A 232095-nucleotide genomic window follows, 5' to 3' on the forward strand; every position below is an offset into this window, starting at 1 on the left:
ATTATATTCTGTGGCTTTGAGTGACACAGTGGTTTGGCGTCTGGAGTGAATGTGAGCGCTGCTGAACGGGTGAGAAACGATGTTTGTTTCCCCTTGTTGCCGTGGCAAAGAGGTCTGTGTGCGTGTGTGTGTGTGTGTGGGTGTGCGTGTATGAAAGAGAGAGAGAGAGAGAGTGAGCCTTTATTCAGATAGGACACATGTGCCATGCTTGACTTGGATTTGAGTAAATGAACAAACACGAGGCAGAACAAACAGCTACAGTTAAAAAGAAACAAACAAACTGGATTTTGTGTGCGACATGAAAATATCAATTGCAAACAAAGAGACTAAGAAACGAGCAGTGCAGTAGATTATGAGCCATGGCCTCGGGGCTCACACGGCCCTGCAGTGGCTGTCATTGTTACCTCACAGCAAGCGAGTCAACAGTTTCGGATCCTGGTTTGAATGAGGACCTTTTTCTGTGTGGAGTTTGCATGTTCTCCCGGTTTCCTCCCTCAGTCCAAAAGCATGCAGAGGTTAATTGGACTCTCTAAAGTGAATGTGAGAGTGAATGGTTGTTTTGTCTCTGTGTGTTTGCCCTATGATGGACTGGTGATCTGTCCAGAGTCAACCCTGCCTTTCACACCATCACTACTGTTGCTTTTCCACTACCCAGTTCCAGCATGGCTCGACTTTGCAGGTTTCTTTTTCATTCTCGATAGTACCTGGAACCTGCTAGTTTTTTTTTTCTTAGCACATGCTCTGGTGTGGTTTCAAGCGGGCTGAGCCCATACTATAATGTAACGACGTCGACAGACTGCTGGCCTCTGATTGGGCAGAGAGTGTCTTCACTGGAAGAGTCATAAACGCAACGTCTAACACAACAGTCAAACCAAAAAGCAGTTAAAGGAGACATTTTATGCAAAATCAACTTTTTAATCATTTAAATCCTTATATTTAGGACTCTGGAGATTCTATCAGTAGGCAAAGTGTGGAAAAAGATGACTGACCTTAACCCTGTCATTGCTACATCAGACTGATAAATTCCTGGAATTTATTTTGTATCGCTGAGCTCCGCTTTGTCCCTAAAAAACTTAGGGCAATAGTATCCGGAATAGCGGAAGTCCGCGAAGTGTTCTATTCTTGGCTGCTCAGTGCAGCACAGAGTTCTACACAAACCTCCAGCCTCAGGAGGATTTACGTGTCCATGATACATTTTATATATGACGGCAATGTGCTGGCTAGAGTCGGCAAATGATCACTTTTCCAAATGCTAATGCTAAAGGCTGTTAGCTGCCAGAGCCTCAGTGACGCAGACATAGTTCCCTGTCTCTCATTTGCATTTAAAGAGACAGGCACTCAAAACCGGGTATAATAGGGTATAATATGTCTACTTTAAAAAGACAAAAAAATCTGAAGACAGGCGTTAAACTCTTGTGAGCCACATCACAACCCCTTCATCGGTCAGTCTGTGCTCTGCTCATGCGGGAAGTGCTGGACGATTCTATGAACAAATCTTTTTATTGAACTGAGTCTAATGATTCAGTTACACCAAAAACAACTGCTTTACAAGTCACTAGTTTGTCGCGTGTGTCGCATATAAAACGACATCACGAAAGTGTCATGCAGCTTTGTTATGATGAGGTACTATAGTAATGGAAAATCTTACCAAAGAGTGTAGAGTTGAGCCGTGCTGAAACTGGGTAGTGGAAAAGCTCCATATGTCAGCTGGTTTTGGCTCCAGCTCCCCCCGATCCTCATGAGGAGGATAAAGTGGTAAAAAAAATGTGCCTGTTGCTTAAGTCTCTTAAGGTCAAAATCCACATTTTGTGACAAAAAAACCCCACAAAGCTCACACACAAACACACACTCAGTAGTGAGGCAATAAAAAAAAAAGTAGAGACTGGTAATGTTTGAGAGACCAGTAATATGTGCTTGACTGCATTTCAGGTTGATCGGAACAGATGGTGTTAGTGTTGTAGTCACATCTGTCTCAGTTGAGAATTCAGTGCAGCATGTGGTTAAGACAGAACTGAAAAAAAATGTTGCTACACTGGATTTACACCCACAGACAGAGGTATGAATGATTTGATTTGTTTGTTTTGGGACACAAAATCATTAATTTATCATATTAATAGAGATTATTAAATTGTTTTTTTTCTATTGTTGGTTATAAAACAATGAAGTTTAAAAAAAAAAAAAAAAAAAAATGTTATCTCATGTGTCTGAGCTTTCTAAGCTGGCTATGACATCATAGTTAAGCTTCACTTTTAAAAATAATTCATCTTTTTATGAAAGTCTCTAATAGAGTTCAACGCAATTATCATCAAATGCTAATGTCACCTTGGACGGACTGAAAAGCGATAATATAAAGAGAGTGCTTCTCGTGCGTCGTCTATTTCACAGGCTTTATTGGTGATTTTGATGTCCTGGGTGTGAGTCATTCTCAGACAATGAGTCTTTTTTTTTTTTTTTGCTGCTGTACACAGACAGGAAGGCAGGCAGGTGAGCCAATCTGTGCTCTGCTCTGATGAACCGCCTGTGGATGCGAAGTGATCGAGGGAAGGAGGGAAAAAGAGACTAATATATGAGAAAGAATTGGTAATAAGGAAAAGGAAACGATGTCTGTCGTCCCACTGGTGAAATGTGGGAGGAGGAAGGACACTGAACAACCTGAAAGATCTTGCCTGGGTGATAAGTGTGTGTGTGTGTGTGTGTGTGTGTGTGTGTGTGTGTGTGTGTGTGTGTATTGATTCACATGTGCACAAACAGATGTGTGCTCTTTTGACTGTGTGTGTGTGTGTGTGTGTGTGTGTGTGTGTGTGTGTGTGTGTGTGTGTGTGTGTGTGTGCTCGTGGGTGTGTGCATGCATGTATGCACCCCAGCCCATCTGTACATCTTTATGGAGGAAGTAATTGAGTGGTAGAGGACAGGGCTCAGCACCACAGGGAGCCAGCTGGAGTTATTGAGGGATGAGCAGTCTGTCTCTGGGAGCCACAGCCTCTGTCTCCCTCTCCCTCCCTTCCTCCCTCCCTCCCTCTCTCTATCTCTCTCAAAACAAGGCAACAGGAGTAGGGGGTAGAGAGACTGACGAGGAATATTTGGATATTTGGAGGAACACAGCGAGAAGGAATTAGTGAAAGAGAGAGAGAGAGAGAGAGAGAGAGAGAGAGAGACCTCTCAGGGAGATGCATCCCTTCCAGTTGCACAAAGCAGGAGGAGAGGAGGTGGTGGTGGTGGGTGGTGAAGAGACTGAGGGAGAGAAATGAGAAAGCAGCCTCTTCATCGACTCCTTTAGCACAATACATTTTCATTAGGTTAAGAGACTTTTGACAGTCCATCCTGTATGTACTCTATGTGCATCTTTCCTGGGAATTCGCTTTCGGATTTTGCAGATAATTTATGAGTGTAGTTCACAGAAAAGTTACTCCAAAAATAATTTTTCTAACAATGGAAAAGGGAAGGATTTTAGACCAGATGTGTTTGTTTTTTGTTTTTTGTTTTTATCTTAGATTGCCAACCTAACTGAGGTGCAAAAAGATTCAGGAAGAACTGTATCAGACTGCCCATGTAGTTCAAGGCTGGACAGATCTTGATCGTATGCACGTAGGAGATTGTGCGTCAGCCTGCTTTAGCTTACAAACAAAATGTATAAAACAAGCTCTTGAAGGGTTGTTGTCAGTAACGGCCCTGCTATATGCAGCCTTCATAAGCAAGGTCCTTGTCTAAAGTACATATAAGAGCAAACAACTTTATTTCAAAGCAGTTATACTCGTATACAAACATACTTTTGGCTAGTAAATTACATTTCTGCTAAATAACCATTTAAAAGATACACACTGAAACTGAAAAGTCCCACTCCATTGATAAGACTAGTGAGACTATAGTTTAAACCTGGTTATTCATTCACATTTTCAACCAGTGACTGCAATTTCCCTCCTTTTTAAATACTGCACCAGTGAAGAATGCTGGATAATAAAAAAGGGTGTTGAAATAGTGTGAAGTGATACGAAAAAAAAGATCCTAAAGAAGCTCCTATCCATATGGAAATATATGCAAAAATGCAAGACTGAGCGGTAACAAAAGAAGGATGATGGAGGGAAGGTGAGGCGATAGCGGTCAGGACATGGCTGTGAAATTAAATGTTTTTTCTTTTGTAGAACTTGTCCAAAAACAAAGGCTAACTGGGTTAACCCTTAGAACAGTGTTTCTGAATCCTGGTCCTTGGGGAGCCACTGCCCTGCATGTTTTAGATGTTTCCCTGCTCCAACACACCTGATTCAAATGGTCAGCTCATCATCAAGCTCTGCAGAACCCTGATAACGAGCCATTAATTTGAGCCAGGTGTGTTTGAGCAGGGAAACATATAAAACCTGGAGGGAAGAGGTCCCTGAGGACCAGGATTGGGAAACACTGCCTTAGAACACTGCCTTTTTTTTTTGCATTACTACGTAGCGTATACAGAGTTTATAAGAATGTGCAATATAGAATGTCTCATATTGTTTTTTCCAGCACAACCTAGGCAATCACCAACTATATATGGACCTGAGCATAAAGTACTCAAAATGTTTAAAATCGGATTGAATTAGTGAAATTTGGAAATATGTCATATATATGTCAGTTCACCGTGCTCGTTTTTATGAACAAAAAGCAAAGAAAAACATTCTATTTTGTCACTTTTGCAAAATTATTGCTGCTTTATATCACTACCAAAATCGTGATATAAAATGAATCATAGGGCGAAAAAAACACATTTATTAAAGCCTGAATATGTGACCTATAAACACGCACCCCTAGGATGTCAACATAAGGAGTTGTATAATTCCCACAGCAAATTACCACGATGCATGATCACTAAGTGTTAATGTTTGAAATGCACATGTAGCAGTTACATGGACAAATCAACAACAACATAGGACATATAGACAGCACTTAATTGGCCGTTCGTCTTCCAACAACTGAGTCAGATTCTGCTAATGCTGACTGACCAATGACTGCGGCCAAACATGTCACGGTGTCACGACACAGCAACGACATATTGATTTGGAGGAAAATCTGGTTAAAATCACTGATTCATAAAATTAAAAATGCAACGACGAATCAATGACTATTGATCTGAGTTTTGAGTAACGCTGTCACCCACATAAGGCCATATCGAGGTGCTGTTTAATTATGCTCCGTTCACAGTAATTCCCTTAGGTCTTAATTCATGAATAATCCGGCATTAGAATGGGTGGTTAGGCAAGCTGTAGGCAATTCCACATACAGTATTACCAACCCACATGCAATCATTGGGTTTTATAATATTAGGGGTGAACAGAGTATACAGTATATCCGCTGTGATGGACTGTGGAGAGCGATATGTGACGATTTAAAAACACCTACGCACCCACTGGCAGAGTGTACTGCACTTCAGGCTCCGGGGAGAAGCAGAGTCACCTCCATTTATTAATGATATGATACTTCAGCTCAATATCATTTAGAGCCCGTGAAAATGGATACAAGGTAGAACAGCTAGGACGAGCAAGGCAAATACTTCTATAAATCCTGCTTTCACTTCTTGGAAATGTTGTTTGTATCAAAGAGATTTCTAAGACTACAGGCATGTCTGTAAATCATACAGAGGGGAGCAGAGCTGTATAATTGCTTTGCAATGCCTGTGATGCCCCACCGGATTATCCATGTCATAGCTTATTGCTTTTTTATTGTTAAGTGCCTCATAAAAATGGCATCGATACATGACCATTGATTTGTGCACAGCCGGGTAAGCTCCGCAGATGAGATGATGAACATTCATGTTGTACACACACACAGCGAAGAGGGGGGGAAAAAAGAGTGTGGAGAGGCAGTCACATTGACAAGAGGATGCCAAGCATCAGATCTGCCTCAGACCCCCACACCAGCCCACAGAGACAAGGATGAATAAATGGATACAGATGGGCAAGGTGGTGAAAGAGACGGGAGAAAAGAACACGGTGCTCACTTTAAAGCGTACCGTCTTGCCACAAAGTGAACAGATCTGTGCGAGACTCTGTGTTTGCTCTGTCTGTATTAGCTCAGCCATGGTTTCCTCACCCTGGTCACACAGTTGCACCACCAGGCTTATCACACCGAGCAGAACACATCTCTGATTAATAAGCTATGGCGCTACGGCCAAAAAAAAGAACCCCACTCCAACCAAATCTGGCGAGATACAGGCTGTGATATTCCTTCAAAACTGAGCAGCACAACCACACAGAGCATTGATCTTAGGCCTCATGAATTGAAGATGAATTTAGTCTGCGTGAACTTTTGGGAAAACCAGATCAGATGAGATGAGCTTGGCAAACCCAGTGTTAAACATTTGGAGCCAAAACCGGCTCACCCACAACATTTCCTTTATCATCAAAACCTACTGGGGATCCAGTGAGAACCTCCGCTATTATTCAACTGCCAGCCAAGCATGAATACTAATTGCTTTACCTGAACATGGGCCAATCTCCGAACCATAAAGGACTAGATGTTGTTCATTACCATCACAGTACTGTCTTCATTACAGAGATATGTTTCTGCAGTGTGCTTATGTGCACACATATATGTGTGTTTGTTTGAGATAGAGGGAGAGAGGGAGTGCATGCACTATACAGTACATCATGTCTCACATTTCTCTGTGTCACATCATCAGTTCACGAGAACAATCAATCTAGGGAACCCATTGTGCCTCACAAAAAGCCAATGAGCTGCATCAATAACTGAGAGTGCACCCCCCCAACCATAAATATTCTCCCTAATGAAACAATCTGTAGCCCAACACTGGCCTGGAAGTACAGGAGAAAAAAAAATAAAAGAGCTTGTATGACAACAGGAGAGTCCACACTTTGTCTCGCTCTGTCTTTCAAAAGGAGCACAATGACGACAAGCAGCGCACGGTGGAGAAAGTAAAGCGAAGAGCTGAAAGAAAGGAATGTATACGAACAGTGATCGATGTGCCGCTTTTTGTCTTTCTGCATGTAAGCTGAAGCTGTCAACAAAAGGCTGACTGTAACCCATTCATTTTAACTCCCATCCCCCCCATGAAATGCAACAGCAGAAAGCAATGACAGAAAATAATGGACCCAATCACTCCTTCAAAACATCACACATGGAGGAATCACAGTAATGTCCTCCCTCAAGCAGCCTTCATTTCCATTAGAACAACATATCACTCCCCAGTCCCTATTAACCCCGGGACCCAGGGCATCCTGAGCATGCACTAGCTGGAAGACTTTGCTCTCAAAACAGTGTGTTCATCACTTGGCCTCCTACTATTGCCATTAGCTCTGTGCTGAGACCATTATTTAAACACTGAAAGCAGAGCAAGTAATTTGGATCCATGCAGTGCCAGCCCTAACGTCTATTCTATAGCCACAGCTGCAGTGTGTAGTCTGGTATCTGTCAAGGGGCCAGTAAGTGACGCTCCATTGAGCCTCCACAAACAATGCAAGACAGAAATGAACCACTGAGGCAAGAGAAAAGAGGGAATGTTTTTCCTCTATAAGAAAGAGGCGGAATGACAGAGCACAGTGGAGAGGGAGGAGTATGCCGAGGGAGTCCGTAGAAAAGTAGAACTGGAGAAATGTGTGAAAGATTGTTATGCTTTGTGATTCATTAAGTCATGTGTCAGACGTAGCCACCGGGAGGCAAACGTGTCATCAGTCCTGTGAGAAAATAGAAAGACATGCCATATATACTGCATTATCCTTCCTATAGCAACACAAAAGATGTGTGTTGCCCTTAATCCATAGCCTGTGAATCACATGGATCCCCCCTACCTGTGCCATCTCTGATGCCTTTGTCCACAGGCGTACACACACACACACACACACACACACACACATATACATACACACACATGTCCATGCACAGCATAGTGCATCTCTTCCCCACAGAGCACATTATCCACCTCAACAACAACTGCAATATTTACAGCCAGGTCCAACCACCCCCCCACACCCCGTGCGGCCAGGTTTCTTGTCACAAAGCCGACCCTCTCAGCACATACACTGACACACACAGCTCTGGGTGATTGCAACGATCGCTGCCAGTCTGAGTGAGAGGACGGCTATTCTAGACTTCAACAGGAAGCACTACACTGGTGTGAATCCCACATGTGAGGCACTTCAGTCCTCAAGTAACAATAACAGAGGTCTGGCCTTTGACGTCAGCACAGTCGTAAAGGCAGAGACGAGGCTAGAGATTAACAGAAGATCTCTGAGGGGGGCAGAACCTCTTCCTGTTGCTATGGAGGCTCCAAGACTCTCATCTTTTGACGGATGTCAGTGTCTTCAGAAAAGAGAAATATTTAGAAACAGGGATGGAGAAAGACAGAAATAGCGTGGGCTGATAATAGACTGTTCACTGTCAGGTCAGAGGAATCTTTACAGGTTAATGTTACCGGAGTGAATTGTTCCTTCTGTCATTCAAGGTGTATCTGATAATGAATGGTCTATACCATTAAAGCCACACCAGCTCTTATAGGTATAGGGTGTAATATTTAGATGTTATTGGCAGAAATTTATTTATTTGATTCTTATTCACAAGGTCCCAATTCAATTCAAATGTTGATTAGATTCTATATCTATTCATTGAGAAATATTTAAGTTTGCATACCAATTATGCTTGAAAGAGATTTTCACCAGACAAAGGGCCAATTCTAATTCCTATCTTAACCCTCAATCTTAACCCTCAAGCTCAACCCTTAATCTTAACTGGCCCTCAAAACCAAGTGTTGGTTATTTTGTCACTTAGAAATGGGACACCCCAGAAACCAGTCTGTCAACTCCAAAAAAAATGATTTATTTATTATTTTATTTCAGTCAAGTTATTGGGTTGTCAGTTAGTTATAAGATGATACTCATACAAATATTCAGCTGACAGTTACCACACACCACGACTTATTGAAAAGTAAACCATAGCAAACGATGTGCGCACCGACCGGCTATTGACAAAAGATCGTACATTAAAAATAAATGTTACGCAACAATGACGTCAGAAATCCATAATATGGGCCTAAACTAAGATAATACAATGGTTTTATCAACTTTTTACAACTTTTATATCTCTATTAACAGAGAAAATACTTAATTTGTAGCGCACTCGCTTCGCTGCTTTTGACGCCATCTTTGTTCTGTCAAAACACGCAATGCATTCTGGGTAGCCTTTGCTCCCAAGGGTGGTCTTGGAAAATCTCAATATTGAGGGCGATACAGCCCTTAAACTTGACCCTCAACTTAATTTTTCTGAGAATATGGACAGCACTTGCACTAGAGGGAGCGCATATTTTTGAGATTGAGGGTTAAGCAAGGAATTGGGATTCACCCTAATACTAGAAATATATTAAAATATCATTGTTTACATCATAATTTCACACCAAATTGGTTACATTGCTGCACTTCTTATGTAATGTGACCACACACTTTAACTCAAAACTGACAGCTTAGAAGTGCAACAGACAGTTTAAAGTAATTACCAAGTTGTCCAACACTGTGAGCACAGTTTAGCCTGCATCCATGCCAGAAGATGAAAATGGATGTATTTCTGGTTCTACACCATAGATAGCAATGTACCAAACAATTCTGCAGACTCAGCTGGTAGCTTAGCTGTCTAACAGTTCACAGTCATGCAAGGCAGTCAGAGCCAAGTTGAGTGTGACAGGAAATACAGGAAATAGAATATATTAAAAGATCAATCTGAGGATTTCATGAATCGCTCTCGGACCTATTCAAATCAGAAAATCAGTAGTTCCCTCCCTGACATGCATGGGAAAGGTACGGGTGAGTGCATGAGTCCTCTGTTTGTTACAATCTGCAGTCTCGCCACTAGATATCAGTAATTCTATTCCTTATACACCCTGAACCATTTAAGATTCTATAGCAAGAACTGAAAAGCCAGCAACATCACATTTACATTAGACTTCCACATGTGGCATCACATTTTTCACTATAGTATAAGGCATAGCTGGATCCCCCGTGGCATTTACTGACTATTACACATAAGGTTTATAAGAAAAACATTGACGTATGATGCATCTACTGAGCCCCAGTGAAGGAAAACGAGCACTTGCCAGGTCAGCCAGTAACAACATGATTCGATCTGTACATACAGAGTAGAAGGGCAATGGACCTGCCGAGTCTGCAGATTTGTCAACTGTCCGCCATCATGGTGATCCATATAGTGTTAAGCAGCTTTATGGAAGCAGTCTTTTGACACTTTAGCAGAAGCTGCCTGTCAGCCATTGTGTGCAGAGACAAATCCTCACCATTAGGCAACAGCTCCTCCTCTTTAGCACACTTAGGGCACTGTCTGTATGCACACAGTATGCACAAATGAGGTCACATGTAAAGGGTGGCGGTATTATGTTAGACAGGCTTTGTTCAAAGCAAAACATAGGGTTAAAAATTACAATGGTTCAATATTTTCATCCGATCATTATCATAAACAGTATCAGAAAAAGAGAATATTCAGTTAAAAAGATTCCCTGATTATCAGCACGCTGCTCTATTGCTATAAAAGGAAAAGCAGAACATTTGCAACTCTGTCTGATACAAGCACTGATCTGAATTACTGATTTATATTCAACACTTTCAGCACAAATGCAGACACTACAGCCAATGTTACTTTGTTTTCTGCCCCGAAGCGCTGCGAGCCTATCCACTCTCACTGATGTTTTTATTATTTAACTTTGTTATATGATCACAACCAGAAACAAGTGGATTGAACCATTCATTTGCAGCCATGAAACAAAGTCATGTAACCATAGGGCATCAAAATGTCAGTGTCACTTAGGGCTGAAATCATTACTCAATTAATGGTCAACTATTTTGATAATCAATTATTCAGTTTCAGTTTTTTCTAAAGGATTAAAACCAGTTTCTGTGATTTTTCAGCTTCTTAAACATGAATATTTCCTGGGTTCCTTGCTCTATATAACAAAGAAATCATTAAAACTGAATCATTTTGTGTTTGTGGACAAAACAAGACATTTGAGAGCATCGTCATTTCCAGGTTTGACAAACACTGATCAATATGTTTCAGCATTTTCTGAAACGATTACTCGTTTAATCGAGAAAATAATCAACAGATTATTCATTAGTTGCAGCCCTAATGTCACTGTATCTGCATCATTTTGTCCTGATATGGCCTGTGCATTATCACAAATTACTCCAAGCTGCTATAAACCATTAACACAGCAAGAAGTAAACTATTAAGACCAAACTGAAGTTGGAAGTTGCAATTTAGAAATTGCTTCAATGTTATTAGTAAGATAATCATTAATCCATAGAGTGTTAACCAACACTGCTGATGTTTGACACTTTTAGTTTTAACTGAATGAGAGAAAGAGAACCGTTTTCTATCAAACCTCCGTCCACATCGATGAAACACTTAACAACTGACCGGTGGACGACACAACTGTGCAACTACACTCACGTCTGTAATCAGTCAATTCAGATTTTCGGGTGAAAATCTTTGCACAAGCCCACTGCTGATTTGAATAACCAAGTCATCCGTGATTTATTGACTTAATTCCCCACAGGCAGCTTGTACAGCCAGCTCTAATGAAACACATTGGTTTGGATGTGATCTAAAGAATCCAGATAACTGCGCCATGTGGAAAGAACATATGGATCACTGAACTCTCGCTCTCCAACATTCCTGAACAATCTGGACAGGACATTGAGCATTTTATCACCTCCAAGGACTAAGCAGTTTGACTGCGGAGGCTTCCAGCTGCTTGTTCCCAGCAGGATAAGCATCCTATCTGGAAAAACAGGAATAGACCTCTTGTTAGTCGCTACTGTGAAGTCATGAAACCTAATCTTAATCATAAATGGAAACACTTTGTCACATAGGCAACACACTGGAAAGTGGAAAATGCATCTCAACGTCACTTTTAATAATGCCTCAATAGTATTTAATTGAAGTTACTCCCTGACAGAAAAATAGCAACGTTATCTTTGTCTTTCTTAGCCGTGATGAGTCACTCTGTCCATGAATGCTTCGGATTAGCAAAACAGTTCAAAGTTCAGTTGTTGAAAGCTCATCAGAGAATATGTCATTGGTTCCACTCGCAGCCTTGGAACCTTGAATGGACCTGACGTTAGTCACTGGAGCGTTTAACTTATTAGTTACAACTGAAATATAGGAGAGGAAAGGAGAGGATTACAGGGGTAGTCACTAGGCCATTGGGCATTGTATTTCAGACAACATTCATCATGCTATCAGCTTCCTTATTATAAGGACTTGCTGTGGGAAGACACATGTGGCATGCTGGCCAAACCCTATATTGCCTTGAGCTGTATAAGCTATACCTCCCTTTTCTATTTCCAGTGCAACAAATGCCTGTTCCTCTCAGTAAAACAGGATTTGAGGTGTATATATAAGGTTATCTGAGGCCCGGTGGCTCATTAGTGTCTGGCAAATAGTACAAACAGGGCCCTTTTCTTTGCTCATAGCTCACATGTAAACAGCTGCTGTTAAAATCATGTACACATGATAGTTTTCACTCTCAAATAAGATCTCTAGTACACACACAGTTGGCTAAATATGGTTGGGACTGTGTTGGGTACAAGAGGAGGGGTCAGTCTGTCTGTCAGTCCATCAATCAGTCAGTCAGTGCTCTGTGTTCACCACAGAAGAGTTCACCAGAGGTTCAACCCTGCCCAGCAGAGGAGTGTGAAACTCAGTCTGTCTGCCACACACTGGATTGTTAAACCCAAGAGCCCCCAGGGGAGGAAATGTTTTCTTCTTGTGCACAAAAAAAGAAGTTGTGTTTGTGCGTTAAACCATATTAGCCGAGCATTTAATCCATTTTCAGATAATAATCATTAACGCTCTTTGGTGGCTTTGGCATGAAGGCCGTGAGAGCATTCATCTCAAGAGGAAAAACATTTTTTCGATTAAAAAAAACAAGGGAAGCTTTTTGATTTCCTGGGCCATGCACAGCTTTTCCTTTTCAGTAGGTTTAACAGGCAAGAAATGGTGGCACACAGACCTCCAGCACTTGAGAAACCACTGACAGGTTGTGTTTCAAGGACACAACCGTAAGTTTGTTTTGTTGAAGTTGAAAGTGTGGGTGTAATTCTCTATTTGTCTTAAGACTTCGGCCTCCGTGAACCCTGTCCTTTTTAAACTCGGTGGCACAGCTGCTTTTATACAACGTGGTCTAAGAAGCATAAAAACTCATACATTTTATGGCGTGTGAAGCTTTATTCATGTAAACAGCAGGTTACTCATACTTTCTCTGCAGCTGCAGCTCTGCAAAAGACATGAAGTTACAGTTTCTGGTCAGGATATGGTTTTCTGTGTGTGTTAGTGTGTGTGTGTGTGTGTGTGTGTGTGTGTGTGTGTGTGTGTGTGCGTGCGTGCGTGCGTGCGTGCGTGCGTGCGTGCGTGTGTGTGTGTGCCAACATGTAGACATGCAACATTAAAATTGCAAAACGCAAATATTGCAACATAACTTTCAATAAATCAAAATCACCTCACACAGTTATTGCTAGGTTGAAAATAAAATGCTGCATGGTGGTGGTTAATGTTCATCCCACACTGAAAAAGCCCCAAAACAACATATATTGTTTAAATTAATGAGGTTTATTCAAACTAAGGTAAGCAAGTTTTATAAAGACAATTGGCTTACTTAAGTTTGAATGAATGAAAGTTTCACAGAAATGTGTGTGTCAGTACACATATGTATATGAAACCTATGCTGCCTAGAGTTATGTTGTCTTGGACGTAGCTAGCTTGTAGCTTGTGGCAGCTAACCCTATTATAGGCATTAAAGGTCCCATATTATATCCTATTTTTCCAAGTTAAAATAGTTCCCTGGTGTCCTAATAAACATGCCTTGTTCAGAACGCTCTGTTTAGTAGTATCTCTTAAAAAAAGAAAGAAAAAAAAGTAAAATGAAACTTATGGGACAGAAAATGACATCAGCCACAGAGGCTACTGGGAGCTAACAGCAGTTAGCCTTTGGAAACGTGATCATTTGCAGGTTCTAGCAGGCACATTGCTGTCATATATAACATGTATCGACTGGACAGATAAATCCTCTGAGGCTGGAAATTTGTGTAGGACTGTGCTGCACTGTGGAGCCAAGAATAGAATGTATCGCAGACTCTTGTTTTACTGACAAAGCGCAGCTCCACGAGACAACAATTCCAGGAATTTAGCGTCTTGTGACGTCTCAATGAGTGCGGAGGTCAACATTGTATGTTTTATCTCCTGTACTTAGACTGAGGAGGACCACAAAGACACGAGTGAGTCATCTTTTTTCACACTTTGGCGACTGGTAGGGCCACCAGAGTCCAAAATATAAGTGTTGATGATTGAAATGATTAAAAAGTTGATTTTGCATAATATGGGACCTTTAAAACGACTTGTTAGGGGGCATGTTGACTTCCGGTAGACTTTCTCGCATGTACGGGCTAGGTTTGTCTATAAGGTAAGAGTGAATAGCTGGCCACTTGCTAATATCATCTACCCAATCTATTATGGAAGCTGGGTCAGACAGAATATTGCCGTTGGCTAGTAATAATTTATTTAGGTATTGTTTGCTGTCCTTAATCGACAATGAAAGAGCATATTCAGAATTATTCAGTGGAGGACTGTGGACATGCATGCTCTTAGCTTACCTGTTGTGATGTTTTCTGATCCCAAACTGTGTGCGCAACCTTGCTAGGCTTGGAATGTTTGTACACAGTGAAAGGGTCTATTAGATTTTGATTTGGATTAGTATAGTTTTTGAAACAGTTGTTCACCTTGCTAGATTGGAGAGTTTATTGGCAATGGTGTAAACTGAACAGCCTCGGCAGACGGCTGCACTCTCTGAATGTTTTTTCTACTATTAGCATTAAACACTTCTCAAAGTAAAAGGAAGAGCCACCTCTGCTTCTTTGTCTTTTTTCACCTGTCTGATCAATCACTGAAACCCTGAAGGAAAATTCTGCTTAATGTGTTTCAAAACCAAACTTAAGACTTGAAAGCTTTGTGTGAATTCCCTGCTCTCGAGAACAGCGGCTTTACGTTCCTTTTCAGGTTCTTGTGAAAGCAAGAGCATTGTATACCATAAAGATAAACAAAGGAAACAAAGTGTGTGCAGCAAATATGGATTGTTCTTGTGGAAAAGAAACAGGGACAGATGGCATTTTCTGTATGTGATTTCTGCACTTTTTAATGGCCTGTGTTTAACAAGACAGGCAGATGGGACAGTGAGGTGAAGGGACAGACCAAGAGCTTGTTACCTGTTCATTGGGCCCTTTTACTGTCTCACTGCTGACAGAAAACCCTTCACTAAGTGACAGTTATTTAGCTTCAAATAATATATTTCAGAACCAAGTGTGCTATTTTGGACACATTCAAACATTCCTGATTCATTTTTGTTTCCATATCTTATTGCAAGTGAGAGCAGAGGCAAAAATTGACTTTTAGATGATGATTTTTCTCCTGGACACTACATAATGCACAATGACCTTCCCTGCTTAATATAATCTTTCACACTCCACATTCCCAGTTTATAACACAGGCTCAATTACAACTTGTTGCTGGCTCTAACTTGTCAATGAGACCCTAATGACATTATCAGTGTTGTTTTCTCAGATTCTGAGAAAGCTTCATCCAGAGCTGCTGAGCAATTCTCAATCCACAGAGTTGTTCTCCCTTATGATGGGTAAACAGCCGGTGTAAAAGTAATTCAATCAGAAGAGACTAAGGCATGGCAATTGATTTATCGTAGATTAAACAAATGAGCTGAATAGAATAATGTGTTGACAGACCATAAATAGTCTTTGTCGCCTCGACACAAGGAAGGAGATATCTGAGCTGAGGACATCTGCACCTGAGCAGTGATTAGGAAAATACCCCGGGGTCGAGATAATGGTGGTGATGACGGTTGGTGACTTGATGAGACTGAAGTATGAAGAATGATGGATGAGATGAGCCTATGAAGACTTAGAGGCAATGGGGAGGTCGAGGTTGCACATGACAGCAGAGCAAGACAACCACAGGATAAAGAGACATCAAGTTAGACATGTTGCAGCTAATTGTAGCACTGACAGCCAGTGAAATGACAGCTGGGAAGTGACTGTGCAATGCTTGTGAGGACATGAAAGCAGGAAGTAAGGAAATGAGACTATGGGTGGGTGTCCATCAGCATGTTTTATTGCACATTTTTGATTAGTGCATAAAAACACCTGCATAGAAACATCAAATTTGAAAGAGTCTTGAAAATATCGCCATAACGTTTTTTACGGTTGCGGCTCTGGATATATCGATAAAAGGTAGATGCGAATGAGTGCAATGAAATAAAAGAAGACGTTTGGAAATCACTTGGCTGAAATGTCCCTCCTACTTCTGCATTTCACTGTGCTGGAAAAATTGAGGTAACAGCAGATGCAGTGGGTGAGAGGGGATTTGTGTGGACTCAACAGGAAACCACAATATTCCTTACAATGATGTTGAAGCAGCAATGAAACACCACCATATATCAATAACTCTTGTGTCATCAAGTTACGCCATGTTATCCCTGTGTGGTGACACAGATTTTAGTGCCACCCACTGCTTCATTCATCTGTTCATCATTTTCCTTTTCAGAAATCAGTTATTATTTGTTCAACACTTTAATGGAAACCTACACTCTTCCTGGCTGAACTTAGGGGGCATTCCAGAGACCATCCAAACCAGTTGGACGTGAAACTTATCCTACCACCAACTAGAAAAAGTGCACTGGAATGCCTGTCGAAGTGGGACCTCCTACTAGAGAAGTCAGGGCTGATCAACCTACCCCTTCTTCACCAAAATGAAGTCGGAAAATAATGGCGGCGCCCATGGAGTCACATGAATAGACTATAAACTTTACTTTTCTGCGTGTAGAGTTGTTTTAGACACCGCAGTTTTATCACAACTTCTTTTTCAGGTTATGGCATGAAATGATGTCGTTGTTATCTGTTAGCATGAAGATAAGTAGGGCTATGGTAAAAGTATACTCATGACATTACATATCGATATGTATCGCTTTTACATATACGGCTTGCTTGTGTATGTGAGTAGACTGAATTGCTGACATTCAAAATGCCTCTTCAAATATTCTACAGGATTCTGTAGGGCATAATAACGAGATGACCATTTGAATCAAGTGTGTTGGAGCAGGGAAACATCTAAAACATGGAGGGCAGTGGGTCCCCGAGGACCAGGATTGGGAAACACTGCTCTGGAGTTTCGCTGTACCAGCCAATTTCTGACACTTCTTATCAATAAAAATCAGTCTTCTTGCTACTTAAAGGTCACATAGAGTGGTCCTGTTGCACATATATGTGAGTTATGGAGGTCTACTTACATATATTAAGTTGTTTTTATGGTCAAAATCCTCCTAGTTGATGTAAACGAGCCGATTGAAATCTGTCCTTTTCGAAGCGCTTGTCAGTCGAGCTATTTTTAGCCATAAATCTCGCCCGAGAAGACAGAGTGTGTTGTGATTGGCCAGCCAGCGTAGAGCCTTCCCACCTGTGTTGTGATTGGCCAGTTATCTGGAAGTGACGTAATCTATCACGTCAGCTCTCAGAAGCGCAGCTCCCTCTCTGGAGCGGTGGATGCACTGCTACTCATTATCAAAACATTGTTTTAACAGTGTTTAAAAATAGCTTCGTCACGACTCCCCGCCTCAGTCCCTTTATGACTTTAAACCGGAGTCAGACCCAGAGTCAGAAGACACTGTTGCTCGTGAAACACCTCCACAACGGACGTTATTCTTCTTCTGCGGTTCAATGTACACAACCGGATGTGCCCGGACTACCGCCCGGAGCAGGACGATCGGTTGTTCAGGAGAACCGCTGCTTACGTAACGTTAACGGGATTTTCAGTGATCTCGTTGAGCCCCGAGATTACAATAAAACACAACTTTCTCAGCAATGGCTGAACTGTTTGTTTCGAACCGTCAGGCTTCATAAACAAGGTAATGACGCAGATACACACCAAAAAAAACAGCGATAATAGGAACTTCCGGTCTAGTTCCGCTTTAATTGTCTCGATCTTGTGTATGCTTTGGCTTATGTCTGTTTGGCTTTACCATTACCGCCATTGTGTAGGACTTCAGTTCACATTTCAGCTTTCAACATTCTCCGTCTGCAGTCTTTAACTGCTAGTATGTACATGCAGTTTGTTTTTTGTTTTGTTGGTGGTGACACAAAGCTCCCTTATACAGGATAGATCAAAATATATTGGCCCTACTTTAAACTACCTCATTTATTTAATGACCAGAATATGATGAACATTGTCCAGTCTGCCTTGATCAGTTATATTATTTGCCAGCTGAGTCGGATCATCACTGTCACAAATAAAAACAGTGTGGACATATTGTGTTTAGTCGCCACCAGTAGAAAGAGCACAAAATATGAATATTCGTGTTTGACTCAGAGCGGAAAAAGTCACCGACTTTAGACACGGAACAAATTTAGAAATGAATTGCAGCTTTGCTGATGGAAGAATCAACCCTTAGTCATGCACACTTCATCAAGTCAAGATGGAAGGTCATATGGCAGAAAAAAGACAGAGCTGCTTATTCTGGATGTGTCAACATTTTCACAGATGACTCGACAACGATTATGTGATGACTCAGTTATTATATTTGAAGATTATTAGTCATAGCAGATCTAGCAAGCAACCTGCTACTATTTGGAATTGGACCGTGCTAAGAGGCTGATTTGTCTCATGCAGATTAGCTGGTTGGTTTCCAAGGCAACCTTTCAATTATTTGTTCCAGCAGCTTTGTCCGAGGCCTGGTAGAGCTCTCGCTCCTTACCCATGATGTGACCCAGGAGGCTGTGTCTGACCCTTTGTCTGTAAAAATGATGTCAGAGATAAACCTCAGGAACATCCAAAGACGATCACAAGAACAAGCAGCACTGTGGGGGGAAAAAACAGTACACAAGGACACAGGATGTTGCAACACATTAGAAGCATTTTGGGGGAGAACAAAAAACATTCTGCTGAATGCTCAAAAAGACATTAGAAAAAAGAGAAAGAGAAGCTTTTTAAAAAGAGGCATGGCAAATTGCTCGGTTGTTGAAAACGGGACGGCAAATGCATTGGTGCGTGTGAAGCATATGGGCTCATCCTCTACAGCTACGAGCTGTAATTGATGCAGCTTGTTTGCTGTTTAAAGAAAAAACCGTAGCTCAATCAAAAATGTAGACAAATTAAAATTCTCTCACTAAGGTGCCGCTTGAACCTTTAGATCTCACAGGCAGGAACGTCACACCAGAGCATATACACCACATAAAACACAGCTTTAGATGCACATGTTTTCATAGACTGCTTTACATTTCCTCTTTTTGTAGATGCAGCTTTTTCCTTTCACCGATTCAACAAAATGAATTTGTCAATGAGAGCTACTAAAGTACTAAAGCTGAAACATGTCCAGTGAACTATAGTCTCCTCGCACAACTGTTAACATCTGATATGGGCTGAGAAGATGCAGTTATCAACAAAAGATTCCAAACTTGGTGGTTTTAGGCTTTAATTTGTGAAATATGACAAAACATAAAAAAAAAAAAAAAAATTAAATCATGTGGCACAACAGATGGGTTTGCATCAGTGCATCACTCAGCACTGATTCGGGTATGTTTTTTTCCAAAGCAGGACTGGGTCAAAGTGGCTTTCCCATGGAAATGTCCATTTAAAGGTTTTGGTGATGTCATCCATGTCAGTGAACCAAGAAATGACCCCGATTCTGATACGTGTGAAATACTAATTAGACCTGTGGGAATAAACAGTGGAGGATGACATAGAAGACACACACACAGAGACACAGGTTTGCACAGCTATTCTTCTTAGGACACTGTTTTGACTTCCATTCATTTGGTCAGCCTTAACAAAGCCTTTCCCAAAACCATAAACGTTTATCCCTAACCCTAATTTTAACCTTACCACAATTCATTTCTCAGCCCTAAACTTAACCAGTTAACTCAGAAAGGAGAACACACACACACACACACACACACACACACATTTTTTGGGCCTTATGCAGAGGTGAGAGAGGCAGAGGAACAAGAAAACAGACTTCTTGAATTTCCCTTAAAAGCAATGTCTATAGCGCATACCGCCTAAATAAACACATGAGAAAATTAAAGTAAATCCATGTTATACCTGAGGTAAAAAAGATAAGTTAAAAGAATATAATGAAAGAGGAGCGACCTACACATTGTGAAGTGCAAACACAGGCAAGCGGTGAATAATCACAGAGGCTGAAATCTGTTAAATACTGTATGCACTTTTTAATTTCTTTCTCATTATGCATTTATTGTGCACATCGTTTACTTTCACATTGTGTTTGAACTTCGGTTTAACTAACACCATGTGGTTGAGTGTGTGCGTGCGTCTGCAAGGCTGCGCTTCATCCTGTGTCAACACAAACCAGTGCGTAAATACTCAGTAGAACTCTGTCGGTGAGTAAATACACAGTGTAAGTCTCACTGTAATTACAGGGTTTTTTATTCTATCTGCTGAATGTGTTCTTTTAAACTTAATGACAGTTTATATTCTGTACTTGCCAGATAATATTGTATCATATAACAGAGGCTGAGAGCGAAATGTTATCGGGAGGCTGTTGTTTCACCAAATATATAAATAAATAATATAACAAGGTATCGTGTAATAACAGATTTTACACAGTTTGGTGCCAAAATGTTGTAAACAAAAAGATCAGCCATTTTTTAAAAGTGAAAACCACATCCACTTGTCACACTGTCCTTCTTTCTGTCAATTTGTGTCACGATTTTCTTTTACAGGAGTTATTTTGTTGTTGTTGTTTCTTACTTCCGGGTTTTATTCCTCCCAGTAACAGATTAAGAAAAGTGACAGAAAAATGATTGACAGATTTTTTTACTGCAGGGAAATGCATAAAAGGTGCATTTTAACATTTAAATGATTGCCTTTTGCAGAGCTTTATCCTGGTTCCACTTTGGCCTTGTGTGCTTGTTTTTTCGAATAGTGATCGTGGTTTCAACCTCAAAATCTGTTTTTGAAATCAACTTTAAAGCTTGTTCACTACTTTTAATAAAAGTGGAAACAGAAATGACCATACATCTTAAAAATTAGATGAGGATAAGTGGATTGAAGAGGGTATAAGGATTTGTCTCCCTGCTCCGTTTTAAACTGAAAAACCACTTAACAAGGACTACAGCATTTATTCTGCCATAAACAATAATTTGACATTTCTGAGCAAATGTGCAGGAAACAGCGAAGTGATTTAAATCTCATCTCTCTTTTAGAATTTTCAAGCTTGCTGTTTGTCCCAAGGGAGTCTCAAGGAAGTGTGTAAGTGCACTTATACCACACACACACACACACACACACACACACACACACACACACACACAGACACACACACACACACGCTCTCCTAATGAGAAACTTTTCCATCCATGTTGTTAAACCAGTAGTTAAAAGGAAAACACCGACTCCTTTGCTTTATTTTGTAATCCCCTCTCAACCTGTTTACATCAAAAGAAATACAAAACACTGCACATGTGAGTGTTTAAAAAGAAAGGTTTGATGTAAATAATAATAAAAATGTTTTCCCCCACTGTATTCAGAGTATTGAGCACTGCAGCTAAAACTTCACACTATTAATATCAGCACTGGCATAGCTGACAGTCACAACAGCTAGCTATGCTAATGCTAATCAAAAATGAAAACATTCACGTTGCACATTGTTTGTATTATGTTAGCCCTATGCTAATGCTAATCGTAGCCCCGCTAGCTTACCTTTGGAAACATGTTTGCTAAGTTAGCCGCAAAGTAGTAGCATGCTTGTATTATGTTAGCCCTACGCTAATGTTTATCGTAGCCTCGCTAGCATACCTCCGGAAACAGGTCCGCCAAGTTAGCTGCAAAGCTGGCGAGGGCAACAATATTCAAAAAACCAGAAGTCTGTGAAATCCGCGAAAAGGTTATATTCTTGGCTCCACAGTGCAGCACAGAGTCCTACACAAAGTTCCAGCCTCAGAGGATGTATCTGTCCAGTGGATACACTAACCGTACAGTAGCCTCTGTGGCTGTAATTTCCTGTTCCTTAAGCTTCGTTTTTACTTTATTTTTTAAAGGTGGACCTAAAGAGATACTACTAAACAGAGCGTTCTGAACAGGGCTGTTTTGTCAGGGTGATTGAACTGCTGTGGTGCTTCATCCTTATGGTATTTTGACCAAAGCATGTCACAGACATGTTCATTATGACACCAGGGAACTAGGTTAACTTAGAGAAATAGGGTATAATATGATCCCTTTAACGGTGAAACTCGTCACGTTGTGTCCTACTCTGTATGGTGTTGTGAAACCACACAAGACGACGGTTTCTTCTCTGCTGACGTTTCCATAACAGAGAGTGCAACAATGCTCTGGTTGTTGTTGAAAAGAAATGGCCGATACTGCTGTTTAAAATACGTCAAATTGCGCCAATCGCGTCTGTCGTGCAGCGAGATAATTTTGTACTTTTCGTGGCGCGATCGTGGTTCTCGCATACGCGAGTCAAGGATCATGAGATACTGAAACAAATGTTGTAAGAGAATAGCTGGAACATGGACTGAGTGCATAAAGCTCTGCAGTAAGCCACAGAAGTTACACACTGGAGCTTTAAAACTATTTTGACTTGAACAAACACAGACGTTGCATCCTTGTGCTCGTGGACACTGGTACAATAACGCAGCTGCTGAAGCAAATATTTGGAAAAACACTGAATAATCAGAATGCAGTGAATAAAGTACATTTATCTTTCTTCTTAATTATCCTGTTACTACTCTCTTATGGGGAAACTATAAAGATTTCCAAGACTGCACACTATGTTTAATTCTCAATATTGAATATGCCCCCGCATGCAGGGTTATTATGCCTTACATTGGCTGTACTCCCAATGTTGCATAGCTCAGTATATACAGTATAAAGTCCCTTCAGGAACACTCTGGTGGTTGTTGTTGAGGAGGTGTACATGAATAAACAATGCATTGCTGATCGGAGAATTGCACTATATTGAGTTTTAATGGTGAACAAATGTAAGTCAGCAAACCCTGTGGATCTCTGAGAACTGCTCCCCCCCCCCCCCCCGCAGTTACATCACCACATCGCAGACGTGCAGTCGTCAGCTCTGTGTGTGTGTGTGTGTGTGTGTCTGCAGCTGCACAGGCTGCTGCCTGTGTGACATTAGTAAGTAAGTGCTAAACAAATGTATGGAAACCTGTTTCTGCAGCCGCGGGGAAAAAAAGAATAGAGTCATCGTTACTATCTCATAATTATGACTCATCTAATAATTATGACTTACTATCTCATAATTATGACTTATCTCATAATTATGAATTATTATGACTTATTATCTAATAATTATAGCTTATTATCTCATAATTATGACAAATTATCTAATAATTATGACTTACTATCTCATAATTATGACTCACTGTCTCATACTTATGACTGACTATGACTTATAAGTACTATCTAATAATTCTGATCTATTATGACTTACTATCTCATAATTATGAATTATTATGACTTATTATCTAACAATTATGACTTACTATCTAATAACTATAACTTATGAGTACTATCTCATAATTATGACCTATTATGACTTATTATCTAATAATTATGACTTACTATCTAATAATTCTGATCTATTATGACTTACTATCTCATAATTATGAATTATTATGACTTATTATCTAACAATTATGACTTACTATCTAATAATTATGACTTAATGTGTAATAATTCTGACTTACTATCACATAATTCTGACTTACTACCTCGTTATGATATGAACGTTTATATAATTATGAGAAAGTTCACAAATATGGCTTCCTATCTCATAATTCTGACTTACTGTCTAATAATTATGAGAAACGTTCTCATAATTATCAGAAAGTTCACAAATATGACTTAAATAATAATAATCATGACTTACTATTACAATTTATCGCATAATTATTCCCAGCAATGTCACAATTATGAGTATAAGTGTCGTAATTACATACAACATTATGTACTTACTTTCTCACGGTAATAACTTCTCAAAATCTCATAAATTTGACTTAATATATCATAATTATGACTAAATATCTAAAAAATATTACATAGTTATGACTTACTTTCTCATAATGACTTACTGTCACATAATATCATAATTAAGACTTACTAATGTATATTTTTAATATACTTTTAATGCAAATCTGAATGGTTGACAGATTATCACGTATTTATTTTATTTTATTTTTTCAGTAGAGGCAGCTCTAATTACAACAAGTGTTATTGTTATTTATTTATTATAGATACCTTGGTATTTGTATAAGTCTATAGGTTGAAAGTGCTCTGTATGAACACACGTCACGTGTTTGATTTGGAGGTCGATGCACACATTTGCTGTGAGTGCAGTTTTTGCGTTCGCTGCTAAATGACAGATTACTCACATTTGTGTGAGTCTATGTAATCCGATTCCGCTCCACTTCATTCTGTGCAAATCTCATGTCGTCACACTCTCGCTCCAGCCTACAGTACAGCGCGAGCGCTCCTGCTCCACACAGACGTGAGCAAACGCACGCAGAGCCATTCAACGCACATGCACTTTGCACGGCTGTGAATAATCAGCCGCTGTTTAACAGCAGTGTGGCGCTACAGCCTCAGGTCACATCACATCATACATACATACATACACCAGGAAGCAGTCATTCATCTGTCTGGCCACTTATTGTTGATCTGTTTATTACCTGCTGACAACAAACACAGTCTAACCTTTGCAGTTTGTTTGCAAGATGGATGTTTTTGTTATTGTCGCTGTGGTTGTTGTCGTTTATAATAAAACACGTTATATTAATAAATCAGCATATGTTTAACATCATATTGCTTATTTTGTTGGCTACCTTTGAACTTCCTCTCAACATATCACAACATCACAGCAATAATTTGCATGTGTGTACCTTTAAAATGTATACACAAACCTTCATGATGTTTAATATGTTTTTCTTTAATTTTATTTTATATAACATGATACATTTAGAGTAAAATAGGACAACATTTACATTCACTGACAAAGCAATTAAAAACACATCTTTTTTTCCTTGCTCTCCTGCTTTTTTCTGGGAAATTGTCATTTTACTTTTCTCTAATTCCAGTTGCTTTGAGTGTGCTGGTGTCGACCTCAGTTTACAGTTCAGGGAAATATCACTGTTTCACATACTCTGGTGTTTTATCCCACATTAGGGTCTAACTTAGTCCCAAACCACCATCAGTTGGAGATGCAAGTTAAATTGTTCTTGCTTTTTAGTATGATTTTAATTGTTGCTGATAACATTTGCCTGTGTGGAGATGGGGTTAGGGTGTGTTAGGGTGTGTGTGTGTGTGTGTGTGTGTGTGTGTGTGTGTGTGTGTGTGTGTGTGTGTGTGTGTGTGTGTGTGTGTGTGTGTAGGTTTTCTCTTTCCTCCCACAGTCCAAAAACATGTTAACTGGACACTAATGTGTTCTCTGCCTTTTGCCCTGTGTCAGCTGCGATTGGCTCCAGTGTGGAGGACAAAGCAGTGGACAGTTATTGAATGAATAATAGAAAATACATCATCTATTACGTGGCTCAGTGCAGCACAATCTCAAATATTCTTATACCTGTTTGTTGAATTCAGAGCATATTCAGTGGGAACAAGGGTGTTTCTGCATAAAGTTTGCATGTGTGTGTGTGGGGCGGTTTTCTCTGGTTTTCTCCCACATAAACATGCAGATTTAGGGATTTGGCAAATTGGACACTCTTGACAGTAGATGTGAGAGTGAGAGTGGATGGTTGTTTGTCTGTGTGGCCCTGTGATGTCAGCTGTGATTGGCACCATGCAACAACAAATAAAGTGCTGATACTAATATATTTTATTTATTATTTTAGAAGAGCCTTTCAGAACACCCAATGACACTTTACAGGGAAAAAAAAGCTGGCGTGTAACTGGAGGGTTGCTGGTTCAAGTCCCCATTTGGTAGGAAGGTTTCATAGTTGGGGATGGGTTAAATGCAGAGAAATAATTACCCCTAGGGTATTAATAAAGTATATATGTATATATATGTATAAGCGGTATAATGGATGGATGGTATATAAACCGATATATATATATGTATATATATACGTATACACATAAATATATATATATATGTGTATATAAATATATATATATATATATATATGTGTATACATGTATGTATATATGTATACGTATATGTATATATGTATACATATACGTATATGTATGTATAAAACAGTAAAGATAAAGAAAGACAAGTTAAAAAAAGATAGAATAGGACAATAGAGAGTATGCTGATAAATAGTATCAGTAGAAGATAGATGGATATTTCACGGATTATGGCTCTTTCTTTCTTTCTTTCTTTCTTTCTTTCTTTCTTTCTTCTTTCTTTCTTTCTTTCTTTCTTTCTTTCTTTCTTATCTCCCACCACAGACAGACGCTCGTCTCTGCAGCAGCAGCATCATCAGCAGGCTGTATGTCACAGTGATGATGATGATGATGATGATGATGCGCCTCCTCGCCGCCTTCCCATCGACTCCATCGTCGCTCGACTCCCTCACTTGACACCAAACTCGCTGCGCTCCGCTCTGACCACTGCAACTTTTGCAGAGACTCTTCACTCCACAGTCATGTCGCACAATAGCTGAAGTAAACCTGTCATCGTGGCTCATCCAGGGAGCCTCCGCAGACACAAACCGCTGCCGGTGCCGGGATTTCCTTCAAGCGCACGGCCTCTCCTCTGTCGCCTGCCTCGCTGTCGGACCTTAAACCTTTTTTTTTTCTTTTTTTTTGACAACGACTGGATATGAATTATGAGCGGTTTTAGCCACTAATGAACTGGGCCAGTAATGCAGGAGACAACGGCGACTCTCGCATCACAAGATGGCAGATTTTTATTGAGTTTTGAACAGAAACACCGCTTTATTTGTTGCCATGTATAACAGGAATCCTTGCACCGATGGCCCCTGTATACGAAGGTAAGATGTTTGTCGGAAATGTGCTGTTGTGTTTCCAGCCTCTACTGTATATCAACAGTGATACCATTGAACTGCAGCTCCGGGGAAAACACAGATGCAGCCTTTTCTCCTCTTTCTGTCACAATCTCACAGCACGTACATTAACACCACACTTCACATACATTATACGGCTTATATTATTATCCCCCCGTAGATTGTGGAGCCGTGTGTCCGTTAAAATCGCGCTGATGAGGCTGCGTGCATGGGAACCCTCCCGGGTATAAGGTCACACACACATACACACACACACACACACTAACGCTTCATCGTCATCTGCATGTGTTTATATACGAGTGTGAATATAAAGACACACACACACACAGCTGTAAAGGAACTGTTTCGTCCTCCTGCCTGAGGGAGGAATGAAAGAAGGTCGGTGACGGGATTCGTGGATCGAGTCTCGTCTCATTTCACTCTCTCATTCTCCTGTTATTTCACAGCAGTATATATATATATATATATACATATAGAAAAACACACTGCACTTTGACATGTTTTCTCTGCATGTGTGCATTGATTACTTCCTTTATGTCTTGTTTTCTTTCTCCCGGAAACGAAAGGACAACGCGTAAAAATGTTCTCCAGCATTATTCGCTATCGCTGCAGCAGCAGCATTGTGCCTGTGACTAATCCAATTGAGAGCAGGCTGTTGTACACACTATATACGTATGTATATATATATATATATATATATACCTGTACATGTACAATAGCTGTGCTGTTTACACATTCATTCTTGTGAGGCTGAGAGAATCATGTGGCTTTTTTTTTTTTTGCTTCACATTGTCGCTGCAATATTTAGAACAATGCATTATGCATCATGATCTGTGCATGATCAATGTCTGCGCATGGTCCGATTGCAACTACACGCTGTTATATGCTGCCGATAATAGGCTGAATGGTGTGTGATGTACAATCGGGGTTACCTACACTCGTGCGCTGCATGCATTGGTTGTAGTGTGGTTCCATTCAGATGTAGGCTGCGCACTCTGTTATCATGTCATGTCCTTCTGACACACTTAATAGCATACATAATAAGTGTAAAGTGAACATGTATAGTAGTGGGGACCTGACGCCTGTGCAGCCTGCAACTTAAACAAAGTAAACACTCATCCTTGATGCTTCCAATATTTATTTTTTGAGCAGCCTCATGTTTAATATCTTCCTTTTCTGCTCCCTAGTCCCTCTGCTGGTACTAAAAGGGAACCCATTCTTATTTTTAGACTCCAAATAACCAAGGAAAGAGTTACTGAAAAGCAAGACTTAATAAGTGACCCTAATAAGGTTTTTTTTTTTTTTTTTTTTTTTATAACATACTATAGACTATACAGTATCCAGTACAATGCGGTGACAACAAACTCATCCCTGAGTGTTCATGTGTCTCCGTAAGGAATATTGGAGTGATTTTCATTAGGGGTTGTGGAGGCTTTGAGGCATAGCTCAAGACTCCCATGTTTCAACATGAAAAGGAAAGATAAAATGAGACTCCAATGCAAAAGGTAATTAGTGTAAATTACATTCTCTGGCTTTTCCCTTCATCACAGAGAAAGAGGAGAAGGAGGAGAAGGGAAGAGAAAAGAGGCGGCAGGGGAAATTAATTACCTTGCCTGTCCTCCTCACCATTGGTGAGGGCTGTTATGTGGAGCAGTCGTGGAAATGACCATTTCTAATGGAAAATAGGTTTGTGGAGGGACGGGGACGGGGACGGGGGGGCCCTTCATGAAGAATGACACCGGTTATTATGGTGATTGCTCATGCTTGGCCCCAAGGTAACTAAGAACTTAGTCGTCTGTGATTATCTACTTGATTTGAGTTTGTCGGGGGAGACTTTGGTTGAGAACTTGATTTCACATCCAGAATTATTTATTTACAATTTTTCGGAGCACTACGACTTCCACGTCGCTTTGAGTGTGTTTTCTTGCGGGGTTTGCTCTTTTTTCCCCCCCATTCTTTATTGATATTTGCCTTTGGTCCTTCTTGGCCCAGACAGAAGGACATGAGGAAAGGGCTGCTGGCAGGCAGGGCAGCAGACTGATCACCCCGGGAGCCTGGGCTCATAACCCAAACTGACACCTTGATGGATTTCTGATGAACGGAGCGGGTCCAGCAGCCCCACAGCTGCCTGTGGCAAAGCTAATATTCAGAGAGAGAGACTTGTATGCCTGGCCTTTTGCTCTGCTAGATATGGGTGCTATGGTGTGCTCATGCATGCATGTGCATGTGTCTGTGTGCGAATGTGTGAGTTAGTGCGCCATCACCCACTGGCTGAGGGGAGGACAACAAGACAGCTGCAGAAATGGGCAGGAAGGCAACTTCATTTGCAGGCGTCCCCTCACGGGTCAAGCGGAATTATTCCAGAGAGGATTCATTCATTCCTGCCTGGAAAAAATGGACAGAGTATGAGTCAGAAGCTACTGCTACTGATGATGATGATGGCGGTGGTGACGGGCGCGGCAGCATCACAGGAAGATTAATGTTTTATCCATCCACGCAGCCGTTATGAGTTAATGCGACTTTGAATTATCATGTGGTCTAACTTGTGCTTTCCCCAGGTATGTGTGTGTGGGGGGGGGTGCACACCATGTCCTTGTTGAGGGGAAGTAACTCCTCTGAGGGCTGAAGGAAAGACAGATTTGACAGAGAGACAAAGAGGGACTTTTTCAGAAACTAGCCTCAAATCTCCATGTCACCCGCCTTCCTCCCCTCACGCTTGTTTGGAGCTGCTTGATTGATATCTTCCTTACAGGCCACGACCCAGGCTTTGAGTCCAAGGTTGCAGCTTTTTAAACTTTGATTAGAATTGCAGGAAGAAACCCGGTGGCCTTTTGGGGGCCATGACAGGTCCACACCCCATGGCAGAGTCATAGGAACTGAGGAGGGTCACTCTTCCTGGCTGGTGGGACAAACACTATAGAGAGAGCTAAACAGTTGGAGAGAGGAGGTTAGAGGAGGTTAAATAGCTGCACAGGAAAGAAAAATCCTTTCGGGTACCAATGTGAATGTTTATGTCTTGTTTTTCACTCTCATTCCATGTTTGTTGACTTGACGCATCACCTTACGACTCGTGAGGAAGACAGTTTGCTCAGAAAAGGTAATGAAAATGGATAAGCTGTCTTTACAAGTATCGCCTTTGCATTATTCAGAGCTTCCTATCTGAAGAGAAAGTGAAATCCCGTGTTGGTGAATTCTTTGTGCTATTGATTTGTTGAAGCATTTAGTAGAAAAAGCAGGGGCTTTGGAGGGAGATAGAATGTGAGTTTTATGTGAGATGAGGTGTGTGTATGTGTAGCTCTCTGAGGGATGACAGGAATATGTGAGCTCTCTGATGTGCTGAAATAGTTCACAGGTGTGATCTGAGGGTTTTTGGAAACAGATGGGGAGGAGAGGGAGGGAAGCGTCAGCCTGAACTGAAATGACAGGTTAGCAGAGGCCAGCCTGACACAGGAGGCCCAGCCTTGAATGCAAGAGGAATTCTTCTGGCTATTTCAGCAGGCTCAACTTTTCATATACTATTTTCTCTGGAGTAAACTTGCCTTCAATAGCCCAGCACATCATTCTTCTCTTTGCTTTTTTTCGTGGAAGAAATCCAGTTGAAATGTAAGAGGGCCTTGCAGATCACATTCTCTTCAGTTTCAGTGCGTCTGCCATATGTTTAAAACCACCTCACTCGGAAACAACTCTGAAAAGCCAGGCTTTGAAGAGGCAGACCACATCAGTTGCTGACATTAGTTGTTTTTAATTGAAAGGGAAGAGGGAGGCTGGCTGGGACGGAGCCTCAGCTCAGTCGGCTGCTTACATAAGGCATTTCCGTGTTGGTTGTCATGCTTGTGTGGAGGCCCTTTCTTTTTTCCGCTCCACTGTTGTTTCACACTGGGTTTGGTGTCAGCTTGTGTGGAACAGCTGCCTCTTGCTCTGACCAGCAGTGTAATGACTCCTGGCTCCGTGAAGCCAGGTTCACACTACACGACTTTCAGAGATGTAGGATCGTTGTGCATCCTACTGCACTGTGTGCTGCCTTCGCTACATCAGGGACTCTGTGTCCAAGTCAAGGGCCAAGGCGACGTGAAATCATATAGAATTCTGCATAAATCAAACTTGTAGATTAAACAGAGAAACAAATCCAAGATCAAATTTGAATGAAAAATGTGCAGATATAATTTGAAGATAGTTTTTTATAAAGTGAAATGAATTGATTTGCCCACAGAGTAGCATCAGGAGAGCTAAATCTAAATCTGCACTCACAAAAGACTTTAGTGTAGTAGAGTGGTAAATATTGTTGAAATTGATGAATAGTAATGCAATTTCCTCTGCTGTATTCCAGTACATACAGGCCTGCAGTCACGTGTATCCAATAATTTGCTGTACTCAATCATTTTTTACTCGTTTAAAGCTAAAAGAGATGGAGCTAAAATATAAATGAAAGCCTGAGCCCCCTTATAACCCTTTCTGGTTCCAGCTCTGTGTTTTCAAAGTCCAAATTTAATTTGTTTATTACTTTTACGGCCAAGCCAAGTTTAAGTGTGTCACTGGAGGAGCAGGAAAGACTTATCTTATTATCTTGTGGGCCGAATACAATTGTACGGCGGGACCGGATGTGGCCCACGGGCCTAGAGTTTGACACACGTATAGAAGATGTCTGATATGTCTCTTTCTTGAATGGTGACACGGACTGACTGGTGAAGGCAGGGTTCATTTAGATGGGTTTGTCGTCTACAGGTCAAACACTGACCTTTCATTGTCGCAGTGCTACCGGTGATCTCGTCATTGTCATGATGTGGTGTTCAACTGAGTTTCTATTCTTTTTTTGTATTCAGGGACAGGCTATTTTTTGTCCAATATTCAGCCCTCCCCACAGCACAGACACATATCGAACCACTGCCGCATACAAAAGTCCATAGATTATCTTTCATCTGTGTGATAGTTTATTAAAAACGTATGCGAACGAGAATGCGAAAATAAAACATGATACTTGATAAGCACACTTTCTCAGATCCAGCAGCGTGTGCTTTCTTCAAACCAACGGTTTTATGAGGGACAAAAAGAGCGACAGTTTTCCGGCCAAACCTATGCAACAGACTTTAAATTACGTTCCCGTGAAGACACGAAACGTGTGACATTTTTTGATTGCTGAAATTAACGCTCCGAACACATTCAGTTCCATAGCAGCGAATACTTTTCGCAATGGATTGTTGCCTTTTAGAAACTATTTTCTGGCTCTCACTGGGTTGGCACATTATCACCTCATATTCAAAAGTGAGTACAAAAAAAACTAGATAAATGTCCCTCTTACATTTAAATAACCCATCTCGCTAAAAGTAATGTAGTAAAGGCTGATCATAGCATCTGTTCAAGTACAATGCTGTGAGTTGCGACAATGCTTGGGTACTTTGTGACATATCCATTACTTTGATCTGCTCTGCTTCAAACAAAGGTTCACATTTTACTTTTCAGCGCAGCACAGGGCGAATATGGCCTTTTGTTAACTTGGGCCTGTTCAACTATATTATTAGACAGGAACTCCTCAAGCATTAAGGGCACTTTCTATGCTGAGGGCGTCAAATTGTAGTTTTTCTTTAAATATTTGAATAATATTGCACAGTGCAGCACACGCACAATATGCATTTTCCCCCCACATGTCATAAATTGCATGCTCACTTTGCAATCTCAAGCCAATGACTCCCCACAGATTCCCACTCCTCCCCCCCCCCCCCCCCCCACATCTATCTCTTATCTGTCCTTTCATCCTGCTCTGTTTGCTGATAAGCTGAGAGGCCATTGGCCAGCACCCATGGTGTCCATGTGACACTTCAGCAACAGCCTGATGGCCAGATTGGAAGCCCCCATGTATGTGTGTCTGTGAGCGTGTGTGTGTGTGTGTGTCTGTTTGTGTAATTGGAGGATGAAAAGAGGTCTGGCTACCGTAGCTTTTTTAGTTCTCGCTAATCATGACCCCCATTCAAACGCACTCTGCCTCCCCCATCACTTCCCGCTTAACTCAGATGCCCCCCCCCCCCCCAACATGTCTTATTAACCCCCCAAAACCAAACCACCAGCGTGTTTTTCGGCACACATTGTCCCAGGTCTTAATCCCATTGTTGATGATTATGTCACTGCCATACCCGTCCTCTGCTGTATTTATCACTGGTCTATTTTAACCTTTTTTGCCCTTTTAACATCATGCGTCATGCAGCACTTGCTTACGTACAGCGATCGGAAAAAAGTTTAACAGACCTCTGAACATGATACAGAAACAATCACCGATGCCAGCTTCATTTGATGCACATAAACGTATAGGCAACATAACAGCTGTAAATCATTCAGCAAACTGTTCTATAAACCCTACAGAAAATCTCCTGTGACCCATCTGTGGATCCTAACTCAGTCTCTATAGGGAATGATGGATGTAAAGTACAGCTGGTCGTGAAGTGCGGTTGACTGAAAAGTTTCCATAAAACTTTCCCAGTTTTCCTTCTCTTCTTAGTAAGACTGGTGTGTTAACAGACAGATATTAAAATGAGATTAGGGCACTGAGGTTTTAGGGTACATACACCACAGACCTAATTGTACCGTTTGTGGCCAGCCGACGTGGGTTGCGTACGGCTGCCAGCCTCGTCACCTCTCCTGGCTCCGGCTGCTCTCATTCGTGGACGGGAAGCGGAGCGATGGGCGGCTGCTGGCGGCCTCTTCACAGATGGCTGCAGGTACAGCTCCATGCTTGGCTGATAACCAAAAACTTCAAAGCTCAGACAAGCCACTCCAGAGCCGAGAGGCAAAAGGCACAGAGTAGAAAAAGAAGGCAGGACAAGGACAAGGCCTGGGTTAGTCAAAAGAGTCAACAGGCATGGAAATGTGCAGCCTTTAGTCCTTTTATCCTTTCCTCTACACGTTTCTTTGCTTCAAATGTTCTATGCATTTTCTTAATCTCCTGTTTTTCTTCACCTGCTGTGATTCTCTATGTTCCGTTAGCTTGAAAGCAGTTGTGCCGACACATAACTCTCACGTAAATTTTTTTTTTATATATATATAAATTGCCACAAAACTGCATCCCTGTTCTACACATACAGGGAGCAGGAGGTGGGAGTGACGAAGCGCGACGATAGAAATAGATAGGAGGTGATAAGCAACTTGCAGAGGTTAAATGAATTAGAATGTATTACCATTGTCTCTCTATCTGTTTAATATTCATATATGCAGAGAAAAGTATTTATTGATTTAATGAAAAACATCACAAAATGCTGAATGTTTCAGGGCTTAATGAATCTCTCTCTCGCAGCGGCAGCGCTGACGACGATCAGCAGCGTTCATTATTTTAATGACAATGTGAGCCTTTTATCAAAAATAAATAACGTGGATCTTCAGAAAGGTTTGAAGGAGTGAAAGTGACGTTGAACCGTTTTATTTGGAGAGTTCTTATTTTAGCTGATAGAGGTGTGCACTGTTTGCTTCAGTGTGAAGAACTTTTGTTCTAAATGTGAGAGACAGTATATCGCTGGAAGTGTTCCTCAAATGCTTCTTAATGTAAGTATGTAGGTTTAATGTTATGTATTCATGCATTCAACTCATGAAATAGAGTGCATGAATTATATATATATCTATATTTTTTTTTTCCCTTGGTCCGAATGCATTGCAGCATGATACAAACAGACTGTACACCTTTTAGATCCACTCCTGACTTCAAAGCCTGAGGCGCATCATGGCCAGCCAGCATCTCTCTGTGGCTGCCTTTTGAAATGACCCCTCCATTCAGCCTGTGAGCCGGAGAGGGAGAATGGCAAAGGAACAGGGAATGACAGAGACTGCTAAAGTAAAGCAGAAATAGGAGGGAGGGAGGGAGGGAGGGAGTGGTGCTGGGGGGCAAAGATGAATACCTTCTCCTGGAGGCCCATGGGCCTCAGGGGCACTGGCAGAGGTCAGGGGGTGCTTGTGTTTGGGTGGGGGATCTGTGGCAGTTACTTTTGGGAGGGGGTTACTGGGTTAAGAGGGATTTCAGAGGTGGTGGTGGTGTTGGGGGGGTTGGAGCCATCACCTCTCGCCTTCTCCAACTTGTCTTCTGCTTATATCTGGCATCAGTGGTGCTCAGTGAGGCACCCGTGTCTCCTCCTCTCCCCCTGATAGAGCCCAGCAACTGCTATCACACACAAACACGCTGCCACCCCTCTATCACATTTAAGGTCTAAAGTTGACCTTTAGTTACGAGGATCTGTTCTCCCCTCACAACTCGAGAGCAATCCACGTCTGGCCCCTTTTTCTTTTTTTTTCTTTTTCCACTAATTAGGTTTGTGTGAGACGGGAACATTGTTTGAGTTCTGCACTCTTGAAGATATTTGTGTGTAAACACGGGAATAATTGACATTCATCTCAGTAACATTTCAGTCGCCTGGACACAAAAAATATGCAAAAAGACCTGAATATCTTTAGCATTAGGAAGAAAGAATTTACATTTAGAAGTAGATTAATCCGTCAGATCCTGAACTCTGCAGATATTGTGACTGTAAAACCAACAGCTCTCAGTTTAAATTGCAGACAGGGTCACTCAGTATGTGGGTGCTAAATTGACGGTCAGAATTTCCTGCCTCATTTCAGTTGCTATTTGTGACTCCGAGGACACTGTAAATATAAACGACTAAAGCCGTGATTTTCACACTGATTCAGACGCTGAGGGCTGAGCTGGCTCACCATATTTATTATCTCAAATCTTTGGCCAGAACATGTTTATGACACACACCGTCACTTGAAATAATACACTTTGACTTCTTAAATTTGTATCCGAGCGCTTGTAAGATCATCTTTTAAAAAGCTGCCTCCACGAGAGAGAAGCTATAAAAGAGAGGGTTAAAAAGACAATAAATAGAGATTAAGAGACTAAAATGATTTATCTAACATGGATAAGGATGAGTCACCTGCAGTATGAAGGCAGGAGTGCAGGTTGAGGCTTTTTTAGTGAAGTGAAAAAAAGGCATCTGTAGTTTAAATTAGTCTGATCTATGGCTCTAAAAGGGCCAGAGCAGCAGCTTCACACACCCCACTGAAATATCACACACTCTTGTCGCCTGGGGAGGCATGTGCACCATCTCCAGCTTGTATTTGATAGCGGGTAGAGCACAGGGAGGTGGAGATGTCAGCGGGTGATGGCACCAGAATGGCCAGCCACATTTTTTTATAAGGGATCTTGAAGAGCCCTTATGTGAGATGGATAGAATTTGTCCGTTGCTTTCCGTCATCAGCAAGGCATTTAGAAACTTCCTGTGCCGCATTAAGTGGGTTTCCATCAGCCTCTTTTTATGCACATTTTCAATTTGTGCACAAGAAACCTGAATGGAAACAGAAAATGATAAAATATATAAGATAAAGAGATATTCCTCAAAAGTTTCAGAGAGGTGTAAAGTGTAGAGGTCACGTATGTCACCAAATTGTGTCGTCTTATCCTTTGAGCATTTTCCTTTTTCAAATTTGTATAAAATGTTGTTGAATATATGAAGCCAGGAGTGGTGTAAAAGAGTAGTTGTCATTCATGTTTAACATCTTAACCCTGACACAAAGAAAACTATATGATATTCGAACATTTCCTTGTCACTCATAATGTCTACTTCAAAGCTTTGTTTTAGGAGCAGGAAGTGCTGGCCCGCTCTGAGCATTATAATCCATTAATTGCATAGTCAGGGTGGACTGGTTCGACTATTGTCGGGGTTCATCGCTGCGTTTAAAGGGGCGGAGCTTTGGATCAATCCTTCTGGGTGTGTGCGTGTGTGTGTGTGTGTGTGTTTTGGGCCGTTGGCCTTGTGCGTGTTGTTACATAGCTGAGATGTTAATGCACTGACAAATAGCTGAGGAAGTTCTGCAAAGCAGCAAAGATATGCACACAAAACACGCATGCGGAGTCTCAGCAATGTAAAAGAAGTATGTCTGTGGTTGCACGCCGATCGCACACACTGCAGGGTGCTGAAGGCTGTGTGTGTGTGTGTGTGTGTGTGTGTGTGTGTGTGTGTGTGCGTGCTGTCTTGTGCAGCCTTTGTCAAGGTGAGCGTGTGTGAGTTGATACAGGCAGTATTCCAGTTGTCTTTGCTAATAATGCACGAACAGACTTTGACCTTTTTGAGTTTGAGAACACACCCAAAAACAATACTTTTTAGTTCATCCCATGAATGTCAGGATTAGCCACTAATGTCTCCTCAAAACGTCATTGAAGACAGTGACATGTGACATCTTTCTCCTCCAACTATTTCTGTCTTTGCTTTCAGTAATCACTCTAATCAATAGTTCTTTAAATGAAACTAGTGTTTATATTCCCAAAATAAATGTGTAGTAATCCATTGACACATACGTAGGGATCACACAAAGTAAAAAATCATGGATTATTTATTTTTAAGATTCACTGTTCCATGTTTTCTGTGGCAGTTTTTAATTTTTGTACACAGTTAAGTTCTCTGAAAGGTTTCTTTACAACCCGCATTTTCAATTAGGACTCAGAAGAAGGTGGAATAATGACTAAAAGAGCTGAGGAGAACCTGGTTTCTCTCAGCTTTTGTGTCCACAGGAGTGTGTTCCCTGTTTGTGTGTGTATCACTTAGTAGTGTTTACCCTTTAAAAACTTTGCATTTGTGTGAACATTTCAAGGCCTCCTGAGCCTATAATATAGCCTATATTATTGAACATGATCAGCACACAGCACTCTGAAGTCTCATGGACCAGTTTCCCACTGAACAACGTCTTCCTCGTCCATCTGTTCTCTCCTGTTATTTTCTTAAATCGTGCCACTGTTTCTCGCCTACAGTCCTCATATGTTTATCTGTTGCGTTCCATTGTTTCCGGCTGTCATTGTTGATCTATTATGACATAAGAGGAAATGTGAAGTGTGGTGGGGTCGTTTTTTTTAAAACTGCTTTTTAATGATAAGGATTCTCTGGTCTGGAGCAGCTGCTTATCAGGTGTGTGGCCTCTGCGTTAGTGACTCTAGTCATTAGTCAGAGAGAAGCAGCTTGATGGACACAGTGGATGTCAGTGGAAGTGCAGCTTCTCCCCCCTTGTCTCTCCTTTTTTTCTCCACTGGGGAGGAAGTTGGGTGCTGTGCTTTGTGCACTTGCTACACTCGTGATTTGATTAATAAGACATCCAGCTCAAGCAGAGACACTCTGCCTCCTCCTCCTCCTCCTCCTCCTCCTCCTCCTCCTCTGCCTCATCTCCTGCTCCTCTCCTCACCCAGTGTCTTGGTTCAGTGCTTGGTCAGGCTGACCTGGCACTATAAACAAGGAACATGTTTTTCCCCTCACACCAGCCAGTTTTATGACCACAGTTACAACGTGAATAGCAGAACCTCCTTATCTACTGACGGTTTCCCCTCAGGAGCCAGGTTTTTACCCATATCATCATCTTGATAAGTCACTTTTATATTCCGAGTAATGTTTGACATCACTGGGTGCAGCGACACACGCCTCTTTGCATTGTTGCTCCTTTCTATTCACGTGTGAGTGTCTGTCCTCACGTAAGTGAGAGTGTTTAAAAGAAATTAAACACTGAGCAAACATGTTATCTCACAGCTAACACAACATGCTATATCTCGACTGTTTGTTTCCAGGAAGGGGAGAGTTTGAGTTTGAGGGAGTGTCACCAGTAAAGCAGGCATGCTGCTGATTTATGAGCTCAGAAGTTCCGCGTAGTGTGTCTGTCAAACAACATTCATGTTTGCCTTTTTGGCTATTAATAATAATCCATGGACGTTTTTCCCTTTTTTGTGTGTTTGTAAGCGAGTGGATAGAAATGCCGAGGCTATTCCAACTGTTCAAAGCACTGTGGTCAGGAGGATGAGCATAAGGACTGATGGAGCAGCAGCCTGCATGACGGTATCACCTCGTGTGCTTGTCTGATGCATTATTCTATAAATAAACAGGGATGAGAGAGCTAAAAAAGCAGACAGGATGGTCAATAGTGACCGTGGGTGAGAGAGAGACCATTGAGTGTTGAGCTCCTCCACTGAGGGTAGAACTCACTCAGGAGGCAGCAACACGAGACTCGTCTGCCGAGTGTTCCAATTCAGTGGTGTATTTAGTTTAAAGCCAATGTGTTCCACTGTAGCTCTGTTGTTGTCATTTACCACACTAGAAAATTGATTGGCGAATACGAAAGAAAAAGAGTTGATTTAATGCCAATTATTCAATCCATGAACAACATAATCCATATATGTATATATACTTATAACAGTGTCTTGGAGGATTTATAACAAATATTCTGTTGGCTTTAAAATTATTAATGGATATAGAAATAATGAAAATAAGAGCAGACTTTTTCACACACTGCCTTGATAAAAAAAAAATCATATTCCTTTTATCTGTAAGCTCCATTTGTCAGTTGTTTTTTTAAATAATAATAATAATTTCACAGTGGTTTCTTGGAAAGCTCAGAAAAGCCAAAGCTCACCATTCCTGGGTCGAACCGCATGTTCTTGATGTGTGATCTGTGGGCGTTATCTCAACGCTACGGGGGCTAATTTTCAGGCAAATTTCTGATGGAAGAAGAATAAACCAACCCTATGAATATTATGAGGGACTGCTTTGATCTTTGATCTCAAAGAGGCACTAATAATGTAAAATAGGACACATTTATGTCCCAGGTGTTCGGAAAAGGATGAAAGCAGTTCAAATGGCCAGCGCACAGCGGCAAAGGGTGAGATAATGCTTTGTCTAGACAGCCAGAAGTTTTTTCATCAGCCTTCTCATTTTGTGGTGCTCCACACACACACACACACACACACACACACACACACACACACACACACACACACACACACACCCACACACACACACACACACAAAGACACACAGTCCAGTCCTACAAACGTCCAGCAGGGAGACAGGGTCATCATATTGGTGTCTGTAGCCATTAGGCCTGAGGAAGTAATCCACATATATCCAGTCTTGGGGACATCGACCAGACAGTCCTGCTGACTCTGTGTGGTCTAGGTGACAGCTGTGGTCTATGTACTGATCCAGTCCTTTTTTGGTGCACGCTGAGCATGGTCGATATAGATTTGTTACGTATTTAAATGTAGGAGATGGATTGTATGCGTTCAATATTTATATCACAATTGCAAATTGTCTGACATTATGAAGGGGGACTTCGCGTAGAGGCGTGGATTGGTTGAATGACAAGTAGGTTTTATATGGAAACGCTATTTGTGATTACAAAAGACTGCTTGGCAGGTTTGGTGGTGCCTCAAGGCATCTTCATCAATACTCTCTGTTATGTTGTCAGCCGAGTATAAATGACGGGTTTAATAAAAGGGAGCAAACAGAAGCAGGTCACAGGCGAGAATGCGAGGACCACTCACGTCCCTGCTCTCTGCTCTGTTCTCCATCACTCCTTTTCAGTCTGTCTCTCCCACTCACATGACATACAGAACGGCCCTGATCCTACCCAAAAAGAAGATTAACAAACCCCTGACAGAGAAGTAATCTCTCTGAAAACATTGACTATTACCGTTTCAACATGCTGCCTCTGAACAGTGGAAAATACCTCTCTGGTATGCTTAATTGCAGTGTGTGGGACACACAGCGCTCCTTTAGGTATGCTAAATGGGAAGCCATAGACTGAAGGCATTCCAACATTGTAAATGCACAACAATGGACCTTTACAGATTCACACTCTGTGTAGAGTTCAGAAATTCAAATAAACTTCAAGGGGACATTTTTCTTTTTGTGCTGCGTTGTTTCTAAGAACAGTATAGAGGGTTTGTTGTTGTTGGTGTGCGACATCATAAACATGTTTGTACTTCAAGTTTGGGCGAAGAGTGATTCATGAGGACTGGAACCGCTTTCTCGATGAAGTATAATTGGTCACATTGTTGCCTGTGTATGTTGTCATGAGATAACATTCCAGCCATTTGACCTCTTACTTTTGGTTTCGTGTAATCACTTATCTGTGTTCTGCATGGCGCTCTAAACTGTGAGGGTGTTTGTGCGTGTGCAGCATATAGTTTTGCAGCTGAACCAGTCGTGCAGAAAAGTCAAAGCTGAACATCTGTATTTCCATCTAAAGCTTTTTGCCAGTTGCACTTCAGAGCTTGTCACAGTTTTTTTTGGGTTGGGGAGCATGTGTGTGTCCTCTGGTTCATTGTACCATGCAGCCAATGTTAAAGTGAACTCTTTGACCTCAGGGTTAGTACTGACAGAGAGTCAATGAGTGACTTTGATTGGGGGTTGATGAGGAATTCATGTGATGCTAATGCAAAGAGCAGCTAGCCTCAATCTGCCCTCATAAAACCAGAGCTATTTGCAGTCATGCTGCCAGATACGGAACGTGATGGTGGAATTTTCCACAAGAGGACAGGCCGGCCCCTGTGTCCATCCATCCATCTTTGTGTCCATCAGTCTGTGCCTGTGATTATCCTGTCAGGCTCTCAATCACACACTGTTGAGGCTGCCCTGTGACGCAACCCATCATTCAAATTATTTTTAGTGTAAAGTCCAGGCGCAGGAATTGGTAATCCAAGGAGTGACATCTGGCCTTCAGGGCTTATGTGATTAGCAGACAGCCTTGTCCCTAATAGCCTAGCGGACGTTTCTCATTAACTCACATGCCGATTGGACCAGGCATGAAGTGACTAGGTGTGTGCATTCAAAGGAAAACAAACAAAACCGTCCATTTTTAATCATTTTATAGCACATATATAGTATGTGCAGATATCATATATGGCGCTTTAATAAGAACGACAAGAACACGGATGAGCTGTGTTCCATCAGCTACTGTACAGCACCCACCAATCTTACAGCGAGCCCTCTAATGCGCACTGCATCTCCAATCCAGCAGCATTAGGGCTAAGACCAGATGAACTCAAACATGACTAGTAAGTCCACGCCATGGAAAAGAACTAAAAATTCTATAAAAAAAATAAATAAATAAGTAAAGCTGAATATACTGGAGAGCTGCCAGCTTCCTACTGAATAAATCATCGTCACCACTTAAAGGGCTAATAATGACAAAGTGACCAGGCATGTCCCCTCCTCTCCTGCTTTCTGTCCACAGAAAGGAGCACTACTCCCATCTTGGGAGGGAAATTGTCCTGTAATTGTCTTTTTTTTTTACAAAAGCGAACAAAACTTCCCGGATTCCAAGATGTCTATTAACCACACAAACAGACGTTCTCCAGCAGCTAACAAAGTGTAAAGGCTGTTTGTGTGCAGGGGTTTTGTTAGTGTTAACATGCATGCTGCGACCGTAACATTCTTTGAATCACGCATCAGTCGGTCAGCAGCAAGGTCCAACTGTGTGTGTGTGGGCGTCAGCACAGCCAGGTGGAAGCTCTTACGTTGTTAGCAGTAAACTCATTTTGGGTTTATTGGAAACTATTTAAACATAGTATTACTACACGTCTCATATAATCTGCCCTGTGCTGTAATGATCGTTTCGCTGTCACAAACAAGCCCGTTTGCAAAAGAGAGAGATAAAAGAAAGAGACTATTTTTGGGCAGTTGTTTGCTTGGAGAAGCTTTTGCTTATTCTGAAGCAGCTTGTTCCCAGGAGTTCAGAGTACAGCCTCGCTGCAGCTATGCTTTTGTGTTGTTGTCTTTGGGATCCGTGGTTGAGAAGGAGTTCAGTGCACCCCTCTCCAATTTTGTCTTCTACCAACTTCCCTGAAATGAGTAATTGTGTACCAATAAATGCAACGGGTGGGTTGTGTAGCAGGGAAGGACATTGCAATCATCCCTTTAGACCTTTTTCTGGCCCTGTTTTTATGTAGGATTTTGTGTTGCACCTCAGTCTCCTTGGAGTGTCCCCATGAAAGGGCAATGTTTTAGTATTCACTTAGCCTATTTAGACCAAATCCACACGGAAACACAATTCCCTATGCAATCGTTTTTTTTCTTTGTTCTTAATAAGGTTTCCGTAAACATGGCATCTTTTCAAGAATTGTCTTTATCCACACTATATGCTGTAACGCTACAACAGAAACGCACCAAAATTGGTGAGGGAGACCTAAGTATACGTTATAGGGGTGGGACAAAATATTTAGTGATATATCTTCGTCCTTCCTCGCCAATACGATAATCGATATGGCGGTGCAAATATTTATATTTTAATAAACAAATTAAGGCGCTCTTACATAAACAGTTGCTGCTATTTTCACTCGCTGGGCGTCACTTCTTCACGTCTCCTTGTGGTGGTTGGGTGAAAGTTACCTGACTGAAGAAGAGGGAGTTTACAGCGGGATAATGGCAATGCATAGACTTTATGCACTTTGTTCTCTATGTTGTGAATAAGTAGACAAATCCTGCACTTTTAACTTTTCACTGACCTTTTCTTTTCCTCAGACACTTAGATCACTATATGATTGTCTTCTATACTGATTATCACAGAATCATTGTATCGTCATACTGATATCCTGGACCATTTATCGCGTAGTGTGTCGTATCATGAGGTACCCTGTGATTCCCCGACTTAATACATTACAATGTGTACAGCAGAGACACACTGAATCATGCCAGAGTGCCTAAGGAAAGAACATAAAAGTTATCATAAAGCGAATAGGGCAAACAATCTCCAAACACAAGAAGACAGCAACGACAAAGATAGCGACAAAGAATACAGGAGCAAGAGAGAGGTGGGGCTATGACATCTTTGTTTTCCCAGTTGGGTTTGGGTGGCACTATGAGATTCTTTTTCACTCTGAGGCCTGTTTGCCAAAAATAGCGTTAGGATTCCAAAAATGTCGGTTCTGTGTGGATAAAATGCTGATGTGATACAAAATTTTTGTGGATTCTCCTAATCTCATTCTTGCCCTCACTTTGCTGCAGATTGGAACAGCTGGGACATGGTATTTCCTCTGCATAAACCAGTGGCTTGCATAAACACTGCTCAATCAAATCTGTTTATCTGTATGACATTCTGGCTTTTATTAATGTTAGGTAACAATGTTTTTTTTTTGTAAATCCTTTTCCCAGCAGTTTGAGTAGTGTCTTACAAAATTCTTTATGGTACTGACATTTATAATGTTATTAAATTACATGTATTTACAATGGTGTTAAAGAGTTCAAGAGGTCAATGTGCTGACACGTCAGAATATACACTTGGTGTTTTTAATGACCTGCTTTGACCCAAGCTGTCTTTATTTAAAGCTTGTAGCTACCACTCGTGTTTCAGACACTCTCAAATTCCTAACCTCTCACTTTCATTCCCCTCCTGTCTGTGCTCCTCCCCTCTGTTCCCCTCTTGTCACAGGTATGGCCTCGCAAGTGCAAGTGTTCTCCCCTCACACTCTCCAGTCAAGTGCCTTCTTTAGCGTGAAGAAACTGAAGGTGGAGCAGAGCTGTAACTGGGATATGACAGGGTACGGCACACATAGCAAAGTCTACAGCCACAACAGCAGCAAGAACGTGTCCGCCACCACTGGCCACCTAGGCATCAACAGCTCCCTGCAGGTTGCCAGCTCCACCCTGCCCTACGAGCAGACGCTCATCTTCCCAGCCAGTGCGAGCCACATTGTGGTCACCTCAGCCAGCAGCACTTCGGGGCCCGTGGGGTCTCTGCTGGGCAGCGGGGGTGGAGGAAGCAACAGCAACAGCAGTGGTGGTGGAGGTGGTGGCGGAAGTGGTGTGGGTGGCGGGCTCAGTTTTCACAACCTGACGCGCCGCAGTACGGTCAGCCTGCTCGATACCTACCAGCGATGCGGGCTTAAGCGCAAGAGTGAGGAGCTTGATAACAACAGCAGTGTGCACATCATTGAGGAGCACGGTCCACTGATGATCCAGAACGGAGCAGCCAGTGGAGCCACGGTGGCTACAGTCGCCACTGCCACGTCCACGGCAACATCCAAGAACAGTGGCTCCAACAATGAGGGGGACTACCAGCTGGTGCAACACGAGGTGCTCTGCTCCATGACCAACACCTATGAAGTCCTGGAATTTTTGGGACGGGGAACCTTTGGACAGGTGGTTAAGTGCTGGAAGAGGGGCACCAATGAGATTGTGGCAATAAAGATCTTGAAAAACCACCCGTCTTACGCGCGACAGGGTCAGATCGAAGTCAGCATCCTGGCACGTCTCAGCACGGAGAGTGCAGACGACTACAACTTTGTGAGGGCCTACGAGTGCTTCCAGCACAAGAACCACACGTGCCTGGTGTTTGAGATGCTGGAGCAGAACCTGTACGACTTCCTCAAGCAGAACAAGTTCAGCCCTCTGCCACTCAAATACATCAGGCCCGTGTTACAGCAGGTGGCCACAGCACTGATGAAACTGAAGAGCCTGGGGCTGATCCACGCTGACCTGAAGCCAGAGAACATCATGCTCGTGGACCCGTCTCGACAGCCCTACAGGGTCAAAGTCATTGACTTTGGCTCAGCTAGCCATGTGTCCAAAGCGGTGTGCTCCACTTATCTACAGTCCAGATACTACAGGTAAGATAAATACGTTTTGAATAATGTTTATGTAACGATGCTAAGAGGAAATGACACATCGAAAAAAAACAGTCCCATTGTTTGTTAGCATTTGTTCCGTTTGGATGATCATAGTCCTCTCGACATGTTGTTTGATTTATTGCTGCTTTATTAGGAATGTTTTTATAGTCAAGCTTATTATTTGGCCAAAGAGCCACATTTGCTGCCAACCTTATGAGCTGCTGTTGAAGTCATCTCTCTTCACTCACACAATTCTGCCTTTCCTGTTAGTGTGTTTATCCCCCCCCCCCCACCCTTTCCAGTGAGGGAGAGGACAGTAAAACTCAAGTGCTTGCTGAATAGTCTGCTGCTTATTGCATTTAATGTGATGAAACAAGCATGTTTTACTGAAACTTTAATCATTGTAGAGGCCTGTTTAGTTATTTTCACAGGCTGCTGCTCCTCTGGTAGAGGCACAGACAGACCACAGCAAATATTTCAAGCAATGACATCCTTTGAGTCACACTGAGAGGCGCAGGGGAGGAAAGTTTTTTTTCCTCGCATTCAACAGAAGGTTTTTTGAAAAGATCTCTTTGGAGAAGGGCACCAATCAAGAGGGGTGGTAACTTTCCTCACAGGCATCTATTCACCCTTCTGCTCCCCAGGCCCCCAGATCCTCAGCCCCCCATCACCATGGCTGGCTCCCATTTCCCCCAGGATAGAGATGAGGGGTCAGCCCGAGTTCTCCTGTAATATGTGCCTGTAATCCACACCAGCGGGTCCTGCATTAGAACCAGATGACTCTCTGGGAAGACCTTTCTTTCTTCCTCCAGAACTTCTCAAACATGGCACAAGTGTGTTGATGTTTGAGACGAGGCAGTGCTGGGAGAACTGTGTGAGGAATCAAACAGTGTCCGTGTCCGTACAGAGAGGCGCTTTGTTTAGGCCTGAGGGAGGAACAGGTGTGTGTGTGTGTGTGTGTGTTGTGTGACAGCAGTGGTACCACACATGTAAACACCCCCCCACCCCCCCACCACCACCACCACCAACACACACGCACATATGCCAGGTGGTGAATCTGCAACTGAAGATTCTGTCAAGAGACGTTTGTGATCCCCATTTAGTGTATTCCGTTGAGAGAAGCATTTGCTTTTGTTACCTTTGCAGTTAATCATTGGCTTTTTAAAATATTCTGCACCGCAGACCTTTGTTTTTTGTGGAAGGCGTACAGTTGAGAGAACATTGAGCCGACAGCAATGGGCTTCAAACTGTTTCCACTGCATTGGAGTGTTATATCACATCTTGCACATTCATTCTTCCATTTGAGCTTTATCCTTTTGAACTGCATGTTATACACTCCTCCCTAACTGGTTCCAACACCCTTTGAAAGATTGCTTCACAGGAATTTAATAGTACATGTCAACAGAGCAGTGCTATTATATCAGATTAAGTAGCTCATCTTGATGTACACACCCCTGGTAGCCTGATGTCGTTGCTCCTGAGCGGTAGGTCAACAAGCAGGCTATAAAATGCTCCTGTTTGTTTTCTTGGGGAGTGACAAGTAGAGAGCTCATCCCTTCATTTCCTCTCAGTGGTGGAGGAGGCGGAAAGAAAGGCTGACATTGACCAGAAAATCCCAGAACCAGCCACCAAAACTTAAACCAGGGACTTAATGACCTTGGCTTGTGTGTCACAGAGTGTTCTCGTCGCGTATGTACAGTGTGACACTGTGTGCTTTACCAAGATCAATGAGGGAAGAAGTCTTCCTATTCAATCCAGAGAAGGAACTCATGAGACATGAGCACTACGGGTGCCTTAACATCACATGCCGTTTGGGCAGCAAACAAACTTAAGCTGTGGGTACAGTTCATGGCGAGTTTAAAAGCTTAGAAGAGAACATCAAACCATCTTTGATGATTTCAGACGGAAAGAAAGGACAGTTCCTGCTGCAGCACACAGTACCTTTACTGGGTAGAGATTAGTGATGTGCTAGCTCTGACTGACTGAGTCAGTGTCACTCCATATCCCCCACAATAGCTCTTCTTTGATTCTTTTTCAATTAAATATTTATGTCTTGCACACTCACCTTTTTCTCAACAACTGCTGTTTTGGATTGATGTGCTGAACAAGAGACTGTTAAGGAGGAACGTATTTGACCATTTTATGTCTTTCTACTTTTCCAAGCTTTTTCCTGTAAATAAAAATGAAGAAAGAGTAATCAAGGCCGACATTATATACCTACAAAACCCATTATTACTAGCGTTTGCTTACAACCTCAAAGTGGGAGTTTTATAGATAGATTGTTGGACATCAAAGGTATACGTTGTTGACGTCGTAAGAGCCTTGCAAATGAGTTATGGATTTTTACACAAGGTTAACTCATGCAAATAAAACACCAGTATTCAAGGTAAACAAGTGGTGCGCTATGTGCAAGAACAGCTCTCAGGGTGCTTGGAGTCTCAACTTTGTTCGCTTCAGTGCTGAGCGAATACAGGCTCGTGTAGCTGAGCTCATCCATCTTTGTCAAATAGGCCTGGCTGTAGCACTTGGCTGCGGCTTGACTACAGCCAGTCCTCCCACAATTATTTAAATGTATTATTACCTTAATCTCTCTTCCGTCCACTACGGTATCTCTGTCTTTTTTTATTAATTACTCTGTGGTGTTGACGCTCTGATTACATCAACCTGTGGCCTATCCATGGTCCTAATTGTTTTATCCTTCTTTCCTCCTGTTCTCTCCTCTTCCATATAGCTAATTATGTAACAAGTAAGCTGGCTAGTCAAGCTTACCCTGTGCCAGATAAAAGGATTATTGTCTTGTCCCAGCTTGGAATATTTGTCCTTTTTATCCCATCGGGTAAAATCCATGAGATGGGTGGAATGCAGTAAGACATTGTTTAAATGTATGCTATGTTTCCTGAGGCAGAGCAGCTGGAAGGAACTGGGCCTGTGGTGGCTGCTGGTAGCGAAAGGGAGGTGTAGTTTACAGACAGAGACGGATGTTAGGAGGACATGCTCTTAAACTATATAAGTGTCTGCTGGAATATTCAAAGACCTTCACATTTAAGAATGGGGTTACTTTATGTGTCTCCACAAGGACTCCTCTGTCACTTTATGTAGTGCAGGTTTTATCACGCTGCACAGAGACTATCCATCCATCCATTGTTACTGCTTTATCCTGCACATTAAGGTCCTTGGGCTGCTGGTGCTAATCCCATCTGACACAGGGCAAAATGTGGGGTACATCTTGGACAGGTCGCTGCCAGTCCATCGCAGGGCCAACATATAGAGACGACTAATTGAGCCTGAGCCTGAGTAGCTGAATCAATATTATTCTAAGAGAGCTTTCACACCAACAGCAGTTGGTGCGCACCAAACGATCCATTCGAACCAAAAACTCTAGTTCGTTTCGTTTTCGTTGGTGTGAAAGCATCAATCGCACCCTGGTCAGCACCAAATAAAGCAGACCGAGACCGCCAAAAAGAGCTGGTCTCGGTCCGCTTGACTCCGCACCAAATGTCAGACTCTGGTGCGGTCCCTCTGGTGAGAATGCAAACTCGGGTCCAAACCATATTCTACAGTAAATGCCATGGACATAGCCTACCTTGTAGGTCTTTGGAGCAATCTTCGTCTCATAGTTAGCACGACCACATTCATGAAAATAGCGCGTCTCCTCTGCCTGAAATGACGCGCTATACGTCTAAGCGCCCTAAGTTTGTCTAACCATTTTATAACATTTCCTGCCCCAAGTCTTTATATATCACTGGATGAGATTAACTCCATTTCATTTTCATGCTATGCTTTTGATATGGACATGAAACACAATGTTTAAGCCTTTCATCAGGAGTCTTATCCTTAGTTTAAAGAAATTGTTGGCTTCTGATCAAGATGGAGGCAGATATCTCAGCCATAAATATTTAAAAAACACAACGTCAACTGTTAGTATTTGCCCCAACATGCTCATGGTGTCCCCATCACAGAACGTCTATTGACATGCTCTTAATGGGACAGTACACCCCACTAGAAGAGTTTGTCAGATCTAACCATAACCCTTAAAGGTGCCATATGTAAGAATGTGGCCAAAAACGGTTACTACATTCAGATTCAAAATACTGAGGTCTTTTAGGTTTGGTTTTCTGACATAACTGGCAACCCGTGGTTGCTCAGCAGCTGAGACTCTACTGACTGCAAAGATTGGTAGACGGCGGTAGGTGGCGCCATATGCCAAAACACGATTTCAAAACATAAACATGATTTGCAGTCTGCAAAATATTTTTTTTTTATGCAAATATTTTGTCTGTACTGTTGTTGTTGGTGAGTTCAGTTTGTTATATGAACATTATTCCTGAGTCTCTGTGACATATTAGGAGGATTTTGCTTTAGATTTATTACATAATGCACCTTTAAAGCTATTTTTATTCATATTTTTCAATCTTTCCTATTAGTGTAAAACATATAAATTCACTCCAGGCGAGTCTGTGTGAAAGTGCTTGCTGTTATCTCCAACGAGTTAATCAAAAATGCCCTGCCTGTCTCTTTTGACTCCACCTGTAAATGCAGCTGCCCAGACCAGCCATAAACACTTTTATGTTCCGACATTTCCGTAGCTCCTATTTTTAAAGCACCCTCCCTGTCTATACATATAGGAGGCGACTTTTTTTGCCCCTTGGATGTAGCTGTTGCTCACTCAACTGCCACAAGACACAGGAGCAGAGTTTCCTCTTGTAATTAAACATCATGATATTAAAAACTCAGAGGCCTGAAGCTGTGCTATACACACATGTCAGCTCCTGCCAGAGTCTACCTGTAACTCAACATGCACACATCACAACCTTCATCAGCAACACAGAGTTGAGTACCTCAGAGACCTAATACACCCCTCTGTAGTGGAATACTGAGGAATCAGCCTGTGAGGCATGATGGGTGTAAGGAAAATGACTCGATGGTATCTGAGAAGTAGGAATGAGCGTGTTGATGTCACCAGTAATCTGAAGTGGCCAGTGCCTGTCTGCTATTAGCTATATCACTGTGAAGCTGAAAGCCTGTGGCACAAGAGATATTAATGCATCCATTTGGAAACTTCATAAAAGGCTCATATTGTGGAACTCATGCTGGCAGTGAAGATGTGTGCAGCTAATGCTACAGTTGGATCCCTGTCACCCCTGGGCCCGTTTGTCGTAGCCTTAATAACTGATGAAACATGTATCGGTCCTCATCAAGGATGGTGCAGTCGGTGTTTGAGGTGTGCATGGGTGTAAGATGAGCCTCTGCCCCCACCTGTCTATCTGTCTCCCCTATCTGTTGTTAGCATCACACCAACCAGACAGACAGGGCAGGCGTTCCAGCACATTTACCGTGCCTCCGTGCGAAACATCAAGGGGTGTTTTAATGAATGAGGTTGCTATTAGTTACTGTTCTGTGAAGCGTGGGTTAAAGTGTATGTGCCAGAGATGGCAGAGAAAAAGGTGGGTAAACACCAGGATCGGGTTGCTACACGAAAAAAAAAAAAAAAAAAAAGATGAACTAGAAAAAGACAAGAAGGACAGATTTGCTCGTCGGCCGCGGTGCCGTTAACAGTGCAGGTGTTGTTTTTTATGGGAAGATCCTGGAGAAAGTATTATGAATGGGAAGTACGTAGAAGAGGGTAGAGCACAGAGTGTGAATAAGGTTGATGTTTTGCATTCCTTGTCCGTTCCTGGAACAGCACTCTCTTTCCCTCAAGCAGTGTCAGATTATTACTAATGCAGATGAGCTCTCATTAGGTCCAGGCTGAATGGGTGGCTTTGGCATGTTGTTCCTTTCTCTTTTTTTTTTTTTTTTTGCTGACTTCCTTGTGTTGCTTGTTATTTTTCATTAAGCCTTACTTTTTTCCCTTCTCGTGAACAGACAGGGCCTGTTCTGTTGTTGTCGGCTTTTAGTCACCGGCTGTTATCGGGACCTGACGTGTTAAAGAAAGGTCCTTAAAATCCTAATTATTGCTCCTTGTATTCTTTACTTTGCCTTTTATGACAGTCAGACCATCTAAGTATGCATGACAGAATCCTAATAACTCATTTCTCATTTATAGTTTGCCTCTAGGCAGCTCTTCCATGTGTCTCCACAGAGGAGGCAAGCAGGAGACATGTAGCAGCTAAGCTAATTAACTACCGGTAGTTTATATGCATATGGACATATAGAGTAGTTGGCTGCACAGCCGTTACGGAGAATGATGTTGTTTAACTCTTCAGGAAAACTTTTGTCATTCGTCTGACAGATAATATCAGTTAAATTTGACAGGTGGTCCAGGCATGTGTGCATCTTTTCATCCTACTTGGCTTTGTTCTCCCTCATTGTTCAATTTCCATACATTTCCTAGGATATTAAGCCTTGATAAAATGCAGTCATGCTCAGTAAGGCTGCAGCCTTTCTGTTGTACACTATATTGATAGTGCTTATTTTAAAACATAGGGTTTTTCCTCACCCAGGCTTTTGGGGGGTGATGAGCAAATTCTGGCAGCAACAAGTAGGAACTTGTTAAACTATACAGGTGTTTGTCGAGTTACTGCACAACACCGCAGGCCAACTAGAAGAAAAAAAAAAAAAAAGAAGTCATTAAAATGGACCAGACTTGACTGAAGGGTTACGACCACAGAACAATGGAATTTGCTTCATATCTCCAAGTCTGAAAATCATTAACTGTACAGGTGAAATTTCTCACAGCAGTAGTCACATATTAATTTTCCTGCATGCCACGGATTTGTCTTTGGTTCCTGAATCCAAGCACCGGTGGGACAGCAGGGTGATGGCTGCCATCAGTAGCTGACTGGCAGAGGTGCCCCCAGGTCTAAATAAATTATAAGGCCTCCTGCGGATCGCCCCCCCCCCCCCCCCCTCATGCCTCTCCACCATTCCAACATGCCCTCCATCCTGCCGTGGGGAGCACCAGAAAAGCGGGGGGAATAGCCCCCACTGGTGCATGCTCTTTCCTGCCCTCTTTCTTTTCTTTTCTTTCCCACCCTCACCTTCTCTTCACCCCCCCCCCCCTTTCACCTCTTCCATCCACTTACATGAATATTTAAAAGCTAACACCAGGATGGGAAAATATGCAGCAAGGACAGGGGAGACTTGCGAGAAAGAGAGAGCAAGAGAGACACGTTCATTTTTAGGACTGAGAGAGAGAGAGACACATAAAAGTTAAAAACAGAACCCAACTACTGCACAATTAATCGCAAATAAATCAAAATCCCTTTTCAACAAAGTGCAAAATCCGAATTGAGAGACACAGCAGTTATTTGATGAAGAGTCAAGGGCAAAACAGCATTGTGATGAAATTCAAAAATATTTCTCTTCACATGAAAACATGCTTTGTTTTTTTTTGTTTTTTTTTCAAAAATTAATGAATTTGTTATTTTGTCTGCAATATGAATTTTTGACCATAATCAGAAGGAGAGAGACGGGCGACATGAGGGACTGTCTGCCTCGACTGAGACCTGTGTATCCAGACTAACTGCCCCTGCTGACAGAGAATGTGTGGTGTGCAGAGGCCCATGCAGGCTTCCGTAAGGTTTTCAGCAGAACAAAACAGATACATTTGTTTTCTCAACTGCAGGAATTTGCTAATGTGCATATACAAGGGTAAATAGTTTGGCTAATTTGCAGCAGGGGAAGTGGGCAGAGCTCTCTGTCGCTCAGTCAGCCAGCTGGGGCCCCTGTATGTAGAGGAAAAAAAGGAGCATTGATCCCTCGCTCTCTTTCTCTTCATTTAGTATCACTCCAGGCTCAACACAATAACTCGATTTTCTTCTAACTACCATTCTGATAAATGTATTCACTCGCTTTTATATCCCACGTCTCCCTCCCGCCTTAAATGTGTTGATCACGTCTGACAGAAGATGTTCGACAGCTCAGTTAAGCGTAGCTCATGTTCACGGTGACAGTTGTTGCTCTATAAAAAAAGTAGCTATATTTTTCATTACAGATGGCAGAATTAAATAAATGAGGCTATGTTCTTACCACATAGGCTATTTTCAGCAGCGCTCGTAATGTCGCGAAGCAACGTTTCTTTTTCCAGATTCCACTTGGTATCGCCACACTTTACTGCTTTTTGCTTTTCTAATTAAAGTGGAAGGAAACTTTTTTCTTTTTTTCTTACATTTTGACGATACATCACAGAGGCAGGGTTTATAGGAAGTGTTTGTTTTACCACATCAGCAATTTATGGGTCAACAAAAGGGTAAGGGAGGTTTATCAGCACGAGGGATCTGATGAAACCATCTGCTGGTGCTGAGGAGGAGTCTGGGCTTAAGTCTTGCATAGCAATCTTGTTTAGATGTCGTCGGAGAAAAGCCCACGAGCACCATCAATCTCCTAACGACCTTGTGTCTCAGTCAACTTATCACGTATGGACAATTCAGAGACTTTTAAGGCCAGTTGAGCTTTATTTATATACATATATATATATAGGTATATGTGTGTGTGTGAAGAACACTCAAGATTCTGTTGAAGCAGTGTGCCAGTCATAAGACGAGGTCTGAAGCTGAGCGTGATAAATAATTTAAAATGACTAATGGCACCTTGTGACAGAGAATATATCGCTGTAGTGTATCGGATTGCAGTGGTTTTGGCTCGAGGCGTAATTTGTTTGGAAAAATAATTACTCCTATATTGCATTCTGGTTAAATATTAAAAGAGTTAGCATTAAGAACAGGGCAGCATACGCATACTGCGTTTCAGGCTGCAGTAGTGATGTCTACTGCAGACGGAAAAGTGCCACAAAGGAGGGAAACAGATGCAGCTTTATTGGTCAATTCGAGTGGCATCGCTAAATTTTGTCAAGGAAAACCCCCGATGCAAACTCGTGAACTTTCTCTGTGCACTTGCCCACTAAACTTCAAAGACTAATCCCAGTGTTTTATGAGTGAGGAGCGTCAGATTGTCTGTGGGGTTCGGCTGGATATTGAATGAACAAGCTGGGAGACACCAAAGAGAGTAAAGACACTGTATATCAGAAGGGGGGAAAACAACAAAAAATGTTCCAGTGAGATTATAGATAACAAAAAAAATAAGAAAATGCAGAACTACTCCAGTAAAAAAAAAAAAAAAAAAAGTACAAGTGGAAAATTAATCATGATTAATGTGAGCAGTAGCTGCTCAACCGTATGAGGTAATTCGCTATGGGTGCTGTGTGTGTGCGCTTTGTGTGTTTTGCGTGCCTGACTTAACACAGAGGTTATGCTCTGTCACACGACTACACAACCTGTTCAGTGTTCACAGCCACCGAACAGATCATCGTGTCTCAGTGTGTGTTATCAGCATGAACTGGACATCACTCTCTCATCACCTTTTTAAACAAAGCAGGGACGTCAGGGAGGCACCATGTTCAATTACAGCCAGAATCTAAGCTACATGTATTTATATCAATATATATATATATAAAACAGATGGCTTCTCTTTAAACAAAGACAGCCTTTTTGTCCTTGCAAACGGGAATTACATGTACTCTCTTTTTATGATGGCATTTCCACACACACACTCACACACACACTCTGCCATCATCAACATACCATCCTTGAAACACGCTGTAATTATTCACCAATACTGTGCTTTTATTTCTCACATTAATTAAGAGTGGCTGAAGCGTGTGTGTGTTGAAGTGGATATAGGAAAAATTCGAGGTATGCATTACATTGAACACGCTGAGAAGAAATCAAGGCTCCGTGCTCTCACAAGAGACGTTCGCACAAAGCTCTGCTTTGACTTTACAAATTAACTACAGAGTGATAAACCTATTGAAGAGCAAAATACATTTATTTACTCTCAGCGATTTAACCAAAATGTCCTTGCGTCTTTGCCGAGTGTAAACACGTCTCTCCTACGTTCGCTCTTTGTCCTTTGTCAAAACAAATGAGGAACATTAACACGCGTCATTTCACATGAGTTCTGAAACGAGTCTCCGTTGCGTCCGTCTCCGTGGCAACGGGGGGGGGGTTGTTCTTGTTCCCTAAATTGTCCGTTTGCTTGTGAAGGTGCAACACCTGAACTGGGGCTGTTTTGATCTGCCTTCCCCGGCCGACAGCTGTGTACTTTAGGGACAGGGAGGGAGGAAGAGCCCTTGAGCCACACTCTCATCTCACTGCTATTGTTTGCCCAGGTGGGCCAGGAGGACTCTGCTCATACCCCCCCCCTCTCTCCCTTTCACTCTACCCCGCTCACCCTCTCTCTCCACCTTGTTCCCTCTCTCATGCTTCCTCTTTCTCTCTTCTCTCTGTCTTTGTTCCACAGAGACCTTTGGTCCAACTGAAGCTCTCTGTTACACAAAGAAACCCAAATTGGCTTTCATCTGCAGCCTCCCACCAGCTGTGTACATTGTGTGACTGGGCTCTGTCTGTGCAGAGAAAGTATAGATTTTACCTGTGACAATGTTATTATTATTGGGCTTGAGTCATAGCTCTTCTCTCCTCTTACAACTGTTCAAGTTCAATGTCTTTTAAAAAAGTGTTTGCCGTACCCTTGCTGGTCTCATCTCTCTGGTTTTGAGGCAGGAGGATGTTGAGAAGCTCCCAGAACCTCCTGGGTCCAAATGTGTGCTGCGTTCTTGGCATTCAAGACTTTGTGTCAGCTCAGAGTTTGGAGGTGTGTTCACTCACTATTGCATGTGTGTGTGAGGCAGAGAAAAGAGAGAGGGTCCATTTAGTGAACCCAGAGTTTTTGGCCTTGTATACAGTAACAGTGAGGGCACAGAGAAGAACAGCTGAGAAAACAGCAGGGAACATTCATTAGTGATCTCTGCCCCATGTCTCCTCCCCCCCCCCCCCTGTTCCTCTCTACATCTTTCCATCCTTCGTCATCCCCTCTTTACCTCCCTCCCTCCCTCACATGTCCTCTTGCTGCCACCCCCCCCCCCCTCTCCCTTTCTCCATTTCCTTTATCCTGACCTCTGTCCCTCACGCAAATCTGCCTGGCATTTCAATCATCACATCCATAGGGATGATGGGATCACAAAGCCTCACGGCTCACAGCTGGACACGAGGGCTGCAACTTTCAATATCTATTATGCACAAGCAACGTATGGCAAACCTCGGGGCTGTTAGATGCATTGAAGGACAGGAAAAAATAAAGAATGAGAAATAACTCGCTAATGTCAGATGGTATAGTGTGAGTTTTGCTCTTCCCTTTAGCACGATAAACTAAATGGGGAAGAGGAAAGCGGGTCAGATGCTTCCTGTATGTGTGTAAGTGCGTGCGTGCCAACAGGTGTCCTCCAGTAAAGTATCTGTAGCCACAAGCATCCGTGCACCCATGCTGATGATGAAGTCGACTCAGCTGCTGTCGAATCAGTCAAATTTAAGCGTTACCCTGCGGGAGGAGGAGAGAATTTACTCCTGGAACACGTGTGCTCACGTCTCTGTGCTGCACTGCGGCTCATTTCAGTCGTATAGCTACATTACCTGTTCTATACAAAACATGCTAGCATTAGTTTAAATATATGTTTATCAGTTTACTTTGGCTTTTCTTCAGTGGAGCAGGAGGAGAAGAATGGATTGAATCATAAATGAGTCGGGGAGTGTGTCAGCGCGATGGAGAGGCTCAGTGTGATAGCACCAGAGATACCTGTCACATTTCTGTCTCCTCATTGTTTTCAGCCTACAAAAGCCTCTCTTTTCTCTCTCACACACACACACACACACACTCTCTCCTAAGTCTTGATTTATGAAAAGAAGCCATTTTGTGGCGCTAATGGCATAAATCCTGCTGCTGAGGCATCTGAGGACAAGTCATAACAGACCATTTTAGATATACTGCAGACAGCTGAAGTGGGCCTGACCCTGGACCAGAGCAAATCATCGGTCATGACTGTTGAGCCTGTGCACAACAGATGATGACCCCTTTAGTTTGGTCTCGCCGCATGAGCCCAGTTTTTCAACCGCTTGTTTTCCAGCGAGGTAGGCTGGCGTTTAGCGAGAGCAGAGTATGAAAAACATCTGAGGATTAATCAGACACAAAAGACTGGAACGCAACTATGTTCCGCGAAACAATCATCAAGTAATGACGACGGCACACCTCCTGCCTCCTTCCCGTTAAACAGGGTGTGAGGAGTTCTGTTTGCATTTCAAGATTCCTGCGGAGCAGAGTTAAAAAAAAAAAAAAAGCAGACAGAGCTGTGAGCAAAACGAACACTCTTGGGGTGGCCCTGCACTAATTGGGACTGGGGTGCGTTTAGTGATTATAGTTAAGTGGTCCAGAATGGTCCCCTGCTCTCTGTTACATTGACATACTCCCTCCCCTGGTGGATGTGGTCAATAGCAGGCCTGTTGAAATGCCTTTCCACTGAGGGAAGGAAAAAAAAAGGGTCCAATAATGCCTGTCTCCCTGCTTTAACTCCTGCAGCACATGGGGGGGTGGGGTTGAAGGAGGAAGGGCTGATGTTAAATCAGTTTATAACAAGGTGGACAATGAACGAGGGACAGCAGGAAGCAGACGGCTGCTATTTCCATTTTTATTTAATATGAAATAAATGTTGAAATGAAAATACCAATTGGATCTGCTGCTGTGACTAAAATGATTTGCCTCAAGTGAGAACAATGCCTGAACAAAGAAAAAAAAAGAAAAAGATTCAACTCATCTGTGTTATGGAAGGCTCTGTGACTTCAGATTTTCTTTCGTTGTGCGAGTGTGTGCATGCGTGCGAGTGCGCCAGCAGAAACATGCCAGCGTGGTGAAATGGAAATTAATGCAATGCAAAGTGGGGAATGTAAATGTGGTCGCAGAAGAGGGAAATTAAATTTGTGCTAAAGATCCTGCAAGGCAGCATGCCATGCGTAGACGGGGCAGGGTCAGCGCTTTGTGTTTCCTGGTGTCCCTGTTGCCTGCTCTGCAACAGGAGGCCCTGCAGTGGGAGAGGAGGCTGGGGGGGATAGAACAGCCCCTGGATCACACAGGCTTTGATCCTCCCTCTGGGTTTCTGAGGATATATGGGAGAGTATTTAAGTGTACTGATGAGTAGATGGTGATCTCACACCCCCCCCTTTAGTCCCCGGCAATATCTTTAGCCTGGGTGTCAGTGGAATATGTTTCTTGGAAGCGATGTTCGAGCTTTTACATTCATTCACTTGCAGAAGTTCACACTCACTCTGAGTAAGACGTCAAAGGGCCACTTCGCCCATAAAATATATATATAGTTTTTGAGATAAATGTGTTATTCGATCACCAGACAGTGGATCTGAGATGTGTGTCTCATTCCCACGACAACAGAGGAAGTTGGGATGGAAAGAAATAAATAAATATGACACAAATTCGACATCAAAGTCCCCTCCTTTAAAAAGAATAAAAGCCTTGCACTGCTCTTCCTCTGTGTTTCTGTCGATTATAACACATTTTATAGAGTAAGATCTGGGAAATATCTGGTCAAATTTAATCCATCTATATTAGAAGGATATAATGAAATAAATACAGCAGCATCTAAATACAGCAGTGGGGGGGATAAATGCGTGAAACAGCCCTTTTAAGGGTCTCGTTATGTGTTTTTTTTTTCCTCAGAGGGGGTTTGAGTCTTACAGCAACCCTAGTGTTTTACCTTAACACCAATACGGTGATGTAATTCCTTCTCTCGCTGAACACTATAGTGTCAGAGACACTTGGCTGCGTCCTTTCAGCCGTTCCTTGTGTCATAACCTCTCTCATGCCTGGACCGATCCGACTCCAGGTCCCTGTAATGAACTGATGTCATCACTCTGGATTGCTTTGCAAAGAACTGTAACACTGCAACCCTGATTTCCCTTTAAAGTAACAAATCCTCAAGGACCCGCGCTCTATTAAAGCTGTTATTTACAAAGCTTACAGTCGTATGAGGGGGGGGGATATTAAAAATCTGAAAATAACAAGCCCCATTACATAAACATGGAGGAGTAACTTGGTTAGGAAAAAAAAAGAGTTGCTTTTATTACAGGAGCTTGCAAAATCACAACATGCCAATTAGAGTTTTATGAGTTTTTGCTGCTGACTTAGATTTTCTATGTGCTTCTGCTGCTCGAGTTCTCATTTGGAAAGACAAACAAAATCAGTCGGACGGATGGATGTTTGGGCTCTGTATCAGAAGTAATCTGCATCCATACTAAGACGCGTGAAAATGTACAGTATATGGGATGGGACGTTCAGGTACACCGGTCATGCACATGCTGGTGTGTAAACAGAGGGAACTTCTTTCCGCTACAAAGCACGATTTATGAGAAACAACGACTGCAAAAAGTCAGAGCAGGAATTTCTTTGATGAGATCGAGGATAAGGTGGAACTAAAAGTTAAAGTTGGCGTAAGCTGAGCTTTTCATTTGCAGCCGATTTGTTGAATTGTGGAACTAATTGGGAAGGAAATTTGTGTAATCGTTGGTCATCGTTTCCCAACATCCCCATTTCTGCCCGTCCAGACGACAACACCAGCAGTGTTTTCAAGCGTCTCTGTTGGTTAATGTGTACAGCAGGTGTATCCTGAGCAGAAATGATGTGATTTTAAATGTAAATGGAGTAGTATGGACATAGCCATGGTGGGAACATCAACCTGAATACACACTCTCTAGCAGGGACTCTTGTCAGTATGTGGAGAAAAAGTGATAATCTCAGAGACCGAAGCTGCTGTTTAATTCTATAGAATTTTTTGTTTTGTTTTGAGTTAGGATTCAGACATTTAATTATGGTTAAGGTTAGTGTTTGTGAAACTGTGCTGTGGAGGCTAGTGAAACAAGTTTGTTTGTCTGTGGGTTTAAGCATTGTGTGACTGCTGCAACTGACAGTGTGTGCTTTTTGGAAACAAACAAGCACAAATATCAGCCAGCGCCATATACTTAAAAAAAAAAAACACCTCTATTATAGCTGGGTGGGACTCTGCTTGTTTGTGGACATGACTGGTTGTATGCACATCTGTGTGTAGCAACACAAACAAACGTCCAGCTGAACGGGATGATTAGATTTCCAGTGCATGGTTAGTGGCTCGTATGGCTTTATTTATCCGTACATTTGGAATAAAAGCAGACTCTCTGGCGAGCAGAGCTGACCTGTAAACAGTCAGGCAGACATATATACGCACATGATAAATTCAGATCGACCCGCGCGGACGACAGCGGCCTGGTCTCCCAGGAAAAACGGTGCTATTTCACTTTTCTGCAGACCATGGGAAACGCTGCGTTTGTGCCGTAGATCAAGTGCAAAATAAAACAGTTTGAATGTTACATTGATAATAAATAACAGCAATAATTCTAGTAATGCACTTTTCATCTGTAAGAAAATCAAGCAAGGACACATACAGACAAGAATCCAACATAAAAACATACATTTTTGGAGGCAGTGGTAAGATAGTGAGTTAGTGAGACATTTGTACAGCACCAAAGGTGAAAGTGTCCTTCTGGTGTGTTTTAATGCTACATTTTTTGATTGTTATGAGGACATGGTCCTCAGGAGGATGTTTGTCTTTCCGCTCATTGTGTTAAAGCACTCATATTATACTCTATTTCTCAAGTTAAACTAGTTCCCTGGTGTCCTAATGAACATGTCTGTGACACATGTCAAGAAATGGCAGGAAATGACATCAGCCACACAGAGGCTACTGGGAGCTAACAGCAGTTAGCACTTGGAAAAGTGATCATTTGCAGGCTCTACCAGGCACATTGCTGCATATATAACATGTATCTACTGGACAGATAAATCCTCTGAGGCTGGAAGTGTGTGTAGAACTCTGTGCTGCACTGTGGAGAAAATAACTTTTGTCGGACTTTGCAGACTTTTGGTTTTCGGATACCCTTGCCCTCGCCAGCACTCTCACATGTTTTAGTGCATTGTGACGTCCCAATGAGTGCGGAAGTCAATATTGCTTGTTTTATCTCCTGTACTTAAACTGAGAAGGACCAAAAAAACATGAGTGACTCATCTTTTTTCACACTTTACCGACTGATAGTGCCTCAGAGTCCCAAATATAAGGATTTAAAAAAAAGTTGATTTTGCATAATATGGGAAAATTTAAATAAGTAAATAAATAAAGATGGAAGAAGCATCAGGAAGAGCCCCTCTTCCAGCACAGACATAAGTACAATAGTAGTACAGCAATAGAAGTATTATGGTTATACATGTACAATAATCATAGCAGTATTAAGCATGGTATTATGGTTGTTTATGTGGGTAGAAGTCAAACTGGCAGTGTGGCAAATTTCCAGACTGACGTCGACTAGACAGATAGACCCACAGACTGACAGCAAGGACAGGGTTTTGCAGCCACAGGGTGATGCAGAGCCTTTGACTGAGCATTTAGGTTAGACAGAGTGGGCGAACATGTTAGACTTTGCCACTGCCCGCAGACATAGATCGAACAGTGAACCAGCCATCCAGGACACATCACATTGCTCAAGGCTCAGTGTCAGCGCTCCTTCAGACTGGGACAGGAGGAGCACTCCCCCCCCTCCCCCCCTCCCTCCAGGGATGGAGATCCAAGGACGTTGACTCGATTCAGCCTTGTTTGTTTCACGCACAACATGCTCCGCTGCACTGAAACCACGTTGATGAAGCGCTCGCAGACTTAACCCCTGGGTGGATGAGCTGGTGCTCATCTGCACGGCGGCACAGACACGCCATTTGCTCCGTGTTCTCGTTTCGCCGCTGTGTGGAGCCGTTTCGGACTAACCTGTGACGTGAAATGAGGCTTGGTCTGTGTTTCCCTTGTCCCATGCACAACGCCTGATGATAATGAGGGAGAAAAGGGCCAGAGGAGAGGGGCGGGGTCAATATGCTAATAGTGGGTGTACATTTAGATGCCTCACTACCAGCATGGAAGGGTTTGGAGAGATGGGCTATCATTCTCTACCTCCTTTCCCCTCATTATCCCCGATGTCTCTCTCCATCTCTGTCCTCCCCCGTCCACTGCTCTCTGCTCTTCATGCCCTTCACTATTTTCTCTCCTACACCCCCTCAAACCACTCACGCTTCTCCATCTCTCTCCTGTTACTCCTCCTTTACCCTCTTCCCTCCCACTTTCCAAAAGCCTCTCTCCCTGAATATGAGATACATTTGTTTTCCTCCACCAGGCTTTTGAGAGTGGGATGCGTGGCGTGCAAAGTGCTGATGTGTTGGTTTCTGGGTAATTATAACATCCCTCGGTCTCCAAGAAAACTCTAAACTAATGTTTAATTTTCCTCTCTGCTCAAAGGAAGCCCTTCTTTGTTATTGCTGTGGCAATTAGCTGGAGCTAAGGCCCAGGCATTTCCTGTGATTGTTGTGATTTGCATAGAGAGCGAATCAGGGAGACTATCAAGACCCTATACCCCTCTTCTCGAACTGCCATTACTGCCACCCACTCCTCCCTTCTACCTCTTTCCCTTCACTCCCTCCCTCTATTCCCATTGCTTCACTGAATTTCTATCAGTGGCCTAGCAACCAAACCTCCAGTGTCTGTTACCTCTGCATGTTGTGACTGATTGACAGCGCAGGAACTGGCTAACTGGAGGGCATATCACAATGAGTTTATTTTGTTTTTCCCCGAAACACGCGTCGCCGGGTCGTATGTTTATTCGTTACACGATCCCTAATGGTATCATCCTCTAGCTTCAGCCAGTGGCTTCTAATGAACTGTTTTGTAACCGAGCTGGTGCTTTTCCACCGAGGACGGTTCTAATGGATGTTGTTAATTGAAGGTATAAACATTTTGTCCGTAGACGGAGGTGTCGCACCAGTTTCGGCACATGCTGGCCACACAGCTGCGTTCATGAATGTGCAGGCAGTAGCACAGAGGCCTGTGTGTAGTTAATGAGATTATCAGTCACAAAGTAAACAGCTAGATGATGGTGAACGCACTGTTTTTTTTTGGACCTAAGGGGGAAACATTACTAGAATTGCAGCATCATGGCAGCTTCTGTGTTTTTCTGCTTGGGCCAGATAAGAAATAGATCCCACCTGACTGTTTAATCTCAGGCTGGATACAGCTGCTGTGTTCTTATGAAACTATTGTTACCATATGTGCAAATAATTCACAACAGGCATGGATTTCTCTATCTGGAGTCACTTCATATTTGTTATCAGTGAGTCTGTGTGTGTTTGTATGTGTTCAGCCTAACCCTAATGAACTCTATACACCGGCTAATTTCCATAAAAGCCTCCCTGCTGCATTAAGTTTCATTAGAATACCTGAATGAATTTGCCATGCCTTCTCAACCTGTCTCTGTGTCTATGCCTACTATAATAGTACCACAGTGTGATATGATATCCACACAAGCACAGCCTCCACTGCTTCTCTCCTGTGCTCTCATCAGATTATTGGCACTGGTGTTTCCCCATTTGTGGGTTTAGTGCAAAGAGCTGTGGCTTCATGGAGCCTGTTTAGCGAGAGAGTGGTAGAAAGACGGAGCAGAGAGAGAGAGAAAAAATAAATGAGAGATAGAGGGACAGGCAAAGAGCTAATGGTGAGATAGAGTGTGAGCTGCAGGGCCTGTTAAACCTGAGGAGTGGCTAATCCATGAGACGGCACTCTGTGCTCATCCGTCCTGGACCGGTGTGGCGTCGCTTGGTGAGTGACACATCCAGGGGCCTAGCAGTCAGACATAGGCCTCCTGATCTATATTTCAATGCTGGGAGTAGAGAAGAATTCAGTAATGAGCTCCCATCTTCCTTGTGGTAGTAGAAGACTCTCTTTGTGGAACTAATTGAAAGTGGCATGTGGAGCAACGGGGAGCTCTTTGGGGGCTGCACCGCGTTTCAAGGGATGTGAAGAGATAAGTCTGTGGCTTTTGTCACAGGTCTGATATAAACAGGCCTCTTAGAGGAGAGCGATGCACTTTACGGCCACGCTTGTGCAGGGGGGGTGTTTTGGGTGTTTTGTGCGAATGATGTTGTGTTTTTGTCTACAACAACCTGTGCCCGTTGCTGAAATTACACCCCCACACACTCTCCGCGTCTCCTCTTCCATCCCTCCCCTTAATAAATCTAGTTTTCTGTGTCAGCTCATCAGAGATGCGGTGTGTGTGTGTGTGTGTGTGTGTGTGTGTGTGTGTGTGTTTGTGTGTGTGTGTGTGTGTACAGAGACACGTGTGTGTGTTATTGTGCTGGCTGAGCACTGTGGAGGAGCAGCTCTGATTGGAGATGGGCTTTCTCTATTACAGATATGGAAATGGCCCGAGGTAAATGCAGATGGACTGATATACAGTGTGGCATTTACTGAAATGATGGAGCAGAGCCCGAACTTAACTGTTTACAGACACACGTTAGCGTGCATGAACAATAAAGATGTCATGGAAAAACCCATTTAGAGACATGCAGTTAGAGTAAACCCAGTTGGTATTTGACTAAACAGGTGCATGGAATCTGTTTTTTTGGGCCGCATAGACAAACAAACATGTTTTTTCAAACTGCAGCCTTGCCCTGCACAACGCTGACGTTGGATCTTTTGTGTGAAACTGTACTCCGATACTGTTTTTTCTTTTTTTTTCATCAGTCAGTCAACTCATTCTCACCACTGATTGTTACTTTGATGATATGTGCAGCAGCCAGTCTCTCACAGTCATGTCATTCTCGAGACTGCTAGCGAAAGATGGGGAGCAGCCACATCTGTGAACTCAGGTTTCTGTCAGGTTTCACAACTTGTCACATTCATTTATTTATTACACTGACTGACTTGGTTTTATATATATATATATATCTACTGCTGTTGTTGATCACTGGCAACAAGATAGCCTCATAGTCAGATGAATTTATCAGAGTATGAAGTCTGTTTGTTGACTTGTAATTTCCATCTGTCAGCATGACATATGTCAAAAAAAAATAAAATAAAAAAACACTGCCACAGAAGCAGATAATAAAGATGAAAGAGAATGAGCCGATGGAAACGAGCAGGACAATATCTCTGTGTGAAACACAGATGCGGTGATGAAAGAAGAATATGTTCTTTATTGGAGTGTGTGTGTGTGTGTGTGTGTGTGTGTGTGTGTGTGTGTGTGTGTGTGTGTGTGTGTGTGTGTGTGTGTGTGTGTGTGTGTGTGTGTGTGAGAGATGGTAAACAGAGGGAGCGAGGGAGGTGGGGACGCTGATGGGTGATAGTCAAGGCAGGGAACAGCCCAGCTCCGTGCCCAGCTGTGGAGCTGCCCCTGGGGTTTAGGGGGAGGCTGTGGAATGTGGCTGATGTGAGTCTGCGTTTGGGCTGGAGAAGATAGTGAAGGCCTGGGGCGCGCAGCTGTGAACTGTGATGTTTGGGAGGAGGATGATGTGTGCATGTCCATTCCTACTTTGTTCAAAGAAAGAAAGAAAGAAGGGAGGTACTGTAGTGTGTGGATGCATGTCTGCTCTTACCTCTGTCTGCCTCGTGAGAATGTGCACTGATATCGGCCTTATGTTGGCTACAGGACTTTGGACTCTTTTCCTGAGTGAGGCACGTTGTTTTCACCTCAAGTGGAGAAGTCTGGAACGTGAGACGGGGCCAGATTATGGCAAGACACCTCCCTTAAGGATATGTCACTTTGCCAGTCAGCTTTGATCAGAAGAAGCATGACTGCTTACTTTTGTTCTGGAGATTTCCTGTCCTATTGCGGGCAACGGTTTGAATGCAGTGCAGCACAGGAGTCATGTGTAAGAAGAACCCTCCTCCCCTTGTTCCCCCGTCTGTTTCCCGCCACTGGAATTCCCACTCCTCGTATTTCCCAGCCGCCAACCAATCACGGTGCACTGTGTGGTGGGGAGCAGTGATCTGATTGGCCTCATCGGGGTCGTCTGCGAGGTCAGCGCTGCGTTCGCTTCACACAGTGTCCTTTTGGACTCCCTCCAGCAGTGTTCTCAGAGCGCTCGCACAGACGGTAGGAGAAGAAAAGAGGGGAGGAAGAAGGAGAGAGGGACTCCTCTGTACACAGACTTCTTTCCCGAGAATGCATAAAAGAGTCATGTTTAGCACTGGTTTAAAATTCACATTGACTCCAACAGGCGTCTTCAGTGCTGCTGTACTGTAAAAAAACTGTCTGGGTGCCTTTGTTTTGGTGTGTGTTTGTGTGTGTGTGAGAGAGAGAGGATGGTCTTTCCTCTGGGCGAGGTAGACTTAACACCTGGTTAAGGAAGTCAACTATCAGTTATGTGTGTCTATCACGGGACGTGCATATCTAAGTGGAATGTTTTTATCACACACACACACACACACAACATTATGACAGCATATGCGTCACCTCATGTCTGGTTTATCTTGTCATGGAATAAAAAAACACACTCCTTCACATCCATGAAGGAGCTGAACAAGCTTGTCTTTCATTAGATTCCCACAAGCAACAGTCTTTGATCTCAGGTGGGATCAGTTTTGACTTTTTTTTTAACATTTTATCATTTGGCTTATGAACATGGCCTTTCACGCCGTCTTAATGCGTGCGTGTGTTCGTGGAAATGTTGTTTAACAACGACATTTAAAACTAAGGACAAATTCAAAGTGATCTGTGTTCATTATGTCTCTTTCACCTGCAGCATTTGCCTTCATGTGTTTGTGTCATGCACAATAAATGACTCCTGTTATTTCATCTGTGTGTTTCAAACTAATTAAACGCAAATGAAAGTTCACGACCCGGTCGGAACAAAATATGTTGCGTGTTCTCCTTGTAGTGTGTCAGTCGCACAATTCCCCGTAGGTGTGAATGTGAATGGTTGTTGATGAACTGGTGACCTGTCCAGGGTCAAACCCACCAGCAGCCACTCATTTGGAGGTTAAAGACAATGGATGGATTGAGAAATTAAGATTATTTGAGACAACTAAAGCATTTTGAAGATCCTGGGCTTTTGGTAATTGTCCAAACGAGACCAAACAAATGTGATAATTCAAATTAATAAAAGATAATAAGAAGATAAGATAATAAGATATAAGATAATGAAAATCATTTTTACATAATTACCTCTAAAATGTCCTCACACATTAAGCCTTGCGATATGAAAGCCAGAGTAGGTCCAAATATCACATTTTTATATAATCGTCATTGTCTGCCGTCTCCTTGAATAAAACCAGTGAAAATAATAAATTCATTTTGTTCATAATAATTAAATCTTCAGTTGTGGATACATGGAAAAGATAATTCCATATTGATTATTGCCGTGGAGTAACCGTTTGTTATCAATGTTTGACATTTGAAATGACGTGCATGGCTTCCTTGTTTGTTGTGGTCGAGCCATAAAAATGGACACAGGAAAAAGGATCTTGCTGTGACAGAGAGAAGGAAACACAGAACAGGGCTATTGTCATTGAGAGGTGATTAACTGTGACTATACTGTTATTATACAAATGACTGCAGGGGAATTAGCCGTCATTGTGACCGGTTGTTTTTGAAGACATTTCTGATGATTACTGCCTGGTGGTGGTGACGCAAAATGGACATGAATAGGCAAAGAATGACATGTTTCTGATTCATGTGTTTGCGCAGCTGAAGATCTACTGCAGAACCATATTATTTGCTATTGGAATATGGAATATAGAGATGGATTGTACGTTTGACCCATTTGATCTTTTTCCCCCCTTCCTCTATCTCCAGCTTTATAATAGCAAATGATACACATAATTGCTTATTGAATAAACACGATAAACATCTTTCACTTTTCTAAATCCATATATTACACATGGCCACAACAATACAGAGAACAATTCATCTTTAATTAACAGTAGTCATTTCTTGACCTGAGTGGTGTAATTATTTAGAAGTTATGCCTGATCTTGATACAGCTCTAATATAATATAAGTTCGGAAAAACACATCACACAACCACACGTGATCCGTCTCCCTCATTTGTCTCATGAAAGAGACTGGCTTTTGTTCAGGCTATAAGGGAGTAGTAGGGTATTTGTCCAAAATTCCTCTGTTAAGCCTTGATAATCCTGTTGTTGTTTCTCTACGTGATGACATTTTTAATTCTTGTCAGGGAAGAATGCAGTGTAACCAACGTTGTTAGGAGTGTGTGAAGGCACACAGTAGACAGACAGTGACACGAGTGTGAGGAGAGGGGAGAAGACTCATGATGAGCAGAGGGTTCGCCTTTCCAAAGGACACTCGATGTGTGTGAGTGTGTGTGTGTGTGTGTGTGTGTGTGTGTGTGTGTGTGTGTGTGTGTGTGTGTGTGTGTGTGTGTGTGTGTGTGTGTGTGTGTGTGTGTGTGTGTGTGTGTGTGTGTGTGTGTGAGTTACATTATGGGTACTTATGGGAACAAAAGGCCTCACAAGTGGCCATCAAATTTCATCAAATCATCAAATTTGAAGGGGTGGATATGCAGTGGGATTACGGCTACGGTACTGATTATGAAATAGGTATGGTTAAGGTCAGAGTAATGTAATGTCCTCTGAATTCGCAGAGACACAGCTACATGGGGCAGACGTACAGACATGCTCGTGCTCATTACAGACGGTAATCCATCACACCTGAAAACATGGCATGGTTAAAACTGCAGACTGGCAGCTGCAGCAGCACAGGCAGGCAAACTGCACCTTTCTTGCTCATACATATGCATCGATGGGAAATGAGAGGGTGAAAGAAGGGAGTTCTTTTTTCCCATAACTTGGGAAGAGATGCATGAAGATCAACTGATTAGATATTCCATTGTATGTATGAAAACTCTGGGCAAAAGTGCACATCTGCTTTGTGGTGAAAAATTCTCCGCCTCTCAAAAGCAGGTGTAACCCATGGTATGAATTTGATTACTTTATACAAATGTTGTGGAGAGGATGGCAGCGGTCATCACAGACCAAGGAGATGAGCTGAGAGGGATTTTCAAAACAAGGATTTCAAAGGGAGGTCCACTCAGTTAGAGAGCAGCTTGGGTTGCAGTTTCCCCTCTAATGTAGTCCAAACAGTTAAAAAAAAGAGCTGAGTTTGCGTTAGCCTGTCCCTGAGAAACAGCATGTTACCATGGTTACTGCTTGTGTTGTTTACAGACACAGAGCAGGGTAAATTATGGTGTAAAATAAAAACATGCATGATGCTTCACATGGACACAAGATGGTCCACCTTGAACGTGACCTGAAAATAGTTTAGTGACATGCGCTGATTACTCAATAAGCAGTATCTGTATATAACAATCTGGTATCACTTTAGATTAGGGAACACATATTCCCCATCAACTAGGTGCATACTAGCATGCATAAGTAGCATGCTAGCCCTTTATTAGTACATATTAAGCACGTATTAACACCTTATGTAGGAAAAATCTTAATTCATGTCGTAATAGAGGTAGAATAAGGTGTTAATACGTGCTTAATGATTAAGATGATAAAGGACTAGTATGCAACTCATATGTTAGTAAGCACCTAGTTGATGGTGAATATGTGTTCCCTAATCTAAAGTGCATAAAAATGGACAAAGTCTTCCAGTTTGCAAAACAAACTCCCGTTTTGAAGCCTCACATTTCACAATTTGACAGGAAATTCACACTTGTTAGAAAGATAGAAATCAGGCACCTACTGGACAATACCAGCTGCCAATCACACTCACATTAGCCATGCTTATTTCCCTCCAAATGGAGGCATAATTTCAAAAAATTGACATCATGTTCTATTAAAGAAGAGTTGCCCCTGGTGGCTAACTGCTACTTCCATGTCCTGGGCTCAACTTTTCAAACAAGGAAGGCTATGTGCAATTTTTATATACAGCACATGGACCTGGCACAGTTGCTGTTTACGCGATACGCTTGCAAACATCTGTAAATCTTCCCCCATGTGTGTTCATGACTGTGTGTGTGTGCGTGCATGTGTGTGTGTGTGTGTGTGTGTTTAGGGATCTGGGTATTTTCTTGCATGCTCGAGCAATAGCTGTCATGCATATATGATTTAATTGTGACAAAGGGGTGTGTGTACAGAGCGGGGGTGGTCATTCAAATTTTTTGTTTTTTTGTTTTTTTTTTAAATTGTATTTTTTTTGTACATAAGATCTGACCACATCTGGGTGACAGTCTGGATCAGCCTGTCTGTCTATCCTCTCCTCTCTCTAATTAAGCATGAGTCTGCTGCACTCCAGGGGCTCACTGACACACACACACACATCACACACACATCACACAGCAGCAGAGGAGCACTTTACACACAGACAGACAGACAAACACTGAGGCGAGCCGAGAATCCAGTAGGCAGAGAGCTGGGGGAAACACATCCAGGAGGTCTCTCTCTCTCTCTCTCTCTCTCTCTCTCTCTCTCTCTCTCTCTCTCTCTCTCTCTCTCTCTCTCTCTCTCTCTCTCTCTCTCTCTCTCTCTCTCTCTCTCTCTCCCTGTGTTAAATTTTAGAGAGTGAGATGTGGATCTGCTCCATACGACCTGTGTGAGGGTTAGTTACAGATCTCCGTGGCCCTGTATCTTGTCGCGAGGCAGCACAGCCTTGGGCACCGAGAATTCATGTCACACGCAGCAGAATTTGATTAGGCAGGAGATGGTATTACTGCCCGACTGGGTGGGAGGAAGGAAGAGGGTTAGGGTAATCAAACAAGGGATGGTGAAAGAGAGGAGGGAGGGGAGTGAAGGTAGAGAAATGTAGTACATGTACTGTATGTGAGTGCATGCTGGGTGGGGGTAAATTGGAGTGGGGGGAATTTTTTTCAGTCTGCCTTGCAAATGCCTCCCCCATGTGCTCTTTCGCCCACATATAAGGACCTAGTCAACCACAGCAGCGTTTATGATTGAAACTATCTATGTGCCTGTGTGTTTTGTGTGTACGTTTGTGTGTGTTGAACGGCAGGTGGTGACGTATGTCATTACGATGGCGGTACGGCGCCCCCCGTGGCTCCTCGCTAAAGTACATTCTCAGTTGCTGCATTTCAAATAAATATTTGCCGTCCGTTATTTCACCAAACGTCCGACACGTACGGCTCCGCAATCCAATCACGCGAACACTCCATCGTGTCCCCATCTTTTATGAATTTCGTCCTTTTTTTTAATCTCATTTGTGTATTTTGAGTGTCACATCGGCTCATCCCTCAGCAGCGTCCTGCAGTTTCTTGCTCTGGACTTCATTGGATTAAAGCAATTGCTTGAGAATAAACAACAAGAAATAAGAAACAACTGGAGAAAATACAGTAAATGAAAATGGCAGATAGATAAACAGGCAGGCATTTAAACAATTAGTAACAGTAACAATTTTGGCGATCCTGCTTTACGTTTTCCCCCGATGTCCGACTTTCCTTTTGATTGTATCTCTGAGACTGAGAGGTTTAAGTATAGTTCACCGAATCCATCATACACACTCAAATTTGCCGAGGCGATCAAAGCCTGGATTTTTTTTATCATCCTTCTGTCTGCCACGAGCAGACACATTCTCATATGCCTGACTGACCGCCTTCACCCATCTGCACAGTGCATCTCGCCGCCCGTTATGCTGCCTCGCTGTCTGTTTTGGTAAATGTCTCAGCCACAGTGACAGGCTTGCCAGCTAGTTAAGCTGGTTGACTGAGTGACTGCATGTTAGAATGTGTTATTGTCTGTCTGCATTTCTGCTGTCAGTTTGGCCTCACCCTCACTCCTGGCTATACCTCTGTCTGTGTGTGTGTGTGTGACCCACATATTTCCTCTGGGCTTATTGAGAGTGAAGTGACTAACGAGATTCACTTTATAGTCATTGCACCGAGTACACATAGACAGGAAAATTAAATATTCTTCCCCACGAGCTTGTGTGAACAGTACAAACAAAACAAAACAGCAGCATATTCACACATTTATGAAGTACATTCTTTGATTGGTCAGCAGGGGCTCACACATCGTCTGTGTTCTTTTGTAGGATGAGATGTGAATTTTTACATTTGCGACTGGGATTGTGATGACATTAGAATGTTCAAACTTGATACTGATATGTAGGAAAATACTCAATGATACCATGTTCAGTACCACATCAAACTATATTATCAATGACGCAATTTTTAAGTAGTGCCAACAAAAAAAAAATACAGTATAATTTATTTGCAACTGTTGATCTGGCACCAACTTTTCTTGCTGATCAAAGAGAGTAGATTTGTCTTGTTGCTGCTCAAATTCAGTATAACACTGTCTGCTTATGTCACTGATGAAAAATCAGTCTTATCCGATGCAAATATTTTGTATTTTTTTGGGATTTTTCATTTGAAAATGATCGTTGAAAGATTCTACTTTAGTACGATTATTATAGTTATAATACAATAGTTATATAGTATTATTATATACTCCTAGTCCAAAAGAGCAGGGTTGTGAGTGTGGCCAGTGTCTGGTAAACTGACCTAATACTGTCTGACTGTCAGTCCACGACCCTATTAGGGCTGCAGAGACTCCAGGCTCTCTCTCTCTCTCTCTCTCTCTCTCTCTCTTGGCATCCCCTACATCTTCTCTCCAGACTGTCTGTGCAGAGAGTGTCACTGGATTGCAGATACCCATCAATTACCGATCACAAATCCTTCTCAGCATTTCTCCCCGTTTGAGAGGAGAGGCAGAAGGCACAGTGTAGGTGTGTGTGTGTGTGTGTGTGTGTGTGTGTGTGTGTGTGTGTGTGTGTGTAGGTGGGTGGTTGCTGATACATGTCTTTCCATTTTCCATTGTTGTTCCCATTCCACCATCTCCCCCGTTTCCCTCCCTCACAACCTGTCTGTTTTTTTCTTTTTTTTTCTCCCTCGTCCACCATCACCTCAGCCCTCGTTGAAGGAGGTCTGTCCCTTTGACCCCTGAGCCAAGAGATGGGGGTTGTGGCTGTAGAGAGATTGGAGCTGGAAGCCAGTGATACTGCACTGGGCGCAGGTGGAAATGAGATGTGTTACTGATAGGATCAGTTGCACGCTGCAGAATAATATTAACCCCAGGAAAGAGATAATTACCAACCGGGAACGATGAAGCGATGTGTACATGTCTAAATGAACGACTGAGCTGCTCCTTAGCCGCGCTCATTGTTTGGTTTGTGTAGACGATGCTAATGAAAGCTTTTGTAAGCAGAGGGAGAAGAACAAGAGAGGGCGCGAGGAAAACGGATGCTAATCTGCTTCTCCAAAGGTGGAGAAAGTCATCATGGCAGCCAATTTATTGCCAGGGCAGTAAAATAATATGTAACCTCACAGTTAATCTGATACTACGTTATCTATACCACGGCTGTGAACATAGTCTGTATGTAACTACATAAGGTGATGCCATGTGAGAATGTGGCACATAATGTGAGCTAATATTGACCGTGCCATGCTGCGGCAGCAATAAGACTCCCATGTGCCACAGTGACAGCGATGGCTCATTGCCCACTGGATATTCCATTATATAAAATAGCTCAGAGAGGAGCTGGGAATTAAATGTGAGATGGTGAGACTGGTGAGCAGGGGCCAGTCTTGAATGTACAAATGCTGCCTATGTTAGCTCTCAGTTACAGTTTCGTCCATTGCTGAGCTGAACTGTACTTGAGCTCATGTTGAATCAGCGAGAGCATGCAAACAGCTGTCACTAATATTTTACTTAAGTCAGCCATTAAGCATTCGAGTCGGTGAGTTGGTTAATGTTTCGAGTCTTTTCACACGAGAAACCTGCCTTAAATGAAACATTCTCCCCTTTTTTCTTTCATAAACTTTCATTCATTTGCTTCTTTTCCAACCTTAGATCCTCGGGGAGTGTTTTTTTTATACATAAATGGGGACAGTCTCATCAGCGCTTTCACTGGAAAGGGAAAAAGAGAACGAGAGGCCTGTTTTCAGGACCTTGAACACTTGGAATGTCGCTCCTGCTTAGTGAGCGAGACAACTTTTCTCAAGGACGCTGCAAAAAAAACAAAAAAAAAACTTTGCCTTGTCCAGACATCACTGCTCCCCCTTTCCACCCCTCAACCAACTGGAACACCCACGCTCTAAATTTAAACAATCACATGATCACCGCATCCTTTGCTTTGCACGGTGCAACTCCATAATATCAGGTGGAGCAGTTGATGAGGTGCAGTGTAGTGGGGGATGTCACTCCACTCATTGATTTCACAGTCACTGACCACCGTGCTATATATCTGGGAAAGTGTTCCTCTATGGTGCATCCTCAAAGAGGCTGTGGAGGAGCCTTTGAGGAGAATGAATATGTAGATGAATACCCCAGGGGTGGCAGAGAGTCATTCACTGTGCCAACTCATGCCTTTTACATTAGGCGAGGGCAAAGCGTGGGATGGAGAGTGGGGGGGGAATTGGGAGGAGAAGGAGTTGGGAGGATAAGGGGAAAAAGAGAAGGAGATAGAGAGGAGAAAAGTTAATGGCAGGCTCTTTTCTTGTGAAGTGCTTTTTCCTGTTTGCACTGGACAGCTATCTCGCTCCCTAGCCAGAGCTATGTCGTAACAGTGCTTTGAAAATAGCCTAGTATAAGATCTTATTTACCTCCGCAATGCTGCACTTTACTGTGTGTGTGTGTCTCTGTGTGTGTGTGTGTGTGCACACTGAGGGGTTCCAGGGATCCATCAGTCTCCCGTCTGGAGCCAAGCTAAGGGAAGGTCAGCCTGATAGATACATCCTGACATGCACACACACCCACTCTGTCAATTGTGTATGTGTGTGTGTGTGTCTGCTGCATGTGTGTTTATACATGTGTGTGGGAGATGGCAGGGCCAGCCAAGCACAGGCACAGTTGGAACAGAGCAGGGGACGGATGGGTGAGCAGAGAGGGGAGCAGTAGCTTGGCCTCAGTGCCCTAGTTTTAGCAGTTTTCAAAGGAGATTTTGCTGGCAGTGGGGTTGTAAGTTGGGGGGGCGGAGGGTGGAGGTTGAAGCAGGGTGAGGTGTAGGGCTTGGCCGGGCTTGGTAGATGGGGGGGTGCATGAAAGGGGTCTGAGGTGTAAGGGTTAGGCTGGGGTGGCAGAAGAAAGGCTCCATTCATGAGTCGTGCCATCTCTGGCTCCCAAGGGGAGAGCGGGACTCATCAATGACCAGACCAGCTGGGAGGATGTCAGTATGCAGACTCTCTCGCTCTCTCCCTCCCTCTCTCTCCATTTCACCCTCCTTTCTTTTGTCATGGGCCAGTGCTGTCAGAGCCTCCAGGCCCGAACACTGAGGGCCTCTCATGCAGTCGGGTTTCTACTGAAACCCAAAAAAAGCCTTTGGCTAGCCAGCATTGACATCTATGGTGTGCAACAAGAAGCTCACCTCCTACTCCTTTAAGAGGCAGTGTCTGCGGTTGCCATGCCAGCTGGAGAGGAGCTAGGTGCGGTGCAGCTCAAAAGGTGATAAATTGGCAGTGTCTCCAAAATGTTGCATGCTCAGGCGGAGCATCCGAGTACCTTGATTCTGGAGCTCACCAGTTTACAAGAGTGTAGTTTTTCACTCTTTGAGCAACTGAGAGAAAATAAAAACAGCCTTTTCTGTTCTCAGTTTTTTTTTATATATATTAATGCACTTTGGTCAAGCTTTTGTGCTCCTGTAATTTTTTCTGCTCTTGTTTTACTCACAGTTGAATTGAATAATTTATGTTTTATCTGCATTAATTGTCAGTCTCTTGTGCTTTGCTACTTTAGGAAGGAAAGGGGGACAGGAAAGGAGCTAGTGTTTTGAGCTGCACATATGTGTGTGCTGTTTATCACTGCCAATGAAAGGCCTGCATCAGCAGCAGCTGTGGGGCGCTTTGCATGCGATGGAAGCAGTGTGCTGGTAGGGGCACATTTGCATTTGTGGTTTGGTATCATGAGCGTCGATGTTACTCCCTCTTTCTTTCTTCCTTCCTCCCTTCCTTTGCTGTGTCTGTGTCTCTCTCTCTCTTTCACTCTCGGTCTTTCGCTGCACCAGAGGAGCTTTCAGTGAGAGGCAGACATGAGAACACCCGAAAGTGGAGTAGTGGAGCATAACCCAGGAAGGTTCAGGCTGAAATAGATCGGAGCATAACGTTAACACGAGCAAATCTCTCCATCACACACAAGGGCAAAGTCCATGATGCATGCAAAGAAACACTGTACTAAAGATAAACACCCAGTGTTCTAATTTTGCTTTAATGAAAGTGGGTTCAACTGAAGTTGGCTGTTGTAAAATCATCACCATCTTTACATGACACTAGTCTGCATCAACTTCACTTGAGCAGCCGGCCACTGATGGTGGAATTTGTGTGCAAAGAAAAGGGTGAAGGATCCTGTGATGTGTACGTGTGTCCACTGAAAGGGTTTCCTGTAGCTTTCATTTCCACAATGCATTTGGATGGCTGAGAAATGTCCTCGCATGCCGATTCAAAACAAAAACCAGCCTCATGTTGTGAGAACTGCCTCCTCTGTTTGCGGCTCACAATAACTCATACATACATTTTCTTGAAGTCGCATAAGGTTTTTTTTTGTAGATCTCATTGTCATGCAAATTAGGTGGTATATATTTCTGTTTTTGTGTAGGAATGTGTGAATCCTAGACAGCTCGCAGAACTGCAGGGAGGCTATAATATATTGATTTCTTTATAGGGTAAAAAAATAAATATTGCATAAGTAAAACAAACACTATGGTTGTGATGACATTGTCACAGTGCTCCTTTTAGCTGGACTGCATGATCGGTAAGTAAATTCATGGATCAATTTTGACTGAGTGCATACGGTGAAATGACCATGAGGCCACTTCTTATGTCTCTGGACGTGACATTCTGGGTGTGCTTTCACTCTTCTCTGTGTGATTGTATACCTGTGTGTTGTTATTGTTCCCTCTGCCTAACACACTATTAGAGGATCATGCTGACCCTGGTCCTGTTGTCCTTTTCTTTTCCATACCTTCAGTAGACCTCACTGTTCCCTCTGCTATCGCCTCCTAACAGGCTCCTTTATGCTTCTTTGGCAGCAGTGTGATAGACGCCTCGGCTCATTGTGCGTGTAGGTGTCTTTGTATTGGCGATGCCCTAAGATACTGTTGCTAGAGTGTTGTCTTGGTGTCTGTTCTGCTTCTGCCCCTGAGACCCCAATAACCACATTCTGTGACAGGAGCTCTCTCCACTGAGCAAAGTGCTGCTCGCTCTCTCTCTCTCTCTCTCTCTCTCTCTCTCTCTCTCTCTCTCTCTCTCTCTCTCTCTCTCTCTCATTCCCCCCCCCCCCTCTCTCTCTCTCTCTCTCCCTGTCTTCCTCTCATTACAGTCTTTATTTTCCTAATCCTCTGTCCTGTTTGGTATCTTCTGCCTCCGTATGACAACCACAGCTCAGTGATCAATGGATCTCCTGTGCCCTCTTTTGACTTCACCACAAGTCTGCAAGCAAGTGAATAAGTTGGAGTGGGCAGCAGTTTTCGAGATTTGCTCTTAAATATGAATGATGCATGTCCTTTCATCCTCCACAAAGACTGCCAGCTATCTTCAGTCTACTCACTCTTCACCTCTCAGCAGACCATGGCTACGTCCACATTACACAAAAAAATCAGTCTCAAAAATGGACAAGTTTGAAAACTCTTCTGGCTCAGCTTGTATCCATGTATATTCCTCTAGTCCTCTTGCTTCCTCTCTTTCCATCAGGCCTAAAGCCAGGCCGCCTTTGTTTCTATCCCTGTGACCAAAACCATGTCAGAACCCTCTAGGCTTAGGCTGGCGGGGTGTTAGACCAGTTACCATGGCCACAGTAATCAGGATTGTGAACTTGGTTATGAACAAGAAACTTTCCAAGATCAGCCTTAAGCCCCTTTGATCAGAGTGACCTGCTGTTAATGTTAAATTAATTGATAGAGGATTTCAGTTTCATTAATTCCATCAAGACTCAAAGACAAAGTCCTACCTGTTTCACTCAGCAGACATTTTTTGAAGCTTCTGTAAGTGATTAAATGTCAACAGGAATATATTGGGGAGAAAAAAAAAATTCTTCTCTAAAGTGATGACAGCCTGAGAACCTCCTACAAGTGGTTTAGATTGTTCCTGAGCAGTCAGTGTGTTCGTGTTTATTTTAAATCCATCAGAGACTTGAGTTCACAAGAAGTGTGTTAGTCTTTCTGACAGAACATACAGTGTGTGCTGAATGAAATGTGGGAATTGTTTGGAACTGCACTGATGTTCAAATAACTGAAACAACACTTCAAATCATTAGTATTTTATCACGTATACTCACTGAAGTCGTGTGCAACACAGCATTTTGTGTCTATGACTGGTGAAAGTCAAAGTCTGGGAATTAGGCACCGGCGTTATTAACTCAAATGCTCACTAAAAGCCCGGATGAAGCTCATTACATGCTCAAGAGAATATTTATGTTGGTTTTATTTTTCATGGCATAATTGCTTCCACATTGCTTTAAAAGTGAAACAGAGTAAGCACATCTACCTTATACCGTCCCTGTGGTTGAGTACCACGACTGTGGCACAGTGATTGGTGCTCCCTTGTTATCAATAGCCTCTTGTATACAGGAAAAAAAAACTGCTGATTTGCTATTAAAAAAATACCCCCAGATGTGCCAGTTAGTTGCTGTTTACGCCGACCAACAAAGCTGTTGTAAGTCTGCTCCAGTGTGTGATTTCTTTAAATAGTGTAGTGGCGTTTCATACTGTGAACATTTAACAAGAGCAGAACAGCTTCTTTGTCCATTCAACACGGAGACTCTCACTTTCACACAGACATTAATCTGTGACTCCCTTCGTTTCCCTGCTACTGCCCGAACAAACATGTGCTGGTTTTGCTTTTGTATGTGCTGTGGAACTGTAGTTATTTACTGAGAGTTATAAAGTAATAAAGAATGCGATAGTACTAGTATCAGTCAGACTCCGGGTTGGTCAAAATCACTGGAATAGATTTATAAATCCGTCTTATAATGTCATGTAACCAGAGTGTGAGTTAGGGCTGTACATCTTCCACACCGCTGTAATCACATCAGCTGTTAATACTTATTTTAAGAAAAAAGTGTAAATTACTTGTGTGGAAAAACTCAGAATAAAAAGCAGTGGCGGCGGCAGCAGCGTTTAATTGAGTCATGTCGTAGCCTGTTTATTTCTTCCTTTATGGGAGCAGAATATTCATGACACAGTTGGAGATTTATGTTTCCAAAATGGTTGGTTACGGCACCAGCACAGCTGTGCTGCAAACAGCTCCCGTGTTAAAAAATAGGTTAAAACAAGAGAATGTATTGAGCTATAATAACGCTATCCGTATATAATCAAGGTTGTGATTTCAGTATTGCATCAAACTAAAACTACGGTTTGATTTTGTAATGAAAACGAGAAGGCTACGTTTACGATACGTGTCAATGACTGTTTGATGTCTCCGTCCACAGAGCTCCAGAGATCATCCTGGGCCTGCCGTTCTGTGAGGCCATCGACATGTGGTCCCTGGGCTGTGTGATAGCTGAGCTCTTCCTTGGATGGCCCCTCTACCCTGGAGCCTCAGAGTTTGATCAGGTAACAACATTAGTTCCTTCAATCTGCCTCCTGGCTTCAGAGCAACTCACGGTCTATAAGGATGGGGGTTTTATAGCTGCAAATCAATGTTCATCATGTGCACTGATGTTTAAATGTGCTATATGCATTCGTCTTTTCTTGCCATGAGCGTGTGCTGGTGTTTGGGAGGGTGGGACGCTTATCTAATCCCCCTGACAACTCCTTATGATTTTTGTACAGCCCTCGCTGTTTATCTGAGCAGATGCCACAGAGCCACTTGTCCAATTAGCGCAGCCTCGGTGCTCCAGAGCAAGACATTGCCGTGTTCCCTTCTCCCTATCAGTCAGACGAGGCTCAGTGGGAAAACCTTAAGCAAGTTGTGCCCCATCACTGAGCAAGCCTTCCTGATTTGTCTTTTTTTTTTTCACAGGCTTTAAAACTTAGCAAAGTGTCTAATTTGCAAGTCTCAAATCAATCTTAGACTCTGGAGCTCTTGGGGTCATGTTTGGGCGCTGTGCATATTTCAGCCAGATAAGTTTGGATTAGTTGGATTTTCAAACTGCCAGAAGAACATCTGTCCTGAAGTTTTAGCCTTTCTTTATGACAGGATAGATTCACATTGCTCTATAATTAACACGCAACGCGATGATTTAATCATGCATGTGGCGTAATTGCATTTTCTCGTCGTTTGTCTTGCAGATCCGGTACATCTCACAGACCCAGGGTCTGCCTGCGGAGTATCTGTTGAGTGCAGGGACAAAGACCACCAGGTTCTTCAACAGAGACCCGGACTCCACCTATCCTCTCTGGAGACTTAAGGTGCAGCTGCAGTGCTACAGATGCATCCACATAATATACACACACACTCACAAACACTCCCAGCTGGAAGCAACAAGAACATCCTTCTTGGACAAGGTCATATTTCATGAGGAAAAACCTTGATATTCCACAAACTCTGGTTACACTATTTGAGCTTCTGATTTATGGCTGCTATAAACAAAGTCAGAGGATAATCAGAGCACAAATGCATCTGTGCAAAAAGGATTTGGCAAATGGAAACCCGGCCTGGTGAATCCAGCTCTCTAACCCTCTTCCACTGTCCCTTTTATGTAGGTCACCCGACGAGGAGGTCCACGCCTGCCTATTTAAACCTGATTTGCTTGAACTTTGTTTGTCTCGCCACAAATTTGCACCAGGAGTTCTCAACTGTATCACATTACAAAGACTGATTTACCTCAGTACGTGGTTTTGTACCACGTCAGCTCTGCCTTGTGCCTGCTTGACAGAGTGCGTATCTTATGACTCACATTGACAACAACTGATAGTGAGGGTGATTGGCCTTTTAATGAAGACATATAGGAACAAAGAGTGCATAGTGAACATTCCAGTCCAAGTCAGCTGCCCACACACTTTTAGAAGTAAACCTTTTTACTTCATGTGCTTCCTCAAATGTACGGATTTCACATTTTGTACGTGAAACACGACGATAGATGATGATGTTTACGTACTCACGAGGCCATTTAAGAACATATTGTGAGTGATTACAGCGGCATTGTTAGACATACAGAGATAGATTGTTGGTCCGAGTGGAGAAACGCATTTATTTATATTTACAGCCTATTTGGTCTTTAATTCAGGCTGTTAATAACGCAGAGCTGCTGCAGGAACTGCTCACGGATTTGGAGCAGTGAGCTTGTTTCAGCTGGTGAGTGAACCACGGCAGGTTCCTGGTTCAATGTACAGTCACGGTCAGTTAATCTTTACATTTAATGTTGCCTGTGATTCAATAACGGTTTAACTTCCCTACCATCTGCTAACTGTCGCTGTGCGTACAAATACTGTACGTTCACATGTGCTTTATTCTGCATTATTATAACAGTAATTCAATTCATTTTATAACTGTAACCGTAGTTTTTAATTTATTACATTTTATTACAATTATGTATTGAACAAATAGATAGAAGACTTCCATATCTGCTTAGTGGGGGTTTAGAGGGATGATTCTGCTGAATTAAAATTGAAAAATACTGTCTGATAATGACTTATGATGTGGCAATAAAACCAGTCTCAGTAAAAAAAAAAAAAATCATAATATCAAATTACAAGTGTCACACAATAGTGAGCACCAAACATATATACACTCACTCAGCCTTAATTATTAGGCCGCACTCACCGCAGCAGTTCATCATGGACTCCAGATCTGACCACCTTTTCTTCCTCTCTGAAGAGTGATTGCTCAGCATCAGATTGACTTCTACCATGTGTTTCCATGTACTAGCAGCTGTATTGCTTTGCTGACTGTAATTAAAAAACATTTGTGTTAAGTCAGGAGGTTTCTGTTGTCAGCACAGATGAGTCTCTTGTATGTTTTCAATTAATTCATTCACATTGTTTCACTTTTTTTTTTTTACATTAAAATCCATTCGTGGCCATGGGAAGTGGTGTGGTGCGTGCATACGTGCTGCGCGGTGTGTACATCTGGGTTTCTCATGTGATATAGTGTGAGTCTCCACATGCAGTCTCCCCAGTCTTGCCTGGCTGTTAGATCAGTGTTTGTGCTCTACCCCAGGGTTGCTCAGAGGGCAAGCCGAGTCCTGCTGCACATCAACAACAAGAGGCTATAATGAGCCAAATGTAAATAGTGTGTTTCCAGAGGGGAAGTGTGATGGGATTCGAGATGAACATCTGCTTCTTGTCTCCCACAGACTCCAGAGGACCATGAGGGTGAAACGGGGATCAAGTCCAAGGAGGCTCGCAAGTACATCTTTAACTGCTTGGATGATATGGCGCAGGTACGGGGGGTTTTAGTATCACAAAGTATGACTCTTCCCCTTCCTGCAAATAACACATTAGATGTTTTTGTTTTCTCTTGTTTCTCTTCAATCACATCGCTTATTTGAAGCCTCCGCCCTGCGAGACTGTTCTAATCCCTGTCCAGTTTGATCCATCACACTCAGAGAATTATCTATCAAATATTTGAAGCTGTTTTAAAATATTCATCCTTGTGAGGCTTGAGCTCCAGATGCGATGCAGCTCTGCTGCTGCTGCGCTGAATTCTGCAGAGTGAAATGAACGCAGCTGTTCACTGTGAGCCCTCAGTCCTGCCTCTGCTCTTCATTTTAACTCAACCACTGTCTAATAAGTTACAGACAGACATTTGAGCTGAACATGTGGTGAGCCTGGTTAACTCGTTTGATAAGTATAATTTGCTTTTTTTTACTTAAGCTGGAGTGAGTGTTGTGGCGACGTCTTCGCTTTGTACATCTGTTGTTCATGTACACACAAATAGAGGGCGAGGGTCTGCCTTTTTCTTTTTGCACACACACACACACACACACACACACACATCCTAGGTCACCACCAGTTTTTTTCCCCTCATGCATACTGTGTGTGCATGACTCAGCTGGTTTGCTCTTCTCTCCCTCTAAGCCCTGCATGTCACCTCAGGAAGTGACTTATATAGCAGGATAATATATAGAGAAGCACTGTCCCTGAACTCTAATGTTAATGTCACTTTCTTTTTTTTTTTCCTGTGACTCAGAGTGAATTCATCTCTCCACGATGGGAAAGTTCACATGTAGCCATGACATTTTGATAGGACGTGTCTGACAGTGAGATAATAGTGAGTTGTTGTTTTGTTCACCCTCACTTGGCCAAATACTGGTTCTGCTGGCAGATATTGCAGTGGTGATGGAAAATTACAATGTTTTTCCCAGGTCCCGTCAGATATCTGACAGAACTCTGTTGTCATCACGCTCCGCGGTCCTGCCTCTGAGCCAAGAGATAAGCATTAAGCAGGATAATTATTTCTTTTGGAATATGGTCATCTTAGCACAAAACCAGCAGCAGCAGCAGCTTCTGGAAAGTGTCCAAATTGATACGCAACACATGGAACTAACTAGGTGATGGAGACAATTATGGTTGTCCAGTAGTGCCCAGGGCCGCTGTCATGCCTGTCTGGAATAACATGCTGTTGGCTGGTAGAAGATAATATCACTCCCTGATGGTTAACACACACACACACACACATACACATAAAACAGGGAGAGAGTTTAATGAAACCAACCTACACTGCTGTGATATCCCCTGGGTCATCTCTCTGTCTCTTACGCTTCAAGCTCTGTGTCCCATCCTCCTGCTGCCAGACTCCGATTACTCCAAAAACACAGAGGAAACACAGCAGAGCGGCACAAGCTTAATGTGGGAGAAAACTGCCTAGTTTGCCCTCATCTCACTATCCTGACCATATAAACAAGTCAGCCTTGTGGACATCTGTCTCCGCTTGTATAATGGATGATATAGCTGAAGGCCCTGCAAGACAGAGGGGGCTGGGTGCCAGAGAGAGATAATGAACCTCCTTTCAGTCGTGGGAAATGTTGGGAGGCTTTGGTCACAAGTATGTCTCATATGAGTAAATCAGAGACCAACTTAGAGCAAATTCAAGACCCGACTTGGATGGAAGGAAGTCCGGAACTGCTCGAAAATCACTTTTATCTCTGCTGATAGGAGTGAAACTGCGTTAGGAGGAGCAGCATGGTCTTCGCCTCATCTTTCTCTTATCACATGCACTCACAGTGAAACAGTCGTCCTTTCTTCTACTTCGTTTTCCTTCCCCTGGGAAATAAAGTTTGCGGGTGAATCTGCACACGTTGCAATGCTTTGCAGGAGCCGTGCATGCATCACGCACGCTTATAGCGACACATCTCCTGAGGTGTAGCCCCGATCTGTAACCCACTGCTGGACATGTCCACTGTCCACCGGCCTTAACACCGTAGCAGCGTGTCAGTGCTTCTAAAATAGCACAGATGTGGCTCCGTAAACAGTCAGTGACACGTGAGACATGCAAGGTTGATGTTAGTTGAAGCCCCAGTGATTTCTATGGACTAGTTTTAATCAAGGTTAGCAAAACAAACACTTTTTTATTATTATTATTATTAGATTTATAGGCGCATGAAACTCTTTTTAAAAAAGTACTGTACGCGAATTTCTGTATTTCATTTCCTGCATTACCACAACACCTCCTTCCTGACGTTTTTAAGTCATATTGCAAAAGTCTTGCACATTCTTCGCACAAATTGAAAAAACAAAATATTACTGTTTAGTTATTTAGCAAACCGCTTAATTATCACCTGTTTTGGTAGCGATATGCATGTTTTGCTAATAAAACTGATGCTTTCAGTAATGAAAACGAGAAACATGAATATTTCCTCTCTATTAAATCCAGATACTTAAATGAAACGTTCTCCTTCTATTCAGACTTCTTATTGTCCAGCGTGATTACTGTGATGCGCCTCAGTCAACTTTCTGTGCATGGGGCCACCAAACTGTGTGCATTTCCCAAAGTCATCTCCTCCACTAGCAGAGGACAATGTGATTATTTCTCACCTCATTCTGCAGATTATTTCTTTATCACGACCAGCGGAGATGGCAAGCACAGAGGAATGGTTACAGAGTCTGAATAACCTGCACAGAGAAAGAGAATTTAATCAGATTTGTGGTGTTGACTGGCAGCACATCTGATAGCACCTGGAGCAGGCCTACAGATAAGCGCTGCGTCCTTATGAAAAACAGACCTGCTGCCTCTGCATGGCAGCCACAATAAACAAGGCTGTCTGTTTGTTGCCACTGTCCCTGTCTCTGTCCTTGCACTAACCGGTGATCTGCTTGTTTGTTTAAATTTACCTTGTCCTGTTTCCCTCACTTCCTTCATTTTTTTTTCCACGGCACCTGACAAACATATAAATGTAAACCCAGACTTTAAATTGATTCCTGCAAATTCTGTACACTTGCATTAAAAGGTACAGGGTGTAACATTTATCAACATTTATTGGTGAAGTTGCATGTCACAGTGTCTAGTGTGTGTTGGAGAGCCTTCGTATTTTTCAGTTATCGAAACTCAAAACATGTTAAAGGTCCCATATTATACTGAATCAACTTTTTAATCATTTAAATCCTTATATTTGGGACTCTGGAGGCCCTATCAGTCGCCAAAGAGTGAAAAAAGATGACTCACTGATGTTTTTGTGGTCCTCCTCAGTCTAAGTACAGGAGATAAAACAAGTGATGTTGACTTCATCACTCACTGAGACGTCACAATGCGCTAAATTTCTGGAATTGTTGTCTCACGGAGCTCTGCTTTGTCTGTAAAACACGCGAGAGTGCTGGCGAGGTCAACAGTATCCGAAAAATGGAAGTCCGTGAAAAGTTCTATTGTTGGCTCCACAGTGCAGCACAGAGTTCTACACAAACTTCCAACCTCAGAGGATTTATCTGTCCAGTGGATACATGTTATATATGACAGCAATGTGTCTGCTAGAGCCTGCAAATGATCACTTTTCCAAATGCTAACTGCTGTTAGCTCACAGTAGCCTCTGTGGCTGATGTCATTTCCTGTCCCTTAAGTTTTTTGTTTTTTTTAAAGAGACACTACTAAACAGAGTGTTCTGAACAGGGCTGTTTTGTCAGGGTGATTGAACTGCTGTGGTGCTTCATCCTTATGGTATTTTGACCAAAGCATGTCACAGACATGTTCATTATGACACCAGGGAACTAGGTTAACTTGGAGAAATAGGGTTTAATATGAGTCCTTTAAGTACATTGTGGCCTACTGTAAAAACACCGTGGTCCAAATCAGCTGACCCAGCTCCTGATATAAATATAAAAGGCTTCTTCTGGGGTAATGAAAAACAACATTTCATACCACGATTGCACATTTATAAAAGAAATGAAGTATGAATATTTTATCTTCAATATTTGCCAAATGAGAATAATTCCACCAATTTAAAACACTGTATTTGCTGCATCTCCTACTAAACCTTAGATTAAAAAAAAAGAGAGAGCACCCTCAGAACATATTTAGGTTAAGTTGTCTCATGTTAGCTTGGGTTTGGTCGTGTGAAAGAGTTCTTTTAAGACGAGCGAACGCAACATTTATTGGGTTCATGTTTTCTGTTTGTTTTAACATCTTGGGAAAAGATACAAATCTTAGTGAAGGCGCCAGGAGGTTTTTCAAGCGTGCTATGAATACCAGTGCAAATGTTTGTAATGTCACTAAGGTGCAAGGTTATCACTGCACTCTGTGACACACACACACACACACACACTGACACCCTAACTGATGAAGCCTTGTGAGTATTAATAGGTCTCTATGGGAGTGAACTGCGGGAAAGATTTTTTTCCCTGTCGTCTGTACAAACATGGGATACCTTGAATTGTCAATCAGCCATTTCAAATCCTCTGTTTGTGTGTTTGTTTCATGCAACACAGGTGAACATGACATCAGATCTGGAGGGGAGTGAAATGCTGGCAGAGAAAGCGGACAGGCGAGAGTTTATCGACTTGTTAACGAAGATGCTGACCATCGACGCAGACAAGAGGATCACCCCCATCGAAACCCTCAACCACCCCTTTGTCACCATGTCTCATCTCCTCGATTTCCCACACAGCACACAGTAAGCGCTCGGCACACGCCTCCGTTGTTTATGTTTCCGCGGTCGTCATTTACAGTCGCCGGTCATGAGACTCTCCCTCACTTTCTCCGTGCAGTGTGAAGTCATGCTTCCAAAACATGGAGATCTGCAAGCGCCGCGTCAACATGTACGACACCGTCAACCAGAGCAAGACGCCCTTTATCACCCACGTGGCCCCCAGCACCTCCACCAACCTCACCATGACCTTCAACAACCAGCTGAACACTGTGCACAGCCAGGTACAACTAAAAAAGGCAAAATACTCATCATGAACTCCATATATGTTAATGGTTTGTGGTAATTCTAGCATAATGATACAGACCGTGATGTTAATGCACACACAGATAATAACTTCAAAACAATACCATTCTGGATGTCAGAATGGATAATTATAGCTGAGTACAACCAAAACAATAATAATGCTATATTTGCTGACAGACAGTCCAGCATTGTCTTAATCAAAAGCATCCAAATGTCAGTGGTTCAACGTCTGAGCAGCCTTTGAGCAGCCGTTTGTCCTTTTGTTTTATGTTTTCCATCCGTTCCTCCCCGTCTGTCTGCACGTTTCCATGCTTGCAGGCCTGTCTCCCTGCCTTGGTGCATGTAGTTTATATCTGTCTGCCTGCGTTTCTGTCTGTGCCTCAGGTCCTGTGGGATTGTCACAAAGTGCTGATTACACACATGACAAGCCCGACTTCCTGCTTGCCTTGCATTCTGCAGCTTTCAGTCCTTAAGAATCCCTTTACCAGGCTTCCTCTCTTTTCCCTTCCTCTGCCTCTTGTCCTCTCCTGTCTTGTTTTTTTCTCTCTCTCTCTCTTTCCTCCCGTGTCTATGGGTTGAGCCTGTGGTGCCTTTTCCTCCCTCATTCACGAACAGCCTCTGTGAATCGAAAGTGCTGACTTTTGGTTATTGCTGGAATCACTGAGCATCAGGTTGCTAAGATTACACTGAGCTCCAACTCTCTGCTATTCTGTCCTTCCTATTTTCGCTTTTATTTTTATCGTCAACTATATCGAGCCGGCTCACACCGTAAGCGTGTGACAAAACTCCCGTCTTGCTGTGATTTAAATGAATTAGCATTCTGTCGGCTGCACCTGACTCTCAGGGCATATAGACAGGCTTTAGATAGTGATTTATTCTGCGTGATCCACTTGCGTGCATGGCTGGGATGCATCTTTGGCTTGTATTTTGCTGCTCCTGTGCTTGTTTATGACGAATGCCACAGTGCCATATTGATTATGCTTCCTCCCCCATGGAGTTCATTGAACACGCTAAAGAGAGCAAATGAAAAATGAAAGCGATGTCTTCGTATTTCCCTCCAACCCGTGTACACTTAATGAAAGGGCTAAAATTAGACGGCGTCTCACGAAGCGAGATGAGCAAACTGTTTCTCTTAAATGCATTTGTTTTTTTTAGAACAGACTTAGTATTCCACATGTCTGCTTAATGGCTAAGTCCGAGTTACCTAAGCTTACATGATTATAGAATGACTGCTGGCTGTGAAATATTACTGCTGTCACATGTATTGATTCAGAGCAAAGGTGTAGTGAGACTCTGACATCACATTTTGCTGCAGCTCATTATATGTTTTTTTTTTATTATTCTGAAACACTTACATGATATTATCATATGATCTCCCCGTATCTCTACCATTGCTTTTAATTATGATAATAAGGGGTGAACGAACGTGCATGTTGCTGTAGTGTAACGATTTTTGAATCGTGCTCTTGGAGATGTGAAAAGAATCAATGCGTTTTCTGTCATGTGGTGCATTATTCAGCTCTTAAGGCTTTGGGGTCAGAGAAAAAAATTGTAAATTATATAAAATGATCAGAGTCTCGGTGTTAATTTGCGCTTGTGGTATTTTGCTCATTGACGATTAGTTATTCTATGGATTATCACATTGATTGCCTCGCTCCTCTCACAGCCCTTCTCTCCATTTAATTAATCAAATCAACAATGCGCATATTTTAAGAAAGATTTAAATCAGTCGTCCAATTTCCTCATTCTTCCTTCAGCTTTCATCAATGATGGATGCCTCACTATCCATCCTGCGGTTGTTGTTTGCATCTCGAGATGCTCTTTCTGTTTTTACCCTGCCTGCTATTCAACCCCCTCCCTCTTGGAGCCTCTTCCACTTTCCCGTCACTCCCATTAGTCCCTCCACTCTCATGATTTTTATTTTGGTCCCATCATTCCTTTAGGCCACCAACCTGGCTCCCTCCTCCACCAACAATGCCACCCTTTCCTTTGCAAGTCCTGATGTCTCCATACTAAACTACCAATCTGCACTCTACCAGCCCTCAGCTGCCTCCATGGCAGCTGTGGCCCAGAGGAGCATGCCCCTGCAGCCGGGAGCTCCTCAGCTCTGCGCTGCCCGGCCCGACCCCTTTCAGCAGGCGCTCATTGTCTGTCCACCTGGCTTCCAAGGTAAGTAGTTCCTATAAATCAGTATGCATTTGCACAAAGAACTTAAGGTCATGGCTGTGAACAACAGAACGGCCACAGTACGAGGGGATTTTAGTCAAAGCTCACAACCAGCCTAAACAGTACTCTAGTCAGTTAGTATAGCTGCAATAGGAGTTCATGTTTGGTTGATCCATTACAACTTCATTGTTAGCAAGTTGAGAACCATTCCACATTTCTTTGAATACCAATTAACCCAATCAGTATTTTGTTCTGTAAGCTGACAAAGCATAAATCTGGTCTCCTCGTCAGTCCAAAAAAAATGCTCTGCTCTGGTTTCTTTTTTTTCTTGCTGTTGTCTTCTTCTATTATTTCCTGGACAAAGCACATGGGTGGGAGTTGTGAAATGTGCGCAGAGTGCCGAGGCCACTTTGGTTCCATTTATACATGCAAGAGTAATCCGACCCCCTATGGCATCATCTGGGTGTGTTATTCTGACTTTGAGAAATTTGATTTAGTACACTTTCTGTCAGACTAAGGTTTTAGTTTGACTTGAGCAGTAATTAGATTTTTTCTAACGTCATGTAAAAGGACAGAGTTTAAACTCTCTCTCTCTCTGTGCCCTGACATTCCTTTTTGCAGAATTCACCTATCTTTGTCAATCATACACAGTTATTCAATGATCACTTGATTAGACAGTCAGGCATTTGAAAGGAAATTAAACATCTTTGTCTCTTGCGAGCTCATGCCCCCTGCTGTATCCTTTCTGTTTGCATCGGGAGGACAGAAGGTCTCTGACATATTATTTCATTTATTCATTCTTTCTGTAGAACTGGTGATTTTATTGTATTATTCCAAACTATTTTCTGCTATTATTATGACCACTGTTTTAGTTTCTCCTTAGCAGCGTTGCTATATTTAAATAGAACATAGCAGAATGATTTTGACATCTGTTGAATGCAGATGAATCAGCTCTCACCCATGACCTGTTTCCTGAACTCTCACTCTGAGTTTGTAGATACAGCACAATGGTGTTTTTTTTTTCTAGAATGGACATGTGTGGAGGTTCCTGCTGAACTTATTGACTTCCTATCTGCATGTGCTTCTTTTGTGCACAGGGCTGCAGGCGTCCCCTTCCAAGCATACCAGTTACTCTGTGCGTATGGAGAATGCTGTTCCCATAGTGACACAGGCCCCTGGTCCCCAGCCTCTGCATGTCCAGCCTGGTCTGCTCACACAGGTAAGAAAATGTAGAGTATCTGTGAGGAAACTACTTTGGGATGGTCTTTCTTAGAACCCTGCCTGTGCAACTTGGAACTGCTTACATTCAAGCAAAAGCCCTCTGCATCCTTTATTTATAAGCTTTCACTAAGAATAGTATCTATTGATGGAGGTTGGAAATTACTCAGTGTTCTTGACCCTGGCTCCTGTTGGCAGCTGTTTTTTTCTCTGAGCGTCTCCTCTGTGCCTTGCTCTCTGCCTCCCTCTCCTCCTCACTCTCTCTCCCCTGCCCTGCTCTACTGGAGGCTGAGGCTGCTTCGGTCTGATGCTTACAAAGGCAGGAGCCTTTCACACAGAGAAGGGCCTTCACTGGAGCCTGCACGGCGTAGCCAGAGCCTCCTGATATACAGTTGTTGGAAGTAACAGAGAGTGACTGTGCATCGCTCTCTCTGTGCGCACACATGCTGCAGACATTGACACACACGTCTCTTTCCCTATGGAAATTTCCATGAAGGCTTAAAATATCCCTGAGAATCCACGGAGTTTTGAAGTGGTCCCTTATCTCCAGTTAATCATGCAGTAGGCAGGCAGGAAACAAGCTCTGTGTGTGCGCGGGTTCATGCCGCGGCTGTATTTCTATGGCAAGTTAATCTGTCAGATACCAAATGGTGATTAGGGCTGGTTCCAAATCAGTCGCGCCAAAGTGCAGGCCTAAGAGAATTTGCGGAAGGTCAAGGGAAGCTTGGATGAGGCTGTACATGACCAGATAACACACCACGTCACCACATTCACTGATATGGTGGACCTGTCAAAGTGTAAATGATAAAACATCTGTGTTAGCATCAAAATGCTATAACAAATTGAGAGACACTGCAGTTTTGATTTGATTAAAATGTACAAAACAGCGTGATGGTGAAATTCTGCAGTGCCTCAGAAATGCAGAAACGAGAAAATATGTTTATTAATAGATTTCCAAAATGTCAAATCATCATTATTTGGATGTGTTTGTTCGTTTTATTTGACAGTCAAGATTTGTCAGAATAAAAACACAATCTGATTTTTAGTCCACATTATGCAGCTCTAATCTGCAGTAGTGTGCTCAGACCTTTCAGGGGGCAGAGGCTCAAGTCAAACACATCACTTATATTTATTCATTTTAAAAATGTTACAGTGGCAGCTCTTTCTTAGATATTAATTATTTCAATAACTTTAAACTTATACAGATATTTAATAGGCCTGCCTTAACACGTTTCCACAAAATTACCGGATGAGAAAATTACTGTTATCTCGTAGGAATTACTAATCAAATGCAAATTACTGCACACTTTTATTTGATTTGAGGCTGTGGGCCACGACATGAAAACATGAAATGTAATATTAGAAAAAGAAATGAATAACAATATCTTTCAAAAGGGGGCGTTTAACCCGGTCAGAGGTCAAAAGGGCAGGTGCTTTTCTGCACATCCATGCTAATCTGTGTCTTATTACAGAAACTATAAACTATAAATGACATGAAGTAAAACATCAAGTGCAGATCATATACTGCTGCCAGTCTGTCGTGTGCAGACTGTAACCCCTGTCTGCACACATGTTAAACAAAGACGGGCAGTAGTTAACCTGAGCAGATGGTTTTATAGACCAGCGAGCAGCGCACCTTATAGCCGAGTGTGTGTGTTTATTCTTTTACCGTGGGAGGTCTAACAGGCTTGACTCAGGCATTGTTTGCCTCTTTGCTACACTCTCCCCCACCTGTGCCACTGCCCACCCACTGCTCAATGTCACCCTCCCTGCACCTTTCACACCACCTCCGTACATGTGCAAGTGCACCCCGAGCTACTTGGGTGTGCAAGAGAGGGAGCAGAGTGAAGGAGGCACCACGCGGGGAGGCAGGGGAAACCAGCAAGACCTTTATCTGGCGCAGGAATGCAGAAAATGTGGAAACAATTGGGGAGTGAGAGCCCAGGCTTTCAAAGCCCTGAGGTGACAAAGGGTTTTCACCCAAGGAGTGTAGGTCAAAGTGGGAGGCAGTGAGCTGTTGATAGTGATGGTGGGGCTCGGGAGAAGAACGAAAACTGGTTACAACACAACACAGACACCCAGTAAGAGAGGTATGTAGAGTGCCAGGAATGGAGATAGATTGAGCCGAAGGAGGAGCAGGAGACGGATGAATGTATTAGGGACTCCTAATGGCATGTTGATAAAAGGCCGTGGATGTGTTCTTAGATGTGAAGAACATCTCCAGCCACAGAATGTTCCATTAGAGATGTCAGTCATCAGAGTCTAGACAGGGCCTGCAGCTGCCCCCCCCCCCCCCTGCAGCATGTCAGCGACAGCCTGGTAAAAATAAAGTAAAAGGTTAAGATAATGATGAAACTGAAGTAAAACTTAAGAGATGTTATGTACAAGTTAGCTTTTCTTTGTTTTGTTGTGTGGTACCTTTTACTCTCCTGCTCCCTCTTTATCTAACTCTGCTTAAACACGTGTGCTGCAGCACATGCTGATGCTGTTGTAAATAGATGTGCAAATGGTATTAAAGGAACAATTCATTAGCCCTGACATTAAAGTGCCAATCAATAGCACTGCATTAAACTATTAGGATTACACACAGTAATGCACAGACTTGCCTAGGTATGCGTGCACACACACACACACACACACACACACACACACACACACACACACACACACAGACCTTAGGGCACATTACGTTTGATTTTCCTCCTGCTCTGCATCAGACATACAAAGAAGCTTATCTGAAAGCAGCTTCAATGGGCCAATGAAATAATTAGAACACAGGTTGATTTGATATAAGTTCAACAAATAATGAAATGAACTAGCACACAGAGACACACACAGGCTCAGTCTCTCATACACAGACAGAAAGGAGATGCTCTACATCTTCATTAAGTCCTTGGTCTTATCTCTTTTGTCAATGGGTGTGTCCTTGACGCTGGTGGGAGTTCATTTTGCATGCCCATGTTGTGCACTTTTGATAAAATAAAGTCATTTATCACAACACCCACACACTAATCAGCTATTTTCAATCTTTTTTTTTTTTTTTACTCTCAAACATTTAGGTTATCATTAAAAACAAACATTAGATGCGGGAAACCTTGCAGTTCATTCAAAACTTTATCAAAGATTCCATATAGTATACAAACATTACATAGTAATTGATTGTTTTTCCTCACTCTGTGTCGTTGTCCCTCAGCAGGCCTGGCCCAGTGGCACCCAGCAGATTCTGTTGCCTCCAGCCTGGCAGCAGCTCACCCACACCTCAGTCCAACATGCCACTGTCATCCCCGACTCCATGAGCAGCACACAGCCTCTCGCCAATTGGAGGTGAGCAACTGTGCTTTCACACTCTTTTTTTTTTTTTTTCTTTTTTACTTCCTGCAGACAGTTTTATTCTTCGCTGTTAACACATTGCTTAACGTCTGGGTATTTTGGCCTCGAGTTCTTAAAAGCATTCTTGTTTGTGGACTGTGGGAGGAAGCCGGAGAACCCGAAGAAACTGGGCATTCTTGTTGCAAAGGCAGGAGTGCTGACAACTACACCAACCGAGTGGCCCCTCAAAAAAGTATCAACATTCAATCGTACTTTATTTTGATGACTTTACAATATGACACCAACCATATTCCACTTTCTTTCAAATTATTTGAATTCCATAGCTGTATCCTTCAATTTGACTATATCAGGGGCATTTTTAAATTGTTTTAATGCCATGATCCGATATGATATTCACCTACGAGTACAGTATTCATAGCTTAACGTCTGGGTATTTTGGCCTCAAGTTCTTAAAAGCATTCTTCACACAACATTTCATTGGATAAATAATTCCTAGAGGTTGAGGAATTATGTGAGAATGTGTCATTTTAAATCTTCAAAAAAATCTGTGCAACTGATAATATAGTAAGAGGAGTAAGTGTGTAGCCTGTAGTCTTTCACTTAAATAGATTTCAAGGGTTTATGGCTGTATAGGTCAAAATGTGCTCTAGGTAGATGGTATGGTATAGGACTGATTGACCGAGGACCCATTGACAGCTTGTCCCTCATGTTCATGTGAACGATGCTGCTGGTATAAGTGCAGATTTACCACAGGGATGTACAGTATGTATATGTACTGTATGGAGTGACACGTCGCGTGTTGCCTGTCATGGCAAAGGCTTAATATATGGATGGGATGAGCGAGGGCAATCTGTAGGGAGACAAGGAGGCTGCAGGTATGTAATGTCTATGTGTCGAGGGCTGCTTGGGTCATGTATTCTCAGATTCATTCAAAGCTGTCCATCTGTGACCAGACACCAGCCTCCCCTCCCCTACTTTCCCTCCTCTACTTTCCCTCCCCTCCCCTACTTTCCCTCCCTTCCCCGGCCAGTGGCAGCTCTCTTGTCCTCTGAGAGATGATGGGAAAGTGTCGCACTTCCTCTGCAGAGCTATCGCTCCACAGCTGCTGGTGTCAGCTCCTCTGCCCTCCCTCTTTGCTCTCTCTCTCTCCTCATTTTGGTCTTAGAAAAGTTAGCTGCTGCCACCGACTGGTTTCCGTGGGAAATACTAACCTGTCGTCCCCACACCAATATTGGATTTACTGCGTTTCAGCGATCCGTATCATCATTTCATACTTGAAATTCTCATCGACTGGTTTCAGATTTTTCTAATTAACTAAACTGTGCTTTGTTACAGGAATCCCCACCCTCATGGCAGCCATTATAATCCCATCATGCAGCAGCCAGCCTTGTTGGCTGGCCACGTCACGATCCCATCCAATCAGACACTTAACGTGGGCGTGGCACATGTAATGAGGCAGCACTCAACCAATAACAACTCCTCTTCCAAAAAGAACAAACAGCACCAGATGTCTGCCAGGTAACACTTTACAGTCGTGTGGCTCTAGGCTTCTAATAAGACTATGATATTGCATAGTTTTTCATGTTGACATCTTTCAGCGTGTGTCCTCATCAGGCTCCTCCGTCTCTGTTCTTTTTTATCAGGAACATGTCAGCCTACGAGGTATCATCCTCACAGGCAGTGCTGTCCCCACAGCGCTCCAAGAGGGTGAAGGAGAACACGCCCCCACGTTGTGCTGTGCTACAGAACAGCTCGGCCTCCAACTGTCCGCCCCCGCAGCCGTGCGGAGGCGGCGGATGGGGGGCTAACGAAGCACAGCAGGCGTCCAGCACCACTCATGACCATCAGCACCAGCACCACGTCCCCAGACAGACCATCATCATCCCCGACACGCCCAGCCCCGCAGTCAGCATCATCACCATCAGCAGTGACACAGATGAGGACGATGACCATAAACAAAACAACAGGTCAGTTCTGGGGGTTTTGACAGGCGTGAATGTGGTTCTGTGTATACGCACTAAGAAATCTGTATATGGGCTCATCAGTGCTTTAAAGACTGTGAGACAATAAAACTATGCTGACTTTGAATTTGTCAAGCATGATGTCATGTCAAGTAATGACATACTACTGGTGCTGAATTGGGAGTAGACACTCTTACTGCTACTAACGCTCTCTGTGTTAACTGCAAAATGTAACTGAATTTATAACTTGCAAAAACAAGTCATGATACATGGGCAAAGAATTTAAGGCTCACTTTCGATTTTCGATTTTCTTACTGACTGAAATTGACATAGTATTTCTCTGTAAATTTCTTCTCATTCCCTTTTTCGGTTTCCTCCAGCTCATCTTCAAAGCAGAGGAAGAATGTCATCAGTTGTGTGACCGTTCACGATTCACCGGACTCAGACTGCTCCATCAACAACAGCCCCTACACTGTGGCGTCCAGACACACCAACAACAACAACAACAACTACGACACAAAGACCACCATATTGGACAACTACAACAATGGGAACCCCCGCACCATCATCATCCCCCCTCTCAAAACCCAGAACAGTGAGGTCCCGATAGACTGTGAGCGCCTGATGCCAGGTAAAGGTGTTCTAGCTTAAAACTCAGCTTCAATAACTATATGGTATAAGGTGTTGTTGTCAGTGAAGCGGCTGATTCCCTAATCAACCAAATGCGTCTCCTCTGCTCTGCAGATGTAATGAACCATCAAAACTCTGCTTACAAGTTTAAATCCTCCAATGGAGTGGTATCTGGCAATAATCACATACCAGGTGTTGTCACTGGAGGCGGGTCCTACCGACAGCATCGCTCAGGGCCACACCCCCTCCAGCAGCATCCTCTCAATCTCAGCCAGGTAAGGAGAAACGTTAATACTCAAGACATTTTACTTTTTTCAGTATCATTTCTTACTTACTGCTTTCCAGTTAGTATTCATGGATCCTCAATGTACACCATCCATCCATCCATCTTCTACCGCTTTATCCTCCACATGAGGGTCACGGGGGGGGCTGTGCCAATCTCAGCTGACATAGGGCAACAGGCGGGGTAAACCCTGGACCGCATACATAGAAAAACAACCATTCACACTCACACTCACGGTCATTTGAGAGTGTCTGCTTTACCTAATCCACATATTGCATGTTTTTGGACTGAGGGAGGAAGCCACGCACACACAGGGAGAACATACAAATCTATCTATGCAGAAAGCTTCTTGCTGCAAAGGCAAGAAGAGTTAACCACTACAACACCATGTAGCCCCTCAATGCACACACAATGTGAAATAGTACACTGAAATATTAGCAAATAAAAAGTAAGAAGGAAAAAAAAGAAAGAAAAGTATCAACTTTTAGTTTTTACGCTGTATTTTAGATGACTTTGCAATTTGCCATCGACCATATTCCACTTTCTTTCAAATTAATCTTCCATTTACCTTATTTTGTGACCGATCTTCTCCATGTAACCTTCAGTTTGACTCTATCTGGGGCATTTTTAAAGTGTTGTAATGCTGTGATCCGATCCGATATTCACCCAAAGGTAAGGTATTCACCTCTAAATCTCTTAACCATTGCCTCTTCCAGGCCCAGCAGCACATGGTAGCAGAGCGAAACGCGAGTCATCGACGTCAGCAGGCTTACATCACTCCCACCATCGCCACTCAGGCCCCGTATTCCTTCCATCACAACAGCCCCTCTCACGTGGCCAACGTTCACCCACACTTGGCTGGCCCACACCTGCCAAGCCAACCCCACCTCTACGCCTACACAGCTCCTGCTGCTCTGGGTTCGACCAGCACAGTGGCCCACCTTGTGGCGTCACAGGGCACGGCACGCCATGCGGTCCAGCATGGAAGCTATCCACCAAGCATCGTCCACCAGGTCCCAGTCAGCATGGGCCACAGGGTGTTACCCTCACCCACCCTGCACCACAGTCAGTACCAGGCCCAGTTTGCCCATCAGGCCTACATCAGCGCCTCGCCCGCCTCCACTGTCTACACTGGATACCCGCTGAGCCCCACCAAGGTCAACCAGTACCCTTACCTCTAGAGAAGACACTGACTCACACTGGAGAGCCTGACCCAGCACTGCTGCTTTTCCTTGAACCTGCCCACCCCGAACCCTGTCGACATCCCAAACACCCTGTCCTCAACCTCAGACATAAACAGAGACAGAGGAACATGCAATCCTCATGAAACTTCACGTATAACTTGAAGATATAATGACAAAAGAGAAAAAAAGATTCACAGTCTCTCTCTGGAAGGGAAAGATGGAGGAATTTTCGAGGGGAACCGTTCAAGATGATTTCTTTCACTATTGTTTTCTTATTCCTCAAAAGGCCAGTTTTTTTTTTGCTTTTATTTGTCTATTCTTTGCTTTATTTTATGTGAAAAGCATTGTCTCAGTAGTTTAACAGGGAGGTTTGGAAGAGGCCTTTTGGGACAGTGGATATTTCCTGTTTTCTTTTCTTTTATTGCCCCCCCCCCCCCCCCCTCTTAAATTTGGGATGTGACTGTTGAACAGGGGTTACTGACTGGAAGTTTGGAATCCCAAGAGATTTGGAAGAAGGTGAAATACGGAAACCTGCTGCTCTTCAAAAAAAAAAAATCGATGGCCTTGAACTGTCTTAGTATTTCCAAATCATTCATGGTGTGGGGAAAAAGAAAGGCAACTTCCCCCACTCCACCTTCTCCAGTCGAGGAGGCGTCTGGAAATATAACCAACAGAAGACAACAAACTTTTTAGCGCATTTATAGAAATTTTTCATTTTTATTTCACGTTTATGATGATATTTCCGTTTTAGCTAGGTGTCTTAGCTGGGCCCCGTTCTTAGAATGTAGCAGTCAGCACCTGTTTGTTTTAAGGTTTTTCTGTTTGTTTTTTTCCTGATACCAATAGATTTATTTGTTCCCCTTTTTTCAATGTGATTGCACAAAGTGGTTATAATAACATAGGCATGTACAACGTGATTGTCTGTGTGTGCTACTGTCAGCCATGCGTGTGTAGTCCTCTCCTCGAAAAACCTTCTTCAGTCTTTAGATTTCGACCATTGTTCCCTTGTAGTGCCTTACAGATTTTACAACACAGTTTACTTGGCTTGGATCCTGAAAGCCACAAGAGTCTATAGCTATTTGTAGAGAGACATGTTTTCCTGGTGTGACATTCTCGTCTGGACAGTTGTAGCTTTCTTCCAGGTGTAGGCTCAGCCCTTGCTGTTGTTCCTAAAGACGGCTGACCGCAGATTAATAGGGATTAATGTCAAGAGTTGGTACCATATTGTGCTATTTTACGATGTGTGCATGAAATAACTTGTTTTGGGGGTACTTACCAAAGTCATAGATAAATTCTTGTTATATTCACTCGAGATTTTTATGTAAATATAAAAATGTACAGTCGAGCTGTAGCTGTAAACCTCACACAGTTGGAACCCAAAAACGTGGCTTTAGTTTGGATTATATTTGTTCTTTGTAATCACACAAGGGGAATGCATGCAAGTGTGGTTACAGGGCAGAGATGTTTGCTCAGTTTTCACACACAGGCAGTGAGTTACAGACACAAGGTGTCGTGACACAGCAGAGGTCGGTTTTTTTTTGTTTTGTTTTTTTTAAAAAGGTTAAGAGCTAGTCAGAAAAGAAGGGCCTGACAGAAAGTGATTGTTGCCATGACAGTGATTCTGCGAGGTCAGAGATAGTCTGGCCACAGCAGAGAGAGTATCGGTGGTTTCTTTGAAAGAGATACTGTGTAGGCACGAGGGAGGGGGGCTGGTTGAAGGCATAGGTCAGTTTAGGTAGGGACCGCGGAGGAGAAGGGGGCGAAACTCTCTATCTTAAATGGGACTACAATGGTAGCAAGTTGGCACTGAGCAGGTTGATAGTAACACTGAGCCTGGGTGGTTGGTAAGAGCCGCAGAGGTTGTGCCTGAATGCAATCTTAGAATTCCAACATGGATCCTTTTTTTTTTTTTTTTTTTAACTGTTTTTCCTCAGCAAAAAGAATTGGAAGTTATTTGTTGCGTTTCAGGTTTCAGGTAGCATCGCAGAGCTGCAAGAACAGAACAGAAGGGAAAAGCCACAGTATACACCTGGAAGGGAACCTTGTGGACTATTCTTTGCCACTGTCCATTTGTCTTTGTACCAGATACACCGCAGACATCGTCACGTTGGGCCAGACGGAAACCCAAACACTTAGAGAACCAATAGGGCTGTCGCTGTGTGTGTTTGACGCTTTATTTAACAGACTCCCATCATTTATTCTTGTAGCCAGTGACTCAAACAATCTCCTCTGTTCATTAGTCCTCCTGAACGTGGGCACATCAAACGTTGTAGTGAAGGCCTTCCCCTCTCCATCATCGTACTTGCATTTGAAGTGATTTTGTTTTCTTTTTGTGTTTGTTTTTTTTTAACTTAAAACTATGTTGAACTTTTTTTTTGACATGGCTGTAGTACATGTTGTGTTTATTTTTAGAGATTGTTGCAATAATTCTTGTGGATGTTTTATCTGTATGTGTGTGTGTGTGTGTGTGTGTGTGTGTGTGTGTGTGTGTGCGTTTTTATTAAATGTCAGGCTCATTTCTATTTTATAACCTGGGGATTGATGTACAGTAATATTTAGTATTCCGTGGAGGTGGGTGCACCTGTGTAAAGTGTTGCAACACTACTGGCGATCGTAAGTGTTGAGTTGATGATAACCCAATGGGGCTCCTATAGATGCGTATTTTGGTTTGAGAGTAGCAAACATCACAGTGGTCTTTTTTTTTTGGGACCCCCCCCCAAAAAAATAAGTCTCCACTCTCTGTCAGCTCCAGCATGCACAGCCCTTTATTAGGGCTCTGAAAGATGTGATTACATAGTAGATTGCTGGTGATATCTTCTCTGATCCGTTGTTGTCTTTTTTTTTTTGTCTTATTTTATTTGTGCTACTTCATTTCCTCTCACTCAACGGAGCCTCAACGCAGGCGCATAATGGGAGACGATGTTCTGTGTGAATCCTTTGGCTCCTCCATTATGAGACAGACTACTGAAACATTCCACTGTTTTGAGGGAATTTGGTGTCATTGGCGCTGTCTTGTCTCCCACTCCTTTGTCAGCATAGGGACAGTGATGTTATGCTTTTGACTTCTTTGCCGCCCCCCCCCCCCCCCCCCCCCCCCCCACCAAAGAATGAAACTAATTGACTATGTACAGCACAGCATACAGTAGTAGAGTACAATAAATCTGCAATAATAACTCCTGGTCATATTGTTTTTACCCCCAAAGCAAGTGCATTTTGTGTACAACCAAGTACACAGGGAGGATTTACCGAGCATACAGTTCAGTTAGGAATTTGTTTAGAATATACATTCAACTATAAGTGCTGCAGTCTGTTTTGGATCACTCTGTTTTACTGTCATCACTCCACAAACTTTGCCCCCGTCTTAGGCTGATGATCGACAATTATCTAACCTCTCCGAATTGTTTTATAAGCCAGTTTTTCTTTTCTTTATTTATGTTGTTCATGTCGTAGCTTTATCTGTGTTGTAAGAAAAACTAATTTGTTAAAAGAAAAGGAAATGTTTTTGTGTGCCATGAATGACATGTTAAAATGAATTGAAAAAAAAAAAAAAAAAAACAAAACTATACCTTTAAACCCATGGTCACCTGCACAAAATGAATGTAACGTGACCTGCGACATTGGAAATGGCTTTAGATCTCTCTCTCTCTCTCAGCTGGTGACCATTCATTTGATTTCTACACTGTTTGTGGCCATGCATGATGCAATAATTGTACATCGTATCTCCAGCAAAATCCCATATGAGACGAACAATGTGTAATTACCACTGTCTTCATGATCAGGGATTATAGATTAATCACTATTTTCTCAATTGCAACATCCGACGAGTAGAAAGCCCTGTATGCGCAACATCGTGGAAAATGACTTGATCTGTATGATATAATTGTCTGTCACACTGTTTCACATAACCAATGTTTTGTGTTTTATGAAAAAAAGGGGGGGAATAAGAAATGTGAGCATTAATGTAGATCGAGTGACCTTTAAATTACCAAAATGTTCTATAAAGATGTTTTGTGTTGTCGAGGTGAGCGCAGCCTTCACAGTGAGCGACGTCTAAACAACAACAACAATAACACTTAAGCTTTAACGTGGCATTTGAATCAGTGACAATTGAATAAGGCAGCGTCACGCTCTCTGTGAAGCCTGTTGAATACACCCAAGCTTCACTCATGTTCCTCCTGGAGCTTTGGAAACATGAGGAAACCTTCCTGAGAGCTTCATTCACACAGTGCTATAAATCTTCTTCAGACTCAAATGTGACAAAAATCAATACACTCTATAGAGTAAAAAAAATGATTTGGCAAAGTTACAGCTGCTTCCCAAAGTGCAAAAAGGTTAGGACTAAGTGCAGATCTTATGTGGATTCATCATATGCTGATGTACTTTGTTTCAGCAGAAAATTCATAATATAGCCACACATGCATTCTCAAAGCCAATTATTATTATTTTTTATGAGACTGTTTTCCTTTTTTTTAACCTTTCTCGAGGAGATCGCCTCCTTTTGCTGGCTATTCTTTGGAGGAATTCAGGGTGAGGTGGTCAAGGTTTGATGCCATCGCTGAAAAAGCGTGTCAAGTGATTGCAACATACACGTTTGGTGTACAATGTTTTTTTTTCCTAATTTACATGATGGGGAAAACGGTTGCATTTCCACCTAATTTTATGGAGAATCTTAGCCAAAGTCTGTTATTTTTGGAGTGTTAAATTGAATAAATAAAGGAATCTGGAGGTGGCAGACCAAAGCTGTTTTAATACAGATTTACAACCTGCAAAATATCCATTTCAAAGCCTCTTTGTAATTCTCAAAATCTGTTCAAGCAAAGTAGTGTAGCTGGAGTGCAACAGCAACAACATTTTTCAAGTAAAATGTTTTGTTTTTCTTAAGACCTAAGAGTGCATCAAACCCTGACCCCCTTTTGTGTCCATTGCTGTTTGGTTTCTCAATGGTGTAAAATCTCATTCTTTGTCGATAAAGCTAATGTGCGCTGCAGTATTTCCTAATATAATAATCTTTTAATTGTCTTTTCTTATTTACTTTTCTTTATTGGGGTGTGATGTCTCATTATTTCAATCTGTTGATGTAGCGGTCGATGTAAACCCCGTTCCTTAGCCTAATATTCTTAAGTATGTTATGAGAATGGATATTTTACTGGCTTTATAGAATGTCTAAATAAATATAGTAACGACAATAAGAAGGATTAATTAAACCTCCTAACAAGTTGAGTACTTGCTACTAAGCGCTTGTGTTACCATTATGATGTTGTGTGCTTCTCTTAATCATTTTCGTTGTAGAAAAATGGAGTGGATTTATATTAGGCTTCAAAAAAAAAAAAAACTAATGATAGCGTTGTAAATTTTACTGGAGAATTTTAACAGGCAAACAGCTTCATCAAAATAAAAGAATATAGCTATTTTAATTGTCCTCTTTACTAACTGTAGGGTGAGAAGGGGCTCGCGTTGTGGTGAACTATGTTATAGCTTGTTATTCACTGTTACTTTTGATCATTTTTTCGGTCTCCGAGGTGAATCGAGTTATTAATGAGAATTTGTATGCTCACATATGCATATTGTATATGTGTAGAAATGTAATCACACTTTGTCTTGGATTTACATTAAACTGTTAAGTCACGGCACCAGTGTCCTTTTCTTTCCTTGTCCTTTGTGTGTGTTTGTGCGAGTGTTATGTGTCCATCGTGATATCCAGGTAATAACATGTGATATCCAGGTAATAACATGTAAATGAAGATGATGAGAGGATGCATCGGTGTAATAACTTCACATGAAAATGATTTGTGAATCAAATGTCAAAATAATTGGAATTCCATCCTCCCGTATGTCTCGCATATGTTTTTCGTTGTAATATACTTTTTAATTACTATAGAATTACCATAATAACATTTCCCTATTTCAATTTTTTTTTTTACTGTACTGTAATTTAAATTCTTACCCTGTGGCTTCAGTGTATGGATTACCATTTGTCCACTTTGGATCTTCATATTCACACTGAAAAAGGTAAAACACTATTGAGGAATGAAATCTGTTATTATTTAAGTGAAAGGAGATATACATTCAAACCCAATTATTTATAAAAGTGCAGATACCTGCATTAAAAAGTACAGATATAACATGGATCCGAATGAATAGTATTTTACAACATATATTCTTAATGTATATCCAAAATTGTATTATGCATGAACGTGTTTAGGCAGAGACAAAACTATAAAGATGTTAAATCCATGTCCAGCTATATTTCATACTGCCACTAGGTGGGGGTGTGCACCAAAATGTCGCTATACCTGAAGCAGCAATGACGTGATGGGATTATATGTAGACCATTTATCTCTCCCTCTCTATTTTCAACCACAAAACCTTGCATTCTCCTATGTTTCCAACATATATCATACATGTAACATGTAATTCAGCGAATGTGTCTCCTGAAATGAATCGTGCAGTATAATGTAAACAAAGTGACTGTAGCTAGTAGCAAACAGTGGGACGTAACAGGCTCATTGTGACGTGAAACTAGCAGGTTATGTTCTGAAAATGATTGATACACACACTGAGAAACTGTCAGTGTGTAACTTTATTATTTACTACATTATTTCATCATTGCTGCTCAGTCACTAAACAGGTTGTCGGTGTCCTTCAGTGAAAACACCTTGGTGAAAGCATCACTGTACGAAGCAACGTTGCCGTGGAAGCCGCAGACGCCAGTCGAGGAGGAACAACCGACGGAAAAGAGCCGCAGCCAATGGGCGTGAGCTTAGACAGACCAGCAACCAATCAGATCGTTTAGAAGGCGGGACTAACCCAATCCTTAGGACGAGAGGGGGGAACTATTACCAAAAGAGTGTCAAATGAAGAGCAGCTAGCAGCTAGCGTTCATCACGTCCACAGTGAAAAAACTTCGTAGACATTCGGCTGCTGCTCACACGAGTGTTAATGACGAAGCACCAGGAAGATCTTTATTTCACACATGGACATTTTCTCGTCGAACTGACACAGTTTGAGCTCCGTTTTTTGGGGGTAAGTCAGAATGCGCAGCTACAATATGAACTGGTTGACAGGAATGTCTGGGAGGAAAAAGGGGTAAAATGGTGTTATCTGTGTACTCACATCAATCACTGCTGCTGTAGCATGAAGCTAACTGTCTGTTCTGGGTCCATGTTGCTGTGGTTCTTGTCGGAGAGATGGCCGCTAAAAGGTGAAAGTAACGGGACGGGATGTAGGACAGAGGGACGAAAAGCTCGTCTGTGCTGGATCTACGTTCACACACTTCCGTTTTATCATTTACCACCATGTGTCTTAACCTGTGAGGAGTAATTAAGGTTGTTTTGTTAATCCAATGGGATGGTAATCCCTCATTTATGCTAGTTTTGAGTGACGTCATTTTTGCATTTCCTCGCAATTGCGTGGCTAACCATGTGCATGAAGTTTGTTTGACAATACATGCACTGTAAATGTGTGATAAATCATTATTTTTATTATTATTAGTTCTTTTTTAAATTTCCTTTGAGGTGCATCTCTTGCAGGCAGGGTGACAATATATGCATATACACATGTAATATGTCATTTATGGAATGACAAAGCAATATGTAAATCCAGCAGAAGCTGAAATGGAAAATATAAATACTGTGTGTTTTGAAAATGAAACGACGCCATAATCGATATAATCAATCTGAAGTAGACTCAATCATTTGCCAAGGCTGCTCAGTTTTCCATGTCCATGTCCCTCGATTAACAGTTCTTTTTTTATATAAAACTGAACCAAGGTCTCTGTCAGGATCACCACCAAAATGTTTACTTTTTTGAGTGAGTTTTATATCCTGTATTGTTCACAGTCAGACAGACAAAACAAACATAACAACATAACTGAAAACACTAACCACAGAAAGCACTCAAAGGCCATTTTCTGTTTCTGAATCATCATCAAGATATAACTTTTCTCCCTGGGCCTACATGCACAGAACATGTAATCAAATTGTGTACTTCAAAGTAAACAACACATTTTGGCAGATCCACAGCACCATGTGTTTAATGTATACTTCTCTTTTGTTTTCCTTTAGCCATTAATTAACTGCAAGCACCTGGAAGGACGGGCCTTGAAATAGAGGAGACCAAAACAAGAAAGCGTCAGTACACCAAGCCTTGGCTGACTCTTCTTCAGCATGAATCTGCTCTTTCTGACGGGATGAAATGCCTTGACCTCGCCTCTGCCGCACCATGGCAGGTTTAGTCTCTTTTGTGGGATTGGGGCTGATGGTCATGGCTCCTATGAACATCCATGGCCACCATGCAGTGCTCCTGGGGATGACAGTGTTGGTATCACTGATCGCAGCTGACTCACCTGTTGCAGGTAAGATGACACCTTTTACTGACTCACACAAAGTGATCCACCAGTTTGTGCTATGTGTTACATAACAGCTAAGATCATTATCTTGTACTGTGAATTGTTAAGGAAGATATTTGACTTGTAATGGACACCGTACATTTGAAAATGATCCTATGGAAATAGTTGAAGGAGGAAATACCCAGTTCTGTTGTCTTTTTTTATACTCTTTATACTCTTTTCCCTCCCTGTGTATTAAATTGAGTTTCCCTGTGAGTAAATTTTTTTTTAGTTTTTTGCATTAAAGCACACTTTCAATAACACCGGACCTGATTACATGCAGACACGTCTATGAGATGTTTAGTTACTCTGTGGCAGTTGGGGTTATTGTGTCCTTGCTCATGGTCAACTTAACCTGTGACCTTTAAATCATAAGCTTGCTGTCCTAACCATAAGACTGTGTGCAACTCTCCCATTTAAAACTAGTCCCTCCTTTTTTATCAGAAGACATACATTGGTAGATGACTTGTTCCCACACCAGTGGCCCTTCTCTTTACTCAAGTTTTGTAGAGTTTGTAGAGTGTCTTCTCACACAAAATGTCAGGTAGTTCGCCTCAGCATAAATTAACTTATTTTCTTGAGTTTCATTGTAAAAGTCAAGGTTGCTACCTGTCCATGGATAGCTATGAAAGTCCCACTGTGGACAGACACACACACACACACACGTATTTTGTGTCAGGTTTCTCACCTGAAGAGGCAAAGTATCTCTTTCCCTACACAGACTGTGGATGTAAACCAATTTCAACTAATTAGAGAAAGTGAAATAAACTGTTTGTTTCATGGCACCCACATGATACTCATACAAAAACACCTCCATTTACAGCTTTTTTTTAATTGTCATCACCACTAATGTGGGTTACAATTTATACTTTAGTACCAATGTATTTGTCTGGGCCTCATCCACAGTTGTGGCATTAAAGCTCTATTTCTAGAGATCACAAATACATTTCTCTGGCTGCTTTTACTCGGGGATTATAGTTCACATTTTGTTGTTCTTTCTTTGCAACAATGACAGTTGTACAGCAAAGTCTGAGAAGCATTTGCTTTTTTCTATTTTTCATTTTAAACATCCACCAGATTCCAGGGTCCCTGACTTCCTGGTCTCTTGCTCATGTGGATGGTGACTAAGAAGTGGGCTGGTCTTACAGACTGTGTGCTGTACAGAGGGTTTTTTTGCCGACAGCGTTGATCTGGGTTGTTTTGTGTCTTTTTTGGAGGATATCTTTTATCAAAGCAGTGTGGCTGGTTTTGACTGGATTTCTCGATTATGTCTTCACTGTTGTGATGAAACCAAGCTTAAGGAGTATCTCACAGATGGTTCTTTTTTGGCAGACTGCAAACCACTGTTTTACATGTGTTTCAGCTGTGGTTTGAACAGACTTCAAACAACTGTGTGTTTTCTGTTAAATACTCTAAACTAGGGTGAACACTATTGCTACATAATAGGAAAATCAAGGGATGGGCCTTGAGTATTTTTTTTCCAATTTAAAAATAACAAGTCTGAACATTGCCAACTCCAAAATACAAGTCCTTGCTTGCTAAAATACAGATTGGAACAATTAGGTATGTTAAACCTATGCACATCATCATTATTATTATTATTCAGACCTCGTAAGTGCACTCATTTGATGTTCATGAGCACGAGAAGTTATTTTCACCTCATACTTTTAACAAACACTAACTGTAAATATCATCTGTGATCTATCACTGTGATGTAAAACAAAGGGATGTATCCCATTTCAGACCATTGAATCAGTATTTTATGTAAAGAGCTAAGTTAAGAGCATGGATTGATGGTGGATATCATTGCTCTGTCTGTTGTACAATACTGCAGTTATACAAACAGTGTTATAACCCCAACCCTCACCCTATACTGTCAGACCCACTCAGTCACTGAGGTGAATTTAACATAAACACTCTAGTAGTAAACCTCTTGTTCTAAAGTGGGAATCTGTAAGAATAGCCTTGGATGCTCATTGTCTTTAGCTTTTGACAACCATACAGTCATAGTATGTGTGATATGGCAACTGTGCTTCCACAGTTGTACTGTGTTACAACAGTGAATCCATCAGTTTTACAGCTTTCCTCGTCTCGGAAAACCACACTTTGTAGATTCTAGGTCAGATGCTCCCCCAGACTGAGAGTCATACATTAATTTTCCCATTCTTGCTCTTTCTTGTCCTCTGCTGAAATACTGTGGAATGATTATACACATATACCCTGTAGATCTAAAATAACCATTGCATATTTTACTGGATAATTGTGAACTTTATATGTCATACCTTAAAGTTCCCGTGCTGTTTGCCTAGACATTCCCTATCTCTGCACTGCAGTTATTGGCATGTTCAATACACCATGCTGCAGGCCAGCAACATCCTGGCCAATTACCAGTGCAGTCGACTGCCATGTGAAATGTGATCTTTGTGGGATGACAATATGGCCTTTCATTATGCATTAGCACTGGGAGCCAGTTGCAGATCAATGGGTAAAACCAATCAAAAGCCAAACCCTAGGTAGGCTACTTTTGCACTCTCCATGCCTCTGGCTTTAATAAGCAGATGTATTGGAGAGCATCCTGTGGTTGACCTGTATATCTGACCGGTCGGTCCCAGCATTATTTTGCTATATGGCAATAGTGGGGGAAGCTCATCTGCTGGTCAAGGGTGGGTCAGTGATATCAATAATAATGTTATTCTTCTACCTCATAGTCAACATCCATAATATTTTTACATTAATACATCAAACAAAGTTATTATATTGTCAGCCATTCGGAGGTTGATTGTAGTTTAGATTTATATAATTTTTTTCCCCCACTTACCCACTGTCACCTATCTCACTCTGGTAAGCTGTGAAGTGAGGGTCTGGTGGCCGGTAAATGCACATCTGTTTGTGATTTTGTGCACTTTTCTCTGTTTTACCAAGGAAGTTTTCCATTACACTTTCAGCATCTTACAAGTGTCCAAACTTAGCATGAATGTTGTTTAGAACCTCAGTCTTACTTAATTGCACCTCACACCATTTTTAAGTTGTTTCTCATGTTGTCTTGTTCTTATCTAAACATTTACTTTCTTGATGTCATAAAATTAATATAATATATCATTTGTTATCTGCATTTTCCACACTGTTAAGCTACCATAATAATATTATTGGATTAAATTATGCTAACACTAGTTGAAATTATTCATTTGTTACAGTACAGAAACAGTCTCTCGAGCTTCATATTCCTTATCTTTAGCTCTTATAATATTCGTATTTAAGGCTAGAGCTTTAGAGGTGACAGAGCCCAATGGCTCTTTGCACATACAATATGTAGGTGGTGAAGAAACTTGATTTTTATAAGGTTTATGAGCAAGGGCTAATCAATCAAGTGCATCAAGGGTGCCCATAGATTAAGACCTACAAAATGACCCCTGGAACAATATCCTAAACCCAACAGCAAGTCAGCCATTTTGAATTTATTGTATAATTGCATGGATTTTCTTTCCATTTGTAATATGTCTCCTGCTACAGCGATAAATGGATTGATTCCAGCATCAAATTTTCTTCATCAGTCCTTTGTGAGGAGTTACAAATGTTACCTCACCTTACTAATATATTTACCCTTTGTACTCTCTTAGTAATGTTTAAGACAAATTGGGAATATTTTCTTGCCCTAAAAGCTTTAATTAACCCTGAACTAAGTGGACAGTCAGTAGATTTTCCATGCCCAGTGGAAGTTGTAGTTCGACTATGTCATTCAATTGATCTACAGTCTGAGTCCCAGTATACAAGCACAAGATGAACGATTTATTGCCTGAAGTGTGTCTGCCTCTGCTCCACAAGGAGTCAAGTGCCATTCTGAGTGTTCCTACCATTTCTTAACTTACTAAACTAGTTTCTTTCTAAAAATTTAATTATTTAAGCTGACTTTTGCCATATTTATATTGCTGTTGTTCTTATTATTTTGAGTACTGTGTATACTCTTCTGTTTCTGGGTATAAGATGTGGGGCAATGCTCAGAGGACCCAAGCCAGCTTCAGTCCAACTGAAGGTGAACCTGTATTTGCTCGACTCGTCTCACTTTAAGAAATTTGAGTAGCATGTATTTTAAAAGTTGGGGTAAGGTTGGACAAACACAGTAATAATTAATGTCATGTAAATGTTTAGAGTTTTTGTTCTCCAAGGACTAAATGCCCTAAAGTGGCCTGTTTTGGGAGGACTGAAGCAGACAAGAGGAGGTTGCTGAGTGACACAGTCCTTTGGGAATCTCTGGTTACAGATTTTTGCTTTCCTTTCTTTCTCCCAAATTCAGCATTGCAGAAAAAAGGAGTGTATTTGGATTTGTGTGTATGTGTGCCATGCAGGGTTTCTTTTTGTTTTTTTTCTTTTTTAATAGACTGACATCAGGGCATTACCCCATCATAATCCCTCTTTGAAACGGATCACACCATGACACCCTTGTGAGTTTCTATTGTGATGTTATTATTAAATGTTTGGGGAAGTCAATCCTCCTTATAATGAACTAAACCTTTAACTCAGATTCCCTCATACTCCATCTATTACCTCTCTTCCGCTTTCTCAATTGAGGTCTTGTACTCCCCCCCCCCCCCCCCCTTATCCTGCTCACCCTTTTTACTCCCTTCCCTGATAGAGAGTATTCCTCGAGGATAACAAAACAAGTATCACACGAGTATGTGTTAAAGCGCAGACATGACCTCGGTTTTGTCTCCGTTCCCACACTTATTTTATCCAAATAAGATGAATTTGTTTACCCTAGATGTTAATAACCTTACCAACTACTTTATTTTCTTTAGTGATGTATTCACAGATAATGATATTTATAGCCTGAATGTTATTGTTTCATAGTTGTTCTTTAATATTTTAATTCAGTGTCCGATGCAGGTTGAATTCAACAAAAAGGCTGGGGGCGTTTTATAATAAATGCACCCTTTATGAAGTTAAATTAAAAAGAAAACTTTTCAAAGACGGAGCACTTGATCTAATTGAACCCAACTGATAAAAACAATGGAATCGTTCCCATCTTAAAAGCTTCCTTGATAAACCAAATGTCAACACAGCCATATCTTGATTGTTGGACTGCACTCAGCATGCGCAGCCCCTGCCAACTGAAAAGAGCCAGTCACGCAAGGGGCTCAGCTGAAAGCAGAACCATGTGTGGGGTTGTAGTTAGCTTGCATTAATGCCAAAAGACTCTTTCTTCTCTTCTCTCATTTCTTTCTCTTTTTTTTTTTTCAAATTATACAACCATTAAAGTTACTTTTTTTAACAGTACAGACTGGTGAACAGGAAATGATATCATCAGAGGGCCCTGTAATTGCTATCTCAGGTTTCTCAACATTGGAATAAATACATATAATATGTCTCTTTCCACATTATTGTCTGTGGTGCAAACAGTTTCCTGGGCAGTAAATGACATTTGCCTGCTGAGGTAATCTTAATCTGGTTGGTCCGATCTGCCCAGTTCATTGTCATATCTTTGTGTTGCTTGTTTTTCTGCTCATGTGATTGGTTTGTACTGGGACCAAAAGGTTGCCTTTGTCATGGAAACACTACAAAAAATGAGCCTACCTATGCTTTCACCAGGCTAATCATATCTGGGCTTCTCTAAGTCAAATAATGCCACCAACTTTTTTGTCCAAATATTTGATTCATAACAGTTTTTCATTGTTCCATTTTGCTGTGAACAGTGTATGAGTGCAGAGTAAAGGAGACAAGGAGAAGGTATTTTCTGTGATTCAATTCCGGACGTCAGCAAAGTACTGTCTGCAGACGGGCTTTATCAGGTTAACTCTGTTTCAGCCTTGGGATCAGTTGTCATGAAAGGACAGTAAAATCACATTTCACTGTATGTGTTTATTGTTGCAGTCACCACGTGTGCTTTCTTTTCAGTTTGAACTCTTTTTTTAATAGTTTACTCCATAGGTTTTACTATCCTTCCTTCCTTTAAAAGATGCATTTTTAAGACAATTATAAACAAACATTTATTTTTACAGGAGACAATGACTTTACTTCAAAACCATGCCACTAAACTGTTAACAATATATAAAAAAAGTAAACGTAAGCAAGTAAAAGTCCTTCTGATAGTAACACTGACATATAAATTTACATATATTTACATTTTCATATCCAGACATACATTTTTAAATCGCATACATTCATGGATTAGTAAGGAATGATGATCCAGTCACTGATCTCATACGATTCTGCCAATATCCATCCTGGGTAAATGGGTTAATGCCATTTCAATGACCAAATTTGTGTCTGTCTCCAGAGAGAGGCAGAGTATCTCTACCCAGTTCCATCTCTTTTTATTCCATTATAAGGATGTTCTAAAGAGAACCTTACATCTGGTACCAGCAGCAATCATCCCTCTCTTGTCAGAATCCTTTTTACATGATTGCTGGCTGTGATCCAAGCTTGCAACTGGATAGAGAGACACAAATACAGAAAATAAACCAAACAAGCCACAAGACGTGCATTATATCTCCATTGTCTTCCATTTATATATAGGTAGGGTGTTTTCTTTACTAAATGAGTTATGTTATAGATTACATGTTATAGGTTTACAGTAAAAGATAAATAGTAACATGGCTACTTTGAAAAAGTCCTCCCATATAATACTTCCCCTGCTACTATATCTAATGACTCAATGCAGCTGTATGCAGCAACAGTTTGTTTACAAGCACATATAATGTGGGGCCCAGAGAGTTGTCAAAATTGGTCAGATGCAAATAAGTCCAGTGCTATGTACAAGGCAGCTATTCATTAACCCAAGTGTTTGCTGAAAGACACATCATGACCTGATGAATGGAAATAGAATCTCATTAGCTGGGAGTTCTTCATATATTGAATTAATGAGATTCTTAATGCATTAATGCTTCAGTTTTGCCTGAAGATTGAGACTTTGCCATATTTTACATTTCATATTTAACATAGAACTGACACATGGGGTCTCGTCTTACACCAAACTTATCAGCTAATTTCCTCTGTAGAAAAGTGCTCGCTCTTCTGTTTGATGTATCTGCTTCATAATTAACCAATATGCAAATGTGTAATTAGTGATTGCACTCTTGGTTCATTGCAGGTTTTACCCAAAATGCACCCATTACTAAAAATGTAAAACCTCTTTGGACTATTCATCTGTTGTAGCAACCTTTTTTTTCTTACTTTTTTATTGGATTACATCATAAATGCATGTATGCATAGAGTATTATAACATGTGACGATGCAGAAGTAAACATGCAGTTTCTGTTTGGTCACTTTCATAAAGATGCAGCAATGGCAAGATGCTGGTAGGGTACTTCTCCACCCAAGGTATTTTCCGTAAAGCCATCATAATAAGCACATCTCTATGAAAATCATACACAATACTGAGTGAATTATTTTCTCTCCTATGTTTTGGATACAGAATAACTCAATCATATTGTACCACAGACAGTTAAATTAGGTGGTGATTAATACAATTTTACTGGAAGACTAATCTATATTAGCTGAGTGCTTGTCATTTACGCTGCTGTGACCTGATATTTGAAGGTGTGCATGGTCTTCGTGCTGAGTTTCAAAGTCAGGCCCAACAATGAGTGGTCAGCCGAGTGTGTCACGCTCGTGTTTCGGGGGAACAGGTGGCAGCGCTGCTACGTCTTCAAGGCCTTTGTCAGTTTTAGACTGACTGTAATGTCAGCCCCAGTGTTGGCTGCTCTCGCTCACTCTTTTCCTAGCTACTGTCTGTTGCATGCTGACTTTCATTACCATATATTAACCTTCAACCATGCTTCCTTAATTGTTAAGAATCACCAGCCTGTTATTTCTGTAAGCACAGTTCAGTCTGTGTTTTTGTTCTTCTCTGCTGCCAAAATGCTCATCTTTCACCTCACTGTCATATTAAGTACAGTTATCATATTTATCATCAATCACCTGCCAACGATTGTATTTGTCTTAATTAGCTGGATGTTTTGTCAACCATTCATGCAAGTGTGTTTGTCCTAAATTGGGTCACGAGTGAATTAGTTCATCACTGTAGGGCTGTTATGACATCAAGTGGCATTTTGAGGTCATATACAGTGTCACACTGGGTCCTTAAATATCACCATGTTCCTATGTCAAAGATATTCATACAGAATAGTTTACAGAATTTGTATATATTGTTCAATTGTTTTTAGTACATCACTTAAAATGTGCATTTACAGGCAGCCAAACGCAAAGTCAAATTATGAACTGCACACACATTTTCACCGACTATTCACCATTTTCCGTGTTTCAGTTTTCCGCCCATTAATGGTTATGCATGTTGTCTGGTGTGGGTTTGTGTGCATCTGTCCTGCTGTACACTGCATCCCTCAGTGTTCAAACACAGCAGACAAAGATCTGAGTTGCTGTTTGGAGATTGTGCAGCAAACTGTAACCTTCAGAGAAAAAAGACTTTTGGCTTTTGCTTTCCAAGTCTTTTCCCATAGGCTCTGTTATAATAGCATATTGAGTCAATGAAGGTATCGTGTAGGTTGTAATTAAGTTGGCTGTTTTTTGTTCTTTTTCCTGGGCCATGCCAGAAGCCGTCTGAATGAAGCCATGCAATAGATTTAAGATGAAGTTTCAGCAGTATGCTTTTTTTTTTTACATTGATCTGTTCTGTGGTGGCTGTATCAAGAATAGCATTGTCCTTTAGTTGCATCTGTAAATGTTTTCAAGTGTATATTATTCTGCAGCTCTTGTTCTCTACAAAGAGCATCAACATTTCCAGCTGCTGCATAATGTAAAAGTTATTGGTGGTGGCATGCTTCTGGAAATGGCAATATTGAGACCAATTGCTTTGTTTTAGACCTACTTTGAAGGCAAATTTCTGGTTACGCATTCTATATTGAGCTTAGAATTACTGCATCTTCATCTGCCTTTGTTTTTTTTTCATTCATCTGCAGTTGCTTCCTCTACTCCAGTACTTTGGAGATAGCCATGTGTTAAAGTTTCATTTCAGCTGATCCATGCCACTTCATTTTTGGAACACTATTCTTATGAAAAATCGAAACACATTTCAAATTATATAAAGGAGTGAACGTTATATAGCTAAACAAAATGATTAAAAGGTCAATTAAAATGAATAGTTGGAGGAATTATGATGTACCCTTCCCAACAGTTCACGTAGCCTTTCGAAAACATGTTAGACTTTCAACTTGTAGTGTAATCAAAGCACAGATTTCTGTTGTGTGTAATAGGTCACAATAGTAATGTTTCCTCTGTGTTCAGGTCAATCAGGTCAATAAAAAAAAAAATGTTTTAAAGGAAAAAAAGAGAGCCAAAAAAGAGAGCCAAAACTGATTCATTTTTGGAACATATGGTCAGTGCAGACTTGTCAGCATCTTCTGTTAACCTGCTACCCTAACCCTGCTACAAACTGAAAATGGAAATTTCTCATGATTCCCCAGTGTTGACTTGGTCATGGTCTTTTTCCTATGGCAGCTGGAGAATGTTTCTGAATTCCTTTCTTTTTTTATTTGAGATTATTATTTCCATTTTGTTACTACTTCAATGCTATCAATGCTGCCAAGCCCCTTTTCTCCCCTGATCTCTGATCAAGCTAATTTATTCATTCTTGTGTCAATAGTTTCTGTCAATATCATATTGATTTTTTTTTCTAAATATAACTCATGGTTACATATAACATCTTAAACCCACCACAGTTTTGTCAGATAGTCTCATACATCATCTGTGACCCCCGCACAACAGGAGATCAATACCATGTTTTGCATCCTATGAATGACCTTGTGAGTCTTACGTCCTTGTAAATAAATGTTCACTAAGGTTGCCTTGGCTGTTTCAGAAATGTATTGTATGCATTGCTTTTTTCTCCAGTTATTTTCAGATATTCATTTATTCTGGACTGAACTGAAGTGTTGTCTGTTTTTTTGTTTCTTTGTCAGATAAATTGCTGTTTGACTCAACACACCACCCCATGGGAGATGTTACAAGTTCAACAGGATCATCACCATCTGGCTTACCAACTTCACATTACACTGCCTTTGAGAACCGAGATCCTGGTGCCCTGCCACCTTTAAGTGAACATAACTATGAAGCTACAACTGCTGTCATGGGCTCTAACCCAACATTTGAGGCACTGGCTAATCTATCCACAAACTGGAAGCTTGCCAGGGCAAATTCTGCCCATCAGGCTTCCTCTGCACCAACTCTTACAAAAAGCCAACTCAAGTCTTACTCACATATATCCTTAACACACTCAACCCTCTCTACTGTGAGGACAGCAATGCCTCAGCTCCATCTTAATTCTGAACTGAAAGCTCTAAAATCAACCCCAACATCTTTCAGCATGCAGCAGAATGTTGGGTCAAAGCAAACACAGACAGTTATTAACTCACAACCCAGTCAGCCTATTGAACTCCCTAATCTGGCTTTTACTGACTCACCATCAGATGAATCTTACAGTAAAGTATTGGATATGAACCATTTTAGCCCCAGCAGGGCCCCACTGCAGGAGAATAAACAGACTCATGACATGAACATCCCACACAGCTCAGAATTTCTGGCCCCTGGCTACAATGTGCCCGTCTTCTCCCCCCACCCGACATTACATTTATCTGAACCCACTGAGGTCACTCCAGAGGACTTTTACCCCACCAACACAATGGAAGTAGACTGGGGTTCTGGGGACTACTTGGAGACGATATCATTCTTAGATTCAGATGGAGACAACTACCCTTTGGTCACAAAGGTGCTCTCTGATTCCGATGATGGAGAGGACTATACAGAAACCTATGACACATCTTTCCCTTCCAGATTAGGCATATCTCCATCCTCCTTGCGTCCTCATCACATCATGTCTTCTCTCAGCCTCGCGACAGCTTACTCCTCCGTTGTTCCTCTACAATCCATCCACCCGTCCTCTTTTTCCTCAACAATTCACTACACACTGGAACCTACACCCACAGCTCACAGTGATATACCTGATGCATCGGATATAGATTGGCCTGATACTGTGACAATCCAACCAACGGACGTGCTTTTACCAGACATGAACAGCTTGGAGTATTATACCATTCAGTTGACCAAGGAGAACAATAGTTCTGACACTGGTGCTGAACACAGAGGGAACATTACTATTGTGTCTATTCCAACTACAGACATCATGCCCACCAGCAGCTCCACAGATGATGCCAACCTGACTGAGGGAGAATCTTCCAGTGATCTTTCAGGGTTTGAGCCTTATGATGAATTCACCACAGTGGAGACTCCTCAACTGACCAATGCCTCTGAGCCTTTACTGGACCCTTCAATAGTCCCAAGCTACTTATTTGACCCCTCTTCCTCCATGTGGGGTGGTAAGGTATCCACCACAGACTGGTCTGCATCTACTCTTACTGTTGGCCTGGACAGTCCTGCACTAACAGAAGCTCTGCTGCCACATGTCACCCCTTCTTTGCCAGACTATGTAATGTCATCCTCCTCTTTGACAGATGTCCACTGGTTTGTTACAGAGCCATTTGAACAAAGTACCATACATACCACTCATGTCTTAACTGCAACCATGGACTTCTCTCCTGTTTTCACTGAACCTTTTACTAATACGACTGCTGAAACAACAGACGTAACTCCACAAGACACTACTTTCACAACCGAACAAACTGAAAATATCACATCAAATGTCACTTTTGGACCCCCAGTCATTTTGGGTGATCAGGGAGTGACTGAAGAAGGAGTTGACATCTCAGCCACAATGACCTTGATCCCAACCAGCAGTGAAGCTAATACAGTCTCTGCCCTTCCCTCAACTCCTCCCACCACTACTTCTCATCAAGCTACAACTATCACTGCCACCAATGAAGCCTCAACTAAAATCAGCGTCATCTCTTCCACTGGTAAAATGACCACAACAACAACAGCAGCACCACCGTCAAGACAGTTTCTCTGCAATGTTGACAGTTCTGCTTATTTGATAAAAATTGGTAAGTGTGGCACTTCATTTTTTCAACTGCTTTGCATGTACTCCCATAAAATCATGAGTTTGACATGTAGAAATATGAAACATTTCTTACAATGAAGCAAAACTGTAACTGTAAAAGCTCATTCTCTCTTTTGAAGGTTTTCCCTCTGGGGCCACTGTTGGACATGCGAAATCTCAAATCAGAGATATACTGAAAACAGAATTCAACAAGTCAGTGGAGCTGCAGGTAAATGTAAATTCCTAAACAATATCATGCAGGTTCTTATTGTGTTTAATAAAGAATACACATATATAAGTATATACAATATTAATAGGAACTTCCACAGGTGTTGATTCTGGGCATTTATCTCTCCCCATTGTAACAGTATTAGCACATTAGTGCCTTACTTTGTCTCTGCTAAAGTTAACTACGCCCAGTCACCATCTTCTCATGCTCCACACACTCAACTGCACCGATTCCAGTATTGCTCAAAACTCAATCACAGCACTCATGGGATTTGTAAAGCAGATTGTGTCTCTCATGTCACATTAAAGACCCTCATTCACACCATCACCATTCACATCATCTCTCTTTATTGATGAGTCATAAAACGGAAATAATAAACAGGATTTGGGACTTTTATGAAAATCTGTTGAGTGAAAGCAATGATACTTCTGTAGATTCGACTTATTCTGGTTAGTAATTTAGAAGGAGTGCCTACATTAGACAAAAAAATTCTTACACAATTGAATTGAATTGAACCAAATCATTTCCTAATAAAAACTATTGTTCCTGACTTTTCCTATAAGGGAGAGATACACACCACTAATATACATACAATATTAACATAACATTTTGATATACAGTATAAGGGACTTAAAGTGTAAAGATTCTGAAGTGAATGGACTGTCATGTAATAGCTGTTGCATCATATAGACTGTATAGTGTGGATGGGCATTTGTGGTATTGCAATAAACAAACCACCCAAGGCATTCTAAAAGCAACAGCTGATTATTTAAGACAAGCTTTATAACTGTGAATAAACAACCACTGAATGACCCATCTGTTTGATGTATTACTTTTCGTCCTGTAAGGTTGTGGACCCTCCACCAAAGTTTGTGTTCCGGGTGGTGTCTGGCCCAGTTGTGTACACAGCCATATCTGTCGTCAACACTCTGCGAAGGTCGAGGCGGCGCTTCCTGTATGTGTCACCCAACTGGACAATGCCTGATAGAAAATATCAAGTACACACAGGTAAATTACCTTCTACAATCTGACTTTCGGTATTGCAGCATTACAGTTGCAGCAGTGTCAGTGACAATTCTTTTAAATCTCTATGTCTTTGTACTGTGTGCAGTGCTCCAGTTTGTTCCCAGTCACATAGATGTGCGGCACTGCAACTTCAGTGGGAGCATTGAGAAGGGGTTGACCATGGCCTTTGCCGAAGTGCGTCGCCGTGCGAAGGAGTCAACAAACTTCACAGTGCATGTGAGTGGGATCAATAGGCAGGGAAAGCATGCATCTGTGTTTCAGCAAGGTTGGAGAAGTAATGCTCCAACTAAGTAATTTACTAAGATGTTGCCCACTTCACTAATGGATGACAGTGATGGCTGCAGCACTGGTTGAATTTAATTGGGTTATTGCTTCGCAACCAGAAGCTGTGAAATTTAATCGAAATTTTAGAGGATTTTGTGTAAAGGATTTTCAGTAAATGAATAGTGGCAGAAATGGATCCCTGGAGAGCCAGAGAAAGTTTCACTTTCTGGAAGATCTAAATTACTACTTGGGTTTGATGGAATTGGACATGCTCTATACTCTATCCAGCCTTTTCCATAATTTATGAGGGAAGGGGAAACATCAACATTGTGAGCATAGTAACCTAGACATCACACTCCCCATCCACATTCTCAAATTCTGATATAGGATCTTATCATAAGACATGCACTCCCTGGTCCCTTCATCACAATAGAGAGGCTGTTTTATGTCAAGTCTGTTTTGAACGTCAAAGCACAGACATCCAGCAGAGGATGTTCATTTTGACCAGCTGTATCAATATCAACTAGTCTTTCAGTCACAGTGCAGCACGTAATGCACCTTAAGTCTCTTATTTTTTATCTAGGGCTGTTACATTGGTCACTGCATGTATCCTCTTGTGCCCCCGTATCTCAATCATACACCAGGGAATTCATGCTGTATTTGAAAAAAATTAAAAGACTGTTAATATGTTAATGGGGCTCGAATTTGGCTACGTGTTTTGTTTCTGTTGAGCTTTATGTAATCCAATTACAGTGATGTCTGCACAATAGTAGCTAATTTGAAAAAAAAAACTAAAGGATTGAACAGAGGATTTGTCGCAGCATAAACATCTTTCATAAACAACTAGCAATCCTTTTCATATTGGGAACTTTATTGCAACTCTCTAAGAGATAAAAAGCTTTCCCTGGAGCTACATCAACAGCAGAGTGGGGAAATGTTTTGTATATTGTCTTATGTGATGGATTATCTGCTGGATAGTACATCTCTGTCTCATTATGTTTCAGATCATAAACATCACAATGGCTGTTCCAAAAAATCAGGAACGAGTCCTGAGGCAACCTGTAGACATCACCTTCACTGTCCGTGGGTCAAGAGGTTATCTGATAGGGTCAGAGGTCAGCAATGCTCTGATGACGCTCACCATGGTAGAGTTCAGCTATTACATGGGTTTTCCTGTACTGCAGATTGCTGAACGTAAGTACCACAGGTCTGACTCGTATTTTTGTCATGCCCATGTGACATTATGCAACATTCATGTCATTAATCCCTTTTTCCCAATAGCTTTCCATTACCCGGAGTTGAACACCAGCAAGGTGCTTCGCTCCTCCTGGGTTAGAACAGGTATGATTGAGTTTAGTTCTTACTGTGGCATGTGGAAACGCTCTTGCAATGTCTTACAGCATGAATAACATTTTCACACATTTCTGTTTTCTGCCTACATAGTGTTATTGGGTGTGCTTGACCAGGAAGTGGGTGAAAGAACTTTCCAGGCCAACATGGAACGTCGGGTAGCCATGTTACTTGGGGAGGCAAAGGAACCAGTCAAACGTGTTAAGAGAGCCACCACCATGGGCAATAGCAGCGTACAGGTACTTACATTATCATTATCTTTCTTCGAAAACAGTATACACCACATTAGATTTATTTGTCGAATTGTTTTTCCTCCAAGACAAACCTTATAAAACTCTTAAAGTAGAAATGTGTTGATGGATTACTCACAAAATCCGGAACCATTTCTGTCATTGTTGCCTGATGCAAGCTCGTTCTAACTACCTTGCCTGAGTACTGAGGGCTCATTATGTGTGTTTGTAACCAGTGAAAGCTGCACTGCTTTACTAATCAGGCTCGAGCTTTTGTGGGCTCCTTCTGCACCTGTTCAGCTCATCTCTAAGGGGACAGGATAGAGTTCTGTCACCATAGCAACACCATCCCATTCAGCCCAGGGGCCAGCCACTCGATGACGACAACCTTGTTCTTTCTGCTCTTCCCCATTTCTCTGGTCCTGTTACTTGATGGCTCCTGTGAGCTACAGAGCTGCTAAGAGCAGATCAATTATTCATTTTCTCTTTCTCTGTCTGGACCGTGCAATCAACAAACTTGGCAATAACAGTGTTTTTATCTGAGATTGAGCAGGGAGCGATGCAGACAGGGGCTGGTAAAAGATTCAGAATTCTGTGAAGCGGGGAGAGCAGAACACTTTGAAATAGTGAGGCGTTATGAGAGACGCATAACTAATCCAACATCACAAAGTCAGAGTCCATATGGTGGTCTTTAATCAAGGAGGCATATTTGGCTGATTATCTGCCTCACTATTCCTGACCTTCTCTGCCTCCCACATCATTGTCTCCATAAACCCACAGCACAATGGCAAAAATGTGCAGACCATACAGTTTTGATGAACATCCTATGTTTGCCTGAGAGATTGTATCTCTGATTATAGGTTCTGACTTGTGACTATGTTATATTATGATGTCCTTTTGTTTGGTTCGGCTTTGATAGGCTACCATCATTATGGAAGCCGAGTTTGGAAATGTTTTATTTTACATTTCAAAGACGCAAAGACATCTTTGAGTGTCTATTAGATAGTGAGAGTGTGGCGACTCATTATATCTAGTATAATGACTGAACACACACACACACAGAAGGTATTGGTGTGGTGCTGTCACCTATGAGAATAGCTTATGAGTCTGTCTGGACAGATAAAAGAGGAGGTTGAATTGGGGTCATGAAATAACACACATTCGCACTGCTGTCTTTCCACTCTTCCACTCTAATAACCATGCATGGACTGGATTAGATCCGATGAGGCCTGGCCCAGCCATTTTTCTGTGTCAACTCAGGCATGACCTGTGCTTTACTCTCTCCAGTAATGTAGACAGCAGACTGTGCTATGCCTCAGGGCACACAGAGGGAGACTACACACACACACACACACACACACACACACACACACACACACACACACACACACACACAGATAGGCAGAGAGATAGAGAGAAATTATTTGGCAACATGCAGAAATAATGAAACAATTAATATTTTGTCAGGGAAAATGTGTGCTTGAGTGTGTGTGTACATGCTGGAAAGAACCGTGTAAAATATGTAAAGAATATCAATCTTATACAGTATAGTTGGTTTCAGTCCAACATGGAGCAAATGAAGAGGTCAAAGTTGATGGGTTAATTTTAGTTTATTTGGTTAGAAAAACTAAATAATGATTTATGTTTCTAGATTCGGTAGAACATTAAGTGCCATGCTCACCATTATGAAGTCATTTGACACTTCATGTTCATTAGGGCCAGTGTTATTACATTTTTAATGGAGAGAGTGTGGTGCCACATCTTTCATAGGTTACATATTCATTTTCCCAAGTGTTTCATTTCCAAGTTGTTTAAGCACTGCCTGTTAGCGGTGGGGAAATAACATTTACTAACTAATAACAACAAATGGGAACATCTAAACTAAAACAGTTTGCACAACTCATTTCAACTTTGATGGACTTTGGTTACGCTCTCACTCGTCTGAACCTCGCAGTGTTTGTGCTCTCAAAGTTAGAAACAAATGAGAACAAAGACGGAAAATAGGAAAAGTGGTGTCATGGAAAAAGTTTATCGACGAGATGATTAGTAAACATCGCCCTTCGCTACACTTTGAAGTTTGAAAGCCTGGGTCTCTGAGCAGTGCAAAGAATGAATATGGTCTATTAAGTGTCTCTTTTTTTCTGCATCTGGACATGTTTATGTTTGTAAGATGCCATGATGTCTGCCAACAGTTTAAAAGAGAGTTATGGACAGCACAGGCTGTCATTTCTTTGTAGTAATTACACACAGTGATCGCTCTGTGCAGCTGAATAACAGCAGCCAAGGAATTGGCTTTGACATCTTTTCCACATGATTTCTGTGTCACAACTTGTGCTCCCTAATATTTTGCCAGATTTAAGTTTACTGAACACAACTGTTGTCTCTTCAATGACTTTATATCTTCTGTCCATGAATAGCAACTCTGATTGTGCTTCTGAAAAACAACCTTGTATACGTGTGTATATACCACACAAGTGACAAATTGTACCTTATTTCCTTAATGTCTACTTCAAGGTTGTAAGTACGAACCGGCTCGTGGGTGAGGACCACCCGTTGGAGATACTGTATTTTGTGGAGGATCTCAATGGCCAGAGAATTACTGCTGTCCAAACAGCCAGCCTGCTCAACAACCTGGATGTTCAGCGGGCTGCCATCATCTTGGGATATCGTGTCCAGGGCATTTTAGCTGAGCGTGAGTATCTCTTGCATCTAAGATAACGGGCATTCAAGGGCAGCCAAATGATGAAGTGATTAAGAAGATGGTCCTTGACATGTATAAAGTAAATCACTGAAGGGTGGGAAAAACACTGAGTCACTGCCATTTACTTGAGTGTTGGTATGGAGTTGAAACAGTGTAGGTACTAATGGATATCCCCTAATTTCCCTAAACTATGATTCAGTTATTACTGCAGCTATTACTCATTTGCTGTAGTCTGACTTAAAACTCATTGTACTGCACAGAAGGAATCTGTGTTCAAAGCTACTTTTCAAAGTTTCTGAGTTGAGAGCAAAACATGTTGGAGCGACAAGACACATATTATGAAACGTGTCCTTCAGGTAAGAAGAAAATAGAATAAAAACAGGCTGCTGGCTCCATGTGTTCCTTTGTGTGTTTACAGTAACATCTGAGCTAATGACTTCCCCTTATACAGGGAACCTAAAGTCTGTCATCCTCATTAAGAATCTAAACAAGAGATGAAGGCCTAATGAGAGCACCTCAAGGGAGTTCTTGTGCTTTGCTGTGCTGACTGTGTTCTCCTACGGTACTTTCCCAGGAGAAGAAATGAGTTTTAATTAAAACTAATGGAAGTCTGCGTTGAAGATTACAACAATGAGGCCAGCGCTAGCACTCCACAAATACTGCATGTTTAGCTTATAATTCACAGAAGAGTTTCCAAATAAGCTTTAATGGATAGTTCAGGGGTGTCTGATGTGTATATCTAGTCAGTATATTACATACATTAGACCACTTTCAGCACGCTGCCTGTTTGGAGATGGAGAAGGGAGAACTGGAACATGATTCACACATTGTTTTACTGTGAATGAAGAAAGTGGAGAAAACATGTTGTAGCCCTGTAAAAGGAGGCTCAACTGAATAAACCTATACACTGAATATCTTCTGTGGTTAACCATGCTGTGAGACAGCCCTTTGTTTGTTTTGTTCTGTCTTTAAAAGATGCGTCAATTATGTACCATTCTTTATGATCACTTTACTGACACTTTTCTGTCCTTTTTGCCCTATAGCTGTAGAGAAAGTGACAACTTTACCCTCAAACACAGAGAATACCAACGTGTGGATCGTCATCGGTGTGGTGATCCCACTTCTTGTCGTCGTCATCATCATTTCAATCCTGTACTGGAAACTGTGTCGGACAGACAAGCTGGAATTCCAGCCAGACGCCATGACCTCCATGCAGCAGCAGCAGCGACAGAAGGTAGAGTCCTATCAGCAATTTACTGTACAGTGTCTGACCAAGGCTTTATTGTACTAGCGTCTTCTGTCGATGATGGACATAAACTATACTATATAATTTGCATGCCTGTGGTGCACATCTATCTATAAATGCAAGAACTGTCTCTCTGTAATTTCATAACTGTCCAACAGCTTGACAGGCTTCAAACTTGGCAGGTGTCTTATTAAGGGCACCAGTGTGTGCAGTGCTCTGGTAAAGATACTGGTAAAAATCATGCAGACATTGAATGGGTACTGCACTAGTATAATCTTATATGCCATCTCTTTTTATGTATTTTTACTGGTCAAACTAGTTGCCAAATATTGTATATTTTCTGCATTAAAAGGTTTAAAGCAGCCGATCGGGGATGTTGGAAAGCTTAGACCACCTCTGAATTCAAATGTGTGATAATTAATGAGGTCTATTAGTCATTGCCGTGATTGTGCTGTAGGAATGCACAGAATCTTGACTTTTTAATCAGTTCCTCTTTTAGATGAGATGCTTAAACTTTAATGATCTCAGTAGAGAGACTTATTACGCGACACTTGCTAGATTAGAAGTCATTATACTGCTTGAGATGGGACTGTGAAGCTGTTTTATTTTATATAAAAATCTTTTTTTGATGTTTTCTTACATGCTCTGCATCAGCAGCCTTATGTTTGCTGGAGAACCACAGAAGAAGCTCTGGCATTTAATTATTCACATGCTACAATATTAACATTGACCACTATATGCAAATTTCTGTTTTTTTCATTCTGAAGCTGCTCACAGCACATTCAGACTTCCCTCTCTCTGCTTCTCTCTATTTGCTCTCACTCTCTCACTGACACACAAATACATTGACATAGACTTATCTGCACAGAAAGACTGGCTAAAAACAGCATTAAAAGACGTATGTGTGTATTTACGAATTGAGTGGGAAAGTTAGATCCAATCAGTGGTTACTCGAGATGCATTCAAATCCCTGGAGTGAACTTACTGGGCCATCATAAACTCAGATGTTGGTAATAATAACACTCAAGCCTTTTCCTAAAATAGATTTCTTGTGTAATGGATGTAAAACAGTCCAACTGAATTGTTCATCATTCTTTCTATGTCTGTCTTTTTTTCATTCCACATACATTCTTTAATCACTTTGCTTTGAGTTAATGCAATGAATCTAATGTGCAGGCCTGTTTAATTCAATCATGTGCCACTTAACACCAGTGTTCTTCTCTTAGTCCACTATGTCATTCAGAGGATCAAGGAGCTCTCTTCAGCACACACTCCCTCCAGCTAAAAAGAATATAGAGTTTAGTGAGGAATCAGAGGGGGAGTATGAGGAGGAAGAAGAGGAGTATGAAGATGAAGATGAAGAGGAGGAAGAAGAAGAGGAGGAGGAGGAGAAAGTTAAATTGGGGAAGGTACAGAGCAGTGTCTCTTGGTTTGTAGGAGTTGTAGTGGGGATGTTGCTTGTTGACGTGTTTGCTGTAAACGGAAGCCGTTCTTTGGTGGTTGTTCATTTTCAGGACGCAGTAGAGTTCATAGTTCATAGAGTCCAGATTTTGAATTTTGGGGATTTGACGGCATCTTCACTGTCTCTCCACCATTGCTTCTGATCAGAGACCAGTAGCTCCTTCCAAGGGTGAAAAGAGAATGAGCAGTGAAGAGGAAGAAGAAGAAGAAGAAGAGGAGGAGGAGGAGGAGGAGGAGGAACATGAGGAGAAGAAGACCGTAAAATATATAGGAATGAAACCAGATGTGCAAAGAAGACTAGAGGGCAAATCAATGCTGAAGAAAATGGAGTGGATGAAAAAAGAAGAGAAAATGAAAGCAGTATATAAAGGAAGAATAGGCAAAGATGAGGTATACCTTGTAGTAGCCATAGACATAAGTAATAATTAGTAATAGAAATAGAAAATGTGGACGTAGCTTTGGGTGTTTTTGTCTTTATATCTTGTAAAGCAGTAGATTTATAGATGTCATTTTGTATCGACAGTTTGTTTGTGACTCTCTAAATGTTACTAATAGAATACACTAAATAGGGACATCCGGCAGCCTGGGTTTGCGACACAGTCCGAATGAGCCCCTTTCTGTGGTTTGCTCCCACAGTGCAAAACCATGCAGAGGTTAATTGGACACTAAATTGACCGTGTGGTGTGTGAATGTGTGAGTTGATAGATTGTTCATCGCTATATGTTGGCCCTGCATTGGACTGGGGTCTACGCCGCCTTTCGCCCTGTCTCAGCTGGTACTGGCTTCAGCTCCATCGTGCAGCATAAAGCCGTAGACAATGAATGAACGAAAACACAAAGTAGTAATTACTGATTAGTGTTGTGTCACTATTGCTGTCTACGTTTATTCAGCATCAGTGTTAATTATACTCAAAAACAGCTTTCATCGTGATAGCGTTTTTAAATGCAGTCATTTTGCAGTTGTTCTTAAGCTGTAGCGAGCACAACAAACGCATCATACTGGCAAACATCAGACTGTATTAGCAGTTTTCTACCAAGCCACTTCTAAGCCACACCATTTTGCCTCAGTAAACTCAGTGAGTGTGTGAACCGTTCAGAGAATTAACAGGAGCATGGTGGCTCTTCTCTTTTAGCTCCGTTTCAGTGTCACAGCACCAGAGTTTCTCTCTCATACGCCGAGATCAGACATCCTCTGTTTACGCCTTTGCTGTTGAAAAGTCCCGTGGGCTTTACACTCAAGTAGTCTCACTGCTTCCTTTGCCAGTCTCCATCCCCCACCACCTCAAAGGAGAGCTTGCAACTCAATGTTTCCCTGTCCCTCTTTCCCACAGCCTTTCTTTGTATTCATTCATATCTGTCTGTCTTCGTCTCCCGCCTAGACATCCTGTCCAGCAGTCATGCAGCCCAGTCATGAACTCAAAAATCTTTCCACCTATCTCTGTCACTTTATTCAACTGCAACCCTTGGTCTTGAGAGAATTTCAAAGCAATTTATCATCCCTCTTTTCCTCTGCCCCCTCTCCTTAGTTGCAGGCTCCTAGTGTGAAAGGCTTTGACTTTGCCAAATTGCACCTTGGCCAACAGAGTAAGGATGAAATCATGGTGATCCAGGAGACGGTTCCGCCAGGGCCCGGGTCCCTCCCCATGTCCATTAAAGATGGCTTCAGCCCATCTGAGAATGGCGAGATCCCCACACCCATAACCAAAACCTCAGCCTCTCCCAACAAGGCATCCCGTGGCGACCGCAGGCGAGAAAGGTCAGTGAGTCCAAACAAATATTTACAATTGGAAATATGCTCTCATAGATGACATAACACAACCAAAAAAAGGCCCCCGGAGAAGCATCTGTTTTTGTTTTATGTTTTAGTTATGTCACCAGTCACCAGATGACAAATAATTGTTTCTTCTTTGTAATCCAATGGTTTGCTAAACACCTAATTTGCTGACAGAAATGTGTACTAAATGTGTAATACTAAACAAACAACTGAAACAAAACTGTTTAGTTAAGTCAGTGGTAGACTTTTTAATCACAATTGTCCAGCAGTTACTGTTTAACACATGTATGAACTTCAATTTTGTTAGTTTGGGAATTGCGGTATTATAATTATAATTCCGTCTATAAGCTTCAAAAGGAAGGTTGCCCTACTCTTTGATATGTTGGCATTTCAACATATTGGTGTGTTCCAGTAGCTTCTATTCTATTATTTATGTAAGTGTGTGTGTGTTTTCCTGGTAGGATCTCGCCGTCAGACGTTGACTCAGTGGTAAGTGACCGTTCGAGTGAGCAGGAATCAACTGAGGAGAACCTGAGAGCGCACGCCACGCCCAGCGACAACAAGCAGACCCGCAAGGTCCCCATCAATGTTTTAAATGGTGAGTGGCCTTGGCAACACTCATATCACTCCTCCAAACAAAGACACTGATTACAAGTGGGGGAAGAGGAGGTGGAAGTTAAAGGGAGTTAGCAGAAATATAGAGAGAGCAGCCCAGGCTGTCATGATTTGATAGATAAGAGGGTCAGATTGAAGAGCAAGGAAAACTGTGAGCTCATCAACAAAACAAAGCAGGGACATGCTGAGGGGAAATGCAGCAGTGACATCAAAATTACACAGGAAAACAAAGAAAATAAAAGAAACACCTGGTGGGAACGTCCATTTGGTGGTCAAAAGACATCCAGAGAGAGAGAGAGAGAGGAGAGCAGGGAAAAAGAGGGGGGAAATAGTTTAAGTTTGTCCTGACAGCTTGTTGATAGATTCAAGCCTGTACTGCCATTCAGAGTCAACGTGCTGGAGCCAGACACAGTCAGGCACAGAGACTTCAGCCTGACTCACCCACAGAGGAATGGTCTCTGTTTTGTTAGTGATAAATCTCAGCCTGAGACTATATATACTCCACCATGATGTTTGTGAGTTGAATGAATATGAGGCACACTCATTATTGTGTAATGAACAACTTTTATCATCTGTGGAAAATGATCGTCTTTTCTTGCCTTAGCTTCTTTCTATGCTTTTCTCCCCCATTTCTAAGAATCAAAGTTGTGCTTTTGGTGGCCAGACTTGAATTCACTAAGCTTTTTTTAATTTGTATTATTAACTCACCACAACCACTTCTAGCTTCTTAGATTGTTTTTATTTGACTGCCTTTTCTTCAATAAAACTCTCTTTCCTCTCTATTGTGGTTTGCAGGCAAGAATAGAATTGGTAAGAGTTTGTTCTTTTTCCATCTGTGTCTCTAGACCTCAAGCTTGACCTCCAGCAGCTGTGTCTGTTTGTTGTCAGTCCGTTTCTGTGGTAGCTTTGTGTTAGACTTGTTCTCACCATCCATCATTGTCACCATTCTGAGCTGTCACTCACTTGTAGAAACATTTCACAAATAAAAGGCAAAGCTCATAATTGAAATTAAGCATCACTTTCCATTTCATGCTATCACTAGAAATATTTATTGTAGTCATCCATCATCACTTTGTTTCGTAAAACGTTAATATTTGGACTCATCCTTTACATTTCTGTGCTGACTTCGATGTGACCTCGGTTTTCCTTGTTTGCTCATCCCCCAGGTCCTCCACCGATAAACGGTACACACGAACAGCTGTCGTCAGCCACCATCTTTGACCACGTCGATCGCATGTCTCGTGCCACAGACCCAAGCAGGAGACTCCCCAACAAAGTCCAGCTTATCGCCATGCAGCCCATTCCTGTCCCACCACTGCACACCCCACCCTTCAACAGCAAACTGTCTGACGCCAACCAAATTAACAAAGAGGTTTGCACTTTTGATGAACTGGCTTCACATCTGTTGTGCCAAAAATACAAACAGGTCGGAAAAGATACTTCAGTTGAGTTACTTTGCTGCAATTTCAGAATGCTTGATATTCACCATGTAGTTTCAGTATTTGATCTATTTATCTACTTGTGAAAGTAGCCTAATTTTTGTTTAAACAAAAATAAGTTGGTATCACATACAATAGATGACCACTTTACCGCTACTTCCACAGTGAAAACACATGCAAATCTAAAAAAAATGTGATATTTAAGCCAAATTGGATAAGTAATCAAAGACTTTGATTACTTTTATAAATGTAATACTTTACAGGTCCTTGAAATTCTATTCATGTCCCTAATGTACTTGTTAAATGGACATGATTATCCTTTTCAACCCATTTACTTTGGGTCTAATTTTTACATATTTACTTATTTCTAGGTAAAATCATTTCTAATTGAGTATTTTTTTTTCTCCACAGATCCAAGTGGCATTAAGGCACAAGTCAGAAATTGAGCATCATCGTAACAAAATTCGTCTGCGGGCGAAGAGGAAGGGCCACTATGACTTTCCTTCTATGGATGACGGTGGCCTCGGAGATGCTAAGGACCAGGATCGAATCTATCAGAAAGCACAGATGCAGATCGATAAGATCCTGGATCCAGACGCACAGATGCCCCCCATCTTCATAGAATCCAAGAAAAGGTTAGGTCTACGTTTAGAATTATAAGAAGTATGGTGGAAAACCTATTGGGGATGAGAAAATATGGCTGTGATAGTGTTTCCTTTTATTCATAAATTATTAAATATTTGTCTCCCAGTGGTCGAGGGAGGCGCTCACCCAAACAGAGGATGAAGGAGCAGCTGAATGGAGGCGTAATGGATGCAGACAAGGACCACCTCATCACTGACGATAGTGATGCTGCTTACAGGAAGTGTCCTGGAGTCAACAATGTGGCTTACGTAGTGAGTAGTGTAGACGCATTGTGACATACAGTATTTGCATATTTGGTAAATAATCTGTATGATCTCTCTCTCACTGCCATTATATTTGTGTTTATTCCAGTCGGACCCCGACCAAGGCCCAGGATCCCCTCACAGGAGCCCATCCCCCACTGATGATGTCTTCCTCGGTCCGACTTCCTCTCCTCCAGGTCATGCCCCTCCCCCACCGCCCTACATGCCTCCACAGCCCTCTATTGAGGAGGCACGGCAGCAGATGCACTCGCTGCTGGATGATGCCTTCGCCCTTGTATCGCCCACCTCTCAGAGCAGCACAGCAGGAATCACACTCCCGGGAGTCAACAGTAACCCCCCTAGCTCCAGCCCTCCAGGCCGAGGCCCCAGACCCTGGGGCCCCTCCTACCAGCCTCTTGGCCCTTTCCCTAGTGTAAGTAACCATCATTGGCATTTATATCGACTTGATATTTTAAATCAAACAAAGTTTCAGTAAACATCAAATCCTACTGCTTTCATGTTGCACCAAGCGAAATGATATGTATATTATAAATAATATATGTCCCCCCCATCCATTTCACAATATAACTGTTAAATAATAACAAATATTACACAGAATTACTTAGAAAAACATTTATTAAATAGCACATAGTGTCTGACTTTTTAATCTGCATTTTGTTTGTTTGTTATATTTGAATAAAAATAATGAATGAGCTAAATACATGTAACAAGTAATCAAAATGCTAAATTCAGTTCTTCAAAACCAAAAAGTGTAAACTCAAATAAATTAGTAACAACTGAACAATTAGTAAAATAATAATTGGCCAATGTCATAATAAATTGCATTGGTGTATTTTATCCTAGACCCATAACTAACTAGTTAAAAGTCAAATGAGCTGTTATGCATTTGTTCATTTCACTAATCTGTGGATTGACCAACAGAAACATTATCCTTGTGAAAATTTCCAAAAACAGTAAAACACATGTCAAATCTCTTAATTGTCTTCACTGTCTCTTCCCCTTTTACTCATTCACTTGCAGCATGAAGGCTATAGCTTCAAATTTAATCACGTTCCTCTTAGCAAACTAAGCAGTTAAGCATTGCTCCATCTGTCGACCCCCCCAGAGCTATAACCTTATAACCCTCGTCAGCTATCTACAACTCCTAAGACTCTATAGAAATAAACCCTGCATGCTTGTCTTTGATCTGCATTAGCTCGTGTCACTGTAGTCTAGTCTCACAGAACATGCAGTCGTCAACGTGCTCTGGTTTGTTGAGTAAACTCAGTATTCACATTTGTATTTATTTTAGCTTACATGTGTCAAGAGACCAAGTTATCTATAGCATATCCATAGCTTTGAAATTGATATGGAGGTGGATGGAGAGCTGAGTTGATGTTAAATAAAGGCTTTCAGTGCCCTTGGGTATTACATAAGAAGTCATGGAATAATTAGAGATAAAAACGATCATAGTGCTGGTTCAGGAAACTGTAAAGATAGTGGTCCATTTAATCTTTAAGATTATTATTGGTGATATTTACAGAGGCTGACTGCATCAAAACAACCCTGCAGTCCTCTCTCTCTCATTAGGATAACTACAGGCACGGTGTCATGTTGATATTATAATGTTTTATGGGACAAACATACAGTAGCGTGGACTGTAGCTTAACTGTGACTATGCTAATTTAATGTATAATTTAAAAATTGTATTTAAATGCCTTTTACTGCTGTAAAGACAATTACTGTCCTGTTACCATGAGGTACGATGTTCATCCCTGCTAGAGAGATACTTAACAATGCGCAGTGGAGCCATAAAAAGCCATTTGTTGGTTCTCCTTTTATAGGTTCAGTGCTTAAACATGCTGTAAGAGGTCGGTTGTACAATAAGAATGATATTCAACAAAACCATGCATTTAAAAACACACATTATCACCTCTTGATATAGTGTCAAAGCTGTGCTTAATAGTTTTGTGGGTTTTTCTAAGCTGTTGAAATATTTTCAGTCTGTTTCCTTTCTTTCCCATGAATGTTTTTTGTCACTGTCTCCTAAACACTGTCTCTTTTTCCTCATCCTCCCCCAGAGGTTCACTGAGCTGGTGATGTCTCCTCCTTCTGTCCAAGGCCTGACACCAAGGTCAGTAGAGCATAATTGAGCATCCATGTATAAAATAATAAATAATAGGCTTACTGTATTCCACTTTCACTTCTTCCTACACCAAAATGATTTCTTATTGATCAGCGCAGCCTGATTTCCACCGCTCCACCAGTGGGAATATTTTTTCTTTAGATGCATCAAGTGCATTGGGCCTCATGAATAATGAAAGGAAATGTCATCTTTTTTTCATCAGTTTAATGGATCAGGTATGAGCTGTGGTCTCTGAACTGGCTCCAAAAAAGACCAAAGTATCCGACACACACACGCAGGCTCTTTTGTCACAGCACACACACACACACACACACACACACACACTCTCTGTAGGCACGGCACCAAAAATGTGAGCAAGTTTTTTTTTCATGAAGCTGGAGAGGAGCGTCCACAGTAACCCTTACATATTTATTTGTGGTTAAACAACTTATCACCACAGTAAATTTGAGCCCATTGCAAATAAAATATCATAATTATCTGTCAAACAGTTTACTGTAGATTCTGTAGCTTTCAGTGAGTTGCTGTAACACATAGAACGTACTGTTGCATGGTCACTTGAAAGCACTAAGTCTATCCTCTTATATGAATGTAAACTAAATGCTTACACATTTTCAACTGCTTGTTATCACAACAATCTAACAAGGCGATCAGAGATGGCAGACTTCACCCCATTTAAGCAACAAGCCTCTGTCGCCCTCTGCTGGTTATAGTGGCAAGTGGCAAGTGCAAGTGCAGAAACACAAACAAACAGACAAACAAACAAACAACAGACACACAGAGCCTCCAAAAACAATACTTCACACCCACTATGTGGGGTGAAGGTATAAGAAATCACATTTAGTCATGTAGACACACTGAGCATAAGAATGGGAAAGAAATATAATGTAAGTGACTTTGAACTTTGTATGATTTGTGATGTCAGATGGGCTGATCTGAGTATTTCAGAAACTATAATGATTGGATTTGGACATTCTCTCACAGTCATTTCTAGGGTTAACTAGAATGACCCAAAAAGAGAAAAATATCCACATGAGCAGCAGTTCTGTGGGTGAAAATGTAAGTTACTCAAATAAGCACTCGATCATCACAACTAAGATGTGAAGACGATGGGCCACTTAATTAGGTGTCTGTGTTCCTAATAAAGTGACAAGGGAGTGTAAATTTATGTCGCAATGCCAAACTTCTCTAGATTTTTTTGGCTGATCTATAAATTAATGCTTGTACTGAAAACAATCCTGTAGATGTCAGTGTTGTCCCTGCTTTTGAAGAAGACTTTCTGGAAGATGTCCTCTATATGAAAGTGACTTTTGTATAATGGGGCAAAGACTTTTCACACAAAAAACTGAGTAAATTAATGCAGATGATTCTTTTGCTCGTGTTTCAGGCAGGGTCTTGGCTCCAGCTACCTGTCACCAGGTGAAGCATCAGGCCTCGGTGATCCGTTCCAGCCAGACAGCCTGTACTCCAGCAGGAGCCTTTACACCGATGAGCTGCCATCATCAGCAAGACCAAGACCAGTCGGGGGAACTGCAGGTACATGTGTAAACTGCTTACATGTGCAAACTACTTTAAATTGTACACATTTTTAGTGTGCAACATTTTCAAATGAAAATCAAAAATACATCTCAAAAAATAGCACTTGATGCAATCTTTATCCATGGATAGTTTATTTTAGATCTGTTCTGGATGTGGGTCACAGAAAAGATCCACACCTTCATCCTATCAACCTGTCAAACTAAAAGAGTCTTTCCTTGAATTATTAAAGGAGCTGGTATGAAGCTTTTATAATAAAGTTATAACAAGACTAATAGAAATGGATTCTAGCATTTAGTGCACAGAGTGCAGCACACAGACAATGATATTCACACTGTAATGATTGCATCTAAGTATATTAGAGGGGCTGCTGAGGATAACGTGTGTGTGTGTGTGTGTGTGTGTGTGTGTGTGTGTGTGTGTGTGTGTGTGTGTGTGTGTGTGTGTGTGTGTGTGTGTGTGTGTGTGTGTGTGTGTGTGTGTGTGTGTGTGTGTGTCTGTGTGTGTCTGTGTGTGTCTGTGTGTCTGTGTGTGTAGGTGCCCAGTTCCATCATCTTACACAGGTGGGATTGTCCAGTCGGATAAATGGTTACCCAGCAGGGGGCCGGCCTGCTCCAGGCCAGAATGGAGGCATTGGCTGGAACCACTACCATGATGACAACTTCTCTCGAGCAGAGCCTGAAAAAGATGCAGTGAGTACAGCATAGATTTATCCATTTAAAAAAAAAAAATAATAATAATAATAGTTCTGCAAGTTCTGAACTGTTTTTACATTAAAGGTGACATAGAATGGTCCTATCTCACACACGTATGTGAGTTATGGAGGTCTACATGCAAACATTAACTTGTTTTTATGGTCAAAAACCTCCTAGTTGCTGCAAACGAACCAATCGAAATCTCTCCTCACAGACTCTCTCGTGAGCCGCGCTGTTTCAGACTGAGTTTGATGCTGAGTCCGAAGATATTTAGCAGCTTATGAAGTGTCTAGTGCTGGTTTCTACAGCAGCAACAGAACGAGCAGTTGAAGCAGTGGTGAGACCTGTTAGTGACGTCACTCGCAAGCACTTTTCAGATCCGCTTCGGAAAGCTCAGGATAACGATAAAAGCCTGCATTCTCAGCAGTGGCTGGACTGTTTGTTATGAAACGTTAGGGCTTCATAAACGAAGTAATGACGCAGATACACACCCAAAAGCCGCGTTAATTGGAACTTCTGGTCTATGTCGCCTTTAAGTGATATCCTGTAGTGATCTCCTGGTTCTTTACCACTTGGTTTCTTCTGCCTTATTAAGTCACTTGACATTCTCTCTAAATTTGTCCTCAATTTTTCTAATTTTTCCTCTCCTCCTTCCCTCTTATTCTTCTCTTTACTGCCTCAGTTCCGGGACTGTCCTGACTACTCCTCCTCCCATATCTTCCAGATGCCTAGAAGTGGTATCAGGGAGCCTACAGCACCCCCTGTCCACCTAGATCCCCCTGTGGGGGGATACATGTCGGCCCCACCGCCTCTGGAAATATCTCCTCCGACTCCCTCTTCTGCCTCCCTGATCAAGGCCATCAGGGAGGAACTGTTGCGTCTCTCCCAGAAACAGGCAGCTATGCCCAGCTATCACAGCTGAAGTCCTGGGCTCCGCTCTGTAGCTCCAAACAGTCAATGTCACTGTCTCTGCCTACGTGCTTTGCCTATTGTGACAATGCTTCCCATGGAAGTCTCTGAAGGTGTACAGCAGAGAGATCGTCCTGCTAAACTGAGGTAAAGAAGTGGCTCGTTGACATTTCTATGTGAGGCCTCCTCACGATAAAACACTGAATGACAGGATTCTTGATACCACTTGACACAGAATGGGGAAAAGACAGTGTTGTAAAATGAAGAACAGTATGGACAGTATTCCATATTCTTCACCTTTAGGACGTGATGAAAGAACATGTCCTTGTAACTTCACCGTGGATCATGGAAGGATCACACCAAGCTCTGGGTGTTGTAGATCCACATGTTCTTCTTTTCTTTTTTAAATGCATTTCTTCAGACTCAGTATTCTGTGTCATGGTTTCCCTCCCATGTTGCCTTCACTTAACAGATGTACCACATGTGAAGAAAAAAAAAACAAAGAGTCTTGCTTTGTGTTGGTTTACATACCATATGTGTTGTTTTGGCCCTTAACCTCTTTCCAACCATTAGGTGCTACTTCATGTTTTCTGCCGTGATGAGCCATGCCATGCCTTGACAATGACCCAGACTACTGTACGAGCCTAGAGTGAGGTCAAAGTTCACAGTCAGTGAGTCAGTTCACAAAGTGGGTACAATCTGTTAATAACAACTCATAAACATGATCCTTTTCGTTCCTTACTTAACTGCAGTAGCACAGTTATCCAGAGTTAATATTTTAGGACCTTGTGACTTATAGATGTTTTTTCATGTTGAAGACCCTTGTTGTACCTTCTAGTTATTAATGTTTAGTAGCAAATGGACAGATAGACAAACGGGAACAACATGGCCTTGAAACAAATGCTTCTCCAAACAAACAGGATGTGTTACAAGTATTAGATAAGGATGGGCATGTCCAGCAAAAATGCTATTGGAAAAGTCATGCAGTCAGAAATTAATCATCTCTCGATGTGACAGTTAATTATACATGAGCCGTTCAACATGTGCAAAAAACGTTGAAGCTGTCTATTCCACACCTTGACTCTTTCAGATCCAACAGCATGTGCTTTCATCAAACTAACTTCACCACAAAAGTGGGGAAAAACATTGGTTTTCCAGACTTTAAATTATGTTTCAGACATATTTTTTTTCAAAGGAAAATTCTCTCTCTCACTCTAAGAAAACAACAATCAACAACATCCAGAGCATGAGAGCTAGTGAAAGCAATGCAGGGTCAACATGGTGCATTTGAGCTAAGGAGGAGCAGCTAAGGAAATGCATTCACAGACACTGGTAAATGTCATCACTTCTGCTCGGTTCATAGTGTGTTGAACTTTTAGCAGTGACTAACTAAACCCCTTTAAAAAAAAAAAAAGATGGGTTGAATGTAGAAGTCAAATTCACTATCACTAGTTGGTGTGAGTGTGCAAAAAATAACAAAATCTAATTCTAAATTCATTCCCACACTAATGCTTGCTGCTGCTGCCACCTGGTGGTTATAGATGCACCCCAAATTAGGTAGTTATTGCAGTTTTTCAGTTTTGTATTTTTTTAATATACTCAAAAATAGTCTCATTACCTGATAGAATTTTTATTATCAAGCAAATAATCAAATATCCATGCCCATCCCTAATATTAAACAAATATTAACAGTATGTGCTTGACACTTATGTACAGTTAGGACTGTATGTACGTATACACAGTATTTGGTAGTACTTGATGCACTGTATGCAGACTACTTGGTATAGCTCAGGTCTCTCAAAAAAAAAGAGATTGCAAATGGACAAATCAGTAAAAAGAAAAAAAAAAGACAGATTGATATGATATGAGGGTGAACTGCTAATGAAGAAAAGTCATTGTGTTTTCACATGATCTGTGTTGGGTTATTTTTTCCGAAATTACCAACTGTATTTCATGCAGTATTTTATGTTTACTTTGCCTTTTTTTTAGATAGCACAGGAAGGAGAAAGCTGTACTGTATTTGTTGTCTCTGATGGTTTACTTCAACCAGTCGTGTTTATGTTCTTTTTCAATCTTATTTGGATTTTACCTTCTTTGCCTCATTCCATGTTAACTTTAAATGTCTCTTTTTCGTCGTGCTGTTTTGGAATCAGTCTCCGTTACCATTTCTTTTGACCCTCTCCTGATATTTTGACGCATTTTTGGGACCTGAAGTTATATTTTATTCAGACAAAATAAAACAGAAACCTATTGACTTTAAAGGCAGCGCCTGGAAATATGTCTTTGGACTGTGTTACCAGTGTTATTGTGTTGGATCATAAAGCATAAATGCTTCTGTTTTGCTTTTCACAATGTGATGTGCCTGTTAGACTTACCTGAACAGATTCAGTGTATTTAGGTTGTAATAACAGCTTAAAAGACGGTAATCATTAGCTCTGCAAAAACACTAATTGTTCCTTTATGGCTGAAATGAAGAAACATCCAGGTCACCGTTACTAAAAATAGTAATGTATGGACTTTTCTTTGCTCTGAGGAGTTGTGTTAGATTCTGGTGGCCCCCTCTCATCTCATTGTTCATGTTTTGTAACCATTCTCACACTGTATGCCTCCACCTACTGGTTCTGTACTGTAACAACAGCCCATCTAATGGTTTTCATCCTCACATGCTTTTTAATAGTTTTTTTCTCTTTATCATACTTTTTGACGGATCTGTTGGCTGGCCCAACGTTACATTTGATTGATGCTGCATGTTCATTTGTTTTATATCTTTTGTTTGTTTGTGCGCATGCTGTTCTACATTTTGTGAAATACAAAAAAACAAAAACAATCACTTGACGTGTCTTTGAATTTTAAGTCTTTCCCATAGTTGTCATAATCATGTCGACTCACGCCATCCATACATAATAATAAAAAAAAGTTTGTTTACAGGGGATTGTACATGTAACAAATCACCAAGAGGTGGCAGCACAGTGCAAGAAAAAACGAGATCTGCTTTACTCCGAGCATGAACTGCTCATTCGATGCAGATGATGTAAGCAGTTCCCAAAGATGTTTGTTTTGTGTCAAACTCTCTTTCACTGAAAAATATGAACATGTGATGAGGTCATGAAAGAGAAAATGTATGGTTATGCAACTCTGACAACCGAGATTGTGAAACACAAATAGTTATTGTTATAGTTTCCAGGATCAAGGCAGACTTTTTACCCCACACTATGAATGAAATGCTATCAAATGCTGCTGTTTACTTTTCTCCTTGTGTTAAAGGACAATGTCGTCCTTGTCGCTCTCGTCCCATCGGATGCTTCTCTTCTTTAAAGCAGAGTATCTAGATTCACTGGAGGTCACTCTTCACCAGAGTGGACCGTGCACAAGTCAGCAAGTATTTAATGGTTCACACACTTCAATAACCACTTCACTGTTCATAGAGCAGGTGTATGTGGAGAAGACACACAGGTATCTATTCCAACACTGAGAATAATTGTTGTCGAACACTTCCTGTCTCTCCTTGGGTCTGATCTGCTGTCACTCCTAAGCTATTTAACTCTGGCTTCTTCTATGTTTGACTCCAGCACAGGAGATTACAGTGCAGTTCATGCTCCAGTCTATTTGTGATCATTAACATACAGTAAGCAAATCAATTCAAAATCCCAGAGCTGATCTTTAACTTTAGCCTCAATGTCTCTGCTTGTATTGCTTTAGACCTTATCAGTTGTGTCTCATCTCATTCTCTTTATGTCTTTCTCTTTTGCAAAGCTTAAGAGTGTGTGTGTGTGTGCCATCCTGTCTGGTTAACCCTGGTCAAAACCCACCGTCAACCCCACCCACCCCACCCCTTTCTAAACAGTAATCCTGTCTCTGAGATGTCCTGGTGCAGCTCAGCTCAGCTCAGCTCAGCTCAGCAAGCTGAGTCCAACCACAGCCACAGTGAAGAAACAAGGAGAGCACACCATGGAGTTAATCTGGATCATGACGGTAATTACTGCCTGTGTGTCCAGTCTGTAGGAGAATATGAGGAGTGGAGCAACTGTCCAGTCAGGGAGGAGTCGTTTTCTCTACTCACTGACCTTGGAGAAAACTGTGAGGGGAGGGGAAGGAGGGAGGAGAGAAACCCAGAGGAAGGCAGAGCCAGGCATTAGCTGAATACTGACAGAGTTACAGTACTGCAGACCCCCCCCCACCTCTCTCTCTTTAGCTACTCTCTCACTTTTTAGCCTGCTGGTGAAAGACAAGAAAGGGGAGAGAAGGAAGAAGGAAGAGGAGGAAGAGGAGGAAGAGGAGGACAAGTGTGAAACAAGTTCTTTTCACAGATGACAAAAGAGGATATTTTCTCACTAATCCCAGCACAGAATCCAGAAGCACTTGTGAGTAGACTGCTCTCAACTTGACGAGCATGTGTGTGTGTGTGTGTGTGTGTTACGTGTGTGTGTGTTACGTGTGTGACGGCGAGTGTCACAGCTCAGGAATGTATGGATGCAGTGAGAGCAGTTTCTCAACATTAGAGGCTCAGTGCAGTTGTTTCCTGTGTGTGATCTGTGTCTATTTACATACTTCTTACTGCTGCACATATTGTTTTCCCTGTTATGTCAGATCAGACATTGTCATGATGTGAAGGTGATTAAGTATCTTGGCTCGTTCATTGCGGCTCTAAACGTGTTGTTTCTATGGGACGACGTGGTCCTCACCCTTCTCCTTTACCAGCGTGTGCTGTTGTTATTGTCTTTACTTGTTATTATGCTCTGCTCTGCTCTGCATGCTGCTGCTGCTGCTGCTGCTGCTGCTGCTGCTGCTGCTGCTGCTGCTGCTGCTGCTGCCAAACTGCATTAGAGTGTCAGCCTGTGGATCAATGACAGCAGGATTGCTTGGCTAACAGAGACACTGCAGCACTCTCAGGCATCTCCTGCAGTATCAAGCTTAAGGTCAACTGGCACCGCTGTGGCCGAGGGATGTCACTGTTTTCACTCTCACTCTGACTGTGTGTGTGTGTGTGTGTGTGTGTGTGTGTGTGTGTGTGTGTGTGTGTGTGTGTGTGTGTGTGTGTGTGTGTGTGTGTGTGTGTGTGTGTGTGTGTGTGTGTAGAGATTGTGATGGAGCAGTTATGGCCTCACAGCTTATGCCTCATCATCCTCAGCCGTCTTTCCTCCGTAACTGGGTCAGTTTCCTCATTTCTCTTTTACTTCCAGTGTTTCCAGAGAGACAGCATTTGCAAGACATGTATTTCCAAGCTTGATGTGAAGAAACTTATGTGAATGCCATGTGCAGACACATCTGTTGTAATAGAGAGAGGAGGCATGCACCTCCAGCAGAGTCTGTTTTCATAAGGGATGAATAAGCAGCTGTGGGAAATGTAGGTGAAGGGTAGAGAAGGGTAAAGAAATTGTTTTGTGTTTTTTCCCTTTTTGCCCGTGGCTACAGCTGCTCTACTTACTGCTGTATGACACAGAAAGAACACACTAAAAGTAACTGCTCTAATTTTAACACTCGTTTTGTGACGAGACAGGTAACCAGTTTCATTCGCTGTTATCAAGGTCACGGCTCAGTTATCTCGCTCTCTTCCTGTTCTCTCTCCACCAGGCTGTACTGTATCAGAAGACACAGATTGATATTGTGTGCTGAGTAGGAGGCAGCGATCATGTGATGTTCAAGAGGGAGGTGAATAGCTGTCATTCATACCACGCTGCCCGTTTGCTCGGCAGCTGCCCCCCCGCTGCCCCTGACTCGAGACACCGATCCTGGTGGTCAGCTGCTCCTGCTGATGCTGCTGCTCCTGCTGCTGCTGCTGCTGATGCTGCTGCTCCTGCTGCTGCTGCTGCTGCTGCTCCTGCTGCTGCTGCTGTTGCACTTGTGCCACAGCAGAACTGTTGTCCCCCGTCAACAAAGGCTGACTCATTCAACGTATATTATGCTAAATATGTGGAGTAACAAAGGGAAAACGGTTCACTTTCATGCCCTGTGTGTACAAAGTAGTGACACTCGTGGTGATGACGGATGGGAACGAACAGAGGACTCCTACGCTCACCCCTCCCTTTCCAGAATGCATCAGTGAACTATGGTGGCCTTTACATGCTAGAAAAGATGTAGTTATTCATTTGTGTCATAAGCTTCCACTTCAAAACAATATGGCCAGTTTTTCCTTTCAGGCTGATGTCAAAGTGTGGTCATATGTTCCTCGCTTTGTATGTGACTGGGGAACATATGACCCCGTCGAAACAGTGGCACAAGATTTTGATTTATTTGTTAAAGAGATAAGATTTATTGAAACTTTTAAGCGATAATACACTTATACAAACACCTATCAATTCAATTTCTGCCAATAAACTCTCCTAATTGTTACACACGAGGCCTTTAATGATGAAAACTTTAACAACAGGATTCTAAATCTGAACAGCTGCTTTAAACTGAATTGTTATAACACTTTCAAAAGTTACAAAGTGCTTTACATGACATGAAAGGTAAACAAAAGCAATTAAAGGCAGATATAATAATCACAACTTATAATGAACATGAATAAAACTATAAAAGCCACAGAATACACATGAATTGTGTATACACTGTGTACATCCCAGTCTCAGTGGTGACATGTTAAAACCTCCCAGTCCACGGCAGCAGATCCTCAGACAGCATAAGTCCATGTCAGTACAGAAACTGTATCCCTCTGCACTGCAGACCTCAACCTCTGGTGATTTACAGGAGACTCAGTATCAGCAGCAGAATGCAGCTCTGGCAGAAACAGTCATTTCACAGGTCAAGAGAAGCGACTCCTGCAGGATCTATACTGAAACCACTGCAGACCTATCATAGGGATGGGAAAAAAGTACTTTTTCATGGATGTACAACATGTAAAGTTTGTGGCTTTAAGAGTTTCAGACATGGTGTCTTGGTGGTGAAGAGTCTAGACTATGATCAGCAGATAATCCTGTTAAGATGTTATTTCTCTAATGGCTTTGTTTTTGGTCAACAGATGGACACTGAAGTGTCTGAGACCAGAGATGCTGGTGTAATTACTTTGTTATTGTACAAATGTTACTTTTATTACAGATTGTTTCACTTTTCTCTCTCTGATGGTCTCTTAGATGCAGCTACAGTCACTTCATCTATTCCACGACAACGTTCTCATCAGATGTAGATCATCTTGAGTCTGTGTGTGTCTGTGGTTTAGGAAAAATCCATCCAGCTGAGCAGGGTTGTTTCTAGCATCACCTTTATGTTTCTTCATAAGCTGAGAGTCACAGCTGCAGAGACAGTGTGTGTGTGTGTGTGTGTTTCTGCTGAGTGAATATGCAACAGTTTAAAGGGAGGAGGAACATTTGATATTAGACGTTTTCTGCGTTCGTCTTCTTCTCTTGAATCAGACCGGACTCCGTCTTCTGTTAAGTAACTTTATTCTCCCTGTGCTGCTTTTATCCACCTCTACCACGAGGTAAAGTATATGTTTTCACAGGAGTTTGTTTATCTGTCTGTTAATGACCAACATAACTCGAAAAGTCATGGATGGGTGTGATCTGTACATGTTGTGTGTCAGCAGGTTGTATTTTGTAAGCACTGAGCTGCATGACGGAGGTCTGCGCTCTCTGAGTGCTTTTCTGGTTTATTGATTGATTGATCGGCAGCAGTTTTTTCTTGAAGCAGCTCAGTATTTACACATCATACATTATGCTCATGTTACAACATGACTCTGTGTAATGTCCCTGTGTGCAGATCGATGGCGTACGTCAATTAAATTCCCAGAAATTATAATTAACAGATAAATAAATAAATTATAATATACAGAAGTGCTTCTTTAGAAGTGTTCTTTCTTTATTTTTATGTATTCATTAATATTTAAATTTGAAAGCCATGTTGCAACACAGCTAAGAGCTAACACGACTTGAGGTCCTTTATCCTGCTGAGGGATTTGAACCCTTGTTGCAAAACATCCCAATGTGTGGGTTTGATTGTTTAAAACAAAAAGAAAAACAAGTGAGAACAGATTATTCAAAGGTTTCCTTTTAGTATCTGGCAACTCCAAAAGTTGTTGTTGAGAGTGTCGGTTGCCAGATTTGCGATCAAGTAAATGAATTTAGCAATCTCAGAACATTGTTAAAGTTACATGAATCTTAAAATGATGAATTGTGTAAAGAAATATTATGACAAAAACAGCACAGATTGTTCTAATTTGTTCCGAGTATTTCGGTTCTGGTGATTGTTTACGCAGTAAACAACAGTGAACACGAATGAAACTCCACGTCCATGAACTCATTGGATCAGAGTCACAGAGTCACAGAATCACTCACTGATGTTTTCACAGCTTCCTCCACAGAATCACTGACATCCGTGTGACGAGAGTTATGTGTTTCACTTTCACCCCAACACTTTAATGCAGTGTTTCTCAATCATCAACATCTAACTCATGCAGGGCGGAGCTCCACGGGGAAACACTGCCCTCATGAATGTTTAGTCTTTGGACAAATGACAATTGTAAATTGTATTTGCTGAAGGACAACAACTGAGAAGTCTATAAATAAGGACAAATAAGAAACTTTAATTAAGAGCTGTGGTCACATAACACTCACACATTATCCAATAAGAATATCAGCCATTATTGACTTCATACAATGTCCAGAACAATCAGTGAGCAAACTCAACTAAGAAGAGGAAGAAATGTTCTGATTCTGACGCTGTTGTCACAACTGTTGTCCTTTAGATCACACACACGTCATGTGTTGTTAGCGTCTGCATGTCTTTAGTTTTCACCTCATCGTCTTCAGTTGTCTGTGACGTCTGATAAGACAGAGATAAGAATGTAAAAAGCTGTTAGATTGTATGGCCTGAAAAACCCTGTTGGCAGTTGTATGTACATCTGTGTGCAAACGGAAGAAAATCCTCGATACTGAACTGAAATCAACATAATCACACTTTTCCTCAGCTCTTTAAACCATTTTAATGTCATTTGGTTCATTGTTTTTGGTTTTACAGGCTCCAACAGACAAAAGTCAGCTGCATTCACTAAGTTTTATTTAACCAGGTAAAGTCCCATTGAGATCAAGATCTCTTTTGCAAGGATGACCTGACCATGAGGTCAGCAACACGTCATAATAAATAATACAAGTTCAAAAAGACAGGTTACAAGCAATAAATTATAATAGACAACAGTTTAGGAATTCCAAACAATTTGGCAAATACAAAGTGTAGCCGTTGAGATCACACTAACAATTTAAAAACACACACACTGTTCAATGGATTCTCGTTGTCTTACATTTAATATGGAACAAAAAGCTTTGAGTGCGATGAGTTCAGATATTTTTAGTTCAAAGAATTCCAGACAGATGGATCAGCAAAACTGAATAATAATTTACACAGTTCATGGAACTCTCTGAGATCAATCAAGTGATAAAAGCCACAAGAACGTAATGCAAAAGGCTTTTGGTTCAAACACGTTCAACATTTACAACACATTTACATTTACTCGTCACATGTTTGAAAAGGAGTCGGCAGAAGTATAAACTTATATTTACCATTCTATTACACACAACTCAGTTTATACACAGCTTCACCAAATATTTACATATTTACAGTGTTTTATGAAATGTTCTCAGTACAAGAACACGTCTGACTTTAAACACGACCATTTCCATGACCGTCCTGGATTAAACTGCTGTTCATCATCCTTATATTTATTCAAAACTGATTTATGTTTTTAATCTGCTGTAATTCCATAATTTAACCCCAGAGATTGAAACATACTTTTACTTAACTATTTAATAAACATTTTTAACATTGTCCTGGCACACTGCACTTTTTCTTAAATTAAACCCCTTGTCTCTCTGAAAACAACGTCTTTATTTTATTTGTACAAGAACTGTACATTATTTCTTGCTTTGAATATTATTTGTGCTGTTTTGAACTGAATCAGATGCAGACATGTTGTTGTTGTTATAAACCTTGAGAGAAAACAATAAAGTTTTGATATCACTTACCCACTGGACATGAGACTGTAAAAGTTAAAGGTGCATTATGTAATAAATGATAAAATCCTCCTAATATGTCACAGAGACTCAGGAATAATGTTCATATAACAAACTGAACTCACCAACAACAACAGTACAGACTAAATATTTGTATTAAAAAATATATTTTGCAGACTGCAAATCATGTTTATGTTTTGAAATCATGTTTTGGCATGTGGCGCCACCTACCGCCGTCTACCAATCATTGCAGTCAGTAGAGTCTCAGCTGCCGAGCAACCACTGGTTGCCAGTTAAGTCTGAGCTACAATGGCGAAGAAAACGAAACCAAAAAGACCTCAGTATTTTGACTTTGAGTGTAGTAACTGTTTTTGGCCACATTCTTACATATGGCGCCTTTAACTAACGAGTGATGATCGTGAGGTATTTAGTAACTGAGGAGCCAAATGTTTGCTGCTGTTCGTGTGGAGCGTCTTGTGTGACTGTGTGAGTGTGTGAGTGGACTACATGCACTTTATATGTTCGCAGGTGAACATGCACATGTGTGTGAGTGTGTGAGTGTGTGAAGAGGCTGCGTAGAGAATTATAGATCAGAGAATTATAGATCAGAGAATTATAGATCAGAGAATTATAGATCAGAGAGGCAGAAAACAGGATACGGCATCAGTGAACTGAGAGGAGCTGCTCAAGAGGCAAGTGTCACACTGAGGTCAGACCCAGGGTCAGCCGACCATAAATAGATACAACACACATTCAGATGTATGATTCATGTCCACACACACACACACACACACACACACATGCCCCTCCCTCTCTGGACAGCTGTCCTCCCTGGTTCTTCTTCACAATCTCACCCAGATCAGCTATCAGACAGACGTCAGTCACACAAGAGTCAAACAGTAGTTAAACTATCTCAGTCGAGCTTGTAATACAGTGATATCACTGAATGTGACATTTGACCATGATGGGATTTTATTTTTAGGTTCCAACATGAAACTCACCTGAATCCTGACGTCTATCACACATTCATCTTTTAGCTTTTAGTTGTCATAAGGTAGTGAGGTTGTAAACGTTGGAGTCTTTTGTCGGCTGGAGTTTTTATACAAATACAGTAGATTTAGGGTGATGATGATGTTATGTGTCTTCTCATTTTAGTTGTTTTTAATGTATAGGTATATAAGTCTGGCATCGTCTACATAGTGTTTTTGTTTGTGTAAACAGTTCTTTCACACCTCAGATTTGAAAAGCCACTGAAAAAGTCACAATTTCAAAATCTTTGTGTCTCATTCTTTTTTCCATGAACACAAACACTATCTGTAGAGAGAGCAGAACACAGTGGAACATGGATATTGTCTCTGTAAATGTTTTCCATTTATTTATTAGTCAGTGACATCATGTAACAAACTCACTAAAACAGTACACATTACTGTAAACATGATCAGAGCTTCTCTCAACTCATTAACACTTAAGTACCTCAATGTTAAATGCACATAAAATAAAGGTCTAGTATGAAACATTTAGGGGGAATAATGGGGGAAATGGAATGAACTACCTGGAGACGCATTAACAGAGAATTCTGTCATTGACACTTTTCTTTCTACTTTGACAGAAACATCTGAAGGTTGTTCTTCATTTTAACAGAATGAACATTCAGGGCCACTGATTTTTAGTGGTTGTTTTGTTTGAGTATCTAAACCAACGTAGAGGTGAATAGCGCCACCCAGTGTATAGGAATGTGTTCACTAGCTCTGCATATATATATTTATATATATATATTATGTAATATATATATATATATATATATATTACATAAAATTAATTGGTAATTTAATTAATCAATTACACATTTAATCAATTAATGACACATTTAAGTAATTATTCAATGGTGCATTTATTTATTTAATTTTGGCAGTTTCCGTCGTCCATAGAGTGTTTGGAGAAACAGGAAATCCCACATTCAGAGAATCTCTCCAACTTCAATCACTTCCCTTTGAAGAAGTTCCCTGACTTTAAAACTCTAGCCATGTGTCGTTGGTGATTCCAGTCTCAAGTGAGGCAGCAGCAGCAGTTTCCGCCTTCAGAACAACATTCAAAATGACAATCTTGATGCTCATGTTTATGATTATGCTGAAGCGCTAAATTAAAGTCCCTGTGGAGCAGGAGGACGGTCTGAGTTAACTCAAGGCTACAAAAGGTCAGTTGAGTTCAGTGTTATTTGTTGTCAATAATTTGTAATTGGATATCACTATATCTTAGACACTAGAGCTTCTAGATCTAGAACTGGAATGCTATCACATTTTCGTAGACTCACTTTTCAAAGAATCAGGAAAAACCTTATTGCTTTCAGATATTTATCTCTAATCACAAGTTCCCAAGTTGACACAAAGGATTGTTGCACGCAGAAGTTTGGCAGAGAGACACACGGCTGTTGTGTAAATGTAAGAACTGAATTAAAGACAGCTTTGGTGAAGATTCCAGTTGTGCACTCATGCAGGTCTGATAGTCAGAGAGAGAGCTGAGCATGAGCAGCGTTCAGCAGTTGAACAGAAGAGATCGTGCAGAGAATAATGTCCTTGTTATTCTCATAATTCACATCTCTTTGCCTCCTTGAACCAGTTGAGCTCTGAGCAAACCTGCCACATGGATTGTGAGAATCTTCCCCCACAGATGCATTCTGTGTAAAGAGAGTGTGGTTAGGTTCTCTTGGTTTGGTTGGACTCTTTTTTTTCTGCCCTCAGCAAAGAGGAGAATGAGTTCATTTCAGGTTACAGCATGACAGTGAGCAGAGGTAGAAGTCGAGTTTACGACTGTTTGCTTGACCCACGTCACTGTCTTTGTTGCCTGGAATTCTGTTGAAGGTCAGGAAGTAAAACGTAGTAGAGCTGGGGATTTACTAAACAATGATGAATGAGACATGGTTCAATACCAATTTTATTAAATTGGTTTTAACCCTTTAACACCAAGCGCATCACAGACGACATGATTACGCACATTTACATTACCGTAATCACGTGATGGTCGGAAAATCCCAACTGTTTGCTGAGTTGCACGTCAAATCCAACATGTGGTTATTACGGTAATTTCACTTGTGCTGTTGCAGGAAGTCGGCGAATCCGCATCTTTGTCACCACAAGAGGAGAGAGTTGGAAAAACGCCTGAACATAGTTTTCATTTTTTGGACTCAAACAAATGTTATTGTAAATATCTTCAACTGTTCAAAATTCAAATTCAACACACACAATCTTTGTGTTCGTGCTTAACTACAGTGATCATTTTAAATTGTTAATATGTTATTTTAACATGCAGTTAATTGTAAACAACTGCCAGATATGGAACAATGGGCAAAAGCATTTTTGCATTTCTTTTACATTTTCTGGCTCTTTTATGGTTAAAATAATAACCCAAAAAAGACCAGGCGGATATTTTGAGGCTGTTAAAGGTCCTGTATTATGCAAACATCAACTTTTTAATCATTTAAATCCTTACATTTGGGACTCTGACTTTTGTCCTCAGTCTAAGTACAGGAGATAAAAGACACGATGTTGACTTCATCACTCACTGAGACGTCACAATGCACTTAATTCCTGGAATTGTTGTATCGTGGAGCTCTGCTTTGTCTCTAATAACACAAGAGTGCTGGCGAGGGCAACGGTATCCGAAAACCAGAAGTCTGTGAAGTCCGTGAAAAGTTCTATTCTTGGCTCCACAGTGCAGCACAGAGTTCTACACAAACTTCCAGCCTCAGAGGATTTATCTGTCCAGTGGATACATGTTATATATGACAACAATGTGCCTGCTAGAGCCTGCAAATGATCACTTTTCCAAATGCTAACTGCTGTTAGCTCCCAGTAGCCTCTGTGGCTGATGTCATTTCCTGTCCCTTAAGTTTTGTTTTACTTTTTTTTAAGGTGGACCTAAAGAGATACTACTAAACAGAGCGTTCTGAACAGGGCTGTTTTGTCAGGGTGATTGAACTGCTGTGGTGCTTCATCCTTATGGTATTTTGACCAAAGCATGTTACAGACATGTTCATTATGACACCAGGGAACTAGGTTAACTTGGAGAAATAGGGTAAAATATGAGTCCTTTAAAGCCAGTGTGTTAAAGGTTAACATAAAAATGTCATCCAATGACATTTCACTGGTCTCTTCTTAGATCTTCTTGACATACCTTCATTCATTCTCTGGGTCATCAGTCAAACAGCATGCTGCATGCTTATTGGTTTACTCCTAAAATTAACCCCTCGAGCACTGAAATTTGACAACACATTATAGATACACAGAGCGTCCACAGCTCCTGTGAAAGCTCTCGCACAGAGACGAGCTGCTGACAGAGGGCGCTGTGTGAAAAAGTGCCAGGTTAACTGTAGTAACCCATTAAATCACAGTAATCACAGGATTTACAGTTGTACATGTCGCTGCTCCACACCCTCACCGGATGAGAAAATGATGGGATGCTTGCTGTGTCTGAAATGAATGTTGTTCTTTTGGGTGACGGCCAGCTTGTATACAAGACGCTCAGACTGTAATTATGTTCTCATGCGTTCAACCCAGCTGTATGCTAGGTGAGGTATGAGAACTTTTTGCTCAGTGGAAAACTGGTAAGGTTTCAGAATTTCAAGTTTCTCAGTCTCACAAACGCAGTAATGACTCTGTGGAATCAGTCCTCGTTCCCAAGAGTTGTGTTTTAAAAGAGGTGATAATTGCAACCTTTCCTTTCCTCTCTTAATAATAAGCTGTGTGAGATGATGAGGGGGATGAGGAAGAGACAACAAACAGATCAGACCTGATGAAAACTGAGAACCAAAAATGATTAAGTCATGGATAAAGGATTGTAACAGATGGACGACATTATACTGCAAACTACTAAACTGCTGATTTTGGGTGATTTCCTGAAGGAAAAACATTCATTTGTCTTAATTTGTCTGTTTGTCAGCGTCACATCCATTCGTGCAGCCGTAGAAACAACGTGTTATAAGATGGCAGCTTTCATATGAAGGTCCTTGTCTGAAGTTCACATAAAGGACCTACTTTCAATAGTTATTATACAGTTATAAAAACATACGGGTTGTGTGTTACAAGTTACACCAATAATCCCTAAATGTTACACACTGACCTGAGCACACACACAATACAGCAGAGGTTGGAGACTCTGACTTTAGTTGCAAATTTGAGGACTTGAACGTTGTTTGACTAATGTTGGTAAATCATGGACTTGACTTAAGTAAAACGACTTGACTTATGGAATATTTACATTTTAAGAGGAGGAGTTAATGTTATGTTTGTATGTCTGTTTTTGCAGATTTGCGTACAAACCTGGCAACCGAGCGACACTGCAAATTTGTCACTTCAAATCCCACAAAGGAAGAAAGGACAGGAAGTGTGTTGGTTGCAATTCTAAACTAATGCTAGTTAGTCTTGTTGGGTCAAAAGCTGGTTATAATTAGTGTGTGTAACATGCATGTTAATTGATGTTATGATTTTATTTTTTTAATTTTACACATAATTCAGTTTTATGGGACCATGACTCAGTTCTTACGTTGTATGAGTAAAACAGTGTTTCTGTTACAGATTAAACTCGACTGTTCTTAATTTGCTTGAATCTTGTAAGAATGACTTCAGACTTGATTGAGACTTAGGTTAAGACTTGTGATTTGCAGATGTGTGATTTATTCCCATCTCTGCAACACAGTGTATATATTTTTTTGTCTTTGAAAATCCATAGAAATTTGCAATCTGTAGAAACAACTAGTAAAATGCTTTGGTCATTTACTCCATGACTGAAGCAGCAGTGGAACTCACAGTGTTCTTCTGCTAGTATTTGTCACCCATTCAATTCAAATGTCTGTGTGAGGCGGCTGCTCCGTCTGTTCCTGTGTGAATGAAAGGCCTCGAGAAAACCACATCCCAGTGCTACATGTGCTACATACCACTTCTAGACCCTCTAACCCTGAAACAATGGTTTAATGCAGTGAATGGGTCAGGGACACATGTTGTGAACATCATCGCAGCCAAACGCATCGAACTGTAAAATGAAAAACAGATCGACAAAAAAAAATAAATGCAGCCAAATTACAGAAAAGACGAGGAGGGGAATTACATCAGAGTCCAGCTATTCTGCTGATCCCAAGGCTGAGGCACGACCTCACTTGATGAGGCCTTGTATGGTGTTATGTCATATCTGCTTTTCTTCTTGTCCTGATCAGTCTCTACAGACTTAGCTCCTCATGAGACTGAGAGGTATGAAATAATGCTTTGATCTGAGGAACCTCTGGCAGTAGTAACTATGTAGTAATATGACATTTGTTGAATGAAAACGCCCATGAAAGCCTCATAGAGATGATACATAATCATGTCAAGTTCTGTTTTTCTTTCCACTTGCAATCAAATTGACCTTTACATTATTAGTGATAAGTGTAGTTGAGGAGATGGTTGCCATCACTTCTCATTTAAGCCTCATATTCACGTTTGGACGCCGTCGCCCTGTTATTTGTGAAATTGTGCCTGGAAGCGGAATGTTTTCCAGATGGTCGAGTAATAACACGAGGAGAGTTTAATCCAAAATGTTAACTGTTTGCTAAACTGAGACAGATTTCATTTGAAACGTACAACGACTGCTGGCATCAGCATAAAACTGATTATGACACATAATTACAGCGACTACACCTGTGAGTCATCTTGAAATATGGTTATTTACGGTGGCCCTGAGGTACAAAACACAAATGCTTATCACAAAACACAAACGCAAAACAAAAAACACAAATCATCAAACAAAACTGTGTTTTTGGTTTTGTGTTTTTTGTTTTTTGTTTTTTGTTTTGCATTTGTGATTTGCGTTTGTGTTTTTTTACGTTTGTGTTTTGCGTTTGTGTTTCTTGTTTTGCGTTTGTGATTTGCGTTTGTGATTTGCGTTTGTGTTTTTGGTTTTACGTTTGTGTTTCTTGTTTTGGGTTAGTGATTTGCGTTTGTTTTTTGGTTTTACGTTTGTGATTTGTGTTTGTGTTGTTTGTTTGTGTTTTTTGATTTGCGTTTGTGTTTTTGTTTTACGTTTGTGTTTTTTATTTTACGGTCGTGTTTTTGGTTTTACGTTTGTGTTTCTTGTTTTGCGTTTGTGATTTGCGTTTGTGTTTGTGGTTTTATGTTTGTGTTTTTTATTTTACGGTCGTGTTTTTGGTTTTACGTTTGTGTTTCTTGTTTTGCGTTTGTGATTTGCGTTTGTGTTTGTGGTTTTACGTTTGTGTTTTTGTTTTGCGTTTGTGTTTTTTATTTTGTGTTTATGTTTTTTGATTAGTGTTTGTGATTTGTATTTGTGTTTTTTGATTTGTGTTTGTGATTTGCTTTTGCGTTCTGCACGTCAGGGCCATGGTAGTTATTGAATATTTAAAATAAATATTGATGTATGCTGTGCTGCTAAAGCTGCAGTGTGTAACCTTTTGTGATTTTTCTTAGTAATGATGCTTCTATTGGAGTCACAGGGTTGGTGTAGTAGGGTTAGGGTTAGCACTCTTGCAGTAAGAAGACCTGGGTTTGTGACCCGGTTGGAACAAAGGCCTTTCTGCATGGAGTTTGCAGGTTCTTCGGTTTTGTCCCACAGTCCAAAAACATGCAAGATGGGGATTAGGTAAATTGGACACTTGACTGTAGGTGTGAGAGTTTAAGGTCGTCTCTATGTGACCCTGTGATGGACTGAAGAACTGTCCAGGGTCAACATATCAGCTGAAATTGGCACAGCTCCCCCCGCAACCCTCACGTGGAAGATAAAGTGGTTGAAGATGATAATTATAAAGTTATTCTCATATCTGACAGAGGAGCATGTCTGTATATATTGGCAGTGCAGGAGCAGACGGAACAAGAAATATTGACTCAGTCAAACCGCTGAACTATGGAGTATTTTGAACATCACTTCACTTCTGGAAACATTTTCACTTCTTTGTGTTTTCAGTAACACTCCACCTTGCTTTGTAGTGCAGTGTTGCTTTGGCCTGTGTTTCTCTTGACATAAAAACCAATCACTTCCTGTGTGCAGAGCAGGAATGTTTCTGAGCAACGCGAGATCTAAACACAGAGACATGTGGGGGCTGATGAGCATCAGCGTAATCAGCATCGAATGAACTAATTTGACACTGGATTAAATCTAATGGACACGTGTTTAGATTTAAAAGTTACACACTACAGCTTCAACATACAAGTATCCAAATTCCCTGTAAGTTCTTAAAATAACCTTCACTGAATACACCATAAAAACAGAAACAGCTTCAGTGAAAGTTACCAAAGACCAAGGAATAAAGGCTGTGATTGAGGGATTTGATTAAATCACATTATGTGACATATTTCCTGTTTGTTTACGTGAACAATGACTCTACCATTCACACAAAGGTCAGTCATGCAGCTCAGGGTTGGTTGTTCTCTCTCAATTCAATAAGAGGGTTTGAAATTACCAGCACATTCATTCATTTATTTATTTATATATGTCTGACACCTGATTCCACTTGTTTTTCTTGACACTATCCAAAGATCACACAAACATTAACCTCAGAAGAAATGTCTAGTTAGGCCAATCCTAATTGTAATTTCTGATTATATTATTTATACTTTCATGTCTTAAACTTAGTCCCAGATAATCCTTTATACACCACAGCATAGTATCAGCTGTACGTGTTGAGGGTAAAGTAATAATCATCCTCATTCATGTATGTGAGAGAATCTGCAAAGCAATAGTGTAAATAAACAAAGAACAAAGTATGTTTTCGCAGAAGATAAATTCAATCAGCTTGTCTTTCTTTGATAAGACGTCTGTGTTTATATAAAAAACACTCTCTCACAAACATGTTGATGGTGAAGACATTTCAGAGGACAGAGACACAAACAGCAGCGACGTCCACAACTGAAGACAATGCTGAGTGTTTGGGTGGAGAGAGAGAGAGAGAGAGAGAGAGAGAGAGAGAGAGAGAGAGAGAGAGAGAGAGAGAGAGAGAGAGAGAGAGAGAGAGAGAGAGAGAGAGAGAGAGAGAGAGAGAGAGAGAGAGAGAGAGAGAGAGAGAGAGAGAGCACAGAGATGAGCTCCCGTTCTCCCGGTCTTTGTGTCGCAGTCGTTCATTACAAGCGTTCTTTGTGTCAGACCAGGATCACATGTCACAATATTTGAACAGCTGCATGTGATAGTTGTGTGTGTGTGTGTTTGCTCTTTTCCATTGACACAGAGGGCAAAGACGTACTCTGATAAGTTGTAGAGTGATAAGTTGTAGAGTGAGCGCATGAGAGAAAGTTGGCTGAAGGTCTATGACGACTCTTTCTTTCATAATATATTATTACTTCAACTCACAAATAAGTACATAACAGTTCGGTGTAGAAAACCCTTTTATAATACAAAATAATAAGATATGAAAACAACTCATGTTTAATTGCAGAAAGATCAATGTTATTGCGATTAGACATCAATAACGACTCTGGGGAAATGACATGAACAATCACTGTGTCACTTCTCACTTCTAACATTATCCAACACACTAACCCACTAGAGCTGGGAATGTGACATCTCTCCTTAAAATACATAGCAACATGATTAATACCTTATATTCATGTTTAATCTGTGTATATTCTATTTCTGGTGAACTAATGAGACATGCAGCACAGAAGGATGAAAAAGAGCTACATTACAGGAGGATCCAGTGTTTTTGTGTATGCACAAGGCTCTGAGGTATTGGTTATGCATGAAAGTGTGTGTGTATGTGTGTATGTGTGTATGTGTGTATGTGTGTATGTGTGCGTCTGCCCACAGAGGAGCGCTTGGTTTCTGTCCTTGGGCAGTGTTTGTGTTTGTGCACACACTCTGTCTGCAGAGTGCGATCATCATGGATCCTTTGTATCGGGTTCAAGATTTTCGACTGAAACCATGACCTCAGTCATTGTGGAATCACTGAGTCAACATCTGCTCTGTATAGTTTGCATCTAATATGCAAAGCGAGTTCTGAAATGTCCAGATCCGTTTTCACATCACGAGTCAAGGTGAAGTCAGGGTCAGTTACGTTTCACTTCTGATGAACCGTGAGGAAAAAAATGCGGTAAAAAGTTTTGACTACAAATAGACAAAATCATGCCACAGGCCTCTTAGTCTCTACGTTTACACAACGTTATAAAAAACCTGTTGTGTTAGTCTGACTAAAACCAGACTTTTATAATGTTTACTGTGTCATGAATTAAAATTATACAAAATCAGATTTCACAAAGTCAGATAATGAAACTGGGAGTCAAATTGCTACTGCATGTATACAGTATACAAGTAAACCACTACACAGAAGAAGAAAGGAGCAAGAACCCAGTCTGAATACTGAATACAGTTAGCGCCTGCTAGTGGGGAAACAGTTTTATAGTTCCTATTGGAGGAGAGGGATGATGTGCAGGATTCAGAGGACACAGGACAGAGAAAAGAAAGTGGGAACCTTGGCTGAGCTGAGCACAATTAAAATTCTGCTCTGGTCACAAACACTCTATAGAGTTAGTACTGGGAATGATAAGAGGAAAAGTGAACCACATGCTCTAAGCAGACATGAAAGGTTATGATGATGATACTGGCAAAACAAAGAGAAAGGTCATGAGTGCATTTTGTTTCCTATAATAAACCAGGCTCCAAAAGTAATGGCTTCTCAATTTCTGCACAATGCAACTCATTAACACACTGAGACACATTTTTGGGCTTTAATTGTCTAGAATAGAGTCCTTTTTTCATGCATATTGTTAAAAATCTATGCCAGGTTGTGTTGATGCTTTTTGTATTGAACTAAAGAGCCACGAAACCAAAATGCTGCTGCAGAAAAGTGGCAAAATCGGCCTTAAAGTGACCATCGTGTGCATGGCACAGTGACAACAACTGTAAGTGGAGTAAAGTAAACTGCAAACAATCTGACAGACACAGACGTTCCATGAATTAATACCTTGTCATGTGTAAAAAATAATGTTATCTTTACAATTAAACTCCTTTCTTATGCCACTACCCGATCACTCAGTCTTCTTCTTTCGGCCTCTCACTTTAGGGGTCACCACAACGGATCATTTGCCTCCATCTTGTCCTGTCCCTTGTGTCCTCATGTCGTCCTTAACAACATCCATGAACCTTCTTCTCTGTTGTTTCCCTCCTTTCCTTCTGTCTGGCAGCTCCATCTGCAACATCCTTTGTCCAATAAAATCTTAGTACAATCTCAACATGAACCTAAAACAAATAAGAACCAGAACATGAAGAATATATACCACTAACAGAATAAGTGAGGTATGTGAAACATAATATTTAGAGTCTCTAAACAGTTGCAAACAGTATTAAATCAAGAGATATAATAAAATATATTGCATTCTTCTGTTATAAGCATTTGGAAGCACCGTCAATCATTTGAGAGTTACTATCATAACTAAACAAGTGTAATAAAGTTTCCATGGTGACCATGAAGCTTATGGTTCACATATACTGCACAGATGTGAGCTTTATTTAGCTGTAGATAAAGGAAGCAAACATAACCATGAACTTGTAGATAGAACATAACCTTGTAATACACTGTAATTCAACTTATTAAACAATCTAATACTGTGGATTTAGTTCCATTTACCAATTTCCCTGCTCTGCTGTGTCTGCTCTGATGTTCCTCCTCTGCAATATATTCAGTTCAGCACAAGGGGCAGAACAGATGATTATGGGATTATTGTCCTTATAAGAGAAATCAGCATGAGCAGAATGAAACTTCACTTTGTGTAACAAAGAGCTAACTGAATATAAATGAGAAGCAGAGTCAAGTCTTAATATCATTAACAGTAACACTTGTTTAGTCATTTCCTCCCACACAGAAATCTGACATGTTTAGCTTTGTGTTCTATTTTCTTACCTTGATCGAGACAAGGAGAAAAATACTGGTTGCTGTGGTAACTGATCATGTCTAAAGTCTTACTTGAGCCTGTGATCTGAAGCATCTTGGCTCAGTCTTCAGTTCTGAGTCACAAGAATCTTTAATAAAACAAAGCATGCTTCAAAAAACATTGCCTATGATTTAGTGTAGAAAGTCAATCTTTGTGTTCCTTAAGTTTGCTGGTGATTGTGTTTAATGGATGATTCTCATTCTTAATGTTGAACACTGATGCCTAGTGTTTGCTCATTGTATGAACTGTTGTGTTACTCAGGTCCATAACCTGGTCTGACCTCAGGTGTCTGTATGGAGTTTTCATGTTCTCTCTGGTGTGAGTGGGTTTTATCCAGGTTCTCTGGTTTCCTCCCAACATGTTGAGGTTCATTGAACACTTTGAATTAACCGTATGTGTGATCGTGAGAGTGGACTGGTGACCTGTCCGGGCTGTTTGCCCCGCCCCTCACCCTACGTTAGCTGGGATTGGCTCCTTGTGTGGAGGATAAAGCGGTAGATAATGAATGAGTGAATCTATCTGGTTAATTTTATCATGTCTGCAACAAACTGTGATTGAAAGTGAAAGTGTGTCTGCTTGAGTGAATCACTGGTGAATTATCAGGTGATGAGAGGAGATGACAAGGTGACAATAACAGACTGATAAAAAATGGTATATCTACTGACAACATGTATGAGAGAGAAGGGGCGTGGCATGTCTGTTGCAGACTTACAGCTTCCTCTCCACATTCCCCTGTCGTATGTTTTAATGCATCTACTGCAGATCCTCATTTTATTCTCTTCTGGTTAAGAAATCTTTGAGAGGGGTACAGAGGCTTTTTAAGTTTGGTATTATTCCGTATTAGCTGCTCTCTACTGGCTCTGCTGACACATTTATTGTGAATAATATATTCAGTTTAAAGGGGACATGTTATGCAAAATGTACTTTTTAATAATTTAAATACTTATATTTGGGACTCTGGAGGTCCTATCAGTCAGCAAAGGTTGAAAAAAAAAAGATGACTCACGCGAGAGTGCTGGCGAGGGCAACGGTATCCCAAAACCGTAAATGTCCGTGAAAAGTTCTATTCTTGTGCAGCACAGAGTTCTACACAAACTTCCAGCCTCAGAGGATTTATCTGTCCAGTGGATACATGTTATATATGACAGCAATGTGCCTGCTAGAGTCTGCAAATGATCACTTTTTTCCAAATGCTAACTGCTGTTAGCTCACAGTAGCCTCTGTGGCTGATGTCATTTCCTGTCCCTTAAGTTTCGTTTTACTTTTTTTTTTTTTTTTCTTTTAAGAGATACTACTAAAACGTGCGTTCTGAACAGGGCTGTTTTAACAGGGTGATTGAACTGCTGTGGTGCTTCATCCTTATGGTATTTTGACCAAAGCATGTCACAGACATGTTCATTATGACACCAGGGAACTAGGTTAACTTGGAGAAATAGGGTATAATATGAGTCCTTTTACACATCATGACATTTTATGTCTCAGTACATTTCTTACATATATCACCTTAGCAAAGGGTCGGAGGGTCAAAGACACAGGGTTACAACCGTGATCTTTGACCCTTTTGACTTCTCAGTAGGTTGGATTTATAAGTCTACCACGCCAGCAATTCATGACACTGTAAACGTCCAGCGCTGTCAGAATAATTCCAGCATCGCCGCACCCTGACCACTGCTGCTGTTTCAGTCCTCACACAGCTCTGGTCTGAGGTCTAAAGACACAGTTAAATTTAGACTGACTCACATCAACCACAGACACGACCAGACCTCTGTCTGTCTTCACTCTGTCCTCTGTCTCTGTTGGTTGAGGTGTTTTTCACTCACTAACCTTTGTCCACTCTCTGCTGGAGCCCCTACCCACACACACACACACACACACACACACACACACACACACACACACACACACACACACACACACACACACACACACACACTCCACACTCCAGCGGACTGGAGCTGATTTACAGTGTGTTTGCACAGAGTTAGTGTTCATCGTTCTGGAGGAAATTAAAAGTTCATGTTACAGTCGGCTGGATTCATGTTGCCGAAAATACTGTTGTGATTCTGGGAAGAGCCTTTTCACGAGCGTTAGTGTGGACTGAGAGGCTTCATGTAGTGTGGATTAAACCAATTACTCTCTGTATGAAAGCGAGGTTACTGGAATATTTCGGAGCATTTGTTAAGGTAAGTTAGTTTGTTGGTCAGTGCAAGAGTCACCTCACATCATCCCTCTTAATCTTGTGATGCCTGTAGCTAATCTGACTAAGCAGCAGACAACAGGGTAATCACTTAGTGACAAGATGATCAATTAGATAGATACCAAGTTCTGATGAGACATTCTAGAACAGAATAGCCTTTATTGTCATTGTACTTTGTAGGAACAACGACACTGATGTGCTCACACAGAACAACCCTGCACTCAAAAACAAAATGACATAAAGGACATTAATAAAGGATGGTATTAAAACAATACAACAGAATAAAAAGTATTCTCTTAAAATGGAGAACGGGTTGCACATTTTAAGATAAAGCAAAATATATAATATACTGTATGTATATATATATAAGTACCAAGTGAGCTAAGCTGATACTAAAAGATGACGTCGACGGACTGCGGTACACAAACCATGTGCTAAGCTGAGTCATAATATAACTGTATACTGTATATGGGAAAGAGCCATAAGAGGAGAACCATGATTTAAAATGATGTATCTGCTAAACCTCAACACTGATAAAGATATATTATTGTAAATAAGCGCTATGTTAAGACTGTTAGGTTGAAGTGACTCTTATGTAATGTTTTCAAGTCTATGTGGACACAGAAATCTGATCGTCAATTCTGATTTGTGTCACTTCATGAATGGTCGATTGAGAATAATCCATGGGGGGTTTGGCTTGATATGCACGTGCTGAGCATTACACATCAAAGCCACACAACAATAGAGCGTGAACACACATGATAGTCACATGCAAAACACTTTTGAATGTGAGCCATTACGTCTGATCTTTATTATCAGAATTGAACAATGTGCCGAGTGAACATGACTCAATGTTCCCACAATTGTGATGTGAGGCAGAATGTTTACTTTGAGTTTACGTGAATTATGTGAAACATCTTTCTGATTCATGTAACATATTTTGTTAGGTGTACATTACAAAAAGAAATGAATCTAAACCCCATTGAGTTTATTTAAAAGTGATTGTGTTGTCATTGTCATGTTGTCGTCCTCTGCAGCTCAGCACTCACTGGCCTGTAACAGTCTCCTCTGATGGCAGTGAACATTATGACCTATTATCACTGCTCTCATCATCACCATCACCTCTTCGTGGTCACAGATGAAGAGATGCAGCTGAGATATGAATATAAAACCTGACTGAAGTGAAGGAAAAAGCAGTTATTCTCAATGCAGGATTCATGTATTCATTAACTGTCACCTGTGCAATGTCACCTTGTGTCTGTCAGTGTTAAACCCTCTAAATTCTACACAAGCGCTGCTATTGTATTAAGTGACTGTTCCTCTTGTATTTCATTAGAATTCCCAGCAAATAAAGAGTGAACACGACAATATTTCTTACAGCAAATATAAGACGTGAGCTTGAAGGAAACGGAAGGAAGCATTGTGACGTGCGGCCGCTGGAAAGTCTGACATTATTCAATTTTTATTACAGAAAATGTTTACAGTGAATAACGTATATAACTTTATATGTGATTGTCTGCTGAGAAACAAATGGCTCTGGAGACGGCGGTGCATGTTTTATTAATACAGCTCACTGCCCAGTTATAGAAGAGGAAAGCGTCTGCATAATACATGGCCTTGGTCGTCTTTGATGCACGATGCATGAGTAACAGCCATTTAAATATGCTACATATTCTCTTTGGGTGTTGTTTCTTCAGATTAAAACAATGGTATTTTATTCAAGAAGTTAAATTTTTTCATGTTTTCTGACCATGAAAAATAAATGCTTCTATTCAATCCCATCCATTATCTACTGCTTTATCCTCCACCAGAGGGTCACGTGGGGTTGTTGTGCCTATCTCAGCTGACATAGGGCGATAGGCGGAGTAAACCCTGGACAGTCCATCACAGGGTCACATATAGAGACAAACCACTCACTCACACTCTCACACCTACGGTCAATTTAGAGTGACAAATTCAACTAATCCCCAGATCTGCATGTGGGAGGAAGCCGGAGAACCTGGAGAAAACCTATGCACACACGGGGAGAACATGCAAACTCCTTGCAGAAAGACCCTTGTTCTAACCGGGGCTCGAACCCCAGGGAGGGAGGGCATGATGTTATTCATGTTCCAGTGATGAAAGGAAAGCGTCCAGATGTTAGAACTTGTCCGTCCATTACAGAATAAAGGCTCAATACATAAAAAATACCTCTCAACATTTGATTCCTTAAACAAAATGATACCCCCCACCCCCAAAAAAGTCATTGTCTAAGTATATTGCAAACTTTGAGAGCTAATCTTCTGAGGATTATAAATACATATTTTACAGTTGCTCAATATTACACAAAGGCAAAACATGACATCAGCTCAGAAAAATAAGCCAAACATTAGGTTCTCTCTCAGAACAAGAACATTTCCCCTCTCTGGCAGAACTGGCCTAATCCCAAACAACAATAGTGTTGCACGTCAAGCCTGGACTGCGATTAATCATGTCACCATTTGAATGAGCCTAAAAATTGACAGAGGCCTAATTTTCCTCAAAAGCGGCTGTAAAACATTCAAGCTTTTTTGATAGATTTTTTTAACTGCCTCTATAAACACAGAAAACATTTGTGTAGTCACTCGACAGCTCGTTTCACAGCTGATGTTCTTTTGCCAATGTTTCCCCTCAACTTTGAAAGTCTGTGCAATTATAACGTGGACTGTACAGCACATTCCCCTGGTGACCCGTTATTGTTTTGTATTTCTATCACTCTTTAAATCGAATGTGACTTTTTAATGCTTAATTTGGGCACATTATAGAGGATGAGTGGATTCATTCGGACAAGTTAAAAGAAAAGGAATGTATAAATAAATGTAAGAATAATCAATAACGTAAAGAAATGTTTGCAACGTCAGAGCAAAAGTAAGAACTCTATGTGTGCGAAAGGAGAAGAAAGACAATATTAATGTTACAGTTTGTCTTCAAACTTAAATGTTAAACAAACATTTTGAAGTGTTTGGAGGTTGTTAGTAAGAAAAATATTTGATATTTGAACCTGAGTTTAGGTTTTTATATAGATTGTTCCATAATTTGACTGTATCACAAGGATAAATACACATATAACAACTGTTAATCAAAAATACACATTATAAATAGGTCACTCACGTTTTACCTCTGTATTGTGTTTGTTAGTGACTAAAAGTTCAGCTGTTTTCACTGTGTAAATGTCACCACTGTTTGTACAACAAACATTACTGTGTGTGTGTACGTGTGTGTATGTGTGTGTATGTGTGTGTACGTGTGTGTGGAAGGCAGCAGTTATGCTTCTGTGGTTTTATTTGGGCTATAAATAGCCGATTGTAGGAAAGGCTGAAATGTGGCCGTGCAGCAGGTCCGGCTGACACATGTGAGTGCATATGTCTTGCAACACTTGCAGGATTTTCTAAATCCTGGAGCCGCCTGTTTAGAGCCCTGGAGCATGTATTTTTAGTGACAGTTGATAACAGTGAGGGGGGAGAGGATATGCTGATATCTGAGAGCAGAAATCCTGTAAGTCAGTCAATTAAGTCGACTCATCCTTAACCATCTCCACTTCAGCTCATCCACACCTTGAAAAGACTCTCTATTGTCTGTGTGTGTGTGTGTGTGTTCGTGCAGACGAGAGGATCTCCTCCCATCTGTGAATCAGTGTGTGTGTGTGACATCACCAGCCTGCCCCGTTACTCCCTCCTTACTTATTCTACGTCTGGCCAATCAGTGCCCAGGGACACGTGGTCACGTGAGAAACCCCCCACCCCCAGGTCTCGGTTACCATGACAACGAGCAGTGGTCCAGGCAGCATCTTGCTGTGGTGAGAAAGAGGGAGGAGGAGGAGAAGAAGGCGGGAGGAGAGACAGAAAGGGAAGAAGAAAGGGAGGGAGGAAAATAGAAGAGCACAGAGAGAGAGATACCTCTTGGATCAGCAGCCTCTGTCTGTCAGCTGCACTCAGTACAGTAAGTACTTCATCTTTTTTATCCCGCGCTGAGCCCATTGTCATCTATATTTGATGATGTGATATTAAGGCAGATTTCTTTGAACGTTGTCAGGGATGACATCATGTGTTATTCCTTTGTTACGTTGTGAACGTGTGTAGCAGCCTCACCTTAGGCAGACAAGCCCTTGTGTGTGTGTGTGCTTCAGCGTCTATTGATCTTCAATGAATGGATAATGTCAAAACTCAGCGGTGAACGGAGGCGTGGAGATAACCGAGGTGCTCAGGACAACTAGAGGTGATATCAACTCTCTCACATGTCCTGTGATGCAGCAGCAAAGCCATTCTGTTCCTATGTCTTTTCATCTTATACTTCACTTCTAGGCCTCTCTTCCCCTTTTCTCTCTCTCTCCTTTCTGTCTCATTTTCACACATGCAGACGTGGTTGACATCCCTTGTTCCCCTGTGGTTTGTTTAATTAGCAAATCTGTGCAAAATCCAACTAGGGCAGCTTTTTCTGAGTAGAGACCTCATACGTGGAATGTCCTTGTGCTGGTGCACGCTTCTTTTGTTTTGCCTGGCTGCAAATCCTTGAACAGTCAAAATAAAGCTGTTCTAAATAAGCGTATAGGTTTAAACCCCTGTATTAGCACTTTGGTGACATGTATGAGTAATATGATGAAATCTTACTGTTTCCATATATGAAATATGCCTTTTTGATGATTGACTCTCCTCATGTGGCCTAGTATGCAACAATACAGACTGTACAATGGTAAAAGAAAGCATCAAAACAAATGATTGTGACAATGGACGATGGGAAACAGCTATATAAACAACATCATTTTAGCAATAAACCAATGCTATATGATGAATTAATTATAGTCATGGTCACATTTGGCTTTATATTGTGTTTTATTGCACTTCATTTAATGCATACTCCTGTATCCTCGTAAATAGTTTCCTCTTTTTCTCTGATACAAATATACATTTTCTAAGTGATAACGCTGTCTGTTGAATGGAGGAACAAAATACTGCACGATAGTAGACGTGCACAGTATCTTTGTTGTGGATTTCTTTCTTACAGTGAGCTCCTTGTATCCTCATGCTCTAAAACAGTCATTTTCAGAGACAGGAAGTGGCAGAAAAGTTGCTGGACGCTCAAAAACTGAGAGACCGGCTGATTATTTTGCAGAAAACTATTAGCAACAGACGGGTTCCTTCTCCCAGCGCAGAAGTACTGATGGTGTTGAACTCACTAAAAATAAACAGTAGATAAAACCCAACTTCTAATCAAATTGCATGAACTTTATCTTTACAGTTTGATAGAGCTCTGTTTTTGTTGCCCTGTGATCCTCTCACCAACAGCAGTGACTTTCGTAGATGAGTTGGTTTTATGAAGAGCCTTCATGTCACTGACCTTTCTTTTGAATCATCCCAAACACTGAGTATAATCATTACAGCTTTTAATGGGCGATTTGGAATCACAGCCTGGATGTCGGCTACTGGGTCATTGTCGGCTTCAGAATGTTTTTTTTCCGCTCTCTGATCTTGTCTCGGATTGTGAGTGAGAAAGAACGAAGCAGCAAATCAGTGATCCATATTTCTGTCTGCAGAAAGCAGCCAAACACTGACTATATTCTTTTCCATGTGATGTCTTGCCATTTGAAAGCAATTGTTTCAAACATATAATTTCCCCAAAGTGGTTTTCCACAAAGGCAAATTCAATTCAATCCAAAGTCTATGCTTTGTTAGAACACAAGCATTTAAAGGGAATTGTATTTTTTTCCCTAAATTTATACATATTAAAAAAGTCAGTCACAGTCAGCAGTCTCATTTGGCTGAGAAATTACATGTTTTACTTTTAGTCTTGCAAACAATAATAACAATTATCCTTTATTTCAGTGTTCTAGTACAGAGGACACATGAAGCAGGCGTTTGCAAACATGCTGTTCATTGAATTACATCAACATCTGTGTCCATGTGACTCACTGTTGAAGTGGCATCACTTTTAAGGTTAAGTGTGTCAGAAAAAGTGACATCTGATGGCAAAATTGCCATGCATTGTGGGAAATGTAGTTTATGGTCAACACACGCCTTATAGCAGCATAGACCTATTTTAACACAGATTTTTAAGACCAATTAATCACTCGTGGGCCACATAAAATGACGTGGCGGGGCCACATCTGGCCCCCGGGCCTTGAGTTTGACACATGTGCTCTACATGATTTGTCCACTTGGGCTGCTGTAGTCTAAATGTACTTTTTGTTCTGGGAACCTTTAAAGAACATTCTCTCAGGACTGTATGAAGGTTGTAGTAGAAAAGCAAAGTTAGGGTAACGTTCTGGGAACCTTTAGAGAACGTTCTTCTGTATGAAGGTTGTGACAAAACTTTCCATGGCAACCACTGGAGAACCTTCAGAAAAACAAAAACAGATCTACTTAGTAACCTAAACTACATAAAAAGGGGATTATTCTGAGGACACAAAAACATTTTCACTGTGTATATAAAAAAAAATATCCCAAACACGTTCTTAAATGTTGACAATGAAAATGAATGTATTATCATGCCTCCTTCAGGGCAATCAGTTGTTGATATGTACCCACGTAGACGTCTAATTATTTTCAAACAAGTGTGTCTGTCCAGAACAGAACCGAGTGCGTAAAAAGCCTCGACAGTCCAACATATCTTTTAAATAACTCTGCAATTCGACTAACATGTAAAAACCTGCCCGTTTTTCCCTGTTGTGTAAATGCTCCTAATGTTTCTGACAACACGTGAAGGCAACACAGCTGCGTCACGTTGGAAATGACCAATGGGATTAAATTGAGTTAAATCAAGCAGGTTCACTTCAAGGAGTCGTGGGGGTGTCGCTCCTCACAGTGTCAGAGAAAGTCCAATACGTGATAATGTTACACATTAAGTTTAACTCATTCATATAAAATGCAGCTTCTGTATCTTTTTAGAAGAACATGTGCCGAAACTATTATGCAAACAGTAGTTTGTTGTTGTGTTGTTATTTATAGACTCGCTCTCTCCTCCCTCCCCGTCGTCATAATGGTTTAGACCGATCCCTCTCCGTCAGTTTCAAGTTGCGCCTTCTCTCCTTGACTGTTTGGCTCCTTAACTCTGGACATTTCTCACTCAATAACAGAGCAACTCTCACGCTTTTTGCGTGTAAATCTGTGTCTACAGACGAACATGGGATTATTCCGGCGACACCACAGTGGATTATAAACACACTGGATCCAAAGGTGAGCAGAGATATTCCTCACGATCGCTTGACAAACGCAGAATTTTTCAAGTGTTAACTCTGTGATCCGAGGACTACACCTCTCTCTCTCTCTCTCTCTCTCTCTCTCTCTCTCTCTCTCTCTCTCTCTCTCTCTCTCTCTCTCTTTGATAGAGCAACTGAAACGTGTTTTTACTGCAGGACGGTGAAGTAAATCAGAGTTTAATGTGTGCATGGTGCATGGACACAGTAATGGTTCATCAGCGGTCATCTGCAGCTCTGCAGCAGTTTATCTCACAGCCTGTCAGAGCAGATACAGGGGCGGTCTGTGGAATGTGGTGGATGGTGGCTATTTTCACCCCTGATCACTTAGACTGAACAACCATGACCTTTCACTAGATTATCTTGTGCAATTGTGTTTTGCCTATAGGCAAATATCTTTAGTGTCTTGATGAGAATGAGACAATAGCAATAAAGGAGGTTTGAACTGATAAGAAAGCTGATTGATTCAAGAAAAACAACTAAATCCATCAAAGTAAGAGTAAAGGTATGAATAGTTATTTGTGTGTGTTTATATGCAGGAGGTGCAGTAGAGAGGAGATGTGCAGATGTTCATGAGTGTAGTATTGAATTAGCAAAGGCATGTATTAGAAGGACATTGTTCATTCAAACACCCAACAAAGATCTGAAGTGGTGATGTTTTTGTACACAGGTACACGATGCTCCCTCACAGGCAATAGGAACATATCATTATTGAAATTCATGGTATTAGTGAAAGTTTTTTTTGCATTGCATAATAGATGCATTAACAAGGACTGTATGTAAGTTGATGGAAAAGATGGAGGCAAATGCAAACATGAGTAAGACTGATGTTATATCAATGATTTTTCTGAGTCAAAAATTATCCTGATAATGAAAATCATCATCATGATCAACTTATTGTGTCTGCTTTTATTGTGATGTGTGATAATATTGTGTTGTCAATCCCTACACAATACAAGGGGAAAACACTTGTTTGAGAAAAGGCATTTGTTATGTTTTACAAATATTTGTTGAGTAATCATATCGTGGCCCCGTGATGAACTGTGTCCACGGTGCCTTTCGCTTTATGTCAGCTGGGTTTGGCAAAAGCACCTCATGTGACCTTCATATGAAGGATGAAGCAGTAGAAGATGGATGGTTGGATAAGTGGATATTACACAAATACTGAAGTCCCATTGTTGTGTCAGAGTCCTTTAATGTACAGCAGATGTCTATATGCTGCTCTCTGTGGGATGAATTACTGAAAGTTACCTTGACACTGTCTGTTTGCATTTCATTTTGATTTGCTTAAATGAAGAGGAAAAAGAGCAGCTTGTTTCCTCTTGTGTAAGTCAGAATTGTGTGAATTATGTTTGTTCAAGGGTAACAAGAGGCCAGTTTTGTGATTATGCTTTCTTCTTGAAGACTCTTGAGGGGTGAACTCTTGTTTTGACTGGCTCCTCATTGACCTCAACTATAATAACAATACTCCAACTGACCCAGATTGGGCCATATATCAACACACGGCAACAAGAGTCAGCCTGTGGCTAAATGGAGCAGTAAGGGCCTGACCTGACTGGCGTTTCACTTGGACAAAGACTTTTATCCTGTCCTAGTTGAGTGATGGCACATTTAATGTATTGATTGTCGGTACTGACCTTTTTGTTGCATTTCATCCACCTCCTTTTAAGGCTGTAGTAACTCCACTAATACCTGACTTTGGACATCCTCGCTGAAGTCACAATGTAATGACAGGCAGTGAGACTTTGATTGGGATGCCCTGCCTTAGTTATGTTATTATAAGTCACAGTTTCCCTTTAGGGATCAGGATGTGGAGCAGTGAAGGAGGAGGATGTTTGCTTGGTGACTGACTCAGCACAGATGAAAACTGAATAAGGCTGTAACTGGCTTTCTGGAGAGAAGCTAACCTGTTAACCTGTAGTCTGCAGCAGAGCTTGTTAACACAGGTGCCTCGACAGTCAGGTGTCAGTTTTGTTGCAGTTTCTGTGGAGTTTATTTTTAATGCATTGAGTCCCTTTTCACAAATTCTATTTTTTTCAGGGCCAGACTTTAGCATAGTAGCACAGCAAAAAGGTCACTTCAAATCTTCCCAAATTTTCCTGCAGTTTGGTCCAGCTTCCCCCATGAACTTTAATTCAAAATTCACATTTTTATGTGCCTTACACACAAGAGGACAAGATGGATAACAACCAAAAATTTGGTTCATTGTAAAATATGGTATCATATGGTTTGGTAATATGACAAAACATTACGGTAGATTGAGATTTGTTTAGAAACAACTTAATTGTGGCAAAGTTGCTTGATTCATGGCAGTGTTGACTCTTATGGCACTTTTTCCCGATATAGTTGCTTGGTTTGACTACTCGTTTTTGTTGCTTTTCCATCAGTGATAGTACCTGGTACCTGTTGCTTTTGGATCTGGCGAGGTTCCAAGTGAGCTGAGACAATACTAATATGTGATGTCGACAAACTGTCGGCCACTGATTGGTCAAAGAGTGTTGTCAGTGGAAGAGTCATGAGCGCGAAGTCCAAGACGGGAGTCGAACCGAACAATGCTGAACTGTAGATCAGTTTAAAACCCTTAAAAATCATGCAATCATGCGTCAATCTCCAACATTTCGTAAGGACATTTTTGAAATCTCAATATTTAGCAGAGGAGTCCGGTGTATTTAACGACAGCGCTGCTGAAAAGCCAGAGGTCGTGAGCTGAATCACAATCCCTTTTGCCGTATTTTAGTTCAGTGACTGTGTCATGCAGGAAGTAGTGAACTAATCGTTTTAATTAACTGATTCCAATGATTCAGTTCATTGAAAATAACTGCTTTGCTCGTCACTAGTTTGTGTATTTGTGTTTGTTCCGGCAGTGTATATTGTTCCTGGTCCCATTGCTTTATTCCAATTTCCTGAAAATTTCTCCTAAAATCTCCTTCAAATTTCATACAAATCTGTCAGTGACTTTTGGAGTTATGTTGGTCACTAATAGACAGACAAACAAACTCCTTGGCGCAGAGTTCAATAAAAATCTGGATGCTTCCGTTTATTGATGATGAAAAGAGTCATCACGTAGTCTATGATCAGCACACACACACCCTTGTGTTTGGTCTGAAACTAACTATGCAGCATGATGAGTCACAGTTGCAACAGATTTGACACTGAGCACGTTTTATGTATTTGCATTTGTGGAAGTTTGTATGGATGTGCAGAAGGGTGGGGCAATGCTGAGCCACTGTGACCTCTCACCGACTGTCACACAGAGCGACAGAGAAAGTTCCTGTCAGGCTTTGAACCTCCGCAACCTTATAAACCACCATGGATATGGAAATGGAGCTAAAAGGGCAGAAGGAAGGAAGTCGTCTAAAAATCAGCTCCTGCTGTGTGGATGTGAAAGAGCGGTCAGGGTTTTTGCTCAGAGATGGGATTCTGTGGTGAACTCACCAGTATCTTTTCCCATTATCATCCACCCTCCATGTGTATTGTAACTGGTCCAATCTGCAGTCCGTCCTTAAAAGGAGACGTTTGTTACCAGATGCTAATGGAATGTTGTTAAGTGTAGCACGTGCACACTGTAGGGAAATCATTGTATTGATGGACAATTACCATGTTGCCCTTTCAACTGTGTTAATGAATGAGGTCACGATAATTGCTGTGTTCCTGAGACTTGAGTCAGACAGACATTGTCAAAGCAAACAGCTTCGGTAGAAGCCATTAAGATATCATTAAGTTTATCTCACAGCTCAAGACCTGTATCATAGTTTAACTTTCCCTTTTTTTTTTTAACCAAGGTTATGAGGTCTCATAAATGACATTAATCCCTCCTCCCTCTATGTCAATAGAGCTTTTAACAATATAAAAGAGTAGTAAGCAAAGCCAGGGACTGATGATGAGCATGTGACTTAAAAGCAAACTAATAAAACGGGTACCTGCTTATAATGTAGTAGTTTATTTGCGTTTCCTGGACCATGTGCTCTGGTGATTTCTCACAGCTTCAGATTAAATACTTACTTCTCAGTTGTTTATTGAAGGTCAGATGTAGGTCAGTATGACAAATGCATTCCTGAAGCAAGTGAGACTGTTTACATCTTGCCAGCCTACAGAACCATGAAACTACAGCAGCAGCAATGGGAAAATCATCATTTTCTCCTCGTGTGGGATGAATGTCATTGTTTACCAAGGACCAAAGACGCCTGAAACGGGTCAGTTTAGAAGGAGTCAAGGAGGATTCACACAATTAAGCAGTGGAGGCATCAATAGGAGAGTCTTGGAATTATCTTTGAATGGAACGGTATCAACCACTGCATTGTGGGTCAGTTGCATTTTATGATCTTGAGTAATATTCAACATTCCATACGTTGTTGTTTTTGTCAGACAAAATACACCCAACAATAGCATACATGGTGGATACATTGCTTTCAATTTTACAAATATTGCTACAAAAACGGCCACGACAGACGGTGCTAAACTCCAATAGCCGCCTCCAGCATCACGCCTGCCCATTGTCAAGCATTAGTGACCATGACTTGCAAGTGCCCCTATAGTGTTTAAAGTTCAGCAAGAGGTTTTTACAACAAAACCTGTTGTGGGAAACGCAGCACATTGATTGTCTTGCTTGGTGACTAAAGATTTGCCTGAGGCCAGTGTTTCTGTAATTTGTTAATTGAGCATTAATTGTTTACTAAATGAATAGTTCACTATTTAAACTTTTAACAAAGCAAGACACTTGAGAACATCATCATTTTGAGGTTTGTGAAACAACGATCAACATTTTCTTGACATTTTATGGACCAAGCATCTAATTGAACGATTGAATTGAAAGACTGTGGCCTTTAATCTGTAAATGTTTATTTTTATGTTTTTATTGAGCCTAAATGTTTTAAACTTACTGAAGCCCTAATGTCATTCAGTTTTGGAAACATGGGCCCACTGACAAATACCATTAGAATTAAAACATAACCTTTGTTCACATACTTCGTTTGTCTCAGCTATCTTTGTGCTGACTGCTAACAGTCATGCATTGGTGCCGAATTACATGAGGGTCAGCCTTTTTCTGGCCTTTTGTACTTAAACATAGTCCTTAAGCCACAGAGAAGCACACGCATGTCTGAGCCGTGAGGTCTAAACTCTGGAAACTATAAACTGGGAACTGCAGAATTAAATGAAGGATTATAAATGACTATGTCTTGCTCCCAGACATGAATGAGCACACAGGTGTTGTAAGTAGCACTAGGCCGGTGTAGCCTGATAGTGATACAGGTATCAGTCAGGTCTTACAGCTTTATATTCTGAAACCTATATAACAGCTTGTCCTTTTCAGCCATCAGGCTCCAGGAAGCATTTAACAGCTGCTCGGCCTATAGATGCTAACCTTTCTTTCAAGCTGGGCCTTTTCAGGCCAGTAAACCGTTCCTTTCTCTTGAGACCACATCATATTTCACATTCACTCTCAGGTTGTGTGTGTGGACAGGTCTGCGGCCTTGTTATCTGCTTATCTGGACAAGAGACAGTTTCTTCTCTGGCAGACCAGTATATTTTCTTTCACAGAAAGAACATTATTGTCTGTCTCTGAATTCAAATGGTGCTTTTCTTTTATACAGTTCTAGCACGACTCGGCTCGACTCGTTTTTCTGACGTCAACAGACTGCCGGCCACTGATTGGTTAGAGAGTGTCGTCACTGGAAGGGTTAGGGGTTGGGGTTAGGGTTAGCACAACGTCCTGAGGTCATGCAGGAAGTACTGAACGAATCTTTTTAATTAACTGATTCTAATGATCAAGTGCACCGTAAAGAACTGCTTTGCTCGTCACTGGTTTGTGTTTTTGTGCTGTGTGTAAAACAACTTCACAAAAACTATGGTGCAACTGTGCTATGATGACCCAGCCAACTTGAGGAAGTACTATGTCTGTCTGATACCAAACCGAGTAGAGTAGAGCCAAGTAGTGCTAGAACTGTATAATTGAAAAGTTCCTAAATATAAAAAAAATACACTTTATATCCTGATAAAGGGGTGGCAGTTGATACTTTGAAATATTTTGGTATACTATAAGCAAGGCAGGGCTTTGCAACTTTAGAAAATCTCCTTAAAAATAACAATATCATTTTCATAAAAAATATCCAGTTATAGTTGTCTTTTGTGAGGAGTGAGAACCACTAGGGCTCGGAACAAAACCACAATCAAGAATATTACCATATCAATACAGCAATTAATCGATACAGTATCCCTGAAATATTTGAATGTTTTCAATAGTTTCTTGCACCCGAGTGCCCTTTTGAATCTACCAACCTCATTATGCTGATGCTTAGCTGACACCTGCCTCAGGGACGTTTCAGACAACTAACTCTGTGAAACAACTTGTTTTCTTGGGGCTTGGAAACCTCTGAGGGTTTAATGAGAGAAATATGAAAGGAAACATTGTTTAATGTAACCCTGCTCTTTGTTCCACAACTACAACGTCCCTCAAAATTTCTCACGGTCATTAACTGGTTGACGGTGTGTGGTTTCTCGCACTGGATTCAAGGTGAACTCGTCCATGGTCTCCATGTTTTCCAGTCGATATACGCATCTACCCTGATTTGTGTTTGTTTATTTAAACGTGACTTACAGCCAAACACTTTTATGTCGCGTTAGAGATAATTCTGTGCTATAGCTGCCAAACACTCCACCAGACTACCGCCTGTATCTTGTAATATGTGACAGGGGTTTAAGTGTAATTTGGTCGGGGTCTGTTTTCATGCTTTCTTCTGTAAATCTGTCAGCATGCTTCATTGCTCTGTGTGGGTGTTCAGTTACCTTCACACTGGATGAGCCTGCAGCTCTGCAGGAAGGCTGAGCTTCCTTAGCTCCTGTACTGTTAGTACAACTGGCACAAGGGATATAACATTATTGTGTTGTATTATTATTGGCTGGGAAAAATAGCACATGTCACGTGATGTTGTATTTGTGAGCTATGTGGTTTAACTAAGGATGTCAATAACTTTTTGGCCTTTTTCTTTTGTATCATGTTTTTTTTTTTTTGTATATGTATACACTACCATTCAAAAGTTTGGGGTCACCTATACAATTTTTTTGTGTTTTCCATTAAAAGTCACACTTTAATTCATCAAAAGAGTTACAAATGAATAGAAAATGTAGTCAAGACATTGACAAGATTAGAAATAATTTTTTATTCCAAATAATAATTTTGCCCTTCAAACTTTGCTTTTGTCAAAGAACCAGCAAAACTGTTTTCAGCTGTGCTAATATAATTGCACAAGGGTTTTCAAGGGTTTTCTAATCATCAATAGTCTTCTAACGTGATAAGCAAACACAATGTACCATTAGAACAGTGTAAATGTGCCTCTATACACCTATGTACATATTACATTAAAAACCAGACGTTTGCAGCTAGAATAGTCGTTTACCACATTAACAATGTATAGAGTGTATTTATGATTTATTTAACGTTATATTCATTGAAAAAAAGTGATTTTCCTTAAAAAAAAAATAAGGAAATTTTAAAGTGACCCCAAACTTTTGTATTATATGATATAAATCAGCCCATTATTTATTTGGGATACAATATTGCAACTTTTATGAAAAGTCTGTTAATTGCATAACTGTCTGACAGGTCGCTTGACAGGCTTCAAACTTGGCAGGTGACTTATTGCGTGTTTCCACGGAGTGGAACTGTTCGGTACTGTACATATATATTTTTTTGAGTTTCCATCAGGAATAGCAGCAAAATAATTGGCCCCAATCATTCCATTTTTCTGTACCCTTCCCTTGGGGTACCAGAGTAATTGTATGGTATGGCTGGAGCTAGACCCTCGACAGTCAGCTGATTGGGTGACAGAAAAGCGTAACTCCCTTGCTTCTGGTGTTTCTCGAACGGCTACAGACTATTCTCGTGCAAAGCCACAAACCCAGCAGGAAAAAAATTAGCTGCCAGTCTCGTACAGCTACTGTCTTGCTATGGTGCAACTGTAGAATATTACTAGAAATTGCTAAAAAAAAGAAGAAGCAGATTCCGCCTCCTTCGTACACAGCAGGTACTGTGTTGGTGTGATTCAAGTTTCATTTTAATATGCACCTTGTTATAGCCTGACAATTAGTTAATCATAAACACTAACTACTAGACCTGAACAAATGAGTTTCAGCAATAATGTATTACATACTTTAAATTGTTAGAGAACATGGTCAAAGTCAACTGCAGCCTTTGTGATTTGTTAATTTGACTGATATAAATTGCGATTTTGGTTTGAAAATTATACATTTTTCAGCCCTAAGTGTAGCCTGTCAGTTGGATTCAATGTCAGTTGCAGAGTGAATGCATCAGTGCACACAGGAGATGTTGTTGCTGAAAGCCAACACTGGATAATGTGTTTTTCTTTGTAGTATGCACCGACTGGCTAAACCTCATACCAAAGAGGGTAGGTCTTGGCCCAGCTGATATTTGTATACTTGCTCTCTACAGTCCTCAGTTTACAACCACCCTATTAGGTGACCCGCTCTTCACTCAAGTCAAAGTACTCAGTGTCAACATAAGCTACCTCTCTAGAGTAACTGGGTCCTCGGGGTTGCGAGTTTACTGCAGCTGCTTCATTGCTTCTCTGACAGGCTGTCATTATTTCTTCGTATGAGTATGTTTGAGCCAGAGAGAAGCATTTGCAGGTCTCAACAAAAGTGCTGTCTCGTCGGCCTTGCTGCAGAGAGAGAGCTGATGGCTGCGCTCTCTGCTGGTTCTCCTCCTCTTGCTGTCCGCACAGAACTTGTTTACCACTTGAATTGCCCACGCATGGAGATTAGAGACAGAGAGTTTGGATGTGGACTGGATTACGACCTTGTGCTGGCTGACTGACATGTTTGCATGTTTCATCAAAGCTTGGACAAGCAGCCTTTGGATTCTACAGTGCAGTCAGGTGATATTTATCATAAAATTATTCCAAACCAGTGATATTGGTTTAACTGGAAATAATCCATATCACAGTTTTGGAATATGAAGTTCCATGGCCACATGGGAGGCAAAATATAAGTTATTTCTTCTTTATTTTTTCCTTTCTTATTTAGAATAACATTTTGCTTCACAATAATGCTGCTTTTTCAGTTAATTATGTGTCAAAATCAAATGTCAGAGAATGATTCTTTACAATTCATTACATCAAAAGTAGGGATGTGAATCTTTGGGTGGCTCACGATTCGATTCCGATTCTTAGGGTCACGATTCGATTAAAAATCAATTCACATTTCAACCGATTCGATTTATACGATTCTCGATTTAAACGATTCTTGATTCAAAAATTGATGCAATGCATAGTGTGTTAAGGCAAATGATGGCATCAAAACAATGCAGTTTTTCTAGCTGCCTTTTTCTCCCAGAAGTTACACATAAACTGTACACAAATAACACTAACTGGTGTTTGATAAACTTTTGTGGATGATTAGAATCACGATTCCTATGTGAATCGATTTTTTTCCCCCCACCCCTAATCAAAAGTGGTTAGCAGTCACACGACGCCTGTAATGACAATATCGTTTGTTTGTTTCTGCATTCTTTGAAAATCTTCCTTCCTGCCTGATGGCTGACGGTTTTAAACATTAGCTCTGTAATGTATATAAGCACAGGAGCATAACTGAAAACTGTGAACGCTACAGTTTCCCATGTCCTGTCAGAATAAGAAACATACCGTGGGTTAACCCCTGTGTATTGAAAGTATATCAAGTTATTACGCCTCAAAGGTTTGTTCTTTGTCTTGGCTCAGCTGTTTATATGTCTGTCCATCATCACTCGTGTCTGAACAAACAGAGAAACAGAAATAATCTATAATAAATGTTTTTTTAAATGTCGAGACAGAAGCAGAACCACTTTAACTCATGGTGTAAATATTGTTGTGTATGTGTACTATAATGTGACACTTGATTCTTGGTTGTTTTTTTCATTGTGAGTTGAAAGAAAATCCAGATCAGGTCCATTCCCCCGGTCATCCTCCCTTTCTCTCCTTTATGTCTCCATTCCACACCGGTCATGACTAAGCCTTAGAGACTAGTCTGTGTTGACTGTTTGCCTGCTGATCTCAGATTACACTTCCTAGTTAGGGAAGGATCTGCGTACATGAGTAACCAAATACATGCCTACATCTCACTGCACACTCTAGTGTGAAGAGGTATGCAAATGACAAACAACACCGATAACCAAATGCGAAAACCCATGAAGATTTTTACGAGAAGGTTCATTGACGACACGAATGAACACACACACACACACACACACACACACACACACACACACACACACACACACACACACACACACACACACACACACACACACACACACACACACACACACACACACACACACACACACACACACACACACACACACACACACACACACGCACACACACAGCTACAGCTGTGCTTCACAGTGTTTGTACAGTTTTTCCTCCTCTTGTGGTTCTCTATGTTTATGGCTGCATTAGCCGCCATGTCTGCTCTACTCTTGTGATGGAAGGTATGGAGGTTGGTAAAGTGGGAGTTGGGATTTGAGAGATTTCCAAAATCAAATAGCTTGAACAAGTGCAGGCAGGCGTCTCTAATCAGCTATGTTTTGGCAGCCATAAACAAGCAGCCTGGGCACAGACTCAGACGCTCCTGCAGCCACTACAAATATTAATTATGTGAAAAAAAGAGACATTTTGTCATCAGAAAATATTCCCCTGTGTAGTTAAGAGATTGTGGTTACATTTTTTTCGCCGGCTGTGTTGTTCTGCTTCCTGAAACCAATCTATTTGAAATCCCTAGTCATGTTTGCAGTCTGAAATTGGAACAGTAGATTCAGAAGTCAAATAGGGCACTGATTTATTTAATCTTTTTCAGGCAAAATCAAAGGTTGCTGTGACTGAAATCTGACCTCTGATAATCACTTTAGTTTAGCCTTTTGGATTATACAATTTGAGCAGGTGGACAGTGAAAAATTCCCTCTTTGTGCGTCATGGTAAAGCATTTTTGAGCCTTGTATACCAGAAAACAACAGCAGTGATTAGTAAAGTTTATTAGTTCAATGCTTGAAAAGGTACATGGCTATAACTGATAGTATCTGAATTAGTTGTAATAATGACATTAAACAGCAGGATCATAGATTAAAAGCACATTTATAAAGGTGTGGTTAGTGCGTCATGTGGTTTAGTGTAGAATTTACTGGCACAGACGCTGATATGTCACTGCAGAAAAAACCTGGATCACTTGTTGATCAGTTGGTTGAAGATGAAGTGCTCGACTGTCACAAGCAGAAGTGATTCACATACCAGATGGTCTGGAGATGACTTCCATCAGGAGAAATGTTTGTGTATCTGCTGATGCAAACAGACACACAACTGTCTCCACTTCAGAGTGTGTATATTTTGATTAGAAGCCTAGAATTTCTTAATGCACTTTTAATGCACAGGCTCAGAAAAGCGATTTCTAACCCTGTTTACTTGAGCTTCATGTGCGTTATCTTTATGCCAGTCGTAAGGTTTGATGTGACAATTTATTATTACAGTCATTTCAGGTAATTACACTTCCATGTTACTGGTGTTTGAACAACAACACCCCCACACCTTTGATAACCTTATCATAGTTGAATGGTGTGCTGTCGGATTCACATGTGGTGAAGGTGACATAACATTTCACAATGTGCCCATATCCTTTTTTTTAATTATATGGTTTGTAAACAGACACGGCTGGAAAATAAATGACTCTGGTTCTTTTAATCATGTGTCAGAACATCACTTAAAATAATGCCACCTCCCATTTTGAAGCCTCCAGAATTCTTCTTGTTGTTTTATTCAATCTTAATCGTTGTGCACACGCTGTCAACTTGTTTTTATCTTGTTGTAAAGTGAAGAACAATCCAGAATGGAACAATTTAATGGCAGCCTTTGCAATTTGCTAATTGCATCATTGTACATTTTGATTTGAAAATTACAAATTGATTATCTCTAGTATCATATTTGGCGTGCATAATTAACATGGCAAGACAAACATGTGAAAGGTACAGTAGGCAGTTTATTTGTGTTCCATTCCATTATAATATTTTGGTTGTAATGTAAATCAAATCTTATTCAATCGAAATATATCATCACTGTTGTAAAAACACGCTGACTCTCAGTCTTCCCTCTACCTTCTCATCTCCTGTCCATATGCATTTGTTTTTAATGGAGCAGATGAACTCGATGTCATGTCTCATGTCCATGCCGATGGACTCACCGAAAACAAACCAGTAATTTAAAGCCTTTGCAAAAACGGCAAACACTGAGGAAGTGCAAATACACATAAATACAGTAAATGGAGAGTTTATCCCAAAGACGCTTACAAGTGCAACAGGCAAATTGCCAGGTCTGCATATGTATTTCATGCTTCTTGTGTTTTTCAGTTCCCGACATTTCAGGAAAAGCCAATCTGAGGTTTCCTTTTCCTCCTCGTTTCTTCCGACATAACACTCTCGCTTGCTGGATCTTATAGCTGGTACCTGGCTGGGAGGCGTGTTCGTCGTGCCACCAAGCAATTTGTCTTTCTTGCGTGACCAGAGACTTCACGAGACCTCCTGATTCTGAGGAATTCGGGTGGGCAGCCATGATTTTGTAAGGCTGGTTAAATCCTGCATAGTTCTACTTTTAACTTCTGATGCTGCATAGATACCTAAAAAAGGAAAGAGTCTAAAAGAGAGTCAGACAATAAACGCATTCAAACATGAGTTAATGCGGTTGCTATCTTAAATATTGTGCACATAATCACCAACATGTAATGGAGCAATAAGAGTAATTACTCAAATTTTGTTGTCAGCGTGATGTATTTACAGCCCACAGGCAGCACAAGAATAGAGCCCACCTGCTGCTGTGTGCTCTGTAATTAACATTATACTGTAGTTATACTGTAACACAGCTATCACAAGTGATGATCATTACCAGCACAAGTGGGGACGCTTAGGTGGTCGTTAAGTGTCAGGAACAAAATGGACAAAATGAAATGCAAGCATAGGTCATAAAAGATCACATTACATCCTGAACTCTCTGCCATGTTTACTGATGGATGAGCAGAGAAGATGGTCAGGACATTACTCTCATCTCTGGTGTGTCTTCTGACCATCAGTCATCATGTCTGAGCTGAGACTGATGGAGGGCAAAATGCTGTTTAAGGACACACACACACACACACACACAGGTTTATGCAGCTATTCTTCTTAGTATATGCCACTGAGTTTCATCCATTTGGACATAACTTAACAAAGCATTATCCCTAACCTTAACCTAACCTTAACCTAACCCTAACCTAACCTCAATTCATTTCTGAGCCCTAAACTTAACCAGTTCCTCAGAAAGTATGTTCTGGCTCATTTGTCTCCATTATATCTACTGGTACTGGCAAGGTCAGTGTTTATGCCATTATACAAATATATTCTAACACACACTTAAATAATGTATTGCTGCTGTTTGCAAATTGTTTTTTGTTAGTATTTATGAGCCCAACTCCACTGATTCTTCTTAGAATTCTGTTCTGTTTTATTGCCGTTAAGATTAAATGTTATGTTGTTAACTTGCTGTAAATTATATGAAAGTACAAAGGTTATATTTACATACATTATATACACAATTCTAAACATTTTTTATTGCAGCAAATCATTTTTATTTCTTGGATATTGGAGAAATTAAAAAAAAAAAATCCTAACAATACATGCTTTAATAAATACAAGCGAGATGATGTTCCCATCGTGTTGTGTTAGGGTTAAACAAACATGGCATTAGATATTGTTTTTTGTCATGAAAAAACAAATCTGCATGGCGCAGCTGCAATGAAGGTATTCCTGCAAGTCCAGACAAGCCAGTGTGCAAGAGTTTCCTTGATGCTTAATGTTTACAGTATAAAAGCAGTGTTTTTGAGTGTGTAGCCTAGTGGCCTAATCCCGGTCTCTATTTTTAGAGTGAATGATGTAATACAACCGAGAATCAAAGACGTGCTGTGTACGTGTGCTGAGAGGAGGCTGTGTGTGTGTGTGTGTGTGTGAAGGCTTGCATGCATGTGTGTAATTCTTGTGCGAATCCAGTGAATGTGCGAAATCCCGCAGCTTATCCAGATGTCAGGGGAGTTTGACTGCCCGCTGAGCCAAAGCTGTTTTTTTTTTTATTACCCACAAAAACAAGCTGTCCTTTATTAAAACATTTTAGCTCTGCGCAACAAAACAGGAATTAATCCTGCGCTATTTCATAAAAACCGGCCTCTCTGTGCGCTCTCGTCACCACTATCTGCCTCAGCAGAAAAACATGCTGCAAACTCCCCTGTTGTGTGAGCATGTGTCTCTGCAGGAGGCTACTATTATTCAAATTATAGGTCAAGTTTATTGTTGTCATTAAGCTGCAGTCTGCCTGATCTGAACCAGCTCACACAAACACAGACTATGACGCAGCGTGTCTGTCAGTAGTTGCGTCACCATTTCCTTCAGGTAAAATATGTTAGATGTTTACTTCTGACTTTCTCACAAGTGTGTCCCATTTCACAATCTTTGGCCCTTGATAACCGTCTCCATAACTGCTAATATCTTTACAGTTGCATAAAAATGCCACACAGGAAATCCCTGCTGAGTCTGAGCTTATTTCTTGCAAGCAGAGCAGAGCAATAATTCAAACAGATTTTCTGAGACACTGAGCAAGTGGAGACCACGTAAAAGCAGGAAACTCTTAGACCTATTTTGATCATTTTCATTTCCGTTTAAAATGCAAATAACCTGTGTCACGAACTTTACACACAAAATGTGTATGTTTTTGTAATCTCTCACTTGTGTAAATAAGGATGCACATTATCTCTCTAATGTGTGCCATACATATAAATATTCAAGGGCTTTTGTTGCCATTTTTTTCTGTATTGCGATTTTGATAAAAATTAAGATGAATTGTTCAGCCCTATTTAACATCACCTGAATCTCCATCACCTCTACCCTTACAACAGTTGAGCACTGCATGGATAACATCCCATGTGCTCAGGAACGCCACCAGCTATTGTTTTTGCTTGGAACATAACCTTGGAGCTCTCCTTTATCTATGCTGGCTCACAGTCTCTATCACAGGCTCACAGCACTTGCTATCAACCCCATCCTCACAAGTCCTTGTGAACAGAACCCGACTCATATCTACCTGAGTGACATTCATTTATTTGCCATTCCTGCTTTTGATGATTATTATTGACAGGTGAATTAAGAAGCATCGATGGAGTCGCTTGTAATATGAACACAGGCTAATTCTTCCTGACGCTCAAATCGATCAGAGCGTCCATTATTTGTTTAGTGATGTGTGACCTTTTGCGTCACACTATAACTATAATATGGGTTGTCACAGATGATTTATGACTGTCAGTGCACATACATGACCGCAGGCTTTACACAACTGCTGCTGGTGTACGTTTGGTGTCTGTTCAAATGCACCGTCGTGTACATTTTAAGGTGGTATTCATGTGGACAGAGGAAATGATGTTGCTGGTCATCTAAATGCTTGCTTTGGAAAAATGAGCCCTTCCGTCTAGAGTGCTGGCACTGCAGCCTTCAGAGTGACTGAGCCAGAGCCAGAGCCTGATGTTTTCACTGCAGTGAGGAGTTGGCAGGGTGTGAAAAGGAGGCCAGTGACCTCTGTACCTGCCTTCCTTTCATGATGTGTTGCCACTGGGACTGGGACTGCATTGGTTTCCATGAACTAGTCCAGGAGTATCCTGGACCCACTGAAAACAAAGCTGCAGCTTTTAGAGAGAGAGGGCGAGTGACAGTGTTAAGTGGTGAATCATTCCAAACAAAGTGCTTAACCTCCATATTAGTGGCTGAACTCTTTTGATCAGTAATGTCATTTTGATGCCAAATTATTGAATATTAATTTAAAGAGGACCAAAGCTTTTCATTGTGTCCAATAAATTGTTTGTGCCAAGTGCAGTTGCATTGTTAAATAAATTGTGAAACAGAAATGGATTAAATGGAGTTGAACGCCCTCAATTTTTAAATGTTTTTCTTTTGAAGTAGTTGTTTGTAATTTATGTTGTATTTTCATGTGGAGCCAAAGTTTTTCTAACTAGTGTACTTGGTCTTTTGCAATAATCTCAAATATGAAATATAGTAGTAAAACCTGTTGTGAGCAACCAGACGATTACACACTGTACATGTCTGTGAAGGTTCACATTCATCCGCCATTGTTGTCTGGTGGAGCTCTGCTTTGTCCGTAAAACACGCTAGAGTGCTGGTGAGGGCAACGGTATGCGAAAACCAGAAGTCCGTGAAAAGTTATTTTCTTGGCTCCACAGTGCAGCACAGAGTTCTACACAAACTTCCAGCCTCAGAGGATTTATCTGTCCAGTGGATACATGTTATATATGACAGCAATGTGCCTGCTAGAGCCTGCAAATGATCACTTTTCCAAATGCTAACTGCTGTTAGCTCCCGGTAGCCTCTGTGGCTGATGTCATTTCCTGTTCCTTAAGTTTCGTTTTACCTTTTTTTTTTTAAGGTGGACCTAAAGAGATACTACTAAACAGAGTGTTCTGAACAGAGCTGTTTTGGCAGGTGATTGAACTGCTGTGGTGCTTCATCCTTATGGTGTTTTTATGTTCATAAAGACACCAGGGAACTAGTTTAACTTGGAGAAATAAGATACAATATGGGACCTTTAATTAAATTTTAATTTCAATTTCAAAGGGATTTATTTAATGTGTTAATATAGCTAAATCAAGTAAAAATAAATAATAAACAGCCTACAGCCACTGAATTACATTCTGCATTTCTTTTGTGCACACACACAGCATAGCAACATGTCCACGGATAAAAATTGAACAGTTCTATGTGTATGACTGATTTACTGTGAAATTAAATAAAATGGAGGTCCATTTAACAGTAAAAGTAGCATCATTTGTACAGTGTCAGTCATCTTGGAATCCAATGTAGCCATGGAAATTAAAGTTCAGTGGCAATCGGAAATGTTTAGGTGTTTGACTACAAATTGAAAGCATATTACTGGCTACTCTCTACCACTAGTTGACATATTTTTGCTTTCAACTACTGTGACTATCATTCTGCTGGAAAAGATCATTTTGTTTAATTCATCACAGCCTCTGCACAGTCTTATGTTGCCCCTCTACAAGCTTATAGAAGTCTGGCCAATCAAAAGAAATCCTGCTTAATATTGTCTGTATCAGTCGGGGCTTAACTGACGGGCTGCATCACAGGCAGTTTATGCAAAACAAGGGCTTAAAAAGTAGAACATGCAACACAGAGCAATTTGTGTTAGTATATGATGCCTTTATAATTTTGTTTACTCCATATCTAATAAGATACTCTGTACATATGGAATTGCAGCTTGTTGTTTGCTTTTTGCTGAGTCCCTGTGAATTTCAAACAAGCAAGACAACTTCTTGTGTCGTTGCCCGGGGAAATAATGCAATCCAGAGCCTCTGCTTGACTGGAAATGTATTATTTAGCAAATAGAACTGATCAAGGATTTTTTGGCCACTTTTGACAATGTGCTTTGTGTCATTTCTTTCACTGTTTTCCTTCTCGATTATCTTCTCTTTATTCTGGCTCTGATGTGGAATAAATCTAATCTTTAAAAGGCTGCTGAGTGCAGCCGGAGTTGGAGTGAGCCCATCAAGACATTCCAGTCATTACAGCTGAGCTGCAGATGCCAGAGAACATGAATGATCTCGTCCCTCGGGGATTAAAGAACAGAACACATAAAGCAAAACGACTGCAACTTAGAGGAGGTTAAAAAAACAGCAAAAGTCAACTCCTACATGGACTTTACAGAACAAGCTGTAACAAACCAGGGGCTGTTTACTGTGGAGAGATTTGTTTGTTTGTGCTATCTGAATTCTTCTTACTATTACCACTACTACAGTAGGTAATTTTCCTGAATCAATAAGTTTGTGTTTCCTCTGTCAGTGTTTTGAACTTGTTATTTCCCATGTCTCTCTGGAGTGAACCATACAGACTAAACAACTGTGTGTTTCTTGTTTGGCTTTATGTTGATTCTATGGCTGTCCTGTGTCCAGCAACCTGATTACTAAACAGATAAGCACTTGTTAGAGTTCATGCCACTGCTTTAGAATAACATGAAGAGCTTTAATGATCTGGTATTTAATCCAACATTTCTGCTGTGATTGCTTATTTTAACTGCCACATGGTTTCATGAGGTAGCTGAGTGAATCTTCTCCTTACATCCTTTGTTAAGATTGATATAATTGAATCATTTGAAAGCTGTGGGTTTGCTTATCTGTGCAATTGCAAAATGTAGTAATGTTTGTACAGTGCTAATCGGATTCACTCACTTTCATTTGTCTCCCTCTCTCTGACAGAATAAAGATGTTGGAGGCCTGAGTTAAAGCCCTCCAGTCCACCAGAAGGAGTGTGTTCCAGGCCTGGGGCTGGAGCCAGATACCCCTACCTCAGGGGTTGAAGGGCCCTCACAGCCCGGTGTAAATCTGGACCATGGGGGATGGAGGGGCTTGTGCAACTGGAGGAAATGGGGTCAACCAGTCCCATGTCCTTTTTGACAAATTTGTCCAGGCGACCACATGTAAGGGCACGCTCAAGGCCTTCCAGGAGCTGTGCGACCACCTGGAAGTCAAACCCACGGAGTGCAAGGTCTTTTATCACAAGCTCAAGTCCAAACTCAACTACTGGAAGGCCAAGGCACTCTGGGCCAAGCTAGACAAGAGGGCCAGCCATAAGGAGTACAAGAAGGCTCGTGCCTGTGCCAATGCAAAGGTAGGCCTGCACCAGCACAAACTATAATCCATTTGCTGCTTTAGTTCAGTTAAAACTTGATCCTGTCGACCATTGTTTACATTTGAAATATTTAAACATAATTGTGAAGGGTTTGTATTCATATGGAGCTTTTGTCTCGCCTTGATGACCACTCAAACACTTTACACCACAGTTTTTGCCTTTCACCCATTCACACGCATTCATGCATCAACATGCAGCTCATTTTTTATCTCACTATCTATCATACCCATTTACACGGTGCCAGCACAGACTTCAGGAGCAATTTGTGGTTAAGTGTCTGGCTCAGCGACACAATGGCTCCCTTTACACCTGGCAATAAAAATGTGTTTTCTGTGATCGGATAGGGATCGGATTGACCACATGCATTTACACCTGGGATTAAAATGCGTCTCCGGTGTCCACATCAACATCTGATCACTATCCAAACACAGTCACTCACCCTTTATGTCACCTCCCCTTCAGTGCGCTGCCATATCAACAACAATGTTCGCCGCATGCAAAGTCCCACTATTGTATGGACTCCTTTGGTTTTCAAAGCAGGGGAAAAGTCTTTTGACAGGCGGAAAACGATTAAAGCAGACAAGAACTCAGCTGTTGTGGATGGAGTGGAGACGCATTGGAAACGCATCACATTTACACTTCTGTTCAATCTGGTTACAATGCGTCTCAGACAACCTCCTGAAGTGGTTTTGCAGATCGGATAAGAAATCGTCCTCGGGTGTATTTACATCTGTACTTATAAGTGGTCAGATGCTATCTGATTGCAGTCCGATCACCAAATAGACTAGTAGTTGAGAATTAGACCTTGTTTCTGTTGTCCAAAAAGGATGTGAACGTTTCCCAACTAAAAAAATGAAAATTTGACTGATAGCAAAATTGCAGCATCATCTTTTTTTAAGAGTGGGATGTGAGGTTGAACGTATGACAGGAAAAAGTCTGAATAGATTTTTAACATGTGGTCAAAGGTGGACAGTGACTCTGCCTGATTTTGTTTTTCCATGTGAACGGTTGCCATAGCTCAGTCATAACATCTGCCTGTGTTTGTCTCCAGTGTCTGATCATCGGTGCAGGGCCATGCGGCTTACGTACAGCCATCGAGCTGGCTTTCATGGGGGCCAAAGTTGTGCTGCTGGAGAAAAGAGACGCTTTCTCCAGGAACAATGTGCTGCACCTCTGGCCCTTCACCATCCAGGACCTCAGGGGCCTTGGGGCTAAGAAATTCTATGGGAAATTCTGTGCTGGTGCTATCGATCATATCAGTGAGTACACGTGGCAAATCCTGCTCTCCTTTGCTTTTACTATTTAAAGGTCCGGTGTGAACAACAGAGTGGAAGTGCAGGATTCATTGCCTGGGGTAAAATAAAAACGTGCATTTGGTATTTTGAAGCAGAATCTGACTGTACATATAAAGGAGGACAATCTCTCTGATTTGTATGGAAAAGAGTGGGTTGAGCACAGAAGTCCTTGATGTTTGTAAAAATCAGCAGACTCACCATTAGATTGCACTAATTCTTACTGGAAGTGCTATTTAGAAATATTTTCATCATCGATTAATCTGTCAACTATTATCTCAATTAATCGAGTATTTGTTTGGTCCATAAAATGTCAGAAAATTATGAAAAATGCTGATTAGTGTTTCCCAAATGATGATGTTCTCAAATGCCTTGTTTCGTCCACAAACCAAAATGTTGCAGTTTTGAATGAAAACAGAAATAAGTCACATTTAAGAACTGAAAAATAAGGAAGTTGATGATTAATTTAGTAATCTTTCATTACTCAGTTAATGAAATTGTCGTTGCAACCCAAATTTTTACACACCACGTTTAAAAAATCTAGATTTTGTAGCTTTTGTTTTTAGTGCCTTGTATGCAATCATGGATTTTAATGATTTACTTGTTAACTACCTTAGGTTTCATTTCTCTCTCTGTATTGCAGGTATTCGTCAGCTTCAGCTTATGCTGCTCAAAATGGCTCTCCTGGTAGGCATTGAGATCCATGTCAACGTCGAGTTCAAAGGTCTCATCGAACCCCCAGAGCATCAAGAGACTGAGAGTAAGTGAGTCAAGCTGCTGCCAGACGAGCCCAAGAAAAAATGAATGGAAAGCCAACATGTGTTTTTGTCTGAGGAGAATCTGTGAAAGGTTTTCTTCATGACTCTGCTGATGCATTTCTGTCTGATTACACATGCTGTGTTTTCTTAGGGATAGGCTGGAGGGCTGAGGTCCACCCCAGGACACACCCTGTCAGTGAGCTGGAGTTTGATGTCATTATTGGAGCAGATGGCAGGAGGAACACGCTACCAGGCAAGTCTGCATGTACAGACCGGGAGAAATGAATTAGTGGTGCAGATTTTCCTTGACAAAACGAGGGAAATGCAAACTGCACTGTTTGTTTCTTTCATCACGTGGACCAGGAGTCCAGTCGTCATGATTATGACCTCATTTGGATACAGCTGTGGTTGGGTGCCTGACATCACTCTGTAACTCGCATATGAATGAGCATTCGAACATGTCTTTGTTTGTGTCTGGATACGTCCAACTGAAGAGATGATCTGCTCTCCCAGCAGAGCAGAATAGGAGTTGGTAAAGTGTCTCTCTCTGTTTGGGCCTCTCACTTGAAGCAAAGCATAGCAAAGCAAACCCCTGTGGAGTTGGGTAGTGTCTCCCCTCTCAATATTACAGAGTGCAGCTTTAACCTTTTAACACAGACCGTATCACAGACGTCACGTTTGTGCAATCGCAGTTTGCGTTACCGTAATTACATGGCAGATTGCGCTATCTGAAAAATTCCAATGGTTTCGGAAAGCTGAGAAGTTGCAAGTCAAAGCCAACGTGTGGTTATTACGGTAATTTCACTTGCGCTGTTTCAAGAAGCTGGTGAATCAGCGTCTTTGTGACCAGAGAGTAGAGAGTTGGAAAAATGCCTGTACATGGTTCCCATTTTTTGGCCTGTTTTTGTATATTGAGACAAAAACGCAACAAATGTTACTAAATATGTAGTATACTGTTCAAATTTTAAATTTAACATTTAACATGCAAAATCTAGCTGGTGTTAATGTACAACTAGTGTTTTTTTTGCAGATACTGAAAATTTTTCAAAACCACTTATTCACAGGACATTTTCAGGCTCTTTTATGGTTAAAATAAGCAAAAACAACATTTTGAGGGTTAGGTGTTAATGATTTAAAGAGGATATGCAACATGGGAAAACCAGACGCACTGTACACAGCTTAAAAAACTACAAAAATGAATTCTTTTCCAGGATGTCTGGCTGTATGAATGCTGTAATATATGACGTAACATAAGTGGGTACAATAAGTTCCTGAAGCTTCTTGAAGCTATAATTTGTCCTTGAGTCATGACCTTCACGTCACACTTTTTTTTGTCCTTTTCCCTCATAATCCTCAGGGTTTCGGCGCAAGGAGTTTCGGGGCAAGCTTGCAATTGCCATCACAGCGAACTTCATCAACAGGAACACGTCAGCGGAGGCAAAGGTTGAGGAGATCAGCGGTGTGGCCTTTATCTTCAACCAGAAGTTTTTTCAAGACCTCAGAGAAGCAACAGGTGTGTATAATGATCAGTCATTGGTATACTTTCATTTATAAGGCAATACTCTGACTACTGCCTCCCTATATCTGCACCTTAATTTCACTGAGAGGTGCTGATCTGTATTTTCCGTTCACAAGATCACTTGTTGCGTTCTGTTCCATATGCCCGTACTGAATTGGGTAAAAGGGCTTTTGTCCAATCTGCTTGGAATATTTTGCAGAAAGACTTTTACATTTATACAAACATACTTACAGGAAATGTATTGAATACAATAAATGTTACACATTGGACCTTGAAGATTTATACTAAAACATCAAAAAAAACACAACTTTAGAGATTTAGTAGATACCGCCCTAATTAAAGGTAAATAGGACAAATGAACAATTTGTGAGCTCACCCAATTAAAATGCTTAACATCAGGTTTGAAGCCAAGTCCATCAAGTTTATTGCTGACAAGTCGATGTCCCTGGGCCTTTGGGTTCGTGCTCCGAGTCGTGTAATTGCCTCTCTTTTCCCACAAATGGGACACGACGGTCAGCTGTGGCAAGGAAAGCAATTGTGTTTGTGATTAAACAATAACTCTTTCTATTGGTCTTTAAGGTATTGACCTGGAAAACATTGTCTACTACAAGGACGACACGCACTACTTTGTGATGACTGCCAAAAAACAGAGCCTGCTGGAGAAAGGAGTCATTCTGCATGTGAGTGATCAAAGACCAGAGCATAATGTGTGTGTGTGTGTGTGTGTGTGTGTGTGTGAGATACAAATGATGTTATAGTGTCTTTCAGTAGTAGTAGTAAAGGCTATAATGAATGATGACCTATAATACAATTTATTTTCCCTTTAAGGTGGACATATTATGCAAAATCAACTTTTTAATCATTTTATCCTATATATATATATATATATATATATATATATATATATATATATATATATATATATATAATCCTTACATTTGGGACTCTGGAGGTCCTACCAGTCTCTAAAGTGTGACTCATGTTTTTGTGGTCCTCCTCAGTCTAAGTACAGGAGATAAAACAAGCAATGTTGACTTCCACGATCATTGGGACGTCACAATGTGCAACATTTTTGGAATTGTTGTCTCGCGGAGCTCTGCTTTGTCCGTTAAACACATGAGAGTGCTGGTGAGGGCAAGGGTATCCGAAAACCGGAAGTCCGTGAATAGCTCTATTCTTGGCTCCACAGTGCAGCACAGAGTTCTACACAAACTTCCAGCCTCAGAGGATTTATCTGTCCAGTGGATACATGTTATATATGACAGCAATGTGCCTGCTAGAGCCTGCAAATGATCACTTTTCCAAATGCTAACTGTTGTTAGCTCCCAGTAGCCTCTGTGGCTGATGTCATTTCCTGTCCCTTAAGTTTAGTTTTTTCCTTTTTAAGGTGGACCTTTAAGGTGGACCTAAAGAGATACTTCTAAACAGAGTGTTCTGAACAGGGCTGTTTTGACAGGGTGATTGAACTGCTGTGGTGCTTCATCCTTATGGTATTTTGACCAAAGCATGTCACAGACATGTTCATTATGACACCAGGGAACTCGGTTAACTTTGAGAAATAGGGTATAATTTGTCCCCTTTACATTCTTATTAAAGTCTTATTTTTTTTCATAGTATCAGTCAATGGCCAACAAAGCAAACACTGTTAAGAGAGTGGCAGTCCAAGCCAATTAGAGTCGGTTTTCTTTTATTTGCCACGCTCCACAGGAAAAGGGAAATACCTATTTCACATTTTTTCTTTATCTACAAACATTACCTTTAAAATAGCATCAGGTATTTTTTAAATGATTGTGTTTTCATACATTTGAGTGCAGGTTTCTTTGTTTTCAAGGTGAGCTTATGGCATAAATTACATTGTTGTGTGTGTTTTGTAAAAGCCTTGAGGGAATTCAGAGTCGGCAGGAAGATTTGAATGAAAATGTGCAATTTACAGTAACCGGTTTGTGACGGATGCTCAGATCTGCCCCCCCACATAAAATGGAAGGAGGAAGGTTTGGCATAAGAGGTGCTACACACAGTTCATTTTGGTAGTTCAATTTAAGAGCACAACCCCCGAGTCTTTGCTTGGACTACCCTGCCCTTCCTGTTACCTATCATCACCACCAACTTGGCCTGCCTTGGCCTAGCCTGGCTTGGCTCGGCCTGCCAGGGACAACCAGGAAGCTTGAAGAAGGAGGAATGTGCCTCTCACCACCCTCTATAAAAACATGTCACCCTGAAAACATGCAGTGATTTGATGTTACGTGTTAAAGAGACTTGTGAACAGTGTAGTTCAGTCTGATTCCTTGACTTCTGTATTCCAAGTCATTTGAAATTCCAAACTAACTTTTCCACGATGACTTGTGTTAAGTGATTCTCCCAGATGATCAGCCTGGTCATTTTACATTTACAATACAAACCACAACTTTCTGTCCCTATATTTATATTTATATTATATAATATATATATATATATATTTACTTACAGTTATTCTTGTGAACTTTTTACTTGGTGCACTCACTTTTACTTCCTTTCTGCCTCCTTTTTTTTCTCCCCCGTCTCCACAGTCTTCCTTGTGGTTTGTGTGAACTTGTGCATCTGTTCTATTTTTACAGAAGCTCTGCTACCACAAGAATCTGGGACAGAATGAGCAAAATCAGACAAACCTAAAAAGACTGAGCAAGCTGTTTTACAGACGCCTCATGTGTTATACTTGAACGTTGCCTTCAATTGCTCCAGACAACATAGGGGTTCACTAAGTGCAATGATCATATAAATAAAAAGACAGCTGCCTTAAACATGTCAGTTTTGATGTTATCTCCTCAGCTGACACTTTGCATCAAATGTTTGTAGTATTTACACCTTGTCGAATATTCTTGAATTTCTGAGATTTCAGCCACTGCTACAAACAAACCTTGTTCTAGATCTGTGACTCTTTGGTGAAAGTGTGGAAATAAATTGGATAACCAACTTATTTCTTACAGAATTCCCAGCTTGGAATAAACAACAGTGGTAATAGTGTAATAATAAGGAAGTGAAATTGATAATTACCACATTATAGTCAAAATTCATCCTCCTTTATGTCCCACACACACATTTTCTATTTCCATGCTTTAATAAGATGGTATTCCCATAATATTACATAATTATTACAACATTATGTCCACTAGTGCATTGCCCGTAGGAAGTATGTTTGTATTATGTTAGCCATATGCTAATGCTAATAGTAGCCTCGCTAGCTTACCTTTGGAAACGGGTTTCGCCAAGTTAGCGGCAAAATAGTAGCATGCTAATGCAAAAGAAATATGTGCTCGCATGGTAAATGGACATGTTCACCAAGTTCTGTGGTGAACCGTGTGAAAATGTCTCACCCACCGTGAGGACACTTCACTCCCACCTCCCTGCTCTAGATGGCGCAGCTGCTGCTGATGAGCCGCTGACGGCCTGGTGTAGGGTGATAAATCAGTGAAAATTAAAATTCCTCCAAAGAAATTTGAAAATCACGGATGCACACCATCTGGCCTTGCTCAACCCATATCCAAAGTCTTAGGGCGATCTGACGGTCAGCGAGATATGCCTGTAGACAGACAGACACACAGACGCAACTTGCTTTATAGACAGATCATATTACCATAATGTTAAGTGTGTATTATTCACTATTTATTTCTCTTTCCTGCAGGATTATGCGGACACAGAGATGCTGCTCTCCAGAGCGAACGTAGACCAGGTTGCTCTGCTTTCTTATGCCAGTGAAGCTGCAGATTTCTCCACCAACCACCAGCTGCCCACTCTGGACTTCGCCATCAATCACTACGGCCAGCCTGATGTAGCCATGTTCGACTTTACCTGCATGTACGCCTCCGAGAACGCCGCCATGGTGCGGCAACGCAACGGCCACAAGCTGCTGGTGGCGCTGGTGGGAGACAGTCTGTTGGAGGTGAGGAATTTGATCTTGTGTCACAGTCTGACCCATTTAAAAAAACCAAAAAAAAAAACAATCCACATCCTCTTCTGTGGCCATAATTGGTTGTTGAATGTCGTGTTCACTGTTGTCTTCAGCCCTTCTGGCCCATGGGCACTGGCATCGCTCGAGGTTTCCTGGCAGCCATGGACTCAGGCTGGATGGTGAAGAGCTGGGCTCAGGGAAAAACCCCTCTGGAGGTGCTTGCTGAGAGGTGAGGCTGTGGAAACACTGAATTCAGACAGTGAACTCGCTCTACTCTGTACTCTCTGTAACACTTGCGCACACACACACACACCTGCACACACACACACACACACTCACATGTTCCCTCTACTCCAACACACCCTTTTATCTCTAAGTGCTTTACGAGGAAATGTGCTTGTGTGCAATTTTAAGCATCAGTCCCACCTCTTCTAGTGCTAATGGATAAGAGGCTCCCATAAGAACTGAATGGAATGTGACTCTCTTTGCTCACACGATCTCTTCATGTGCTACTACCATAGTCTACTTCTATATTGTCTCGCTGATAATACAATACAGTTGTGTTTCGTTGAGTGAAATGTTTTTTCTCCATTCTTCAGGGAAAGCATATATCGTCTACTGCCCCAGACGACACCAGAAAACGTCAGTAAGAATTTCAATCACTACAGTTTGGATCCGACCACGCGTTACCCCAACATTAGCCTTAACTTCCTCAAGCCCAGCCAGGTAAGAATGATCACAGGTGTCACATTTACTGCACACATGCACATTCATAAGACTAATATATATAGTATTACTTGCTTAAAGGTCCAGTCTGTAATATTTAGCGCTGTTTTATAGTCAGAAATTGAATATACTACCCGTGAGTATGTTTGTTTTATTGTAACTGCTTCAAAATCAACATCATTTGGTTTTTGTAGCTTTAAAATAAGCCTTTTATATATACTTAAGGTAAGGGCCTTGCTTTACAGGATGTTTCTACCATAGCCTGAACATTTATTTTAGAGCCCTGCACTGGACCCCGAGGCCCCATTGGGCTCAGGCTTTTTTTAACCTGCCAATTAGAAAGATGTGTTTTTGTTTAAACTTAAACAAATTTCAACTGCGACACTTGAATGCAGCAATCCCCTCTGCACTCACCCTCATTAACTAAATTCATAAACCAATGGTGAAGACTGAGGAAATAGCAGAGAGTTTAAAGGTTCCCTGACAAGGGAGGAGTCGTCCATTTGTTCTACTTTGCAGTCCCACCATTAAACCATCACTAATTATTACACACTGGACCTTTAAATGATGACGTTATTTTGTTTGTTTGTGTTTGCAGGTTCGGCATCTCTTTGACACAGGGGAGGCGAGGGAAATGCGCATTGAAATAGAGAATGTAATCAACTCATCAACACCCAAGTTGGCCAGGAATGGTTTGTATCTTTTATATATATGTATATATATATATATATGTTTTAGTGTTGGTGTGCTTATCGATCAGTGTAGGATTTTGCTGCAATCGCTGTTGCTGAAATGTAACAATGAACTATTTCCACTCTAGAAAATTATCTGCTTGACAAGCAGTTGCAAGGTAACACAAAGTCCAAATGCATGGTGTTGCTTTCCAGAGACCCCTATAGTTTTAACACTTAACTGTCATGAATTCGTGAAAGAATGATGTGAACTGGAAATGGAATGACGGACTGCAGCCTCTATTTTTTTGTTGTTGTTGTTGTTGTTGTGTGCGCTAACTCAATTCAGTGATCCTCTCCCTGGTTATACACAACACATAATGTGCTTTTCCAGCTGTTTGAAAGGTTTCCTGTAAATTCTGCATCCTTTCCTAACCTCTCATTGCATAATTCAGAGAAGTTTTTACATCTCATGGTTCACACAATGCGTCTTCACTGGCTGGTTCACACTTGTACTAACAGGGACGATGAGTCCATGGATGAAAAAACTTTATAATGTTACTTTCAGCCATTGAGATTGTCCAGCAGGAGATGTGTGGTCTTTTCCAGAAACAATACTTCCTGTCATGTTTAATTTTAAATTCTTTCATATTCTTTTATCTTGTCAAATTAGAATCCATTGCTCGATCTAGTAAACTGCTCAACTGGTGCCAGAGACAGACGGATGGATACAGGAATGTTAAGGTAACGGACCTTACCATGTCGTGGAAGAGTGGTCTGGCCCTGTGTGCTCTAATTCATCGATACAGACCTGATCTCATGTGAGTATCTGAATTAACAACACGGGGAACATTCAGTACATTACACTGAACACATATGATTTCAGCCATTAATGTGTCCCATTGTTGTAACACTGAGTTTGTTTGTCATTAATGAAGTTTCTTTCTGGCACCTCTGGTTTGGACTATACTATTTTGTCCCAAACGTTTTATATGGGGACCACTTTTTATCTCCTGCAGCCCATCTAGTAGGGTCCTACAGAAGTATCATGTTTTTCATATATACACTAAAATCTGGAAGGACATCCTCTACTATATCTAGACTATATTACTCTTCTTTTTTGTGTCTGTGTATTCTGTGTTTTTGTTTTGTTGCCTAATACGGTTGATTTTTTTCCGATTTGGGGATTATTCTGTATTTTAAGGTGTTCATTTATTTAAAAAAACAAGACGATAAGACATGCTGTAAAGTGGTTTTAACTGAGCTGCGTTTACCAGCAGTACTTTTAATAATTTCCACTATCTATCTATAAAGTGAGTTGTGTCTGTGTGTGTGACAGTTATATCTCACTGACCGTTTGTCAGATTCCCCTCAGACTTTGTATAGTAGTTGATCATGACTCGCTGCTGTTCATCCTTGATTTTCACACAGTTCACCTCAGAACATGGTGTTATACTGAAACGACGAGGTGTCCATTCACCAATATGCAAGCAAATATTTATCTTGCGTTAGCATGCTACTACTTTGCGGCTAACTTGGCGAACCTGTTTCCAAAGGTAAGCTAGCGAGGCTACGATTAGCATTAGCATAGGGCTAACGTAATACAAACACTGTGCAACCTCATTAGACAGCTGTGACTGTCAGCCACGCCAGAACATGAATTACATTTAAAAAAAATAAAATAAAGGACCCAATTCAAACAACAAATTGTCAAAATAAAACACAATATAACATTTCTGACCATTTTTACTGCCATTACTGTAACAACTAATATTATTTTATTATTATTTTAAGTCTTAAGTAAAAGATTTGTGTGTCCTGAGGCAGAAGTCTTAAGGACTGACTGATCTACATCACTGTACACACAACACACACAGGCTTAAACAACACCTTATCCTGTTCTTTAATCTAAACCAGTTAATGCCAAACTCTAACCTCAACCTAACCACAGTTTAAATCCTATTTAGTTGTGCCTCATTAGGACCAGGTTTTGGTCTCTATAAGGACTACTGGTCCTGAAAAGGTCGGTGTATAATGATGTAATTGTGTCAGAAACAGGACCTAAAGAGGTAACAAATACCAGCATACACACACACACCCACTTCTTTGACTCTCATGTAAACTCTGTGCATATTCTCCACACACACTGACTAATGCAGTTTGCTCTTCTCTCCGGCGGCAGCATGACTATTAACATTATAAGCTGTTAGCGTCTGTCTCCTGTCTGACCTTTACCAAGTGCTGTAGCAGTCGTGCTCTGTTGCCTTTGAGAGGCCTGATGATGGCAGTGGGTTATGGAGGCTGATGAGTGAAGAGACCTTTGAGAAATAGCGTTCACATGAACATACTAAGACGGATGCTTTTTTGCTCTGAGTCTGATGTGAAGATCCACCGCTAATGCTTTTAAATTGACTCTATGAACAGTTCAAATGTATTGACGTGGGATGTTAATGTAATGATGTTTACAGTAAGCTTCTCGTCTCACGCACAGTAACCTGCTGTACAGAAATACTTAGTGTAATGTCAGTCAATACAGTATGCAGAACATACAAATATACTTAAATTTGAAATGAATATATGGTATTCTCTTTGTCGATTTGTTGTGAGATAGTTGAGAATTGTGTTACTCCTGTAACTCTTATTCATACCTGATCCATCATCATATCCAAGTCTCTGCATACTAGTTCTTTATTGGATTTTTGTGTTGAAACTCAATTTATATTCAAGTACACCATAATATGTTCTATAGTATAACACTCATGGGACTATTTGGCTTTCATATTCCACTGTTATCACAAGAGAATTGCAACTTAATTGGATGTCAACAACTTAAATGTGAACCTCTCAGTGCTCCCACACATAGATTAAGACCATTTACTTGAATGCATATTGTTTGTATGGTTTGTTCCTTATCTGTTGACATTCCCATATCCCATCTCATGCTCACATTATCCTTAGATCTGTCTCTCTCTCACTTTCTCCATCCTCCTGCCCGCAGTGACTTTGACTCGCTGGACGAGCGAGACCAGGAGAAGAACAACCAGTTGGGTTTTGACGTGGCAGAGAGGGAATTCGGCATCTCGCCCTGCATGACCGGCAAGGAGATGTCCTCTGTGGTCGAGCCAGATAAACTCTCTATGGTCATGTACCTCAGCCAGTTCTATGAGATGTTTAAGGACACAGTGCCACCTGGAGGTGAGACTGGGTGACACAGTAGAAAGGAGCGTCATTTTCAAACAGATGCTGGGGAATTAAACTCTCATTTTCTTTGTGGATTTCTGCTCAGATAACCACAACCTGAGTCCCGAGGAGAAGGCAGCACTGATAGCCAGCACCAAGTCTCCTATCTCATTCCTGAGCAAACTTGGTCAGAGCATAGCAATATCCAGGAAACGAAATCCAAAGGTGAGATTTTTTTTTTTAATCTTAAAGGTCATGTCACTGTTAAATTGTTTTGCACATAGTAAAAATAACTCATGACGTGTCACCAGCAGGACAAAAAGGAGAAGGATGTCGACAGTTTGGGGAAGAGGAGGAAAACCAGTCAGTCTGAAGATGTGAGTATCTCATATTTTGAGTCTATGATTACTGCCTGAAGTGTGTGTATACATAGAGCAGACTAATTACTCTCACCAAACAGCAGGCAAAAAACACCTACATAAACTTTTTTTTACTTTTTTTTTTTCCTCAGGAGGAAGTTTCTAGGACGAGCCGCGACGACAGGACATCTGTCCCCACGATCCTCTCTGAGAGAAAAATGGACTCTGCTGCTGTAGGCAACAACAACAAAGTCAAGGTCATGGCCAACCAGCTACTTGCCAAATTTGAGGAGAACGCCCCGGCACAGTCAGGACTTAAACGACAGGTATGGAGGAAGTCTGCTGGGGGAAAAATAGGCAAAGGGGGGAAAGTTGTTTCGCCTTAGTAGGAGTTTACATTACTTTTGCATACTTTGCAAACTTTGCAAACTTGTGGTATGTTTTCCTGACAATGAATATTTTGATGAACGTGTAGGTTTTCATGGTGAATGACAGGGTCTCTAGTCTTGTGTGAAAGACTGTAGCTGTAGGCCTCTGCATTAATGAGCTCACATCCACAATGCTAATACTGCTCAAGCTGGGTATTGTTCCCTGGACACGTGGGCAGCCTCTCAGTGCTGACTGAGCTTGAAGGGAGAGTTGGATTGCCGGTGAACTGGTTTGAAACCAGCCAACGGAGAGCTGTGGGAGAAAGGTGTGGGCTGCAGGAACACTGGGTAGTATTTACACAAAGAAAATGTCTTGTTGTTTTGTGTTTTAAAGTAGCTGCTTTGATATAAAGGGTTACACACATCTGATGCTTTTGACTTTAGATGTCGATGACTCAGGGCTGTCATTTTTCCTCCCCTTCCATTACTCAAGTTCTAATAACATTTGTGTGGCATGTTTTTTTTCTCTGAAGTTATTTTAACCAAAGTGGATCAGTACACCAGGCTGCACTTAGTGCGCTCGGCTGGATCACATGGTCATGACTTCAGATAGTGGGGTTTACCTCCAGGCTGTGTATTGTGAAGTCAGGTTTTATGGTTTTTGGAGATGCATGGACAGCCCGACTATGGAAGTACCAGATGGTATGATTCTCTGTCCAGGACTTAATGCTTGGTAATTTGAAGGTTTTTAGAAAGGTTATAAGATTCAATTTCAATGGCTAGTGTAGTAGTCTAAAGATGGTGCTTTTCCTCGCTTTCACTATTCATGTGTATCTTGTGACATTAACTGTATGTGGCAGATTACTATAAATGTTACACAACCTTTCCCAGCATCATCTTCTCATGACTCTCTGTCATTTCCTTATTATTCAGCCACTATATTTACTATGTGTCTTGTTCACTTCCTTTTATTTCCATTTTATTTTTATCTCTCCTTGTTTCCATCTCTCATCATGGACCATGATGCCTTCCTCAAATGGTTATTCTGGCGTTCTCACTGGCCACGCACACTGTCACTCATCTTTACTTGGCCATTAAGGCGGACTCGCTGCCCAATCTGGACCGCCTTTTACCCTCTCCCCCACCCAAACCCCATGTGAAAGAGCCAATGCGGCTGGCACCTGTTCCAGCATGGAGAAAGGTAAAGAGTAGAACTATTCCACCCTTAATCCCCTTAGAGCCTAACCACTAGACTGACCATCTAAACATAATGTCCCCCTGGTGTGTGATAGTGACATAGCTGCTTTGTATTGACCAGCAGTGTCATCTGCTTCATATCCTCGCCGTAAACAGACTGCAGATCACTCCTTTTAGATTTTGGTGGCTTTAACTCGTAGTAGTCCAGGGGGCTTGGAAAGTGTGTTGTGTATTTAAGAGAACAACAGTGTGAGTGTGAAATGTAAATTTCCAGCTGTGCTGTTATCAAAGAGAAAGAGAAATAAGCGTGCACCATCATTATGGGATGGCCTCTCACTCCTTGCTTCTCCTGTCCTGGCTCAGAGACGTACACAGCAGCAGGAGCAGCTGAGCATTCGCTACAAAGAAATGATCAAGTGTCAGACGCTGCCCAACGAAGGGGAGCAGGTATGCTGGCTGGATAATAGGAGTTAGTCCCTCTACTGCTTTTTACATGATCCTTTTAAATCCAGGATCTCCTTTTAGTTTTTATACATGTGCATGGATTGGTGTTAAGAAGCAAGCGGGGAGGGAAGGTAACCTCACAAAGTCCATCAACATCTTTTTACTCACCCATTCAATAATATGTGCACTGTGTAAGCAGGGGAGGAAGCAACTCTTTTTGTGATATTATTGTTCAATTTCTTATCCAAACAATGTCAAAGTTGGCACTACACACATTACCTTCAGTAACTCACCTGCCATGTTAGAAGCCTGTTGAGCCTCCTATTGGACAGTTATTAAGCGACTCAAAGACAGACTAATCTTTCTTGCATTTATAGATCGATGACGCGCTGGACACCATTCACTTAGAACAACCTTTAGACCTCAAGTAGATCAAACACTTAAACATGTTAAGCATTTACATTATTTCATCACTACAGACCTGTGTCAAAACCTGTTTAAGTTTTTAACATCTAAGCCTAAAAAAGACCGTCTGGACATTCTTTTTTGCTTATTTTAACCAGAAAATTTTTCCATTTTTCCAGAATAACTTTCATTATATGGCAGTTATTTACAATTTACTGCATGTTAAAATAGTGTATTAAGAATTTAAAATGAAGAAAAACAACAACACCCTAGTTGTACATGAACACTAGATTTTGCATGTTAAATGAACAGTACAACATATATTTATAATAAAAAAAAATATGAGTTTTTGTCTCCAAAGTTCAAAACCAGGCCAAAAAACGGAAACTATGTACAGGAATGTTTCCCCACTTTTTCCCAGTCTGGTGACAAAGACGCTGATTCGCTGGCTTCCTGCAACAGCACAAGGCAAATGACCATATTAGGAACACGTTGGCTTTGGCTCTTGCAACTTCTCAGCTTTTAGAAACATTTGGAATTTTTCCAATAGCACAAACCATCGCGTAATTACACTAATGTAAAGTACACAAGTTTGCGCAAATGTGTCGTGTTATATCAAGTGTTAAAAATACAGATAAGATGATTCTGTTTTGCCTGAAATATGAAGTGTGCAGAATCATTCTTCACTACTTTCACCCTTTACTTGATTTATAATTACAGACATTTACAGCCAACGAAATGGTTGGTTGTGTCTGTTTAGATGTTGGACTGTTATATGTTCACGATAAAAATGGTAATAAAAATATGTTGTGAGATACAAAATAGAACAGTATAACGTGGAGGCAGCTTTTATCAGCAGAGGTTCAACGATGGGTAAAGATATTTACTCTGTTCTCTTTGTTTTTTAAGAACTTAGAAATATGTTGAATGAATGAATTCCCCCGACACGCATAAAAGTCAATAACTCAATGTAGATTATATTTAATATTTCACAGGTTTAATATAAGGTGAGGCGAGACACACAGAGATGGAACAGACAATCCTAATGTATGAGGTCTACCTTCCTCTTCTCTCTTGATAAAGTTGATAAAAATGTGCTATGTTGGTAGCCATACATCCCTTTCATAGGTGCTCTTTTTCCATATGTTCACAAAGAAATGAGCTCACTCCTGCAGTTCCACTAGAGGACCAGCTGTAGCTGTCCGTCCTACTTTGTCTTCCCCCGCTTTATTGTTTTCCCTTGTGAATACTACAGTCGGTGCAGTTAAGTGCCAGAACCATTTATCTCCCGCTGATGCCTAAAGAGCTCGTCTTTTGTCTCATCACTAGATTAAACATTCACATCACAGACATTGATTAAAGCCTCAGACTCTGAACTGTTTGAAGGGAATTCATTCTCTGCTGTTCTTGAATATTCTCTCACTGCACAGGAAGTTTCTTCCTGCCTAAATGCAGCGTCGATGGCTGAGGCGTTTTAAGCCAGTGTTCAACTATTTAATTAAATTTGCTCTCTTTTCGTGCAGTGAATGTCATTCAATCTATTGTAAAATGTGTTGCTATACATCATCTTTCAAATATTATGTCATAAATTAACAGTGATGGGACGATACCACTTTTTTGTGGATATCACAAACTGGAGTATCTGCCGATACTGATATAAGTCTGATTCAGTCATTTCAGACCATTTATGAACGTATGAAGCTGTTAACAACACATTTGTGCTGAGTCATTTCAAAGACATAATTCTCCAGCAGTGTAGCAAATATTGATCTCCCCCCAAAAAAGAACAGCTCAAACATGACTCGACTAAAATGCTTTTGCTGATTTTTATTTACATTTTTACAGTCTGCGCATAGTGAAGCATATTTAGGATTTTTGATAGTATTGGAGTTTTTTTTTATCTGTCCGATATCTGATCTAGTTATTTTGATCATCATGGACTGATGCTGATATTGATCTAATTTACTCTGGCAGCCTCTAGACTATTTTTTGTGAACGTGTTCATGTGGCTTTTTTTGTCGGGATATGTGTCTGTGTTGCTCAGGTAAGTTCATCAATAAATCTATAAAGCTTATTAAGAGGCATTATGCAACGTTAGCTTAAAGGAGAGAGAATAAACGCATTCATCTTTGCACTAGCTCATCATTTTCATTCTCCTCATCATCATCTTCTGCTCAATCTCCTGTTCCTGTCCTTCATCCCCCTCAAGGCCAGAAGTGGCTCAGACCAGCTGTGCAGTTCGTGCCCTCGGAGTTGCCCAAAGAAAACCATTCTGCTCTCTTCTTCTGCCTCCACTTCTTCGCTCTCTCTTCACACTGAGGTGATGCACCAAATCTGCCGTGTCTGTCTGTTTTCATGTGCCCATCTGTTCCATAATTCCACGTAGAATCCCATAAAGTGCCACTGCCTCCACGTTTTTAATCTCCCCATCCAGGCCTCCTGATCGTTTCTGCTGTGCCTCAGATTTGACCTCTGAGTTATTAGTGTAAATAAAAACAAAATGCCAGCATCTTCCCACTTGTGTTTTCTAGAGATGTCCTATCTTTTTGTACTCCCTCATGAGTGTGAGTGGGTTTGGTTATTGGAGGAGCTGCTCGTTTTCCTGCTGTGGCAGCTTGTAAATAAAGACTCGGGGAACCTTGGGTAGTTTAAAACTCCATGTGAGACTTTCTAACAGGCTGTACTCCAAAGGGAAAGTCAACAACATGGCTTTTTAGCTGTTGTTGATTTAGTGTTAATACCTGCACATCTGTCTGTTCATTTCTGCCCTAAAGAATTCACATGAAAAAGCAGAGGAAGAAGAACTTGAATACTACGAAAGGCCTCTGAAACACGGGGTAAAGTGTTTGTGTGCTGTGGAGCTGCACTATATTAGAAAAGCATGTGATATGTGATCAAGTTGCTTGCGACGACAATATGATTTGTGATAATGAAACACACAATATATTAATTATACAATATAAAAGTATTTCTGCTTTTACTTTGCTGCTAGCATGCTAGACAGGAATTAGCTTACTCAGACACTGGAAAACAATTAATAACATCATTTCTATTGTATCATGGCCCCCTTTTTTGACATTTTAAAGTCAACTAGTCTAGTACCTGTAGGAAGTATGTATTCCTGTAGGGGGAGCTGAAGAAGATTTGTCAGTTATGTTAACTGTTAGTCCTATGCTAATGCTAATCGTAGCCTCACTAGCTTATCTTTGGAAACAGGATAGCTAAGTTAGCCGCAAAGTAGTAGCATGTTAATGTGCTCGCGTATTGGTGAATGGACAGCTCATCGTTTCAGTATAACACCACGTTCTGTGGTGAACCGTGTGAAAATGTCTCACCCACCGTGAGGACAGCCTCTTCACTCCCACCTCCCTGCTCCAGACAGCACAGCTGCTGCTGATGAGTCGCTGCCTGCCTGGTGTAGCGTGATAAATGAGCGAAAGTGCAGCAATCAGTGAAAATGAAAATTCTCCCAAAAAATCAAGGATGCACACCATCGGGCCATGTTCAACCTACATCCAAAGTCTTAGGGCGATCTGACTGACGGTCAGCGAAATATGCCCGTCACAGACACACAGACACAACTTGCATTATAGATAGATGTAAACATTCATTTAAATCTAAACCATTCTCACCAAGTAGTTGGCGTATGAGGGAGGTTATTTAAGTTTGGTGTGCTGCCATATTGGGAGAATACTACCCGAATGGAAAGTCATTAGCTTAACAAAAGCAGTCCAATAATTCTTTGCAGTACGTATTTACCTTTTGGGATGTTTATATTGCACATGTTTCCCATACATGTGCAGCCCTAGTGTGTTGCATGGGCATGTGTTAAGCTCGACGCTGCCGTCTCAGTTATTTGTTGTTCGGATTTTTGTGAAATGAGATACTGGTTAGAGTTGTAACAGCTGTTTGGAAATATTCTATACTATATAAAATCACATCATTAAAAGCACTGGGCTGTTATGTTAAGTCCAATCTGCAACAAGTCTCAGTCGAGCTTCCTTGGCAGGAGTGGGATCCACTGAACCTGACAGACCCAGGAGCCATTCACATACCTGGTATACAGGAGAGAGCCAACTGCCTCATTGCAAAGTTTAAGGGCAACCCTGACAAACCACCAAAGGTGAACACCATGCATGGACGTAGAACATAGTTTCCAGTATTAAAAACACTATAAAATGGAGTCTAATGGATTCTCTCAACAATCCTTCTTTTCCCCCATGAAGCCTAAGAAAAAGCCGCCCCGTTTCTTTTTAGAGCAGTGGTACAGTTCCCGAGGCGTCAGTCCTGGGTCACCACTGTCATCTCCTGACTCCTCTCGAAAGGTTAAGTTTCTTGTGCTGTCTCTCTAACACATCCACCTCTTGTCATTATGAGAAATCACCACAGACAAATGAACTGAAGACGTTACATTCAGGATTGCTCAGCTCGTGTTTATCTAAATGTGTAGTCTGTTGATCTGTTAGGTATTTTCCTGCTTGATATTCTTACTAACTGCAAGGCATTGATTTCATAGTTTACCCACTCAGGCTTACATTACTACATAAATTAAAGGCTGTCAGCGAGAACTATGCAAACAATGGCTAACAAACCATCTATTGTAAGCACCACAATAACAGGCTTGTTGGAAGGAGAGGTTGTTTCTGAAAGCCACTAAAAAGACAGAGAATAAAAACATTTTTCTCCCTGTGCATCCCTCTGGTGATTGAATCATCTATTTCTCTGCAGGAGTCAGCAAGAGCTCTGCAGTCTGATGACCAAATGCCCTTATATGTGCTTAGTATTCAGGAGAGGGCTGAGAAACTGGCCTCTCAGTTTGAGGGCAAACCAGTTGGACCACAGGTGAAATGTTTTATGCAGACAGCTTAGTGTCTGGCTGGTATTTATACACATGAATGAAGGAGTATAAAGTGTTTGGTGGACTTGCTCTGTTGGTCAACTTTACTTGCTTAGATGACTTACATAATCATGTGTGTATCTCCAAGAGCAGCAGTGAAAGACAGCAGTGGTTGGTCAGTCACATCAAATATGCATCAGTTTAAACACTCCTGATGTGGATGTGATATCTACCTTTCATGTCAGAACAGCACAGGTGCAAAGATTCACAACCTCCCAGTACAGGACTGGGCCACAAAAACCCTTAGGAAGGAAATTCACTGCATTGCTTTTGTATTATTATCCTGGAAATGTAGTATATTGAATAGGAAAGTATTTAATCATATATTACAGTGGAATTAATATATCCTTTTAATAGTACCAAACCAAAACAATGCTATCTCACACTCCCAGTACCACACTATGGCCACTTGGGGTGACACCATTGTACAATATTATCACGATATTTAAATCATGATATTATCATGATATTGCAAAATCCTATATTGCGACATACTCGCGCAACAGCAGGAGTGAGAGTGAGCACTTGGCACCATCTAGTGGACTGAAACTTCAATTGCTAATCCACAAAAGTTTATTGTTTATTATAGTAAAAATAAATGCTAAAAAACAATACTCTGTGTCTCAAAAGTGAGTTAATAGGGCCACGTACAATAGTAAAAATAGTACAATATTTCACTGTATCGATTTTTTTTAATACAACCACCTAAAAAACAGGCTCAGAACTTGCATAGTTGGCAAGTGTTGATTTCAAAATGCTTTGAACAGTTGTTAAAGCTGAATTGTGTTGAACTGTGTACTGTTGTGTCCAGTCCTTGTTGTCAAAATTGTTAAGAACCTGATGTAACAAGTTTCTGTTCTTCCTATAATGAACTGCCCCCTCTTTTGGTTGCAAAAACATCAGTCTTTGAATGCTAAGGTAATAAAACTATGGATTCAACAACTAAATCCACAGTTGAAGTAATTTCCTCGAGCAAATGCATCAAATAAGCAGTTTGGTAGAACAGCTTTTTGTAGACGTATGTTTTTCGGAAGAATTATCTAAAGATTTTAGTGAGTCACTTGGCTTTTGTTCAAACACACAGCAGAAAAAAAAGACGCCTGTATGGCGTCACATTGTGACCTCAAACCTTAATGTACCATCCTTTGTGCATCGCACCACTATAAAAAATGCTTGTTTTTGAAATCCTAACAGTGTCTTTGGTGCTAGAAGATGCAACAGTGATCTGTGTTTGTGCATCTGAGATAATCTTTGGCCTGGAAAAGTCAGCAGCAGTTCTGGATGATATAGTGTTGTGGAGTTATGGAGGTTGAGGTCTTAACTTGTAGATGCAGTAAGTTGGTAAAGTAAATAAACTGACCAACAGGCTTCTCTCCTCAAGCTCATTACTACCTAATCCATACCTATTACTCATATTTACATTTGTTTGATAATTTACTGAACTTTCTTTCTCAACATTTCTAACTCACTTCCTCTCCTCCTTCGTTTTTGTGGAGACAAAGAAAAAGCCCTCGCGCTTTTTTATGGATCAGTGGCACCTGGTCCGAGTCCATCCTCCCCCTGATTCTTCCCCTTCTTCCTCTGACACGTCGAGACAGGTAGTCGATTCACGCCTGCAAGGAATGTGGTGTGGTGGCGCTAACACGTGGCAACCTACACTCTGTTGTTGGTGAAAGCTACATTGTCTCACTGTGAAGAGTGCTTAACATCGCTTGAGCTCACTAAGGTTTAAAATGTGATTGTTAATCCTTTACTGTAGCTGTGATAAATATGCAGATGAGTCCCTGTGATAATTGATCTGATGTCATTATAATCTCAGATGGGTTGTGCTTGATCTGAATTACAATTCCCGTATTATATTTGCCAAGGGAGTGCCTTGTTGTTGTTGTTGTTGTTGTTTTTGAATGTGAGAAGCAGAACATCTATTTGCAAATGCAGTGAAACCACAGCACAAAAAAAGTAAATGTTGCTCAAATCTCATCTGCGTTTGGAGATTTCATGGCTTACTTTTGTGACCTCGCATCTCGTCATGCTGTGGATCAGAGAGATGATTTGTTGTCTTCTTTTGTGATTAAATCTAATCCTGGTATGGAGTGAAGCGAGATTTTAAACTAAAAATGGTTGCATTTGTTGGTCTCGTAAGTCGGATAATAAAAATCAGAATGGTGCTTTTCATCATTTTGTGTGTGTGTGTGTCTGTGTGTGTGTGTGTGTGTGTGTGTGTGCATGTCAATGAAAACGGCATCTTTTAAACACGTGTGTTATCATTCAGTAGTTTTCTTCAGGAGTATTATTTTTATTTCCACTCTGTAGTTCAAAAATCCCATGTCCACGACTGGTAAATGTTTGGCTGAAGGCAGAAGTGATTTCATCAGCACTGGAGTTGTTTATGAGCCAAAACATGTTTGTTTGTTTTCCTCAAGTTCTTCACTCAAGCATGGAAACATTGCGACGTCGTGTCTAATGAACCTGTCGCTCTACTTCCGTCAACGCCGTCTGTGTGTGTTTAACACACACTGCCATGCCTCTGTACCACCTCACACACCTCACACACCTCACACACTCCACAAATTTCCTTTTCCCCCTTTATTTTTTTATTGTTCTTTGTTTTTCATCCCTCCTTTTCTAATGTTTCTTCACCTCTCCTTGTTTCCTCCTAATGCTGGTTAATAGCACTATGTAAGGATGTACACTGGGGGAGTTTGCTCATTGGCTGAGCAGATAGCGAGTCAGCTTCAGTCTCAGGAAGAACCCAAGCCCGTACCTGAAAAGAGGGATTTGGTAAGAACATTGTTGACCTCGGCGCTGGATTGAGGGCAACATGTGTTTAGAGTGTTGTTGTGAACAGTGAGCTGTGATTAATACACTCATTCACTTACATGTTGTTCGTTCTTCTTTTACAGTTGAACCCTGATCCATCTCCCTTTACCTCTAGAGTGTGTTTGTAACAGAAGTTTGTAGAAGAAGAGTGTGATGAAAGTTTTGATTGTCTCTAATGATAAATAACCCTTTGGCTGTGATGTTGTTATTAGATTATAAAATAGCTCAATACCCAGAGCACTTTGACAGTAGCCCGGTGAGATTGTGGCTTGATGATGTTTACAGTTCTTCCCATTCCTGTTTTTATTTTTTTCGCCTGCTTAAATTATTTATCTTTCCACAGGGTTCCCTCCGAAAGGAGTTCCCCGTCAACATCGGAGGCAGCGACGTTTGCTTCTTCTGTCGGAAGCGCGTATACGTGATGGAGAGGCTCAGCGCCGAGGGGAAGTTCTTCCATCGCAGCTGCTTTAAGTGCGACTACTGTGGCACCACACTACGACTGTCCTCTTATGCCTTTGATGTGGAGGATGGTAAGAAGACAGCGCTTATGATTTTCTCCATCCAGTAAATGTCATAAACTTTACACAACAAACATGGACAAAATAAACATGTATTTGACTTAATGCACAGCATCAATCAGAACACTTAACAAGCTGTAAAAGTTCATCAATCCATTAAAATGTGTGAGTGGTTGCATAAAAAGCTCAACTCACTACTTAAAGGGGACATATTATGCAAAATGAACTTTTTAATAATTGAAATCCTTATATTTGGGACTCTGCAGGCCCCTATCAGTTTACAAAGTTGTTTTTGTGGTCCTCCTCAGTTTAAGTACACGAGATAAAACATGCAATGTTGACTTCTGCGCTCACTGAGACGTCACAATGCGCTACATTCCTGGAATTGTTGTCTTGTGGAGCTCTGCTTTGTCTGTAAAAAACATGCAAGAGTGCTGACGAGGCCAACAGTATCTGAAAAACCGGAAGTCTGCGAGGGCCAAGAAAAGTTCTATTCTTGGCTCCACAGTGCAGCACAGAGTTCTACACAAACTTCCAGCCTCAAAGGATTTATCTGTCCAGTAGATACATGTTATATATGACAGCAATGTGCCTGCTACAGCCTGCAAATGATCACTTTTCCAAAATGCTAACTGCTGTTAGCTCCCAGTTTTTAAGGTGGAACTTTAAGGTGGACCTAAAGAGATACTACTAAACAGAGCATTGTGAACTGTTTTGTCAGAGTGATTGAACTGCTGTGGTGCTTCATCCTTATGGTATTTTGACCAAAGCATGACACAGACATGTTCATTAGGACACCAGGGAACTAGATATATGTTATACATTTATTAAATGTTTTTCCAGACCAAACGATTACTTGATTAATCGTGAAAATAATCAACAGATTAATGGTTAGTTGCAGCTCTTCATACATCTGACTCAAAAACAACAGGATGAACGGACTGAAAGCAACAAATGAACTGCACAAAATGTGTCATTAAGTCCAAGAAGCTCTTACCAAACAAAAATGTCAACACCTTTCAGTTTTAAATGTGTAAATGTGACCGTACGACAAACCACAGTGACCCTGAGAGCAAAGTCTCATTCCACATTTTTCTTCCTCTGTGAAGTCTTTATTGTGCTCAAGGACAAACAACAGATTGTTCAACAAGACAGAATAACTTGTTTGTCAGAATTTGTCACGGGACATCAAACCCACTGATGGTCTCAAATAAGACAAAAAAAAAAAAAAGGAAGTAATTTTTCCATGTGTTTGTTTATTTATTCATTCTAGTAACGTAACAGTCACACAGTCTGCTTCTGCAGAGCAGACGCAGCGTATGGAGGCTGTGAGGTAGAGAATATTCACACTCATTCATATATGTATTGATTTATTCAGCTTGTTTTCTCTTGTCTGTCTCCTTTGTCCTGCAGGCAAATTTTACTGCAAGCCCCACTACTGTTACCGGCTCTCAGGCTATGCTCAGAGAAAGAGGCCTGCTCCCTCCCCTGCTCCAATCACAGCTAAGGTATCTCTTTTTTATTGACCGATGGTGTCTGAAATGAAGAAATGGACTAAGCTGTGGAGTAGCTTCCTTGCTTTGACGTGATCTGTCTCCGCCCCCTTCGCAGGAGAGCCTCATGCCCCAAACCCCTGTGTCGACCGTAGATGCCCCTGGAAGGGCGATGGCAGCCGTGGCCTCATCAGCTGAGCTCCAGCCCTCAGGTACCACACTTTCCTCTCTTGCTGTGGCAGTTACACCCTGCTGTCTGGCCACGGTCGTGGGAGTTCCTCTGCGCACCGTCTGCCGCACGCTCTTGTGGATCTGCCACCAGGTGGCACACAACCCCCTAGATTCTCCCTTCCTGTGTATCTACTGCATCTACCTCTTTTGCTGTTTCAGCATCAATGTCCTGCTCAACCTCCTCTAGCATGACTCTCTTTTTCTTATTTCTTATTTTTCTTATTTTACTCCTTGCCAACTAAGTTGACTGTGTAGATGTAGTTGATTGTATCGCCTCACAGAGGTTGCGGAGTGTAATTTGTCTCTGTCTCAGTAATTGATTTATTTCTTCTCAAGATGCAGCATTCTTTCCGTCTCTGTTAGTCCCCACTGTACGGCTCGCAAATGGCCAAGACAGTTCAGGAATGTTCTGGCAGAATGATTTTAGAGATGAATGTTGCATCTAAACTTTTTTGGTTTGTTTCTCTTGGCTTGGAAATTAAAAAACAAACAAAAAACCCAGAGTTTGGCAGACTGGTCTGGTCAGCAGTATTAACACTGCTACTGAAGATCAGTTAAAGTTCTATATTTATCCATTTATTTAACTTTATATCCCTTTGATTGTTTGTTTACCCGATCAAAATGTTATCCTGCCTGTGTTTTAATGAAAAGCCAAGTTTTATTCTTTTGTGTGTGTAACATCAGTGCCTCCTGTGATTGCTCTCTTTTACCCCAAACCTCCTCCTGAGTGATGTGTTTCTTTTAGAGCCTGCTTTTCCGATGCCTTTTGTTCTCTTTGTAAACCGTTTTTGCACCCTCAACCCTCTGTATCCCTATATCTATGCCATACTGTGGTGAAGTGCCTGCTTTTGTGAGCTTTACCTTTCCCCCTCCTATCAGAGCAGTTTGAAACTGAGAGCTTTACTAGTGTTAGAATTAGTGCCTGCGATTGGTTTTGTTGTGATTTTTTTCCACTCCTCTGTCGCTGCCTCTCAGCTTCCCCGTCCTCCTGCATCCCTCCACTGCTCAGCTACCACCCACACAAACACCTCATCAAAAAGTCCATGTTTTCTGATTTTATCGTTTTGCATATTGTAGTTAAATAAAAAACTCCAACTCGACTAGAGCTGAAAGGCCGATAGAATGTACGGTGAATGCATCAATTGGAATTAAAGCAAGTCAAATGTAGGCCTGCTGCACTGTGTGGCAAGTATAGTCTTATAAATTCAAATAAAATGTATTCATAGTTGACGTCAAAGTATAATAAACATGCTGTTTTTTTTTTTATGAAATAGTATAATTATATAAATAATAATACATTTTTACATACATTACAGATACATACAGATATCTTCTGATGTTAAGTAACAATTAATAATATATTTGAATTAGCTGGATTTAATAACCTGACTTAGATTTTTAGTAATTAAAGACCCATCATTTTGTTTTCTCAAATCCTTTATCCATAATAGCTAAAAAAGTAAAAACATGTACAAACAAAGGAAAGTAAAAAGGTAATTGCTTGCGTTGCACCTTTAAATGTTTTGGTTGGTGATGATAAGAAGGTAAGGCTTATTTCCAGCTGTCGTGCATTTTCAGACACCTTGTCTTGTTAAGTAAAAATATCGATAAATAAACCTAACGCCAGTTTTTCACAAAATAAGACACACTTTGCTTCACTGTCAAATGTCACACCTTTTTGAGTCATTTACATTCTGACAGTTTTAATTGGACGACAGCTGTATCTCTGCTTAAGTGAGGAGAGAATGTACGATAATATAATGCTTTAAAGCACTTTAGCAGTTTGCAGTCTTTTTAAGACACAGTTTTAAAATGTGCTTCTCAGGATGGGAAAAGGGCAAGGCACCAACCTTGTACCTATAATAGAAGTATTTTAAAATGTTAGACTTACTTGTGTTTGATGATAACTTAATGCAATAAATTCTGTAGATCTAAAGTTGGTGTGTTGTTGTCAGTTTGTCCTTAAAAATACTAATCGACTGTGGTATTGGTGGAAGCAAGTCCGTAGAAAGCACAACACAATCGGGTGAAAATGCTGTTGGATGTGTGATGGATGCGGCCAGATTTATATTTTCACACTCAAAGAGTAGAGTTCTCCTGTGAGACTTAAATGTCTCCTACACTGCAGAGAATGATGCTGTGTGCTCCTCTCCTCCTTTTGTACCGTCCTGATTCTCAGTTGTGTTTTGTGTTCTCTCTCCTCTGCCTTCTCACCTCCGACCCGCCCTGATGTCTTCCCTTAACCTGGGGATTCTCAGGAGCTGAGATCAATGGACTGCAGGAGCCGAGCCTGGCTAAACGACTGCGGGGAACGCCGGAGCGTATTGAGCTGGAGAACTACCGTCTGTCCCTGCAGAGGGAGGAGGAGCTGGAGGAGGTGCCCGAGGAGACGCTGGCAGAGCACAACCTCAGCAGTGTGCTGGACAAGGCCACGGATGCTGACTTAGGCTCCAGGTAGGAGCATAACGGCACACACAAGACTACTGTGTGCTCGCAATATACTGTATTAATGCTTATTGGGATTAAAAACACTTACAATACGTTAATCGTGGTGAATTTCTATTATCATGATAATCATGAATGAATTCACGTGACTTGAAAATCCTGTCTAGCTCAGCAGCATACAGTCCCTGTGATTTACCTTTTAATGCACCATTCGATCCAACTTTATTTATAAAGCACATTTAAAACAACAGAGTTGCACCAAAGTTAAACACTGGAAGAAAAGAAGCCTGCCTAACAGTTAACGTCAACTTAATCCAGAGTTGTGAGCAGTGACAGCAAAAACCTGATCCCCTCTGAGCTTCAGCCTGGTCTTAGGGACAACCAAGGTCAGGGGTCAGCCGACCTTAGGGCCCAAGAGGGAGCGTTATGGCTGAAGCAGATCAGAGGACCAGACCTTTCAGACATTTAAATACAATTAGAATAATTTTAAAAACAATTCTAAAACACACAGGGAGCCAATGAAGAGTGTAAAGGGTTAAAAGCTAGCTTTCACTAAATAATAAAGTATCTTATCTGCGATGTCATTGGCCACCGCTAGTGCAGACAGAAGGCTGCACCTATCTAAACAATGTTGTATTAAAACATATTTTTCAGTCATCGCATAAACTGTTTTTGGTCAGGATAATTGTGATGTAACATTTTTAAAATGGTCCCATGGGTATTGTATGCATACAGTCTTTCTCATCAGACAAAAGAACCAAAACATAACAGGTGACAAAAGTGCTTTACAAAATACGAGGGTTACAGACAGACAGCATTAAAAACAGATGGTAAAAACAAATTCATGAAACATAAATCAAAGCATAAAAATACCAAGTAAAACACAAAAGACTAAAAAGTGAACTAAAAATCCAAAAAAGTTTGGATTTAAAAAGGCTCAGGTCAGTGATGGTGAATCTCACAGAGGAGCTTATTCCAGAGTCTGGGGGTGAGAACTGAAAAGGCTCGGTCACCCCAACATTTATATCCTGAACGTCAAGCATAAACTGGTTGGACGACCACAAATAATCTGCCGTACTTATAAACAGTTGAAATTTCTGTTAAATAGGCTGCGGCGAGGCCAATAAGGGCTTTAAAAACAAACATAAAAAGTTTTAAATCAATTCTGAAATGCGCAGGTAACCAGTGGAGAGAATAAAGTATTGGAGAGTGATGAGCTCCAAGTCAAAATGCTTAACTGCAAGTCAGTAAACGCATTGTTTTGTTGTAAAAGCAACAGAAAATATGATAAAGAGACACTGGGTAAGAGGTTAAAAGGGTGAAATACATATATAATTAATTCAATAAGTATAAAAAGTTTAGAAAAATGGATGCAGAAAAAAAAGGTAATTAGCAGATCAGAAATATGTTGTGACGCTAAATCAGTGGCACATTTAAAGAAGTCGACTGATATCTGATATGTTGGCTTTTGTGAGGAATGATTCTCGTATGCGCTTACGTCGCCTGTTGCCTGTTAAGTACTTGCACTAATGCTGTATTTAAACCTTGTTCTTTAACAGTAGCTCAGAGTCTGACATGGATGAGGAGGATGAGCAAGAGGACCAGGACCAGGACCAGGACCAGGACCAGGACCAGGACCAGGATCAGGACCAGGATCAGGAAGAGGTAGAGCAGCAGCTTTATAGTCCCTCGGATCTCGGTGGCGTTCCCTGGAAGGAGGCGGTGGAGCTTCATGCCAAACTGAGAGGAGACACCTGTGACGAGGATGAGGAGGAGGAGGATGCTCTGGGTGACGCAGTCAGCAGAGATGGTGAAATAGACGACGAAGAGGAGGAGGAGGAAGAAGAGGATGATGAAGATGATGAGGAGTCAAGTGAAGGTACATTTATATTTCACTTTTTGTGCGATCTGTGTCTGTGTGTTTGTTTGTTGTGCGTTTTCTGTTGCTCAAAACTCTCCTTACTTTTTATCAGAATATATATATATATATATCCATGTGTACTTTCACCGTGTCAAACATTACTCTCCTCTTCCTTCCTCCTTTTCCACATCTTCCTCCTCTTCATCAACTCCCATCATGTCCATCATGTCCGCATTTTTTTTTCTTTCTTTTTTTTGTCTGGTGGGGCTGTGTCTCCCCCTGCTGGCAGAGGGAGATTACTGCCCCTGGGACAGAGAGCTTCAGTCTGGCCTTTGGCTGGAGAAGTACCTCACAGATGAAGAGGATGTTGGTACATTTAAAGGTAGCAGCAGAACCTGCCTGTGAATGTGTTTGCAGTAACTTTTGAGTGTGTGGTTTAATCCTGGCTGGTTTGGGTTTCATTTCAAAGAATATCTACTTCTTTTCCCTCTCTTTTTATTGTTATTATTATTATTTTGTTTATTATTTGTGGTTTGGTTTGTTGATCGCCTTGTGTTTTTGAAAGAAAGAGTGTTTCTTTTCACTTTAACCTGCTTTTTAATACATTTGATTTTGTACACGGCTTTAATATACTAAACTGAGAAATACCAGACAGTTTTGTGTTTTCCATCTAGGTGCTGCATATGTAAAAAAAACCAGTATATTTTTGAAGCTCACTACCATGGTTTGACTTTTTTTTGCAGTGCAGTGCATGCAGCCTCCCTCTTCATTGCCTCAGATATTTCTTTTTTTAATACCAATGAATTCTAATAGTTTCTCTGCCTCTTCCTCATGTTTGTCATTTCCTTCCTGTCATTTTCCTCTTCCTCTGTGTTCCTCTACTACTCCCTTATCTCTCATTGTCTGCGTCCTCCTTCATGGTTTCTCACAACCTCACCGCAACTATAAAACCCCCAACGCTGCGACACGCGGTGACGCGCTCATCTAGCTAGGAACCTAAAGATTCAACAGCTCTTGCAGCCTGTGGATCCTCAAGCCATTCCAGGTCTGGTGAGAACTCACCTGGACTCTGAGGGAGACAAGGACGGTCAGCTGACCTCAGCTTCCCAACTCTCACAACCCTCTGAGCTCACACAGGCCTCCTCCACAGGTAACCCTAACCCAGAGGAGCTGGACACCTGGTTGAGGTTGTGTGCCTCACACTGTTAAGGATCAGGGTCTAATTTTCAGTGTGGCTGCTCTGTGTTCTGTTGTAATATTTGTTACGTGTTGTGTATTTTTTGTTGTTGATTGCTTTTTGTGTTTGTGGAATGTCTAATTTTGTTCCAGTCTTTTAATTTTGTCATTCAGAGTCACTGTTGGTCTGCTGGGATGAACTTAAAGTTCTCCATTCACATCCCAGTGCACCACTTAACCCCCTCGTCAGTTCCTTTTGATTTTTGTTCTGCTTGATTCTTTTGTGTTCTGCCGTTTTCTTTCCCATGTGTCTAATTACTTTGCTGTTATTTCCCCCGCCATCTATCCCTTGTTGTTCCGTATCTTTGGGTTTGAACATAGCACCTGCCCACACATCCGCCCGACACGAGGCAGTGAGAGTCTGGTTGGAGTCCATGTCTGGAGGTAGCTCAGACTTCAAAGGGATCATTGCAATCCCGCCTTAGACTCGCACTCTATTTGTCTGTTAGCATGGCCTTTTCCTGGAGCATGCAGCAACACGTGTGGGGACCAGTAAACTCACGAGCATGCATGATATAAGGCTATCACTCCTGAGAGTTGGGAACAGAACAGCATCTGTATTTCAACTTTCATAACCCTGTCTCTCACCTTATCCTTTTCACCACTCAGAAATATGTTTGTTTTTTTCTCTTTGCTTAGCTTTGTATTCCTGCAGTGTGATGTTGTCACAGACCCATTAAACTATTAAGGCTTTTAAACACTCAATACCACAGAATTTCTTTCCACGATGGGTAAAATGTGAGCTGTTACCGATATATTTTTGGACTAACCCGTTAATGGCACTTGGTGACAAAGTCCAGAGAATGAGGCTGTTGGTATTTTATTAACTGGTAAAAAGCTTGAATGAATGGAATGAGCCTTATTTTAGATTCATGGGCAGCACTTGTGTTGTGGGTTAAAAGCTTGAGTTCACCAGAAACAGATGTTCTTTCCAGTACATGTGCTTGTGTGCGCACACGTGAACAAAGGCCTTTTGTAAGTGCATTTATCACAAACGGCGGCTAATGTTGTGATAGCATTTCAAAAATGCACAAATTATTTTTACCTGTTACTGTTTTATTGGTCTCTTCCAACAAATTTACTAGCAAGAACTCAACTGATGTCATTAACATTTTGGTTGTGCTTTTGCTTGGTTTAAAAGTTCATCCATCGCCAAATGGATAACTGCATGCATTTACTAATGCTTGTTCTTATTTATAGGCAGATTCATATTGTATTATTTTATTTTTTTATTTGAGAGAGCATTTTCCTTAAATCATTCAGTGAGAAAAAGACTTTAGTTGTGAAGTCTTTTCATATCTACCTTTAATATCTTTGCTCCACCCTTCAAATTTATCTTTTTTAGCTTTTTTGAATTCTACAGACAATCACAAAGGTTCTGTTGAGCTTAGGATGGTAGGATGTTTCAAAGGGATCAAAACTCTGTTAATGGCTGAAGGCATCATGTTTTACCCTCTCAACTCATTTCTTGACACGTGTCTTTGTTGCGACAGAACCTTGTGAGGATGAAGACCTTGAAGCAGAGGCAGACACCCCAGAAATGGAGCCTGGTACAGAGATGGATCAAGGTGAACTCGACTCAAACGAGCAATAATGAGCATGAGCCAATAATACCTCTGATCCAGAAAGAGCCCATGATGACAATTTACAGGAACATTTTTAAAGTTCTCTATAATGATTCAATATTTGATAATGTTTTTATACCAGATGACATCCCTTCAGATGCTGAAGCTGAGGCTCGTTTGCACCGATCAGAGCAGGGTGAGGAACTTCTTGAAGACGACCAGAAATCAGAAAGTGGGGGAAAAGCTTCCAGTATTGGTAAATGTCACTTCTCTTTCTTTGAAATTGCTCACTTGCTTATGTCTTAGAAGAATCCACGTTGACGCAGCACATTTTTCTCGTTTGTGCACACAGAACCATCCAGCATCAGCCCGATTCAGAAAGAAGACGTCATCCTTTCCCCTTTCAAACTGTCACCACAACCTGAGACACAGGTAACATAGCACCAGACTTAACAAGTTGAAGGTATTTGATTGCAGTTTTGAGTAAATCCTGATCTATGTTCTCTCTTTCTCTTGCAGATACCTCTTGTGAAGTCTCCTGACACCTGCTTTTTCCCAGATCCTTTCACACCAGAGGAAACGAAGCCTAAGGGGATGACGCTGCCTTCTCCAGCTGCTAGAATCCCCCTGCGCCCTTCACCTGCTCCTTCTCCTGCTCTGGCCACTTCTCCCGTCAATGACTTTGCTACATTGCCACCCAGTTCTCCCACCAAATCACCTGCTGCCTCTCCCATCACGCCAGGAATTAAGTCACCCGTCAGTTCCACCGTCAAGTCTCCTGTCAGCTCACCCATGTGCTCTCAGCCCACACTGCTCCCAGAGACTTGCACTCCTAAATCTCCAGTTTACCCTCACTCTATTTGCCCTCTCACAGGTAACCCTCTCTCCCCACTCTGTTCCCAGCCTCTGCCTTGTCATGAGCCAACGTCACCACTCACCTCAGACTCACCTGTGAGAACGCAGCCTGTCCCTGCGGTCACTTCAACACCCATGAACAAAACTGACAAGGGCACGCCTGAGCCTCCGAAGTCTATAGACTCCTCAACAGAGGAAAGTTCTTCTAAAAAATCAGACATCATTGAGGAGTTTTGGCTAAAGAGTGCTGAGATAAGAAAAAGCCTTGGTTTGACTCCTTTGGATCGCAGTAGTAAAATCTTAGAGAAGAGTGTTGTACAGGCTCCAACACAGGACACAACTCCTGTAAAGACAGAGTCTCCTGACATGTCTGAGGGACAGAAGCCTGCCTTAACTGGTCGCACCGTTATTCGCAGGCTGAACATCACTCTTGAGGGTCAGGTCATTACACCCCTCGCTCCCGTGGAGCCCAAGGGCAAGGTCTCTGATAAGTGGGACCTCAGCAGCAGCTCTGGCTTGGGTCTGAATGGTAGCATGGTCACTAGCCAGACCGCAAACAGTGACAGCTACAGTATGTCCGACTCCACTATGCTCACTCCACCCTCCAGCCCGCCACCGCCTGTGCCTGCTAATCAGTCGCCAGCTGTGCTCCGACAGCAGAGACACCAAGTGTCCTGGAGCAACGGGACAGAAAAGGTTCCATCGGAGCGTGCCAAAGAGCCCGCGAAAACCAAGACTCCCGTCCCTTCTCCAAGGACCCAGCTGAGTCCTGTGTCTGCACCCAAGCCGGCACCAAGGAAAGTCTCATCACCACAGGCAGAACCAGAGCCAGCTCCAGTGGTTGTCATGAGGGAGAAGAAGAAGCCTCGACCGGCAGAGGCAAGGAAGTCTTTCGTGGAGACAGTGGAGGAGATTCCGTTTGCCGATGACGTGGAGGAGACGTATGATGAACGGACACCAGAAACGAGCATGAACAGGTACAAGACACCACCAACGAGCAAGCCCAGCAGAGAAAAACCTCCGCTGCACCTGGCTCTCGCAAAGGAAAATGGCAAACCCAATACAGCAAGCAACGCCGTTATCAAGCAACAAAGAGCGACTCAATTCTCCACCGAGGCCAAGGAGATCGCCGAGGAAAGAATAAGGGCCAGAGAAAAGTCGGTCAAGAGCCAGGTCCTGAAAGATGCCATGGCCAAGCAGCTGAACAAAATGAAAGAATCTGACATTGACAAGGGTGCCATACCCAAAGTAGCCTGGAGTGTGACCCCAGATACTGCTACTAAAAGTAAGAAGTCAGCCGGCTCACCCAAGACATCGGCTGTGAAAGCCCTGGAGTCAAAGAAGGCGGAGACTCTGCCAGAGCGTTTCTTCAACAGCAACAAGAGCCTCGACAGCTCGGTGGCTTCGTCTGACGGCTCCTCTACGAGCAAGAGCAAGAAAAGAAACTCCCTCTTCTCTCCGCGCAAGAATAAGAAGGAGAAAAAAGCCAAGAATGACAGCAGCAGACTCTCTGGTGCAGAGGAGACGCCGCACAAACACAAGTCTTTATGGAAGGCCGTGTTCTCGGGTTATAAGAAGGACAAAAAGAAGAAGGGGGAGAAATTGTGTCCGGGTTCGCCGTCCTCGAGCTCCACCACTCAGGACTCTGGGAAAAAGAGAGCATCATCTCCTGGGACGTCGTCAGGTGAGAGAGGTGATCCAGTGCTTGAAGTCCGTTTTTGAATTTGAGGGTGGAAACAAATTTCTTTACTTCTTCCATGTTTTCAGACTTAAAAACACGCAGAAACTTGAGCTTCTCCGAGGACTCGGACCTCTCCTGTGATGACGTTCTGGAGAGATCCTTCCAGAAGTCAAAGGCAGATGTGAGTAACAAAAAAACACTGGCATGTAAAGCATCGCTGACTGACTTACTTGATGGTGGAACTAAGATGTTTTATATTGTAAACACCTCTTGACACTGAGTAAAAACTAGCTTTTTAAAGCATAAACAATAAGGAATCTCTAGTTAGGACGAATCATCATTTTCATGAAGATTCAGAACCGTTTCAGTGTCCAAATGTTATTCCTGGTCTGTTTGAAGTATTAAAATCAAAATGTCTGTCTCTGTTTTGCTTCCTTAAAAAAAAACTTTGCTTTTGAATAATTTCTTCCACATTATAGCGACACACAGACATATTTGACCTAGTGTCAGATTTGCAAAAGGGAGCGAATAAGGAGGAGAAACTGCACAAGGAGAGAAGGAGAGAGTTAAAGGAGAGAAGGAAGGTGAAAGAGAGGCATAAAGAGATAGAGCGGGAGAAAGAGGTTGATCGAGAAAAGGAGAAAGAAGATGATGAGGTATTGTGCAGTGGTGGTGAATGATTTTGAATTTCCTATCAACACTTAGAGATGTGAATTTTATTTATTTTTATTTAACCTTTATTTAACCAAATAAATGACCCATTGAGATCAATATCTCTTTCGCAGGGTGACCTGGTCAAGAGAGGCAGCAGCACATCAATAGTTAAATAAGAAGCAGGAAATGCAAGATCTTCACAGCTTTTCCTTAACTTGTCCTTTGGCTTTTGTGACTGACCTAAAAAACAGTTTATTTATATATTAATTTAACCTTTTTTTTTATTATTATTATTATTTCGTGGCATTTGAACAAAAGAACACAGCGATGTGTTAAATATGCATAAGTTACTAACTGAGGTATGAGTCATACCTCAGTTAGTATCTGCTCTGGAGACATTTAACACACACACACACACGCATTTCTATAAAATAAGCTCATATGTTTGAATGAGTTTGCATTGATTGTGTTGATGGCTGAAACTCAAAATGATCATCTGCACTGTTTTGTGGTCTGTGTACGTGTATCTGGTGGTTTAGATATAGATCCAGTAGAGCTCACATCCAGAGGCATGAAGGGAAAAGAGAGAGTGGGTGGTTCCATTCCCCCCCCACAAATATTGATCTGAGTTTGGATAAATACACCTTCAGAAATTCAAGGTCAAAGGTGTTTCATGCCAGGTCTTGTGTTAGAGCCCAGATGAATTGTCTAGTGTGTAGAACATTGATGATTATACTTTTCTAGATTTGTCTTCTCGGTTTATGGGAAGAAAAGTCTCTGAAGTATTTGCTCTTAGTCTGTTTCGTGATTTGTGATTTAGTTGTTGTTAGTCTCGTTTCGACTCGTTTTGAATTAACACAGACACGTTGGGACAGTGTATTAACATTGCCTGTTGTGTTGTATCATACCTGCTCAGTTATTGTTTGTTTGTTTGTTTTTATTTTGACCAATTTAACATAATTCATTAACCCATTTTAATCATATCACCTGTATCATGTTTGTTTCCTCCCCTTTTTCTTTTTTTTTTATGTTTTATGTCGTCCCCCAAGTCTGTTTATGTTCCTCACGCACTGGCGTTCAAGAGATCATACGCCACAAAGGTAGTATTACATACATTCACATTCATAACCCTCCACCACACACACACTCCCTAACCCCCACGCATGTGTCGGTTATAACACTTTATGTGCATCAGGCCTCAACCTGTAACTGTCCTCTCTGGATGCATGTGACAGTCGGACCGCAGCACTCGCTCGCTCACTCACTCACTCACTCACTCACTCACTCACTCACTCACTCACTCACTCACTCACTCACTCACTCACTGCTGGAAATCCTCTCTGTCAAAAACACAGTCGTTCTCACCTTTCTGGTGACTTTGATACTTCTGCCTTTCTGTATATCAGGTTCCTGTCTGACTGTTATAATGATTAACTTGCTCATCTGTCACTGTGTCACTGTTACAGTCTGGTGTAACTGTAATAACACATTTTCCCTCAGAGCGACTCTCCTTTTGCTTTCTCTCACTACTTGTTCCAGCCTTAGGGGAAAATGCTCTTGCTTACACTCACACACTTATTACTACAGAAGGTTCCAATGTGACGATAACAGCAGCTTATGTTAGTGTCACATGTTTTTACAAGATGTTTATGTTACAATGAAATGATAATGTGTGAAGATGGAAGGAAGAATAATGTGTTGTTGATGTTGATCCACTCTTTCTAGAAGATGCTCCTCTCCTCTCCTCTCCTCTCCTCCTCTCCTCTCCTCTCCTCTCCTCTCCTCTCCTCTCCTCTCCTCTCCTCTCCTCTCCCTCTCTCTCCTCTCCTCTCCTCTCCTCTCCTCTCCTCTCCTCTCTCCTCTCCTCTCCTCTCCTCTCCTCTCCTCTCCTCCCTCTCCTCCTCTCACCTCCTCTCTCCTCTCCTCTCCTCTCCTCTCCTCTCTCCTCTCACCTCCTCTCCTCTCCTCTCCTCTCACCTCCTCTCCTCTCCTCTCCTCTCCTCTCCTCTCCTCTCCTCCTCTCCTCTCCTCTCCTCTCTCCTCTCCTCTCCTCTCCTCTCCTCTCCTCTCCTCTCTCCTCTCCTCTCCTCTCCTCTCCTCTCCTCTCCTCCCTCTCCTCCTCTCACCTCCTCTCTCCTCTCCTCTCCTCTCACCTCCTCTCCTCTCCTCTCCTCTCCTCTCCTCTCCTCTCCTCTCCTCTCTCTCCTCCCTCTCCTCTCCTCTCCTCTCTCCTCTCCTCTCCTCTCCTCTCCTCTCCTCTCCTCTCCTCTCCTCTCCTCTCCTCTCCTCTCCTCTCTCTCCTCTCCTCTCCTCTCACCTCCTCTCCTCTCCTCTCCTCTCCTCTCCTCTCCTCTCCTCTCCTCTCCTCTCCTCTCTCTCCTCTCCTCTCCTCTCCTCTCCTCTCACCTCCTCTCCTCTCCTCTCCTGCGGAGCCACTTGTACAGATTATCAGCTCCTAAAAACAAAGAAGAAAAGTCAACTTAATCAGTTTTTCTTGTCTTAACAGAAAACCTACACAGAGGAGGAGCTGAATGCTAAGCTCACGCGACGAGTGCAGAAAGCTGCTCGTCGACAAGCGAAACAGGAAGAGCTGAAGAGGCTGCACAGAGCTCAGGTAACTGACCACCTGTCACTCTGCACCAAGACCACATGATGAGGTGTTTATCTTTAGTGTCTGTGGTAATATGTTGGTCTTTTTGCAGAATAGATTTTTGCACATGTTGAAAACATGGTGTATGAAAACGTATCACCAACCTTTTTACTTATGAGTATCTGCTGATGCTGAGTCTCAGTTTGTTACTTGTCAAACTACTATTACTCAGATATAAAACAAATAGTCACTCCCAGTAAAATAAATAATATTCCTCACTGAAGTTCAGAGAGAAAGAACAGACTTGTTTGTCATCTGTCTGCTCTGCTGCTGTGAGGAGGAGGAGGAGGAGGAGGAGGAGGAGGAGGAGGTAGAGAATGTGGAGGCATCAGCTCTCTCTTAGCAAAACAAACACTGTGTTTGTTTACAACATGTCGTTTTAATCCAACCCGAATGGTGGGAATATTGTTTCTCTACGTGTTTACTGAACAGGTGTTTTGATCCTGGTGTCACTGTTTTAAACCTGAGTTACAGCTGTGTTCTCTCACAGTGTTCCCACAAGCATGTACTGTGTGTGTGTGTGTTGTGTTTGTGTCTTTGTGGGGACCAAAACTCATATAAATCATAGAGAGTGAGGTCATTTTTGGCTGGTCCTCACATCTGTAAATGGCTTTTTCTGGGGGGTTAAGACATGGTTTTAGCACTTAGTTGTGATGATTACGGTGACTCTGAGGACACATTTTGATTCAAACGCGACCTTGTGAGGACATTATGGGCTGGTCCTCACATCTATAATGGAATTTCTGAGGGTCAAGACTTTAGGGTGATTCTTCGAATTTGGTTTAGGTTAGGGTGAGGTTCAAGGTCAGGCATTTAGTTTTAATGGTGTTCTCACTCAGAATGTTGTACAAGAATGTATACGAGCTCAGTGCAGATGGGACCAAATAAACTGGAGTGGATCCAAACGAGGCATTGGAATTATATCAAACACAGATTATATGAAATAAATAATGAAATGACCAAAATAATAATGTCACTGCTGTAAATGATTGTGTGAAAGTTGATCTGTTGTCTCTGAGACTTTAGGTTCAGAATCAGGACATTTCATGCATGTTCAATGAGGTTTGCTAGAACTCAAGGAAGACTAGTACGTTGTTATTGCAGCTACTGCGAGTTTTCTCCTTTTCCTGTTTTCCTACCACTCCTATGTGAATCCCTTCCCCTCCTGGGATGAGTCCCGTATTCATGCTTTGGTCAGGAAATCATGTGCGATTGATGTTGTAAATCCACATCAGGCTTCTTCTCCACTGACTCAGCTCTTCTCCTGGAGCTGCAGTTAACTGGCTTGAATGTTGCCTCCTGTTAGTGGTTATTTACTGAGCCTCGACCGCTGCTTCTCATTTAGCTCCTGTTGCTGCATCTTACTGATAAAGTCGAGCCCCGAGATTTTCTAACTAAGCACTTTCTGCTCATTTTGGACAGACTGTATCTCATTGTGAACCTCTTAAACCTGTTCAGCCACCAATTATTTTATAGTAAAGTGCTGTCCATACTGTACAATTGATGTGTTGGCAAAAGGCAAATCTCTCTCGTAGTCACGGGTAAATATATTCATTTATTTCACCTTTATTATTCTCTATCAGACAGTCAAAAACTAATGCCACCTGCAGCAGCACAGACTATAGTAATCCATCACTGTAATTGTACTGAAGTATTCTAAAATGATAATAATTGCCTTAAAAATGTTCCTGCCACTTTAAGAGCTCACAGTTCATATTTTATCATTAGTGGTTAGACGCATTGGTCGTAGAATTTTTACTTCAAATCTGATTTTTTTTTACCTGACTGACTCCACAGACATGGTCCATATCCATCTACAATTTCTGCTCCTCTTTTTGATGGAGCAAATCATTCAGCGGCAAAAATCTCCTCTCGGCAAAGAAAATGACTTTGACTTGAGTCAAACTGTCCTGAAAAAGATTTGAGCAGCTTCCTCTCCATCACTGCCTCCTCTTCCATGTCACTGCCAATAAGAAGTGAGAGCTTGGAGTCGAGAGATGAGAGAGAACGTTTGTGAAATCATATTTTTAATGCCAATGGGAGGAGGCTGGAGACATCAACACGGGTGGAGATTACCTGTACCTTTACTGAACTTTCACCAGAATAAACTTTTGCACCCGCTGCAGCTCTGCAGCTGCTTCCTGTCGAAGGTTTTTGGACGAATTGACTTGTAATTCACAGTGAATGTTATTGTTCTCTGTGAGACAACTTGAGTTGTTTTTATATAAAGTGTTGTGCTGCCACTGTTTGTTTTGCTTGCGCTCGAGTGCATTTCATTAACGGTGTCACCCTGCCCCCCCCCCCCCCCCCCCCCCCCCCCCCCCCCTCAGATTATCCAGAGACAGTTGGAGCAGGTGGAGGAGAAGCAGCGGCAGCTGGAGGAGAGAGGTGTAGCTGTGGAGAAAGCGTTGCGAGGAGAAGCAGGTAAAACAACTTGTCACTTACACCTTCATGCATTTTAAGAAAAGAAAAAAAGGAAACAATCAATGTGGTCATTCAATGTGTAGCAGAGCTGCTTCTGCTGCAGCTCACACATTTCCACTGAATTTAAAGGTGAAGTAAGTGGCCTTGTGAGACAATTTTTATTGTTATTATAATGTCAGTTCATTCCTCTCTATTGCTCTGCGGGGATTAATTATATCAAAGATTAAGATGATGAAACATAAAAATGCATTACCTCACAAAGGCTGCCCTTTTGCCATCACTTAGATCACGTTGAAGTCGCCGTCTGCGCTTCATTCAGTTGTTCTCAAGCGAGCAGAAATGCAGCTTTGTCACTTCAAAGTAATAAACCCCAATTGTTCTTGACAAGGGACGATCACAGACGATCCACCTCTGAGATGAAGAAGACATCATTTAGCAGCGAGCAGCGCAGTTCATTATTGTGTAGAGTTTTATCAGCGTGTGAGGCATAAACTGTGCTCAGTAGCAATAACACACCTCTTTATTTTTGTATGGGAGTGTGGAACGTTATCCTCTGCAGACCTGACAGCTTATTCCGTCCTAAATTATTGTAAAAAAATAAAAAATAAAAATTGTATCATGCAAATGTAATCTAGATGCGCTGAACATGATCATTCCCTCTAATGTGACACTTCCTCACCAACCAAATAACCATTTACTTTTCCCCCATCAGCTGTTCCTGTAATCAAATGTTTATGTTTTAACTTGTTTACCACTCTATTCTCTTAAAGGATTGTATAAAGGTACTTATACATTACCCAAACAGCACAAAAGAAGATCAGGTATTAGATTTAGTTTTCTTTTCTTTGATTAAAAAAAATAAATAATGACATGTGACAATGGCTCCATCTGTGATGACACACTGCAACAGTTCTCCATCTCTGAACGTTGTCGATCCTGTTTGTTCATGACATGTCATCGTCAGTCTGAGCTGCATGCAGTCGGTGTCTCAACATAGATTTGTGTGTTTTCATTCTGAATGTATTTTGTCTTCACTGCCTCTCAACGAGGAGAGTTCCTGTACTCTAGACTCAAATCACGTTAGGTTATTTTTTTCTCTTTCTATAATGTGATCAAAAATCAAACTGAAATTGTTTTAGTGGCTGACGTCTCCCTTATCACAATATTTTCTGCAGGTATTTGCTATGGCTGAGTGACTGAGTGATAGAGATGTTTGCCAGGATCGTGTCTATTACTTTTTTTTTTAAAGTAATATATAATCTATAAAATGAGAGTTCTTCTGCACTCTGAGCTCTTATTTACCACTCAGCTGCTCTTTTTCAATAGCAAATATCTAAGTATCAAACATTGGTCAAAGTGGATTGGATCGTACGCGAGTGCAATTTCAATTCTTCTCTCGTTGTCTGAGCGCAGTGCAACTTCAAATCGAATCAAATGCACTTGGTAAGAGCTGCTTTGTCAGCGCGATGCTGTTAATTGTGTGAAATTAAGCAGACTCAAGTGCAACACACAGCAAGACAGCAAATCTATGTAACTGCCTGTCATCATATTTTTGGGAAATGTCATGTTACACAACACAAACCACATTATGCACCGTGGTGAATACTGATGGACTCTCTTTGTTCTGTGTGTGTGTGTGTGTGTGTATCTGTGTGTTTGCAAGAACATGCATGGTTTGCTGAGGATTTTTGTTTGTGTGCCCAGTTTGGGGCTGTGTAAAATAACTCCTATCTCTAATATATCCCTGTCATTGTAGACTATTGGGGAGATTCTAATTACAGTGAAATCCTGGACTTGCATCTGGGCGGTATGTATTTCAAATCTGTCGCTTTGAAACTAACCTAATGGCTAACCCTATCTCCCCTCCCTCCCACTTTTTTTTTTTTTTACTACTTGAGCTTTGCACCCCTCATATCTCCCTTGAATGCTGACTGACTGACTGGTTGGTTGGCTTGTAGCCTCCATGCAATACTTTCTGTTTTTAATACTTGTTCCTCCCTCTTCCCCCATTCCCAATTTCCCCCATCCCTTCACCCTCTGTGGGTTTTTAGTTCAGACACTCTTTACATCAAACAGAGATCAGACACTTGGCCTCATGCTGTCCTCTTTAGATTGTCTTTGATCTCCATAAACTTATGAATGATGAATGAACAAATTAATGAGTAACGTATTTGTTGCTCTGCAGCAAAGCACGTCTGCAAACTGCAGGAAGAGATACAAACTGCAGTGAGAGGCAGAGCTGAAGAGCAGTTCAGTGAAATACTGCATGTACAGGATTTAGGTGGCTGTGACTTTTTAATACCACAGTGAACATTTTACCTTTTTAAAAAATAAGTATTAGAAATTTTAGCAAGTAGTATTTAACCCTTTAACACCGAGCACATCAATGACGACACGTTTGCACAAGCGTACTTTGCATTACCGTAATTATGCCACAACAAAATTACAGCAGTTTCTGAAAGCTGAGAAGATAACACGCAAAATCTCGTGTTCTTGTGCAACTATACTTTTTTTGTTTATCTCCACTTAGTCATGGGACATTTTCTGGCACATCTGGTCAAAATAAGCAAAAAAAAACCCAGACATTTTGAGGCTTAGACGTTAAAGGGTTAAAGATAACAAGTGGTAACAAGAATGTGGATCAATACCAGACTTATCTCTTAAATTAAAAATGACCCAGTATAAAGACAACATGTGCTAATCTGCCTGTTACTTTACAGCATATACTAGATTTCTGCTCTAAGATTATGTGAATCTGACCCTTTCAAGTCTCGCCTAAAATTGTCAATATAATGTTTGTTGAAAGGAAAGGTTTCAAACACAGTGTCACGCACACTTTTCTTTGCACAGAGCCCTAAATACCCACATCTTCTGTGCATGTATTTTATAACCTGCTCCTGATCTCACTCACACCCTAACCCTGGCCTGACTTGCAGCCTCCACGCTGATCTCTGTGCTGCTTTAGTTTTGTCCTTTTTTTTGCCTCGGCAAAGGCTTCCTTGACTTTCTCATACCTGCTCAGTTGCACAACTCCATGAGTATTAATGAGTGTGTGTGTGTGCATAATCTGGCGTGTGTAGTAGTGTGTATGTGTAATCCCTTGACCCTCCGCTGCTTTGTCTAATTGTGATTAGTCAGCTGTGTCTGGGTAAGACGTCATGTGGTGTATGTTGTTCTCTCTGTAGACTGTGGCCTTGTTTGAACATGAGTCGATGGCATCTTTTGTTTTCCTCCTCACGTCTGCTGTGAAGTCTGCAGACTTTTTATATAAAAAAAAGTGTCTTTGTCATTGTATTTACAGCGTGAAGGAGGAAAAAGGGCGTATCCTCATATTTAATCAGGGCCTGTGCGTCTCTGTGTGGGTTTTTTGCTGCTGGTTGTTGTCACTAATCAAACAGGAGATTGTGTGGAGCTTTGATTTACAAATTAATGTTGATGACTTGGCTTATCGGGGTCACGAGGTGTCATCGATTCTAATATTCATTTTAAACTGGGTGTGGTGTGTCTGCACAAGGACATTTTGTTCCCTGAAGGCTCGTCTTGTCTGTCTGCCTTGATCGAGGGATGAGGAACTGTAACTGTGACCCAACATCATATTTTAAGGTGCATAGTTGCTGTATCAGCATGGCTGTGCTTGAGCCCTGCAGGGGGCACCAACACTATAGCCAGGGTTAGTGTGTCTGTACACTTAGATCAGGATTTTCAATTTTCATCCCCTACTTGATCAATTATATAATACATGATTTATTGAATGTTTGGTGGTTACGGTGCATTTCATAAGCGTATTTGCATGATTTGGTGAAGCCGTGACATGACTTTAGGGCTGTGATCTGTCCAAAACTGGTAGCATTTCAAACTTTAGTTCTGTTTTTCTTCTCCTTGTAGTAACTACTATCAAGCATTTCACATTTCAGCTCCAATTTAAGAGCTCTGTGTCCATCTCAATTTAATGTCATGTAATGATGCATACTTCATTTATGTCTTTTTATCTATGGTCTGTTTCCTATAATTATCTCCATAATCTCCCTGAACCTCTTCCCCCATGTTAAATAATTTGTTCTTCATCCTACACTTTCTTTACAGTCTTGATTTTGAGGGTTTATTAGAGCAGCATCCACTATCTCCTCTCTGTAGAATTGTGTTTTGCTGGTACATATAAGAAATAAATACTCATTTGCAATTCAAAATGGAGATACACTTAAAAAGTCACCACTCTGGAGACAAATTGTGCCGAGTGGTCGAAACATGTTCAAGTAATGTTTACAAGGAGAGGCTGAAACTTCTTAAAAGAAGAAGCAATTATCTGCGTGTGAAGATGAATCTGCTGGTGATCAGTAATGGCTTTTTTTAATGAGATGAAATTACCTGTGGACCTGCCATAGAGAGTTCTGGGTGAAATAAAGTATATCTGAAGAATATTGCAGAAGGAAGATCAAAAAAAAGGAGCATTGTTTTTTCTCTTTTCTTTTGGGCTCAGTTTTTCTGCCTTCTGTTGTTTCCTTTTCCTATTTTTACCCTTTTTTCATCCTCACCACACAGATGATCTCTCCCACCTCCCTCTCACTAGGTGATTTGTCTTCGTCCTATCACAGTGCTCCTTACCCTCCTTTGATTTTCTCCTTAATGTTTTTTTTCTTCCTTACCCTTCACCTGTCCTCCCTCACCCTGTGTCCTCTACTCTTACGCTTACATCTCTGCTTTTCCTCCTGCATTTTGTCCATTATTCTCCCTCTCTTCCTCATCAATATATCCTTTCACATCACTCCCTCACACTCTTTCCCCCTCTGTCTTGTGGAAGTTGAGCCCTTTGTGGGGATGCCACGCCGAAGACCCCTCTCCTTCTGCCCCTGCTGGTCCCCTGAAGGTAACGTAGCCCTCGCCGCCTTGGCTGACGGTTGTGGCGGGTTACCATGGCAACCATAAGGACAACAGGGTTACCCCTCTTGCCCATCTCCCCCTTTTCTTGTCCTCATTGTTATCAGGCTCAGT

At 41.3% G+C, this 232095-nt stretch overlaps 3 protein-coding genes across 14 annotated transcripts; all 3 read left to right on the forward strand.

The window, feature by feature from the left end:
* Window positions 1-44248: 44248 nt before the first annotated feature.
* hipk2 (homeodomain interacting protein kinase 2) lies at window positions 44249-98093 on the forward strand (the record flags this gene model as incomplete). 2 transcript variants are annotated; one of them, XM_083894381.1, is made up of 14 exons in its annotated part: window positions 44249-45423; window positions 79492-79615; window positions 80294-80413; window positions 82300-82386; window positions 86861-87045; window positions 87140-87302; window positions 89268-89493; window positions 90588-90709; window positions 93902-94032; window positions 95374-95556; window positions 95682-96005; window positions 96380-96636; window positions 96744-96904; window positions 97629-98093. In XM_083894381.1, the coding sequence occupies 14 exons, from the start codon at window positions 44249-44251 to the stop codon at window positions 98091-98093; spliced, it is 3723 nt and encodes a 1240-aa protein (XP_083750507.1). The 2 variants fall into 2 exon arrangements, with proteins under 2 accessions (XP_083750507.1, XP_083750508.1); XM_083894382.1 differs by having other exon boundaries at window positions 89364-89493; window positions 96380-96630.
* An 8223-nt stretch (window positions 98094-106316) lies between these two features.
* Window positions 106317-137074, forward strand: LOC310930611 (UPF0606 protein KIAA1549; the record flags this gene model as incomplete). Its single annotated transcript, XM_083893646.1, has 22 exons — window positions 106317-106449; window positions 116394-118430; window positions 118567-118655; window positions 119504-119663; window positions 119767-119897; window positions 120950-121139; window positions 121227-121286; window positions 121389-121534; window positions 124040-124217; window positions 125270-125460; window positions 126699-126881; window positions 128459-128688; window positions 129168-129304; window positions 130117-130131; window positions 130488-130693; window positions 131172-131395; window positions 131512-131656; window positions 131757-132080; window positions 133729-133785; window positions 135182-135326; window positions 135864-136018; window positions 136746-137074. 22 exons carry the CDS (start codon window positions 106317-106319, stop codon window positions 136941-136943), a joined length of 5334 nt encoding a protein of 1777 aa, XP_083749772.1. The 3' UTR covers window positions 136944-137074.
* Window positions 137075-141173: 4099 nt separating this feature from the next.
* mical3a (microtubule associated monooxygenase, calponin and LIM domain containing 3a) lies at window positions 141174-229953 on the forward strand. 11 transcript variants are annotated; one of them, XM_083893441.1, is made up of 44 exons: window positions 141174-141291; window positions 186500-186911; window positions 187984-188191; window positions 188868-188984; window positions 189134-189235; window positions 190340-190495; window positions 191081-191181; window positions 194160-194417; window positions 194540-194655; window positions 195026-195152; window positions 195751-195844; window positions 195973-196002; window positions 196497-196644; window positions 198822-199018; window positions 199110-199228; window positions 199315-199380; window positions 199515-199688; window positions 200830-200931; window positions 201291-201374; window positions 203986-204096; window positions 204551-204613; window positions 205786-205899; window positions 206003-206101; window positions 206505-206618; window positions 208170-208271; window positions 209347-209454; window positions 209837-210023; window positions 211425-211519; window positions 211623-211716; window positions 213994-214189; window positions 215740-216059; window positions 216331-216423; window positions 217030-217191; window positions 217599-217661; window positions 218771-218845; window positions 218985-219098; window positions 219195-219274; window positions 219362-221381; window positions 221465-221559; window positions 223082-223132; window positions 224539-224646; window positions 227013-227106; window positions 227877-227927; window positions 228863-229953. In XM_083893441.1, the coding sequence occupies exons 2-44, from the start codon at window positions 186633-186635 to the stop codon at window positions 228949-228951; spliced, it is 7176 nt and encodes a 2391-aa protein (XP_083749567.1). In that variant the 5' UTR covers window positions 141174-141291; window positions 186500-186632; the 3' UTR covers window positions 228952-229953. The 11 variants fall into 11 exon arrangements, with proteins under 11 accessions (XP_083749567.1, XP_083749564.1, XP_083749568.1 ...); XM_083893438.1 differs by lacking the exon at window positions 141174-141291 and adding an exon at window positions 176796-177063; XM_083893442.1 differs by lacking the exon at window positions 141174-141291 and adding an exon at window positions 176796-177063 and having other exon boundaries at window positions 199318-199380.
* The last annotated feature ends 2142 nt before the right edge of the window (window positions 229954-232095 follow it).

Source organism: Microchirus variegatus (assembly GCF_963457635.1).
Source record: "Microchirus variegatus genome assembly, chromosome: 8".
In the NCBI taxonomy this organism is placed as follows: Eukaryota; Metazoa; Chordata; class Actinopteri; order Pleuronectiformes; family Soleidae; genus Microchirus; species Microchirus variegatus.

Coding starts and splice junctions, on each gene's coding strand:
- mical3a (XM_083893441.1), top strand. CDS start 186,633: ATGGGGGATGGAGGGGCTTGTGCAACTGGAGGAAATGGGGTCAACCAG. Junction 188,985..189,133: donor AGAGCATCAAGAGACTGAGA/GTAAGTGAGTCA, acceptor GTGTTTTCTTAG/GGATAGGCTGGAGGGCTGAG. Junction 211,520..211,622: donor CTGCTCCAATCACAGCTAAG/GTATCTCTTTTT, acceptor CCCCCTTCGCAG/GAGAGCCTCATGCCCCAAAC.